Below are 279,204 nucleotides of genomic sequence, written 5' to 3'. Positions count from 1 at the left end.
TCTTCTCAGTGTGGCTTTTTCTTTATATCTTTAGCTGCGGAATAACTAATCTTTAGGTTGTTTCCAGAGAGAGTTGCTCTTATTTAATTGAAGCCTTGTTTGTCTGGGGAAGGAGGTGAACTCAGGGTCCTCTTGTTCCACCCACTTGCTTCTCTGACTGTTTCTTTTACTCCTGCTTTCATTCTTGTTCTGAAAACACATTTCTGAATACCAGTACTCCAATAACTAGATGTACTTTCAAAGCAAAGGACATATGTAAGACAAAAATCTGATGGAATAAATACACAGTCCTATTCACTTGATAAAAGTTTTTTTGTGGGCCAAGCCTACAGAGAGAGGTCTTCTCAGTGTGGCTTTTTCTTTATATCTTTAGCTGCGGAATAACTAATCTTTAGGTTGTTTCCAGAGAGAGTTGCTCTTATTTAATTGAAGCCTTGTTTGTCTGGGGAAGGAGGTGAACTCAGGGTCCTCTTGTTCCACCCACTTGCTTCTCTGACTGTTTCTTTTACTCCTGCTTTCATTCTTGTTCTGAAAACACATTTCTGAATACCAGTACTCCAATAACTAGATGTACTTTCAAAGCAAAGGACATATGTAAGACAAAAATCTGATGGAATAAATACACAGTCCTATTCACTTGATAAAAGTTTTTTTGTGGGCCAAGCCTACAGAGAGAGGCAGTGATAGTCAATTATTTAACCCTTAAAATAAAAAAATTGCCTTAATTGTTCGTAAATTATGGTAAAACATTATGAATTCATAGAGATTTTAGTATGTTCACGTGAGTTTTATCAATAAGTATGGGATGGATAGATATGGTCATTTAGATAGAACACAGTTTGTCATTTATTTATTTGAAGTGGACCAAAAATGAAATACTAAAGACATTGCCCAATTTTTTATATGACTGACCCATACAGATTCTTAGAGCAATGAAAAGAATAAAACATACACATATACACACACATGCACACAAATAAATGACTTAGCTCCTCGTCATTTAGGATGAAATAGAGCTATCTCAGAGGTGATTTTTTTCTTGCAGGCTTAGACTTAAAGCTAAATTTTCGTTCACTAAAGTGAAACTTACATATTCCAGAAGTCAGTTTTTTAAGAGAACTAAAACTAGTCTTTTAATAACTGTAATAACTGCAGCTGCATTTTTCAGTTATAAAAATATTTTAAGGGGCGCCTGGGTGGCTCAGTGGGTTAAAGCCTCTGCCTTCGGCTCAGGTCACGATCCCAGAGTCCTTGGGATCAAACCCCAAGTCCTTGGGATCAAACCCCACATCGGGCTCTCTGCTCAGCAGGGAGCCTGCTTCCTCCTTTCTCTCTGCCTGCCTCTCTGCCTACTTGTGATCTCTGTCAAATAAATAAATAAAAGCTTTAAAAAATATATATTTTAATATAGTAAACTAAAATTTAGATTTAAGTCATTGATGAAAGTTTCCTTTAGAGAAGTTAGATTATTAATATGGGGCATGAGTTTTGTTGTTTTTTTTGTTTTGTTTTTTAAAACAAGCGTTTTTAAGATATATTTCAATTGCCTAATATATGCCAGAGGCAATGCTGGGTATTGGGAGAGTTAAACAGACTAAATTTTGTATCCCCCCTCAGCAACTTTGGGCTGAATGACTGGGGACAAGATGCCTAACCTCTCTCTGCCTTAAATTTCCCATCTATTTAATGGGGATAATTGTCTGTGTGCCTCCCAAGATTAAAATATTATAAAGGGTTTTGGTTTTTTTTTAGCATATTACTTGGAACTTAGAAAAGATGACAGTGGGGAAAATGCATATGGAAGTTTTTTGCCTTTGAGGGTTTACAAATCTAGTTAGACAAATAGATGTGTTAAATAAATTGTGAGAGGCAGTTATAATCCATTACAGCATTGCTCAAAGTTCACTGTGTATCCTACAATGTATTTATTTAAAAACATTTTTAAAAGGATTTCTTCGGTCAAATAAATTTGGGAAATGATGAATACTTAGAGAGTCACAATGTATATTATTCTTTTAAAAAATCTGAGATGTTCTTTGTATAGCCCTGCCTTCTGTGGTGAAGGTAGAGTGTTTATTACTTAACGGATTCTACTTGCTATGATTCTCAGCTATCTGTCATCTTTACATTTAAAGGTACCCCTGTACCATGGATTCAGACATTTAATGTTTAGTCTCACTATAGTTGTCAAATTTGCCAGTCTGCTTTGTCTTGTAATATTAAAATCTGTATTTAAAAGTATCCCAGGATTATAGATTTTTGTCCACTTAGAAGTATATCTATGGAGTCTAATTAATGTTCCACTATTTAGAAATTCCATTACTTTATGTAACAAAACCAGTCCAGTTATAAATATTTCCATTAAAATTATTTTCCATTAATTTTTTTAAAGATTTTATTTATTTATTTGACAGACAGAGATCACGAGTAGGCAGAGAGAAAGGGGGGAAGCAGACTCCCTGCTGAGCAGAGACCCAAATGCAGGGCTCAATCCCACGACCCTGGAATCATGACTTGAGCCGAAGGCAGAGGCTTTAACCCACTGAGCCACCCAGGTGCCCCTTCCATTAAATTTTAGCTGTGAAGCCAAAATTATTTAAATATCACATTATAATTAGTTTGTTTTTTCCAGTATTTTGAGTTTGAAGTTTTAGGGCAGATTGAAGTATAGATTTAACCTTCGGGTTCTCTTTATTAATTCATTATTTTTTTAAATTTCAAGTTTGCTCAGGCTTCACCACCTTTTCTAGTTGAAATAGTTTATGCAAATTTTTCTTGTTTCCTTTATAACTTGGCTTTCTGCAAAGGTTATTTCTGTCTTTTTGTGGTCAGGTCGTTATCTCAGAGTAATTTTTCCCCCCCATGTTTTTTTTTGGGGGGGGGGCAGTGTGGGTAGGAACTACCCACCACTCATAATTATGGGCCCAGGTTCATCAGAGCTTTTTAAATTCCAGCAAGAGGCACTCTTGTGTAGTCACATCTTTACTAATGCACTTTCTTGGGGGTTTCTTTTTTTATTTTTTATGATGCTTAAGATGCCTTTTGAGCTGCCTTTTTTTTTAAACCCAAAGTATGGTTACATTAGTTTCAGGTATACAGCATAATGATTCGATGATTTTATACTTGTGCTATGCTCACCACAAATATAGCTACTGTACTGTCGCTATGTAATGCTATTACAATACTGTATTCCCTGTGCTATACCTTTCATCCCCATTACTTGCTTATGATATAACTAGAAGTCTGTACTTCCCACTCCCTTTCACCCATTTTGCCCATCTTCTCACCACTTGGGGGTTTCTTTTTTACTGAATCATTTTTTTATGGTCAGAAACTTTATTTTCTGATATGTGCCAACCAAGGTCTAACAGCTATACCAATTACCTTTGGGAAACCTCACAACTACCTCCCTTTATCATAGGGCTGATATTTTGATGTCTTAATTGTTCTTGTTTCATTTTGTAGGGACAGAAAAAAAGTTTTCCCTCTACCATATTTTAGGTTCACTCCCTGGAAATTAGACTGACAAAAAAGGGGGGAAAAACAATTAACAAAACACAAATGGTTTATTAATGTGTGCAGTGCACATGATGCAGAAGAAACCTCACATGATGAGTACCTCAGATGACTAGATAGAACTTGGGCTTTTATAGCATCTTAACAAAGAATAATAAATATGTAAAGAAGTGACAGATAAAAAGAAAAGGATTTTTGACTTCCAAAGTCAGGAATTATGGAAAATAAATATATTTGGGAAACTAATGGGATTTGTGAGTTATTTGTCTAGGTCCATCTTCGCACCAACTTTCCATCTTCTTCATGGCCTTGAGAAGGGAGATTTATGGCAGTCTTCATTTCTGAGACATTTCTGCTCTTGTCCAATAAGTACAGCTCTGGGAAGGCTCTTTCTACATTTGGATAGTCATTTGCCTCCAGCTCAAAATAATCTTTATGTCAGAGTGACATATTCTGTTACACTTCAGCTTCTGCTTGAAATTGAGCTTCTGAAGAGCAGACTATGTTTCTTCTCTGTTTCCCTGAGTCACAGTACCAAGCAGGCAACAGTCACTCAGATAAATGTTCGTTGAGTTAATGAATAGAGCCCGTCAACTCTTTTGGTAGTCAATTCCTATGGTACTTCCCCAGTTCATACTTACTATTCTCCAACAAAGGAATTCCTAGAGACTTTCTGATGTCTTGGTAGTAGATAGTTTGGTCAACTCCCTCTTTGATGGTAAAGATTCATCTGATCACTCATTTCCTTTTCTGAAATGCCCACAGATACTAGATGGTCAAATGCCTAGTCTTTCTTAGAAAGAGACCATTAAATGAATGCTCTTTTAATTTTGTAGTGATTAAAGAAACTCTTTAACTAGAACTACAGAGTACCTAACTACTAGTAACTAAAATATTCCTAAATGGGGGGGAAACATTCTAATTCAAAATCACATTAATTCCTAATAAATGTTTTCAAACATGAAATTAAAGCATGTGACTCCAGAAACACACACATTTATAATTTATAGTCATTTCAATCTCTGAATCTCACTATTCTACTATATTTGTTTGCATTTTACTTCTGCCTGCATGCTCCATAGTCCTTTAATTTTTGCCATATTTTATAGCCTGCATTTTCCCAGACCCAGTTTTCTGACAGATTGTGTCTTAGCAATACACTTTCAATGATTACTATGTTTCTTTTATTAATTGTAAATTTAAAATAATGATAATGCAATATTAGACATTATAATCTATAACCGATTAGGTAATTTAAAAGGAGATTTTGTTTTAGGACAACTGTTCTGTTTTACCCTCTGTAGGTAGGTAAAGGTTAAAACATCCTAACCTTTGTGCTCTATACAACCCAGAATTTTGCAGGGAAAGTTCTATAGGAGAGGCAGGTTTCCATCAGCCTTCTTTGAGAATACAAAGGCCCCTTACTTCATTTCCAACTCTTTGGAAGAGGAAGAGAAACTTAGAAACTATATGGCTAGCCCTATATCCTCTCTAGAACCTCTTCTCCTTTTGGAACACATACACTTTGAGGTCTTCTCTACCTTTCTGTAATGGGGTAAGAAAGATATTTTCTATAACTGTACCATTTTGAAGTCTATCTATCTGCAAAGATATGGCCAAGTTCCTCATTTGTTGGCAGTTTAATTCCGGGAAAAAGAATCTGAGAGCAAATGCTCTTGAGTGAGACACAAGCAAATTAAGTCTATAGAACTAAAATAAATAATGTATTCCTCTCTTTTCTTCTTACTTTTTGGTTTCTTTTTCTGTGGGTATCTGAAAGCATTTTGAGTATATTCACTATAGACTAATACTTGTGATCTCCTTACATAGTAATATAGGAAGTAGGTAGAAATGGCTAAGGAGAAATTTTTGTTGAATAAGAGTAGGTAATATACAAATGCCAGTTAAATAATTTTTTGTAGCCACATGAAAATTTTCATAATTAGTTCTAATTATGAAATAATTAATAGTTATTAGTCCATAACTGAGAAATAGGTAGACATGAAGAAGAAAGAAATCATAATCATTCTATGCAACGAAAATCACTGTTGAAATTTTATTACTTTTGACCATTTTTTTATGTACATGATACGTATTTTAACACACTTTGGATGTCTTCTATATCCTGATTTTATTGTCACTTGACATTAGATTTGGGTATTTTCCCAGTTTGCTAAATATTTTTTGAAATTTTTATTTTTTATGGTTCATAGAATCCTGTCCAGTGAATGAATCAATAATTTATTTATCCATTTCCCTATTGTGGGGCATACAGTTTGTTTTCAGCTTGTTACCGTTGTAACAAGTCCACATGTATATAATTACTAGTGAGGTTAAACATCTTTTCATATACTTCTTGAGTGGGTATATCATTTATGAAAAAATTGTATATGAGGTACTTAATGTTTCTATCACAGATCTAAACGAACCAAGATGTTACTAAAGATAAATAAGCAGAAAGAAGAAGAACACCGCAGATTACAGTTGCAGCTTCAAAGACAAAGAGCCATGAGATTGTCCCGAGAATTACGGCTGCGTATGCTTGAAATAGTTCATCCAGGTGAGTGGCAATGTCAATTTTAGAAGTGTAAAAATGCTTAAAGTATTTTAATGAACCAGATTTCCCACTACCTGATGATTTTTTTCTTTTAATTTGGACCTTTTCCCTGTTTCTCCCTTCTCAGGTAAATGTTATTAAATCTCGAGTCAAAAAAAAAGTTACTGTTTTTTTTTATTAAGGCCTATTAGTTGATGATGAGCAGTCTTTCCACTAGTTTTCTAATCTTTCAGATAAATTAGTGAAACATAGAAATATATGCTTTCAGAAACATAAAGAATCCCTGTGATCTGAAGGAGTTAGAATATTGCTACATTCTGGAATCAGATCTGTACTGATACCCCAGTATAAACCTTGTGACATCTTGCCACTTTTGATACACTAAGCTGAAATTAATATTATAGTCTAGGAATCTGAATGGTTTGAAGATTTTTTTTTTTGTTCTTCCTCTTCCCCTCCTATCACCCATCCTCAGTGTTCTTACCTAACCTCTTATTTCTCATTTTTTCCCTTAAATATAGATGTTTCCCAGGGTTCCATCTTGACCTCTCTCATGTTACTCTTCCTCCAGTATCCTATCCATAACTATAGCTTCACCTACCAGCTGAGTGCTTAACACACTCAAATCTTGTTTGCATCTTCACCTTCCCAGGCTCTAAACCAGCACTTCCTTTTTTTCTTTTAAGATTTTATTTATTTATTTGAGAGAGAGAAAGTACACATTAGCATACTAGTAGAAGGGAGGGACAGAGGAAGAGGGAGAAGCAGACTGCCTGGTGAGCAGGGAGCCCAATATGGAGCTTCCCAAGACCCTGGGATCATGACCTCAGCCAAAGGCAGACACTTAACCAACTGAACCACCTGGCACCCCTAAACCAGCACTTTTTACAAAATGAAATGTTCTTTATCTGCACTGTCAAATATGGTTCCTACTGGCTAGACATGACCATTGAGTACTTGTAATGTGGCTAGTGCACACAAGCACATGAGTTTTTAATTTTACTTTATTTAAATTAAAGTAGCCATTTGTAGTTAGTGTCTACTATGTTGGAAAGCACAGCTCTGTAGCCAGCTCCCTATTGGGTAGATTTACTTAGATATCCACAGGCATCCCCCAAACTAGTCATTACCCACCCACCCCCCATTTCCTCTCCCTGAATTCCCCATCTCAGGTAGTAGCACCAGCAATATACTCAGTTTCCCATCTGTGAGACATTCCAGAATTTTCTCTCTCACATTCAGTACCTCCCAGAAAGTAAAAAGAAAGTCACCTGTAGTCATCTGTAGACATAAGAGAAATTTGGAAGTACACAGTAGTTAACATACATGCATCTTGTCTTTTCCTCTGGTGGTATGGATTGAATTCCTAACCATGTGCTTGTGATTCTTTTTTCTGAATATTCTTGCTATTGGATTTTTAACCCTTTCTCATTCCTTTGCCACAAAAATTATATGAATCTTTTCTCCAAAGAACGTGCATAATCTGGGAAAGCTTTTGGAGTTTTTTGTTTCTGCTATTTTAGAACCATTGTAAAATAATAAACTTGGGGAAATTAATGAACAGTATTTAAAGAAACAAAAAGACCGAAAGATTATTGTTATTATCATTATCCTGATTCCAGAACTTGAAAAAGCATAGCAGTTGAGTATGTTGTAATAGTGTCTGTCATCTCTTTAGGTCAGGTGGAAAAATATAATCGGGAAATAGAAGAGAAATCAGCATTGATTATCCAGAAACACTGGAGAGGGTACAGGGAAAGGAAAAATTTTCGCCAACAGAGGCCATCTCTCACGGAGTATAAAGCAGCTGTCATACTTCAGAGAGCAGTGAGTCTAATGTAGTAAAAAGATTACTGGATTAGAAGGCAAAAACATGGATTCAAACCTGACCTTGTATATACCTGCTGTAAAGTTGTGGTCTAGTCACTTAGGTTTTCTGAGTCTTAGTTTCTTTCTCTATAAAATAAGAACCTCCTTACCACCGGACTAACTGATTTAGATACTCAGTCCTGTACATCATTTATCATAGTGCAGAGTTATTTGTTAATTTTTTTTTCTTTCTTTCTTGGGCTGTGACTGCCTTAGGGATAAGGAACTAGTCTTACCTATTGTTGTCAGCTCTCAGCGTGTGCTTGTTGTATGATTGGATGTTTACCCTACCTTTTTACTCAGTTGTTATGTAAATGTCATGACCCAATTTATGAGAAAGTACTTGTAAATTGCAAAGCCCGTACCTGGATCACTATAATTCTTGAATTATAGAGTGGTGTTCCTAATAATTTTTCTGGGATTTAGTAATATTTATTGCCTTGTAAAAGCTTAGCACACAAGGCTACTTATTTCATTTAATGACCATCTATTATTCACTTATACCTGTTAACTTTCATATTGGGATTTCAGGTCCTATAGCATTTTAAGTCCTTTATTGTTGAACTTTGGATTAATTTCAGTTTTTCACAGTGATAGATTTTGAATAGTCTCTTTGTTAATTCTGTGATTAACATTTTACAAAGATTATTAAAAGCCATTCAAAATATAGGATAAAGTAAGTACTACAGAAATAGGAAGAGATTTGTCTGCTCCATCCTTCTTCCTCATGTTTTTTCTGGTGATGTCAGTCTATATGTGCAACAAACAGTCCTGTACCATCATCAAGCCACACCTATACCTGCATTTTACCCTCAGCTAAACAGGGCCATCTAAGGATTACCCCATGGATACCAATGTTGGACATACTTCTTTTAGAGGAACCCTTGGGTCCTTTCTAATACCTTTACCTCATGGCTATGTTGTTTTTTTTTCTTTTTCTTTTTTAAATTTTTTTTATTTCTTTTCAGCCTAACAGTATTCATTGTTTTTGCACCACACCTAGTGCTCCATGCAATCCGTGCCCTCCCTAATACCCACCACCTTGTTCCCCCAACCTCCCACCCCCCGCCCCTTCAAAACCCTCAGGTTGTTATTCAGAGTTCATGGCTACATTTCTTAAATTGGAATTACTACCTTGCCAATTTAGATAAGCTCAAAATTTTATGAAAGGGTCCTCTACTCTCAAGTGAGTTACCCCAGTTTGTCCACCATTCCTTAAACAAGCACAGAGGTCATTGTAGGAGGATATCTTAAGGCCATGAAGGCAAAGTTATTTTGGCTTTCACACTTTTCTTTGGCATAAGAGGAAAAAGATTAGTCACATCTGTCTCATCTCTCTCCTACCCAAAAGGAAAATGGGTCACCATTTTAAGTACAAAAAGGGATGGGTCAAGGTCATGTTTTTAGTCTTTGCAACTCACTGCTAAAAATAATGGTGAAGTCGGGGCGCCTGGGTGGCTCAGTGGGTTAAGCCTCTGCCTTCGGCTCAGGTCATGGTCTCGGGGTCCTGGGATCGAGCCCCGCATCAGGTTCTCTGCTCAGCAGGGAGACTGTTTCCCTTCCTCTCTCTCTCTGCCTGCCTCTCTGCCTACTTGTGATCTCTGTCTGTCAAATAAATAAATAAAATCTTTAAAAAAAAATAAAATAAATAAAAATAATGGTGAAGTCAAAGCAAAGCTAGCCAAAAGTAGAAAGGTAAGAAGAAGATTCCTTTCAAAGAGGGAAAAGAGAAAGAAAAATTAATGAAGTATAGAGAGGGAAGAAAAATGAAAATAGTAGAAAAAATTGGAATAAGGCAATCAGTGGTCAGTAAATGACACATTTTCCTACATTTGAAGCATCCTTTTCTAAGACATACTATAGACCTGCATATAGACTGTGTCCAATACAGACCTGCATATAGACTGTGTCCAATACAGTACCCACTAACTGTATGTGACTACTTGAGTACTTGACATGTAGCTAGTCAAAATTGAAATGTGCTGTAAGTGTGAAATGCCCACCACATTTTGAAGACTTAATATGGGAGTATGGAATACTTTATTATTAATTTTTACATTGACTACATGTTGAATAATTTACATGTATTTATATATATTGAGTTTTAATATATTTACCTAACCCAGTATATATGCAAAATATTAATTTCACCTGGTTTTGCCTTTTTTATATGGCTACTAGGAAATTTAAAATTACACATGTGACTTCCATTATATTTCTTTTTTGCACTGCAGTTGATCTTGGTGAGAAAGAAAAAGGAATAATTCATTAGTTTCACTGAAAGTAGTAGGAATATCATTTTATTGAACTTGTCCCTTAGAAGGAACTGGTTTTTAGTATTTTTGGCAGGAAACTGGAACTGGAACAAAGACAAAAACTGTTGTTTACCTTTCTCCCTCCCTTATTTTGTGCAAAAGCCGAGGCATTTTATTCTCATGTAGCTAGAAATTGAAAAAAAAAAAAAACCCTGTGTAAACTTGCTAATTTCAAATTATACATCCTTAGCATAGACAATTTGGAGTTCTCTGTAGTGGCATAGTGTTGAAATTAGATTTGAAGAATTGGCTGCATTTTCCCTTTTAACGCTTTAGGATTTTCTTCTCTTACTTTCTCATCTCTTAAGGTCAGAGGGAAGGTGATTGTTGCTGGTGTCTGGTCTCTAGGGCCAGAATGATGGCAATTCTTGCTACTTGATTATAGCAGAAAAGTATTATCACATTATTATACATATCCATCATAGACCACAAAAACACTTAGTAAAACAAACCATTAACAGTTAAGAAAATAAAAAACGGGGAGAGGAATATAATTTTAGAGACTTCTGAAAGGCCCAGGTGGGCTTCTTTGATACAGCGACAAAGATTCCTCTGTTCTGGTACCTTAATTCTGAAGTTCCCAGCATAGCGTGATAAGCCAAAGGTGGTGCTAAAAACAGGAGGTAGAGGAGAGAGAGAAAGAGAAGCAAGGAAGAAGAATCAAGTAAAGGGAAGAATGCGAGGAAAGGAGAGGGTCTCTCACCAGGAAGATGCAAGCATAGTTGAAGGCTCTAGTAACATACTAAAATAGGGGTATTAGGGAAATTTTATAAACTTAGTGAGAAGACCTCCAGCCCTGTTATTGCACACCCCTGGCCCCATAGGTCCCAGTGTGCTGTCAGCTAGGCTTATCTCCTGCAAACAGGAGGTTGAGAGTATTTTCTTTGAGAAATCTGAGAAGAATGTTACAAGTACACTCACAATGGGGTACTTCAAAGAAACAATTCAGTTCAATAGTTCTATATTGAAGTATTGTAGAAAAAACCTTACCCACCTGCCCAGAATTTCTAAATACCTTAGAGCTTACTTTTAAATATTAGCTCAAAGTATCATTGGATATCTGAGAAAAGCTGAGCCCAGAAGAAACAGAATAAAACTACTTGGTGGAAATAGAAACACTGCAGGGGTGAGAAAACTTTTTACAAAATCTATTATTTCCTCAGAACTAAGAGAGGATAATGCATGAAACAAAACCAAGATGCTATATAAAAGGGAACAAATAGAATAAACATTGGCAGAAGAAAAGAATGAAAGACGTAATAAAAGAACTAGGGGGGAAAAGTTTGGGAAATCCAGAGAGCAGGGCAAAAAGAAAAGATAACCAGTCCAGGAGGTCAAACATTCAAACATTTGAGACAAGGAACAGAAAAAACCCTGAGAGGAAATCAATTAATTCAAGATTTCCCAGAACTGAATGCTCTGAGTTTTAGGTTAAAAGGACTGGCTAAATGATTAATGTAAGGATAGAAACACACCCACATTTATTTTACATTACTATGAAATACACTGGTGACACATATACTTCTCAATAGCAATATTGGAAGCTAAAATGTATTGGGGTAAGGCTGTTACGTATTTGAGGGAAAATGATTTCCAACTAGAATTCTATATGCAACCACACTATTGGTTTAAGGTAAGGGTAGACTAAAGACATTTTCATGCGTCACAAAGTCTTTAAAAAGAAAAAGTAACCCAAGAAAAAAGGACAATGTGGAATATAAGAAAATGCAAAGGAAAGATGAAAAGTGGTCACCTAAATGTTGGTGAATAGGGATCTCAGGATGATACTTATGCATCAGGCATAAAGAAGAGTCAGTCCAGGGGTGCCTGAGTGGCTCAGTGGGTTAAAGTCTCTGCCTTCGGTGCAGGTCATGATCCCAGTGTCCTGAGATCGGGCCCCACATCGGGCTCTCTGCTCAGCAGGGAGCCTGCTTCCACCTCTCTATCTGTCTGCCTCTCTGCCTACTTGTAATCACTGTCTGTCAAATAAATAAAAAAAATTAAAAAAATAAAAATCTTTAAAAAAAAAAAAAGAGTCAGTCCAGATTTGAGCAGGCCAGAATGCTCCAGAAGATGTATGTTTAAGAAAATAAATTTGATAGAATGCCTGATATATTTTAATGTATTAAGCATTAGGACAGTTTAGATACATAATCAGTGATAAGTGCATAGAAAAGTAAGCACAGGAAAACAACAGTCTTAGAGAAAATAAAAAATGTGCAAGAAAGGAAATGTAAATCATATGCTATATGGTTCAAAATTGAATGGCCTGTATGTAGTCATAATTATGTAAACACTGAACATTGATTTAACTAAATTTGTAATAATATTGGATGTTTGGGGATACAGAAAGTATGTGGGAGGGCATGCAGTGAAAGAGAGTCTTGTATAACTTTCTTCATACAAGAAAGTCAATAGATAATACATATACCTGAAAAATGACAGAAAAGTAGATGGACAGAAACATCAAAAGAAAAACCTGAAAGAGTTAAAGTTGTTGTCTTTGAGGGAGGGGGCAGAGAACTCTGGGGTTTTTTGGTAATACTTAAAAAACTGACACTTTATTTTATTTTAAATTTTTTTTAAGATTTTACATATTTATTTGACACAGAGAGAGAGAGACACTGAGAGAGGGAACACAAGCAGGGGGAGTGGGAGAGGGAGAAGCAGGCTTCCCGCTGAACAGGGAGCCCGATGTGGGACTCGATCCCAGGACTCTGAAATCATGACCCGAGTTGAAGGCAGCCGCTCAACCGACTGAGCCACCCAGGGGCCCCAAAAAACTGACACTTTAAACAGTAGAATTACATCAATGAATTTTTTTCTGGAAAGTGCTATATAGTAAAATATTTTACACTTTGTGAGCCATGTAGTCTATTGAAACTCTTCAGCTCTATGGTTGTCGCACAAAGGAAACTAGGCAATACACAAGTATGAAATGTTAATAATATGTTATTTGTAGACACTGAATTTTGAATTTCATATAATTTTCACATGTCACAGTATATTCATTTCCTTTTTGAACTTTTTAACCATATAAAAGTAAAAAATCATTCTTAACACTCAAGCCATATAAAAATAGGCAGCAGGTTGAATTTGGTTGTGGACCATAATTTTCCAACCTCTTCCTTAAAGTGATGTGAAATATGACTTTGATGAAAATAAAAATTATAAGGAAGGGAAAAGAGTGAAAAACAATTGGCAGAATAATTTCAAATTTTCTCCAAATCTTGCCTGTTTCAAGACTTCTTTTATTAGGAGTTCTTTCTGAAAGACATGAGGAAGAACTATCAGAAACTACATTCATCAATTGCCCATACTTTTCAATTTTATAATATCTTCTCATTTACTAAGCTTTTTCTTACATACTGTCCCTTGGATCCTCACATTTTTCTAATCTAAGTAGAATTGCGGTCTGTGTTTTCTCTAGACATAGGAATCCATCCTGTGGAGATCAAGTGACTCACCCAAAATCATACACAGTTTATAAGAGACAAATATTGAGACAAGAACTTATTTCCAGTTTTTTTCTCTTTATTGCTTACTATACTATGCCCCAAATCATACAGTTTATAAGGAACTAGAATTGAGAGAAGAACTCATTTCCTCTTTTTTTCCTCTTTTTTGCTTTCCATACAAACAATACATGAATATATCCTTGTAAAATATTAAAACACTACAAAAGAATATCATTAAAAAGTCATTGTCCTCCTTCTCCTTCACTCCTGTCACAGTCCCGTCCTTCTCCCTGTGCACACTCAGAGTTAACAACTGTTATAATGTTGTTGCTACCATATGTCGTAGAAGAAAATAGTTCTGTTAGCCAGGAATGAAAAATCACAAAACTTCTTTTTGCCCCAGACTCTTAAATTCCTAGAGAAGTGTCGTAAGAAAAAGAAGCTGTTTGCTCCCTGGCAAGGACTTCAAGATCTCACTGATGTACGCAGAGTTGAACTGAAGCAAAAAGTGGATGACTATCTCAGAAGACATCCGGTATGTAGGCTTCTGTGCCATGATATCAGTGTTATATTTTTCCAGTGCACAATATTCATGTGTTTGTGTGTTTCTGTTGATATAAAGTAATACAGTGGCTTTACCATAGAGTTAAGAGATTTGGAATCTTTTATAATTTTATGGGCCATAGTATAGTCAGTAGGGAAGGAGAATGCTTCAAATTGGTTATTTCCTACAGTGTATCAGCAAGACATGGTCATTGCTTTTTTCCAATAGTATGTAAAACTATTGACTGTTTTAAAACTTCCATAAAAAGTATATATAGCTTCCAATCAGTAAATATTCATTGTTAATGTGTATACCCAAACACATGAAATGTATATGTGGGAATTGACATCTGCTATTAATGAAACCATTAGTGAAATCCCAGTAGCTAATATTATAAAACATTTGACTATTTGCCTCTTATGATTTTATCACTGTAATACTGCTAACACCTTTCTCCCAATAGAAATGTCCATATCTTTTACTTTCTATGATCGCAGTACTACAGATCAGGTATTATTTGCTTCTCCCTTCTGAGTTCTTTTTTTTTTTTTTTTTAGGATTTATTCACCTGTTTAATAGAGTACATGCAGAGTATTGGGGTGTGGGCAGAGGGGGAGGGAGAGAAGCAGATTCCTTGCTGAGTGCAGAGCCCTACGTGGGCTTGATCTCTCAACCCTGAGATCATGACCTGAGCCAAAATCAAGAGTCGTATGCATAACTGACTGTACCACTCAGGCACTCCTCTCTTCTGAGTTTTTTATCTTATGCTCCTAAATGTCTTTGAAAATCATTTTCCTTTCTGCTTTTAGCGTAACTCACAACCCTGTCATTAATTTTAATAACCTGTATTTCTTCCAGTTATCTCCACTTTCTCTTGATGCTTTTTCCACACTTCCACACCTCAATAATTTTATGGGTAAAGTTGGGAGTTTATACATTTTAGCCATTCAGAATTCTTACTGCCCTCATTTGAACTAACCACTCATAAAAGTGCCATTTGGTACTTTTCACATCCATTTTCTTGTACTTCTACTGTTTGTCTCTGGGTTCTCTCTTCTGCCTCCTCCCTGGCCCCACCTCCCCACATATACACTTTCTGACTCTGTCTCCAAAATCTGAAGGTTCTGGGTGACTAATGTTAGAGTTTGAGAGTAATGTTAGGTAGTCCTATAAATCACTGTTTCATTCTTGCAGAGCTCCCAAAACTAGAGAGCTTTATGCAAACAAACAACCCCCCAAAACCCAGAAAAAACCCTTATATATAGCTGAACATGTGTCTGATAGATAAGCACTGGAACACAGAGCAGAATTGAACAACAAGGTCCAATTGAAGAGGCCTGAATAAGGCCTTCTATGTTTCCCTCCTGCTAATCTGAATTTAAAACCCACAAACTAATGTAAGCCTGTGAAGAAAAAGATGACAAGCCTGCCCTTTTAAGTCAGGCCATCTGTGGCTACCACATAGAGATAGACTAGAAAAAAGTTCTGACTTCTACTTCTAGCCAAGATGGAGTAACAGACACTGAATTTTACTTCCTGCCTGAAACAACTGGGGGAAAAAAAGATAAAATACATGAAACAATGGTTTTTAAGACCATGGAAATCAGACGATGAAAGTTAGTAATTCCTGAGAGGGAAGATGGAGTAAAAGGGGCTGGATTTACTTTCTGCCTGAAACAACTGGGAAACAAAAGAGATAAAATACATGAAACAACAACTTTTAAGACCATGGACATCAAACAAAGAAGGTTAGTAGTTCTTGAGAGGGAACAAAGTGTTCCTTATGATGGCCCTCACTTGTTGCCCTGAGAGAGTTTCTAGGTCACAGCACAAGAAGGAGGGAAGGGGAGGAGGCCTTTGGGATCCCCGTGCTGAGGATATAGAACTCAGAATCTGAGAACAAGGGAGCTAGATTTCATAGGACAGAGTACAGAGTGAAAAGATCTACAAAGAGCACCCCAGATATCTGCAGAATATTCCCCTTGAATATATTTCAGGAGTCTGATTAGCACATGTGTATAAAACTATCTAAGACCAAGGGAACAGTCATCTTCAAAGATAAGAGGGAACAATGCCTGGTGTTCAACACAGGTCCAAGAATAGCATATGCTCCCATCACATAGTCTGGAAAAACTTAATTCACAGGGCATCAGAAGAGTACTTAGGAAGGTCTTGCCTTAGTAGTAGAAAGTCAATAGTGTGGACTGATGCATTCTGCTTAAACAAATCATAAAAGTAAGAGCCAAAAAGATTTTTAAAAATTATGTAATTTAACCACATCCCAGAAAAAGACTCAGCAAGGTAAAAGTTTCTGTGTCTTGCAGCTAATTAAAGACTAACAGGCATATATAGAGGCAGGAAGACATGATCCATGATGAGGAAGATACTACACAAATGTTAGAATTACAGAGAAGAACATTGTTTATATATTCAAGTTTTAAGTAGGGATGTGGAAGATATTAAAAATACCCAAATCAAAATATCAAATCAAATCAAATACCCAAATCAAAAATACCCAAATCAAACTTCCAGAGATAAAAATTTCAGTGTTTGATATGAAAAATGCACTAGATCATTAGTAGCAGATTAGATATTGATGAATAAAATATTAATACAAAGGTATAATAGTAATATGATATAAAATGAGACACAAAGAGAAAAAAAATTTTTAATTGAAAAGAACATTTGTGATCTATGAGACTTCAAGTGGCCAAATAAATGAATAATTGGAGTTTCTGAAGAAGATGGGGAAAAAAAATAATGCCCCAAAACTTTCCAAACTATAAATTTACCCCCAAGTCCAATGAAGGCATAGGCACATGGAAAAAAACCCTGTGCCAAGGCATATGATAATCAGAGTCCTCAAATTAGTAATAAAGTAAAAATATTAAAAATAGAAAAACAAAAACTTTATGTAAAGACAGAGATAGAAATGATAAATTTCTCAGGAGGAACAGTGCAGGTATGAAGACATCTTTAAAATTTTGAAAGGAAAAAAATCTATCAATGCAGAGTGCTTTACCTTGAAAAATTATTTTACAACAAAGACAAAATAACTTTTTTGGACAACAAATGATGAACTACTCTGTCACCAGCATATTCAAACTACCAGAAATATTATATCCTTTAACTATTAAAGGATTTAAGATTTTTCTCAAAAATGATACTAGGAAAATGATGCCACAGGATGTCCCAAATTAAGAACACTAGATATGGTAACAACATGGGTAAATATATGGCTTTTTCCTCATCATTTGAATCTTTATAAAATATAACTGATTCTTTAAACCAAAATATCATCAAGTGTTCTGTAATGCATATAGAGAGTAAATATTTCCAGTTTTGTAGATGTTATAACCTTTATTGCAATCACTCATCTCTGTAGTTGTAGCTTAAAGAGTTAGAGAATATGTAAACAAATATGTGTGGCTGTATCTCAGTTAAACTTCATTTTCAAAAATAGTTGATTTTAGTTTGGTTGTTGTTGGAAACAAAAATAATAGCAATGTTTAATGGTGTTTGTAACATATATAGCTACAATAATAACTTAGCTACAATAGTATAAAAGCCAGAGGGAGAGAAATTAGATGTATACTATAGAAACATTTTTTTCTATATATGAAGTGAGATGATATTACTTGAAAATAGATTGATAAGTTAAAAATGTGTACTATGAATCCTAAAGCTACCAATATAATTAAAAAACAAAAAAGGTACAGGTAATGAACCTATAAATGAGATGAAATTGAATAATAAAATATAATTGATTAATCAAAGAGAAGGCAGAAAAGAGGAAATCTAAGGAAAGTGATGGGGAAAATGAAAAACAAATATGACCATTGATGGACCATTATCAATAATTATAATAAATGTAAGTGGTCTGAATATCCCCAATTAAAAAGCAGAGATTGTCAGATTAAATAAAAAAGTTAAGACTTGATTATATGTTGACTACAAGAAGCACACTTTAAATATGAAGAAATATAAAGTGTAGAACAAAATGTACAAACATAAGTGAAAAGAATTCTGGAATGACTATTTTAATATCAAAGTAGATGTCAGACTACTATTAGCAGACTGTTACCAGAAGTAGAGAAAACAATTTCTGATAAACAATAAAGGGTTCAATCAAAAGGACATAAGAATCGTAAATGTTTATGCACCTAATAACAGAACTTTAAAATACATGAAGACAACATGGATGAACCTCGAAGGCATTATGCTAAGGGAAATAAACCAGACACAAAAGAACAAATATTGTATGATTCTACTTAGATGAGGTACCTAGAATAGAGACTGAAAACAGAACGGTGGTTTTCAGGAGCTTGGGGTGGGAGAATGGGGAGTTAGTGTTTAAATGGTATGGAACTTCAGTTTGGAAAGATGAAAAATTTTTGGAGATGATCATAGTAATGGTTGCACAACAATGTGAATGTATTTAATATCACTTTAATGTCAATGTGAATGTATTTAATGTATTTAATGTATTAATGTCACTGAATGGGGGAGGGGGGTTGGGGCGGGTGGGATTATGGACATTGGGGAGGGTATGTGCTATGATGAGTGCTGTGAAGTATGTAAACCTGGCGATTCACAGACCTGTACCCCTGGGGATAAAAATATATGTTTATAAAAAATAAAATTTAATGTCACTGAATGTATTTAATACACTTAAGAATGGTTAACATGACAAATTGTATATATATTTTGTCACAATGAAATACATGAAGCAACAATTGATAGAATTATGATGAAAGAGAAAACACAGTTATAGTTGGAGATTCCAATACCCATCTTTCAACAGGTTATGCAATAAGTAGGCAGAAAGGCAACAAGAATATAGTAGACTTGAACGACACTATTAAACACCTTGACCAGACTGACATTTTTAGAATACTCCATGGAATGACAACAAAATAAGCATTTTTCTCATGTGCACACATAATATTTATCAAGGTAGACCATGTTCAGTGCTATAAAACAAGTCAATAAACTAAAAAAAACTGAAATCATACAAATAAGTTCTCTGACCGTAATGAAATTAAGTTTAAAATTAATTACAGAAAGATCTCTAGATATCATCCCCAAATATTTGGAAACTAAACAACATAATTCTAAATAACTAAAGGATCAAAGAAGAAATAAAAGGAGAAATTTAAAAGTATTTCAAACTGAATAGAAGCACATTTCAGAACTTATGGATTTCCCTAAAGCAGTATTGGGAGGGAAATTTATGTTGCTGAACATCTATATTAAAAGAAGGCTCAAATCAAAGACCTCAGGTGATAAGTAATTAGTAAAAGAACAAGTTAAACCCAGAGTAAATAGAAGAAAGGAAATAATAAAGATTAGAGTAAAATTAACAAAATAGGAAATAAAGACAATAGGAAAAATTAGTAAAACTTAGCTATTTGAGAGGATCAATAAAATTGATAAACCTGTAGCCAGACTAATCAGGAAAAAGAAGAGATACAAATCACCACTGTCAGGGATAAGAATGGTGACTTCCTTGTAGACACTACAGATGTTCAAGGATAATAAGGGAATATTATAATAACTTTATATGCCAATAAACTTGATACGTCTCATGAAATAAATTCCTTTCAAGATAGAATTACCTAAGCTTACCCAAGAAGAAAAAGATAAAATGAATAGCCCCGTATCTACAAAGGTAACAAATTGTTAAAAACCTCTCCTCAGGAAAAACTCCAGGACTAGATGGCTTCTGTGGTGAATTTAAGGAGGAAATAATGCCAATTTTATATAAAATCTATCAAATTGAAGGAGAGGAAATACTTCTCAGCTCATTTTATAAGACCAGCATTACTCTGACACCATAACCAGAAACATGACAAGCAAAGAATTTCAGAATAATATTTTTCATGCATAGATGAAAGAATTTTAAACAAAATTATAGTAAGTTGAATTAGTAATATATTAAAAAGTTAATACATCATGGGTTTATCTCAGGGATACAGAACTATTTTAACCTTTGAAAATCAATTAATGTAATTCACCATATCAACAGACTAAGAAAAACAATATCATATAAATACATGCAAATAAATCTCAGCAAAGTAGAAATAGAAGGAAACTTCCTCCATGTCAAAAAAATATCTACAGCTGACAATGATGAAAGACTGGATGCTTCTTTCCTAAAATCGGGAACAAGACAAGATATCATCCAGTACAATCAAAATCCCAGCAGGTTTTTTTTTTCTTTCTGTCTTTTTTTATTATTATTAACATATAATGTATTACTTGTTTCAGGGGTACAGGTCTGTGGTTCATCACTCTTACACAACACACAGCAGTCACTATAACACATACCCTCCCCAGTGTCCATCACCCAGCCACCCCACCCCTCCACCCTCCTCCACTCCAGCAACCCTCAGTTCATTTCCTGAGATTAAGAGTCTCTTATGCTTTGTCTTCCTCTCTGGTTTTGTCTTATTTCATCTTTTTCTCTTTTCCCCTATGATCCTCTGCCTTGTTTCTCAAATTCCACATATCAGTGAGATCACATGATAATTGTCTTTCTCTGATTGATTTATTTTGCTTAGCATAATACCCTCTGTTCCATCCATGTCATTGCAAATGGCAAGGTTTCATTTTTTGATGGCTGCATAATATTCAGTTGTATGTATATACATCACATCTTCTTTATCCATTCATCTGTTGATGGACATCTGGGTTCTTTCCATAGTTTGGCTATTGTGTACATTGCCGCTATAAACATTGGGTTGCAGGTGCCCCTTTGGATTACTACATTTATATCTTTGGGGTAAATACCCAGCAGTTTTTTTTGTTTGTTTGTTTTTAGTAGAAATTGACACAGAGTATAAAATTTGTATGGAAATGCAAAGGACCTAGAAAAGGTAAAATGATTACAAAAAAGAACAAAATTGAAGGCTACCGCTACCTGATTTCATTAGCTATTCAGCTGTAGTAGGCAAAACAGTGATATTGATGTGAAGATTTAAACAAATATATCAATGAAACAAAAATCCAAATGTAAACCCACATACATGGCCAACTGATTATTGACAGAGGTACACAGTTAATGTGTGGAGAAACTGGATATCCATATGTTAAAAAAAAAACGAACTGGGATCTCCATATTGCATTATATATAAAACTTAAAATGGATCATAGACTTCAATGGAAAATCTAAAACTATATAAAACTTTTAGAAGAAAACATTAGAGAAACATCATGACCTTTGATTGGGCAGAAATAAAATACAACAATAGCATAATCTATAAATTTTAGAAGAAAACATTAGAGGAACATCATGGCCTTTGGGCAGAAATTAAATATAACAATAGCATAATCTATAAATGAAAAATTGATAAATTGGATTTCATCAAAATTTTAAACTTCAAAAGACACTGTAATACAATTAAAAAAATATTGGGGAAAATATATTTGCCAAGCATGTATCTGGTAAAGGACTAGAATCCAGAATATAGAACAAATTCTCAAAACTCAGCAATAAGAAAATAAAGCAAAGCAATTTTTTTAATGAGTAAAAGATTTGAACATATGCTTCACCGAAAGATGTGGCAAATACATGAAAAGATACATCATTGGTCAATAAAGGAAATAAAAACTTAAACCACAGTAAAAACCTTCTCCAGCTGTTAAGATGTCTAAAAAGTTGGCCATATCAAAGGTTGGCAAGTGTGTGGAGGAACTGTAGCTTTCTCATATACTGCTGATGGGAATGTAAAATAGTGCAATCCCTTTGGAAACAGTTTGGCAGCTTCTTAAAAAGTTAAGCATATATCTGTCATGTGATTCAGCTATCCCACTCTTAAGTATTTATCCATGAGGAAAAGAAATACATGTCCATCTAAGCATTTGTACATGAATGCTCATAGCCAAAAACTAGAAATAACCCAAGCATCCATCAAAAGATAGATAAACAAGTTGTGGTATATCCGTGCAATGGAATACTAACCCACAATATAAAGGAATGAATCATTGAAACACACAGCAACATAGATGAATCTCAAGGTAATTACGCTACATGAAAGAAACCAAGCAATATATACTTGTATTATTCAATTTATATGAACTATAATGTAAACTAATCTATAGAGTAACAGAAAGTCAGTGGTTGCTTGGAGATGGGAGGATGAGGACTGAAGGATTATAAAAGGGCAGTGAGACTTCTGGTGGTGGTAGATGTTCATTATCCTGATTGTGGTAATTGCACAAATGTTTACATAGGTCAAAGTTTATCAAGTTGTACAGTTTTGATAATTATAGTTTATTCTGTTTCAGTTTTACCTCAATAAAGCTATATGTTAAAAAAATTTATTTAACCTAAATGTGGGGGGAAAGGCCTTTTTCCCAGCAAATGGATCATTGGTTTCTAAGGTCTATAGAGAAGATGGTATTGCTTTAGAAATGTTAGAGTTATAAATCTAATCCCTTTTATAAAAACTTACTCAGGCCACACACACGTACATCAAGAAATTCTGAATCAGTAAGTTTGGTGTGGCCTCATGTTCTGTTCTTTGAATTTATTTATTTTAATTGTAAAATATATAAAGCATAAAAATTACTATTTTAATCATTTTAAGTGTGTAGTTCACTAGAATTTAATTCATTTACATTGGTGTGCAACCATCACCGTCACTCATCTTCAAAACGTTTTTCACTTTGCAAAACTGAAATTCATACCCATTAACCACTAATTTCCCATTCTTCCCGCCCACCAACTCTAGGAAACCGCTATTCTCTTTTCTGTATTTATAAAGTAGACTATGCTGAGTATCTCATATGAGTGAAATCAGACATTATTTATCCTTTTGTGACTGACTTATTTCATTTAGTCTGATGTCCTCAAGGTTCATCCACATCATACATTAGAATTTTTTAAGGTTGGATAATTCCATTGTAAGTATATACACCATTTTGTTTATCCATTCATCTATTGATGGGACACTTGGGTTGCTTCCACCTTTTGGTTGTTGTGAATAATGTTGCCTTGAATATGGACATACAAATATCTATTCATGTCACTGTTCAAATTTTGGGGGCCATATACCAAGAAGCGGAATTGCTAAATCATATAGTAATTCTATTTCTGGTTTTTTGAGGAGCCTCCATACTATTTTCCAAAGCACTGAACCACTTTACTTTCCCACAAGCAGTGCACAGGGGTTCCAATTTCTCCACCTCCTCGCCTTTTGTTATTTTCACATCCTAAGGGGTGTGTAGTGTTATATCATTGTGAATGGATTTGTATTTCCCTAATGATTAGTGATTTTGAGCATCTTTTATTAGCCTTTTGAATATCTTCTTTTTTAATTTACATTCAACTTAGTTTACATATAGTATATTACCTTCTTTGGAGAAATGTCCATTAAAGTTCTTTTTTTTTTTTTTTTTTTTTTTAATCAGGTTGTTTGGGTTTTTTGATTACTGAGTTTTAGGAGTTATCTATATATTCTGGATATTAATCTTTTTCAGATATGGGATTTGCAAAGATTTTTTCCCATTGTGTGTTATCCTTTTACTCTGTTCACAGTATACTTTTTTTTTTCACAGTATCCTTTGATGCACAGAATTTTTAAAATTTTGAATGAAGTTCAATTTGTCTGTTTTCCTTTTGTTGTATCTGTGCCTTCAGTGTCATATTCAAGAGATGGCCAAACCTAATGTCATGAAGCTTTTCTCTTATCTTTTCTTCTAAGAGTTTTATAGTTTTATCTTCTACATTTAGGTCTTTGAGCTCTCTCTTTTTAAAATGCATTATTTATGATTTTGATGCATTCTCCTGTTTAAAAAAGAAGTACTGCTTTAGTCATACTCAGGTGCTGCTGTTTAAGATTCTGTGGCTGAAAAGTAAGATGTTAACTGAAATGGGACTCCGTCCCAGACCAGAGCCATGGAATATTTGAGAAGCTGTGATGTCAGAAGCTTTATCAGTTTCAGAGTTAAAATTTTCTTATTTTTGTCTAAACTAGTTAATTTCCCTTTAAAGTAGCTGTGTGGCCAAAGAAATATGGTCCTTTGGCTATTCTGTCCCTTGTTCTCTGAAACTAGAAGCAATCATAACATTATGGTTTAAATAAGTTTAGGAGTGGGGGTGAGATAAAAAGTAACATAGCCTGTCAGGTGGGTTCTGAAACAAGAGATTGGCCTTGTTACTCCTGTTCCAGGCCAGTATCTTTACTGAACCATTCGTAGCTTTCACTATGATCTCTCAGTCTTAACTCTTCTCCCAGAATTCCAGTGTGTGAGGAAGTGAGGTGTAGGATCATACCAGGAAGAAACTACCCCCTGAATTTTCATGTAAAGCTGCTTTTAAAAGGCTATTTAATGCTTGCACAAGAGTACAAGGTAGAAATCAATTGTGAGATTCAACGGATAGGATGAGAGACAGCTAAGCATTCTTGGATCTCAACTAAATAGTTGGGCAAAACAGATACATGTTTGTGTGCTCTGTGATAATTTTTTTGTCTTTGTTCCCAGAGCTCTCAGATGTCAGATGTGACCAGCAGAGAGCTCCATTCCCAAGCTCAAGAACAACTGCAACACTACCTTATGGGCAGGGCCCTAGAAGAGAGAGCCCAGCAGCACAGGGAGGCTCTGATGGCTCAGATCAGCACCAACATTGAACAGTTAATGAGTATGTGCTCATTCCATTTTTGTTTCCTAAAATGAACCACCTGTGGAAGATTTTGTGACATCCAAAATCTTCAGAAGGAAAATACCATTTAATGGTTTACTAGCCTATCTCTTGTCTTCAGAAATTTCTTGATCCAGAACATGCCAGCACATGATTTTTTCAAATAACGCAGATCCCATAACCTTTTGACTGCTTCTTCCAGCCTTGCTGTCCTTCATAGGTATCAACTCAGACAACAGTAAAGATGCTGAGCCCTACTAGCCAGATTCTGTTGTGTAGTCTTAAAAGCTTTTGATCATATTTTAGAAGTAGATGATGACAGTAGTTACTGTGCCACTTTATAATTTTTACTGAAGTGCTTTCGCAAAAGTTAATCTACTCCTCACAACCACAGGTACATTTAGGGAGAGATCTCATCCATGAAGCCACAGTGCTTCAGTCCACCTGTGAAACACTTTTAGTATATATGGAGTTGAGAAGGCCAGAGTCCTCTATTTAGTAATGGTACTAAATAATGGTAATTTCAAGTTTTGTATTTTTCAATAGATAGGTGGCTGTAACTGAGCTTCCCATATACACAGTGGGGTTCTGCTATATGTTAAAAATTCATGTTCTTTAAATTATCTGAAAAAAAAAAAAAACCACATCTTTTTTTTATTTTAAGCACATTATGGGGGGTGGACAGTTGCTGCCAGCCACACCTACAACTTGTGAATAGTCATATGCTATCTATAGCTAGCAATGATAATAGATTCAGAGTTGAAACCCTGTCCCTGACTACTATAGCAGAGTTCCAGTTCTATAGCTTCCTACATGTATGGTACAGAGCTCTTCTACTCACCTTTTTATTTTGTGTTCACTACAGAGGCACCAAGTCTGAAGGAGGCAGAAGGGAAAGAACCTGAGCTCTTCCTCAGTAGATCCAGGCCTGTGGCAGCCAAGGCCAAGCAGGCCCATCTCACCACCCTGAAGCATATACAAGCACCTTGGTGGAAAAAGCTTGGGGAAGAAGCAGGAGATGAGATTGATGTCCCAAAGGATGAGTTTAGTATAGAATTAGGAACTTTATTCATTGGTGGAACCAAACCCACTTAGGGAGCTACCCAGAGAAATGACACAAATCCTTTATCACAGGAGAGTATATTGGTTCTGGCTCTGGCATACTAGTAGACTAGAACTATCCTAACTCATGGTTTTCCAGAGATTCCTCTCCAAATAAGATATGCGGGCAGTAAGCAAAAAGTTGTCTTCTACCACTGTTTCAGTTCTCTTTTCCTTTTTCTACATGACCATTCCTGGCCACACATACAAATTAGTGTGGCTTTTATTGTGGAACTAACCTTAGCGTGGCATTCTGTTGCTTATATGAAATGTGGTATTTGTTTTGTTTTTGCTGTTTTCCTACTAAAGTTGTTTTCTAAATAAATATTTTCAATAATTATTCTCAAAAACTTGTCAGGATTACTTCAACTTCTCATATTTGTTACTGGAATTCATATTGTTCTACTAATATAAGAAGGGTTCTCTGGGCCTTTATTAAGGGGAGAGAAGGAAATGGTCATTTGAAGGGTACTTCACTATTTCCCATAAAACAGTGGTTGAACTCGTTGTATATCTTCTTATTTATAAAAGAACTACATTTTTAAAAAAACCTAGGATTCAGCACAAGAAAAAAATCCTTCAGATAAAATTCTGTTAACTGTGAGAATTATATAACTCATTGGTTCCCTTTGTTTTATCTCCTATAAATCTCAAAGCTAAATATAATGCTTAACTTCTGTTATGATCCTAGGTACCTATATACTTATTTGGTTCCAACCTAGTACTTTCTGATTTTTCCTATTTATCTTTAATTTTTTTTTAAGATTTTATTTATTTATTTGACAGAGAGAGAGATAGCGAGAGAGGGAACACAAGCAGGAGAAGCGGGAGAGGAAGAAATAGGCTTCCTAATGAGCGGGGAGCCCAATTGTGGGCTCAATCCCAGGACCGTGGGATCATGACCCGAGCCAAAGGCAGATGCTTAACCAAGTGAGCCACCCAGGTGCTCCATCTTTAATTGTGTTTTAATCCTAAAAGTTGCTGCTTTTTTTTTTTTTTTCAGAAGCTACTTTTATTTGTGTTTGTAACAATGTGGATTTTAAGTTAAATACAATTAACAAATCATGGACTCAATACCGTAAGGAACGTGGAGGGTACTTTTTTTTATAAATGAGTGAAAGTACCAGTATTCTGGATGGGAAGACCAAATAGTATAATGTCCAGTCCTTCAAAATTAAGTTTAGTAAAATTCTAGTTAGTATCCTAATGTAGTTATTATTAATAGTTGGGAAAGAAATGTCTATAATTAATCTCTAATAATCAGATGGAAGTTCTGGTTTCACTGAGAATGTAGAAAGCTATGTGACAGTGTTGTTCCCATGTTAAAAAAACATGCCAGATAATCTACAAAAATAATTTTTCCTCAGCCTGTCTCATAGTTGAGGCCTCAAAACAACCAAGTAAATTGAGATGGAACTCAGTATCTGTGAAATGAAATCTTTTTTTTTTTTTTTAAGATTTTATTTATTTATTTGTCAGAGCACAAGCAGGGGAGCCGCAGGCGGAGGAATAAGAAAAAGCAGTCTCCTCACTGAGCAAGGAGCTTGATGTGGGACTTGATCCCAGGACCCTGGGATCATGACCTGAGACAAAGGCAGCCGCTTAACCAACTGAACCACTCAGATGTCTCAGCTATTTCATCTTTAGTAGAGCACAGGAGACAAAGGTAGCTGGATAAGAAATCAGTTAAGCAGGGTAGCAGGGCTGAAGAGACACCCTTTGAGGTGCTGGCAAATGTGATAGGCTGGTACTGGGTGACATGATCAAAGTCCTGCCTGCTTTCCCAAACCCTTAAAAGCCTTAGGCCCCTAGAGCAGGGCAGTAAGCCCTCTTAACCTCAAGGCCCAGAGAAAATTACACTGCGTTTAAGGAAGAAAGAGAAATAAAAACTGTTTCTGGGGATGGAATAGGAAGCACTCTAGCCACAGACACATGCTACGGGAGGGATGGAAATAAAATTCCTCTCCTGAAAGAGAGACAAGAAATCATCATAGTCCCAGAAATCCTACACAATAAAAAGCAGATGTCTGCTAATGCTAGGGAGGAAACTTGCCTGCCAAAGACCACCACAGATAATGACTGCATGGGGTAGAAGAATAGGAATCCTGACAAAGCCCCACCTTCAATCACAGGAAGAAGAAATCTGCTTAAGATTTAGGCTAGATCACGACAATACAATACCCACGTCCCAAAAACTAGCATAGCACCAAATTATAAGCATTTATTATAAGCATTTATTATTTGGTAATAAGAATGGCAGTTTATCACCAGCATGGAGAGAAACCTCTGTGGCAAAGGCATACAGGGATAGCTAAAAGTAGAGTGTCTAGTCAGAACACTGAAAAACCTTCAAGCTTCCCAGATCCCACTCTAAACACAAGGTAACAGCAATTTTAAAAATAATTAAATAATTAAAAACAATTTTTAAAAAAGCAATTAAAAATAATTTTAAGTCTGTGGTATATTGAAGATAAAAAAACCCATGCTGGTTACACTGGTGGGGTAGTTGGGTGAGGGAAATGGTGCCTGCCAGCTGGTTTGTTCCTGGCTAAGTTCCTCAGTAAACTCTGAGATCAGTAAGTATCTCTCCCATGTGCCCCGGGGTGTTTTTCAAAGGCTGCTTCTATGCTATATCTCCATGGGCTGTTTTAAAGGTGGGGACTCAGCTTCCTATCGCCCTCTGGGCTCTCCCAGAAGGGAGCTGATTTCTTAATGGTCCAGGGTTTATGTCTCACTGGTTGTAAGAACGCAAGAAATTCAGCCTTTCTAATTTTTAAAGCCAAATGCTATGAGGATTTTTTTCCTTGTGCAGACTTCTTGGTGTGGTAGTCTGTTTCTTGCCTTATGTGTACCCATAGTTCCCTTCCTCCTGTGGTGGACACACTGGGTATAGCTCTCCACCATATCTCCACCCTTCCTACCCACTTTGATGTGGCCTCTTCTCTATATTTAGTTGTGGAGTTTGTTCTGCAAGTCTTTGGGTTATTTTCTGGGTTATTTACATTAATATGAATAGTATTACTTAGTTGTATTTGTGGGACAAGGCAAGTTTTCGGTCCTCCTACTCCACCATCTTCCTCAGAAGTCTAATGTTCTGAGTTTTTATTGTGGTTTCATTAAATAGGGTGATTGTCTGAATCATTGACCAGGTGACTGAATTTCATCTCCAGCCCTCCCTCACCTCCTAAAAGGTTGGGAGATCAGGCTGATAAGTGGCTCAAAGCCTCAACCCTCTAATCACATAGTTGATTTTTCTGACATGATTCGCCCCCTATTCTAAGTCTTTAGCATAAACTCATGTGTGGTCTAGTGGCCTAACAGAAACCAAAATGCTTCTATCACTCAGGAAATTCCAAGGGTTTAGAAGCCCCACCCCACAACATGGGGCAAAGAGTAAACAAATTCCTCATTATAAATCATCCCCACACTTACTGTCTGATCTAAGAAGAGTTGTACTCTTATCCAGGCATAAGTAGTATCTACCTTAGTCTTCTATTTTATACATGTCTGACATTAAATCAAAAATTGGGGCACACAAAAAAATCTAGGGTAGAAAATAACCTTTTTTCAAGAGATAAAGATTCAGAGATGACTTAAACATTGGAAATCACAGAAAGACCTCAAAAACTACTGTTAATATGTTAAAAGATACAATTCAAAAGTTGACAATATGCATAGATGGGGAGATTCACAGAGTTAGAATTGATTTTAAAAAGAAAGATCAGTGGAAATGCTAGAAAAAGGACAGTATTAGCAGTTAAGAATTCCTTTGAGAAGTTCATTAGCAGACCAGAACTGAGCAAAAAATAGAGGAATTAGACAATGGATCAATAGTAAATTTCCAAACAGAAACAAGAAGACAAAAAGAATAAAGAAGGGGTTGGGGAAGGAAGAGAAGAGAGCCTTCAAGAAACGTGAAACAATATCAAATAGTATGACATAGATAACTAGAGTACCAGGAATAGAAGAAAGAGAAATAAGGCAGAAATAGTTGAAGTAAAAATGGCCAAGATTTTTTTTCAAATTAATGAAACTACAGATCCAATCCCAGAGAACTCAAGCAAGATAAATAACAGGAAATTATATAACAATTTTAAAACACACCTCACATTGCTTCAAATCAAAAATGAAGAGAAAATCATGAAAACAGAAAAAAAAAAATACAGAAGAAAGAAAAATGATGTGCCAAGGAACAAATTTAAGACTTTCAATAAATAGAAACCATGTAAGCCAGAATACAAAGGAATAACATCTTTAGAATGCTGAAAGAAAAAATTATCAACTGAGGATTCCATATACATCAATAATATCTTTCAAAAACTGAAGGCAAAGTAAAGATTTTTTTTTTTCCAGAAAAACAAAGCTGATTATATTCATTGGCACTGGACCTATACTATAAGAAATGCTAAAGGAAGTTCTTCAGACAGAAGGAATAAGATATAAAATAGAAATTAGATCTCAAAGAAATAAAGAATAAGGAAAATAGTAAAATATAAAATGTTTTTATTTTTAATCAAAGTAAAATTGTCAAGTTAGTAACAATGTATTTTTTTATTAAAGATTTTATTTATTTTATTTGAAAGAAATAGCAAGAGTGGGGAGGGGAGGGGCAGAGGGAGAAGCAGCCTCCTGGCTGAGCAGGGAGCCTGACCTGGGGCTTGATCCCATGGACCCCAGGATCAAAAGCTAACCTAGGCGCCCCAGTAACAGTGTATGCGGAGGCCAAGAAAAACAAGGCTGTACCCACCTCAAGTCTAGCCCTGACATAAGTACAGCCATCTTTACAAAGCAAAAGCTGGCACCTTGCACCCCCTCTCCACCCGCTCCCCTCCCCTCGGTAGTATATGTGAACAAATAGTTAACTTGTAGAAATCACAGTCCTGCAAGACAGGAGTCTCCCTCGGTTTACAAATGTCCCAGTGCTAAATCTCACTAACAAGGACGCTTGATAGGAGGAATGTGACATTCCACCAGGAAACTCCCCAACTGTCTTCATGTTAGTGCCTCATTAGAGGGAAAAATGGCCTTGGCTTGATAATAACCAGGCCTCCAACATCCTGACAGTCTTCTTTACCCTGATAGCCCTTCTGAATATCACCTTTGTCCTCACCCACCGCCGAGTCCACCCCTACTCTGCCTTTAAAAACTCTGACTGTAATCTGGTTTGGGTCCAAGTCCCTACTCCGCTGCGTCGGGTATACTTGGGCCCAAGCTTAAGCTTGTCAAATAAACCCTCGTGTGATTACATCGGTGTTAGCTCCTTGGTGGTCTCTCAGACGCGAAAACTCGGGCATAACATGTATTTGTGTTGTAACTTATGTGGAAGTAAATTGTGGGATAGTAGTAGGCCAAAAAAAGTTGAAGGAAATATAATTGTTAAGGTTTTAAAATTATACATGAAGAGAGATAATATTATTTTTAGGTTGACTATGATAAGTTGTGTATATGCACTGCAAACCCTAAAGCAGCTACAGGAACAATAAAAGAAGAGGTATAACTTATAAGATAGGGCAGTTAAAATAGAATAATTAAATAACTAGCAAAGTAATAGATTTAAACCTAACTATATCAATAATATATTAAATGTAAATAAATCATCTAGGTTTTGACTTTGAGAATTTTTTACCAAAAGGGTAGGTGGGAGATGAGAAATGTTTTTTAAACCTGTCTTGGCCCCTCTAAACTCCCTTTAAATTATGCTTATAAACTGGCATATTCTTTCCTTAGTTCATTATTTTCTTATATCCTAACTTCGTAGGATATTTTTTCCTGAAAGTCTTATTTAGGTGAATTCATTTATCTAAATTTAAAAGTTTGTCAGATAAATTTTCACTCTACCAAATTTTTGCAGGTGATAGGTTTATAAATAAATAATTTTTCTACTATATAAGTTGCCAGTTTTCCAGTCTCCTTCAATTTTTCCAGCCTATCACTGCTGCCTGGTCACAAAGCTAGTGCCGCGTATTGTAGGTTTTTCTCATGGCAGTATCCCATATCTAGCTATCAATTTCAGTGTCTTTCATTACTATATCACAAACTACTCCAAAACCTAGTAATTTAAAGTAACAACCATTCCATCCAAGATCAAATGCCATATTGACTCCCCCACCTAAAATCTGCATTTGAATAAAATCCTTAGATAATTCATATTTACATTAAATTTTAAGAAGTGCTGACCTAGTCTGCTTTTAAAAATTCATTTGTTGTGACCCACCTCTAATTTAATTACCCTAGGGTGAGTACCAACCATCAGCGTTTTTTAAAAGCCCTTCAAGTGATTCTAATTTGCAGCCAGGGTTGAGAAACTACTACTTGTTGAGTTTTGGTGTAGAAAGAAGAATATCCACAATTTTCTGAAAGGCTATTTAAAATGTTCCTCTATTTTCTAATGACCTGAGGCTGTATTTTCTTCAAATGCTTTGAACAAAACAGCATATCACAACAGATTGAATACAGAAGCAGATATAAGAATCCAATTTCTTTTAAGCCAAATTTTAAAGAGCTTTGCAAAAATGTAAAAAAGCCCCTCTTTTCTTCAAAACTTTCATTGGGAAAACATACTTATATTCATAAAAATATTTTATGTTAACAAAAGTATAATTTATTATACTTTTAAATGCATCATTAAATAAGTATTTTAATATTTTATTTAATGATATTGATATTTATATTAATAATATTTAATAATAATTTTTTATTCTTTTTTATTTTGTTTCGATTCTAATATGGTAAACATCAGGAGAAATAAATAGTAGTTTGCTGGAGCCTTCTCTTACTGGTTTTTACCGAAGCTGATTATTAAGTTTTCAGGAATCTTATGAACTAATTGTACCATAAGAATAAATTATATAGCGAAGATTCAAAGATGTTGGAGTAGTAAGCACCCGGAATCTGTCCACTCACCTAGACAAAAATTGCACTGGCATAATATGTGTCGTGTAACTATTTTGGAACTCCTGAGTCTATGGAAGTTTCCCAACTTCTAGGAGGAGGTTTGGAAGATAAATTGCAGTAAATTTTAGTCATTTTCAGCTCTAAGTACAAGGAGCAGCTGCCTTTCCCTCCACTTCCACTCCCCACCCTGACACCCTGGCACCCTGGTAGGTGGCTTTACACGTTTCTGGAGCAGGTTGCATACAATTAGTCCGAGTCAGGGTGAGCAAGAAGGACCCTGTCCTCCAAATACTGGTGATCTGTGCTTTGGTCAATGATTGCTGCTGAGGTGCAGACAAAAAACAGAATGGTCATTGTTGTTGTACTTACTCCCATTGTTGCAAGTCACTCCCCCTCTGGTTGAAGTGACTTACCGGGGACTTAAAGGGTTGGCACCTCTTTTTACCCTCCTCTTATTTTCTCTTTTTCTCCTTTTGGAAGCCGGACATTAAAAAACGAGGACATTCAAAAGCCAACTATGCATGAAAATGGCCCATCTACTTTATGGAAACCCTCTTGAGAGCTTATAGAATGATGCCTTGTATATTTTTTTTAGTCTCTCAACTATGTATTATGCACTTTGAAGTGCTCAATTAGTAATTGTTAAATAATGGAGTTCTCAGCATTTGGCTAAATGTCTATTACATCAGATTTCTAGCCCTAAGATGCAGCTGTTTATTCAATGAATACCTTTAAGCATTTATGATATAAAAGAGGCTGTACTAAATGCAAAAGACAGATACAGTATCTGGTAATGGAGCTTGTGTAGAGATAACATTAAACAAGTAAATGATTTAAAGTATGAGGATGATCATTTTGCAGGGAGTGATGTGAACCTGAGAGTCACTAACTTAGTCTTCGAGATGACCAGAAGAAGCCCCTTGAAGTGAACTGAAGAATGAACTGACCAGTTGGAGTAGAAATGCAGTATTCTAGGTAGAGGGAATATAAAAATACCAAGTAAGTATCCAATGAACTTATTATGAAGGAGGCACTCAGTAACAATTTGTTGAGCCAAGATTTATTTAGCACACATTAGGAGATACAAGTTAAGTGCTCTGGGTGTTCATGTAATACAGTCTCAAGAATAAACAATAAGCAGAATAGAAAGATTAATAAAAATAAAATTAAATTAAAATTAAAGTAATAAATATAGAATGAGTAAGTTAGTTTCATAGAATGCCCACATGACGCATAGAAGAGAGTTGGGGCAAGCTCTCTCTAGAATGTGCAACTCTCAGCACTACACAGGCATAAGGAGGAAGTCAATATCTTAATGGAAAAGAGTCTCTCAGGGAACAGAGACTCAACACCTGTGTCCCCATGGGAGTCCTGTGAGATGTCTTATTACTGCATCTAGAAATTATGCAGCCAAATCCTGCATTCATATTAATCAGTCTGTATTTCTTTTGTCCATTGGCCTAATTAAAATGTATGCAAGGAAAGTGAATGAGAAGGTTGGTAATCTTGAGGGCTGAGAGAAATAAAGCAGAAGACAGAGGCTAGGGCTACATTTCTTTCAGGGATCAGAAGGGAAGCTGTTAATTACTGTTTATACAAAACTTAATAATTTGATTTGGGTTCCAGATTGAATACACATTCCTAAACAGGGTGCTTAGTACTGTTAAGTAGTAAATGGATAAAATCCATGAATTGTTAAGAAATCTGATAAAAAATCAAGGGGGAATTTATTGAGTAGGACATACCTAGGACAATTTAGAGATAATTAGGAGGTCCATAAATTTTCTTATGATATTGCTGTATATGAAAAGCTTCACATTTATTAGTTATATCTGCAACGGTGGGGTGACTTTGTTAATCTTGGTGATGTTTTAGTGATAGAGTCCTTGGAAGTACCTAGGAAACATGTCAGAGATGTCAGTTTGATATGTAACTCGAGTTCCAGTGACCTCTTTGCGTTAACATAATTCATTAAGTATAGCTGTATCCTGAGGAAATTTTATAGCATTGGGGGGTTCTCCAAAAGAGGGCCCTACTACATCTACTAAAATACATGATAAGATCCTTCAAACTGATGACCTGGAGAAGTCCACGTCACAAAGCTTGCTTAGGGACCTGAAATGTATTCCTAGATCCTAGATCAAAAATAAGCCACATCTGTTCCTGCTGGCATATGGTCTGTACTTAGTAAATATTTGTTGAATGAGTGTTGAATAAGAGCTTTGTGGTTACACCTCCTGGGAATTTTCCACACTTTGATTTCAGATTCCTCATGCCCTTGGCTCTAGGTGGAGAAAAAAGTCACCATTTCCCCCCATATGACTTCCTCAAATATTTGTAAATGTTCAATAACAATTCATACAGAAATGGTATCTGACTTCTTGTGGCATGAATGCTGCTCCTCCTCTACAAAATACCATGAATTCATACCCTGGAGAGAACAAGCCCACGTTGAGCCACTCCCCACCCTTTGCTTACCATGTTTTTCAAGGTTTTCTGCCTGGCACCACATGTTCCATGAAGTACCCAGTCTGCTGATTCGATGGGGAAATACTCTTAAAGTTAAAATACTCAATCAGTTCTTCAGGAGCCTGGACTATCAGGCCTTTGAGTCAAATAGCTTTAGTATCTCTAGATCCTGCCGGCACAATGGAAGTTTTAATAGTGATTACTTCCTCAGCTGTCCAAAGAGCAGCTCCCAGCCAGACTATGGCTGGGAGACAACCTTTTCATCTCCAGGGTAAGGATGGTTGGTCTCTTTATCGCTTCTGCTCTTCCATGTGCCAGGGTTCCTGCAAGGTTCTTGCTTATTCCTGCCCACATTTAGGCAAACTGGGACTGGTTGAAGATGTTTAGCTAGAGCTGAAAGATAGACATTGGGACCTTAACCTTTGTAGGAAAAGAAACTGGCAAGCTTCTGCATCCCTCAGGCATCTCTGGTGTCTCTGAGAAGACTAGAACGAGGAACACCAGTGCATTCTATACTTATAACCCTTCCAAGACTCAACCTTCCATCCTTGCTCCCCATCTCAGAGCTCATCCAGCAGGAGAAAGGAGGCACCTGCAGCTCCACACATAGAACAGGTCCCAAATCTCAATCTCTTCCATCCTCAAAGATAGATGATATGCAAGATTGACTGGGATGAGAAAATACATATTAAGCATTGCTGAACATTCCAAGTTTTAAGGAGTACAGATGATGAAACAAAAGTCATCAGATCTGGTGTCAGTTTTCCTAAAGCCAGCTCTCCCCAGGGTCTGGTGCCTAGTCAAGAGTGCCAACATTCCCAGGAGGAAAGTCAGAACAAAAGTCCTGATTCCTATAGAGAGCCATCTCTGGCATCTGTTGCTAGGAATCAATTTGTGTGAAGTTGTGTGAAGAATGACTACTGACAGGGGCACCTGGGTGGCTCAGTGGGTTAAAGCCTCTGCCTTCGGCTCAGGTCATGGTCTCAGGGTCCTGGGATCGAGCCCCGCATCGGGTTCTCTCTGCTCAGCAGGGAGCCTGCTTCCCCCTCTCTCTCTGCCTGCCTCTCTGCTTGTGATCTCTCTCTGTCAAATAAATAAATAAAATCTTAAAAAAAAAAAAAGAATGACTACTGACAAAGATATAGAGACAAATGTTCTGAAATCTATGTCATATCATACTGGCCTCTTCGGGATACCAGAACAGATCCAAAATATTTCACAGAGAAGCAATCCCTCTGTCCTCAGCATAGGTGGGACACCAGTTCCCATCTGCTGCAGGTGCAATCGTCAGGCATGCAGGTTCTACTAAAAAAAAATGAAGCATGAGCAGGGATACCTGTACTTCCCAGAGGAGACACCCATGACTTATGATCTATGAGTGCCAAGAAATTCAGAGGAATTATCTTTTCTTGGGTTTTCAGTATGGGTGTTCAGTATATTCTGGATCCTTCTGGGGTTTTTGCTAATGTAGGGGAATGTAATCAATTTTTGCTAATGTAGAGGAAAGTTGCCCCGTGCTCTGCAGGGTAAGTATAAGCAGATATTTTCATCCAAAATTCAAATCTCATAATTTAGACTTTACTTCTCCCCTAGGGAATCCTGATTAATGAGGATTTTATTTGATGGCTGCATTTAAATATAACTCAGAGAGACCAGCTTCGTGATAGATTCATACATCATCTATCAGGAGCCATTTCAGCTGTTGATGCAGGTGGGTGCCTCCACCCTCAGCAGCTGCAGCTGGTACTCAGCCACATTTCTTGCTAATTAGCCTCAGTTAGAAGATCTTGGAGAGACTGCAGAAAATGTTCTAAACACTGGCTCATGTTGGCCTCTGGAAAGACTGTCCTGGCTCTGTGGCTCTCACTGGGCTCTTAGTTCCAGTGGCCTTTCTTTTGGACCAGCACTTGATGGCCCACCGTGGCTTTGACCCTCTTTTTCTTCAAAGACCCCAGGAAGCTCCCTTGAAAATAGCCTGTATTCTAGCACTTTTGTGTTTGTAAATAGTAGCTTCAGCTACTATTATTTATTACTATTACTATTATTTATACTAATAAATATGGAGAAAGAGAAGTAGTAATAACAAAGATAATCATAATTAAACTAGGGACTTTTTAAAACCTTAGTTAAGTGGATTTTGCTAGTTTGTTTTTTTGTTCTTGTTTTTACTTGGAGTATAGTTGACACAGAACGTTACATTAGTTTCAGGTGTACAACATAGTGATTCAACAACTCTATATGTCATGCTGTACTTACTACTAGCCACCATCTGTTGCCATACAACACTGTTATAATGCCATTGACTATATTCTCTATGTTATACCTTTTATTCCCATGAATTATTCATTCCATAACTGGAAGCCTGTATCTCCTACTCCCCTTCTTCCATTTTGCCCACCTCCTTCCATCCGTCCTCCTCTGGCAACCATCAGTTTTTCTCTGTATTTGTGGGTCTGTTTCTGCTTTTTGTTTGTTCATTTCTTTTGTTTTTTTAGATTCCACATACAAGTGAACTCATATGGTATTTATCTTTCTCTGACTTATTTCACTTAACATGATGCCCTCTAGGTCCATTCATGTTGTCACGGATGGTGAGATCACATCTTTTTTATGATTGAGTGATATTCCATTGTATATATATGAATCATGCTAGTTTTTAAAAATTAGTTAGGAAGTATCCCATTTCTATACTCTGTGTAGATTATCTATCATGGGAAGTATCCATTCATTGAAAATTCCAAAAGCGTTTCCCTGTAAAACTGTCTGGGCTGAAAAAGTATACTTAGTTCAAGAAAAAATTAACAACTTCTCAATATTTTCTCTATGGTAATGGGCTGTCAGGGTTTTCTACTTTTTTTAAAAGCCAAATTTGAAAATATGTGTGTATACACACACACACACACACACACACACACATGCTTCTTTATTTTTAGTAATTTTAGGTGTATAGAAAAAATTGAACAGATATATGGTTTCATATACTTACCCCCCATCTTCCCATCACCCAGCAATTTCTCTTTTTATTAACATCTTACGTTAGTGTGGGACCTTTTTTGCAACTGATGAGCAAATATCAATACATTATTAACTAAAGTTCATAGTTGATATTAAATTTCACTCTTTGTCTTACATAATTCTATCGATTTTGATATGGGAATGTCATGTAACCACCATGATGTAGCATACAGAATAGTTTCACTCCCTTAAAAAAATCCTCCTGTGGGGGCACCTGGTGGCTCAGTGGGTTAAGCTGCTGCCTTCAGCTCAGGTCATGATCCCAGGGTCCTGAGATCGAGTCCCGCATCGGGCTCTCTGCTCAGCAGGGAGCCTGCTTCCCTCTCTCGCTCTCTCTCTCTCTGCCTGCCTCTCTGTCTACTTGTGACCTGTCTCTGTCAAATAAATAAATAAAATCTTAAAAAAAAATCCTCCTGTGCTCCACGTATTAATTCCTTCCTGCCCCTCCAAACCCCTGGCCAACCACTGATCTTTTTACTATCTCTAATTTTACCTTTTTAAGATTGTCATACTGTTGGATCATACAATATATAGCCTTTTTAGACTGGCTTCTTTCACTTAGAAATACACATTTAAGTTTCCTCATGTCTTTTTGTGGCTTAATAGCTCATTTTTTAAAAATTAGTGAATGATATTCCATTGTATGGATATACCACAGTTTATCCACTCACCTATTGAAGGACATCTTGGTTATTTCTAGGTTTGGGAAATTATAGAGATTCTATAAACATTTATGTAATGGTTTTTATGTAGATGTAAGTTTTCACCAATATGAGTAAATACATAGGAGCATATTTACTGGATAGTATGGTAAGTCTATGTTTAGCTTTATAAGAAAACTGCCAAATTGTCTTCCAAAGGACTGTACCATTTTTGCATTCCCATGAACAATTAATGAGAGCTCCTGCTGCTCCACATCCTCACCAGCATTTGATGTTGTCAGTGTTCTAAATTTTTGCATGTCTAATAAGTATGTGGTGATATCTCATTGTTATTTTAATTTGCAATTCCCTAGAGACATATGATGTTCAACATCTTTTTATAGGCTTATTTTCCATCTATATATCTTCTTTGGTGAAGTGGCTGTTTAGATGTTTTGCTTACTTTTTAATTGGATTGTTTTCTTAGTTATTTGTATATTTTGGATACTAGTCCTTTACCAGATAGGTGTTCCTCCCAGTCTGTGGTTTGTCTTTTCATTCTCTTGGCAGAGCCTTTCAGAAGATTTTCATTTTAAACAAATCCAACTTATCAGATCACCCCCACAACACACACACACACACGCGTGCACACACACACACACACACACACAGCCTCCCATGGACCATGCTTTTGGTGTTGTACCTAAAAAGTCATTGCCAAATCCAAGGTCATCTAGATTTTTTCCTATATTCTAAAATTCTTATAGCTTTGCATTTTACATTTAGGTCTGTGGTCCATTTGAGTTGATTTTTGTGAAAGGTGTAAGCCTGTGTCTATATTCATTTTTTATATGGGTGTCTAATTGTTCCAGTACCATTTGTTGAAAAGACATTTCTTCACTGAATTGCCTTTCCTCCATCAAAGCTCACTTGGCTGTATTTGCATGGGTCTATTTTGGGTTTCTCTTACCTGTTCTGTTGATCTATTCTTTCTCCATTACCACACTGTCTTGATTACTATAGATTTATAGTAAGTCTCGAAGTCAGCTAGTGCTGGTCCCCCAACTTTGTCCTCCACCTTCTTCTCCTTTATTCTGTGTTCTGTTAGTTATTCCAGATTTTTCTTCCCATATAAGCTTTAGAATTAGTTTCTTTTTTAATATTCACAAAATAACTTCCTGGAATTTCAGTTTGGATCATGTTGAATCTATGATTAATTTTACTGTTCTTATCCATGAACATGAAATATTTCTATTTAGATGCTTTATTTCTTTCATCAGTTTTGTTTCTCTCTTATAAAGCCTGTACATGTTTTGTTGGATTTATGCATAAGTCTGTCTTTTTTTCAGTGCTAATATAAAATTGTTTTAAATTTCAAATTCCAATTATTCATTGTTAGCAATTGATTTTTGTACATTAACCTTTTGTCCTGCAACCTTACTATAGTTGCTTATTAGTTCCAGGTGAGGGTTTTGTTGTTTTTGCTTTTTATTGTTTCTTAGTTTATTAGGGGTTTTTCTACATATATAATCATATTCTACAAACATAGATAGTTTTACTTCTTCCCAATCTGTATATCTTGTCTTACATTAGATAGAAATTCCTGTAAAATGTTAAATAGGAGTGGTGATAAAGGATGTACTTGCCTTGTTCCCAATCTTAGGGGGGAAAAAAACTTTTTTTTTTTTTTTTTAACCAGTAAGAATGATATTAGCTGTGAGTTTTTTTGTAGATGTTCTCTATCAGGTTGAGGCAGTTCCCTTCTATTCCTAGTTTTCTGAAGTTTTTTTTTTGTTTGTTTTTGTTTTTTGGTATGAACGGCTGTTTAATTGTGTCAAATTTTTTCATCTATTGATAAAATTATGTGATTTTATATGTTTTTTAAATTATTGTCCCCCAGAGAGGATTGTCTAAAAAAATTTGTTTATGTGTGTTTGTGAGAGAGAAAGAGAGAGAGAGAAAGTGTGCGTGCGTGTGCTCGAGGGAGAAACAGACTCCCCACTAAGCAGGGAGCCTGATTGGGCGAGGGGGGCTCGATCCCAGTACCCTGAGATCATGATCTGAGCCAAAGGCAGACTCTTAACCAACTGAGCCACCCAGGCATCCCAATTTTATATTTTTTGTATATACATTTATTTATCCTATATTTCTCAAGAAATTTTTATATCTTTCATATTTTAAGATATATTGGCATACTTATACATCAGATTCTTATGAATTTAAACATTTATTCATTTAACAATTATTTATTGAACACGTACTCTGTTGAAGACACTACCTTAGGTACGACGAATACATTAATAAATAAGGCTTCCTGAAGGTTTTGGGATAAATTTTTATTTGGCATAAGGGAAGGTGAGAATGAGGAGGAAAAAAACTGGAAAAAAGAAGACCAAGAGGGAACTGGGTAATAGTAAATCAGAGAGGATGTGAAATTTCCTGTCCCCCAAATTGTTATCACTGAACTCTTAATTGAGGAGTGGTCACTCTGTAAGGGACAAGTAACTGAGTGATGATAGGCTTCTGTGATTTCTGTAGTCCCTAACTGCTCTAGAGTTCAGAATAATATCCAAATCCTTCACCATAAAATATCACACACCACTTCATGACCTACTCCTTGTCTACCTGTTCATATTACTCATGTTGTTCTTCAAATAGTCCATGCACATTTGCCTCCACTGCTCTGTTCTCTTTTACCTGATGGGTCAACTCCTAGTTATCTTTTATTATCTTGATCACTTTCTCAAGGCCTAAACTGCTTTCATTAAATTGCATTCTAAATAACTTCCAGTCTTTCAGTGCCCTCAGTTCAGCTCTTTAACCTCCACCCAGTATTATTATTCCTTCATTTGCCTAGTGATCATCGTAATTCTCACTGAATGACCACTCTGTGCTGACCCAAGAATGAAAGGCAGGGCCTTAAGAAGACCTACTTACTAGACAGACAATTTTCTAATCTCTTCTCCCGTAAGAAAATTTCATTCTGTTAAAACTGGAAGATCTGTTCTAAGGCTGAATGTGAAAACAAGGAATTATGGAGAAAGACAATGTTTGTGTATGGTTCCTATTTTCTCCGAGAGAAAAATTAAGTACATCTGCTGGGAATGTGAAGAGGGTGTTAAAGGTTTGAGTAACTGTTGTGGGAATTGGGAGAGGAAGCTGAAAACACACCAAAGATTTGGGGGTGTGCTGAGGATGGAGTGAAATTGGAAACTGAATGTGTAGAAGTAACCATCTCCCTTATGTCAGATTTTCTCCTGCAGCATTCTGCACTCCAAATTTGGATAGGCGTGAAGACTGATGGTTGCACTGATCCAGGCTTTCCTGGGTGGGTACAATCAGGGATAAGAGAATATAATGTACTGATGAAGGATGGCAGCTTCGGCATTTGATAACTTCAAATCCTGGCTCTGCCCCTCATTATGTGAATTTATGCAAATTACTTAATCTTTTCAAGCCTTATTTTGTCCAGTGTAAGATGATGACAATCATACCTACTTCACGGATTCCAAAGATACTGAGTGCTCTACTGCATACTGTTCTTGGACCTGGAGGGAGATACAGTTGAGATCAAGAGACAAAAATTCCTGTCTTGTGGAAGGAATAGTTTAGTGAGGAGAGGGAAAATAAAGATAAATGAAATAAAGATGGCAAAGTGCTTAGGGAAAAAATAAGCAGAGAAAGGGTATAGTGCATGCAGGGGACTGCTATGAAAGGTGAGTAGTCAGGGTAGGACTTAGTGAGCTGATGTCTGAATCTCAAAGAGTTATGTAAAAATTAGCGTGAGGATGCATATAGTGGGCTAGCAATAAATTCAAACTAATGGTCTTATTGTGAAGAGTACCTGAAGTCAAGGGAGCTGGCTTTCCCCTCTTTCCTTAGGCCTTAAGGAGAGCATGCATGATTTCGGTGACAATTACTGGAGCTTCTCACTGACTCCCACTGCAGACCTGGACCTCAAATCTCACCTTTTGCTTAAGTCCCAGCTCAAACGTCACTCCTTCGGAGGCACTGTTCTAGTAGTATTCCCTCTTCTCCCACTCGTGTCCTTAGAGACATCTCAGATTCTCTTTCATGAAGCTGCCAGGTTCTAGTCCGAGTTCTAATCTCCAAGTCACCATTTATCTTTGGGTGACTTTATTCCGGTTCTTATTTTTTGTCAGTAAAATGAAAAAAATCACATTAGACGACCTACTTTGGGGTTCTTGATATTTTACGATTCTAAGAGCAAAACCCATATCCCCACTCCCTTCTCAAAGCTCACTCAACAATCCTATGACACCTGGTACTCGCAGTACGGGGCTCCGCAAAAGCCCAAGCTGTAATATTGGCGAGTTACCACCAGCAACGAAAGTGCACTAGAGCGAGCAGCCCAACCCCTTTACACAGCTTAACACCTGACCTACCGCAGAAAGCCCGCCCTCCCTGCATTTCCGGTTCTCCCGCAGATCTTCTTCCGGAACACTTGCTCACGTTTGACTCCGCCCCTCCTCCACTGTTTAGAGACCATTGGCTCTTTCTTTGAGGAAGCAGAGAATTTCCTGGCGTTGATTGGTTTCCGTCATTGTTGATGGGTTAGTTACAAACAAGGCGTGCCTGGTCTCCCTGGTAACGTTCCGCCGGTAGCCGGGATTGGTTCGTGTCCTAATCCCATCTTCCGTCCCAACTGCGAGTGGTTGAGTCCCTTGACGGGGCGCGGCGGTGGTAGGTGTCGCGGACGGGATTCCCGAGCTGACGTGGCTTAAATTTGGAAGGGGGCAGCTGGTGCCTCCGGCCGCAGCCTCTTCCAGGTGAGTGAGGGATACTTCCCAACTCTTCCCTTCCTTGAGTCTTTTTAACGGTCACCCCTGCGCAGGGGCTGCTGAAGCGGCCACTCTCGGGTCGCTTCCCTGCCCTTCCTCTTCCTGATTCAGTCCGGGATCCGGCCCTACACACGCCTCCCCTCACCTACCAGGCCTACTTCTAGTTGCTCACAAGCAAACTGGCCCCGTCGAAGGGTTTCGGGGTCTCCCTGCGCCGCCTCGAGGCACCCCTGCGTGGCCTCGAGGCACATATGCGTGGTCTGCCCCCGGCCCAGGACGTTTCTTCTCCGGGGGCGACGGAGGGGCTCTCGGGTCAGTCCTGTCCGCTCGGCTTCGTTCCGTGAGCGGCCTGCTTAGGCCGCCCTAGTTACGCAGTAGCTGACGTCGGAGAGAACCTGCCCGGCCCCTGTGTTCAGGCCCTAAACAAACTTCGTGTCGGGAAAGAGAGGCGGGACCCAAAGGAATCAAAGCTCCTGAAGGCGGAGATCACAGATAAACAGTGGAGCTACAACACAAAAAGGGTGCCTGTCAAAAGATCCTGGTAATGAATTGCTGGTGAGATTCGGGGAGAGGAATGATTTTGGCGATGCCATCAGCACTAAAACCCCAGGAATCAGAGGTGGGCAGGCAGTTAGAGGAAAGGGAACCCTGAAGAAAGTTCTGGAGGAAAAAGAACTTGATTTGGTGGTGTGCAAGATATTTATCTGCTTAACGAGAGTGCTGTGTTGGGGGAAGGGAAGGGTGAGTCCCTTGACAAATGAGGAATATATTTGTCTGACTTATTTAAAGAGTTCCAGTTGGTCTATGGGGAAAGGACAGTTTAAGTGTGGGACAGAGATATTTAAAGTCACTGCATAAGTACTTTCACTTTCGGCGATTGTTAGAAGCTTTCCGAGCTTTTAAAGGATCTTAAAGTTCTTTGCAAGATGGCAGTGGAATACTCTGTACAGAGAGTCTTGGAGGCCTTTCCAGAAACATAATTAAATTTGTATGGTCAGAATGACTGAATAGTTAAACCCAGTAAATGTTAGGTTGAAAATGGCAGGATTTGGTCATGGAATAGATATAGGAAAAGTTGAAGAGAACTAAAAAGTTGCAAATATTATACACTGATCGTTTCTCAGCTTTTAGTTTTCATCCCTTGACCATGGAGTGAACATCTAATGCTTTCCTCTTCACTGCATTACATTTGTTTAACCATATCCAGTAGTTCACAAACATTTTTATACACCCTAACAATAAAACATTTTTGAGCAAGTATATTCCAAATATATTATATTTAATTATGGATAGCAGTGTGCACAGCACAGTAAACATATACAAAAACATATTTAAAAGGATGGAAAGTAAATTCTTGCCCACTCTCTAGGACAGTCCCAACCCAATTTGGGGACCACATAAAGTTGTTTACTTATTTTACAAAAAGGTTGTTTACATATCTAAGGACCTTCAGGCTGGATGGGAGAACCTTTTTTTTTTTTTTTTGGACCTCCATTCTTCTGGGATAGAACCTCCTAAAAACCATAAAAACATCTTTTTTTTTTTTTAAAGGTTTTATTTATTTGACAGACAGAGATCACAAGTAGGCAGAGAGGCAGGCAGAAAGAGAGGAGGAATCAAGCTCCTCGCTGAGCAGAGAGCCCTATAATGCAGGGCTGGATTCCAGGACCCTGGGATCATGACCTGAGCCGAAGGCAGAGGCTTTAACCCACTGAGCCACCCAGGTGCCCCCATAAAAACCATCTTTAGGTGATAATTTTTTTCCCTTCTGTTTGACTCTTAAAGGCCCCTTCCTTCCCCCCCCTTCGCATTAATGGATTAATTAAACGGATATTGATTTTACTAATAAAAATAATAAATCATTCATAAACTTCTTTTGGTTAAAAAGGTATAAGGAATAAATCACTTGGAACTTATCTCATCACTGATCATTACATACCAGTCTTTTGTTAGGAACCACTACATAAAAAGAGGCTAGGCTCAATAATACTATATTTTTAATTAAGCCATGTAAAAATCAGCAATATGTATTTTTGGTAAAATGAAATTCAGTAAAAAAAATATAACAACAAAAATCTCTTTCTTCTCTAGCTACTGACCTTTTTTCCTGTTCTCCCCTTTACTGAAGTAAAGCGCTATAGATAATTTCTTGTTTCTTCTTAAGAAACTTTCTGATCATACTCAAGCACGTATATCCTCCTCCTTTTTCTCTCCCACAAGTGGGGTCATGATACACATACTGTTCTCCACCTTTCTTTTGCCACTTAATAACTATATTTTTCTCTATCCATAAGTATTAAACTACCTCATTCTTTTTTAAATATCATCCCTTTTATTTACTTTTTAAAAAAAGATTTTATTTATTTATTTGTCAGGAGGAGAGAGAGAGAGAGAGAGAAAGAGAGCATGTGCACAAGCTGGGGGAGTAGCAAGCAGAGGGAGAACCAGATAGGGGAATGCAAGGCTCGATCCTGGGACCCTGGGATCGTGACTTGAGCCGAAGGCAGGCACTTATTAACCAACGAGCCATCTAGACATTCCTAACCTACCTCATTCTTTTAAAAGGCTGTGCAGCATTCCCTGTAGAAATATCGAAATGTATTTAGCGTGTCCCCTATTGATGGACATAAGGTTGTATTCAGTATTAGACATCACAAACATGTACGTATATCCTTGTGCCCTTGTGTGAACATATCTGTGGTATAAACGTGGGATTCTTTGGGCCATACCACTCTGAATCATTTTATTTTAGTTTATGTACTGCTCAAAAAAGAGTGCTTGTAGAAGTGTAAGTATATGTAAGTATATGAGTGCTCTCATAGCCCCAGCTCTATTTCCATCCCCAGTGAAGAATGTTGGGTGATGAGGTTACTGAGAAAATAGATTATCTTTTGTTTATCTCCTCCAACCAAGAAGCTTTATGGAGCTTTGTGACTAGTCAAATTAATCTCCTTTATGTTGTAGTTTACTCAGCTTAAAACTGGAGATATTGATAGTACATCCTTGGGTTTGTTTTAATAATAAAAAAAGTAATGAGATTAAGTTTTATATGTAAAGCTATTGAAACAGTACTTAGTGCATAGTGCTGTGTATATAAATTATTAACCACCATTTACTTCTAAATTTATTAATGAATAAATATTAGCTTTTCATTTTGTAATTGTAAAATTATGTCTTAATATTGGATATGCTTTTCCCCTGCTATCTAGCATCATATCCTCTTAGATCCTCAAACTGATTGAGGATCATATTGAGAATTAAGGAAAACTACTGAGGTTTAACCAAGTACGCATTAAATAAATTAGAGGAGTGGCTTGGAGATATCACCGTTTTCTGTGTTGTTTCTTTGGGAAAACATGATTTAAATTCCAAAGCAAACAGATGAGCTCCCAGGCATGCACTGTCTTCAGTTATTGTCTTTATTTTCCAATGCCTTTGTACTAAGTTCTCTGTGCTTAGAGGCATGCCTTATATTTCTTTTCAAATTTTTGTGGCTCCTGGCATTATGCTCCATGCCAAGTGGGTATTTTGAGAATAATTATATATAGCAAGAAGTGAAGACTGTAAGAAAATAATACTTATTAAATTCCAGGTGCCACCTCAACATACAAGTGCTGAGATCCTGTGGCAGCATTTGTGGAAGGTGTGGCCAGCAATGACTTTGGAAGATTGTTTTATTTACCTAAGTGTTCTATTGGAGGTTGGCCATTGCCTGAAGCCCTTTATTTTTTCTTTTCCCAAGTTGGTACTCATGATTCTGGTGCTTTATAAAACAGTAGCAAGAGCATTTTTTGTCCAACGGTCACATATATTCCTTACATAAATTTCTTACTGTGAACATGAGTATTTTTCCCTTTACTAATTTTTATATATGCTTTTGTTCTTATCTGCCCTATAGTGAGCCTAAAAAGAGGGGGAGATCCATCCTCCTTCATTTCGCTTAAGCATGACTAATTAGTGTCTCTTTTGCCCTCAAGTTCTCTACCTTTGAACAACCTAAAGCACTTAACTGTGCTTGAGATGCCTTTCCCAATTACATTTCCATATTATTCCTTTTATGTCAACAGCTATATAAATAACTCTTGAATCATGGAGTCATAATACTGTTCATTAGAGTGCTTCTTGTCAGTCTTCTTCATTTGAAGATAAGGAAACTGTAAAATAACTTACCCAGCAGAGTATAGCCTCTTTTTTTTTTTTTTGGAGCCAGAACTGAAAACTCAGTTCTTGGCTCCTGATTTGATGCTTTTTCCACTATACTACCTACCTTCTCCTGGACCTCTTGGATTACTGAATCAATCTATGAGAAACTCCTTTTACTTTGACCTGAAATGGTACATCTTAATAGTGATCTTACCTCAGATATACATGGTTTTAAACTGTTATGTGAGAAAAGTAACCCACTTTTCATTTGAAGAGCTTTTTATCTTATTCAGTAATGCTTATTTAGCAGACAGATTTTGAAATGTATTAATTTCTCTTGTCAGTTTTCCTTATCTTAAAATGGCAATGATGATAATACTGATCTTGTATATTTTGTGAGCATTATAGAGAAATGTATGTAAAGTGGTACATATTGTTCATAATTGTTACCATTACTATTATTGTTGTCCTATGTTCATCTGTATATGTCCATGTGCAGTAATTTTTGATAGGATGCTGGTGAAGACACACTCTCCTAGGGAGGATGAATGAGAATCTCACACATGGTAGTGGTGGATACCAGTGGTGCAGGGGAGAGGAAGATGGAGTTTTAGTTTGAGAAAACATTCAGGATTTTAATTGTGTGTTTGGAAAATGAAAAAAAAAAAACTTTCCCAATTGAAATTACATAACCATAACAATGTTCTGGGCTAATGGTGAGATATGAAAGTTTTTATTTAGGTCATACCACCTTGGATGTGTACATATGTGCATATGTTTCACATTTCTCTAAAGGGCCTATGGTTTTAAAATGGTTGCAGACATTGTCACAATGTCTGAAATTTCAGTAATTTTCTATTTAGCTCTAAAGGTAGTAGCAGTAGCAGTAAGATCCAGACTTCTGAGAGCAGAAAGTGTGGGTGCAAATAGCAGGGCTATGGTGGAGGAGAGATGGAGGTTGGTTGGAGAATTTGAAGTGAAAATTATGGAAAATGGCCAGTGATTAAGGTATTTATAGGTCATGGTATGTGTCCAGTCCAGGTGTTAAGTCCAGTAACTCGCTTATGGACAGCTCTAGCTATTAATTGATTTTTTTCAAAGACCTTTTTATTGTAAAACAAAACTCAAGTACAAAAAGCACACTAAAAAGTATATAGTTTGATGAATTATTAGGAAGTAGGCATTCTTGTCATAACTCTGAGGTCAAGAAATCTAACTTTGTTAGTCATCCAAGAAACTCCTTCATGTTCTCCTTCTTTTCATAGAAATCATTTCCTTGTGGTTTCTCTCTAGTTTTATCATCAAATGTGAATCTTGTCTCCTCCTCCCCCCACCCTTTTAACTTATTATGTATTAAGTCTTTTCCCTACAATTTCTGTTGAAGAACTTGGATTTTTTTAACCTATGGAGTTTTCCACACTTTGAGAATTTCACTTTCATGGGACAATTCAGCATATTCCTATGTCCTTTGCATTTCTTGCAAATTAGCAGCTGGATCCAGAGGCTTCTCCAGACTGAGGTTTGATCTCCATCAAAACTATAGGTTGTGGTATAGTCTTTTATCAGAAGGTTCAAAATATTTTGTTGTTGTTGTTATTATTATTTGTTGATGCTTAATGTCTACATCCATGGATTCAAAAGGAGATGCAAAATAATAGACTAAATATTCCAGTTCTACCATTTTGTTTTCATTTATTAGCTGGAATAATTTTATATGGAGATGGATCCTCTTATCTATATTTGGTTCCTGAATGGTAAAGTTCAAATAGAAAAGACCAGATAAATCCTTGACTTGGCTACTTTTCAAGATACTTAGTTTAGATGGTGACTAGTTTAATTATTATGAACTTGTCGAATTAAATATTTTTCATGGGTTTCAATATATTGCAATTCCTACTCTTCTTAGAAACTCATTTGGGACGCCTGGGTGGCTCAGTGGGTTAAAGCCTCTGCCTTCAGCTCAGGTCATGATCCCAGGGTCCTGGGATCGAGCCCCGCATCCGGCTCTCTGCTCAGCAGGGAGCCTGCGTTCTCCTCTCTCTCTGCCTGCTTCTCTGTGATCTCCGTCTGTCAAATAAATAAATAAAATCTTAAAAAAAAAAACAAAAAAAAAAACCTCATTTATTCCTTTGGCCTGTGAGAACCAACCCAGTTTGGTGCCCAGGTCTCTTGACGTGACTCCAGTTAATTTTTTTTTTTTTTTAATTTTAAAAAACTTTTTATTTATTTATTTTTTTATTAACATATAATATATTATTAGCCCCAAGGGTACAGGTCTGTGAATCGCCAGGTTTACACACTTCACAGCACTCACCACAGCACATACCTTCCCCAATGTAAATAACCCCACCACCCTCTCCCTACCTGCACCGCCCCCTTAGTTTGTGTTGTGAGATTGAGTCTCTTATGGTTTGTCTCTCTCCCATCCCATCTGACTCTAGTTAATTTTTGATAGCTTCCTTGCTATTTTGTATCACAAGATGTTTCAGGCTCATCTTGTACATTTCCTACTGCAGAACTGGTAGCTATTTCTCTAAGAAGCTCTGCTATTTAAGAAAAAAGAAAATTTAATGGGAAATAGCATTGCAAGATGCCAAACTGGCACTAGAGATGTTCATTGCTTCTCAGTTTGTCCTTATTTTTAAGGCTTTTCAGTGGACAGAGCTAGGAAAATAGAAGTACTAAAGTAAAAATACCTTGTAAGTTCATACTGATACTTTCAATCCAAATTCAAGATCAGTTTTTATCTTGAGGTTTTTAATTTCTTGTTTTATACCTGTATTTCCTTTTTTTTTTTTTTTTTAAGGATTTTATTTATTTATTTGACAGACAGTGAGAGAGGGAACACAAGCAGGGGGAGTGGGAGAAGGAGAAGCAGGCTTCCTACTGAGCAAGGAACCTGATGCGGGGCTTGATCCCAGGACCCTGGCATCATGACCTGAGCCAAAGGCAGACGCTTAACGACTGAGCCACCCGGGCGCCCCGACCTGTATTTCCTTTTTTCGTACTGAAAATCTGATAGAATTACTATGCCTGTGAATTGCTCATTACTTCAATTCCACATGACACATACACAGTTGTCAAGGAATAACTGTACTGATACACCACCACTAATTTTGGTTATTGCAAACAGTTCTAAAAGTTTTTTTTTTTTTCTTTTTGGATATGTTATTCACATTCCTCCCAGTTTTTCTGTACAGTAGCCATATATATTGTCAGAGCATATAATCATTAAATATTATGTTCTCTGCATCCCAGTCTTAGTTCTACAAGTAACTGTATATTTAGTGCTTACCACCAGTCTTTATGATGATGATTCTTTTTTTTTTTTTTTAAGTTATTTATTTGGAAGAGATAGAAAGAGAGCATGAGAGTGAGAGAGCATGAACAGAACGAGAGGGTGAGGGAGAAGCAGACTTTCCACTGAGAAGGGAGCCCGGTGCAGGGCTGTATCCCAGGAACCTGGAATCATGACCTGACCCAAAAGCTGATGCTTAACTGACTGAGCCACCCAGGGACCCCATAATGATGTTTCTTTAGTCATTTTGGTTGTCTCAAGCCTTCTCTTTAATAGATGCCTTAGGAAAGTCTCATGGGAAATTTTATCATGAATTTTCTTGCTTGCTTTTAACATTCTCTCTGCGTTTTTTATATCTGAAGGTCATTTTTGCTGAAAATAAAATCCTTGGCTCACATTTTCTTTCCTTGAATATCTCAAATCTGTAACTCCAGTTTTTTTCTGGCAAACACATTGCTGTTGAAAAGTCTGAGGGTGGTCTTCTTTTCTTTTCTTTTTAAAAAATTTTACACATGATCTTTTGGCCTGAATTACAAAGGATTATTTTTAAGTCCATTAATTTTACTGGAATGTCTTGTTGATCTTTCTGGGTTGTTACTCTCTGCTACATGGTGGGCTTTTTCAATATGTAGCTTCAGACTTCAGGAATTAAAAATTTCAGGTAAGTATTTTTTAGTTTTGGTTTTTTGTTTTTTTTTTTTTGGTGTGTGTTTTTTCTGTAACTTTTTCTTCTTCAGGGAATTTGACTCATCAATCTTTACCACTTTCTCCTGATTCCTTTTTTATGACCTAACTTTAAAAATTTTTTTTTAAATAAATTCTTAGGAATAATTTTAGGTTTACTATAGAAAATATGCAAAGATAGTTTAGAGTTCAGTATGCTTCTGACCCAGTATTCCCTAATGTTAACATGTTACATTAGCAAAGTGCATTTGTCAAAACTAAGAAACAAGGATTGAATCATAGCTAAACTCCATATTTTCTCCAAATTTCATTAGTTTCTCCATTAACTATTCCAGGATCAAATTATAGGGCATCACATTGTGTGTAGTACATTTCTTTTTCTTTCTCTTTCCTTTTAAAAATTGAGACGATCATAGAATCATATGCAGTTGTAATAAAATAAAACAGAGATCCCTTGTACAGTTTGTTTTGTTTCCCTTAATGGTAAAAATTTTAGAAAATTGTTGAATATCACAGTGAGGATACCAACATTAGTACATACCCTGTTTTATTTGTATACTTGTCTCTGCATGTTTGTGTGTGTGTAAGTTCTGTACAGTTTTATTACTTGTGTAAGTTCATGTGTCCACCACCACAGTTAAGATATTGATCTGTTCCAACACCACAAAGACCCCTTGTGTTGCTTTTTTATAACTTTAGCTACCTTCTTCTACCCTCCTACCTCCAACCCCTCCCTAAGTACTGGCAGCCACTAATCTGTCTTCCATTTCTAAAATTCTGTGATTCCAAAAATATTATATAGGAATAGGACTATATAATATGTAACTTTTGGAAAATTGGCTCTCTTTTTAAAATTCAACGTAATTGGAGACATAGCTAAATTAGTGGATGTATCAGTAATTTGTTCCTTTTTATTGCTGTGTAGTATTCTTTGCTACGTATGTTTAATCATTTTCTTGTTGAAGGACTTCTTTGCTGATTACAATTTTGGGTTTTTAAAACCGAAGCTGTTATGGGCACTAATGTATAGGTTATTGTGTGAATTCTCTGAGATAAAATTGCTGGGTCATAAGGTAGTTGCATGTTTAGCTTATAGGTAATTTCTTTTTTATTTGTAAAATTATTCTTTTTTTTTAACCTTTTTTTTTTAAAGATTTTTAATTTATTTATTTGACAGTGAGAGATCACAAGTAGGCAGAGAGGCTGGCAGAGAGAGAGAGAGGGAAGCAGGCTCCCCGCCGAGCAGAAAGCTCGATACAGGACTCGATTCTAGAACCCCGAGATTATGATCTGAGCTGAAGGCAGCGGCTTAACCCACTGAGCCACCCAGGCGCCCCTGTAAAATTATTCTTTATCTTAACTTTCTATTTTTCTTCTTTTTAATTTTTTTTAAAAATTTATTTGGCAGAGAGACACAGTGAGAGAGGGAACACAAGCAGGGAGAGTGGGAGAGGGAGAAGCAGGCTTCTTGCTGAGCAGGGAGCCCAATGTGGGGCTTGATCCCAGGACCCCGGGATCATGACCTGAGCCGAAGGCAGATGCTTAATGACTGAGCCACCAAGGTGTCCCACTTTCTATTTTTCTTAAGGCATGATTTATTATGATTATTCATTTTACTTAAAAAAAATTTTTTTAGTTTCATCTTCATTGCCAAAATTATTTTTTAAACTTTCAGTTACTTCTTGAGTTTCCTCTTCATTTCTGGGTTTTTCTGTTTTATTTCAAACCAAAGAAAACATGCATGTGTTCAGCAAAGTTTGCAAGTAAATTTGATACATATCTATCATATACCTACTGTTTATGCTCTGCTGCACTGTTAGATGTTGTATAAAATTTATAGTTAGCTATTAATTTTTGTTAAGATTGTTTCAATATTGGAAGTAGATATTGTCATTGTTATTTTTGAGCTTTATTGAGGTATAATTGACAAAAATGTATATATTTAAGATGTACAATGTAATGTTTTTCTATACATATACATTGTTAAATGATTACCTCAATCAAGCTAATTAAAAAATGGAAAATACCCATCACCTCACATAATTGCCCTTTTGTGTGTGTGGTGAGAACATTTAAGATGTACTCTCTCAGCAAATTTCAGGTATCCAATGCAGTGTTATTAACTGTAGTCACTGTGCTATACAGCAGATCCCCAGAATTTGTTCTTCCTGTGTAAGTGAAAGTTTGTATACTTTGACAAACATCTTTTTATTTCCCTCACCCACTTTTCCCTGGCAACCATCATTTTACTGTCTGCTTCTACAAATTTGACTTTTTTAGATTCTAGCATAAGTGAGATCGTGCAGTATTTGTCTTTCTGTATTGGCATTTATTTCACTTAGCATAATGTCCTCCAGGTTCATCCATGTTCTCATAAATGACAGGATTTCATTGTTTTTTTTAGGGCTGAGTGAGATTCCATTGTGTATATGCAACATATTTTCTTCATCTGTTCATCTGTCAATGGACACTTAGGTAATTCTGTATTTTAGCTATTGTAAGTAATGCTGCAATGAACATGAAATTGCAGATATCTCTTTAAGATACTGCTTTCTTTTCCTTTGGATATATATCCAGAAGTAGGATTGCTGGATCATATGGTAGTTCTGTGTTTAATTTTTTGAGGAATCTCCAGACTGTTTTCTATAATAGCTGTATCAATTTATATTCCCACCAACAGTATACAAGCCTTCTTTTTTTTCTCCACATCCCGGCCAATGCTTGTTATCTGTTGTCTTTTCGATAATAGCCATTCTAACAGGTGTGATGTGATATTGTAGTTTTGATTTATATTTCCCTGATGATCTTTGGTGTCGAGCATTTTTTCACGTATTATTTTGGCCATTTATATGTCTTCTTTGGAGAAATGTCTGTCCAGTTCCTTTGCCCATTTTAAAATAAGGTTGTTTTCTTGCTATTGAGTTGTTTGAGTTTCTTGTGTATTTTGGATATTAATCCTTTATCAGATGTTTGCAAATATTTTCTCCCATTCTGTAGGTTGCCTCTTTATTCTGTTGTTTCCTTTGCTGTGCAGCTTTTTAGTTTGATACAATCTCATTTGTCTTTTTTTGCTTTTGTTTGTACTTTTCGGGTTGTATCCAAGAAATTATGTCAAGAAGCTTCCCCCCATGCTTTCTTCTACTAGTTTTATAATTTCAGGTCTTGCATTTAAGTCTTTAATACAGTTTGAGTTGATTTTTTTATGTGGTGTGAGATAAGGGTCCAGTTTTGTTCTTCTGCATGTGGATACCAGCTTTGTCAGCACTGTTTATTAAAGGGACTGTCCTTTCCCCATTGTGTGTTCTTGGCACCTTTTTTTAAAGATCAATTGGCTATAAATATATGGATTTCTTTCTTTCTTTTTTTTTTTTAAAGATTTTATTTATTTATTTGACAGACAGAGATCACAAGTAGGCAGAGAAGCAGACAGATAGAGAGAGAGGTGGAAGCAGGCTCCCTGCAGAGCACAGAGCCCGATGTGGGGCTCGATCCCAGGACACTAGGACCATGACCTGAGCTGAAGGCAGAGGCTTTAACCCACTGAGCCACCCAGGTGCCTCTATGGATTTATTTCTGAGCTCTTTATACTGTTCCATTAGTCTGTATGACTGTTTTATGCAAATATCTTAATGTTTTGATTACCATAGTTTTATGGTATATATTTTTCCCCAAATTATTAAACTTAAATTTTAGGTAGTTAACATACAGGATAATATTAGTTTCTGGAGCAGAATTCAGTGATTAATCACTTACATACAACACCCAGGGCTCATCATAACAAGTGCCCTCCTTAATACTCATCACCCATCTAGCTTTGGTATATTTTGAAACCAAAAGCATGTTGTCTCCAGCTTTGCTCTTGCTCAAGATTGCTTTCTCCATTCTGGGTTTTTTGTGGTTCCGTATGATTTAGACTTTTAAAAAAAATTTTGTGAAAAAAAAAAAAGGAATTGGAATTTTGATAGGGATTGCATTGAATCTGTAGATTGCTTTGAGTGTGGTATGGATTTTTAATAATGTTCTTTGGGTCTGTGAATATGGACATCTTTCCATTTTTATGTTTTTTCTGAATTCCTTTCTTCAATGTGTTATAATTTTCAGTGCATAGATCTTTTACTTCCTTAGTTAAATTTATTCCTAAGTACTTTATTTTTTTTATTTTTTTAAAAAGATTTTATTTATTTATTTGACAGAGAGAGATCACAAGTAGACAAAGAGTCAGGCAGAGAGAGAGAGAGGGAAGCAGGCTCCCTGCTGAGCAGAGAGCCCGATGTGGGGCTCGATCCCAGGACCCTGGGATCATGACCTGAGCCGAAGGCAGCGGCCTAACCCACTGAGCCACCCAGGCGCCCCAGTACTTTATTTTTTTAAACTGCTAAGATAAGTGGGATTATTTTCTTAATTTAGGAGGGATAGCTTGTTGTTGGTATAAAGGAACATAATAATTTTTATATATTGATTTTACATCCTGAAACTTTATTGAATTCATTTATTAGTTGTAATAATTTTTTAAAAAGATACATATTGAAGAGAAAGAGAGAAAAGGGCTAAGCAAGGGGGAGGGCAGATGGAGAGAAACTCAAGCAAACTCCATGCTGAGTGCTGAGCCTGACGCAGGGCTTGATCCCACACTCCTGAGATCATGAGGTGAGCCAAATCAAGAGTTGGACACCCAACGAACTGAGCCACCCAGGCAACTCTAGTCGTTATAATTTTTTGGTGGAGTCTTTAGGGTTTCCTGCATGTAAAATCATGTTATCTGCAAACAGAGACAATTTTACTTATTTCTGATTTGGATGCCTTTTATTTTTTTCCTTGCCTAATTGATCTGGCTAGGACTTCGAATACTATATTGAATAGAAGTGGTAAGAACAGGATCCTTAAACCTGATTTTAGAGGAAAAGCTTTTAGCTTTGTGCCATTGAATGTGATGTTAACTGTGGGCTTATCATATATGGCCTTGATTATATTGAGGTACATTCCTTCTGTACCTAATTGGTTGACAATTTTTATTATGAAAGGGTGTTAAATTTTTTAAATGCTTTTTCTGCATCCATTGAGATGATCATGTGATATTTATCCTTCATTCTGTTAATGTAGTGCATCACATTTGTTGATTTGTGGATGTTGAACCGTCCTTGCATCTTAGGAATACTTGTACTTGACATGGTGTATCATCCTTTTAATGTGATGTTGAATTGGGTATGCTAGTATTTTGTTGAGGATTTTTGCATTTATTTCATCAGGGATACTGGCCTATAATTTTCTTGTAGTGTCCTTCTATGGATTCAGTATTCAGGTGATGCTGTCCTCATAAAATGAATTTGAAAGTATTTCCTCTTCAGTTTTTTTAGAATAGTTTCTATTTTGTGGTTCCTTTGTTCCTTTCTTCTCTTGCTGTTGTCTTGGGTTTTTCAACTTCTGATGTATGGCTTTTCATGTCTTATATCATTTTTAATGCCTTTTAGTCCTTTTGGTTGATTTAGTAGGTTGTAGTTCTGAGTTATTTTGAGCATGGCTCTTTGAGATGCTTCCATTTTCTGTATGGATATTTTGCTCTTTTTCTTATAATAACTTTGTATGGAAATTGTGTTACTTTTCAGGTATTCATTTTTATGTTAATTTAATGTTGCTGAATTTTTAGAAGGAAATTTATTTTGGATAGCTTTGCTTACTTTTCAGAGCTCCCTTTTACCTTGTTTTCCAATGTTGGTTCAAAATGTTGCCATTGGATTTCTGAGATTTCCAGGCTCTTTTTCCACTATCCCGGCTCTCTTTATCTGGGTCTTCCTTTGTTTTCTGTTGACTCTGTCTTAATGAATTTTGATTCCATCCTCAATAGAGACCCTGTTCTGAAAGAGAACCCTGACTCTTCATTTTTGAGAGTTCATGGGGCCCAGACTCTTTAGCCATTTCAGACCTTGCAGGTTCCTTGCATTTAGGTGCCGTTGGAGAAAGGATATACCTCTTTTTCATTTGCTGTTCTTTAATTGGCTCAGCACATTTTCCAGTGAATATCCACTAGCTCCTTTGTGGTTCTCTTGGTATCCTGTCACTTCTTAACAGCTTCTATAGGGGAGCATTATTTTACCTCTGTCCCTTTAAGGTTTTTCACTGGGCCTGAGAATTAAATTACATAGGACAGGTTAACAGGGAAAGCATACAGATTTATTTAGTATAAATTTTAAGTGACACTGGAGCCCTCATAAGGATATGAAGACCAAAAGAAGCAGTTAGAGTGGAACACTTATATATTGAGTTGGACAGAGAGCAGTAAATTGTGATAATGATACAAGGCAAAGGGGTAGTTACTCATGGAGAAGTGACTAGGAAGATAAGGATTCACAGACAAGATTTGTTTCTACAAATTCCCCTCAGCCTCAAGTCTCCATCCCTGCAGATAAGAATGTTACTTTCCCAGGACATCTTCTATGTGAGGTTTTATATCTTGCTTTCAGGAAGAAAAAGGGGAGTTCAGAGCATCTTCTTATACCTGCTGTTTTTCAAGTACCTTTAGCTCAAAATAATCTTTATGTCCAAATGGCATATTTGGGGTGGAACATTCTGCCATCCCCCTTCACTTCCCTCTTCCTTCCATATGGACAGCAACTGACATGCAGATCTTTTGGCTGTTGGTGGTTTGTCTATATCGTGTTTATTTTAGAGTTTGTGGGAAATTTTGCAGCATAGTTTTTGTTTTTTTGTGGAAGCTGTATATAGGTTTTTGGCTTTGTTATCTGCTTTGTCAGTTTTTATGTGGGAATTCAGGAAGATCCACAATCAGTGCTGTCTCCTACACCCATCTTCTCAGAGTCCCATCAGTTGGTTGATTTTGTGTGTGTGTGTGTATGTGCTTGTTCCTAATGTGGTCTGAAAAATCTGAAGATGAAGTGAATTTGTTTGATAAATTAGGTTCTGCTATGACTTTCTTTGATTAGTGCAAATCTCTGTGCCTAATAAAGACTCTTTAGTTTTGGTGTTCATTTCCTTCATTAATGATTACTATAGAAAATTCAATCTCTAGAGTTGAAAAGAAAGTTTAGTCTATGTAATGGTGGGTTGTATTTTTTTTTTTTTAAACTATTGTTATGAGTCTCGCAGCTTGAGTGAGTGGTAACATATGATCCCATTACTTAAATGTGAGCCTGTGTTGTCTTCCTAGTAGTTACATATACTAATACATGTCCTATGTTGCCCTTTGAGGAGTGGTTTTCTTTCCTGTTTCATACATCTTTCCTAAATGTTATATGCTAGTTAGATTATTCAGGATAACCTGTTACAGAAACAAACTCTCCACCACTTCTTTCTTAATTAAGGACCATGATTGCCCTAAACATTATTACTACTCAGAGTAGAAGAAAACTTTAGCAGAAGTTGGTTTTATTCAGGTACTTATTTTGTGCAAGAGCTCTTGTATTTCTCCCTGCTGAGGCTTTTAAAGGCCAAACAACATTTTATCATTAAACATAAAATTTAGCATGATTACTTATAATAGTGCTATGAACAGTATAGTTCTGTTTTGATTTTTCCTACGAAGTATTAATACTTTCACTTTCAAAGAGTTTATGGACTAGCTATTGACATAATCTGAATGAATGAATAAATAAATAATAGATAAGGAATGTAGGAATTTGTGTGTGTTGTGTGTGTGTGTATTTACGTTGTCTTTTTCTTCTTTAATGAGTTTTGTTGGCTTGTATCTTTTAAAGAATTGTCCCATTTCTTCTATGTTGATGAATTTATGGGCATAGAGTTAATTTGTAGTGTTATAGTATTTTAATGTATTTTATAATATTTTAATGTATATTAGATCTATAGTGATGTTTCCTTTCTCATAATTGGTATTGATAGTTTGTGTCTTCTCTTTTTTTCCTTGATCAGCTTGGCTAGAGCTTTATCATATTTTTTGATCTTTTCAAAAAACCAACTTAAAAAATTATTTTAATTCCACTTAGCTAACATGTAGTGTTATATTAGTTTCAGGTGTACAATATAGGGATTAAATAGTTCCTTACATCACCCAGTACTTATCACGACAAGTATACTCCTTAATCCCCATCACCTATTAACCCATCACCCCCCATCTCAACTCTGGTAACCATCAGTTTGTTCTCTATGATTAAGAGTCTGTTTCTTTGTCTCTCTCTCTTTTTCTCCTCTTTGCTCACCTTTTTCTTAAATTCTACACATGGGTGATACCATATGGTATTTGTCTTATCTGACTGACTTATTTCATTTAGCATTATACTTCCTAGCTCCAACCATGGCATTACAAATGGCAAGGTTCCATTCTTTTTTATGACTGAATAATATTCTATTTTATAAATATATATTATATACATATATATATATATATATATCACATCTTTTTCATCCATTTATCGATTGAAGGACACTTGGGCAGCTTTCATATCTTGGCTATTGCAAATAAAAAAAGGAGTACCTGTATCCCTTTGAATTAGTGTTTTTTATCCTTTGGGTAAATAGTAGTGCAGTTGCTGGATTGTAGGGTAGTTCTATTTTTAACTTTTTGAGGAACCTCCATACTCTTTTCCAGACTGGCTGCACGAGTTAGTATTCCACCAATAGTGCAAGAAGTTTCCTTTTTCTCCACATCCTTGACAACACCTGTTGTTTCTTGTGTTGTTGATTTTTAACTCTTCTGACACATGATATCTCATTGTGGTTTTGATTTGCATTTCCCTTATGGTAAGTAATGATGAACATCTTTTCATGTGTCTGTTGGTCATCTGTATGTCTTCTTTGGGGAAATGTCTATTTGTGTCTTCTCCCCATTTTTTAATCGGATTATTTGGGTTTTAGGTGTTGGATTTTGTAAATTCTTCATATATTTTGGATATTAACCCTTTATTGGATATGTCATTTGCAAGTATCTTTTCCCATTCTATAAGTTGCCATTTAGTTTTGTTGATGTTTCCTTTGCTGTGCAGAAATTTTTTATTTTGATGTAGTCCCAACTGTTTATTTTTGCTTATTCTCCCTTGTCTCAGGAGATATCTCTCAAGTTGCTATGGCCAATGTCAAAGAGGTTACTGCCTGTGTCTCTTCTAGGATATTTATGGTTTCAGGTCTCACATTTAAGTCTTTATTTCACTTTGAATTTATTTTTTTGTATGGTGTAAAAAAAAGGTCCAGTTTGTTTGTTTCTTTCTTTTTCAAGATTTTTTTTTGCTTTGAAGATTTTATTTTAATTCAAGTTAGTTAATATATAGTGCAGTATTAGTTTCAGGGTTAGAATTTAGGGATTAATCACTTGCATATAGCATACAGGTGCCTCCTTATGCCCATCATCCATTTACACACACACTGTTCCAGTGTGTCATTTAAAGGCATTGTTTCCTTCTTGATTTTCTGTTTGGATGATCTGTCCATTGATGTAAGTGGGTTGTTAAAGTCCCCTGCTATTACTGTATTATTATGGATTATTCCTTTATGTTTGTCATTGTTTTATGTATTTGGGTGTTTTATGTACTTGGGTATTTGGGTGCTCCTGGGTGGGTGTATAAATATTTACAGTTGTTATGTCTTCTTGTTGGATTGTCTCCTTTATTATTATACAGAGTTATTCATTGTCTTTTGCTACAGTCTTTGTTTTAAACTCCCCTTTACCTGATATAACTATTCCACTCTAGCTTTCTTTTGACATCCATTTGCATGATAAGTATTTCTTCATTCCCTCACTTTGAATCTGCTTGTGTCTTTAGGTCTGAAGTGAGTCTCTTATTGGCAGCATATAGATGGATTTTATTTTTTTTATCAGTCTATCACCTTGTATCTTTTGGTTGGAGCATTTAGTCCATTTACTTTCAGAATAATTGTTGATACATATTTGTTGCCATTTTATTACATGTGTGGTCATTTCTGGAGCTTTTCTCTGATCCTGTCTTGTCTTTCTCTGTTATGGTTTGCTGATTTTCTTTAGTGACACATTTGGATTTCTTTCTCTTTATTCTTTGCACATTTGTTAGTGGTTTTTGATACAAGGTTACCATTAGGTTTGTATATAACTTCTCCTTGATATAGTTGTCTTTGTTACATTTTAGGTCATTTAAGTTTGAGCCCATTCCCTAAGAACCAACTTTTGGTTTTATTGATTTTCTCTGTTTTTCTCTTTTCAGTTTTATTGGTTTCTGCTCTAACCGTAGTTTCTTTTTTATCTGCTTATATTTGTTTTATTTCGCTCTTCTTTTTCTAATTTCATACGGAAGCAGCATAGGTTGCTGATGTAAATTCCTTTTCCTTCTCTGCTAATATAGGAGTTTAATGCTGTTTGAATATTAACATTTTATTATGTTATATTTAAATATTATATTTAAATTTTAGCAAAACCACATAATTTATCAGGAAACCCTCCCTAAAGAATGGCGTTCATGGGGGTGCATAAAAAGAATTTTGCAGCATGATAGGTTTATTTGGCAAAGTAGGAGAAAATAACATGCTGGCCAGGGAAGGAATGTTAGAAGTTCATGTTTGTAAATGAAGTTATGATGAAAGAAAAGGGATTAAAGATAACTTTAAAAATATTATTTGCCACTAAAAAATTACATATCTGTAAAAATATTATTTGCCACTAAAAAATTACATATCTGTATTTTATTTATTTTATTTAGAAAATGTTGGTGGTAATTGAAGTGCAGTGCAGTTGCCACCGAAAAGAACACTATGTAACTACACTGTACATACTCAGATGTATTTTTAAAGGCATCATGCTATTTTCTGTGTCTAATATATATCACCTATACAGTTTATTTCACTTATAGATGATATAGTTACAGTACATGAGAAGTCTGTATCCATTATAGTGATTGCTGTGTTTTCTTTTCTTGCAGAAATGCTGAGCCGATTGTCAGGATTAGCAAATGTTGTTTTGCATGAATTATCAGGAGAGGACACTGATGAGAATATGAGGGCTTCCCTAGACCCTGTGAGTAGCTCTGTTCTGAATTAAACTGATGAGACATATATTCCATGTTCTTCTGAGGGAAAGAATTTAAGATAGAAGGTTTTGAGCAGCCTCCATTTTGCTAGGTGGAAGAGAGGATTTATAAAGTATTGATACTTTATAAATGATCCTTCTCCTGTAAGTTTGTAGTCTGTGAGTCACAGTGAAGGGAATCAAATCCTGGATGAATTGTTTTAACTTCTCCTCAGGTATATATCCTGTTCCCTGGGAAAGGTTTGAATAATAAGTGGCAGAACTGGAGCACCTTTCAGATTTGAAAATATGTTTGCTATTGTAAATTTATCAACACTTCTCTTACAGTTTGTATTATATTTTTTGATAACCACATGAGGAATCAAAAGAAGTCCTTTAGTTTTCTGAAAGACAAGCAGTATTGCCTAGTGGTTAAGATAATTTTATTCAACTGCTCCCTTAAAATTAAATTTTGGGCTCCTCCACTTAATAGTTTGTTATCTTTGCTTCCTTTTATTTTTCTCTTTGTTAAAATTAGGATAATACCATAAGTGAGATAATGTTTTGTTTTGTGAAATGCTTAACATTTACAAAATAATGATTTTAATGGCTATGATAATAGGTATTATTAGATCAGAGTTGGAAAGATTTCTTAAGTATGGAAATGAAATGGGCAAAAGATAAGATGAAGTTGGAATGAAGAAACTCTCTTTTGGACACTAATACTCTTTCCCTGATGCACTGGCAACTTTTTGTCTAAATACTAGGCATTACCCCAAGAATCTGACATGGAATTTAATGATAGGACACAAGAGGATGTTCTGGAGCGCCTGGCTTATGCTGAGCAGTTGGTGGTGGAGCTAAAAGAAATCATTAGAGAGAAGGACATTCAGTTGCAGCAAAAAGATGAAGTTCTACAGGTACTGTGGTTTTTCTCTTTTCTTGCCAAGCATTGGATAAAAAATAGACACGATATTCGCTTAGATTTTTTTTTTTCACTTAGATTATTGGAGAATGTGATTCTTATTTCCCTAATACTGTAAAATGAGGGTTCCTGAGAATACTTTTGTTATGTATAAGGTACATGATGAACAAACATTTATATATTTACTGTCATTGTTCTCTGACAGGAAGAAAGAAAAGCTGCTGATAACAAAATAAAAAAACTAAAACTTCATGCTAAGGCCAAATTAACTTCTTTGAATAAACACATAGAAGAAATGAAGGCACAAGGAGGGACTGTTTTGCCTACAGAACCTCAGTCAGAGGAGCAAGTCTCCAAGGTATGGTAATGGGATATACTACACATTTTCTGAGTGGAAAAGTCTCCCATGATAGTAGATCTTCACAAATCACAAAAATTTATGAGGCTAAAGTAGTACAGCACTAAATGCTGTCCTTTCTTATCGAGCTTGCAGTCTAGCTGGGCTCTGGGCTACACACACACAGAATACAAGGCCAACAGGAAATGTAGACATGAAATGTGACCTAGGCTTTCAGAGAATTAAAAAAGGCTGATGGGACAAATAAATACTGCCGTGAGGCATTTGAATAGGAGAGGCACATTCTTTACGGAGGAATTTCATCTTTGATTAGAAGATTAAACTGTGTGGTCTGTTTAGGTTTCTGCCTCTCTCAGTTCTTTAATCCAGTGACTTGACACAGAATATTCTGTGTCCTCATATAGCCACATGGTAGCGGATTGAAGTTTCATCCATTGTAACTGAATCAACTAGATTGCCTTGGGTTCCTGTTGTAAGGGGTGCTTTCTAGGTTTATGACTGCCGCCAGCAAAATAATTTAAGGTCAAGGTTGGAGACAGGAGTACTGAAAGTGGTGCCTTTTGAGAAATAGAATATTGTCCCAGTACTCACTTTCATTAGTTTCCTTACAGTTAAATCCCAAATATTCACATTTAGTCAGCCTTTTGGTGAACAAGAATCTTCAATTTTTTGAAGTTTGTATAGAATATATGGAGGCTGGCATATCACATGTGCACACTGCAGTTGGCCTAGACTTAACTCTGAATAAGAAATCTATTTATTTTTATTTTTTAAATTATACCTTGTTTTGCTCTTTGATTCACTAGCATTTTTTTTTTAATTTAAATTTAGTTAACCAAGATACAGTACATCATTAGTTTCAGATGTAGAATTCAGTAATTCATCAGTTGCATGTCACACCCAGTGCTCATCACATCATGGGCCCTCCTTAATGCTCATTCACTACTATTCTTATTTCAGTGTATTTAGTTCTTGGGAAATAAGGTTGTAATTGATTCTGTAGGCACAATACTGGGGTAACTGGTTACTTTCCTAGTACCCTGATTAGTCTTTCCTTTCTGGGTCTAATGCTCAGAAGACATTACTTTCCTACTTCAATAGCTTTATTTAACTTCTCAAGGCTTATTTTAGAAGCTTTTTCATTCTTCTCAAATAACTTGTTCATCTTGATTCTTTTCTTCTTGGTTTTTTCCTCTGGTAATTTATTCTTGTAGCTGTGGTTCCAGCCTGTCCCCATGTTGCTTTGTTTCTTCTAACTGTCCCCCTACTATGATTTTTAAATTACCTATTTCGTTTTATTTTATCTTGTTTTTAAATTTAAATTCAATTAGCCAACATATACTACATCATTAGTTTCAAATGTAGAGTTCAGTAATTCATCAGTTGCTCCTTGCTCAGTGGGGAGACTGCTTCTCTCTCTGCCTGCCACTCTCCCTGCCTGTGCTCAATCTCTCTGTCTCCCTCTCTGACAAATAAATAGATAAAATCCTTATTTAAAAAAAAAAAGGAATCTTTCATGGTTTGTCTCCCTCTCTCATGACTTCCCGTTCGGTTTTGCCTCCTTTCCCCTAACATCCTCTGCCTTGTTTCTCAAATTCCAAATATCAGTGAGATCTTATGATAATTTCTTTCTCTGATTGAGTTATTTTGCTTAGCATAGTACCCTCTAGTTCCATCCACATCACTACAAATGGCAAGATTTCTTTTTTTTCTTTGGGTAGCTGAGTAATATTCCATTGTATATATATACACCACATCTTTATCCATTCATCTGTCGACGGACATCTCAGCTCTTTCCATAGTTTGAGCGTTGTGCACATTGCTGCTATAAACATTGGGGTACAGGTGCCCCTTTGGATCACTACATTTGTGTCTTTGGGATAAAACCCAGTAGTGCAATTGCTGGATCGTAGGGTAGCTCTGTTTTCAACTTCTTGAGGAACCTCCATACTCTTTTCCAGAGTAACTGCACCAGCTTGCATTCCCACCAGCAGTGTAGAAGGATTCCCCATTCTCTGCATCCTCGCCAACATCTGTCATTTCCTGACTTATTAATTTTAGCCGTTCTGACTGGTGTGAAGTAGTATTTCACTATGGTTTTGATTTCTGTTTCCCTGATGCCAAGTGATGTGGAGCATTTTTTTCATATGTCCATTAGCCATTTGTATGTCTTCTTTGGAGAAATGTCTGTTCATGTTGTCTGCTTATTTCTTGACTGGATTATTTGTTTTTTTTGGGTGTTGAGTTTGGTAAGTTCTTTGTAGATCTTGGGTACTAGCCCTTTATCTGATATGTCATTTGCAAATATCTTTTCCCATTTCCTACCTTGCCTTTTAGTTTTGGTGACCGTTTCCTTTGCTGTGCAGAAGCTTTTAACTTGATTAAGTCCCAGTAGTTCATTTTTGCTTTAGTTTTGCTTGCCTTTGGAGACGTGTTTGGCAAGAAGTTGCTGCAGCCAAGGTTGAAGAGGTTGTTACCTGTATTCTCTAGGATTTGATGGATTCCTGTCTCACATTTAGGTCTTTCATCTATTTTGAGTTTGTCTTTGTGTATGGTATAAGAATATGGTCTGGTTTCATTCTTCTACATGTGGCTGTCCAGTTTTCCCGGCACCATTTATTCAAGGGACTGTCCTTTTTCCATTGGATATTCTTTCCTGCTTGTCGATGATTAGTTGACCATGGAGGTGAGGGTCCATTTCTGGGTTCTCCAATCTGTTCCACTGATCTATGTGTCTGTTTTTGTGCCACTACTGTACTGTCTTAATGATTACAGCTTTGTAATTTAACTTGAAGTCCAACATTGTGAAACCACCAGGTTTTCTTTTTTCAACATTCCCCTAACTATTTCTGGGTCCATACAAATTTTAGGATTATTCATTCTGTGAAACAAATGTCGATGATATTTTGATAAGGATTGCATTGAATGTGCAGATTGCTCTGGGTAATGTAGATATTTTAACAATATTTATTATTCCAATCCATGAGCATGGAATGTTTTTCCATATCTCTGTGTCTTCCTCAATTTCTTTCATAAATGTTCTGTAGTTTTTAGAGTACAGATGGTCTACCTCTTTGGTTAGGTTTATTCCTAGGTATCTTACGGTTTTAGGTACAATTGTGAATGGGATCAATTTCTTAATTTCTGTTTCTTCTGTCTCTTTGTTAGTATATCCAAATGCAACTGATTTCTGTGTATTGATTTTATAACCTGCTACTTTTTTGAATTCCTGTATGAGTTCTAGCAATTTTGGGGTGGAATCTTTTGGGTTTTCCACGTTGAGTATCATATCATCTGCAAAGAGTGAGAGTTTGACTTCTTTGCTGATTCGGATGCTTTAATTTCTTTTTGTTGTCTGATTGCTTAGTCTAGGACTTCTAGTACTATGTTGAATAGCTGTGGTGATAGTGGACATCCCTGCCATGTTCCTGACAGGGGAAAAGCTCTCAGTTTTTCCCCATTGAGAATGATGCTCACTGTGGGCTACTCATATATGGCTTTTATGATATTGAGGTATGTTCCCTCTATCCCTACATTGTGAAGAGTTTTAAGAAAGGAACCTGTACTTTGTTGAATACTTTTTCTGCATCTATTGAGGGGATCATATGGTTCTAGTGCTTTTATTTATGTAGTATATCACATTTATTTGTGGATGTTGACTACCCTTGCAGCCCAAGAATAAATCCCAGTTGGTTGTGGTGAATAATCCTTTTAAGATACTGTTGGATCCTATTGGCTAGTATTTTGGTGAGAATTTTTACACCCATGTTCATAAGATATATTGGTCTGTAATTCTCCTTTTTGGTGGGGTCTTTGTCTGGTTTTGGGATCAAAGTAATGCTGGCCTCATAGAAAGACTTTGAAGTTTTCCTTCCATTCTGTTTTTTGAAATGGCTTCAGAAGAATAGGTATTAGTTATTTAATGTTTGGTAGAATTTCCTTGGGAAGCCATCTGGCCCTGGACTCTTCTTTGTTGGGAATTTTTTTTTTCTTTTTAAAGATTTTATTTATTTATTTGACAGAGATTACAAATAGGCAGAGAGATAGGCAGAGAGAGAGAGGAGGAAGCAGGCTCCCTGCTGAGCAGAGAGCCCAATGCGGGGCTCTATCCCAGGACCCTGGGATCATGACCTGAGCCGAAGGCAGAGGCTTTAACCCATGGAGCCATCCAGGCACCCCTGTTGGGAAATTTTTGATTACTGTTTCAGCTTCCTTGCTGGTTATGGGTCTGTTCAGGTTTTCTGTTTTTTTCCTCATTCAGTTTTGGTAGTTTTGGTATTTTATATGTCTCTAGGAATGCATCTGTTTCTTCCAGATTGCCTAATTTGTTGGCATATAGTTGCTCATAATACGTTCTTACAGTTGTTTATGTTTCTCTGATGTTGGCTGTGTTTTATCCTCTTTCATTCATGATTTTATTTATTTGGGTCCTTTCTCTTTTCTTTTTGATAAGTCTGGCCAGGGGTTTATCAATCTTATTAATTTTTTCAAAAAGAACCAGCTCCTGGTTTCATTGATCTGTTCTTCTGTTCTTCTAGTTTGTATTTCATTGATTTCTTATCTAATCTTTATTAGTTCTCTTCTCCTGCTGGGTTTAGGCTTTAATTGATGTTTTTTCTCCAGCTTCTTTAGGTGTAAGGTTAGGTTGTGTATTTGAAACTTTCTTGTTGCTTGAGAAATGCTTGTATTGCTGTATACTTCCCTCTTAGGATTGCCTTTGCTGCATCCCAAAGGTTTTGAATAGTTGTTTTCATTTTCAGTTGTTTCCATGAATTTTTAAAAATTCTTAATTTCCTGGTTGATCCATTCATTCTTTAGTAGGATGCTCATTAGCTTCCATGTATTAGAGTTCTTTCCAGAGTTGTTCTTGTGATTGAGTTCCAGTTTCAAAGCATTGTGGTCTGAAAATACACAGAGTATGATCCCAGTCTTTTGGTACTTGTTGAGATCTGATCTGTGACCCAGTGTGTGATCTATTCTGGAGAATGTTCCACGTACACTTGAGAAGAATGTGCATTCTGCTGCTTTAGGGTGAAATGCTCTGAATATATTTGTGAAGTCTGTCTGGTCCAGTGGTCATCAAAGTCCTATTTCCTTCTTCTGCTTAAATGATTTGTCCATTTCAGTGAGGGGGCATTAAAGTCCCTTACTATTACTATATTATTGTCAATTTGTTTCTTCAGTTTTGTTATAATTGGCTCATTTAATTGGCTACTCCCATGTTAGGGGCACAAATATTTACCATTGTTAGGTCTTCTAGTTGGATAGTCCCTTAATTATGAAGAGTGTCCTTCCTCATCTCTTATTATAGTCCTTGGTTTAAAATCTAGTTTGATATAAGGATTGCTACTCCAGCTTTCTTTTGATGTCCATTAGCATGATAAATGGTTTTCTACCCCCTCACTTTAAATCTGGAGGTGTCTTTGGGTCTAAAATGAGTCTCTTGTAGATAGCATATGGATAGGTCTTGCTTTTTTATCCAGCTTGATACCCTGTGTCTTTTGATTGGACTATTTACATTTACATTCAGTGTAACTGTTGAAAGATACGAATTTAGTGCCATTGTATTACCTGTAAAATCACTGTTTCTGTATATTGTCTCTGTTTCTTTCTGGTCTGTGTTACTTTTGGGTTCTGTCTTTGCTTAAAGTATCCCTTGTAATATTTCATATAGGACTGGTTTGGTGATCACAAATTCTTTTAGTTTCTGTTTTTCCTGGAAGCTTTTTATCTCTCCTTCTATTTTGAATGACATCCTAGGCCTGGAAAGTATTCTTGGCTACATATTTTTCCCATTTAGCACCCTGAATATATCATGCCAGTCCTTTTTGGCCTGTCAGGTCTCTGTGGATAGGTCTTCTGCCAGTCTGATATTTCTACCCTTGTAGGTTATAGATCTCTTGTCCCCTAGCTGCTTTCAGGATTTTCTCTCTGTGTCTGAGATTTGCAAGTTTCACTATTATATGTTGGGGTGTTGACCTATTTTTATTGATTTTGAAGGGGGTTCTCTGTGTCTCCTGGACTTGGATGCCTATTTCTTTCCCCAGTTTAGGGAAGTTTGCTGCTCTAATTTGCTCCAGTATCCCTTCTGCCCCTCTTGCTCTCCCTCTAGAACCCCAATAATTCTAATATTGTTTTGCTTTATGGTATTTCTGATCTTTTGAATCCTCCCCTCATGGTCCAGTAACTGTTTTTCTCACTTTTGCTTGGTTTCTTTATTCTCCATAATTTTATCTTTGATATCACTTATTCTCTCTTCTGCCTCATTTATCCTGGCAATAAGAGCTTCCATTGTTGATTGTATCTCATCAATTCTGTTTTTTATTTCAACCTGATTAGATCTTAGTTCTTTTATTTCTCCAGAAAGGGATTCTCTAGTGTCTTCTATGCTTTTTTCAAGCCCATCTGGTATCTTTATAATCATTGTTCTGAATTCTGTCTCCAACATCTTACCAATATCCATATTTATAAAGCCTCTGGCAGTTATTACTGCCCCCTTATTCTTTTCTTCTCATGATTTTTCCTTCTGGTCTTTTTGTCCAGGGAAGAATAGGTGAACAAGAGAACAAAAAAGAAATAAAAAATAAAAATATCAACAATGACCCCAGCAAAATATACACTAAGCATATCAGAAGAGATTAGGAACCAAAAAAGAAAAAATAAATAAAAAGGGAAAAAAGAGAGATTATAATCAAACAGGTAGACAGAACAGGCTGATACACTTGGTCCGGGGTATATTTTGAACTCTTTGTTAGAAGAAACTTTATCCCAAAATTGCAAATAAATAAAAACATATATATACTGAAATAAAATTGAATGTAGTGAAAGGAGGTAAAAAATGGAAGAATAAATCCGTAAAATGTAAATGTAAAATGAAAATTAAAAAAAAGATTTAAAGAGAGTTGGTAAAATAAGCTAGTTGTAAGGGAAAAAAGAAAAAAAAAGGAAAATTTTAAACTGAAAGACTAAAGAATTGTGAGAAGAAAACCCTTGAGTTCTATATACTGTTTTCCCCTAGTGCAGGAGTTTTTCAGTTTTGTGTGATCCATAGTTTTAACCTAGTGTTCGTCCTGGTCCTCTGGGGGAAGGGCCTTTTGCACTGATTCTCAGGTGTCTTTGCCTGGGCAGTTGCACTGCCCCTTGCCATGGGGCTGGTTTCAGTGTAAGCTGCTTAGGGTTGCTTTATGTGGCTTTTGTTCCCTTCAGGCTCTTTGTGCTGCTTTAGAGGGTGAAAAAAAAATTGGTGGCACCCTAATCTCCAGCCCAGGAGCTAAAGATCAGGGCCCCACTCTTTAGCACAACCTCATGGAAAAGCAGTCAGTACCTATTGTGTACACCAAACTACAGATTCTTGTGGTACACCCCTGCACCAATCCTCCCAGGGAAGAGGGTGCTGGTCAGACCAGGCTGGCTGCTTTTTTGGGCCCCTGCTCAGGGAGCGGTTGCCTCATCATGCCTGTACCTGCCCTGCTCCTCCCTGGGGAAGAAACAGGGTCTCACAATGGTTTTGCTGCTTGCTGCATCCCTGCTGGGAGAGTGGTCGATCCACAGTGGCACGGTTTAGGTTTATGGGAACACCAAGCTGAGAGGCCACTCTGGGGCTTGCTAATTGTAGTCGGCTTCCCTGCTCCAGTGCTTGGTAACTCTGCTGCACTCGCAAACGCCCGTTCATTCTGTGTCCCCAGGATTCTGAGACCACACTGTCCCATCTAGGATTGTGACCCACTTTTCCATCTGAGCGCATTACCTGCAGGGATGTCCCTCACTGGAGCACACTTGTAAAAGTTGGGATTTTGCACTCTGCTGCTATATCCCTTTCTGGTAGCTGGCTTCCTGAGACTCCCTCCTCATCAGTTTATCTTCTGGTATATACCCATTCATTTCTCTTCTCCTCCTACCTCGCAAAAAGTGGTAGATTTTCTATTTGTAGAATTGCAGCCATTCTTTTCTTAGATCTCAGATTGAATTCATAGGTGTTCAGAATGATTTGATAGATATCTAGCTGAAGTTAAGGGACCAGATGAAATGAGGGTTCTCTACTCTTCTACTATCTTCCCTCCTCCTCTTAAATTATCTATTTTATACTCTGCTTTTTTTTTTTTTTAAGGCCTGAGACCTGAAACAAATCAACGCTTAGAGCTTCATTTCTTCCCTTTGTTAAGTAAGAGGGCCGAATCAGATGATTTCTATGTTTCGGTCATAGCAGCTTTACACTCTTGTATACCAATTATAGAGCTACATATTCTCTGAAAAGTATAGTTGAAGAGATTAGGGCAATCCTCAGATGCTTGACCAACAGTTATGTAGGAGAAAGTATAAAATTATTTTGTGTAGTTCTAAGAAGCAGAATTGATTGATTTGAGTGTGGTGAATTTAGTAGGGAGGGAGAGTCTGGTTCAGTCTGAGGAAGAGCTTTTGGGGAAAACAGCAGACTTGAAAGATTTGAATTTCCTCCTAGTAAGTCTTGTATGATGTTTTGCTCCTCACTTAACAGCACCTCTGCTTTCCTGAATTCTGTCCTCTGGTTCTTCAAGGCAGTGGGACTAAGTTTTCTATTAAGTTTTAGTCCTGTGTGGTGCTGACTGGTTTAGTTCTCAGACTAAAAACCATAAAAAAGGGAAACTTGATGTCATTTCTTCCAAGTATTGACTGCCTTCCAGTATCTTCTAGATTTTGGTTGTCCTCTTGCATTCTCAAGTAGGTATTTTTCTATCATGTCCAGAGTTGATAGCTGTTATCTGAGGGAGCTACTTGGCCAATGTAAAATGGGAAGACTCTTAAGATTCCTTCCTGGTTGTTAGGTCAGGTGTTATTTCTTGCTCCCATTTATAAAACTATAATCAAATGGTTATGGGGCAAGTTAGAGCAAAAGATTGAATATGTATTAATTATAGTTCTTTTATTTATTTATTTTTATTTATTTATTTTAAGGTTTTATTTATTCATCTGACAGACAGAGATCATAAGTAGGCAGAGAGGCAGGCAGAGAGAGAGGAAGGGAAGCAGGGTCCCCGCTGAGTAGAGAAGCCCGACGCAGGGCTCAATCCCAGGACCCCGAGATCATGACCTGAGCTGAAGGCAGAGGCTTTAACCCGCTGAGCCACCCAGGTGCCCCTATAGTTCTTTTAAATAAATGACTTTATCTCCTTCATTTTCAGCATGATAAGAGTTCTACGGAGGAAGAGACAGAAGTAGAAAAGATAAAACATAAACTCCAGGAGAAGGAGGAACTAATTAGCTGTTTGCAAGTCCAGCTTTCCCAGGCACAGGCAGAGCAAACTACACAGGTAGGGGTGTTAAGTCACCTTTTAGTCATTAAGTTGATGAATCGCTAAAACCCAGTGGATTATTCTATGACAAATACATTTTTCTAGATGGCCAGTGGATATTTACCTATGTATGTATCAATTTACTTTCTTCTTCCCTTTCCTTCTCTTATCAACTTCCTTTCCTTCCTACCTAAGTCTAGTAATTGAGTGTTTGCCATTCTTGGTTGAGGTTTGTGAAGATCCAGTATGCCCTTTAATATATGGTTTCACATATTTTTATTTCAGAAGAATTTTTTGTTAGGGAAAGAAAAAATTGAAACAAGATGGGATCAGGAGAGAAACCATAAGAGACTCTTAATCTCCCAAAACAAACTGAGGGTTGTGGGGGTTTGGGGGAGGCAGGTAGGGAGAGGGTGGCTGGGTTATGGACATTGAGGATGGTATGTGCTATGGTAAGTGCTGTGAAGTGTGTAAGCCTGATGATTCACAGACCTGTACCCCTGGGGCTAGTAATACATTATATACTAATTTTAAAAAATTACATAGTTTGTGGTATTTGGTCTGTTTTCTTATCTAGGGAATTCTATTATCTGTGTGTTCCTTCTTTGATTATCTTTAGTATTTGTCAGTTACTCTCAATTCCTTTTTATTTCTTTCTTCATTTTAAAGTTTCTTCTTTATTTGTCCTGCACCTAAGTCTTTCTGTCTTGTGTTTATTTACTTTTGTGTTCCTTCTTGCTTAAACTTCTTTTTCTGAAATTTTTTTCATATATATATCAAATTTTTCCTAATTTTAGTCACCTCATTTCTGATTTTTCTGATTCTGATTATGCTGTTTTTCTGTGTCTTGTATAATTTTCTTAAATTTTTAAATACATTTTGAGATAGGGTACAGTTTTGATTTGTTTTTTGAACATGCCTCTGGTCTGTTATTATCTGTATATTGTTTTGCTCCTTAGCTTTTTTTTTTTATAGTAACTTTGTATGAAATTTGACCTTGACCCTTTTATATTCCTTACTTTTTGTGGGCAATTAATTTTTCTAAACTTGTGGAAGTAGCCTTGGTTCAGGAAAGCTTTTCTTTACTTAACAGACCTCTTTCTTTTGTTGTTCTTTTTGTATTGTGTCCAAATATTTGGCAGCTGTATTTCCTGGCTTTCTTTCTCCTCTCCTTCATTTTGGCCTATACCAACATTGTGCAATAGTAATATAATGTAAGCCACAGGTAGAATTTAAAATTTTATAGCAGAAACAGGTAAAATTAATTTTAACAATGTATTTCATGTAGTCCAATATATTCAAAATATACTTTTGAGATTAATAAAATGATTATTTTTGTGTTATTTTTTTTTGCACTGTCTGAAATTTGGTGTGTATTTTTACATTGTATCTCAATTTGGATTAATAAATTCTCATTGGAAATACTTCTTCTCTGTTTAGATTTCATAAAATGTCTGGTTGAGAAAATAGATTAATACACTTAAGTTGTTCCAGACATATGTAAAAGCTAATAACTGAACCGAGGGCTGAAACATCATTTTTCTTAAGATCTGCATAAATATCAACTGTGACTCATGCTATCTGCATGAAGTATTCAAATAAATACATTACAATGATACATGAGTGTGTAGGAAAAAATCTTTCAAACTGAATGAATCCACTGACACCTACTAGTTAGGCAATGTGTTTCTTCTAATACTAGGAAGAGCATGCACACTTGTTACTTGTATAACAATTTAAGAGTACTAGACATTATGCAATAAGGTGAAATATAGTTGTATTTATTGGGAAAATAATTTACAGTTTAATTAACTAAAATTAAATAATATTAATAATTAAACTCCTCATTTGCATTAGTCATATTTCAAGCCTTCTGGAGGCTTGATAATGAATTATACAGCATGTGTACAGACCTTTTTCTTCTGTTTCTGTTATCTCTATGCTGCATAATTTTTATTTCACTTCTAGAAGTTTCTTCTTATTTCTGGTCCATGTCTTAGAAGAGAACCCTGATGAGGCAGTTTTGAGAATTCAGAGGAGCTAAGTTGCTCTAGCCTTTTAGTCCTACTTACTTGGACCCCTTGTATTTACCAGTATTGGAGAATGGGGAAGCCCTGCCAGTTTAAGCTGCTGTTCTAAGATTGGCCAACTGTGCTTCCAGTAAGAACTTGTTGGCTATTTCGGGGTTTTCCTGTTTTCCTGGCCAGTAATGTTGCTCTGTTGCTGCCTGCTTCCTCTTGCATAGATGCTAATGCCATGCAGGTCTTGTGCCTTTTGGTGGTTTACTCTACCTGCTTATATTTTGGGGTTTGGGGGACTACCTTCTGAATTTTATTATAACTATTGTCCACAGGTTTTTGGTTTTACTATCTAGTTGTACTGTTTCTATGTAAGGATTCAGATAAGTTGCAAAAGAGCTGCTGTTGCTTTTGTTTTCCTCTGACAAATAATTCTGATAATTACTTTTAAAAAACCCCAGCACATGTAGTTCTTTTTTGTATCAAGTGCAAATTAGAAGGATATTGGTAGGTATTTTGGGCAATTGAGAAGGGGAGGTCAAAGAATTAGGAGTGCTGATTCTTTTGTTTAAATAAATACTTCTTTCCTTCTGTGTCTCCAGTTTGATAAGCATTCAACAGAGATGGAAGAATTTCTAATGATGAAGCAACAGCTCCAAGAAAAGGAGGAACTCATTAGTACTCTGAAAGCCCAGCTCAGTCAGACGCAGGCAGAGCAAGCGGCTCAGGTAGGTTGGAAGGTACCTCATGAGCATTAGAATAAAGAATCATGAAAGTCTAATGGTGACAAGCCAATTCAGATAGTCATTTTTTAAAACCTCAGTATATAAAAGTGTAGTAGCTAGAATGTTGTAGTAGAAATTAGAAGCGTATAGTAGTAGAAGAAATTAGAAGTGTCATTTACCTTAATGAATTTGCCATAGCCTGTTTTATGGCTGTTTCTTTGTTATACAAGCCTGAAAGTTGGTGTTAATAGCACACAGAAATTCAGTCTCTTGGGAATGGACTCACATTATTTGAAAGAGACTGGTAGATAAACCAAAAGAAATACAAATGATTACGTCCATTCTTTCCCTATAGTAAAACCTTAATAGGAAGTTAAATTATAATCAGAAGATTACTTAGTGGGCATATAATGAGAAAGTGCTATAGGTTATGTGATTCAGTGTTATATGGCACTAATATTTAATATTCCTCATATTTATTTCTGATACCAGGATCAGACAGTTTGAACTGGCATTCTCAACTCCTTCTGTCTGTTTTTCTAAATTTCCACTTTGATCACCCATTTTTCCTTTGAGAAAGTTTTTGACTTGTGAAACTTTTTTCCCTGTGAAGTATCTTTGCATGATAGTTAGTCTTTTCCATTGAGTGTTTTTCATTTTTTGGTAACTTATGGTATTAATGATGTTTTCTGTCCATGGATAGCCTGCTGCTGTGTATACAGTTAAATAGTGTATCTTGAAATCCTTACTTTTATCTATTAGCTTTTATTGTATCCTTTTTATGTACAAGAACTATATATAGTGTATGATAGAGAAATACAAAATGTGATTTTTACGAGCGGCTTAAAACATGGAAAGCCAAGAATATAAATATATTAACAGGTCCATCATAATGCAAGCCATTCAGAGTAAGTGAATAGTAAGCATCAACACAAATGTAAAGTATTTTAAGAGGTCAAAGGGGTTACCATGAGTGTGACAACCAAGGAAGGTACATGGAAAACTTAGGATTTAGGCAAACTGTGATGGATAGATAATCATCTCAATAAGATGGTCGAACGTATTCCATTTGTGGGAAATGGTCTGAGCAAAATCACAGAAAAATGAATATAGTACATTTATACGAAAGGATGTGAGATGCATTTGGCTAATGAAGGACACCAGTGCCTGTACATTTACAACACAGGATTCCAAATTCATAGTAATGTCAGAATTCAGAGAATCAAAAAAATTATGAAGATTTTTTCCTACCTAGAAGGAGAGCCGTTCAAGATGTCACGAATTGAGAAATTAGCAATAGTTGAAGGACCAATACAAAATGGGCAAGTTAAGATCAGGTCAGCATGCTCAATTACAGATCTTAAGGAAGTAAATAAACAGGCATTCATCTGTAGACATCCACATCCTCAAAACAAAACAAAACTAACACACTGGTACTAAATAGCCCACAGTCAACTTACTTCCATTTTATTCTGTTAAGAGCCAGTTACAAGTGAGGATGATCTAGAAACTAGCAAGTAATGACAGCTAAAAATAGGTGTCTGGGGAGGTGGTGTGGATTTGGAAATACATGAAGTTCTTTGGTAGAAGCAGTTCTTTGAAGACTAGCTAACATTCTTGATGAATATGGATGCAGAAATTCTCAGTAAAATACTACCAAAACGAATCCAACAATACATTAAGAAAAATCATTCACCACGATCAAATGGGATTTATTCCAGTTGTAGAGAATTTTGAGTAAAAGATCTTTTAGCTTGAAGTTTGCCTTACAGGGCATGACAATTTCACTGAATGTGTGTGCTATTAATGTGCCTAGGACTTCACAGAAATCTAATTCCACTTTGTAGTTTTAATATTCTAATCTCTGCAGAACTTTTGAAAAATATACCTCTTGTATATTTAAGCATTTCTAATAATCATGCAAATATAATTTTTAATCAGAATTTATATTTGGGCTGATTTCTGAGTTTGATAATAGGATTTCTCTTGCATTGGGAAGTTACTGTCAGGCATACCTATCTCTCTTCCAGCATTCTCATCCTTGACATTAAAAATTTGATTAAAATCTATTGCCTGTCAGTTCTTAGTGTTCGTCTTGGAAGAATAGGGTGTGAGTTTTGTTTGTGCAATATTTGGGGAGTGTAACATGTATAGTTTCTTTGGTGTGTGTCTTTAGTTGAGTTCCATGCAGCAGGTGGTCCGAGAGAAAGATGCCCGCTTTGAAACACAAGTTCGTCTTCATGAAGATGAGCTTCTTCAGTTAGTAACCCAGGCAGATGTGGAAACAGAGATGCAACAGGTGTGTTGCTAAAACTTAGTAGAATGACTGTCATTTGGTTAACATTTAAAATGATCACAGCCACTTTTCTACCCTTACATACTGCTCTCCACTTGGTCTTAGTGTGCTCCTTAATTGGCTTCTTTTTGGTGATCTTGTCATCTGTTGCATATTAATATTTATTTTTTCTTGTCCTTACCTTGCCTTTTATGCCTCTAACCAGGTTGTTGGTACTCAAAAGCTGGCTTTAATTGGCAAATGTATGTGGTAGTCAGAAATCAGTTTCTCTTCAGTTTGCCAATTGTAGCTTCATTAAACACCTGATCCAAAGCTTCAAATCAATGAAGCTAATTTTAAACTTCCAAAAAATTAAATGAAAAGGAATGATTTTGTCTTTTATTAAATTGATTATTCTTAAAAAAATAATTGAGTATATTTTGAAAATCGGCTTCATTGTTTTTATCATCTACTAACTCCAAGGTATTTATTTTTATGTGTGTGTAGTATAGTGTGGTAACCAAAAGTGCTCTAGTGGTATTTCATGGTTGATCCATTTAATTGTTTTTGAGTGAAAACTTCTTCCATATTCTAATTAATCCTTCAGAATACACTTTTTGAACTGGAATATTAATGTATACATGTATTATTGATTTATTTATCCAACAAATGTTTATCGAGTGCATGTCCTGTGCATGAAAGCTAGAAGAGAAGGTTCTTGCCTGCATAGAATGTTTTCATTGGTGAGTGAGATATACGTGCACTTATGTTACTGAGGTGTAGGATATTGACTCTATAGTTTTAAAAGCGGTTGTATCATTTTCTCGAATAGTTAAAAAGACTCCCTAATTCAGGGGCTTGCTTGTGTCTCAGTTTAGCTATTGTCACTATACTGGAGAAGTCATTTTTGGAGATTCTTTTTTTTTTGCTGCTGGATGGGGAGCATGGCATGCTGGTGTCCCACTTTTTAATCTGCCATCCTCAACATTCAGAACTCTTAAATACACAAATCTACATGATCTTTTGAAAGGTAAACAGATAATGGTGCTCATTGGTTTAGCACACTGTATCTAAAACATTTCCTTCTCAGAAATTAAAGGTGCTGCAGAGGAAGCTTGAAGAGCATGAAGAAGCCTTATTGGGCCGTGCTCAGGTCGTGGGCTTGCTGCAACAGGAGCTGACTACTGCTGAACAGAAAAACCAGGTACTACCTTGTGATCTTTACTGCCTGCCTTGGGAGTGGAGTATTCATTTTCACCTTGTTTTTATTTATTTATTATTTTGGGGGGTTGGGAAAGGGCAGAGGGGGAGAGAGAGAGAGAATCTTTTTTTTTTTCAGTGTTACAAAATTAATTGTTTATGCACCACACCCAGTGCTCCATGTAATACGTGCCCTCCTTAATACCCACCACCAGGCTCACCCATCCCCCCACCCCACTGCACTCCAAAACCCTCAGTTTGTTTCTTAGAGTCCACAGTCTCTTATTGTTTGTCTCCCACTCCTACTTCCCCCAACTCACTTCTCCTCTCCATCTCCCAATGTCCTCCGTGTTATTCCTTATACTCCACAAGTAAGTGAAACCATATGATATTTGACTGTCTCTGCTTGACTTATTTCATTCAGCTTAATCTCTTCCAGTCTCGTCCATGTTGATACAAAAGTTGGGTATTCATCTTTTCTGATAGAGGCACAATACTCCATTGTATATATGGACCATATCTTCTTTTTCCATTCGTCCACTGAAGGGCATCTTGGTTCTTTCCACGGTTTGGCAACTGTGGCTGTTGCTGCTGTGAACATTGGGGTACAGATGGCCCTTCCTTTCACTACATCTGTATCTTTGGGGTAAATACCCAGTAATGAAATTGAAGGGTCATAGGGAAGCTCTATTTTTCATTTTTTAAAAAAGATTTTATTTATTTATTTGACAGACAAAGTGGCTGCACCAACTTGCATTCCCACCAATAGTGTAAGAGGGTTCCCCTTTCTCCACATCCTCTCCCAAAACTTGCTGTTTACTGTCTTGTTAATTTTGGCCATTCTTACTTGTGTAAGGTGTTATCTCAATGTGGTTTTGATTTGAATCTCCCTGATGGCTAGTGTGGACATTGCTGCTATGAACACTGGGGTGCATATGGCCCTTCTTTTCACTATATCAGTATCTTTGGGGTAAATACCCAGTAGTGCAATTGCAGGGTCATAGGGAAACTCTATTTTTAATTTCTTAAGGAATCTCCACACTGTTTTCCAAAGTGGCTGCACCAACTTGCATTCCCACCAACAGTATAAGAGGGTTCCCCTTTCTCCACATTCTCTCCAACACTTGTTGTTTAACCGTCTTTTTAATTTTGGCCATTCTAACTGGTGTCAGGTGGTATCTCAATGTGGTTTTGATTTGAATCTCCCTGATTGCTAATGATGAACATTTTTTCATATGCATGTTACCCTTTGTATGTCTTCTTTGGAGAAGTGTCTGTTCATGTCTTCTGCCCATTTTTTGACAGGGTTATCTGTTTTGTGTGTGCTGAGTTTGAGGAGTTCTTTATAGATCTTTTATATCAGCCATTTGTCTGTAGTGTTATTTGTGATTATCTTCTCCCATTCTGTGGGTTGCCTCTTTGTTTTGTTGACTGTTTCCTTTGCTGTGCAGAAGCTTTTGATTTTGATGAAGTCCCACAAGTTCATTTTCTCTTTTGTTTTCTTTGCCTTTGGCGACATATCTTGAAAGAAGTTGCTGTGGCCAATGCCAATGCCAGGTTACTGCCTATGTTCTGCTCTAGGATTTTGATAGATTCCTGCCTCACATTGAGGTCTTTTATCCATTTCGATTTATCTTTGTGTATGGTGTAAGAGAATGGTCGAGTTTCATTCTTCTATACATAGCTGTCCAATTTTCCCAGCACCATTTATTGAAGAGACGGTCTTTTTTCTACTGTGTATTTTTTCCTGCTTTGTCGAAGATTATTTGACCATAGAGTTGAGGGTCCATATCTGGGCTCTCTACTCTGTTCCATTGGTCTATATGTCTGTTTTTGTGCCAGTACCATGCTGTCTTGGTGATCACAGCTTTGCAGTAAAGCTTGAAATCAGGCAACGTGATGCCCCCAGTTTTGTTTTTCTTTTTCAACATTTCCTTAGCAACTTGGGGTATCTTCTGGTACCATATAAAGTTTAGGATTGTTTGTTCCAGCTCTTTAAAAAATGCCAGTGGAATTTTGATTGGGATGGCATTGAAAGTATAGATTGCTCTAGGCAGTATAGACATTTTAACAATGTTTATTCTTCCAATCCATGAGCATGGAATGCTCTTCCATCTTTTTATGTCTTTTTCATTTCTTTCATGAGTGTTCTGTAGTTCCTCGAGTACAGATCCTTTACCTCTTTGGTTAAGTTTATTCCCAGGTATGTTATGGTTCTTGGTGCTGTAGTAAACGGAATTGATTCTCTAATTCCCCTTTCTATATTTTCATTGTTAGTGTATAAGATAGCAACTGATATCTGGACATAGATTTTGTATCCTGCCACATTACTGAATTGCGGTATGAGTTCTAGTAGTTTGGGGGTGGAGTCCTTTAGGTTTTTCATATAAAGTATCATGTCATCTGCGAAGAGAGAGAATTTGACTTCTTTGTCAATTTGAATACCTTTTATTTCTTTTTGTTGTGTGATTGCTGTTGCTAGGACTTCTAGTACTATGTTGAACAACAGTGGTGAGAGTGGACATCCTTGTCGTGTTATTGATCTCAAAGGAAGACTGTCAGCTTTTCCCCATTGAGAATGATATTCGCTGTGGGTTTTTCATAGATAGATTTAATGAAGTTGAGGAATGTTTCCTCTATCCCTATACTTTGAAGCGTTTTAATCAGGAACAGATGCTGTATCTGGTCAAAGGCTTTTTCTGCGTCAATTGAGAGGACCAATTGAGTGGTTCTTCTCTCTTATTGATTTATTCTATCACATTGATTGATTTGTGAATGTTGAACCACCCTTTTATCCCATGGATGAATCCCACCTGGTCGTGGTGGACAATCTTTTTAATGTACCATTGAATTCTGTTAGCTAGGATCTTGTCGAGAATCTTGGCATCCATATTTATCAGGGATATTGGTCTGAAATTCTCCTTTTTGGTGGGGTCTTTGCCTGGTTCTGGGATCAGGGTAATGCTGACTTCATAAAAAGAGTCTGGAAGTTTTTCTTCTGTTTCTATTTTTTGAAACACCTTCAAGAGAATAGGCATTATTTCTTCTTCGAATGCTTCGTAGAATTCTCCAGGGAATCCATCAGGTCCTGGGCTCTTGTTTTTTGGCAGGTTTTTGATCACTGCTTCAATCTAGTTACTAGATATTGGTCTATTCAGGTTGCCAATTTCTTCCTGATTCAGTTTTGGAAGTTTATAGTTTTCCAGGAATGCACCCATTTCTTCTAGGTTGCTTAACTTACTGGTGTATAACCATTGATGAGAATTTCTGATGATTGTTTCTATTTCCTTGGTGTTAGTTGTGATCTCTCCCTTTTCACTCATAATTTTATTTATTTGGGTCCTCGCTCTTTTCCTTTGGATTAGTTCGGCCAGTGGTTTGTCGATCTTAATGATCTTTCAGAAAACCAGCTTCTAGTTTTGTTGATATGTTCTACTGTATCTCTAGTTTCTATCTCATTGATCTCTGCTCTAATCTTGATTAGTTCCCTTCTTGTTTGTGGTGTTGGCTTAATTTGTTGTTGGTTCTCCAGTTCTTGAAGGTGTAAAGAAAGCTGGTGTCTTCTGGATTTTTCAGTTTTTTTGAGGGAGACTTGGATGGCTGTGTATTTCCCCCTTAGGACCGCCTTTCCCATATCCCAAAGGTTTTGGACTGAAGTGTCTTCATTCTCATTGGTTTCCATGAATTAAGTTCTTTGATTTCCTGGTTGATCCAAACCATCTTAAGCAGGGTGGTCTTTAGCTTCCAAGTGTTTGAATTCCTTTTAAACCTTCTTGTGGTTAAGTTCCAGTTTCAAAGCATTGTGGTCTGAGAATATACAGGGAATAATCTCAATCTTTTGATATCGGTTGAGCCCTGATTTGTGACCTAGCATGTGGTCTACTCTGGAGAAAGTTCCATGTGCACATGAGAAGAATGAGTATTCTGTTGTTTTAGGGTGGAATGTTCTGTATATATCTATGATATATATCTATGATATATCTGGTCCAATGTGTCATTCAGTGCTTTTGTTTCTTTATTGATTTTCTGCTTGGATGATCTGTTAGTGAGAGTGGTGTGTTAAGATCCCCTACTATTAATGTATTCATATCAATAGGACTCTTTATTTTGATTAATAGTTGTCTTATGTAGTGGGCTGCTCCTGTATTGGGGACATAAATATTTATAATTGTTAGATCATCTTGGTGGATAGACCCTTTAAGAATGATGTAGTGTCCTTCTTTATCTCTGACTATAGTTTTTAGTTTAAAATCTAATTTATCTGATATGAGAATCACTACCCCAGCTTTCTTTTGAGGCCCATTGGTATGAAAGATGCTTCTCCTCCCTTCACTTTCAGTCTGGATGTATCCTTAGGTTCCAGGTGGGTCTCTTGTAGACAAATATGGACGGGTCCTGTTTTATCCAGTCTGAAACCCTGTGCTGTTTTATGGGAGCATTTAGGCTGTTCACGTTGAGAGTGATGATTGAAAGATATGTTTTTATTGACATCGTGTTGCCTGTGAAGTCCTTGTTTCTATAGATTGTCTCTGTAAATTTCTGTTCTATGACACTCTTGGGTTCTTTCTTCTTTTATAGAACCCCGGTTACTATTTCTTGCAGTGCCAGCTTGGTGGTCACATACTCTTTTAAACCCTGCTGGTCTTGGAAGCTCTTTATCTCTCCATCCATTTTGAATGTCAGCCTTGCTGAATAAAGTATATTTGGCTGCATGTTCTTCTAATTAAGTGCCCTGAATATGTCTTGCCAGCCTTTTCTGGCTTGCCAGGTTTCTGTGGACAGGTCTGATGTTATTCTGATAGGCCTTCATCTGTATGTAAGGAATCTCTTCCCCCATTTGCTCTCAAAAGCTCTTGTCTAAAATTATGATTCGTCAGTCTTACAATCAAGTGCCTCAAGATCTTTCTAGATTTGTTGATCTTTGGGGGTGTTCTTTCTACCCCTAGGACACAAACACTGGTTCCATTCCCCAGATTGGAAAAATTTTCATGGAGAATTTGTTAAACTATATCTTCTAGTCTTCTTTCCTTCTCCTCCCCCTCAGGGATACCAATAATTTTGATGTTGGAACGTTTTATGGCATCATTTATTTTCCTAATTCTGTTTTCATGGCTTCTAAGCTGTTTGTTCCAGGCCTCCTCCTGATCCTTTTTCTCTATCAGTTTGTCCTCTAGAACATTAATTCTGTCTTCTGCCTCAGTTACCCTAGCTGTTAGAGTATTCAGATTAGATTGGATCTTATTGATAGCATTTTTTAAAAAATTAGTAGTGTTTTATTTTTTTTCCTGGGTGTTGGATAAATCACACTTGGTTGTGGTGAATAATCCTTTTAGTGTTTGGATACATTGATGTTTGTTATACTGCTTTTTTTAATTTTTAAATTTTTTTTATTAACATATAATGTATTATTAGTCCCAGGGGTACAGGTCTGTGAATCGCCAGGTTTATACACTTCACAGCACTCACCATAGCACATACCCTCCCTAATGTCCATAACCCAACCACCCTCTTCCTAATCCCCTCCCCCTGGCAAATCTCACTTTGTTTTGTGAGATTAAGAGTCTCTTATGGTTTGTTTCCCTCCCGATCCCATCTTGTTTCATTTATTCTTTTCCTACTCCCCAAATCCTCCACATTGCCTCTCCACATCCTCATATCAGGGAGATCGTATGATAATTGTCTTTCTCTGATTAACTTATTTTGCTCAGCATAATACCCTCTAGTTCCATCCACGTCTTCACAAATGGCAGGATTTCATTTCTTTTGATGGCTGCATAGTATTCCATTGTATGTATTTACCACATCTTCTTTATCCATTCATCTGTCGATGGACAGCTAGGTTCTTTCCATAGTTTGGCTATTGTGGACATGGCTGCTATAAACATGCAGGTGCATGTGCCCCTTCGGATCACTACGTTTGTATCTTTAGGGTAAATACCCAGTAGTGCAATTGCTGGGTCATAGGGTAGCTCTATTTTCAACTTTTTGAGGAACCTCCATACTGTTTTCCAGAGTGGTTGCATCTGCTTTCATTCTCACCAACAGTGTAGGAGGGTTCCCTTTCTCCGCATCCTCGCCAGCATCTGTCATTGCCTGACTTGTTAATTTTAGCCATTGTGACTGCTGTGAGGTGATATCTCATTGTGGTTTTGTTTTGTATTTCCCTGATGCCAAGTGATGTGGAGCACTTTTTCATGTGTCTGTTGGCCATCTGGATGTTTCTTTGCAGAAATGTCTGTTCATGTCCTCTGCCCATTTCTTGATTGGATTATTTGTTCTTTGGGTGTTGAGTTTGCTAAGCTCTTTATAGATTTTGGATATTAGCCCTTTATCTGATAGGTTGTTTGCAAATATCTTCTCCCATTCTGTCAGTTGTCTTTTGGTTTTGTTAACTGTTTCCTTTGCTGTGCAAAAGCTTTTGATCTTGATGAGGTCCCAATAGTTCATTTTTGCCCTTGTTTCCCTTGCCTTTGGCGATGTTCCTAGGAAGAAGTTGTTGTGGCTGAGGTCGAAGAGGTTGCTGCCTGTGTTCTCCTCAAGGATTTTGATGGGTTCCTTTCTCACATTAAGGTCTTTCATCCATTTTGAGTCTATTTTCATGTGTGGTATAAGGAAATGGGCCAGTTTCATTTTTCTGCATGTGGCTGTCCAATTTTCCCAACAGCATTTGTTGAAGAGACTGTCTTTTTTCCTTTGGACATTCTTTCCTGCTTTGTCGAAGATTAGTTGACCATAGAGTTGAGGGTCTATTTCTGGGCTCTCTATTCTTTTCCATTGATCTATGTGTCTGTTTTTGTGCCAGTACCATACTGACTTGATGAATACAGCTTTGTAATAGAGCTTGAAGTCTGGAATTGTGATGCCACCAACTTTGGCTTTCTTTTTCATTATTCCTCTGGCTATTCCAGGTCTTTTCTGGTTCCACGTAAATTTTAGGATTATTTGCTCCATTTCTTTGAAAAAAAAATAGATGGTATTTTGATAGGGATTGCATTAAACGTGTAGATTGCTTTAGGTAGCATAGACATTTTCACAATATTTGTTCTTCCAATCCATGAGCATGTAACATTTTTCCATTTCTTTGTGTCTTCCTCAATTTCTTTCATGAGTACTTTATAGTTTTCTGAGTATAGATTCTTTGCCTCTTTGGTTAGGTTTATTCCTAGGTATCTTATGGTCTTGGGTGCAATTGTAAATGGGATTGACTCCTTATTTCTCTTTCTTCTGTCTTGTTGTTGGTGTATAGAAATGCAACTGATTTCTGTGCATTGATTTTATATCCTGACACTTTACTGAATTCCTGTATAAGTTCTAGCAGATTTGGAGTGGAGTCTTTTGGGTTTTCCACATATAGTGTCATATCATCTGCAAAGAGTGATAGTTTGACTTCTCCTTTGCCGATTTGGATGCTTTAATTTCTTTTTGTTGTCTGATTGTTGAGACTAGGACTTCTAGTACTATGTTGAATAGCAGTAGTGATAATGGACATCCCTGCCATGTTCCTGACCTGAGCAGAAAAGCTCTCAGTTTTTCTCCATTGAGAATGATTTTCACGGTGGGTTTTTCATAGATGGCGTTGATGATATTGAGGTATGTACTCTCTCTCCCTACACTGTAAAGAGTTTTGATCAAGAAAGGATACTGTACTTTGTCAAATGCTTTTTCAGCATCTATGGAGAGTATCATATGGTTCTTGTTCTTTCTTTTATTAATGTATTTTATCACATTGATTGATTTGAGGATATTGAACAAGCTTGCAGCCCAGATAAATCCCACTTGGTTGTGGTGAATAATCCTTTTAGTGTACTGTTGGATCCTATTGGCTAGTATTTTGGTGAGAATTTTCACATCTGTGTTCATCAAGGATATTGGTCTGTAATTCTCTTTTTTGATGGGATCCTTGTCTGGTTTGGGGATCAAGGTAATGCTGGCCTCATAAAATCAGTTTGGAAGTTTTCCTTCCATTTCTATTTCTTGGAACAGTTCAGCAGAGTAGGTATGTATTCTTCTTTAAATGTTTGGTAGAATTCCCCTGGAAAGCTGTCTGGCCCTGGGCTCTTGTTTATTGGGAGATTTTTGATGACTGCTTCAATCTCCTTACTGGTTATGGGTCTGTTCAGGTTTTCTATTTCTTCCTGGTTCAGTTGTGATAGTTTATACTCTCTAGGAATGCATCCATTTCTTCCAGATTGTCAAATTTGCTGGCGTATAGTTGCTTATAATATATTCTTATAATTGTTTGTATTTCTTTGGTGTTGGTTGTGTTCCTCCTCTTTCCTTCATGATTTTATTTATTTGGGTCCTTTCTCTTTTCTTTTTGATAAGTCTGGCCAGGGGTTTATCAATCTTATTAAGTCTTTCAAAGAACCAGCTCCTAGTTTTGTTGATTTGTTCTATTGGTTTTTTTGTTTGTTTGTTTGTTTGTTTCCATTTCCTTGATTTCTGCTCTGATCCTTATTATTTCTCTTCTTCTACTGGGTTTAGGCTTTCTTTGTTGTTCTTTCTCCAGCTCCTTTAGGGGTAGGGTTAGGTTTTGTATTTGAGACCTTTCTTGTTTCTTGAGAAAGGCTTGTATCGCTATATATTTTCCTCTCAGGACTGCCTTTGCTGTGTCCCACAGATTTTGAACTGTTGTGTTTTCATTATCAGTTGTTTCCATGAATTTTTTCAATTCTTCTTTAATTTCTTGGTTGACCCATTCATTCTTTAGAAGGATGCTCTTTAGTTCCATGTATTTGGGTTCTTTCCAACTTTTCTCTTGAGTTCTAGCTTCAGAGCATTGTTGTCTGAAAATATGCAGAGAATCATCCCAGTCTTTTGATACTGGTTGAGACCTGATTTATGACCCAGTATGTGATCTATTCTGGAGAATGTTCCCATGGGCGCTAGAGAAGAATGTATATTCTGTTGCATTGGGATGTAATGTTCTAAATATATCTGTGATGTCCATCTGGTCCAGTGTGTCATTTAAGGCCTTTATTTCCTTGTTGCTCTTTTGTTTGGATAATCTGTCCATTTCAGTGAGGGGAGTGTTAAAGTCCTCTGCTATTATTGTATTATTGTCGATGTGTTTGTTTGATTTTGTTATTAATTGGTTTATATAGTTGGCTGCTCCCATGTTAGGGGCATACATATTTAAAATTGTTAGATCTTGTTGGGAAGACCCTTTGAGTATGATATGGTGTCCTTCCTCATCTCTTATTATAGTCTTCGGCTTAAAATCTAATTGATCTTATATAAGGATTGCTACCCCAGCTTTCTTTTGATGTCCATTAGCATGGACTTTAAATCTGGAGGTGTCTTTGGGTCTGAAATGAGTTTCTTGTAGACAGCATATTGATGTTTTTTTTTTTTTAATCCATTCTGATACCCTGTGTCTTTTGATTGTGGCATTTAGCCTATTTATATTCAGGGTACCTATTGACAGACATGAATTTAGTGCCATTGTATTGCCTGTAAGGTGACTGTTACTGTCTATTGTCTCTGTTCCTTTCTGGTCTACTACTTTTAGGCTCTCTCTTTGCTTAGAAGACCCTTTCAATATTTCCTGTAGAGCTGGTTTGGTGTTTACAAATTCTTTTAGTTTTTGTTTGTCCTGGAAGCTTTTTATCTCTCCTTCTATGTTCAGTGATAGCCTAGCTGGATATAGTATTCTTGGCTGTGTGTTTTTCTTGTTCAGTGCTCTGAATATATCATGCCAGTTCTTTCTGTCCTGCCAGGTCTCTGTGGATAAGTCTGCTGCCAGTCTAATATTTTTACTGTTGCATGTTACAGACTTCCTGCCCCGGGCTACTTTCAGGATTTTCTCTTTGTCCCTAAGACTTGTAAAATTTTACTATTAGATGACAGTGTGTGGACCTATTCTTATTGATTTGGAGGGGGGTTCTCTGTGCCTCCTGGTTTTTGATGCTTTTTCCCTTTGCCATATTACGGAAATTCTCTCCAATAATTCTCTCCAATATATCTTCTGCTCCCCGTCTCTCTTTCTTCTTCTTCTGGAATCCCAATTATTCTAATGTTGTTTCATCTTATGGTATCACTTATCTCTCGAATTCTCCCCTTGTGGTCCAGTAGTAGTTTGTCTCTCTTTTGCTCAGCTTCTTTATTCTCTGTCATTTGGTCTTCTATATCACTAATTCTCTCTTCTGCCTTATTTATCCTAGCAATAAGAACCTCGATTTTTGTTTGCACCTCATTAATAGCTTTTTTGATTTCTGCTTGGTTTGATTTTAGTTCTTTTATTTCTCCAGTATTTCTCTAATATCTTCCATGCCTTTTCCGAGCCCAGCTAGCAGCTTGAGAATCATCATTCTGAACTCTAGATCTGACATATTACCAATGTCTGTATTGATTGGGTCCCTAGCCTTTGGTACTGCCTCTTGTTCTTTTTTTTTGTGGTGAGTTTTTCTGCTTTGTCATTTTATCCAGGTTAAAATATATGAAGGAGCAAGTTAAATACTAAAAGGGAGGCAAAGACTCCAGGAAAATGTGCTTTAACCAAATCAGAAGAGACCCCAAATTGGGGGGGGGGGAAAGGGGAGTAAAAAAAGGTTAAAAAAAAAAAAATAAAAAAAAAAAAAAAAATAAAAAAAAAAATATATATATATATATATATATATATATATATATATATATATATATATTAGACTGGTGAATAGAACAGGTCACCCATTTAATTTGGGGAGTATTTTGGTCTCTTAGAAGAAACTTTCTCCCAAAATTTTAAAGAATTAAAAACATATATAAGGTTAAAGACAATGAAGGGATGGAATATGGCTATAAAGATGAAAATTTTAAAAAAATTTTCTAAAAAGATGTTGATAAGATAAGTTGGTTGGGAGAATAAAGAAAAAGAAAGTGTAGAGAATTTGCTCATGCTGGAGACTAGAACAAAGCCATGTGCTAGGTTAAGGGTATATTTTGATCTATTAGAAGAAGTTGTATCCCAGATTTTTTTAGGAGAAAAAACCGTATGTGTATACAAAAAATAAAGTTAGATAAAATGAAGGATAAAATATGACTATAGTAATGAAGGTTCAAAAAAGTTTCTTTTTTTTTATGAAAGGTATTGTTAGGATAAACTAGTTAAAAAACTTTAAAACAGGAAAGGGTAAAAGTTAAAAAAAATTTTAGCAGAGGAAAAAGATAAGAAAAATTAATTAACTTTGCAAGACTAAAGAATCATGGGAGAAAGCCATGAATTCCATGCTTTGCTTTGTCTTCTTCTGGGTTCTGCTGTTCTCCTTGGTAAGTGAACTTGGTCTTGTCTGGATTTCTTGCTGATCTAATGGGGGAGGAGCCTGTTGTAATGATTCTCAAATGTCTTTGCCCAAGGTGGAATTGCACCACCCTTACCAGAGGCCAGGCAAAGTAATCCGCTTCGGTTCACTTTCTGGAGCTTTTATTCCCTGAACGCTTTCCGTAGAGCTCTGGAGGATGGGAATGAAAATGGCAGCCTCCCAATCTCTGGCCTGGAGGAGCCGAGAGCTCGGGGCCCCAGTCCTCAGTGTGCCCTCAGAGAAAAGCACTCAATCACTCCCATCTCCCTGGCCTCCATTTGCGCTCCCAGCTCACCCAGCCTGTGACCAAGCATCTCTGTCTTTGGCACACAGCCCCGCCTGGAGTCTCCAAACCCCTCAGATCCCTGTGCTCTTCCGGGGGGGCGGGTCTCCCTGAATCTTGTGGGGTCCCTGCTCACAGAGCAGTGGCCTGTGCCACGGATCACAATTTAAGGTACTCCCGAGTTGAGAGTTCACTCTTCGGCACTTGTCTCTGTAGCCGGCTTCCCTGCTCTAATATCTGTGAGTTTTGCGACACTCAGACACTCCTAATCCTTCTGTGACCCCGCGGGACCTGAGGCCGCACTGTCCCCGCATGGGCTTCACCCCGGCTTAGCCTCTGGAGCGATGTCCCTCAGTGGAGCAGACTTTTAAAAGTTCTGATTTTGTGCTCCATTGCTCTGCCACTTGCTGGGAGCCAGCCCCTCCCTCCATGGTCTATCTTCCGGTCGCTTTGGATTCATTTCTCCGCTGATCCTACCTTTCAGAAAGTGGTCAATTTTCTGTTTCTAGAATTGCTGCTCTTCTTCTCTTCGATCTCCTGTTGGATTTGTAGGTGTTCAGGGTGGTTTGATAACTATCTAGCTGATCTCCTGCTACCTGATGTCGTCTCAACCTACTACTTCTCCACCATTTTGATTCCTCCTCCTCATTGATATCATTTTTAACTTCTTCTCCAGGTAGCTTTCACTTCTGCCCTTAGCAATTCCATGTTGTCACTAACAGTTTTCTCCAACCTAGCCATTGCCTTGATAATTCTTACCCTAAATTCCCATTCTCACATACTGTTTATGTCCATATCCAGTAGTTCTGATGGAGAGGGCACAGTCTCTGAATTTTTCTTCTGTTGGGTGTTACTCCTCCTAGTCATTTTAGTGAGATGTAGTTGAGGGGATGTGTAGCTGAATATATCAGCTGTGATCCAGGCAAAGTGCATCCTGGAACGCTTCTGAGCAATCAGAAGTCATCACCAAAAAGAAAGAAAAAAGAAAAAAAGAGAGAGAGAAGGCCCAGCCAGAATGGGCCCCAAAGGTAAGATTTATAAGGTATACAAACAAAAACGGACAAATGAAAAGACCGTCAAAAGTGAGTGACAAGAATTATCATATGGTTTCACTTATTTGTGGAGCATAACAAATAGCATGGAGGACAAGGGGAGTTAGAGAGGAGAAGGGAGTTGAGGGAAATTGGAAGGGGAGGTGAACCACGAGAGACTATGGACTCTGAAAAACAATCTGAGGGTTTTGAAGGGGTGGGGGTAGGAGGTTGGGGGAACCAGGTTTTGGGTATTAGAGAGGGCATGGATTGCATGGAGCACTGGGTGTGGTGCAAAAATAATGAATACTGTTACGCTGAAAAGAAATTAAAAAAAAAAAAGTAAGTGACAAGAAAAAAAAAAAAAAAAGAACCCAGACAAAATGAACTCCAAGGATCAAATTTATATACTACCAGAACAAAAACAAATACACAGAAATACTGACAGAAAACAAAGATGGGAGGGTGGTTATAAATCCTCAATGTGGGCGAGGAAGGTTATTTTGATTCCTCCTGAGTGTGTCTTGATATCTTTGTTAAAGGGCTCAACTTTCAAGAGATAAAGGGAGAGTAAAACTGGTTTATATATAGGAGTAGTATTGATTAGGGAAAGAGGATTACCTTGAAGTTTATATCTATATGTATATTAAAAAAAATAGAAGAGAAAAAGAAAACAGAAGTATATGTATGAAAAAAGTTCAAGTTAAAAGGTTATTATAGTATATGTTATACTAAACCTCTATTGTAATGGTAAGTAGGTTAAAAAAAGAGAACAAGAATAATGAGAACGAATTAAAAATAAAAGTTGTTTCTATGATATATACAGGTTTTTGGCACAATACTGGGAGCTTAATATATTGTTTCCCCCCATATTGGCGTTTTACAATTTTATGGGGACCCTGTGGTGGTTGTCCTCTTGTTCTTTTCTGGCTTTCTGGGGTAGGGGACTGCTGCATTGTTTTTCAGTCAGTCTTGCTTGGGTTGAGTCCTCCTGCCCCCTGTGAAGGGGCTGGGCTCTGTGGAAACCAGTTTTTCAGGCTTTTGTTCTCTGGAGGTTTTTTTTTCTTTGGCGGCTTTTTGCAGGCTTTTTGGAGGTTTGTTGGAAAGCAGACTGTACCCAGACCTCCGTCTCAGAGAGAAGCCTCCATCTGCTCCCCTCTGGGTGGTCCAGAACACACAGACTCCTCCTCTGCAAACTCCACTGAGCCATGCAGCCTCCCACAGGCAGAGCACTTCCCCAAACACTGTCTCAGGGGTTGCCTGAAGTGCCCACTTGTCTCTGCACCCCCGTGCCCCTAAAACCATGAGCGATATTGGTCCAGGGAGCCCGCTTCTGGTGGCTGCCTTCACTGGGACTACTGTCTGGGGTCCAGACCTCAGGCTGCCACCGCAGAGATTGCACTGAGTTCCTTCAGGCCCTGGCTGGGAGAGTCCAGACCATTGTCCGGTCCTAGAGACCGCTGTCTAGCGCCTGCATGGAGCTTTCTCAGGCACTGGCAGGGAGTGGGTTAGACCCCGGTTGCAGAGTGCGCAAAAATTCTAGGGAGCACAGGCTGGCGCTGTCACCAGACTCCCTCATGTGGGGGCAGGAGTGTGCCCAGCTGAAGCGTGGTGCAAGCCCTGCAACCCCGGGGGCTCCGCTGCACTCTCTCTGGCATGGATGGTTGCTGGCGGTGGCTGTTCTGGGACCGTGGGCTTAGGCCTGGGCCCGTGACTGCCTGATTCCACCAGTTGCCCCTTAAGATCTTTTACTCTTTTTGAGTGCTTTTAACCAGACTCTAAGTCAGTGCTGGTCCCCAGTCACAAGACACTTTTATATTGGGGTATTACTTTCAAATGGGTTGCTTCTGGTGGCTCCCTCCCCTTCTGTTTATCCTCCGATATCAGTCCAATCATTCCCACTCTGCTTTACCTCTCCACTGGTGTCTTCTGCCCTGTAGAGATCCAGAAGTGTATAATCCTACATCTCAGGCTGCTTTCGTGGGTGTTCAGAGTGTTCTGGTAGATAATTAGCTTATTTTAGGGGACCGGTTGAAATGGGGTCTTCTACTTCTCCGTCATCTTGCCCCCTCCAGAGATAGAGAGAATCTTAAGTAGTCTCCACACCCAGGGCAGAGTTTGACATGGGGCTTGATCTCACACCTCTGAGATCATGAACTGAGCCAAAACCAAGAGTCTGATTGAGCCCCCCAGGTGTCTTCCACCCCCCATTTCCACTGTAGTTTCCAGGCAGCATGTATAAAATCATGTCTTCTGAGAATTGATGCCATTTATTCATCCTTTCAACAAATATCCCCTGCTTAAGCGGTGGTGATACAGTGATGAGCAAAACAGATATCGTTCCTTCCCTGACAAAGCTTGTATTTCACATCTTTCATTGTGACTGTTTTACTTTGTGCTTTTAGGTCATGGGTCCTAGTTTCTCTAGAATGTCATTCTGTCCTCCTCTAGTGAGTTTTCCTTCCTGTCATTTTGCTCCTTTGCTATCTTGAATGGTTCTTGTGCTTTATGTACTATCCCTTGTTTGTTTTTGTTGATTCTCTGTTGGCATGAAGTAATTCACCATGCAATATTCCCCAAATCTAAAGTGATCAGACACTGATACTCTAAAATCTTAAGCTCAAGTATCCCATCCCAGGCTGTATCCCATCCTGTCATTCCCTTTCTCAGTCCGTCTTGACCTTCATTCTCATTTAAGGTCCCTCGATCCTTTCACTTTGTTCCTTTGGTATGTTAGTTCTTTCTTGGCCTCTGTCCTTTTCCCATCTGCCTTTGCCTCATGTTTGACCATTTGGACTAGTCTTTTATCAGCCCTTGGATTCCCTGTGCTTTTGTCTCATCACATCCAAGTAGCCAAGTACTAACATGGAATTGGTGCTACAGCCCCCATTCTCTGCTTGTTCATCTGGGTGCTGCATGCTGCTGGAGAAGGGCAGTCATATCCTTGATTTTCAACTCTCTTTGAGGAATTTCTTCCATAGAAACGTTTTCCCATATCTCCCATCCTAATAAAACCTATATCCTGATCCCAAGGCCCTTCTTTAGCTGTCATCAGACAGGTGGGTTGAAATTGTGCCTCTTACTAGATAGTTACTATATAAATAGTTATAGCTACGTGACTTTTGGCAAACTTCCCTTTTTCTCTGCTCCTGCTAATACCTTATAAGTATCTCAAGGCCTCTACGATTTTTGAATTATAATTAGCTGGTTAAATATGACTGTCCCACTGAACTCTGAGTTCCATGAGGGCAGGAACTGCATTCATTCACTATTTATTGAGCACCAGGTATTCAGTATGACATATACTATGCTAGATGCTGGAGAACAATGATGATAAAACAAAGTCCCTTCCCTTATTGAACTTACTTTGTAATGGGAGAGATAGGAAGTAAGAGATAATGGCACAAATAAGTATGTGTGAATATAAATTGTTAAAAGTATGAAGAAGTGAAAACAGGGTCTTACACAATTGTAGGTTTGGTCCTGGGTGTATTGCCCCAGGCTTCACGCAGAAGAGGCACTTCACTATGCATATGAAAGAATGAATTTATGGCTCATGATCATGAGGATTTGCCTTTTTTTCTTAGATTCTCTCTCAGCAATTACAGCAGATGGAAGCTGAGCATAATACTTTAAGGAGCACTGTGGAAACAGAAAGACAAGAATCCAAGAATCTGATGGAAAAGATGCAACTTGAGGTGGCAGAGAGAAAATTATCCTTCCATAACCTCCAGGAAGAAATGCATCATCTTCTGGAACAGCTTGAGCAAGCAGGCCAAGCTCAGGCTGAACTACAGTCTCGGTACAGTGCTTTGGAACAGAAGCACAAAGCAGAAATGGAAGAGAAGAGCTCTCACATTTTGAGTCTTCAAAAGACTGAGCAAGAACTACACTCTGCCTGTGATGCTCTAAAGGAGGAAAATTCAAAGCTTGTCCAAGATAAGAGTGAACAGGCAGTTCATTCAGCCCAGACCATTCAACAACTGGAAGGTCAGTATTTTATTGCCTTTCAAGTCCTCTTGTTTAGCACCTGAGTGGCTCCTATTTACAAATTTCTGGGATCTGTTAATGACATGATTTGCTCATGTCAATTGAATAAGTAGAAGAATTAAGAATTCATCTTTTCTGAACTCATTGTCATTTGTCCTGTCTCTGGCTGAAGGTATAATCTGGCTTAATATTGTAATTATCGTTATGGTAATTATAATGTCTCCTAGATTGGAAAGAATGCTATGTGAAAAATGACCTCCATCTGAAGGGGTCAGTGACTGAAATGAGTAAGATTTGAATTGATTTTTTGAAAACTCAGGGTAGATCTAGGTACATAGGTCGGGAGACTGAACTGAATGGAGTCATCCTTACTTCTAAAGATGGATCTAAATGCTTATAAGGGATAAACTCTTTTTAAGGAAAACTTTTATCCTTTAAGAAGGTTTAATGAAAAGTAATACAGGCGCACCTGGGTGGTCAGTTGGTTAAGCATCTGACTCTTGGTTTCAACTCAGGCTCTGATCTCATGGGTTGTGGGATTGAGTCCCACATTGGGCTCCACACTCAGTGTGGCATCGTGGCATCTGCTTGGGATTTTCTCTCTCTCCTCCCTCTGCGCCTTCCCCACCAGAGTGCACATGCTTTCTCTCTTGGTCTCTCTCTCTCAAATAAATAAATAAATTAAAAAAAATAAAGTTATACATGCCTCTAATTTAATTTAATTCTGATAGAATGTTTAAAGGAAAGATTTCAGAAAGGCTTAAGTTTAAGATCTCTATTGAGGAACTAAACATTAACCAGAAAGCCTTGGGGGACATTAAGTGGAAACTGTATCATATGAGCACATTGTCCTCTTAACTGGACTATGTACATGTTTAGAGTTGTGCTATATTATCTTAGTGGGATTCATAATGCTTCATTGAAGAGTGAAGAAAATAAAATTTAAAAATACTAAAGGCATTTTCAAGGGGGAAAGGAAAAATGACTTTGTGAAAAATTCTAAGACCATTTATTTGACCTTTTAAGGAAGAGGTTTACTGAGATGGCCTTTGGTCCTTCAGAGCATTTAAACCATTAAAAACTGTTGTTAAAAACATGTTATCATTGGTGTCATAGTTTTAATTAAGAGTGAATAGCATGTGGTGTTATCTCTAGAAGGTAATAGCTTACCAAGTTTCAGATTGGCAGCAGAGATCATTTCTATTTATTGGCTTTCTTTTCCTTAGATCAACTCCAGCAAAAATCCAAAGAAATTAGCCAATTTCTAAGCAGACCAACCTTGCAAAAACATGAAACAGCATCTCAGACTTCTCTCCCAGATACTGAGGATACACAGGTAATTAAATGTATACTTCTAATAATGAGTATGGTCTGTTAATCTCTGCTATACCATACTTGGGTGCTTTAATGAGAATTTATTCCAGAAAGTAATATAAGCTTGCTTTAATCCTGAAATGTTATGTCTTTTATGCCTGATAAGATGCTTTTTTGGAGTTGATTCCATTTGAAAGCAGTCATGAAAAACATTAATTTAGTGTCTCAACAATGATTAATGAGAAAAATTAATAGATAACAAGCACCATGATCTCAGGAGCCTTTCTGATTCTAAGGTCTTAAAATTCTGTATTGAAAACAAATCATTGTTTTTGATCTTGTAATCAGTTTTCTCAGCTGAGAAGTCAGTTTTGTTTTTGGTAGACTGAGATTTGATCCACTTTAATGCACATAATTCAGTCTAACCAGACTTTAAAGTCTATTATAGAAATCATAATTCTCCCATTAATTAATTAACAGTAAAAGCTTTAATTGCCAATTAGCTGTTGTTTGGCCAGTATATTCTCTTTTCCTTCTCTAAAAATCTCTATGGGAAGCTAGATTATAATCATCAGAAGGCTGCTTATTCAGCATGATTATCAGAACAAGGAGAGTTAGTTTGATGATCTTAATTGGCTAGTGTCAAGCTAGGATAGCTGGATTTATTCATGTCCCTTATAAGATGGACAAAACTGACATACATTATGACCTGCAGAATTCCATGGTCCCTGGGCAGTACTGTGCATTGATAAAAATTTTTGCTTCCTGGTTTCTAGCATCTAGGCTATCCAATCTCTTCTATTCTCAAAATCACAACTTTTTCCTCCAATGTTTAAGAATGGTTTTCAGTAATTGCAAAAAAAAAATGGAAAAAATTTGATACTGAACATTTGTATACCCACTATCTAGATTCTGTCAACATTTTATTATATTTGCTTTATTAAATATCTATCCATTTATCCGTCCATCAATTCATCTTATTTTTTTGTATTTCACAAGTTAGAGACATGAGTACCTTTTTCAGCATGCATATCATTGACTAAATTTTAATATTTATTAATAGTTCTTTTCCTTTGAAGTAAATTTTATAAAACATGAAATGTACAAATATTAAGTGTACCTTTCACTGAGTTTTGTCAAATGCATACACCTGTGTTATCCAAATCCCTGTCAAGATATATCACTATCGCCCTACAAAGTATCCTCATACGCTTTCACAGCCAATCACATCCTAACCTTCTAGAGCTGACCAATGTTCTGTTTTTTTCACCATGGATTAATTTTGCCTTTTTACAACATCATGTATATGTAATCATGCAATATATATGCTCTTTTTGTGTAAAGCTTCTTACACTCAGCATGTTTTGAGTTTCATCCAAATTGTTGCGTTTATCATAATGTACTCTTTTTTATATTGCTGAGAAGTACTCCGTTTTGTGAATATACTGCATTTTCCTTTGCATGATTGTGCTATAATTTCTTGTTGATGAATACCTGGGCTTTTTCATGTTTTGGCCATTATGAATTAAGCTGCTATAAGCATTCTTATACAAGTATTGTGTGGACATATGTTTTTATTTGTTTTCAGTAAATATTAGTTGAAGAATTGCTGGCCCAGAGAGTATGTATTTAGTTTTATAAGAAACTGGCAGATCATTTCCCAAAGTTGTATTATTTTATATTCCCACCTAAGATACATGAGAATTCTAGTTGTTCCACATCTTCTCCAAGATTTAATATTGTTAGTTTAAAAAATTTTAGCCATTCTAATGGGTGCATGGTGGTATCTCATAGTTTTAATTTTCATTTCTCTGATGACAAATGATGTTGAACATTTTTTCTCGAGATTCTTAGCCATTTGTATGTCTTCTTTTGAAGTGTCTTTTCAGGTCATTCCTCTGCTTAAAAAATCAAGTTCTTTGTCTTTTAAGGATCAAGTAGTAGGGATTCTTTGTATATCTTGAATGCCAGTTTGTTTTCAGATCTGTTTGGTGACTGTTTTCTTCCACACTATAGCTTGCCTCCTACTCATATTCTTCATGATGTCTTTTAATTAGCAGACATTTTATAATTTTGATGAAGTCTATTATTTATCAGTTTTTTATGGATGTCATTTTTCTGTGTCCTAAACTATGAAACCTTTGCTTAATGCCAAGTCATGAAGAATTTTCTCTTGTGTCCTTCCACAAGCTTTATGGTTTTTAACTTTCCCAGTTAAGTCTCTGAACCTCACATAAATTTTTGTGTGTGGTGTAAGGATCAAAGTTTATTTGGATTGTTGACAGTTTTTGGCGATCATAAATAAAGCTTCTGTGAATATTCTTTTACAAATATTTGTTTGGACCTATGCTCTCTTTGCTCTCAGTAAATATCTGCTAGTGCAGTGCTTGGATCATGTAGGTATTTGGGAGGTTTTAAGATCCTGCCAGACTGTTTGCAAAGTAGTTGTACCATTTTCCATTCCCACCGCTAGTGTATGAGAGTTCCAGGGATAAGCCTCACTTGGTAATAACATATTTTGTTGAATTACATTTGTTAAAGTTTTGTTTTAAAGTTTTGCGTCTGTGTGCATGAGGAATATTTGTCTGTTGTAGTTTTCTGTAATTTCTTTATCTGGTTTTGCCGTATGAGTAATGCTAGTCTTTAGAATGAATTGGGAAGTATTCTTTCTCTTCAGTTTTTTTGGGGAATATTTTGTGTAGACTGGGTACTATTTTCTCCTTAAATGCTTTGTGGAAATTCACCAATGAAACCATCTAGTCCTGGAGTTATCTTTGCGGGTGCATTTTTCTTTACTAATTCCATTTGTAGCTGTATGGTTATTCATCTGTAGATGAATATCTGTAGAACTTTTAATATCTGTAGAACTATGGTGATGTCAGCTCTTTTATTCCTGATTATTTGTAATTTGTGTTTTTTTCTTATACAGGTTAGACTGCCCAAAGGTTTACCGACTTTACCGATCTCAGAAAACCAGCTTTGGTTGTTTTCTGTTTTCTATTTTATTGATATCTACTTCAATCTTTATTATTTCCTTTCTTTTTTTTTATTTTTACTTTGGATTTGATTTCCCCTTTTCTTAGCTTCTTTTTTTTTCCCTTAGCTTCTTAAGGTTGAGGCTGAGGCCCCTGGTTTGAGAACTTTCGTATTTCTGACATAGGTGTTTTGTACTATAAATTTCTCCCTACGATCTTCTTTGGCATATCCCACAAATACTGTTGTGTTTTCATTTTCACTTAGTTCAGAATACTGATTTCCTATTTGATTTTTTCTTTGCCTTGGGTTATTTAGTTTCCAGATATTTGAGGGTGATGTGCCCAGAACTCTTTCTATTACTAATTTTTTTTAAATTTTTTATTTCTTTTCAGCGTAACAGTATTCATTATTTTTGCACGACACCCAGTGCTCCATGCAATATGTGCCCTCCCTAATACCCACCACCTTGTTCCCCCAACCTCCCACCCCCCACCCCTTCAAGACCCTCAGGCTGTTTTTCAGAGTCCATAGTCTCTCATGGTTCACCTCCCCTTCCAATTTCCCTCAACTCCCTTCTCCTCTCCATCTCCCCATGTCCTCCATGTTATTTGTTATGCTCCACAAATAAGTGAAACCATATGATAATTGACTCTCTCTGCTTGACTTATTTCACTCAGCATAATCTATTCCAGTCCCGTCCATGTTGCTACAGAAGTTGGGTATTCATCCTTTCTGATGGAGGCATAATACTCCATAGTGTATATGGACCACATCTTCCTTATCCATTTGTCCAGTGAAGGGCATCTTGGTTCTTTCCACAGTTTGGCGACCGTGGCCATTGCTGCTATAAACATTGGGGTACAGATGGCCCTTCTTTTCACTACATCTGTATCTTTGGGGTAAATACCCAGTAGTGCAATTGCAGCATCATAGGGAAGCTCTATTTTTAATTTCTTGAGGAATCTCCACACTGTTCTCCAAAGTGGCTTCACCAACTTGCATTCCCACCCACAGTGTAAGAGGGTTCCCCTTTCTCCACATCCTCTCCAACACACGTTGTTTCCTGTCTTGCTAATTTTGGCCATTCTAAGTGGTATAAGGTGGTATCTCAATGTGGTTTTAATTTGAATCTCCCTGATGGCTAGTGATGATGAACATATTTTCATGTGTCTGATAGCCATTTGTGTGTCTTCATTGGAGAAGTGTCTGTTCATATCTATTACTAATTTTTATTTTAATTCTTTTGTGGTCAGAACATACTTTGCATGACTTGAACCTTTTAGAATTGATTGAGACTTTTATGGCCCAGAATGTTGTCTTTTTTGGCAAGTGTTCCTTGTGTACTTGAAAATAATGAATACTTTGCTGTTATTGGCTGGAGGGTTCTATAAATGTCAATCATGTAAGGTTGGTTGATAATGTTATTCAAGTATACTACATCCTTGTTTTTCTGCTCGTTCTCTCAATATTAAAATATCAGTAGTTGTGGACTTATCTATTTATCCTGTTCTGTCAGGTTTTACATCATATATTTTCAAGCTGTTACTATGGGCTTAAACATTTAGGATTTTTAGGTCTTAATTAAGTGACCCGTTTATCATTATGAAATGACCTTCTTTATATCTCTGGTGACATTTGTGACACTCTTTGCTTTGAAATGTCCTTTTGTTTGATATTAATATAGCTACTGAACTTTTTTTTTTTTTCCAAGATTTTCTTTATTTGAGAGTGAGAGAGCGAGAGCACAGCCAGGGCAAGGGGCAAAGGGAGAAGCTGACTGATCTAATCAGGCACCTCACTTTTCTTTTTACTGGTGCAAAGATACATCTTTTTTTCATTCTGTTATTTTTAATCTATTTGTGTTTTTGTATTAAAATGTACTGCTTGTATGCAGCACAGAATTTGATTCTGCTTTTTACCAAGTCTGTCAGTTTCTGCCTTGTAAGTTGGAGTGTTCGGACCGTTTACATGAACGTTATTGATTTAATTTTAAAAAGTCTCTGACTTTCTTTTTCTTTTCTTTCTTACCAACTGTTTTATCTTTTTTTAAAAAAATAGGTTGAGTATTTGTTATGATTTTGTTTTTCTCTTCTTGCAGGTTATTAGCTAAATTCTTTGTTTTGTTATTCTAGTGGTAACATTATGAATTGTAGTCTGTATCATAGTTTACCTTCAAATAATACTATGCTGCTTCATGTATAGAATAAGAACTTTACACTCACATCCTTGCATTTCTTCAATTCTGGTTTTATGTTATTGTTGTTTACTCACATATATATTATAAACAAAAAATACAAAAGTATAACATGTACAAACGAATGGTTATTTAAGTGGTTATTTATTCAGTTATTTTTTAAAGACAGTAAAATATTTAACTGTCAATACAGTCACCATTTCTGGTACTTTTTATTCTTTAGGGTAGATCAGGGATTGGCAATCTATTTCTGCAAAAGGTTGAATAGAAAATATTTGGGCTTTTGGGGTCATATAGTCTTTTTCGAGCTATTCAACTCTGCCATTACAGAGCAAGAACAAACATAAAGGTAAACAAATTGTTGTGACTGCCTTCCAGTAAAACTTTACTTCTAAAAACATGTAGAAGGCCTCAAAAGTTGCTGAACCCTGGTACAGTTTCATATTTCCATCTGGTATTGTTTTCTTTCTGCCTGAAGGATGTCCTTTAACTTGCATATGTGTTCGTGCCTGTGTGTACATGTGCATGATGGTGCAGGTCTGCTGGTGATGAGTTCTTAAAGCTCTTATATGTCTGAAGACATCTTTATCTCTCCATTGTTGTTGAAAGGTATTTTTGCTGACTACAGAGTTCTACATTGATCTTTTTTTTTTTTTTTTAATGCTTCAAGCCTGCTACCCTACTGTCTTTTTTCTTGCATTTTGTTTTTGACAAGAAATCTGCTATCATCCTTGTCTTCTTTTTTATTTTTCCTGGCTTTTAGGATTTTGTAACCGGTTTAGGCTGTACCTTAGTGTAGTTTTCTTCATATTTTTTGTGCTTGGAGTTCATGGAGCCTTTTAAATCTTTGTGTTCATAGTTTTTATCAGTTTGGAACATTTTCTGCCATAAACCAGTCAAATAATTTCTTCTGATTCCCTCCCCTCCTTTGGGGGTTTCATTCAGACATATATTAGATTACTTGAAGTTTTTCCAGAACCCACTGATGCTGTTTTAATGGTTTTGGATTCTTTTTTTTTTTTCATTTTAGTTTCTATTTCATGTCTTCAGGTTCACTTATCTTTTCTCCCTTATGTCCAATTTGTTATTAATCCCATCTCATGTTTTATTTAACTGAAACATTGAAATTTTCTTCTCCAGAAGTGTCCTCGGGCTTTAAAAATATATATTCTGTGGTTTTATTTGATCTTTTTGCATATACAGAATGCAGTTAAAACTTTTTAAATTAATTAATTTATTTATTTATTTTTATTTTTTTATTTTTATAAACATATAATATATTTTTATCCCCAGGGGTACAGGTCTGTGAATCGCCAGGTTTACACACTTCACAGCACTCACCATAGCACATATCCTCCCCAATGTCCATAACCCCACCCCGCTTCTCCCAGCTCCCCCTCCCCCCAGCAACCCTCAGTTTGTTTTGTGAGATTAAGAGTCACTTATGGTTTGTCTCCCTCCCAATCCCATCTTGTTTCATTTATTCTTCTCCTACCCCCTTAACCCCCCATGTTGCATCTCCACTTCCTCATATCAGGGAAATCATATGATAGTTGTCTTTCTCTGATTGACTTATTTCGCTAAGCATGTTACCCTCTAGTTCCATCCACGTTGTCGCAAATGGCAAGATTTCATTTCTTTTGATGGCTGCATAGTATTCCATTGTGTATATATATATATATATATATATATATATATATATATATATATATATACCACATCTTCTTTATCCATTCATCTGTTGATGGACATCTAAGTTCTTTCCATAGTTTGGCTATTGTAGACATTGCTGCTATAAACATTTGGGTGCACGTGCCCCTTCGGATCACTACATTTGTATCTTTAGCCTCCATGCTGGGCATGTCAGGCTTGAAGTTGCAACCCTCACATCAAGACCAGAGCTGATCAAGAGTCAGATGCTTAACTAACTGAGCCACCCAGTTATATTTCATTGAAATATAGTTGACACACAGTGTTACATTAGTTTCAAGTGTACAACATGGTGATTCAACAATTCTTTACATTTTGCAAAGCTCACCATACATGCTATTATAATACCTTACTATATTCCCCAAGCTGCTGCTTTCATCCGTGTAACTTACTCATTCCGTAACTGGAAGCAAGTACCTCCCACTCCCCTTCACTCATTTTGCCCATTCCTGCCCCCCCCCACCCCCGGCAACCATCATTTTTTTTCACTGTATTTATGGGTCTGTTTCTGCTTTTTATTTGTTTATTTTGTGTTTTAGATTCCACATAGAAGTGAAATCATACAGTATTTATCTTTCCTTGTCTGTAAAGTCCTTATCTTTTAATTCTAACATCTATGTCAGTCCTGGGTCAGTTTCAGTTGATTATTCCCTTCATTGTTGCTTATATTTTGCTTCTATGCATACCTAATGCTCTTCGATTGGTTGCCATACACTGTGGGTACTGTGTATATTTGTATTCACATAAATATTTTAATGGGATGCGGTTAAGTTGCTTGAAAAAAATTTGATCCTTTTGGGTCTTGCTTCTTTGATTTATTAGGCAGGTCTCTATCAGTACTCAGTCATTCCTTGATAAGGCACCTCACTGAGTGTGCTACTTGATACCTTGTGAAGTCTGTTTTCCATATTTGGCTGTGGGAATAAGCACTCCTCCAGGTCCTGTGCAAGCACCAAGTGTTGTTTTCTAATCTCTTCAGATAGTTTTGTAGAGTTCTGATAGCCTTGTATGATTTCCTCACATCCATGTTCTGCTCTATACCCTACCAAATACTTGTTGGGGATCGTCTGTAGACCTCCAGGGTTTTTTCTGTATGCAGCTCTCTCCTGTCTGGTGCTCTTTTCTGAACTTCACTTACCTTGATTTCCCTCCTCAACTCAAGGATTCAGCTAGGCTATGCCTAGGTTCTTACTACTTGGGTCACAGCCTGGAAATTGGCCTAATGCATTAAGCTTGGTCAGGTGTAGGCTCGCCTCATTCTTTCCCACCTCTTAGGGATCACTCTCCTTAGTTGCCTGATCCCTAGTATTTTGAAAATTATTGTTTCATTATTTTATCTTTTTTGTGTGTGGTTGTTTCAGGTGGGAGGATAAATCTGTTCCATTTTATTCTCTGTTTGGCAGAAACAGAAGTCCTCTATTGGATTTTTAGCTATATCTTTTTACAAAAATGTTGTTAAGTGGTTGTTCTAGGAAGTATGATATACATTTTTAACTATTCTGTCTTCTTAGAGTAGTTACTTGACAATTTCACCTAAAATGTAGAGACCTTGTCATCATAAATCATTTTCCTATTCTTTATGCTGTAGGTCCTGTATGTATTATATTAATGAAAGTTAGAAGTCCCATAACACAATTTTAACATTTATATTTTTTAAAGTCATATGTATTTGAAAGAACTTAAGAGGAAAATGTTGACCTTTATATTTCCCAATATGTTTACTATTTGTGATGCACTTTCCTATCTGATAATCAGATTTCTATCTGATAATATTTTCCTTTGGCCTCTAAAATGCCCTGTGGTATCTTTGTAATGCAAGTCTATTGGTGAAAAAATTCTTAGTTTTCTCTTATCTAAAAATGTCTTTATTTTGGTTTTATTCCTGAATGATATTTTGTACTGGATATATAATTCTGGATGGACAGAATTCAGGACTTTAAAGATTCTGTTTTACTATTTCCTGGCCTACATTTTTCTCCCAGCAGTTGGTCCAATTATTCAAATTATTGTTCCCCTCTATATAAAGTATTTTTTTCTTATGTGATTTTAAGACTTTTCTCCTTATCTTTGTCTGTGACATACTTAGTTGGGGTTTTCTTTGTAATTTTCTCACCAAGCTTTTGTTGGATTTCTTATATATATAAACTTATATGGGGGAAATTTTTTGCCATTATTTCTTCAAGTAATATTTTTCTCTCCATTATGTCCTTGCTCTCCTATGGTACTCCAATTACAAATATATTGAACCTTTTATTTTTTTCACAAGTTCCTGAGGCTCTGTTCATTTTTTTGTTTTTCAAACTTCAGATTGGATAATTTCTGTTGATCTGTCTTCAAGTTCACCAAGACTTTCTTCTTTCATTAGATTCTACTATTAAGCCTACTCACTGAGTATTTCATTTCAGGTGTTCTGTTTTTTAGTTCTAGAATTTCTGGGTAGTTCATTCTTTTGTAGTTTCTTTATACTACTAAGATTTCCTATCTTTTCATTCATTATGAGTATATTTTCCTTTATGTCCTGAGCATACTTATAATAGCTTCTTTAAAATTCTTTTTTTCTAGTTCTAAAATCTGCAACATTTTGTGCTTGGTGTTTGTTGATTGTTTTCTCTTGAAAATAGGTGATATTTCCTTGTTTCTTGGTGTGACGAGTGATTTTGTATCATAACCTGAATATTGTGAATGTTTTGTTCATAAGATTCTCTTCTTTCTAAAACTCTGAAGAGTTCTGATTACTTTTTAGAAGCCAGTAATATGGATTCAAACCACAAACTCTGGCCTGTCATGGGTAGCATTCAAACCTCAATTATTTTTGCCTTAACTCTTCTGTTTTGAGTCAACCCTGCAAATGTATAGTTCATTCTTCTGCCAGAGATTGGGCTAAGTTTACACATAGAATTTAGGGCTCCCTCTGCTGAGTTTTTTCTCCTTGCTTTGATTTTGCTTCTCATAGTCTGGCAGCTGTGGTTCTCCCAAAGTCTGTCTTCTCATTCTGTGGCTTTTCTATCAGTGTTTTTCTTGCTCTGTGTAGTGCAAACTGAGAACTTCCTTCAGGATAAAAGTCATAAATCCTTAAACTCATCTCTTGTCATTTCTTTAACCATCAAATGAAGACTTAGGACTGAGTGAGCTATAAAGACCCTCAAGACTCAGAAATTCTACACTTTTATGAAGAATTGTGTAGAATAATCCTCTTGGAGAAGAAAACATACAAAATGACATACAACTAAGGATGTGTTGTAGGAAAACCAAACTAATATGTATGCATAAATGAAGCACAAGATAATTTTTATTATTCTTGGAAAAAACAAAAACAGTTACAGCTCTTCTTCCTTTCTTAAAGTTTACATGTTAACTTTTGTTCCTGTTCTTCTTTGGGAGTCTCTCTTCATGTTTAGTCTCCTATACTAGAGTGACCTTATTATTAAGTGCCATTAATCAAACTTCGTAATATTACTTAATGGACCTGAAAATCTTTTTTCTTATGCAACAGACTTGAGATTTCTTTGTAATCCAGGGTCCATTTTTAAATTCGAAAGTCACTGAACTAGAAGTGTGTATGAAAGATTTTCTGTCTTCTGATAAAAAGCATTACTTTAAAGATGCAGATAAGTAGATGCAATTTTTAATATATTTTCATGGTAGAGAACTTATAGAAGGTAAAAATGTCAGAGACTCTCTGGGCATTACTGTGAAACTTTTCACTGAGAATCATTAATTTAATGTCTTTCTATAATTTAGGCAGTCACTGAGGAGAATATTGGCTTTTTGCAGAAGCAAGTGGTAGAACTAGAGAATGAAAAGAGAGCTTTGCTCCTTAGTTCTATAGAACTGGAAGAGCTGAAAGCTGAGAATGGTATGTATAAATGAAAACAGTAATTCTCTGTGTTTTTAACCCACATGTGCCTCTACTTTCATCACATATATAACATGTAGATTTTCTGATTCTCTGACAATAAAGATCTTAGCACAGCTGGTAGTTCTTGAAGATAGGATTAATACACACTAAGCAATTAAAGCACCATACCAGTATTTATGTAAGTGTAGCATTTTGCATATGGGCTATAAATGCTGTAGGATATCTGTATTATATTTCTTTTGGAGTAGTCAAGGAGTCTTTTCAAGAGCATGGCTTGAATAGGACCTTAATAAGATGACAAATTTTTAAATAGGCAAAATGAAAAAGAAAGGACATTCCTAGTAATAAATTTTGGGGATGAGATAACAGAGATCGGTATAAATAAAAGTCCAAAAATAGAAAACATTTTGGGTTTTGCTCATGCTCTATACCACTTAGAACCCTATCCTTTTAGCCAGGCTAATTCTCACTCATTTTTCAGGCCTCAACTAGGGTATTATCTTTTTCAGGAATTTGATCCTGATCCCTGTCAGTTGGGTTAAATTTTTGTACCTCTATAACATTCTTGCATTCCTTTAACATTGTATTAAAATCATCCGTTAATGTTTATATTTTATTCTGTAAGCTCTTCAGAGATAAAGTACAAGCCTTTCAAGTGTAGGAACCCTTTTTCATCTTTGCTTTACTTTTTACCAAGAACTATTATAATTCCTGGCAAATAGTGGCTGCCAAATAAAGTTCTGTTGGATTGAAGTAAAGTTAGCATTTTATTCTGGTAGACTGTGTGTGAATAGTTGGTAAAAATAAATACTTTCTTCAATTTATCATTTACCTCACAAGAACCTCAGTGCATTTAGTAACATGTAGTTAATAGTGCATTAATGATCTATTTTATCCTTGATAAACTGGACTGTTGTGCTTTATCTTCTATGAGTGAGAATGAATTTGTACCATTTCTTAAACTCTAAAGACAGTATTTCTACCTTAACTATCTTTCAGTTCTATTTAACTCTAAATACTGAGGATTATATATTTTTATTAGACCATTCCTACCATTACTGATAAATAAACACCACCACAAATTCAGCTCATTATTCAACAGCACTTAAAGTACTTCTTTGAGACCTTATCCATGATGTTTACTTTGCAATTTTGCAGACAATGCCCGTCAGTCATGTAGCTCATTATCGTTTGTTTTTTCCTGCAGGGATCAATGGCCTTAAGATTTTTCATACTAGTTTTTGTGTTTGGTCTCAGGTTACTTTTGCTTTATGTGTCATATTCTGTTCAACTCGCCTTTTGTACTTCCATTTCTATGGAAACTTCCATTTCTATGACTGTACCTCTTCTTCAAATAATCTTGTGAGCTGTCTGAACACATTATATACTGTCTTGAATTCATTTGTTTCATGAATTGTCATTCATTTATTTAGCAGATTTCCATGGTATCTGTTCTATGCACCAGGCAGTAATCTGCCGCAGATACTGCCCTGAATGTAATAGAGGGGAAGATAGGCCATAAACAGGTATAATAATAAGAAAATTTCAGAGAGTGATAAGTATTAGGATAAAAATAAAATAGTTAGGTGCAGGTATGCCTGGGGGAAGAGGAAAGAAGATTTAGAGTGGTCAAGGTAGGCCTCTCTGTTAACTTGAAACCTATGATGAAAAGGGAACAGCCATGCAAACAGGCTAAGCAAAGAGCATTCCAAGCAGAGAAAAAAAGAGCAGATACCATTAGGTCTGAATAAACTTGATGTGTTTGCAGACAGAAATAAGACCAGTATTTTGGGAATAGAGTGAACAAAAAAGGGGCAGTGCAGAAGAGGTCGTAGAATAGGTGGGGTCAACTCCTGAAAGCCCATGTATGTCATGTTAAGACAGCTAGATGTAGTATACAAAATATGCTTTTTTCCCTTTAATATATCTGTCTTAGCTTCTCTGAAAGAGTATAAACTTCTTGGGGGCATATTATCAGTAAGTATTTTCTATCCTCCAAGGTACTACTTCTCCTTTATGTGTGTGTATGTATGTGCATGTGCGTGAAAATAGAACATGGGGTAAAACTTGGAAGACTGGATTATGATCCTGGCTCTCTGTGAACTAGCTGTAGGTCATGTCATTCTTTGTTTCCTTAGATGGTCACTGAGGAGATTGGATAGCTCTGTTCTAGTGCTAAAATTTGCTGTCTTTATGAATATATGTGAAAGAACATTGAAGACATTTAAGTACTATATTAATGTAAAATGTGTATATATATATTTTTGTAAGATTTATTTAGTTTAGAGAGAGGGAAAGAGTGTGCGTGAGCAGGGGGAGGAAAAAAGAAGATGGAGAGAGATTCCTCAAGCAGACTCCCCACTTAGCGCAGAGCCCAATGCAGGGCTCAATCCTAGAACCCTGACATCATGACCTGAGCTGAAATCGAGACTTGGCTGGTTAACCAACTGAGCCACCCACACACCACTAATGTAAGATGCATATTATGAAAACAGTAGGATTATGGATAAACCAAGGCAAATTTATTCCCCTACAAGGCCCAAATTATGCCACAGAAATAGCTGCTACTTACATGCTCTGGCATCCTTCTCCTTTAAAGCCCTTCACTATTTATATATCTCACTCAGACTAATTAACCATTCTATCTTTTTTTTCACTATTCTGTCTTATATCTCATCTTCTCTTGCCACTTCTTTGCCACATAAATCTTTTATCTCCACAAAATATTTTATTTCTTTCCTCTTGATTATTTCATGCATCTCAAGTAACCTCACACACAATCATGCCTCTGTTTTCTCAAGCACTCTACATAAATCATCTAAGGATATTTATTTTGTGACTTTCAGAAAAACTATCTTCTCAGATTACTCTCTTGGAGGCTCAGAATAGAAGTGGAGAGGCAGATAGAGAAGTCAGTGAGGTAAGTGATATGTTCTTAAAATAACCAGAATGTGAACTAGATCAAGAGGAGTTAGCTTCAAACGTAAGCATTTCTGCAATTTTCTAATGTTGACCAAGCATTACAATACCTAGAAAGTGAGATCTATTTTAAAAAGTCATGATGGTTATTATTTCCCATTTAGTCACATTTATTTGTGAATATTTGGATTTTTAAAATTTGTCCTGAAGCAAAGTACAAGCACAGTAGCCATTTATTTGGAATTTTCTGATCCATTTCTCTAACTGGGTTATTATTTATCTCAGATTCTTTCCCATCTCAGAAAAGTTTCTCAGTGAGATTAGATAAAATCTCTAGTTCCCCTCCACTAAATTGGCATAGGTTCATTTCGGGTTATATTAAAAAGGGGATTTTTGAAGATTGGTCCTTTTTATAACCTGAAAATTACTATAAGAAATATGTGGTTCTTTAATATTCTGTTGATTTAAGATTATTGTTAGCTGTATTGTGTTTAATTAGCTTTATTCTTCCAATCAAGAAGTCCATGATAGAGTCATAAATGGCCTTGAAGAATAATGTAACTTTTTAACAGAAGTATCTGCGAAAAAATAAAAAATAAAAATAAAGCATCTGCTTAATTATTAGAGTTCTTCAGAGAGACAAAATAGGGAGTATGTATATATGTAGAGAAAGATTTATTTTAAGGGAATTGGTTCATGCAGTTGTGGAAGCTGGCAAATCCAAAATCTACAGAGTAGGTGAGCCAATAGGCTGGAGACCTAGGGAAGAGTGATAGTTTCAAGTCTGAAGGCAGTCTGATGACAGAATTCCCTCTGGAAGTGGTCTTTTTTTGTTGTTGTTGTTAAAGCCTTCAGCTGATTGGATGAGGTCTAATTATATTATGGAGGGGTAATTACTCAAACTCCACTGATTTAAATATTAATCTCACCCAAAAAAATATCTTCACAGAAGCATCAGGAATAATGTTTGACCAAGTATCTAGTATGCCCTAGCCAACTTGACAGTAAAATTAACCACTACACTTATATTCAGTATCTTTTGATGGGGCTACTTGGCAAAAGGAAACTAAATTTTGAAAGTTGTAGCATTATATGGATACTGGCAGAGGAAAATGAATCTTGTTTGGGCAAGCAGGTGCTTAATTTTTTAAGATGCTTAGCAGTAGTGTCTAGTGAAAGCAAGATAACTTAGATCAAAAAAAGAGGAACAGATAAGAAAGATGGTAATCTCTTAAGAAAAAGAAAATACCAGAAGGGAGAACAAATAAACAGAGAACAATGAAAAAGAAAGGGGGGGAAACACACACACAGAAATTGTGTTTGGTGCCTAGGATGATCCTTTGGGGTAAGAGAAAGTGAGTAGAAAATGTTCATAGAATGTGTAAGCTTAGCTGAAAGAGGACTAGTATTAGCCGAAAAAGTAATGGCAGTAGCTGGGAAAAGCTAAGTTCTTTGGTTCTCTGTTCTCTCATTGTGGATAACATTGATTTTTTTTTTTTTCACTTGAGCCAAAAAGTTGATTGAATTTTATAGATATCCTAGGGAGCAGCAGAGGGTGTGACCAAGGGAGGGAGGAAAGTGAGTGAAGTGGCATGACAAAAAGGAAATAAGGATACTTAAGGTGAGAGAGAGAACAAAAAAGGAGTTATATTGAAGTCTTCTGGCAGGAGTGATACCTTGACTGTATCAGGTCTTTAATGTATATAGGGATGGATAAAATAGGAATGTGACATGAAGAAATTATAAAGGAATTTTTTCTATGTGTTTAAATAGTATGTTTAGTCTTCAGAAATTTGAGTATGAATAATGCAGAGAGCAAAGAATTTTAAATGATTAAGAATAATGATCATGAAAAATGATAATCTTAAATAATTTTAAAATGATGAATGTTTTTTGTTCAGTGGCTGAGAATGTTATCAACATAGTAGCAAATACTCCTTGAATATTTGCTGTGTGCCAGCTTTCGCTAGTAGGTGGCGGAGCTAAGATGTGAATTAAGGCAGTTGGGCTGCAGAACATGTACTCTTGGCCGCCACATTAGCCTAGGGTTGTTTTTTTTTTTTTTTTCCTCATATCAAATTGAAATTTTTTTCTGGGGAAAAAAAAAATGGTGCTATTGGCAAAGATGGAGATTTTATTGTGTACACTGAACCCAAATTCATTTAGTAAAATTCTAATGAAATTTATCAGGAGATTCACTGATTTTGTTTCCCAGGAAGACAATTATAGAAATAATGTATATGGGTTGAGCAGTCTAACACAGTTATCTTTGTAATAATAATAGTATTTTGTCAAACAAGTCTGTAATTTCATACCCAGCCCTCCACAGAACTCCTTTTTGATTATTTGATAGTGGTAATTTATCTTTACCTACTTGTTTGATAATCTACTTATCTGGTAATGGCTATCTTATTTAATAGTTTCCATTTCAGTAGATAGCTTAGGAAAAAGAATTACAACTTCCTTCTTGGTTTGGGATGGAACAAAATTTAATGCATTTCCTGCCTCCCTTTTATTTTTAAGTGGTTCTTAAGAGAAACACGTAGGAGTTTTAATCCAAAGAAAATAGTTTCCCAAGTAAGGGATATCTGGAAAAGGAGTTCCAGATTACCATAAGGTCTGATGACTATGGCTTGGCCTCAGTATAAGATTGACAGGGTACTCTCAGAGGTCCAATTTGGGAAATAAAAACTGATTTTAAAAGGATTTAGCAGTTTTATGGTAGGAAGTTTGGACTAGTAAGTTGTAGATTTGAAAAAATGCATGAAATATGAGTTTTTAGTAGACTTTTTCTTGTAAGACATCTATCTGATTGAGGCTTTTCCTTTCTTTTTTTAAAAATAGATCAACATGGTTGATATTACCAGGCTCAATAGGAGCAGCCCTTCTGCCCAGGAGAGTGGACAGGATGTCCTAGACAACACATTTTCTCAGAAACATAAAGAACTGTCAGTTTTATTGTTGGAAATGAAAGAAGCTCAAGAAGAGATTGCCTTTCTTAAGTTGCAGCTCCAGGGAAAAAAAGCTGAGGGGGCCCCTGAGGTCCCTGACCAGAAAGAAATGAAGCAGACAGAGAGTGAAGGAATACCCACAGTTAGCATGAAAATACGGCCTGAAGATACAGGACAACATTTTCCCTCAATGCCATGTGAAGAAAGCAGTCTTCCAACAGTTGAAAAAGAAGAGCAGATGAGTAGTAAATATCAAAATAGAACATCTGAGGAAATATCTTTGAACGACACAGGGATGGAATTAAAATCAACCAGGCAGGATGATGTTGATAAACCCCCTTCTGCTGTACAAGGAATTTGTCAGTGTCACCAGGATGAATTGGAAAGGCTAAAAAGGCAAATTTCGGAGCTTGAGATAAACTTTCATAAAGCAGAAGAAATCTATGAAGAAAATTTAGATGAGAAAGCTAAGGAAATCAGCAACCTAACCCAGTTGATTGAAGAGTTTAGGAAAAACGCTGAAAACACCAACAGTGCATTCGCTGCTTTGTCTGAAGAAAGAGACCAGCTTCTTTCTCAAGTGAAGGAACTTAGTGTGGTAACAGAACTGAGGGCTCAGGTACAACAACTGGAAGTGAACCTTGCAGAAGCAGAAAGGCAAAGAAGACTTGACTATGAAAGTCAGACGAATCATCACAATTTGCTTACTGAACAGATCCACAGTCTAAGCATAGAAGCCAGATCTAAAGATGTGAAAATTGAAGTTTTACAGAATGAACTGGATGACATACAGCTTCAGTTTTCTGAGCAGAGTACACTGATGAAAAGCCTGCAAATCCAGCTGCAGAGGAAGGAAAATGAAGTGCTTGAAGGAGTAGAACGTGTGAAGGATATCTCAAATAAGATGGAAGAACTTTCCCAGGCTCTTTCACAGAAGGAACTTGAAATAGCAAAAATGGATCAACTCTTATCAGAGAAAAAAAGAGATGTGGAAACCCTGCAACAAACCATCCTGGAGAAGGATCAGCAAGTGACAGAAATAAGCTTTAGTATGACTGAGAAAATGGTCCAGCTTAATGAAGAGAAGTTTTCTCTTGGGATTGAAATTAAGACTCTTAAGGAACAGCTGAACTTATTATCGAGAGCTGAAGAGGCAAAAAAAGAGCAGGTGGAAGAAGATAAAGAAGTTGTTTCTGGCCTTAAACAGAATTATGATGAGCTGAGCCCAGTAGGGCTCCTAAGTAAAGAAGAGCTTCAGCATGAATTAGACCTTGTGAAGAAAGAAAGTGAACAGAGAAAGAGAAAGCTCCAGGCAGCTCTTATTAACAGAAAGGAGCTTCTACAGAAAGTCAGTAGATTAGAAGAGGAATTGGCCAAAGTGAAAGATGAATCTATGAACGAGATCCCGCTCAATGAGCGTGAGAAGAGGGAAATGAAGGAAGATAAAGAAAGCAAAAAAGACTCAGAAAAATGTGTGACTGCTAAGTGCCACGAAGTAGAAATTTCTTTAAAGCAGACAATATCTGAGAAAGAGGTGGAATTAGAGCTTATAAGGAAGGATTTAGAAGAAAAGGTAGCAGCTGAAGAACAGTTACAGGCTGTGATCAAACAGATGAATCAAAACTTGCAAGAGAAGACAAACCAAATAGATTCGCTGCAAGCAGAAATCATTGAAAACCAAGCAGTTATCCAAAAATTAACCACAGGTAACAAAGATGTAGGTGATGGAGACTCAGCAGTGCCTGTAAAAGAAACAGTGGTGATCAGTCCACCTGGTACAGGTAGTGGAGAGCACTGGAAACCAGAACTGGAAGAAAAGATACTGGACTTAGAAAAAGAAAAGGAACAACTTCAAAAGAAGCTACAGGAAGTGTTAACCTCTCGAAAGGCTATTCTACAAAAGGCACAGGAGAAAGAAAGACATCTTAGGGAGGAGCTGAAGCACCAGAAGGATGAGTATAATCGCTTACAAGAACAGTTCAATGAGCAGAGCAAGGAAAATGAGAACATTGGAGACCAGCTGAGACAACTCCAGACTCAAGTAAAGGAGTCTATAGACAGAAAACTCCTGGGCATTGACCAGCAGGATCCAGGCTCTCCCACTCCAAGTTTAAAAGAGTCTTTATTCAAAACCACAGAGCAGCAACCTGCTCAACTTGTTTCAGAGTCTGACTTTCTTTCTCATCCAAGAGATGGAGATGCTCTGCAGAGCAGTAATTATGTTGCCCAGATTAAGACCCAGCTGAAAGAAATAGAGGCGGAGAAAGAGGAGTTGGAATTGAAGGTTAGTTCTGCAACAAATGAGCTTACTAAAAAATCAGAAGAGGTATTTCAGTTACAAGAGCAGATAAATAAACAAGGTTTGGAAATCCAAAGTCTAAGGACAGCGTCCCTTGAAGCTGAAGCCTATGCAGAAAGCCTGAGGCAGAAATTGGAAAGCAGTCAGCTAGAAATTGCTGGATTAGAACATCTAAGAGAATTGCAGCCTGAACTAGATGAACTGCAAAAACTTATAGGCAAAAAGGAAGAAGAAGTTAGATACCTTTCTGGACAGCTTAATGAGAAAGAGGAGGTGCTTATAAAAGTACAGACGGAGATAATGGAACAAGAGGATTTAATCAAGGCTCTGCGTACCCAGCTGGAAATGCAAGCCAAAGAACATGATGAGAGGATAAAGCAGTTACAGGTGGAACTTTGTGAAATGAAGCAAAAACCAGAAGAGACTGGAGAAGAAAGTAAAGCAAAGCAACAAATACAGAGGAAACTGCAAGCTGCCCTTATTTCCCGAAAAGAAGCACTAAAAGAAAACAAAGGTCTCCAAGAGGAGTTGTCTTTGGCAAGAGATACCATTGAACATCTCACTAAGTCTCTGGCAGACATGGAAAGCCAAGTTTCTACTCAAAATAAAGAAAAAGATATGTTCTTAGGAAAGTTAGCTGCTCTTCAGGAAGAAAGAGACAAGCTCATTACAGAAATGGACAGATCTTTAATGGAAAATCAAAGTCTCAATGGCTCTTGTGAAAGTCTGAAATTAGCTCTGGAGGATCTTACCGAAGATAAGGAAAAGTTAGTGAAGGAAATCGAATCTTTGAAATGTTCTAAGATTGCAGAAAGCACTGAGTGGCAAGAGAAACACAAAGAGTTACAAAAAGAGTATGAAGTTCTTCTGCAGTCTTACGAGAATGTCAGTAATGAGGCAGAAAGGATTCAGCATGTCGTGGAAACTGTGAGGCAGGAGAAACAAGAACTTTATGGCAAGTTAAGAAGCACAGAAGCAAACAAGAAAGAAGCAGAAAAGCAGTTGCAGGAAACTGAACAGGAAATGGAGGAAATGAAGGAAAAGATGAGAAAGTTTGCCAAATCTAAACAGCAGAAAATCCTAGAACTGGAAGAAGAGAATGACCGGCTTAGAGCAGAGGTACAGTCTGGAGGAGGTGCATCTAATGATGGTATGGAAGCACTTCTTTCTTCCAATTCCAACTTGAAAGAGGAACTAGAAAGGGTCAAAACAGAGTATAAAACCCTTTCTAAAGAGTTTGAGGCTTTAATGACTGAGAAGGACTCTCTAAGTGAAGAGGTTCAAGATTTAAAGCATCAAGTAGAAAGTGTTGTGTCCAAAGAAGGTAGCCTAGAGGCCACTGAGAAACAGGATAACCAAAGGAATATCATTGAAGGGGCAACACAGTCTGTCCCAGGTAAGTCTAATGAGCAAGACTCTCGGGACATGAACACTGGGCCGGAAGATTCAGAATCCATTTTGTCAGAGAACAGTGCCAAGAAGCCTGATGAAGGTGAGAATGTCAGCTCACATGATGAAATTAATAACTATCTTCAGCAGATTGATCAGCTCAAAGAAAGAATTGCTGAGTTACAGGAAGAGAAGCAGAAAGAAAGGGAATTTAGCCAGACTTTAGAAAATGAGAGAAGTACTTTACTGAGTCAAATATCAGTGAAGGATGGCGAACTAAAAATGCTTCAGGAAGAAGTAACCAAAATAAACCTATCAAATCAGCAAATACAAGAAGAACTTGCCAGAGTTACCAAGCTAAAGGAGACAGCAGAAGAAGAGAAAGATGATTTGGAAGAAAGGCTTATGAATCAATTAGCAGAACTTAATGGAAGCATTGGGAATTACTATCAGGATGTTACAGATGCCCAAATAAAAAATGAGCTACTAGAATCTGAAATGCAGAACCTTAAAAAGTGTGTGAGTGAATTGGAAGAAGAAAAGCAGCAGTTAGTCAAGGAGAAAACTAAGGTGGAATCAGAAATACGAAAGGAATATTTGGAGAAAATACAAGGTGCTCAGAAGGGACCTGGCAATAAAAGCCATGCAAAGGAACTACAGGAACTCTTAAAAGAAAAACAGCAGGAAGTAAAGCAGCTGCAGAAGGACTGTATCAGGTACCAAGAGAAAATTAGTGCTCTGGAGAGAACTGTTAAGGCCTTAGAATTTGTTCAGACCGAGTCTCAAAAAGATTTGGAAATAACCAAAGAAAATCTGGCTCAGGCCACCGAACACCGCAAGAAGGCAGAAACAGAATTGGCTAGCTTCAAAGTTCTGCTAGATGACACTCAGAGTGAAGCAGCAAGGGTCCTAGCAGACAATCTCAAATTGAAAAAGGAACTTCAGTCAAGCAAAGAATCAGTTAAAAGCCAAATGAAACAAAAGGATGAAGATCTGGAGCGAAGACTGGAGCAGGTAGAAGAGAAACACCTGAAAGAGAAGAAGAACATGCAAGAGAAACTGGATGCTTTGCGTAGAGAAAAAGTCCACTTGGAAGAGACATTTGGAGAGATTCAAATCACTTTGAACAAGAAAGACAAGGAAGTTAAGCAACTTCAGGAAAACTTGGACAGTACCGTGGCTCAGCTTGCAGCTTTCACAAAGAGCATGTCTTCCCTTCAGGATGATCGAGACAGGGTGATAGATGAAGCCAAGAAATGGGAGAGGAAATTCAGTGATGCTATTCAAACCAAAGAAGAAGAAATTAGACTCAAAGAGGAGAACTGCAGTGTTCTAAAGGATCAACTTAGGCAGATGTCCATCCACATGGAGGAACTGAAGATCAATATTTCCAGGTAAATTTGTAACTTTTTTGCTCTTCTAAATGTAACTGAAGGTAAAGAAGGCCTCTATTTAAACTATTTTTATGTCTTTTAATATTATGGGACTAATTTTGGTTTAAATTTCACTAGAAATTTTCCCTATATTCTGTCTCACTTCTGACTCTCTCTTTTTTTGTCAGTGACTTTTGGCTAATATTAAGGTGGAAGATCTATGTCTGCTTCTCTTCCCATCTTTCTATTGAGAGAGCTCTTTGATTTCTTCCTTTTCATTTTCATTTCCACTACTTTGCTTGGATTTTTACTGTGGTACTCCCAAATGATTGTTTTAGCCTTATAAATGATGTCCTCTTTTCTCTTTCCCATATTCAACATCAATTCATACTGCATGAGAGTTATTTTCCTCTAACTTCAATTTTATATCATTTTTCAAATTCAGGAACTGGTGGTGACCCCCATACTGGGCACTCCTCCACTTTTATTAGGATTTTTTTGCTTTGAGACAGGTTTCCTCATTGTCATACCAAGATTATTCCTTTAAGGAGCTAGACCTGAGCTTTTCTGGAGCAAAGTAAAGCAAAATAGTAGAAAGTACTGCTTTCTAGGGTGTGCAAAGTCATGTCACTAAAATAAGCAACATGGCTTTGGAGTTTTATGACTTAAATAACCTTAGGTGCAATATATCTTTAATGCAGAACATCCAATAGAACTAATACCTCTTCATTGAAAGGATGAGCACCTTTAATTACGAATACTGCTTCATCTTTAAATCTGAGTAATGTTGTATATGTCCCTTAGGCATCAAATAGTGTTCCCTTGAAATCTGTGATTAATGACCTTCTCTCTTTTTTTCCAGGCTTGAACATGACAAGCAGATTTGGGAGTCCAAGGCCCAGACAGAGGTTCAGCTTCAACAGAAGGTCTGTGATACTCTGCAGGGGGAAAACAAAGAACTTTTGTCCCAGCTAGAAGAGACTCGACAACTATACCACAGTTCTCAGAATGAATTAGTTAAGTTGGAATCAGAACTTAAGATTCTCAGAGACCAGTCAGCTGATTTAAATAGCTCTTTAGAAAAATGTAAGGAAAACAAAGAAAACTTGGAAGGAATCATAAAGCGGCAAGAGGCTGATATCCAGAATTGTAAGTTCAGTTATGAACAGCTAGAGACGGATCTTCAGGCCTCCAGAGAACTGACCAGCAGGCTGCATGAAGAAATAAACATGAAAGAGCAGAAGATTATAAGCTTGCTTTCTGCCAAGGAACAGGCAGTCCAAGTAGCTGTTGCTGAACTACATCAGCAACATAATAAAGAAATTAAAGAATTGGAAAACCTGTTGTTGCAGGAGGAAGAGGAGAATGTTGTCTTAGAAGAGGAGAACAAAAAGGCTGTTGACAAAACCAACCAGCTTATGGAGGCACTGAAAGCCATCAAAAAGGAAAACTTGCAGCAGAAGGCTCAGTTGAATTCCTTTGTTAAATCCATGTCTTCTCTCCAGGATGACAGAGACCGCGTCGTAGGTGACTACCAGCAGCTGGAAGAGCGACATCTCTCTGTCATCTTGGAAAAAGATCAACTCATCCAAGACGCTGCTGCTGAGAATAACAAGCTTAAAGAAGAAATTCGATGCTTGCGGAGTCATATGGATGATCTCAATTCTGAGAATGCCAAACTAGATGCAGAACTAATCCAATACAGAGAAGACCTGAACCAAGTGATATCAAGAAAGGACTGCCAGCAAAAGCAGCTCCTTGATGCTCAACTTCAGCAGAATAAGGAGCTGAAAAGTGAATGTGTCAAATTGAAAGAAAAGCTGAAGGAGTCTGAGGAAGCAAAGGAGGATCTGCAGAGGTCCTCTCTTGCTCTAGAGGAGGAGAAACAAGGTTTGTCTAAAGAGATTGAGAGCTTAAATGTGTCTGTATCCCAACTAAAGAGACAATTGACAGCCTTGCAAGAAGAAGGAACTTTAGGAATATTTCAGGCCCAACTAAAAGTAAAAGAAGAAGAAGTACAGAGGTTAAGTACTATCCTTTTCTCCTCTCAGAAGAGAATTACAGAACTGGAAGAGGAATTGGTTCGTGTTCAGAAGGAGGCTGCCAAGAAGGTGGATGAAATTGAAGATAAACTGAAGAAAGAATTGAAACATCTTCATCATGATGCAGGGATAATGCGAAACGAAACAGAAACCGCAGAAGAGAGAGTGGCAGAGCTGGCAAGAGATCTGGTGGAGATGGAACAGAAATTACTCTCGGTCACCAAAGAAAATAAAGATCTCACAGCACAAATCCAGTCTTTTGGAAGGTCTATGAATTCCCTACAAAACAGCAGAGATCGTGCCAATGAGGAGCTTGATGAACTGAAAAGGAAATACGATGCCAGTCTGAAGGAGCTGGCAGAGCTGAGAGAAGAACAGGGCCTCCTAAACAGGGGAAAAGATGCTCCTGTTTCGAAAGTTGCCCTTTCTGTGAACTCCACTGAGGATAACAGCTTGCCTCACCTTGAGAAACTTAACCAACAGCTTCTGTCCAAAGATGAGCAACTGCTTCACTTGTCCTCACAACTAGAAGATTCTTGCAACCAAGTGCAGTCCTTTTCCAAGGCTATGGCCAGTCTACAGAATGAGAGAGATTACCTGTTGAATGAACTGGAGAAATTCCGCAAGTCAGAGGAGGGGAAGCAGAGGTCTGCAGCCCAGCCTGCAACCAACCCGGCTGAAGTCCAGAGTTTAAAGAAAGCTATGTCATCACTCCAAAATGACAGAGACCGACTAGTGAGTGTCTGGTTCTCTTTCTGATCTTCATTTGAGAGTTTTTGAGCTTTTCTTTAAAAATTTTTCACTTCTGTAGGAAAAGATGAGCACATTCTTGCATACATGTATTATCTGGGCATTCTAGGACAGTATAATACATCCCACAGGTTTTATTTGGTCTTAGACACACAAACATTATTTAAATTACTTTAATTCTTTCAGTACCATTTAAAAACAATTACAGATTTTCTTTGCACAAAACTCCCCGCATAAAAGGACTAAAAGACATGGAGGTTGTTTTATGTATTTTGTACACACATGTCACTGTTTCCAGAATGTGTCACAGTTTAATTGAAATAAGGTGTAGGGGTCATTCAGGGCCTTCTTACAGTGAGAGTTTAGCCTTAGGTCATCTGGTAAAATTATAGAGAGGACTCAGCTTATCTCATGTATAACTCAACCTAATTTGTCACAAAAAAGTTAAATATATAAAGAGTCAATTTAAAGAAGTTCAGTACCCAACTTTTTTTCAATCTGAGAGAAAGATAAGGAGGATCTTTCCTGCTAAAATTTTGCTTTTAGAAGGATCCAGTAGTTTAGTTCAGGTCTTTTTTTCTAAGAACCTCCGGGGCATCAAGATTCAGAAGCAAAACTGTAATTACTATAAGCCAAGCCAAGTTTGTGAGGTTACTATCTTCACTTTCATGACAGTTCTTAACTCTTTTAAGGCCATGAACTTAGGAAAATAGGAAATAAATTGAGCTTCAAAAGGCTGGATTTTCCGTTAAAAAGTGACCCATGTCCAGAATATGAAAATTCTAGTTTTTAAGAACAGCCTAAATAAAAAGATCATCGCCCCAACTACAAATTCTTGTTCTAATTTTCTTTTTCATTGTAGGCAATGTGTTCATTCATATTACATTTGATATCCAGTATTTACAGATACCTTTTTCACTTTTGTAATCTGAATAAAACCCCTCTTTTCAGCTGTGGTTTTGACAGCAATATAATGTATATGTATTTATTTATGTCTTAAAAATAGTTTCAGTTCAGCTGACTTTGTCCTGGGAGCTAACGCTTTTTTTTTTGTTGCTTTCAGAATGAAAATGTAAAAGGTTTTCATCAGAACAGTATGTACTTCAAAGATGTAGTATTTTATAGCTATCTAGGGCTCAATTATCTTCAAAGTCTTAATCTTTTTCCTAGAAGCTATTAGGTTAGATTTTGAATTGACAAGGTTTCATTTAGTCAATTGATTTACTCTTCTTATCTGTTCTAAACACGGGGGACAAAACTTATTATCTCTCAACCCTTGCTATCTCTCAGCCTTTTCTATTTCTCAGTCCCCATTCCACATTTTTGTCTGCTGGATATTTACAAGCCAAGTCAGCGTATTTTTACTTATATATTTCTATAACCCATAGTAATGTTCCTCTGTTCTGTAAGGCTCATAGCTGGCTATGACTTTATTTCATTTATCATCAAGGTCTGTCACTTTATTCACAATGGGCCTCAAATATCTCTTTTCCTTTCCATCATCATTTAGGATGAGTTTTTAACACTGTACGTTTAACTGTTGTGGTACTGCCTCTTCCAATTTGTCATTTTCCAGTATATCTTTATATACCATTACTGAATAAATCTGAAGCTCTGCTTTCTTATTACTGTACTGCTCAAAAACCTTTAAAAGTTGTATTATCTCTAGAATAGGCTTGGGATTCAAACCTCTTAGTCTGGCATTTGAGACCCTATAATTTGGTTAGGTCCTTCTTTCCAGCCTTCCTTCTTACTGCTCCCCTACTCATACCCTTCATTGCAGCCAAACTGATCTACTTATTATGCAGTAGTCCTACCTAGTACTTCCACATTACCATCCTCTGAACCAAAATGTCCTCTCTGTTTTCCTTTTTTGGGAAGATATTTCCCACTATAAAACATCACCCTGGAGCTCAAACTTTCTGGTTACATTCCCAGACCACTTAATTATCTGTTACCTTCTGTACTTCTCTAGTACTTTGATTTGTCCCATATTGTCTTGATGTGTATATGTCTATATGTCTGTGTGTGTAAGTGTCATGTCTTACACTTGCTTGTATTTCCTATGATTTTAACATAGGAGGAATTAATTATGTGGTAGATAATCAACAATTGGTGACCATTCTCTATTTTTGTTGTTGTTACTGAAAACACTGTGGGGTTGTTTTTTTTTTTGTTTGTTTGTTTTCCATTTTGTAAAACTGTCATATGGGGGAGTTCTGGAAACATTGGCTCTTACATCTGCCGTAAATGAAAGCCAAGGCAGGGTTATAAATCACATGAAGGCCTGTCACTCTGACTTGGTGATACTACATATGAGGTCCACTACAGTCTGCTGAGGCCCTTCTGCATACTTTTGGAATGTAATGTTAACTGGCCATCAACTCTTTTCCACATAACTTGTTCTGAGTCTGTGTCATGGGCATTGAAGTTTATAGTCTCTCAATTACTGGCTGCATGTATGATAAATACAGGAGCTTTCTTATGTCAACCACTGTCAGTTTGAATATGCAGCTTAGGCCAGCAGTTTATCACTTCTGCCTACACTACACTTCCTTTCCATCAGAACCGCCCCAGAAATGATTGAGATCTGAAAAGGATTTAGTTTACTTTGATTCTCTTCTTCATTTAGTTATTCAGGGGGAAGTTTCTCCAAGTCTGAGGGTCCCAGGTGCAGAGAATTAGCCCTGGGGATTCTACTACAGTGTCACAAACAACTCTGAAAACATTCTGTAGTTTTCCTATCTGTTTGAACTTCCTTAGGACTTTCCCATAATCAAATAGATACTTAGGCAATTTCTATCTAAAGGGTAGAAAGCAAATCTCCAGAACTGCATTTATCTATACACATTTTGTTCTTTTTTAAAATTTGCTTTCAAATTCCAGTATAATTAATGTACAGTGTGACAGTTTCAGGTATACAATATAGTGATTCAGGAATTCTGTACATTATTCAGTGCTCATCAGGTAAGTGTACTCTCAGTCTCCTTCACCTGTTTTTACCCCATTCCCCAGCCACCTCCCCTCTGGTAACCATCACTTTGTATTCTATATTTATAAAGAGTCTGTTTTTTTGCCTCTTTTTTTCTTTGATCATTTGTTTTGTTTCTTAAGTTCCACCTATGAAGAAAATTATATGGTATTTGTCTTTCTATGACTGACTTATTCCACTTAGTATCATACACTCTAGATCCATACAAGTTGTTGCAAATAGTGAGATTTCATTCTTTTTTATGGATGGGTAATATTCCATTATGTATATATGCACCACATCTTTATCCATTCATCTGTCGATGGACATTTGGGTTGCTTCTGTAGTTTAGCTATTGTAAATAATGCTGCTATAAGCATATATCTTTTCTAATTAGTGTTTTTGTATTTTGGGGTTTAATACCCAGTAGTAGAATTACTGCATCACATGGTAACTCTATTTTTAATTTTTTGAGGACCCTCCATACTGTTTTCCACAGTGGATGCACCAGTTGCATCTAGTTGCATTCTCATGAACAGTGCACAAGTGTTCCTTTTCCTCCATGCCTTTGCCAACACTTGTTGTTTCTCTTGTTTTTTATTTTAGCCATTCTGACAGGTGTGAGGTGATACCTCATTGTGGTTTTGATTTGCGTTTTTCCAATGATTAGTAATGTTGGGTATTTTTTCATGTGTCTGTTGGCCATCTGTATGTCTTTTTTGGAAAAAAAAGGTCTGTTCATGTCTTCTGCCGATTTTTAAATTGGATTTTTTTTTTGGTGTTGAGTTTTATAAGTTTTTTGTGTATTTTAGATACTAATCCTTTAGTGTATATATCAATTACAAATATGTTCTCCCATTCAGTAGGTTGTCTTTTTTTGTTGATTTTTTCTTTTGGTATGCAGAAGCTTTTTATTTTGATGTAGTCCCAATGGTTTATTTTTGCTTTTGTCTCCCTTGACTTGGGAGACATATCTAGAAAAATGTTGCCAGGGCCAGTGTCAAAGAAATTACTGCCTGTGTTGTCTTCTAGGATTTTTATGGTTTCAGGTCTCACAATTAGGTCTTTTTTTTTTTTTTTAAGATTTTTTTATTTATTTATTTGACAAACAGAGATCACAAGTAGACAGAGAGGCAGGCAGAGAGAGAGGAGGAAGCAGGCTCCCCGCTGAGCAGAGAGCCCGATGTGGGGTTCAATCCCAGGACCCTGGGATCATGACCTGAGCTGAAGGCAGAGGCTTTAACCCACTGAGGCCCCCAGGCGCCCTCACAATTAGGTCTTAAATCCATTTAGGATTTATTTTTGCATATGGTGTAAGGAAAGTCGTCCAGTTTCATTCTTTTGCATGTAGCTGTCCAGTTTCCCATTCCATTCCTATTTGTTGAAGAAACGTTTTTCCCACTGCATGTTCTTGCCTCATTTGTCTTATATTAATTGACCTATAATCATGGGTTTGTTTCTGGGCTCTCTGTTCTATTCCAGTGAGCTATATGTTTTTATGTCAGTGCCATATTGTTTTGATTATTACAGCTTTGTAGTATAGCTTGAACTCTGGGATAGTGTTACCTCCAATTTTGTTCTTTTTCAAGATTGCTTTGGCTGTTTGGGGTCTTTAGTGGTTGCACACAAATTTTAGGATTTTTTTTTTTTTTTTTTTTTAGTTTTGTGAAAAATGTTATTGGCATTTTGATAGGGATTGTATTTGATTATAAAGTTGACATTTTAATAATATTTGCTCTCCCAATCTATGAGCATGTAGTACCTTTCCATTTTGTTTTTTTCTGTCACCAGTGTTTTATAGATTTTATAGATTTCAGAGTACAGGTTTTTCACCTCTTTGGTTAATTTTATTCTTAGGATTTTACCATTTTTGGTTGTAGTTGTAAATGGGATTGTTTTATTAATATCTCTTTCTGTTGGTTCATTAAGTATATAGACATGCAACAGATTTCTGTCTATAGGTTTTTGTATCCTGTGAACTTAGTGAATTCATTTATCAGTTCTTGGTGGCGTCTTTACGGTTTTCAAAATACTGAGTTTTCTTTCTTACCAGTTTGGATGCCTTTTCTTTTTCTTATCTGATGCTGTGGCTAGGACTTCCAGTACCATGTTAAATAAAAGTGGTGAGAGGGAAAATCCTTGCATGGTTCCTGACCTCAGGGGAAAAGCTCTCAGTTTTTCCCACTGAGTATGTTGTTAGCTGTGGGTTTTCATATAAGGCCTTTATTATGTTGAGGTATATTCCTTCTAAACCTGCTTTGTTGAGGGCTTTTATCATGAATGGCTGCTGTACTTTGTCAAATACTTCTTCATTTATTGAAAAGATCATAAGGTTCTTATAATTTCTTTTATTAAAGTGGTGTATCATGTTGATTCATTTGTGAAAATTGAACCACCCTGCATCCCAGGAGTAAATCCTACTGGATCACGGTGAATGATTTTTTAAATGTATTGTTGGATTTAGTTTGGCAATATTTTGTTGAGGATTTTTGCATTTTATGTTCATCAAGACTTGTTGACTGTAATTCTCTTTTCTTTAGCGGAGTTTTTATCAGATTATGGAATAGGGTAATGCTAACCAATGACTTTGGGAGCTTTCCTTCTACTTCTACTTTTTGGAATAGTTTGAGATGAACAGGATTAACTTTTTCTCAAATGTTTGGTAGAATTCACTTGTGAAGATGTCTTGTTTTTTAGGAGTTTGTTGATTACCGATTCAGTTTCTTTGCTGGTTATCAGTGTGTTCAAATTTTCTATGTCTTCCTGCTTCAGTTTTGGTAGGTTACATGTTTCTGCGAATTTATCCATTTCTTCTAGGTTGTCCAATTTGTAGACATATAATTTTTCATAATACTCTCTTAAAATCTTTGTATTCCCCTGTTGTGTCACTTATTTCTCCTCTTTCATTTCTGATTTGGAGTACCCCCCTCTCCCTTTTTCTCTTTTTTGATGAGTCTAGCCAACATTTTATCATTTCTGTTCATCTTTTCCAGGAACTGGCTCCTGCTTTCATTGATCTGTCCTTCTGTATTTTTAGTTTCCATTTTGTTTATTTCTGTTCTAATTTACTATTTCCCTCCTCCTTGTTTTGGGTTTTGTTTATTCTTCTTTTTCTAGCTCCTTTGGCTCCTTTTCTTGCTCCTTGAGGTAGGCCCTATAAACTTCCCTCTTAGAACTGCTTTGTTGTGTTTTCATTTTCACTTGTTTCGATATATTGTTTGATTTTCTCTTTGATTTCTTAGTTGACCAATTCATTAGTAACATGTTATATAATCTCTGTGTATTTGTGTTTTTTTTTTTTTCCCTTGGGGCTGATTTCTAGTTTTATAGCATTGTCAGAAAAGGTGTATGATATGACTTCTGTCATTTTGAATTCGTTGAGACTGGTTTTGTGGCCTAACATGTGATCCCTTCTGGAGAATGTTCCATGTGTACTTGAAAAGAATGTGTATTCCACTGTTTTAGGCTGGAATATTCTGAATATACCTGTTAGGTACATCTGGCCCAGTATGTCATTCAAAGCCACACTTGCTGATTTTCCTTTTTCCTTGTTGATTTTCTGTTTGGATGATCTATCCATTGATTTCAGTGGGGTGTTAGTCTCCTGCTATTATTGTATTACTATCAATTACTTGTATGTTTGTTGTGAGCTGCTTTATCTATTTGGGTGCTTCCATGTTGTGTTCATAAAATATTTACAATTGTTACATACTGTTGGATTGTTCTCTTTATGATTATGTAATGTTCTTTTTTGTTTCTTGGTACTGTATTTTTAAAGTCTATTTTGTTCACTGTAAGTATTGCTACCCTGGATTTCTCTTGAAATCCATTTGCATGATAAATGTTTCTGTATCCCCCTCATTTTCAATCTGCAGATGTCTTTAGGTTTGAAATGAGTGTCTTGCAGACAGCATCTAGATGGTCTTGCTTTTTTATCCATTATGTCACCCTGTTTTTTGATTGGAGGATTTAGTTCATTTACATTCAAAGTAATTATTGATAGGTATGTACGTATTGCTGTTTCGTTACTTGTTTTATAGTTGTTTGTAAATCTTCTCCGTTCATTTCTTCTCGTGCTCTCTTTTCTCATGGGTTGCTGGCTTTCTTTAATGATGTACTTGGATTCCTTTTCTTTATTTTTTTGTGTATCTATTACCAGTTTCTTGATTTGTGGTTACCATTAGGTTTATATTTAATATCTTATGCATATAACAGTCTGTATTAAGTTGATTGTTGCTTAAGTTTTTTTTTTTTTTTTAAGATTTTATTTATTTGATGGGGCGCCTGGGTGGCTCAGTGGGTTAAAGCCTCTGCCTTCGGCTCTGGTCATGATCCCAGGGTCCTGGGATCGAGCCCCGCATCGGGCTCTCTGCTCAGCGGAGAGTCTGCTTCCTCCTATCTCTCTCTGCCTGCTTCTCTGCCAACTTGTGATCTCTGTCAAATAAATAAATAAAATCTTAAAAAAAAATGCTTTAAAGATTTTATTTATTTGACAGAGAGAGAGAGACAAGTAGGGAGGAGCAGCAGGCAGAGGGAGAGGGAGAAGTAGGCGCCCCATGGAGCAGTGAGCCCCACGTGGAGTTCGATTCTAGGACTCTGGGATCATGACCTGAGCTGAAGACAGACGCTTAACCAACTGAGCCACCTGGGCGCCCTCATTGTTGCTTAAGTTGGAACCCATTCTTAAAGTACCAAGATTTACTCCTCTCCCCTGCATGTTTTAGGTGTAGTGTTATACTTTACAAAGTTTTATTTTGTGAAAACTTTGACTGGTTTTTTATAGCTATACTTAATTTTACTGCTTTTGTGCTTCCTATTTTTCTTATTCCTGTTTATGGTCTTTCCTTTCCACTTGAAGAATCCCCTTTAATATTTCTTATAAGGCTGGTTTAATGGTTATGTATTTCTTTAACTTTTGTTTGTCTGGGAAACTTATCTCTCCTATTCTGAATGACAGCCTTGCTGAATAGAGTGTTTTTGGTTGCACGGTTTTTTTTTCTTTCAGCACTTTGAATATCATGCCACTCTCTTATGGCCTGCAAAGTTTCTGTTGAAAAATCAGCTGATAGCTTTATGGGCTTTTCCCTTGTATGTACTGTGTTCTTTTCTCTTGCTGCTTTTAAAATTCTTTATCATTACTTTTTTGCCATTTTAATTACTCTGTGTCCTGGTGTGGACCTCCCTGGGTTGATTCTGTTGGGGACTCTCTTTGCCTCCTGGATCTGGATTTATGTATCTTTCCCCAGATTAGGGAAACTTTCAGCTATTATTTCTTCAAGTAAATTTTCTGCCCCCTTTACTCTCTGTTTGTCTGGGATCTATATAATGCAAATGTTGTTACTTTTGAAGATGTCGCTGAGTTCCATTAATGTATTCTCATTCTTTATTAATCTTATTTCTTTCTCATGTTCAGCTTGATTGTTTTCCATTACTCTGTCCTCCAGGTCACTGATCTATACTTCTCTTTTCTCTGTTCTACTATTTATTCTCTCTAGTGTATTTTTTAGTTTTATGTCTGTATGTTAGGAAAGTAAGCAACATCAGGTCAGCTATTGCAAGTAGCAGCCTTATAAAGAAAATGCCCTGTGGTGCTCTGCAGTGTCCGTTGTTCACCAGCACCTGACACTTCCAAGACGTCTCGTGTGTGTTGTATGCACCCGCCTATTGTGGCTGAGCTGTGTTTGCTTTCAGTGTAGTCATCTGCAGTGGCTCTCTTTGCTTGTTTTAGGCAGAGTTTGGTCCCTGTGTTGTTAATGGGCCACTCTGGGGCTGCCTTGGGCTTGCGTTGGGTCAGACCAGGTGTTTGCCAGAGTCGCGGTTGCAGTGAACTACAAGGTACTCTCCCTGTGTTATCCCCTGTTGCTGGTGGCTGGGGCCTACAGTCAGACAAGATATCTGCTCCCAAACCACTGCTAAGACTTCAGTCAAACTCGTATGCATGGTTATCTTCCCCCCTCCCTTGTACAGGAGTCACTTTGGAGTGGCACTGGCCCCTGTTGGGGCTGCTTGCACAATGTCACACCTGTGGCACCACTTTGGATATATTCCTGCTGAGGCCAGGTTGGAGGGGTGAGTCTACAGAAGAGCCCAAGGGTGGGGTATGCTGTTAGCAATCCAGGTAGAACGTGTTTGTGCTGTGCTGGTGTCTGTATATGTAGGCTGAGGGGTAGGAGGGAAATGGTGTTCGCCAGCTCTTTTGTTCTTGGAGAAGTCTCCCAAAGATCCCTGACCCTCCAGCACACACTCTTAGATTAATAAATAAATCTCCTTCATGTATACCTCAGGCATCTTCCAAAATGCTGCTTTTATGCTGTATCTCAGCGAGGCTGGTTTTTTTTGCTATTTATTGGCAGGGACTCAGTTTCCTCTTGCCCTCCATCTCCCCCAGAGCCAAGCTGCTCATTTTTAAAGTTCCAGGTGGTAAGCCCAACTGATTGCAAAAACTCCAGGTATTAATCCCCTCTGGTTCTCAAAGCCAAATGTTATGGGAGTTTGTCTTCCCAATGCTGGTCCTTGTGACTAGGATGCCTGGTGTTGAGTCTGCTCCTGTTCCTTCTCTGTGTTTGTAGTGCCCCTCCCTCCCATGGAAGTCTCATGGATCAACTTGGTTACCAATTGTGGTTACCTTCCACCTTTCCTACAATTTTTTTTATGTGGTCTCTCCTCTATGTTTAGCTGTGGAGAGTCTGTTCTGCCAGTCTTTGGGTCATTTTCTGGGCTGTTTACATTGGTGTGGGTTTATCTAGTTGTATTCATCAGATGAGGTGAGTTTAGGATCCTCTGACTCTGCCATCTTTCTTAGAAGTCCTGTAAACTCATTTCATTCTGAAAATGACTTGAAGTAGTGTATCTTGAAGTTGATTTCAAGATAATATAATACAAGTAACTGAGAAGGAAGAGAAAATGAGGATAGAGAAAAAGGTTAAACCAGGAATAAATTTAGTGTCCCTAGGAGATATCACAGTATCTTTTTAGAAAGATAGGTCATCAGTTCTTTTCCCAGTTTTCTGGCAGCCATCAGAAATGAGGAATTAAAGAGCCTTATACATGAATTGCAGTGTCCATATTTTAGGGAAAAGGAAGAAAAAAAGCTGTTTGTTTAATGTAAGAATAGTTATTAAGTATTGAGGCCTGCAAGAAATTCCTTCTGTGCTTCCATAGAGAGGACTGTATGAAGTTGTAAAACATCCTTTACTTCTCTACAGTAAATATAAGTGTTTTATAGGGTTTAGTTTAGCTCTTCCTTGCTGTAACTGCATAGCAAAAGAACTTTGTATAATTTCCTAAACGTACTTATACAAATGGTTAAAATGCAGTCCCAGACACACAGCTTTCTGGTGATCTGGTCTATTTTAAGATTAACATTTAGAGTATCTGGATTAGAGGAGGGAATAAAGAATACATTTAGTGCATAAAAAGTCTATTGTTTAAAGAATAAAGTTATATATATGTCACTAAATTCAGCATGTCACTGAATTCTGCATGTTTGATGAGAAAAACAAACAACACCTGTACTCCAACTCTTTCTCTTTCTCCCAAGGCAGTTTACTTTGAACTCTCTTATTGTTTTGGTGTTTTCTCAGTGTCTACATATCATACTTATAATGGATCTTGGGTTTTCATTCTTTGCATTAGCTATTGATTTTCTTTTATGCTAATGGGGTTTAGTTCTCTTTTCTCCCCTTCCACAGTGCATATGCACATACTCAGTATACAGTCTCTTCCCCATTCTGATGTAATTTAAATTTTGGTTAGTGTAATATTTATGTTTATATCAATGTTTACATTTTTAGGACTACAAATGAGAGCTGAGACATGTTATTTTTATTTTCCTCAGCATCTTTTCCCCCCTTAGAGTTAATAACTGTTTTTGTTGTTATTTCGTTTTCTTTGTATTCATCAATGTAATTTAACTCCAGGTTTATTGCCATTTATTCACATGTCCTGTTAAGATGTTTATTCCTATCAATTTTGTATTTATGAAGAAAATTTGGAGTCGCTTTCTTACTCTTATATGAACCAGGTTACTGTTTTCATCCTAGGATAGCTCCCTTCACATCTGTCCTCTGTTAGATCTCCTGTTTCTTCTATTCCACGTCTTCCTCATCTTGGTTTTGTGTCATTTTGTTGAAAGAAATCATTTAGTAGCTCCCTAAGAAAAGATACAGGGGAGGTAAATTTACTGAAAATGTCTTTTCATCTCCCATAGTTGATTGATAGTTTGGCTAGGTATAGAATTCTAGGCTGAAAATAATTCCCCTTCAAAATTGTGAAGACAGGTCTGTTACCTTTTAGTTTACATTGTGGTGCAGGAGTCTAAAGCTGTTTTGTTCCCTAATCTTTAAATCTGATCTGTTTCTTTATCTCTTTTTCTCTCTCTGTCTCCTTTTCTCTCATCTTTTTCTGGAAATGTACAGAAGTTTTTAGTCCTGTGTATTCTGAAATTTTATGACAATGTACTTTGATGTGGGTCTATTTTCATTCATCATTGTGTCTAGTCCTTTGAATCTAAGAAGTCATATTCATCAATTTTGGGAGATTCTTTTCAATTATGTTTTACCAATTTTCCCCCATCCTTTTTCTCTGTTGTCTTTTTTTTTTCTTCCCCTTGAAAAGCCAGTTATTTAGATTTAGGACCTTCTGGTTTGATTGTATGATTTTGTTAAATTCCTAGTCTTTTGGCTATACTCTGGGAAGATTTTCTCACCTTTATCTTTAGAGCCCCATATTGAGGTTTTCATTTTTGCTATCATGTTCTTAATTTCTAAGGATTTCTTTTTTTCTTTTTCTTATCTCTCCAAAAATAGTGGTGGCAATTTTGTTCTTTGATGTTTTCTTATAATGAAATTTTCTTTAATATTTTTTTCTGCTACAGTGTTTCTGATTTCTAATAGTCTCTCTTAAGTCTTCAGGTATATTATATTCTTTCCCCTGCTAAGCTCTTTTGAATTACTTTTGTTCTAGTTCTTTTCTTCCTAGCCTTAGTGATAGCCATTCTCTGGTGAGCGTTAACCCTTGATTTACTCTTCATGTTTAAGGGTAAGGTCTAAAAATCTTGTGAATGGGGCTTACCAACTGTGAGGTTGGTGATTGCAGGGTGATGTTGCTGAGCTTTCTCTGGGTAGTCCCAGTCTTGGTATCTTTAGTTCCTCTTAGGCTGGTTAGATTTTCTAGAGAAGACTTATCATTTCATGCATGGATGGTAAAGGCCTGGGTGCCAGCACTGTCCATGTTGAGTAGGGGAAGGGTTCAAGAATTTAGGAGGCATATATTTACTTGATCACCGTTGTTTTAGAGTAGTACCTTTACCTTCAGTTGTGCCTGGTATCTAATGGTCCAGAGACGACTTTTGCCTTCTCCAAAGAATAAAACTCTAGTTGTCTGTTAGAGTTAACAAAAGATGTGCAACTGAGGAGAGTATTTAGGGATGCAGTTGTTTTTAAGCAGCTTTCATCTAATCCTCCTTATTTCAGCTACCACCTTCTCCCTACCCCCATCACCATCTTCTCCAGAGGTACCTGGTGCTGTTAATTCCTGAGCCTTTTGAAGATTCTACAGAGTAAGTTCTGTTGGTTCTTGGCTTTCCTTACTGCCAGCTTAAGATTTGGCTTTCCCAGATCTGTTAAGTCAGTTACTACTTAATGCATCTGCTTTTCAGCTTCCAAAATTAATTTTGTTGCTGCTGACTCCTCTCTTGTTCTTCCTGTTCTTGTGTTTTATGCTTATAAAATGATGCCTTTATTGTAGCTTTAATGATGTTTCCAAGAGTGGGTGAAAGAGACGCGTGTTCAAGGCCCCCTTTTAATCCAGATGTCCTAACATTATTTCTTACTACCAAGCTTTTAGTGAGTGCTGGGGATAAAGAATTTGAAGATGCACCTGGAATGTAGATAGGCAGTTTTGTTGATTAAAGGCAAGTCCATCATCATTGTATCATCATCATCATCATTACCATCACCACCATCTCCATTAATTTTCTCATTTAGTTCTCATAATCTAAGTACCATAAGGGAGGTAAGGGAAATTAAGATGAGGGAAATTTTATAGGTATGGGAAATTAAGGCTTAGGGGTGTAAGGAATATGTACCAGGTCATACAACCTATGTGGGCAGCATGTTGGACCCCAAAGCCTAAGTAAGTGCTCTTAAACCACTGAGCCTGGGCATTGCTACCTTCTTTTTATAGTCAACATCAGCTAAGCTAAATTAAGGTTGATACCCATATAAGAAAGTTTAAGAGCCTAAATAGGGCACAGAGCTAAATAGAAAGTCAAGTTGTCTTTACATTTCTTGTTCTGGGGAGTTAACACCTACAAAGAAACTGTAGGTCCTTTAAGTCTGTCCTATGTCTGAGCTTTAGATCTAGAGTCAACCTAAGACCTTGGGGGGAGGGGCCTGGGGTACAAGTTGCAGGAATGGTCAGACCCTGTAGCCTTGATGGTGGCTCTCTTTAGTTCACCGTTTTAGAGATTTGTGTTGCAAATATATGTTAATGAACTTGTTAGGTGCTGACAGTATGTTGTGGTGTCTGACTGACTTGTAGGGAGCTGTTGATGACTTAGAGCTTGGTAAATGAGATGTGCTAAATCACCCTTTTACTTTCCCTTTGGTTAAAGCTGAAGGAATTGAAGAATCTGCAGCAACAGTACTTACAGATTAACCAAGAAATCACTGAATTACGTCCACTGAAGGCTCGACTTCAGGAGTATCAAGATAAGACAAAAAATTTTCAGATAATGCAAGAAGAGCTAAGGCAGGAAAATCTCTCCTGGCAGCATGAGCTGCATCAGCTCAGGTATGATCATCCCTGCATTTTGACCCTTTTCTTTTAGGTTTCTTTTTTTTTTTTAATTTTTTATTATAAAATAATTATAGTTTTATAAGAAGTTGCAAAAATAATACAGGGAACTCCTGTGTACCTTTCATGTAGTTTCCACCAATGCTAACATCTTACATTACTATAGTATACCCAAATCAGGAAATGACATGGGTGCAATTCAAAGACCTTCTTCAGATTTCATCAATTTTACCTTCACTCAAGTATGTGTGTGTGTGTGTGTGTGTGTGTGTGTATACTTTTTCATATGTGTAAATACATGTAATCATCACGACAACCAAGATACACAAGTGCTCCATTTCCACAAATAATATCCCTTGTGGTACTAATTTACATCATAATCTTATTCCCCATGCTAGTGTCCCTTACTCTGACTACCACTAATTTGTTCTCCATCTCTATCATTGTGCCATCTTTGAGAATATTTTTTGAGTTTTTATTTGAATTCCAGTTAGTTAACTTACAGTGTTTTAAGTGGAATCCTACAATTTGTAACCTTTTGAAATTACCTTTATTCACATATCATAATGCCCTTGAGGTCCATTGACATTGTTCATATATCAGTAGTTCATTCTTTTTTATTGATGAACAGTGTGTCATAGTGTAATGTACTACTTTAACCATTCACCCATGAGTGTTAGTTCTGATTTTGTTATTATTAATAAAGCTGCTATAAACATTTGTGTATAGGTTTTTATGTAGACAATAAATTTACATTTCTCTGAGATAGTTGTCCAGGAGTACAAATGCTAGGTTGTATGGTAAGTATCTGTTTAGGTTGTCAAGAAACTATAAAATTATATTCCAGAATGACTGTACCATTTTATATTCCTGCCAGCAATATATGAGTGATCCAGTTTCAATATCGAATGCTATATCCTTGTGAGCATTTGATATTGTAACTATATTTTAATTTTTTAATAGGTGTGTCATGCAATCTCATTGTGGTTTAATTGGCATAATGGCTAATAATGTTGAACATTTTTTAATTGCTTATTTGGCATCCATATGTCCTTTTTGATGAAATGTTTGTTCATGTGTTTTATGTTTTTTTATTTGGGTTGTTAATTTTTTGCTATTGAGTTTTGAGGGTTCTTTATATGTTCTAGGTATAAGTTCTCTGTAAGATAGATGGCTTATAAATATTTTCTCCCAGTTTGCAGTTTATCTTTTCATTCTTCTCAATAAGGTCTTTTTAATTTTAGTGAAATCCAGTTTAATGATTATTTTTCTCTTTAAGCAGATTCAATAATTTCTGTTGTTCTGTCTTCAAATTCACTGATTCTTGATTCTTCATCACTTTCAGTTCTAAAATTTCCATCCATTTCTTTATATCTTCTATTTCTTCACTGAGGTTTTCTCTATTTTTTTAAATTGAATAATAGTAACATAAGTTTCATCTGTACAACATAGTGATTCAACAATTGTATGCATTATGCAGTGCTCACCATGATAAGTGTAGTTACCATCTGTCACCATACAAAGTAATTACAATATTATTTAGTATATTTCCTATGGTGAACTTTTCATTCCTGTGATTTATTTATTTTATAACTGAAAGTTTGTCCCTCTTAATCCTCTCACCTATTTTCCCCATCCTCCAACCCCCCTCTCCTCTAGCAATCACGTTTGTTCGCTTATTTATGAGTCCACTTCTTTTTTTTTGTTGATTTGTTCTTTGTTTTTCAGATTCCATATATAAGTGAAATCATATGGTATTTGTCTTTTCTGACTTATTTAACTTAGCATAATACCCTCTAGGCCCATCCATGTTGTGAACAGCAAAACTTCTTTTTTTAGTTGAGTAGTATTTTCATATGTGTGCGTGCAGGTGTGTGTGTGCACACCAGATCTTTTTTATCCATTCATCTACTGATGGATACTTGAGTTGCTTCTGTATCTTGACTATTATAAATAATGCTGAATATATGTGAATAATAATGCTGTATAATATGAACATAAGGATGCATATATCTTTTTGCATTAGTGTTTGATTTTCTTTGTGAAAATACCCAGTAGTGGAATTACTGGGTTGTATGTATTCTATTTTTAATTTTTTGAGGAACCTTCATACTGTTTTCCATAGTGGCTACACCAATTTACATTCCCAGCAACGGTGCCTGAAGGTTCCTTTTTCTCCACATCCTCACCAACACTTACTATTTCTTGTCTTTTATGATTCTGACTGCTGTGAGGTGATACCTTATTGGGGTTTTGATTTGCATTTCTCTGAAGATTATGAGGCTGAACATATTTTCATGTGTCTGTTGTCTATCTCTGTATCTTCTTTGGAGAAATGTGAAGCTTTCTCTGTTTTCAGTGTGTTAGTAATTGCTTGTTGAAGCATTTTTGTGGTGGCTGCTTTAAAATCCTTATATAATTCTATAACATATAATTCAACATCTCTTTCATTTCCGTGTTATCTGTAGATTTTCTTTTCTCCATCAAGTCATGACTTCCCTGGTTCTTAGTATGATGAGTGATTTTCAGTTGTATCCTGAACATTTTATATATTATAAGACGCTTAAGTCTTACTTAAATCCTCTGCTTTAGTAGGCTTCCACTGATACTTTACTGCTAGATGGTGGGTGAAGTCCAGTGGGCTCCCTACTCAGCCTTCACTGATGCTGCAGGGGAAGAGGTGCCTTGATATTGCCAGGAAGAGGCAGAAGTCCAGGCTCCCCACCTGTACTCCACTGTCAGCTGCAGTTGAGGGGGAAGCAGTGCATCATTACTGTTAGGTGAGACTAGATGACCAAGCTCCATACATGGGCTCCATTGATACCACTGGAGGGTTGTGGAGAAGGGCATTTCATTATCACTGGGCAGAGAGAAGAGAAAAAAATTATTTCTAGTCTATTGATTTTTTACCTCCCTTCTATCCCTATTTACCTTTCTATTAGCTTTTCTCTCTTCATCTCACATTTGAGCAATTTTGAAGAAAAGTAATTAATAATATCTCGAGTAGAAGTAAATTTTAAGGGGATAGAGAGGAAGATACTTTACTTCATATTTAGAAGGAAGAAGAAAATGAGGACATAGGTTTGATTCCCTGACTTTAAGACCAGTTTCTTTTTTTTTTCCAAATGGAATAAATTTTAATTGAAGATACAAGAAATTAAACACATTGCAAAGTGTTAATAGACCTTATAGAAACAAAACCTTTCATGTTTCCAAAAGTCAATATTTTAGTTCTTTTTTTAAAATTTAAAAAAAATGTATTTTTTTTATATTACATTATATTACATTAATAATAATGTATTATTAGCCCCAGGGGTACAGGTCTGTGAATTGCCAGGTTTACACTTCACAGCACTCACCATAGCACATACCTTCCCCAATGTCCATAACCCAACCATCCTCTCCCAACCCAACAACCCTCAGTTTATTTGTGGGATTTAAGAGTCTCTTCTGGTTTAAGACCAGTTTCTTTAGCTGAATATCTTCAGGACCTCAGTCTTCTGCTCTTGATCTACTTTGGGGAAATTAACTTTTCAAACATGAAAAAGCTGGAACATCTTCTTCAAGCTTTGGTTTGGCTGTTAGCCTCAGGGTTGGCTTATTAGGAGAGCCTGGATTTATACCATAACCTTTCTCTAACCCCTTTGGCTACTGGTTTGCTTATTCTGCTCTGGTTTCTGTGCTTTGTTATGTAAGCAGAGTAAATGAGTTATATTCCTTTATGGCTGAATTCTATGAGGTAATCAGCTTTGTTCCTTAGGCCCTATTTTCTAGTGAGCATCTCTTTCCACACCCTAACCACCTTCCAGAAAAATGGCAGCTTGAAGCTTTTATGGAAAATTACGATCTTTCTTCTGCATTCCACTCTAATTGTTCTCACTCATTTTTCACAGACAAATATCAAAGGAAGTGTTGAAAATCCTGTGCCTTTTACATGTAATACATGTAAATACATTTACATTTTATAATACATTTACGTTACAAATTACAATTACATGTAATTACTTGTAATACAATTTTTTTTTTTTTTTTAGTTTCTAAGTTTGGGCTCTCTCTTTTTTGTTTTGGCTGTAATCCAACTGACTTAGCAAAGCAGGGTTATTTCATAACAAGTATATGCCATTTAGAAGAGAAGGGACTGTTTTGCCTTATTTCTAGAGTGAAACACAAGTCAGATGCAATTCAAACAAAACCTTGTACTGTTGGGAAAAATAGAGACATGGGTACTATTCAAAGTGAAGAGATGCTGCAGGGATTTGATTACAATCCTAATGAGTTCTTTTAGACAGAGTGGAGAGAGAAGTAGAACTAAAGAATGTGGCAGAGGCACAGTTTTACCTAGTGCTACAAAAAAATGAGCTGGGGTCAAACAGAAGCCTCCCTCTTGGCCAAATTTGGTGAATACAAATAGAAATATCAGCAGCTCATATTTTTGGGTGATTATGATATGTCAGGCTCTGTGTTTGGTGTGTAACATACAGTGTCTCATTTAATCCTTAGAATAATCCTAAGGAATAAATAGTTTATTCCCATTTTACCAGTGAGATTCAGAGAGATTAAGAAGTTTTACTCAAGGTCTCATGCCTCGTTTATGATAGATCCATTGTTTGAACCCAGTTCCTTCAACACTGTAAGTTGCTCTGGGTAGCATTGCATTTTCGTAACTATGATGTTAGTCTGCATCTGGCACTACCTTTCTGAAGAATTAAAGTGGTTTCCCATTGCTTACAGAATAAGGTTTATTTAGCATGCTACTCAGTGCCCCACATGATCCAACCTCACTTCTCTATCCTTATTTCCTACCTTATCCGCTTTATATACTGTCTGGTACAATTCCAAAATTCAGTATGTCTGTTTGTCTATATATTCATTTTTGTGTCTTTTGTTTAGTATGTTCCCAGAACCTGGAATGCTTTTCCATGAAATCATCTTCAGTCCTGCCAGTTGAAATCCTTTTATTAGTTCAACTTCATCATCTTGCTTTACAGTTCAATTTATAATAAAATTTTTCTCTGGTGATATGTTTTCTTTACTAAATTTCTACAGCCCATAATACTGTTTTTTTTTTTTTTAAGATTTTATTTATATGACACAGAGAGAGAGAGATCACAAGTAGACAGAGAGGCAGGCGGAGAGAGAGGGGGAAGCAGGCTCCCCGCTGAGCAGAGAGCCGGATGTGGGACTCGATCCCAGGACCCTGAGATCATGACCTGAGCTGAAGGCAGAGGCTTAACCCACTGAGCCACCCAGGCGCCCCCATAATACTGTTTTGAATATGTAATTATTCATCTCTGTATCACAAGTATTTTTTTGCCTTTGATTATTTTATGTGTTTTGTAGGGTGGAAAAGAGCTCCTGGGAAACCCAGGAGAGGAGAATGAAGGAGCAGTACCTTATGGCTATCTCAGATAAAGATCAGCAGCTCAGTCATCTGCAGAATCTTATGAGGGAATTGAGATCTCCTTCCTCCCAGACTGAGGCCCTCAAAGTACAGTACCAAAGACAGGTGGGTAATTTCAGTGCTGGTTGCTACTCGGAGGTAACCACCACTCAGGAAGCATCAGCTTCCTGCAAGCCAAACGTCCATCTGCCACTCTTAGGCAAGCTGTCTTGTGACTTCTGTGAGGTGGACAGAGTTCATGGAGGGAAGGGATTAAGCATGAATAGCATTAGGAGGGAATCTCATCAGTGTTTTTACCCTGGCAGGCATCCCCAGAGACATCAGCATCTCTAGATGGATCACAAAACCTAGTTTATGAGACAGAACTTCTTAGGACTCAGCTCAATGACAGCCTAAAGGAAATTCACCAAAAAGAATTAAGAATTCAGCAACTAAACAGCAAGGTAAGTGTTTCCTGCTAGACTGGAATTCAGCTTCTTATTTCTATGACCAGAAGCTGGGAGGTAAGTAGAAACTGATTAAGCCTAATTTGTAGCTGTAGCATATTTCAGGATGCAGAACATTTACTTTTCTTGGGAGTCTGGGTTGCTCACCCCAAGGCTTTGGACAGAGGGCCATTTCCTTTCCCTCATCCTTGGAGCATCCTTGGGAATGATTTGAAGAAATCTGTTCAGTAAAAAGAAAAAGAAAAATCCAACTCTTTTAGGAAGACTTGCTCTCCAGCATTGTACTCCTTGTTAGTAATATTAAGGTATCTCCCTACAAATCCTCCCAACACCTTCCTCTCTGTTTCTCACCAGTGTGCAACAACAAAATGTCTCAGGAAGGAGGAAGAAAGCTTTTCAGATGTGATTAGATAGCAGGGATAGAAGTGAGAGGTCTGTTCTTCATTTCACTTCGTTTGTAGGCTTCCTCACTGGTGTCTAATGTTCTTTAACTAAAGAAGCCATCTTTTTCCCAAATCCCAGCCATGCCCATCCACACACTCTAAGGAAGCATAGTGGGAGAGATGGGATGTCTGTCTTTCTTTCTTTATTTCCCCTTCCTTTTCTTTTCTTTTCTTTTCTTTTCTTTTTCCTTTCCTAATTTTTAAAAAAAATTTCTTAAAGATTTTTTAAAGTATTTTTTATTTCATTGTCAGAAAGAGAGAGAGCATATAAGCAGGAGGCAGAGAGAGAAGCAGGCTCCCTGTTGAGGAAGGAGCCCAGTGGGGGACTTGATGCCAGGACCCTGGGATCTAGACCTGAGCTGAAGGCAGATGCTTAACCAACTGAGCCACCCAGGCATCCCTTAAATTTTTTATTCTTAATTTTTTTTAATTTAAATTAAATTAGCCAACACTTAATACAACATTAGTTTCAGATGTAGTGTTCAGCAGTTCACCAGTTACGTGTAATACCCCTGGGATGTATTTCTATATGGAAAAGCCACTTTGCCATCTCGTCCCTAGAGCCAATCTCACCAAAGCATGATTAAAGAAAATTATTCTTGGATGCCTTCTCACATCTCTGTTCTCTCTCCTCATTCATTCTCTGGCTTCTCTTCTTCCTTCACTGCCTCTCCTCCCCTACCCATTTACAAATGATTATACTCCCTGTTGCTCTCTGACCAGTCAAAGTATTATCGAGTGGCACCTCCCTAGTTCTACCTTCTTCAGAGGAACCCAGCTATGTTACTATATTATTATATCTATAGGTATATATAATATATTATTACACTATATTAATATTCTGTTAGAATGAGAAGGGATTTAAAAGGTCATTTAGGCTCCAGAGTACAAAAATTGGCTGTTAGGAAAGCTATAAATGTCCAAAAATTTATATACAAATTTTTGTGTGTATGGGGGTGTGTGAGTTTAAGTTTATCATCATGAGAACTCATCAGTTCACCAAGGGATCTGTGATCCAGAAATGGTAAAGATAGGTAGGCTGTATCACAGATAGGGAAACTAAGGCCCAGAGGTATTAAGTAATTTGCCTAAGGTATTAGGAGGAGGTCATTCTGAGATAAATATGATAACATATTTGGAAAAGCATGGTACCTAGCTTATGTAGAAGGTATTAGATGTTATAATTTAGCTAATTGACATTGAAGTATCAGAAGCTGATAAACACTATTAACTTTGGCAGAAAAATTTATATTTTTAAAAATAGGTTTGTTGGGGCGCCTGGGTGGCTCAGTGGGTTGGGCCGCTGCCTTCGGCTCAGGTCATGATCCCGGGTCCTGGGTTCGAGCCCCGCATCAGGCTTTCTGCTCGGCGGGGAGCCTGCTTCCTCCTCTCTCTCTGCCTGCCTCCCTGCTTACTTGTGATTTCTCTCTGTCAAATAAAAAAAAAAAAAAAAAAAAAATCTTTAAAAATAGGTTTGTTGATCCAAATGAACAGATAAAACTGTAGACCCTTTATTGGGATAATTGTCTGGGAGTTTTCAAGGGGCCCCAGAGCAGCTTCTCTATACAGTTCTCATTCTTTCCATAATTAGATCCTATCTCAGCCTTGTTACATTTTCTCTCCTGAAAATCACTGTAAATTACTCTGGGCATTTGTCTTTTAATAATTAATCTCTTTTAACCTGAGATTTAGGGCTATTAGTAGATGAGGAGGTCATTTTAGTGGGTAGAAACTAAAAATCTTTTAATGTAAATGTTTTATTGAAGTAAAACATATAAAAAGCATACAAATCATAAATACACAGCATATTTTCACAAAGTGAAGGCACCTGTATAACCAGCACCTAGATCAAGAATCAGAACATATTAAAAAAAAAAAAAAAAAAAGAAAGAATCAGAACATACCAGAACCCCAGAAGTCCTTCATGTCCTTTTCTATTTACTACTACACCATTAGAACTACAGATGCGTGGAATCATATCTTCTGTCTTACGTTACTTCATTTATAGTGTGAGATTCATCCATGGTTTTGTAGTTAGTATGATTTTTTCCATTCTCATGCTATGTAGCATTGCACTGTAGGCATATACCATAGTTTCTCTATTCTGCTGTTAAAGGACTTCAGGGTTTTTCCAGTTTGGGACTGTTGCAAGTAGTGCAAGTAATGTTTTTACAAAACAAAATAAAAGAGATTAGAAATATGTAGGAATTATGTAATGTATAGTAAACAGTCTAGTTTTGGGAAACTTTTAGTTTTATGTATTTATATATTAGGTTCTGGCTCATAAAGTTATGTTTTCTTTAACAGCTTTTTTGAGATATACTATATATATGTCACTTAAAGTATGTGAATACTACTTTGGGTCACTATGATTCTGGGTGTGAAAGAGTTCTTTAGGCATCTCTATCACTAGTGTCATCCATCCATTCATTCATTCATTCATTCATCAAGCAAATAACTATTACTTGCCTTCTGTGGGCTTGGCCATATATTAGTATACATAGCAGCCCCTCATGGAGCATATCATCTAATGAGCTTAGAGCCTCACTCTAAATGGGTCCCAGCTAATTAGGAGAATTGCTTCTTGGGCCGTAGAATGGGATTGTTATAGATGGACTATTAGCATAGAATGTTCCTCTCCAAACCATGCCCTAATTCTTTCTGTGGATGCTCAGACTGTATATATATATTTCTGCCAGCATGGTTGGAGGTCTGTATGTAATACAAACTTAAAAACTTGTAACCTAAAACTTAAAAACGTTAAAGGAGTGACTATTGATATAATGCAGTCTAGGTTAGTCCCTCCTATTCTGTTTTCAAATGTAGTTATGATGAAGCACAACAGTTCATGAGCTAGAACAGAGGTCAGCAAACTCTCCCTTAAAGGCCCGATGGTAAGTATTTTTGGTCTATAGGCTATGCCGCCCTATTACTACTTTCAGCTTTGTGGTTGTGTCACAAAAGCAGCCGTAGGCGGTGCATAAACAAATAGAGCGGTCATATTCCAATAAAACCTTGTTTCCAAAAAAATGTAGTAGACTCTGTATCATTGTTTGCCAACACCTAAACTATTAGGATCTGTCTAATCCGAAACAGAGTAATGCAAATAGTATAAAAGGTGGCTTAGATGAGGGTGGCTTATAAGCAATTAGATTTCTCCAGTTAAGGGGATTTTGCTTCCAATGAGCTTTACAGAGCTATCCTTTCTCCTCTAGATTTGTAAAAGAAAAATAGTTTTGTATTTTTCAATACTGAGAGATTGTTTTTGCTTTTGTTTTGGGGTTGTTTATTTTTGTTTTTTTTGGTAACATTTGGTGGCCAGGAAAATTAACTTTTGTTAGGAGATCATATTACTCTCTCAGAACCCAGTAGCTGTCATCTACCTGTCTTAAGATTAGTATTGCTTCTCAAACATTTATATTCTTTTCTTTACTAACTGCTCATACTCCCGTCCAAAACCCATAACCTGCTTCACTGCCCTTGCTGAACCTTCAGTTGGGATGCCATCTCGGAGTAGGTAGAGCTCTAAACTTGGAAGCAAGAACCATGCTTGAGCCCTGGTCTGTCATCTGTTAGCCACATGATGTTGGACAGGTCACTGCTCATTTCTTTTTCGTTTGTCATTTGTTTGTCAATTTTTCTTCAGAAGTAAGTTTATTCATTCTGATTTTTTATTCGGCTATGCAAATATTTTTGTTATCCCATGTGTATTAATTTTTTTCTTTCTTGAAAAATTTTATTTATTTACTTTAGTGAGAATGAGAGAGAGAGAGAGAGAAAGAGAGAGCAGGAGCGTGAGGGAGGGACAGATGGAGAGGGAGAAACAGGTCCCCCCTGCGCGACCTGAGTCGAAGGCAGAGGCTTAACTCACTGAGCCAGCCAGGCATCCCCATGGGGATTTCTTCTTCTTCTTCTTTTTTTTTTTTTTATAAAAATTTTATTTATTCATTTGACAGACAGAGATCACAAGTAGGCAGAGAGGCAGGCAGAGAGAGAGGGAAGCAGGCTCTCCGCCGAGCAGAGAACCCGATGCGGGGCTCCATCCCAGGACTCCGAGATCACAACCCAAGCTGAAGGCAGAGGCTTAACCCACTGAGCCATCCAGGTGCCCCGCCCCCCATGGGGGGTTCTTATTCTGGTTTTCTGTATACAACAAATGTCCTTCCCAGTCAGTCAGAGTATCTAGAAAAATGTATCTTCTTCTCTCTGAACATTGAGTCAACTTTTTAAAAAAAAATTTTTAATTCAAGTTAGTGAACATATAGTGTATTATTTGTTTCAGAGGTAGAATTTAGAGATTCATCACTAGTTGCATCGAACACCCAGTGTTCATTACATCAGTGCCCTCCTTAATGCCCATCACCCAGTTACCCCATCCCCACCCATCTCCCCTCCAGCAACCTACATCAACTTTTTTACACAAATATTAACCCAGAATACTTACAAAAAGATTGAACATGCATCCAGTTATACCAGTTCCCCTTCACATAACGCATACAATCCTGTAGTAGGTACTTCGGAGAGACATCTCTATGGATGTTAATGTTTCCAGATGTTGATCATAACTAGAACTTGAAACTTGACAGTCTACAAGTGATGTCATTAGAGGACTGAATTCAAATCACTGGGTAGGAGCTACAATGGGTAAATTTTTCACTCAATATAAAAAAATAATCTTCTGTTTTTGACATGGTGAGAGATGGCCTGGGCTGCTTAGTCAGGAAGTGACAAACCCTGATGTTACTCAGGTAGTAAAGGAAGGTCCTGTTTTGAGTGATTATAGTATTTCCACCTGTGAGAGTGTGTCTACACTGTGTGCTGTACCCAGTGTAGTTTCTTACACATACGCAGGTGATTTAGGGTTTCTTCTGTTTCCCCTTCCCCCACCCACATATTGTAATTTCTTTTTCTACTTTCCTGGTAACTTGTAACTCTATAGTATTGAAGAGTCTGCCCAGTACTAAGGCTGTACGAATTTCTAGGTGACAGGTCTGTCTCAGATAGACTTCTAAGTCCTTTGTTAGGAACTTCATCTTGGACCCATGCTTTCTCCTTTTACATACCTAGGATAGTTTGTGCCCTTGGATTGCTTGTGGGGTTCTGCCTTCTGGTTTCCCAGTCGGTGTACTATGCACCACAAATAAAGTTTCCTACTACTCCTCCAGAATTGTTTTCCCTTTTGGTTGGAAATTCTGAGTTTCCTTACATAGAAGGAACACACAATGCTGGTGTTACCATTATTGAAATAAAGGTCTTATATTAAAAACAATTAGAAATTTGAAATTCAGGAGCGTCTTCTGAAGCACTGCTTGTTTCCTCTGTTTCAGTTCTCTCAACTGCTCGAAGAGAAAAATACCCTTTCAATTCAGCTCTGCGATACCAGTCAGAGTCTTCGTGAGAACCAGCAGCACTATACTGAGCTTTTTAATCACTGCGCAGTCTTGGAGAAGCAGGTCCAGGAGCTGCAAACGGTGAGCAAGAAACTGGCGAGAGGCTGGGGAAGGTGTTAAGAGATTGAGTGCAATGGTAAAACATAAAGAGCAGCACAGAAGAGGCTGGTGCTGTAGGCTGATTAATTAGGTGTGATGGAGGAAAGTCAGAGAGAAGAGGAGAGCATTTGCTGAGATGGGAATAAGGCCTAGAAAAATCAAAGAGTGAAGGGGGATGAGAAGGAAAAACATCAGTGAAATGGTGGGAGAGAAATCAAAAAGTGAATGGGAAACAGTGGTGACTGAGGCTTTTGGAACTCTGACGCTAAGACTGTGGATTTTGCTTTATGACATAAGAAAGCTATAGGAAGATTTGGCCCTGGGAAACAAAAGAGGCGGGGCTGTTGACAGGGTAGAGCAGGAGACTGGGAGTGAGAATTGTTACAGAGATGAATAGGCCAGGGAAGGAGGAGGTGGTTTGGGAGGGGGAATCCAACAAGAGAAGGATCACAGCAGCTTCTGGAAAATGCATGAGCCTCTGCCAGAAGAAAGCAGATAAGCTTTTAAGTGGTAAGCCTTTCAGCTTTTAAGAGGAGAGATTAAAAAACGAGAATCTGGGGACCAAATCTAATCTAGAGTTTTAGGTTGGAGGTTAATCTCCTAGAGCAGAAGATTCTCGTTTCTGACTCTGCACTTGAAGAGGATGACACGTGGAACTGTTCCTCTCTGAGGTGTCTCATTCACTCAGGTCTTCAGTGTGTTCTCATTTTGCCCACGCAGTTTCTTAAGTGCTTTCATCACCAAAAGACTAAACTTATTCTCCTAGGGGCCACTGAATATGGATGTTGCTCCAGGAGCTCCCCAGGAAAAGAATGGAGCTCACAGGAAGAGTGATCCTGAAGAACCGAGGGAGCCACAGCTAAGGTAGGGGAGCGGCCCACAGCCTTGGCACGTGCACTGTGTGTACAGAAATGGGCCACCGTCTAGATGGATGTGGAGCCCAGTGTGTGGATTTAATATGTCTTTTTATCAGCCTTACAGGATTGATGTGAGGATTAAATAGTAACAATTTAATAAATTTGTAAAGTTGAAGAGTATATAAAGCAAAAGCAATGCACCAGCACAGAGACACACACAGACACACACACACACACCCCATTAATCCCTATGGTATTCAAATGAAAGATAGGCAGTCAATCCCTAAAATCTCTTAAGGCATTTCCTGCAGCTTATTTCAACAGTTATGCTTTTAAAATGTTCCTTTTTAAAATCTTTTCCTTTTTCTATTTTTTGTGTTTGTACAAACTTCTAGACATTTTTCTGCTTTATAACCTTATGAAGACTTGGAATCCCTTGTATCAGAAACTGTGTCCTGCCATCTACTGACGCTGTTTTTGTCCTTTCGTTTGAAGTTTTTCGGAAGCCCAGCAGCAGCTGTGCAACACTAAACAGGAGATGAACGAACTGAGGAAGCTGCTAGAAGAAGAACGAGACCAAAGAGTGGCTGCTGAGACTGCCCTTTCTGTGGCAGAGGAGCAGATCCGGCGGTAAAGGGCTGCGGGGGATAGCCTCTGTTTGCTTCTGATCCATTCTGATTACGCCGTGTATAGGGACCAGGCTTGAGAGTTATTAGGATCTAATTCTCATTTTGAGATGAGTGCTGCAGTGTGTTTGGGGTCAAGACAAGCCGCTTTAATCCAGCCTTAGCCCCTCTGTGGTGTCCTCTTTGGCCCTGGTGCAGAATGCAAATATAGGCAGCCAATCACGTGTTGCCTGCCTGGGCCCCATACTGCCATTCTTGTGTTAGAGCTTCAGTCACATGGACTCTGTAGTGTATATGCAACTCAGTGAACTTATTTAAAAGCAGCCAAATATTCTAACCAATATTTATAGACATTTCATTTGTCCTTGGCCTAGCCTATAGGCTAGGTATAGTATAGTTGACATACTGACCCACATCATGCCAGATGTGCTGTCCCTGGTCATGGCTACCCCCCAAAAGCTTACCATCCAGAGGAACAGACACAGAAGGTATACAGTGCGGTCAGCCTGGCTCTCAAAGGGAAACTGGCAGGAGGGAACGAGGCTGTGCTCCCTCAGTTTCTCCTTCCAGACTCACAAATCAGATTAAGGTATTCTTTCTCTCCAGGAGAAAACTCTGTGACCTGCAAAGAGAGTCCAAGAATGTTAGGCTAATGGACATCCCTTCCTTTATATGGAGGCGTGAAGAGTTCCACCCTCCCTAGCACAATTAAAAAGTACATCCCTACAGGCAAATGTTTGATCAGATATGCTGTGTTACCTGCAGCCCCTTTGATACAGTTTGTGTTTTTGTGAGAAACCATTGAGTGGATAGGGCAGCTGCTTCATTAAGTGGAGAAGTTCCAGTATTAAACAAATCAGCCAAAAATGAAGAAGAAAACAGTAGAGGCTGCCATTTAGTTTAATTCCAAGAACCCCACAAAAATCTTTCTTGGATGCCTTTGCCTACCAGCCTTTAGTAAATGAAAAAGAATTTAATGCGTGTTTCTCTGGTATATTGGAAAAAAAAGAACACGAGGGTTAGAGACAAACCTGGGTTTTAAATTCTGGCTCTACCCTTACTTTCTGTGCCACCACAGGCAAGACATTTCACCTCGTTAAGCCTTACTTTGAAGATAGTAACACCAACGTCAAACCTGAGGGTTAAATGTATGCACAGCACCCAATCCAGCATCTCTTATGTAATAGGCATCCATTCCTAGTAGTTATCCTCACCTTTTACTGCTGCTGAAAGAAACCACTCAGCCTGCACCCTGCTTGTGTGGGGGCAGGAGCTGTGGGAGCAGCCTTTGCTGCAAGTCTCTTGGGCTACATCACATGGCAAGATGACGGGGAAAGCTTCACCTGAGCAGCTGCCCGTGCTGTGAACCAAGCCATGACTCTTTTCTTTCTCAACACAGGTTGGAGCACAGTGACTGGGACTCTGCTCGGTCTCCCATCATTGGCTCCTGCGGCACTCAGGAGCAGGCACTGCTAATAGATCTTACGGGCAGCACTTGTCGAAGGGTAAGAAGGGGAGAAACATAAAGAGAGGAGAATATACTGTCACAAAGCGCTGGCTGCGTGAGGGCAAGGGGCCAAGGAAAAGGGAGGTGAAAGTCCAGGCACTGATGGATCTCAGAGAGGAAGGGTATAGAAGGTTGGCAGAACCTAGTGGAACTGGCCGAGTGACCTTGCGGGGACTTTCTCTCGGGATACCTCTTTCCTCCAGTGTTTGGAGGAGGGAAAGGGACATATCTCCGTAGGATAAGACTCTCTGACTTTCAGATTTTTCTTTCAGACCCGGAGTGGTGCTGGATGGAAGCGGGTCCTGCGTTCACTCTGTCATTCCCGGACCCGAGTGCCCCTGCTAGCCGCCATCTACTTCCTGATGGTTCACGTCCTGCTCATTCTGTGTTTCACAGGCCATCTATAAACTGAATTCTCACCTTTTTGACCTCTCCCCTCTGAACTTGGAATTCCTCTAACATCAAAACTGTCAGTTGTAGTGGAACGGTCTTCCCACTCACAGGTCCTCTCTCCAGCCCTCCACAGAAAGTGCCTGCACAGACAGAGGTGGATGTGAGCGCAGGGCAGAGCTGCAGGGACCGGCGAGTCTGCTTGCTTCTACTGCCCAGGCCTCAACACTTCTGCGTAATCTGAGGAGGCCACACAGTTGGTCTCTGAGCCTGGGATTTGTTCAGATTTTGCAGGGCCCTGATTTTTTGTGGTCCTGTAAAAAATGCTGAGGAATGTCTCTCAGCTTAGAAGGTGGTTCTAATAAACCTAATAATCTATGGTCCAGTATCATTTCCATTGGTACTTTCTTTGCTTCATTTACCTTGCATTTCCTCCTGCTTCAGAGGGAAGGTGGACCTGCCATAAACGAAATTCTGGGGAACAGTAGCTCATAGAATGGCTGGTTAGGTCTCTTGCAAAATAGGGTGTGAGCTGAAGAACTCCCCAGAGGTTTTGGCTGCCGGATCACGGGGTAGGACAGTGTCTTCTTCCCTGGCTGTTCAGACATAACTGGAGTTAGAGCTGTGGTCCTGGACTATTAGAATAAGATCCTATCGTGTATGCCCTTGATCCCATGAGTACTGAGGTAGTAAATGGCCCTGCCTTTCCCTTCATTGAAAGGAAGAACTGGCTGTGGACAGTGGGAATCAGCTTCTTGTCATTCCTGTGTCATCTGGGCGTGCCTCAAATGTGAGCCCTAAAGTGGTATACTTGGAGCTAGACCTAGGTGAGACACTGACTGCCACGGGGGTGATCTCACTGGTGACCATGCCTGGCTTCTGGTGGTATCTAGGTACTCTGCTACTGGGGACAGTTATTCCTGTTTCTCAGCCTGTAGTCACCTGCCCTCTGTGGTAACAGAGAGCTGAAGAAAGTGGAGGGTGAATATAGAGAAGAAAAAATTTCTAAATCTAAGCCTGAGAATGGCAGCCAGGACTGAATTCCTTTTATGCCTGTTCTTGCCTCCCCTTCCCCCACCCTTTCCTGCTGGTTATTTTCTTATTATGCACATGATGTGTTCCCTGCCTGCTCTTACCATCCAAAGAAGAGTGAAAACTGGTGGACTGATTGATCTGCTGTGATCCTTTGTTCTGTGGTGACCAAATTCTTGGTCATAGCAACCCAGGAACTTTCCTGAACAACTGTAAAATAATAAAATTATTTTCAGAATCAAAAATTGTGGTGATGTGTACATGCGTATGAATGGATGTATACAGGGGTGCTCGTGTACAAGTGCTTGCCTGTTGGGAAAGGAAAGTAGTAGATAGGGGAATGGGGGGTGGGGCAGCAGGAATGTATTCAGGGTTAGTAAACTCTACCTATTCAGGCTGCCTTCTCCCTGGCCAGCACCAGTTAATGGCTGCATGTTGTCATTCTAGTCTTAGCCCCTAGACCCCAGGGTGATGAAGTGGAATGAGGAAATTCATTCTAATATTGAGCCAAACAAAGTGGGCCTTAGGGCCTGAGATTCATACTGTTCATGCCTGGGCCTGAGAGAATGTTTATCTGTGTATACTGAAAATATTAGGCCCCTAAGGATCCCTCTGAGTGGGAGTGGAGGGAGGGAAGTCTAATAAGGTGTACAGCAGAATCAGCATTACTATTATTTTTATATTAAGTTGCTGCTTAGGAAGAGCTAACTTACTTTATTGAAGTTCAATAAGTGAATTGCACTAAGGTTTTCTGGCTTCAAAGCCCATGCTATTTCTGTTACACACCTCGCTATCTCATTAGAAATGAACTTGGGACATTTGCTAAGGAGAGATAGGGTTTCTCCATGTCATCTCTGGTTAAATTCTATGGTTTCTCTAGAGAATTGTATCTGGAAGGTGGTGGGTCACAATATCTGGTCTGATTATTCCCATTTCTTTAAAAAGATTTTATTTTATTTGCCAGAGAGAGAGAGCACACACAAGCAGGCAGAGAGGCAGGCAGAGGCAGTGAGAGAAGCAGGCTCCCCGCCAAGCAAGGAGCCTGATGCGGGACTCGATCCCAGGACCCCGGGATCATGACCTGAGCCGAAGGCAGTGACTTAACCCACTGAGCCACCCAGGTGCCCCACAAAGTAGGTTTTTATCTGCATCGTGCAGATAAGGGCACGGGGCTCAGGGAAGATGAGGGGCTGTGATCACACAGGCACTGCCTAGTGGAACAAGTTGAATAAGGGTTCCAACCCGGAACTGTCTGACACCAGAAAGCCTGCAGCCCTTCCATTCCTCCACCTGCCTCTTGATAGATAGATACTTGGGCTTAACCAACTGAGCCACCCAGGTGTCCCCGATTATTCCCATTTTTGACACTAAATCAGGATTCTAAGTTTTCTAAAAAGGTCTTATCCCCCTGTACAAATTGACTGTTCCTTAAAATAAAATTTTCCTTAAAATAAAAAATTTGGGGGCTGCCATAATAAGTAGGTCATGAAGTAGGAGAGATGAAATACACTACCACCACCCCCACCAAACTGGCAGAGAATCCTTAAGAAGTGACTAAAGTCTTACTATTTCTAATACAGAGATCATATCCACTGTATCTTAGACCACTTTTATCTAGTCTCTGCTTGAGTCTATTGGGAAGTTAAAACTGAACAAATCAGATCAGAATTCCATATCAGGGTTAGGAGAGATTAGGTGAATTAGGAGAGAGAGAGAATTAGGAGAGAGATTAGGTCCGATACAGTAACAAACACTTCCAATTTTTAGTAGCTAACCCAGCAAAGATTACTGTTCAGTCTATTTGTGTTGTCATTCTCAGCTGGGGACGCTCAATTGGTGACCCAGGCTGCCAGAGGAGCCATTCGAGAATTGCAGTTTGCCTTGGTGAACAGTGGCACAAGAGCATGGCAAAGCTTGCACTGGTTTTAAAGTCTCCACTGGAAAGTGATGTATTTCACTTCTCACACTTAATTGGCCAGAATAAGTCACCTGAGCAAGTCTGACTTCAAGAGGGAAGGCAGGAGCAGCAAATCTTGAACAATAATACAAAATGCCACAAAGACCTTCCAACATCTGATACTGTTTTTTCAGACTTGCTTCTGCTGACTAGAACCAAATCTTTTCTACTAGTTAACCCAGATTCTTCACTACCCCCTAAACAATCTAAAATTTTCTGTCTTGCCTTTCCCTGTGACTTATTCTCTTCCATCATTTAACTGATCAATGTTTATTTGACTATCTGTGCAAATCCCAGTTTTAAGTGCTATGGGTAATACAGAAGTGAGTTTCTTTTTAAATCTTACCCTTCAAAATCCACATAAACTTTTACCACAAATTTCTTTACCGTGCAATATATAATTGCCCACCTATTCAGGATATGAAAGCTCCTCTGCACCTTCTTTCCTGTGTTTTCTGTTTGAATGTTTTGTTTCCTTGACCAGATATAAACTCTAAGAGCAGCATTTTTTATAACTTCCCTGTGACTCTCAGAGCCTTGCAAAAGACTAGGCCACAAGCATTTAATCCTTTTTTTTTTTTTTTTTTTTTAAAGTGCCTAAGCAGAAGGAACTGACTCAAACTTCAGGAAGTAGCTGTGAGGACAGGGTATCAGGAAATGACAGAAAACCTGAATACGGAACTGAAGCAGCAGCTCAGTGTCTCTTGCTCTGAAGTGGCAGCACAGAGAGGGAGCCCAGTGACGACGTGAAAGGCTGAGATCTTAGAGCAGACACTCGCACTACTGGAGGTGGGTATTCTGAGCAGTGAGAAAGTCGGGGAGCACAGGGTAAGAGCTGAATTAAGAGGGACCTACCTGGCTCTTAGTCTTCAGTGAGAGATGAAGTCACTGCCAATAGGCTCTTAAGCTCTTATGGCCAGAGGCCTGGGGGTGAGTGGTTGTGGGTAATTAACATCCGGGGATGGAAACAGAAATGGGGGGTCTGGAGCCCAGGGTACAGGATTCAGCAGCCATTCAGGACTCCCTAGTTTCTGCTGACAGTCTACAGCTTCCTCCTAAGGCCTATTGCTGCTAGGCACTGGGGTGGGAGGAAGACCACAGGAGGTAAAGACAAAGTCTCTGTCCTTGGAGAGCATATGGTCTTGCAGAGAGACAAAACTCACATAGGAGACATTGTGACAGAGCAGGAAGTAGTTGCTGGGGTATGCCGGTGCTGAGCACCAGTGCAGATGGAGGCCCAGTGCAGGCATGATGGCTCGATTAGGGCTAGTTTCTGTGATTGTAGGATCACATAATCCCAGAATGTCAGAAATGAAGAGGACTGGGTGGATTAGCTAGGTTAACCTCTTCATTTATTTTCCTTTGGGGAAAACTGAACATCAAATATGTTCAATGATTTACCAAATTAATATTTTTAATTGCTTTACCCTGGTACCTGACAAGTAAGTACATACCCTAGGTCATTCCCTTTCCCCTGTTTCCACAGGGGCTTAGTAATAGAGCTGGAGTGACCTGACTCAAGGTCCATGTACTTTACTGATGCTGTCAGGCAGCCTTGTGATGAGGCCCTTGATTGTCGGCAATCCTGGGCGCGCCATTCCTCACCAAGTTATTCCCCAGATCTCTACCTCTAAGAGTGCCTCTTGCTTTCCTATTTCTGGAGGGAAGCTCAAGGACACCAAATAGTCTTTGTATCAGAAACTTCCTTTGTTTCAAAAATACATGAGGTTGAAAGGTCTTTTGGGTAAGTTAGGCTGAGGCTTCAGAGGAAGAGCTGGAAAGAGGAGAGGACCATCAGTCCTCATTGCTTCCTTTTTGGTTATGAATATTTCAGAAACTTCTCCTCTCCAGTTTTCTGTGTGAAGTCATTTTCTCAAAAAGCAGCCCAGGAGCCAGGAGAACCATAGGCCTTCTCTACCTGTTCTTGCATCCATAATTGTTGCCCCACAGGGGAAGGCAGAGCTGTTTTGGGCAGGGACTCATCCCACAGCGCAGCTGATTCAGTCACTATTTCTCCATTATCTCCACTATCCTTTTTGCATCTCTTTAACCAATCTTCCCCCCCAACCCCAATTTCCTTGGCCTAGTTTCCAAAGGGATTTTCAGAGTGTGTAGAAATATGTAGTTTTCAAGTGGAAAGGAAAATCGGAGGCTCTGAGGGCCTGTATTGGAGGCACTATGGAGGCCTAGGAGCAGTTAAGAGGAACTCATTTAGGAGACAGTGAAGAGCATAGGAAAAGATACCAGTGGAATGAGGAGTCCAGGGAAGGATGGCTAGGGGAGTTGCCAGCTAGCAAGTGGCGTCAGGGTCAAGAAGTCTCAGTGTCCCCCAAGCAGATAAGCATTGTCCATTGTTTCATCTTCACACAGAGATCCAGGATCCCACAGATGCAGAGCAACTTGCCGCCACTCATGCATAATTGGCAGGACCAATGGAAACACTGGGGATGTCACAGTAGAATGACAATTTGGCTCCCATTTCATACTAGTGTTCTCTAAATATTTCTTTATTATTTACTTAGTTAATAAAAATCTAATAACTTCTAATGTTCAAAATAAAGGATTCATTACTTGTTATTTTTTGAACCAGCTATCTTCCTTAGAAATATAATTGAACTGTTTTTAAAAATTAAAGAATAGGTGATTCATTCCCAGGAAATAATGCTTCTCTATAAGTTATTCAGGGTAGGAGTTTCAGCTGACTGCCCTACTGACCTCATGCACCTGTTCAGTAGTTGCTCTTAGAGTTGAGATGGGATAGCAACTTGTACTGGAGTTGGAATTTTTCTCAATAGAATTATGCAGGCGGTAGAGAGGAGTGTAGGTGTTCACTTTATTCAGAGCTGGACCAATACACACCTGTAACAGGAGTTATGTATAGAAACCTGAGTGGCGGGGGGGCGCCTGGGTGGCTCAATAGGTTAGGCCTCTGCCTTTGGCTCAGGTCATGATCTCAGGGTCCTGGGATCGAGCCCCACGTCGGGCTCTCTGGTCAGTGGGGAGCCTGCTTCCCCCTCTCTCTCTGCCTGCCTCTTTGCCTACTTCTGATCTGTCAAATGGGTAAATAAAATCTTAAAAAAAAAAAAAGGAAAAAGAAAACTGAGTGGGATGGTGCTATAATTCTAGGGATACCCTAGTACCTCTCATTGATTGCCACTTCAAGCCACTGCCCAGCTAGCCTTGTAACATGAATGAATGATCCCAGCACTTATTTAACATTACCTCTATTACCTACATTTAACATTAGTTATCATTACCAATACCCATGATGACTTCTCTCCAGACTCTGTAGGTCTAGACCATGTTAGTTTATCTTGAATAAATCATCCTCCCCACTCCTGTAACTGAACAAAAGTATTTTCCTAAAACTTCCATCAGCTTTGCCTCAGGTTCTATTTTATTCTAAGAAAAAAATAACAAAACCATTGGACTGTTTTATCATTGACTTCAGCTTTCTTGTTTTCTCTCATCTTGATTTTTCCCCCTAATTATTCCCATCTCTGTCACCCTCAGATGTGGAAGTCTGTAGTAGGGCATGATGTATCTGTTTCCGTGGATACCCAGGGTGATGACTGGGATACAGACCCTGACTTTGTGGTAAGTTTGGGAATAGCTTTGCTTGCTTGGAAAATCAATAAAAGGTGGAGATGGGGCAATGAGGGAAAGGCATCTGGGCCATTCTGTTATCTTCCAGTGGGTTTTGAATCTGGGACTGAAATACTGCTAATTGTGGAACTGACTGGTAGGACAATTGGCTGTCATGAGTGGGAGATGCATGATAGTTGATTTGAGGATGGGAGGGGACGGGGCAGAGGAGTTTGACATTGTGATTGAGGGGCTATGACAAGCTATGGTGAAGGTGAGGTGCAGGTTAACCTGGGTCTCCTTTGGCCTGTGAGCCAAGATATGAGGTAGACCTGTGTAATTTGTGGGGATTCAGTAGTCATAGCAGACCTGAAGGGAGCAGAAAGGAAGATTTCAGAGTCCACCAGTTTAATTCTAACATGGCGGGGGGCAGGGTCGGATATATATAGGGAGAAGTCTGAATAAAGACCCTAAGTAAAGACCCTGAGTTTACTTTTTCAAAAAGTAAAGAGGAGGCAGCAGATGTAGGAGACCTGGAGGGCATGTGTGTCAGCTGCACAGCCTCTCTCAATGTGGCCCATCTCTTGCCATCACTTATTGCTGAATGCTGTCTTTTGCAGAATGACATCTCTGAGAAGGAGCAACGGTGGGGAGCCAAGACCATTGAGGGCTCTGGGCGCACAGAGCATATCAAGTATGTGCCAAAAGGACTGGGGAACAGGAAAAGGGTGTGGGAAAAGCCCGAGGAAAACTTGGAAACTCAGGGGAAAGTGAGGGAATAAAGAGGAGAGGAGGAAGTTAATGTCTATGTGTCTTTGCATTTGTTTTTTTTTTCTCAAATCCGTCCCTGTGTGTCCCTATCTATGATTGTGTATTTCTGTTTCATGTCTCTCCTTTTATCCCCCCCCGCCCAACCTCTTTTCTCTCTTATCTGACAACTATGCTGTTTTCCCTAGTGGGTCTATTATAAGGGATTCAGAGAGGAAGTAGCTCATATACTGAGGTTGTATTACTGTATAGCCTCATAAATATAAATGTGTGTCTAGAATGTAGGTGACTTCAGATGTGCCAAGAAAGATTCAGTAAAACATCAAGATAAATAACTGAATATATATTGTAAGAAGAAGGCAATATTAGGTCCTGTACCTGGCCTGGATGATTTTTAAAATAAAAATTTGTATTTGGCTACTTGACAGAAGCTGGAAACCATTAATGGTAATATGAAGAAATGTGACACTTGGAAAACCTGTTGATTAAAACTATTTTAGTAATGTGTTTAGGGGTCTTAAAAATCATAACCCAATATTTTATCAGAAATAAAAGCAAACCAACACTCATACTGTAAGAGAAAAGGAATATATCCAAGGGTTTCTGTGGTATATATTATATATTCACATTGAAAGTTTCCCTCTTCTCCTCCATGGATTGTTCAGGATCATCTAAACAGAGCTGTCTGCTTTGGATTGTGTCAGAATGTCAAATATGAGTAGCAAGGTAGACACAATAAACAGCATAACAAGAGCAAAAATAAAAAAGCAAAAACTAACAATCACACACAAATTGGCAAGATTAATACTGCTTAAAACTCTGTTTTAGCTACCCACACACACTCTAACAACATTGTTTTTACCTCTTTTCCCCCTAGATTTAAAAAGTGTCAGTGGATACCATGTTACACAAACAACACACTATGAAAACTTGCCTTGTGTTATATAATTTGATAATATTCAATACTATGCATTGTTGTTTGATCAGACATAACAATTTATCTTATATAAAGATAATGAATATTGTTCTTAACCAGACAATTCTGGAAGCAGTTGGAAAGATGAAAAAAAAAAATGGAGCACAGCCATGCAGGAAGTTTCTTGATGCTCCTTTGCTCATAGATTAAAGGAAAAAAAAAAAAAAAAAAGATCCTTTCCTGAGTTTTCCTGAGTAAAGGCTAGTATCCTAGTATCCTGAGAACAGTTAAGAGGAGGATACAAATGCTCCTTGTACATTTCCTCAACCAGTGCCTGTCTCACGCATAGTAGAAGCAGAACATTTTAAGGAGGACTCTTAAATTTTTGCCATGATCTTATAGAAAGAGCTTGAGTTTGGCTATCAAATTAGAGTTAGGTTCAATGGATAACCCAGTAGCTACAAGTGATGTGAATTTAGACATAAATGTCTCCAAATCTCAGTTTGTTTACCAAATGGGGATAATAATGGCTACCCTGCAGAATATGGTTAGAATTCAGTGGGCTAACGTATCAACTTTCTAGTATTTAGCAGTATTTAGCACCTCTGAAACAGCTCAATAATATTTCTCTTTCTTGTTAAATAGATCAGTTTAAATCAGATTTTCTTTCTAAAAACCTAGCATAAACTTGTAAAAAAAAATGAGTCTTTCTTCTCCCTAAGTAGTATTTACATGGACTATTGAGTTACACAATTCAGTATATCCATTACCCTAACTGCTGACCCTTGGAATTGTAAAATGTAGTGACCTTGGATGTTACCTTATTAGCCTAACTGGATGTCTATGATAGCATGAATGGTGGAGGCATTTACACAAAAACCCACTCCCCTCCCATTTACCCGTGCTACCAGGGTGTAAAAGCCCTCTCCCTGCTATTTCCTAGCAGGTGACAGTGGACAGGGCCCTTTTCCTCTCTGATTCTCAGTTTTCCCACCGGGATCAAAAAGACCTCTTGAAGACCTCCCATTACTAAGTCTCTAATATTCTGGGATTCTCTCTGGCGAGTGGGGGCTAAGCCAATTTTTAAGGTTAAATGGGAATCGCTATGGGCTTTGGAAAGGAGGGGGAAGTTGGAGAGAAGAACAGTAGCTGCAGAGCTGAGATCACTCAGAACAGGAAAAGGAAGTGATTGTGGTTCTCACTAATCTCACTACCTTCCCCCACACCATAATCTTTCTTTTTAAAGTCTGCCTAAAGTATATTTAGTTTGGGGAGTGGCTTGGTAATTCAGTGAATAGCTCAAAATAGTTTCCATTCCTTATTTATTGTATAGAGAAGTCCTAGGCCAGGCAACTCCAAGCAACCTAGTGTTTCAAGGGTTCTAGTCTTTTTGTCCAGCTTCTTTCTGTCAGTGTTGCTCTCTCTTGCTCATGAGCCTCTTTGCAGTCAGTATATCCCATGTCCATCCTTGGCTGGATGTAAACACTGAGCTGCTTTTGTCACTATATCTTAGTCTTGCTTGTTCCAGAATTTTATGTAAATGCAGCAATACAGAATGTATTCTTTTGTGTCTGTCTTCTTTCACTCAGCATAATTTTTTGAGATCTATCCATGGTATTTACTTATCAGTCTTTTTTTTTTAAAGATTTTATTTAAATTCAATTTAGTTAACATACAGCATATTATTAGTTTCGGGGGTAGAATTTAGTGATTCATCAGTTGCTTACAACACCCAGTGCTCAGTCTAAGTGCCTTCCTTAATGCCCATGAACCAATTACCCCATCCCCCCACCCACCTCCCCTCAAGCATCCCTGTTTGTTTCCTAGAGTTAAGAGTCTCTTAAAAGAGGGTTTGCCTCCCTCTCTGTGTATAAGTATTCTTTTGTTCCTTTTTACTGTCAAGCAGTTTCCCATTGTATGGATATAGTATAGTTTGATTTAACCATTACCCCCCCCTTTTTTTTTAAAGATTTTATCTATATTTATTTGACAGAGATCACAAGTAGGCAGAGAGGCAGGCAGAGAGTGGGGGTGGGGGGGGGAAGCAGGCTCCCTGCTGAGCAGAAAGCCTGACACGGGGCTTGATCCCAGGACCCTGAGATCACCACCAGAGCCAAAGGAAGAGGCTCAACCCAACCCAGGCGCCCCTGTCCATTACCCTTCTGATGGACATCTGGATTGTTGATAATTTGGAACTATTACAAATAAAGCTGTCATGAACATTTGGGTCCAAACCTTTTGTTGACATGTATTTTTATTTCTCTTGGGAAATAACTTGGAGTAGAATTGCTGAGTTATATGGTAAGTGTGTATTTATTTTTTTAAGAAATTACCAAACTATTTTCTGAAAGGAATTTACCATTTTTTATTCCTACCAAGAATGAATGGATTTTAATTGCTCTGCATCCTTGTCTATACTTGGTATTATTAGTATATTTAATTTTTACCACTCTTGTCGGTATGTGGTGATTTTCATTTGTATTTTTCTGATGCCTGATTTTGTTGAGCATATTGCAATATGTCATTCGTATATCTTCATATATCTTCATCTAAAGTGTCTGCTCAAATCTTTTCCTCACTTTTAAAGTAGATCATTTGTATTGTTATTGAGCTTTAAAGGTTCTTTATATATTCTGGATATGTCTTTTTTGAGATATGTATTTTACAAATATTTTCTTCCAGCTTAAAACTCACCTTTTCGGGGCGCCTGGGTGGCTCAGTGGGTTAAGCCGCTGCCTTCGGCTCAGGTCATGATCTCAGAGTCCTGGAATCGAGCCCCGCATCGGGCTCTCTGCTCTCTAGGGGAGCCTGCTTCCTCCTCTCTCTCTGCCTGCCTCTCTGCCTGCTTGCGATCTCTCTGTCAAATAAATAAATAAAATCTTGAAAAAAAAAAAAAAACTTACCTTTTCACTTTATTAATGGTATCTTTTGAAGATCAGAAGGTATTAATTCTAATGAAGTCTAATTTTGAAAAAATATTTTGACTAGCACTTTATATATCTAAGAAACTTTTGCCTACTTCAAATTATGAAAATTTTCTCTTATATTTTGTTCTAAAAGATTTATAAGTTTAGCTTTTACATTTAAATCTATGGTCTCTTTCAAATTAGCTTTTGTGTACAGTGTGAGGCAAAGATTGAGGTGTTTTTGTTTTGTTTTGTTTTGTTTTGTTTTGTTTTGCATGGTTATTTTATTGTTCCAACGTCATTAAAAGACTGTTCTTCTGGGGGCATCTGGGTGCTCAGTTGGTTAAGTGTCTGACTCTTGATTTCAGCTCAGGTCATGATCTAAAGGTCATGAGATAGAGCCCCATTTGGGGCTCATCCTGGGCATGGAACCTGCTTAAGATTCTCTCTCTCCCTCTCCTTCTGCCTCCCCCCGCCAAAAAAAGATTGTTCTTTCTCCATTCACTTACCTAGCATCTTTGACCATATATATATACACAGGTCTATTTCCAGACTTTTTTTTTTTTAACTCTATATGTCAGTCTTGAATCATATAGCACTGATTATTGGGGCTTTATGATATCTTATAAAGTCACATCATCCTCTAAATTTGTCTCCTTTAAAAAAAAAAAAGAAGCTTTTCACTCTACCAGGACTTTACATTTCTACATACATTTTAGAATAAACTAGTCAATTATTATTAAAAAGTCCTGTTCATATTTTGCTTAAAATTGCATTGAATCTGTAGATTATTTTAGAGAAAATTGTTAGCTTAATGATCTTGAATTTTCCTACCCATGAACATGTATTTATTTAGATCTTCTTTAATTTTTTTCAGAAATATTTTTCCATGTTCAGGTCTTGGACATATTTTGTTAAATTGATGCTAAAATACTTCATGTGATTCCATGTGATGATAAGGGGTATTTATTTTTAACTTTTAATTATTTCCAAATGTCCATGGCTAATGTAGTCTTCATTCAGTGAAGACTACATATCATGATTCATATCACTTCAGTGATATTGCAGGTTTGGTTCCAGATCCTTACAATAAAGTATATATCATAATAAAGCAAGTCAAATGAACTTTTTTTCAAATTTCTCAGTGCATATAAAAGTTATATTTACATTATATTGTAGTCTACTGATGTACAATAGCATTATGTTTTTAACAAATATGTACATATTTTAAAAACATTTTATTGCTAAAAAATGCTAAGCATCATCTGAACATTCTGTGAGTCATAATTTTTTTGCTGGTGGAGGGTCTTCCTTCATGTTGATGGTTTCTGACTGATCAAGGTAGTGGTTGCTAAAGTTGGGGTCACTGTGGCAATTTCTATGGCGAAATTTTCTGTGCCAAAATTGGGAGTTTGCTACATTGATCGACTCCTCTCATCGTTGTAGCATGCAACACTGTTTAATAGCATTTTACCCACAGTAGAGGTTCTTTCAAAACTGGAGTCAGTCCTCTCAAAACCTGCCACTGCTTTATCATGTAAGTTTATTTAATATTCTAAATCCTTGTTGTTATTTCAACAGTCTTCACAGCATCTTCACTGGGGGTACATTCCAATTCAAGAAACCATTTTCTTTGCTTGTCCATACGAAGCAACTCTTCATCCATTAAAATTGTATCGTGAGGTTGCAGCCATTCAGTTGTATCTTCAGGCTCCACTTCTAATTCTAGTTCTCTTGCTGTTTCCCCCACAACTGCACTTACTTCCTCCACTGGGGTCTTGAACCCCTCAAAATCGTCCACGAGGGCTGGATGCAACTTCCTCTAAACTCCTATTAATGTTGATATTTTTCTCTCTCCCTGTGAATTATGAGTGTTCTTTTTTTTTAATTTTATTTATTTATTTGACAGAGAGAGAGAGACCACAAGTAGGCAGAGAGGCAGGCAGAGAGAGAGAATTATGAGTGTTCTTAATGGCAGATAGAATGGCGAATCCTTTCCAGAAGGTTTTCAGTGTACTTTGCCCAGATCCATCAGTGGAGACACTATCTATGGCAGCAATAGCCTCACGAGATGTATTTCTTAAATTATAAGACTTGGAAGAAGAAATTACTCTTTGATCCATGGGCAGCAGAATTGATGTTGTGTCAGCAGACATGAAAATGACATTATCATGTAATCTCCATCAAAACTCTTGGGTGACCAGGTGCTTTGTTAATGAGCAGTGATATTTTGAAAAGAATCTTTCTTTCTGAGCAGTAGGTCTCAACCGTGGACTTAAAATATTCAATAAACCATGTTGTAAACAGACATGCTATCATCTGGGCTTTGTTGTTCCATTTAGAGAGCACAGCAGAGTTGATTTAGCATAATTCTTATGGGCTCTGGGATTTTCAGAATGGTAAATGAACACTGGCTTCAGCTTAAAATCATCAGTTGCCTTAGCTCCTAACAAGAGTCAACTTGTTGTTTGAAGCTCTGAAGCCAAGCACTGACTTCTTCTCTCAAGCTGTGAAAGTCCTAGATGCCATCTTCTGCCAATAGAAGACTGTGTTGTTCACACTGAAAATCTCTTGTTTAATGTAGCCACCATCATGAATTATCTGAGCTAGATTTTCGGGAGAACTTGCTTGAGCTTCTCCATCAGGACCTGCTGCTTCCCCTTGCACTTTTATGTTATGGAGATGGCTTCATTCCTTAAACTTCATGAACCCACCTCTGCTAGCTTCCAACTTTTCTTCTGCAGCTTTCTCACCTCTTTCAGCCTTCCTAGAATTGAGGAGAGTTAGGGCCCTGCTCTGGATTAGGCTTTGGCTTAAGCAAATGTTGTGGTTGGTTTGGTCTTCTATCCAGACCACTCAGACTTTCTCCAAATTAGCAATAAGGCTGTTTCACTGTCTTATCATTCATATTTTCACCAGAGTAGCCTTTTAATTTCCTTTACAAGCTTTTCCTTTGTATTCACAACTTGACTGTTTGGTACAAGAGGCCTAGCTTTGGGCCCGTCTTGTCTTTTGACATGCCTTCCTCACGATGCTTAATCATTTCTGGCTTTTGATTTAAAGGGAGAGACATGTGATTCTTCCTTTCACCTGAACACTTAGAGGCCATTGTAAGGTTATTAATTGACTTGACTTTAACACTGTTGTGTCTCAGTGAATAGGGAGGCTGAGAAAAGGGAGAGAGATAGGGAAATGACTGGTTGGTGGAGCAAGTACCATTTATGAATTAAATTTACCAGCTCACATGGGTGTAGTCTGTGATGCCCCAGAACAATTAGAATAGTAACATCAAAGATCACTGATCACAGATCACCATAGCAAGTATAATAATAATGAAAAACTCTGAAATATTGTGCAAAATATCCAAATGTGACACAGAGACAAGAAATGAGCAAATGGTGGTGGGAAAATGGTACAATGGACTTGCTTAATGTAGTGTTGCCACAAATCTTCAATTTGTTAAAAACACAATACCTGCAAAGTGCATTAAAGTGAAGTGCTCCTAAAATGAGTTATGCCTGTATGTAGAAGTGAAATTGATTTTGATAGTGACCTTGTGTCCTATGAATTTGCCAAATGTACTTAGTATTTCTATTAGCACATTTTGTAGATCCTTTAGGATTTTCTACATCTATGAACATATCATCTGTGGATAAAATCTTAGTCTGTGTGACTCACCTTTTTGCTTTTACTTTTGTAACAGGAACAAAAAGATCGGTTCCTTCTCTTAGTTCATCTTTAAGACCTTGGATTTCACTTGGTTCCCATAAACTGCATTGCTTTATCAATTCCAAGGTATTTTAAAATTTAAAATAGGCTTCTGAGAGTTAATGTGTCAAAAGTTTCTTATGTATGCACTTGGCACATTGGATTATAACTTTTTGTATCTCTTCCAACGGCCACTGTCTTCATAGTGGAGTGCCTTACAGTCAAAGGTTTAATTAATATTTAATATTTATTGAATGAAGGAGCAATATATAAGACCTATTTAGAGTGGCTTCAGCTATATTCTACAGAATTTGATATGAAGTTGGTCTTCTTTAGCCCCAACATTTTTATTTGAATTGTATTATCTATTGGCATGATCCTCTAACTAGCCTTGCTGTCATCTATGAGGTGGAAATTCCTGAATCTCATTTTTATTTACTTTTTTATAAAGATTTTATTTATTTATTTGACAGAGAGAGAGAGAGAGAGAGAGAGATCACAAGTAGGCAGGGAGGCAGGCAGAGATGGGGGGAAGCAGACTCCCCGCTGAGCAGAAAGCCTGATGTGGAGCTGGATCCCAGGACCCTGAGATCATGACCTGAGTCGAAGGCAGAGGCCTAACCCACTGAGCCACCCAGGCGCCCCTGAATCTGATTTTTAAATCCCTTTTAAAAACTTCTCTTAACTATGATATAGTTATGACCCATGTGGCAATCATTGGAGTCATTAAAACTTTGCACATTTTTCCTCGTTTGAAAGTAATTCTTAGTCCCATTTCTTCATTCTTCATCTGAATATGTTGGTTGGGAAATAACAGCTATTTACATGTTCTTGGAACCAATTGCTTTTTTGACACGGACATTTCTAAAGTATCAGTGTTGTTGAACTAGCAACACAGGATCTCTGCCTCCACTGCTGTCAGAGGGTTTAGAGCAGGCACGGGAACAGATGGTTCTTCCAGCACTTGGCTTATTTCATTTGGTTCAAAGCCAGCTTTCTAAAATTAACTGTGACTAAAGCTGAGAAGGCTTTTAAAAAAGACTTTTGGTGGGCTTATATTCCAAGGCCACCAGATGGATCTATTCTCCCATGAAAGAGGAGAATTTCTGCTGTGGGTTGGCCATTCTGCCTGTAACCAATATATCTGGTTTTCTGAAGCTAGTGAAGTCCCAGTAACACCACTGCCTCAATTCTCTAAACCTCTATGTCTTGCTGCAGGAAGTCAACTTTTTTATTAAGGATTCTCTTGCCCAAATGTTTCTAAGAACCCCTAGAGGTGCTTATAGGTGTCCCAAGTATCAGTCCTGATTGTCACTCATTGATACTAGTGCTAGTGCTGAGCTAGTACTTCATATCCTCAGGGCAAAGAGATATGCAGAGATGCTCTCTACTCTCATGGGAAGATGAAAGTGAAGTAAGAAGGAGAATGCCTCTTTTTAGTGCAGGTGATAAGAGTGAATTTAATTAGTTTTTTTTTTTTAAGTCTCTGATATTGGCGTTATATTTAACTTATTCCTGGTACAGTTACTTTTTTCATTTTAATATTTATTTAAAATCAATTTAGTTAATACAGAGAGTATTATTAGTTTTAGGGGTAGAATTTAATGATTCATCAGTTGCATATAATACCCAGTGCTCATCACATGAAGTGCCCTATTTAATGCCCATCACCAATTGGCCCTTCCCCCAACCCACTTCCCCTCCAGCAGCCCTCCATTTGTTCTCTATAATTAAGAGTCTCTTATGGTTTTCTTCCCACTCTGTTTTTATCTTATTTTATTTTACCTTCCCTTCCCCTATGTTCATCTCTTTTGTTTCTTAAATTCTGCATATGAGTGAAATCATAGGATATTTGTCTTTCTCTGACTGACTTATTTCACTTAGCATAACACCCTCTAGTTCCATCCATGTTGTTGCAAATGACAAGATTTCATTCCTTTTGATGGCTGAGTAATATTCCTTTTTGAGGAACCTCCATACTGTTTTCCTGAGTGGCTGCACCAGTTTAAATTCCCCCCAACAGTTTAAGTGGGTAAAGAAGATGTGGTATGTATGTATGTGTGTGTGTGTGTGTGTATATATATATATATATATATAAAGTTAAAAATAGAACTACCTACAACCCAGCAATTGCACTACTCTGTATTTATCTAAAGGATACAAACATAGGGGAACTGGGTGGCTCAGTTGGTTAAGCAGCTGCCTTCAGCTCAGGTCATGATTCCAGGGTCCTGGGATCGAGCTCCACATCAGGCTCCCTGCTCTGCGGGAAGCCTGCTTCTCCTTCTCCCTCTGCCTGCTGCTCCCCCTGCTTGTGTGCATGCTCTTATGTGCGTTCTCTCTTTCTCTGTTAAATAAGTAAGTAAATAAATAAATCTATCTCTAAAAAAAATAAAGGATACAAACATAGTGATTTGAGGGGCACATGCACCCCAATATTTATAGCAGCAATGTCCACAGTACCCCAAATATGGAGAGAGCCCAGATGTCCATCGAAAGATGAATGGATTGGTTTTAATTAGCTTTTTTTCATTTGGGTATAGTTGATACATAATGTTAAATTAGCTTCAGGTGTACAACTTAGTGATTTGACAAGTTTATACATTATGCTACATTCACCCCAATTGTAGCTACTATCTGTCCCATTACATCACGATTTTTTAAACATGATTTTATTTTTTAAAAGATTTTATTTATTTATTTGACAGAGATCACAAGTTGGCAGAGAGGCAGCCAGAGAGAGAGAGGAGGAAGCAGGCTCCCCGCTGAGCAGAGAGCCTGATGAGGGGCTCGATCCCAGGACCCTGGGATCATGACCTGAGCTGAAGGCAGAGGCTTCAACCTACTGAGCCACCCAGGCGCCCCCCCATTACATCACTATTACAATATCATCGACTATATTCCTTATGCTGTGACTATTATTCCTTTTTAATTATTACTATATTCCGTTAGGCAACATGCAATACATCCTTAGCTTTTTATGTAGTGTTCAACAATTCATTAGTTGCATATAACACCCAGTGACTATTATTCTTGTGACATACTTATTCCATAACTGGAAGCCAGCATCTCCCCTTCATCCATTTTCCCCAACCCACATCCCCTCTGGCAACCATCAGTTTGTTCTCTGTATTTATAGATCTGATTCTGCTTTTTGTTTGTTTTACTAGATTTTAGCTTTAGGAATTATCAGATTTGGGAACAGAGGTGAAGGGCATTCATTTTTGACAAGAATATACACAAAATATTTAATGTATAGATAAATCTCCCAAAGCTACATTTTTCCTAACTATTATTGTTAATGACTTCCTAGTATGCCATTGGGAGGTAATATTGTGATTTACTTAACTATTCTCTGAGTGTTGGCCATATAAATTGTTTCTTAATTTTGCTATTAGATACAGTGTTTCAGTGCATAGTATTAGACATTAAGCCTTGCCATGTTTAAAATTATTTCCTTGTGGTAGACTCTCAGGACAAGAATGTGTGGGTAAGAGGGTATATAAATATTTTTGTGCTTCTTGAGAGAGAATATCTAATGCCAGAAGGAAAATAACTTCCCAGTTTCAAGAATATAATTGGTGTCACTATCCTCTAATATTCAGGAGCATGAAAAATGAGGAACATATCAGTAGGTTATTTAGTGGGCAAAATAACAGACTATCGGAAATATTATTGGCTGATGGAGAGTTTAAATCAGGCTATGGTCTTATTTCTTATTCCCAGACCAAGTACTGATATACTTTGGGGACTCAGATTATTGCTAAAAATGAACAACATACCTCGAGACTTCTATTTTTCTGGGAAAGAGAATTCTTTGGCTTCCCTGCTAGATGAGTCTCTGTCATGTGGTTACTTCCAGCATCCACCAGCTGAGGAACAAAGTGTCAGAGGAGCATGATAGTCTCAAGAAGAAGGAGATGGAATCAGGGCCCAAAGCATCGCATGGGTATGGAGGTCGATTTGGGGTGGAAAGAGACCGCATGGACAAGGTAAGTTGAAAGGAAGGTATTTGCTTAAAGACAAAAGATAGATTGATTTGTTTATTGGTATTATGGTTTAAAACTTGTTCAAAAGTCCAGTGTTATTTGCACTTTAAAATAGAAGTGGAGAGGCACCTGGGTGGCTCAGTGGGTTAAGCCTCTGCCTTCGGCTCAGGTCATGATCTCAGGATCCTGGGATCGAGCCGCACATCAGGCTCTTTGCTCGGCAGGGAGCCTGCTTCCCTCTCTCTCTCTGCCTGCCTCTCTGCCTACTTGTGATCTCTCTCTGTCAAATAAATAAAATCTTTTAAAAAAATTAAAAAAAAATAGAAGTGGAAAACAAGATTCAAAAATTTAAAAGGGGTGGCCCATGGTAGGCCAAGTAGTTCTGTAACTCCTAGACTAAGGAGACAGGGTCACCGTTGGAGAAGGAAAAAATATGTTTTAAATCATATACTGCTTTTAAGCGTTTGTATATTATGTTGATGTTGCAACTTCTCTTATTATTTTCTTTACTGTGTACTTTGTGTTCTTTTTGCATATATATTATACCTTATACCTTATATAATATGCACATGTGAAAAATGTTGATGTGAATTTATTAGATGCCTTCAAGTATGAATATTGTTTTCCTTTATCCATTAGCTACTATAAAAGTATGATAAAAATGATTGTATTATAAATCATAGTTTCCATTGATTTTTCTAACCTCAAAGATAGAGATATATGCCTATAACAAAAAACCATTTATCTTCAAGGAGAAAAAAATATATCCAGTGAAAGCTGTTTGTTCACCCTCAGGAAATGTTTCGTTTTGTCATTGCGTAAAATGCAACATAGGCTTATATTCTCCACAAAATTCCTAGGAAAAAACTAAAATAGATAAACATTCATTCATTCTTAAATTCACAAGCAAATTTGACCTATACAGACCTAAAAATACTGTAAAGTGAGTTCCCAGGACCTCAAACAGGGCAGTGTTTTACATCAGTCTCTGTATTGATAATGTTTATCCTAGCATGAGCTTGGAAATACAGGAAGAAGGAGAAACTTTTTAATTTCTTGAGACCCTGCAAGATACCATTATTTGGTTTGAAGTACTACTCAAGTCCCAGATTATTAAAGTATCCATATCTAAATATTGGAAGAGAGAGAGAGTTTTCAAAACCAAATAGAAAGTAAAACAATAGATGGAATAAAAAGTGGAAGGGAATAGGAAAGTTATATGCCCTCTGGGACTACTTGCAGTATTGTCAATCAACCCCCTTTGGTGGAGAGTCAATCACTGTTAAATATCAGGGCTCTGCTGGCTCTTCTGAAATTTGATGGACATCCAGGCACAAAGATTCAGAACAAAATCATCTGGTTCTTTTCGTGAAATATGCAATTGGCTGCAGCATTAAGTCAGTTCCCTTTGATCTCTCTTCAGTAACTGCCTCATTCTATTTTGACCCATTAATCCTTTTTTTTTTTAAGCTTTCCTTTCTGTTTCTGATTTAAATGCTCTCTGTCTACCTCGTCTCTATCTTTGGGGTTCCCAGTACATCCTATAGGAGTTTCCTGAATGACGGATTCCTAATAGTATTGAAGAAGACTTAGGATGTGTGAGCCTCCAGAAAAAGTAAACTTGCTCTCCTTGTATCACATATTGCTTGTGTGATACACTGCTGGAGGCTGTGAGACTGACCCAGAATAGAATTTCTGGTATTCTTACATCCCAACCCATGACTGTACAGTTTCTTTTTTTTTTTTCCCCCAGAATTTTGTTTAAATTCAAGTTAGATCAGATATAGTGTAGTTATTAGTTTCTGGGGTAGAATGTAGTGATTCATCAGTTTTTTGCAACACCGCTGCTCATTACATCACATGCCCTCCTTAATGCCCACCACCCAGTTACCCCATCCTACCACATACCTCCCCTCCAGCGACCCTCAGTTTGTTCCCTACAGTTAAGAGTCTTTTATGATACCATTTCATTTTTTATGGTCATTTTTATCTTTCACTCATTCCGTCTGATTTTTCTTAGAGTGCCGTGGGCCATGAGTATGTTGCTGAGGTAGAGAAGCACTCTTCTCAGACTGATGCTGCCAAAGGCTTTGGGGGCAAATATGGAGTTGAGAAGGACAGGGCAGACAAGGTAAGTCTCTCCCTGTGCTATGCAGCTCAAATCATGTGAGACTTACAGTACTCACACACCGTTGAACGTGGGTCTATGCTTCTCCTATGGAAAGACAGGGTAGTGGACTCAGGAAGGTCTGTCATGAGGATAGCTCCCATGAACTTCCTTAACAAGTTCCTTGGTGCCATTTTGGAGACCACATGCTAGGGTGAATAGTGTTAATTCAAATGAGACAAAGATTCTCAAACTCTATTTAGATAAGGAATCTGTCAAACCACTGATTTTTATTATACCTACACATGAAGAAAGAAGAGGGAAATTTCAAAGCTCTTCTTTTAGTCAAACATCAAAACGTTATAATTTTTTATGCCTTTCAGGAGAACACAGATGTTAGTTTAAGTATTATTACCACAGCAGCGAACAATCAAGTAAAACAGATAACTAGGGTTATAATGTTTTTAAAAGGTAAAGGTTACTTTTCACAGGATTTAGCACCAAATCCCTGACGTCCAGTGGTTTTAAAGACTCCTTTGTACAAAAAAAAAGTAGTTTTAAAAAGAGGAGATTGCCTTACTAACAGCACCACCCAGGTGCCCCAGATCAGACTCTTTGAGCTTGTTTTTTATGGTGCAGAATAGTGTCTTTTCCCTTGCAGCTGCATACGGACAGGACATTTCCTTCATAGCTAGCTGAGATTTTCTTTTTACCTGCCCTCATTAACTAGGTGGGCCTGAATCCTTCAAGCATTCTAGGGGGTTGGGGAGAAAAGTTCAAAATTGCTATAAGGAAAAGGAAAAAGAAAGAAGGTAATTTTTCAAGGCAGTAATGGAGTATGGGACATAGAATGTTCTCTAACCTTCCATCTTGCCATTGCCTATCTCTCATCATTCTTTCTTTCATCTGCCTCAGGAGCCACAGACTGAATCACCTAAACGATCAGTGTGTCCTGTAAATTAAGAAACAATACATACTAAGAGCTCTTGAGATGTGAAATCTTGTCTTGCTTAGACACCCATAGGTACTGAGCTAGATGGGAATGCAGCTGTGTGGTGATGTTGCGTACTGGCCAACATATCCGGTCCTGGAGTAGCTAGGATCTCCCAGTTGCCTCTGTCCCATCAAAACACATCTCTGGGTTTCTGCTGCCACTTAGGGAAAGAGAAGAGGCATAGTATAATCAATTAGGAATGGGATAATATTACTTACATGTGCTTTATACTTTACAGGGCACTTTTTTAGCTATTACCTCATTTCAGTTTCATGAGAGTTTGGAAGAAAGCACTAATTTACTGAGTGACACAATGCAAATCCTTTATACACCTTGCCCCATTTAGTATTCACAATATCCCAAATAAAGAGGGATAATTTCTCCCATTTTATAGTTGAGGTTAATAAGGCAGGTTTACCTATTTTTAGTTCATATTTGAGGAGACTGAGGCTAAGTAATATAAAGAATATGCCTAAAGTTAAACAACTGTAAATAGGGAAGTTTGGGGTTGGGGTTTGAATCTGGAGCTGATGAACATACAAAGCCCGTGTTCATTGCTCTGTAGCACACTGGCACTACACCAGCCTGTCAGGCCAGAGTGCTCATCTCTTTCCAGGTTAAACCCTCATTCTCAGTCCTGAGCTCTTAGAAACTAGCCTCTGGTCTGAGCTAGGGGTAAGGATGGGTGAGGGAGGGGGAAAACTGTCAGCTCCAGTTCTAACTAATGCACTCTGGTTTTCTCTGTAGTCAGCAGTTGGCTTTGATTACAAAGGCGAAGTGGAGAAGCATGCATCTCAGAAAGGCAAGGACCCTGCTCTTCAGCCTTAGCAACCTGACTGACCTGTTCTGCTCAGACTTCACCTCCTAACAGCTGTCATCAACTCCCTCTAGTCCCACGATGTAGTTCCACAGTTTGTTTTATTTATTTATGTATTTTAAAAGATTTTATTTGAGAGTGAAAGAGAGAGGGAGAGAGAGAGAGAGAGAGAGCATAAGTGGGGTGAGGAGATAAGCAGGGGTGGGAGGAGCATAAGGGAGGAGCACGAGTGGGAGTGGGGGTGGAGCATGAGCTGGGGGAGGTAAGGGTGGGAGTTGGTGAGGGGCAAAGGGAGAGGGAGAAGGAGGCTCCTCTCTGAGCAGAGAGCCGGATGCGGGGCTTGATCCCAGGACCCTGGGATCATGACCTGAGCCAAAGGCAGATGCTTAACAACTGAGCCATCCAGGTACCCCTCCATGTGTTTTTAAACCCCACAAAAATGAATCATTATTATTATTTAGTGGATACTTATTTAAATTGGCCAATGTATTTGTCAAGTTCCTGGAGCATCACTGTTTATTGTATCTCATTATTTGCTCCTTTCTTCTATTTCCTTCTTATTAAAGTATATCCTTTGATAATACTTTCTGCGAGAACCTACGAAAGAACTCCCAGACTTTGTCTGAAAAATACATTTTGTTCCATTCTTCATTGTTATTTTCCCTTCATCACTTTGAACACTTTGAAGGTATTATTTCATCCTCTTTGGCTACTTTTTTCATCCTCTTTTTAAACTACTCTTGGGTAGTCTAACCATCATTCCTTTGTAGGTAACATGTCTTATCTCTCTGTTTTTTTTTTTTTTTTTTTTCCATGAAAGGCTTTCTTTTTGTCTCTGATATTCTCAGATATCATCAGGATATATCTAGGGGTTGGATCTATTTCTCTTATCCTACCTGAGACTTATCGATCCTCTTCAACCTGAGAAATACTTCCATTATGGAAAGTCTCAGGCATGTTTTCTTTGGATAGTGCCTCTCCTCTTCTGTCTTTTATTCCTTCTTCTAGAACACATTATGGTGTATATTGGAAATTCTCATTCTCATTTGGATGTCTATTTTTTATTTTGATTTTTTAAAAGATTGATTGATTGATTTTAGCAAGAGAGTGCAGGGGTAAGGGGCAGAGGGAGAGGGAGAGAGAGTAGTAAGCAGGCTCCATGCCCAGTGCAGAGCCAGTTGCAGGGCCTGATCTCATGATCCTAAGAATCATGACCTGAGCCAAAATCAGTTGTTGGATGCTTAGCCAGCTCAGTTATCCAGGTGCCCCAACCATATGGACTATCTTGGTGAATGTTCTATGTGCACAAAAAAAAGTGTATTCTGCAGTTTGGGGATATAATGTTCTGTAAATGTCATTTAGGTCTTGTTAGTTGCTAATGTTGTTTGGGCCTTATATAATTTTAGATTCTTTTTGTCTAAACATTCTATCAATTAATGTAAGAGGAGTATCAAAATTTTTTATCTAGGATCTCAGATTTTTCTATTTCTCTTCCTGTTTCTGTCAGTTTTTGTTTCATGAGTTGTGATTCTGTTAATAGGTTATACCAGCATACATATCCTTCATTAATGGTGATTTGTTCTCTTATTGTGTTATATCTCTCTCGTCTCTTACAATGCATTTTATATTGAGGTCTACTCTGTCTCATATTCCTGCCATCTTTCTGATACGTATTCTTTCTGTGGTATGTATTTTTCCAGATCAGAATTAATTTCTCAGCTTAGAATTCCTGTGAAATATAAGTGGTATAAAACTGGATATTTGCATTCTACCTACTCAGGGTAGGCCTGGAGTTTCTGAGTCCCATAGTTAAAATTTCCCCCTACCAAATGCTAAACAAACTACAACCCCCCTCACCATTTCCCCACACAAATGAGTAGAATTTTTCTAGAACTCTTTTATAAGAATGGGTAGACTGCCATTTCTTATTCTCCGGCCCCCTGTTCTTGTGTAAGAACACATGACCCTAGTTCCTAATCCAGATAATAAATTTGGGACTTAAAACACCCCTGGGTTTTCTGAGTCAGCTCATAATTACCCTCATCTCTACTGATTTGATTCATCTATTTGTTTCTGGAGCCAGGATTTTTTTTTCTTGTCTCTTGAGCTTCACTATTGACAAAAAGAAAGATTGTTATATTTTAGCAGACATTTCTAAGTGTTTATATGGGAGTAGGGACAGGCATAAATTTTGTATGTATCTTCCTCTTTCCCCCTAAAAATCTGTCTTTACATTCTTTATACCTTCCCCTTCCTTGAAGAAGGGAGAAAATTGAAATGGTCTCCTCTTCTTGGGATGGAAGTAAAGGAGAGGAAAGGAGTGAACAATGTTGAATTAAAGTTTACAAAAGATGGCTTAGGACACTTTCTCTTTAATCCACCTAGATTCTAGCCCGCTGCCTTCCCAGGCCCCTATCTCTGCGCCCATTCCTCCTGACTTGTCTCTTCCACAACACCTTCCTGTGGGATGAGAATGGGCTCTCATGACTACTCTTTTCACCATAGATTACTCTCATGGCTTTGGAGGCCGCTATGGGATAGAGAAGGATAAACGGGACAAGGCTGCTGTGGGATATGACTACAAAGGAGAAACAGAGAAACACGAGTCTCAGAGAGGTGAGTTGGAGTTGGAGAGGAAGGAGGTCACACAGTAGCATAGAGCTCTCCTTCCTTTCCGAAAGCTGACACAGAGGACCCAGAATACAGAGGTACAGATGTACAGTGGAGGTGGTGAGGGGGTGGGGAGAAACCAGGAAGGTAGAGAGGAAAACAGCAAGATTAGGAGCGGGACAGAAGAGACCAAAGAGAAGGAATCACTGAGTAAAGGGTAAAGACAGACAGGCTGGGTGATGACACGGGGGTGATAGGGGCTATGTGTCTCATGGGCCACTCTGCCTCACAAGGACAGAGAGGTCTCTCTCTTCCCTGGGACACCTGGATGGCTGAAGGGCTCTCCTTATTTTTTTTTCCCCATTTCTTCCTTTATGTTCCTTCCTTTTCTGTCACTTCTCTCTTTTTCTCTTTTGCTCTTCACATCTCCCTCCCGTCCATTCTCTCTCAATCCTTTTCTGCCTCTTCCCATCCATGCCTCTGTCTATCCTCTGATTCTCATACCTCCTCATCCATCTGTTTTCCACATTCCTGTCTTCTGGTCTTTCTTCCCATGATTCCTCTACCTAGACATTCCTAGCATTTTAACTCTTCTTATGACTCTCAAAACTTTTGTCCTGTAGATTATGCCAAGGGCTTTGGTGGTCAGTATGGAATCCAGAAGGACCGAGTGGATAAGGTAAAGCACCAGCACACCAATGTCTTGAGAATAGGTCACTAAACTCTAAGTGTCCTGAGCTGTCTTCCTATACTCCCCACTGACTGCCTTCAGCATCTAATGGACAAGTCTTCTGCAGCCTGAGCTTTAACTAAGGAGAATGGAGGGGGTCAGAGAGAGACAAACACATAAACTTCAGGGCAAGGTGATGTTTGAAATTTCATTCATTGCTAGGCATTGCTTAATTCAATCTGTAATCTCTCTTCACTCCATTCACATCAGTTCTTCTTCATGCATTGGCTGGGGCCTTGCTGCATTCTAGGCAACTGGACTTAGAGGTGTGAGACACAAGGTACACTGACCTTTCAAAAAGGGGAGCTGAGCCCACCAGTTTAGAACTTCTTTATCCTGCTCTCTGCCACAAAATAACAATATCAGAATACCCTATTTAACTACTGATCATCAAATGGTCAGGGATACGTCCTATAGAGGCCCCAAACCCCAATATTGACTTTAGGTCGTTACCATTCCCTTCTCCTTCCCACACCATGTATACTCTTCTCCTCCGCACACCATGTATACTCTTCTCCTCCCCACACCATGTATACTCTTCTCCTCACTGCAGAGCGCTGTTGGCTTCAATGAAATGGAGGCTCCAACCACAGCTTATAAAAAGACGACACCCATTGAAGCTGGTGAGTCTTAACAATTCCTTTCCTCTATGTTCCTCAACCACCTCTCCCTTCTCATTATTTCTTATGCCTAGACTGCCTCTTCCCATGCCTTTAACTACCTAGACTAGCTGAGATAGACTTGACCCTGCCCATATATTTCCAGATTCATACTACTAAAAAAAACCAGGTTAAGTGTATAGAGAGACCGAGTGACATTGGAAAAGAACTGTAAGCAGAGATCACAGGGAGGGAGGGATAGGGAGCCATTTGGGAAGAATACAGAAGGACAAGAGCTTGGGATGTGGGAAGAGAGGGTGGGTGGTTGTCAGAGGGCATACAGATTTAAGGAATGTAGAGAGGAAATGATGGTAGTTAGGGGAGCAAGGTTCATAACTTAGAAAGGACAATAGTCTGAGATTGCATGGCCTGACTACATGGAAATTTGGGCTTTAGGGCTCCATTCTCCTTCTGTAATCCCCTTGTTCCCCCATTAGTACCTCTTTACCTTTCCTCTCATGAGTTCCTCTCCATCTGCTCTCTGCTTGGATATTTAACCAATTCCCTTTCTTCCTTTGAGGGCCAACCCCCACCCCTACCTGTTACCCAAGACAATCCTAATTCCTTTTGCCTGTGTCTGCAGCTTCTAGTAGTGCCCGTGGGTTGAAGGCAAAATTTGAGTCTATGGCTGAGGAGAAGAGGAAGCGGGAGGAAGAAGAAAAGGCACAGCAGATAGCCAGGCAGCAACAGGAGAGAAAGGCCCTGATAAAGATGAGCCATGAGGCTAAGCAGCCAGTGGACACTGTGGGAGAGCCAGAAGTGCCAGCCCCGGTGCCCAAGAAAATCTCTTCAGAGGTGAGTGCTTGGCCTTCTGGGCTTCACATCCAGGATTCCTTGCCCAGATGTGAGCCTAAGGAGTCCAAATCATTGATGGAAAATAAGGCACAGGCCTCCCTGGTGTCAGACAGTCTGAAATCTTTCTGTCTTCAGGAAGATTTCAGTTGGAGTGATTGGGCCTCATATATACCAAAATGTTAAGGGAGGAAAATCCCAGATTTACATAAACCAAGATTTGCATATTTGACTGTGCAGCTGGTCATTGTTGCAGGAACAAGAAGAAGGAGCTATCACTTCAGATTGGAGCCCACCTTGGGGGTGGTTGATTTGGATTGGCAGAGACAGGAAGAGGTGCTCCTGGTCAATATAAGATAAAAGAGGGAGGTTTAGATACTTAAAAGAGAGATGCTTTATTCTCCCCAGGCCTGGCCTCCAGCAGGGAGCTGTCCATCATCAGAGCCTGGGCCTGTGAGAACCAGTAAGGAACACCCAGTGCCTGCCCCGCCCTTGAGGCAGAATCCCCCAGAGGTAAGTGGACCCCCAAAGATTGTCTGCTCCTTTCCCATCTCCTCATGTCCTAGGAAGGTGGGTCATATGAAGTGACCAACCATCCTGGTTTGTCTGGTACCATCCCGGTCTTAGCACTGAAAGTCTTGCATTCTGCGGGTCATGAATTCCTGGCCAGACCAGGACAGTTGGGCAACCTGCCTGTGGTATTCCCAAAAATGTATTTTTGCTTCAATTCTTTCCTGATCATTCAAGGAATCAGACTTGTTTTCCATTTCCCTCTCCTCGCTCCCTTTACATTTCCCTCCTATCACCTCTTGGTAGGTGTTTTGAGTAGGTGGGTATGGGAGGAGGTCAAGGAATGAATATGGATAAAAGACTGGGTTTTCTAGGAGAGGTTATTAGATGGAGGTAAGGATAGAGGGTAGAAGTGGTAGGATGGTGATACATGGAAGCCTTAGTTAGCAGTCCTCCATTGGAGGTTTTAGAGAGGCAGCTCCTGGTGGGTGGAAGTTGCTTTGATCCACACCATCTCTTCTCAGGAAGAAGAGCCCCCAGCTTTGCCTCCCAGGACTCTGGAAGGCCTGCAGCTGGAAGAGGAGCCAGTGTATGAAGCAGAGCCTGAGCCTGAGCCTGAGAATGACTATGAGGATGTTGGAGAAATGGATAGACAGGAGCAGGATGGTGAACCAGATGGGGACTATGAAGATGTGCTTGAAATTGAGAATCCATCTTGTCCCTCCACTCTGGCTGGTGAGTGGTGGGGGAGAAACAGCTCCTGAATTGGGTCTAGTCTGGGGTAGGGCAAGAGGAAGAATTGCCCCATTCTCTGGAAGGACCTGTTTTCCTTCTCCATGTTGGTGAGACCATGTTTATATTTCTCATTATGCAGAATCATCTAGCAACCCAGCTGGGACTGGAGCAGGGATCTCAGCTATCGCCTTGTATGATTACCAAGGAGGTAGGTTTGGAGTTGACTCAGGGGTCTTATGCCTGGAGGCCCTTACTAGGAGAGAGGGAGATGGATTCTGGGGGTCAGTGAAGGACCAGCCTTGGCATCAAGAAGAATAACCCTTTCCCTCCCTGAGGTTTATAGTGGGCACAGGAATGGAAGGATTACTGTTTGACCATACTAATATTCCATCAATTGCCTCCCCAGAGGGAAGTGACGAGATTTCCTTTGATCCTGATGATATCATCACTGACATTGAGATGGTGGACGAGGGCTGGTGGCGGGGACGTTGCCATGGCCACTTTGGACTCTTTCCTGCAAACTATGTCAAGCTCCTTCAGTAACTGGCCCTCCCTGTCTTCTGCACTGTGACTTCCCATGGCCAAAATGGTTCTGCCTCCACTCATGCCCCATTCCTGCTACAAGAGTCATGAGTTGCCTGATATTTTAGACAGACTTTCCTCTCCCTCTCCACTAGGGGTTGGGGCAGAGACAGCGTGAGGAAGGGGTCTCCTTCCACTCAGTGTCCTCTCTATCTGAGATGAGCTCATGGACGTTTATCTTGTGGTCCTTCCTCCTTCCCCATGAATGCTTCCTCCAATACCCCAAGTGCTTCCTTTCTCTGTTTGTGAGCTCTGAGCCTCCTGGTTTGCTTACATGGGAAGGTACATCTAAATTGCCTGGTTTGCCTGGCTGTGCTATTAACCCACTCTATGTTTCTGCAGAGATTTTTTTCTTAAATCTTCTCTCTGTTCAGTCTTAAATCAGAAATAAAATGGGACTATGATTCATTTCTTTGATGAGGTAAATAGTACTTTTTATGCAGCCCTCAGTGCCTCTACTCTCACGGCTCCAATTCTTCCCTCTTTCAGGCATATCTATAAGGCTTCCTCTTGTCTGCCCTGTACCCTGGATATCAAGGGTTGGGCTTTTTCCTTAGACTGTATTTAAACCCAATCCAAAACACAATGACCTGGAAAATGGCAGTAAGATAGGGTGACGGGGGCCAAAAAGAGTCCACAGTAAAGCAGTTCAACTTTTTGGCTTTAGCAGTTATAAGAGGCTCTCCACTTTCTTCCTAGGAATAATAACTACATTCTTTTAGGACATGACTCTTGAAGAAGAAACCTAAATTGTGGGATTGAAAGGAGGAAAAGGGAGATTTGGCCAATAAAAAGAGACCAAAGCTAAAGGACCACAGACTCCAATAAGGTGTTAAAAGGATTTAGGGTCAGAGACAGTGGCCTCTACTAGAGAACGTTCAGGCTCCCTTGTAGCTAGTTGACTGAAATTGATAACCAAGTAGAAGGCAGAGGAAACTTAAGAACATTCTATATGGTCCAGGGCCAAGGCTGATAAGAAAAGAGGTGAATCCATTTTGGATAGCTAGTGGTAGACAAAAAGCAAATCACCAAATGATAGGGTTGAGAAAGAATGAGAAGCCCCAGCCCACTGGGTTCAGCGAGGTCTGATAGGAGATCATGGGCAAAATCAGAATAAAAGTCAGGGATTTGGAGCAAAGATAAAGAAAACAGTGGGATCAAGGGGGAGCTAGGATTAGTGATTGAGATCCAGAATTGCTCTAGGACTTTGTAAAGTTAGTGAGCTCCTCACATGACTAGAGCACTGCATCCCTCAGGCTGGTCCTTGGTTTTTCTTTAGGACATACACTCCTTTGTTTCCACAATGACCCGTGTGCCAGGGATTCACAAATCTGTCTTTAGACCTAACTTACAAGACTCACCCAGGTAGCCATCCAGATTGCAAAACAGCTTTTATTTCTGCTTTTACAGACATTGAGATTTCCAGCATCCAGAGGCAAGTCTTCAGAGATATACACAATCTCATCCTTCACTTCAGTTTGACTTGATATCACACAGAGACCAGACTCTCAAAGTGGTTTTCCGGTTACATCTCCAAGCCCCACATTGCTTTTCAATTTTCCTTTCATTATTAGACAGAAACTTCCTTTCTGTTTCAGTGCTACAGACTTCGCCCTCCACATCTGACTGATCTCTACTCTGGATTACATTCTTGGTGGTGCTACTCATTAAGGGTCTGTTCATAGACACCACCCTGTCCAATCTCCTGTCCCTATTCCTTTTCACTCCCCCTCAGCTTCTTCTTAATCTGAGGCCATGTCTAGCTGTCTTGCCTCTGTCAGGTAATTCTGGAGCTCATGCTACTCACCACGGCCTCATCTCATGAATTCAGTCATTTTTCTGTCTGATCTACAGTCTCTCTAAGAGGCTTCCTTTTTGCTCCCACTGCCTTCTCACCATAAAATGTGCTTGTTTGTGTAGACCTGTCGACACCTGTAGTATCCTGGTTTCCTGCAACATATTCAATTAAATATCTTAACAAATGTGTTTGATGATGCTGATCAATATTGCTCCAAAGGCAACAACTAGGTAAATAAAGAACTGCAAGTGTGCAGTCCACAGAGCCATACGGGCAGTCTCCTGGCTGTTCTGTGGAACCTGCCCTGCCCAGGTAGTAAAGGAAAATACTCTACTCTCTTCCTTTCTCTTTAATTCTCATCTGCCCAAGAGAAGCCCCTGATTTTCATCTCCCTTGGTCAATAGCTCCCCTTTCTCTCTTTGTCTAATAAAAGAAGAAACCCAGAGTGGACTACAGGAGCTTTCTTTCTCCAGATAGGAAGGAGCTAGATTCAAAACACATGGAACTGATACCTGAAGAACTTTTCCTTTTTTCCACTTCAGTGTTCAGTTGTTTCCAGTTACTCATCTTCACTGAATAAAAATCATAACTCACACTATAGTTGTATTTTTAGAAAATGGTGCCTTATATACAAATATGAAATATAAACCAAGCAAAATGGATTAAGAAACATAGAGTTACATTACCAAGTAAGTTGTGGTGCATGATAATGAAAAGACGAGCAGGTTTCTACTCTGAGGCTTGCTCAGACTTGCTTGTGACTCTTCTCACAAGTGTCCTCTACTTCATCTATACTAGCTCTGTACCATGTTCAGAGAGAGAGAGACCCAGTCAATAATAAGCATCCAGATTGACTAGACTCTTTCTTTTTGTTATCTAAATTCTTTGTTCTCTGCTTGCCCATAATATCTGTCCTCCTTTTCTCCTCTTTCTCACTTGCTTCAGGACTGCTGGGAAAATGGCACTGATTCAGGTGAGAGGGAAAGAAACCCAAGATAAATAGCTCAATATGCCCTGTTTCTGCTACATCTGGAGAGAGCTGAAAGGATATGTTTTTGCACATGACTTAAGGACATAAAGGCACACCAATCAATCAGCTCCATCTAGTTCCCAACTTAAAGTCACATCTGTCTAAAACTTATCTAGTAAATAAAGAAGAGCTACATAAAATCACAACCACTGTAGATCATTATGTAAGGTTTTACTGTACCAAAAATCTTACCCTAAGTTATTGGCACTGGTATGACATTGTTTAGGGTGATTCTCAACCCAGAGTGGTTTCACTCCCAGAGGATGTTTGGCAATGTCTGGAAGCACTTTTGGTTTTTACAGCAGTGCATGTGCTACAAGTATCTATTGGATAGAGGCCAAAGATGCTGCTAAATATCCTACAACACATAGGACAGTCCCTTACAACAAAGAACCATTCAGTTCAAAGTGTCAGTAGTTCTGAGAAACCCTGCTTTAGGGGAAGGCAGATTCTATTATGTATTTTACTCTTGTTTTCATGAGTATTCACTGTTACCCAAGACCAATGTTATCACCCATTTCTGACAGACTAGAGTCATGAACAACAATAGGTAGGAGCAATTACAGGGATCTACTATGTTCAGGTGTGTTCCTTCCCATGGCCCCTGACCAGGTACTTGAGTGGTGTCTGGGACCGGGTGTCTGGTGCCACAGGAACTGCGCCTTGTCTGGACTTTGCCGAAGGAGAGGTCTCTCTGGGCATGCACTCTTGCCTGACACTGGAGTTGGTATTAGTGTCTTGCAGTCATCTCAGCTAGCTCAGGCTGGTGCCTATGCTATCCCAAATCCAAACCTAGAATATAATCTTAAGAAGAAAATAACCCTGACTCTTAGTTCATTTTTGACATGTTTAAAAGTAGGCTTGTGGCTTTTAGTGCTAATTTTCTCCATTAATACAATGTCTTCTTTGAACTCTTCCTCATTTTGCAAGGCTCTCCTATATACTGCCAAGATTCTCCACAGTGAACTCTGTGACCTCATTTCTGCCTCTCATTCTTTGGCTTGCGGTGCCCTTGATGCTGCTGTGCTCAGCCAAGGTCTCCATTTTATTGGGCTGTACTGTGCTTGGACTTCCTGGGCTTACAGGCGGTGGAGTGACAAAAAGAAGACCTGGACTTAACTCTCAAGATAACCCCAGCTCCAGAACCGTCAAACCGTGTGCCTTTCACCCTGGGTGCCCTGGGATGCAACTCAGCTCCCACCCCTGCATAGCCTACCCTCTAAATTTGAAAGTGCTCATCAACTAAAATGTTCTCCACAAAAGCACAGGCCTGTGCTGGTTCTGGAATTTCACTGCTCTCTCATTTCCTACGACTTGGGCTCATCTTTCAAATGGCCTCAAGTTACCTATTTTCTCCTCAGACTGATTTGTTTTAGGGGAGAGAAAGGGGTGGGGGGAGGAAATAAGTTATCAGTATGGCCCTTATAGCAAGTGTACAAGCCGTGGCTTTGGAAATTCTCAGACCTTGTGCACTTGCTCAGGTTTAGGGCAGTGCATGCTTTAACACACCTAGGTAAGCACATATGCAGTTTATAGAAGGAAGTCCTCAAAATCATTCTGTCCTACTTTCAATGAATCCAAGGATGGTGGCTTCTGAATCTTTAGCAGGTGTGTCTACCTCGTGGTCTGGCTCTAAAGGTGGTAACTAAGCTCTCTCGGGCCTGCTCCTGGAGCTGACACATGCTGGTCAAAAGAATTGGGTCCGTCTTATGCTCTACAATGTTGAAAGGACAGTCCTTCAGGTGTTCAGCCATAGAGGCAACTTCATTAAACTCCCAGCTCTTGATTTTGGAGAAGAGGCTGCTGAATTGCCAGATCTGTTAGGAAACATGGAAGTTCAAAAGTGAACACTGGGGCAATACCCTTAGGCTGGCTTTATTTAAAGAGTGTAATACCTTTCTGTTCTTCACGTTCTTAGCTTCCAGAGAGTGTTTAGCCGCTGCAGACATTTCCTAACTCTTTCGTCAATATCCAATTCCTAGATCACCCTTCCAATTGATTATCTTCCCAGCTAGCCATATAATTGTGTGGGAATGCCTACAGCACTCTGCTGTAGACACACACCCACCCTCTCCCAACAGCGACAGCGATCTGCGCTATAAAGACACATGGTTCAAATCAAGACAATTTGCATCAATTGGACTCTACCCTAGGACTTTTATTTTTTTTAAAGATTTTATTTATTTATTTATTTGAGAGAGAGAGAGCACGAGAAGGGGAAGGGGTGGAGGAAGAAGCAGACTCCCTGGCCAAGCAGGCAGCCTGATGCGGGACTCGATCCCAGGATCATGACTTGAGTCAAAGGCAGTCGCTTAACCAACTGAGCCACCCAGGCGCCCTACCCTAGGACTTTTGCTAGAGATATCAAGAAGCAGGTTCTCTTTTTCCCCTCTCTACTTCAGCTGGGGAACTTCAGTCTTAGGAGCTGCTGGCAGCCCCCAGGGACCACCAAGGGAGAGCTGTGTTTTAGAATAGAGCCATAAGAGAGGAAGTAGAGGTAAGAAATAGAAAGTAAAAGGTCATTTGGGGGCATTTTTGAGCTGCCAGATCAAACTTTACCTGAGCCATTGCCTTTGGACGACAGTTCTCTTTATTATTGATGCTGTTTTAAGTTGGTTTTCTGTTGCTTAAAACTAAAAGTATCCTAACTAAGAAGAGTCACACTAGAACAGAAACCTCAGGAGAAATCCAAGTGTCTGGTACAAAAACCCCTTTTTGCCTTTCCACCTAGGATGTGGTGGCAAAGTCACTAGTCTTAAAATCTGGCTATCAGGGTAGACATAACTTGATACCCTTTCAACTTGACACTTTACCCTCAGTTTATTATCATTGTTCCAATATAAGAAAAGTGTTTCCAGGGATCTTAGAACTATTGCTGTTTTCACTTTAAAAAAAGGTATTTTAGGGGTGCCTGGGTGGCTCAGTGGGTTAAAGCCTCTGCTTTTGGCTCAGGTCATGATCCCAGGGTCCTGGGATCGAGCCCCACATAGGGCTCTCTGCTCAGCAAGGAGCCTGCTTCCCCCTCTCTCTCTGCCTGCCTCTGCCTACTTGTGATCTCTCTCTATCAAATAAATAAATAAAATCTTTAAAAAAAAAAGGTATTTTAATATAAGCATTCTTGAGCTCCAACTAAAATTCTCTTTTTTCCTTTCTAAAGGAAAATTAGTTTGTCTCAAATGATATTCAGGAGTGGTCAGCAATTACTGAATAGGGAACAAACATGAGCCAAAAAATAATGAAATTTCTAATATGTAAATTATTTGCATCTGATTTTATAGAGGAAGATATTAGATAGTTCTAGACCATACAGTTCCTGAGGGTAGGATCTCAGTCTTATTCATGTTTATCCCTAACATGTGGATGGGTGGCAGTCAGTGTTTAACACATGGATGCAGGCCTGGCTACATGAAGGAGAGTCTGACAATTATTTTTTGGAGAAGATTGCTCAGGGAATAATTAATGGAAAACATATAAGATATTTTAGACATAATCAGTGAAAATAGGTGTAAACAACTCTAACTCCAGTGCCATTTTGCACACACCCACATTTTGGGAAGAAATTCTATAGTGTGATTATAGAATTATTGATCTAAATGGGTATCATCAATTTGTAGTTCATATTACCACATATTTACCATGGGAAAGGATGCCAAGGGCATCTCATAAGTAATGAATTAGGAGTTTCACTTTTGTATGATATAAGCTGATAGAAGTTATGATGCAGTTCAGTAAGATTAGGAAAAAGGAATAAGATTTTTCCAAAGAGAAAGACTCTTTGATTTATATAGCAGAGTTTTTTGAGAAAGTAAATAGATATTTGAACCAGGAGAGATTGGTGGACCAGATTATTTTAGAATTTCAAAATGTCTTTAACAAAGGCAAAAACAGTTTTGTTGTTTTTTAAATTAGTTGATATGGGACCGAGGAGAATTTGTTGGCATACTGTATCAGACTCCAAGGCAGGAAACAGATGGCACACTTAAATTGGGTAAATTGAAGAAAATTTAAAAAAATAATGATATGCAAATGTCTGGGCAGGGTGTAGGTAAGCCACAAGATATAATGTAGTACCCAGGCTAGTAACAATCTAGAGTGTAACACCCTGGGCCTGAAAGGGAAGAAGAAAGGAGGTCATTGGAACCAAGAATGAGTAATTGTGTGGAGAGAGTCACTTGATATAGTCATCTTCAGTAGAGGGACATGGCCAGTGCTAGTGTCATGGAGGGGAGGAGGGGAGAATGCATGCAGGGAGAATAGATTTGTCAACTCACTCTTCTCCCTCCATTTCCGCTGACACACTCGCATTAGATTCGCCCAGCTGGAAGCTGGACGGCAAGGTTGTTGATTGAGGCAGTCTGTAGAAATCACTCCTGGGGGACATCATAGTGGACAGGGTTGGAGAATGAATCACGTGAGCAAACAGAAGATACCCAGGACATATACACAGAGATAAACAGGTACGACTATCTGTATTGCCTTTTATATGTCTATAGGTCTGACTTCTACATCAGAATGACCTTCTTGAGTTCAAGGATTATGTCTTCTTCCCAGGAACCTAGTGTAATGCCAGTGCCTAGTACAGTGCTTGCCACATAGAAATGATATTTGACTCAAATATCATTTGAGACAAACTTATTTTCCTCTTACTAAATAGTTGTTTAATGAATGAATGAATGAATGAATGAATGAGGGTTTACTTGCCTCTCTGTGGACTCTCCAGGAGGTGCCTCCCTGAGAATACCTCTTCTTCTTCCACTGCAGGAGGACCATCCCTCTCTCTTGTAACAAAGTAGCACAGATATTTCTCATCAGCACAGACACCTGGGAAAGCTGGGACAGGCTGATGCTGTCCAAGAACCCAGCAATGTACTGCAAAACCTCCAGGGGCAGGCTGGTTAGACAATTCTGGCTTTTTCCTCCATGGCCTGAGAGATGGTTGTTCTTCTTTCTCTCACTCAGCTCTGAGGCAACCTCTGGCTTGATGGCAAAGGTCTTAAGCTCCTGACTATAGATCACTTTTGCCTTTTGCCCTGGGGGACGGAAATGGTTTTGAATAAAAGTACATCCCAAGTAGGCGAGAGGGCATCGATGCTGGAACCAGCCATTGAGACATGATTGAATGTCTGTGTGGACATTCTTGAAATGTAGGGGGAATTCATCCCTCCTGAAGAATTTGTTGCAAGTGAAAGTGAAGGCAGAGCTGCTCTTGTTGTGTCTCCTGGTCACACACTCACTGTGGAGTTCCACATGGAGCCCTCCTGGGTTGGCATTGGTTAGGAGGTCAGCCAGCACTGTCCCAGAGGAAAATTGTTCTGGCTTAAAATTGTATGTCTGTGTAGCAAAATCCATGAACAGCCCATCAATGCTCCTGGATTCAGAGATGACATGACCTTTAAGTTCTCTTTCTAAAGCACACAAGAGGGTGGTCTTAATGAGATCTGATTTGGGTAGGTCCTCCACCGTGATCCCTAAATCTGAAGTGTCTACTGCCTTGTGTTCACTTGGCTTACTACTCGACATGGCATCTCCAACACGAGCCCGCTTCCCACAGTAGCTCACAGGAACTTTGAAGGTGTAAACAGTCTTCACATCCTGAGCCTCAAGGTTGCCATAAACAAAGTCTCTCTCCTTAGGTGTGCAAGCAGGCATCTGACCAAAGTGAATAAGCATCCTCCCATTGTGCACCAGGTACATATTATAGTCCTTTGCATCCACAGCTGTTTTCAGTCTTTCCAGAACACCATCCTGCCAAGGCGCGAGCCCTGTTGTTTCCAGGGCTGCATGAAAGTCCTGCTGCTTCTGTTTTTCCTGTGGTTCTTTCTCTTTGAGAGTCTCCTCTCCTACCATGTTATTGTCGCTAGAAAACTGTTCTTTCCCTGGGTTGTACCCACTCTTACTCTCACAACCTACTGATGAGGTTGTTAAAGCAGAGGCTGCATGCTCTTTGCTGAATATATTTTCCCACTTGTCAAACTTGGCCAGGTCCATCCCTTCTTTGGTTTTGGCTAACACCTCTCGTTCTTCTTGACTCAGTTCTACCATCTCTCCATTAGTTGCTGATAAGGCTCCATGTGGTACCAAACTGGCTTCTGCTCCACCCACTGCTCCTCCCATTTCCTCCCAGCTGGCTTCACCATTCATAGTAGGTTCCTCTTCAGTGGGCTCTCTAGTTTCTGGGAAAAGTTCTACCATTTTCAAAGATCTAAAAAGGACCTTCTGGTCCTGGAGGGCAAGAGCTGTGTCCAAACACTCCTCACTGGGGGTCTCTTTCATGATGTTCTCATGAAGGGTTGTTTCAGAGTCCACATTTGGCCAGCGATTCCACTCCATGGAGCAGCAGACCACACTGGCGGGGCACACTTGTAAGTGCTTGGCCAGCTTATGGCGGGACATGGAAAGGGGACAGCCATATTCAGAGTTGAGGCATGGAACCTCCTCCAGAGGGCAGAGGAGCTCATGCTCTGCCTCTTTGCACATGTGGAAGGTGGCACCACAGGACAGGTGACAGTTTATCACCAGACAGGAGACATCAGGCTCCACAGGAATGTGGCAGTGACGGTTGAAGCATTTCTCACAATGCCTGTGCTGCCCAGGTAGAGGCCTGCGTGCTCTGCCCTAGAGAAACCAACAGCAAGGAGAAAGAGAAAATAAATGGGGAAGAGAAGTCCTATGCATGACTGTGACTGTGTTTTAATTGACTGATTTCCTGTTTATACATCCTTATTATAGGAACCTTGGACAATCTAGAAAATCATAGAGAAGAAAGCAAAAAGCACTCATAATCCCACAACCCAAGAATAACAACTACCAACACTCTTCTTCATTTTCTAATAGTTTATTCTATGAATATAGTAGATGTGTTTAGAATAGAAAAAGAAAAACCTGAATATAATGGACTACACTGTTGGTAATTGTTTTGAGTTATAGATTATGGGTGATTTATATGACCCAGTTAATACTATAAATACAGTTCTGCACCCTGCTTTGTAACTCTCTATTATAACATGAGATCACACTGTTTTATTGATTCTTTGCAAACTGTCTTCTTAATGATAGTGTAACATTCCAGAGTGAGTGTGATGTCATTCATTTAACCAGCTATCTATCCAGTGCTGGGAAGACATGGGCCATGTCTAGTTTTGTTCACATCTGCATCCCCAGCACCTGGACCATCATAGGTACTCAGTTTGCTGAAGGAAGAAATTGTCAGCCACTTAGTGTATTGCTGGATATTTGGGTTTTTCATTTTTAAAGTTTTACTAAAAATCTTTGCTCACAAATCTTTCTCAGCTCCCTGGTTTTCCCCTACTCCATGTCAATTTCTTCTAGACTCTGCTCTATCATCTCTGGTTTGGCCCAAAGTCAATAAATATCATCAACCATAAGGGCAAATCTGCCAGCTGTTTGGGCTACAGGTCAGATGAAGCCAGCCAGATCTGGACGCTTGAAAGATGAAGATCCAATAATCACCTGGTACTTACCATAGCTTCCTAGTTTCTTCTTGCTTTGTAAATCTAGGGAAAAACATGAAAATATTAATGATTAGTAAGAAAAGTATTTTTGTTATATATATGAACAGGAGTCATAGAGACTTTGCATACTCTTATTTAAATCCTTTCACCACCTGGAGATAAAATGTCATTGCCCCACTTTATAGTCCAGGAAATGGAAGCTGGAGAAGATAAGTAACTTGTCCAAGGTGATAGAGCTGCTAAGCGATGGAATCCTGGGCCGTGCTAGCCCACACTCTTCTCACTGATCCACACTGCCTTCTGATGGGCATCTTAACAGCCATGGGATATGTACCTTCTGTTTCTTGTAATTTTCTCCATTGCTTACCAACACTTATCCTGACATTCCACCCATCCATACATTCTATCACTGCCACATGCTCTTCTGGCCCAGGTTAACCTTCTAGCTTTCTCTCCCACTAGAGCTTCATGCCTACAACCTGATATCCAGGTTGGTCTGGGGCAGTGTACAAGTATCTGTGATATATCTACCATCTGTCCTTCAACATGGTAAATTCAGGTGTGCCATGGCTAGAGCAGGGGTCAGACCTCAAGGACCCAGAAGCAGGCCAGGTGGGGATTCTACCAAGCAGAAGAAAAGATGCCCTGCCTTCAGGAGAATCTAGCTCCTTGGCTCTGGTCAATTGGTCCCATGTGGGAATATGTTACCAGATCATCTGATTTTTCCAGAGAAACTGGAGATGCAGAGTTTTGTGAGTGGTAATATAGTATAGTGGTTAGGAGGCAGATTATACAAGATTTAACCCAGCACTAGGAGTCAGTAGTTGTAAAACTGAAAAAGTTCCTTAATGTCCTTGTTCATCATTTTCCTCATCTGTAAACAGATTACAATAATAATACCTATCTCATAGTGCTGTTATGGGGAGTAAATGATTTATATACCTGAAACTCTTAGAATGGTACTTGTCTCATAGACATGACCTATGCATGTTTGCTATTATGAAATAAGTATTTTATATTTAATTATATTGCAAAATTTTTGTTATATAATGTATCAACATAGAAATCCTTAGAATTTTCAAGTTGGCAACTAACTTAATTTTTCTAAAGAAAACCCCCTATTTGGGCCAACGAAAAACATGTATGCAAGTTACATAGGATCTGTAGCTTGCCAGCATGTATCACCTGGTCTAGGGAATTTGTAGCATAATGTCAGCCTTGTGTCAGTCTGGGATGGAGAGGGGTGGGGTGGCTGGGTGAGCTGGTGTTAGCACCCAAAAGTCAAAAAATGCAGTATTTTGAAATTTTATTTTATTTTACTTTAGAATTTGTCAGTTCATTGTGGATGAATTTTCCTTCAACTTTCTAAAGAATTTTGAATACATAAGAAAGGTGAAAGAATGTATACAATGAATACCCACGTATTCTACCTAGATCCAAAAGTTAACATTTTGCCACTTTTGCTTTCAATCTTTCCCTCTCTCTCTCTACACACAACACACACACACACACACACACACACACACACACACACACACACGTGCATGCACACAGTTTTTGTCAAACCACTTAAAAATAAGTTGCTGTTATGACACCTCATCCCTAAGTACTTCAGCATGTATTTCCTAAGATTAAAGACATTTTCCTTTGTAACTTCAATAACATTACCTCACCTAAGAACACTAAAAGATATTTCCTAATATTGTGTAATATGCTACCTGTGTTCAAATTTATCCAATTGTCCCCAAAATGCCAAAAAAGTCTTTTATATTTTTAAAAAATTTTAACTTTTTTTAAAAGGATTTTATTTATTTGCCAGAGAGAGAAAGAGAGAGAGAGAGGACACACAGGCAGAGATGCAGGCAGAGGCAGCGAGAGAAGCAGGCTCCCTGCCGAGCAAGAAGCCCGATGCGGGACTCGATCCCAGGACCCTGGGATCATGACCTGAGCCAAAGGCAGCGGCTTAACCAACTGAGCCACCCAGGCATCCCCCCAAAATTTTAACTTTTGAGCCAGAATACATTTAATGTCAATTTATTACATTTGGTTGGTAAGTCTTCTTAAACTCTTTCAATTTGGAAAAGTCCCCTCAACTTTTTTTTTCTAGAAGAGACAGCCTTATGTCTTAAGGAAATTATATTCTGATTTGTTCCTGTATTCATTTGTTCATCCATTCCTTCAACAAACATTTGCTGACTATCTGCAGTGTGCTAGTAAGGGAGAATAAGCATCACCTGAACTGCTTGTTTAAGTAGTTCTTAAACACCTGTGCTCAGTAGACTCAGCTGTGATGTGTGTTAAATCTATAAATCTGCACTATAAAAATGGCAGCCACTATGGCTATTTAAATTTAATAAAAATGGAATAAAATTAATAATTCAGTTTCCTGGTCATACTAGCTACCTTTCAAGTTTCAGGTGTCACATATGGTTAGTAGCTACTCTATTGGACAACACGGCATAGAGCATTTCCATCTGCATAGAAAGTTCTATCTGAGAGCACTGCTATGCTGACTGCATCTCTGGGTTAAGTGAGGGATGTATCTGGAATTCACGTCCTTAACACATTACCCGTCTAATTCTTACGCACTGGAACTACTGAGTGTGAAAGAGGGATTGTGGCAGATAGTTCTATACCCCTAAGAGCTTGAATCAGGAGGCAGGTGAGACGTTGCAAGTGAGAACAACAAGCAGATTCAGGGCCCCAGGAAAAGATAAATGAAGGTGTTAAAGCCAGAGAGGGAATTGAGCAGAGGGGAGGGCTGTGAGGGCAGGACTGAGAAGGAGCAGAATAAGATAGGGAAAGATGACATCTTTTGGACGCAAGAGTCTAGCTCCTGGACCTTCTAACATAAAACTGAACATTCAGTTAGGCTCCTGCTATATCCCAGATTGATCACACCTGGGGGGAAAAGTCCACTGAGGACTTGCTGTGAAAATTTGTAAATATGAGGCTAACACATCTGGAATTATTTGGTGCTCAATAAGGGACCATTTAACACTGTGGATTGATGCCATGGAAGGACAGAGCAAGAAACTGCTTCGTGGAGAGTGCAATGAAGCTGCGGGTGTTGGACTGATGGTAGTGGAGCTATACAAAATGAGGCCGAGGGCAGGCAACCCAAGGGAATCACAGCATTTTTGTTTGCAGCTGGAGATGGCAAAAAAAGAGGAGTCAGATTTGATGCCAAGATTTTGAATCATTTAGTTCTGAGAAAAATAGAAGTCTGAAGAAGGAATTGTTTTTTTAGGGGGGAGATGAGCCCCATAAGTTTAATACAAGTTTGCTTAAGGTGATGACAGATCATGGGGATGCGAAGAGGAGGGTAGAATGGAAAGATGCAGATTTGAGAATTAGTCACTTAAAAGTGAGAGAGGAAGCCATAACTGGGGAAAGAAGAACATGGGATAGGCATCTGAGCCATGAAGTACATAGCTGAGTATGACCACTATGACAGTAGGGAGAAGTAAAGCCAGAGAAGGAGAGACCAGAGAGAGAAGAGTCAGGACCATGTGGCCTGATGTAAGGGAAAGGGTGAGCAATAACCTTGAATGCTGCCTCAAGATTAAGAACAATGCTAACAATGCCATTGCTCATGGCGGTTCCCCAAAGAGCTCTTGTCAGAACAAATGTGGCATTTTAGTTGTGCAATGGGACACTTGCCATTCAAAATGTGGTATTTGCTTAGAGAGGAGAGGAAAGCCATTAAACACATGTTCCAATATTAGCAGGGCCTGTGCCCTGGCTGGGAGAATGTGCTCATCTGCTTTCTATGCATAAAAGACACTCCTGAATAAAGAAGGATTCTGGATGATTCAGACTCCCCTACTGGTTTTGTTTCATTTTTAAGATTTTATTTATTTATTTCACAGAGAGAGAGAGAGAGAGAGAGAGAGAGAGAGAGAGAGAGATCACAAACAGGCAGGCAGAAAGAGAGGGGGAAGCAGGCTCCCTGCTGAGCCCCTGAAGGGCTCGATCCCAGGACCCTGAGATCATGACCTGAGCCAAAGGCAGAGGCTTAACCCACTGGGCCACCCAGGCACCCCCCCCCCACTGGGTTTTAAGTGGGAAAGAAGAGGTAGGTTGCAAATACTATACGACTACATTAAAGAAGCTACCAGCAGCAGGCCAGCCTGGTTCTGTCACAAAGTTGAGATAGTTTCTGGGAAGGGAAAAGCAGGTCTAGCTAGTTCTGTGTGCTCTGTATGTGTGGAGAGAACTCTGTCCCAGCTGCAGGGATATGTCTGGCTGGAGGGACAGTGGTGAAGAACTCCGAGACCAATCAGTTCTTATCCTTCAGCATTACAAGAAAGGTTCTTGTGAACAGTACTATTGAAGTTGGAAACATTTGTGGTGGAGCCCTGTTGCTCCCCACGTCTTCAAAGTTATTTGAAAATATTCCTTTAAGAGAAAAGAAAAACAATGCACATAGGCAACAAAGATGCTGTTTTTTTTTTTCTAGAGTGCAAATTTTGCATTTCTCTCTTTTTTTTAATTTTTTATTTCTTTTCAGTGTAACAGTATTCATTGTTTTTGCACCACACCCAGTGCTCCATGCAATCCGTGCCCTCTCTAATACCCACCACCTGGTAAAGATGCTGTTTTTTTGTTTGTTTTGTTTTGTTTTGTTTTTAATGATGCTATTTAAAGATCTTCTGCCAGGCTCTGGAGCTACACCAAATAAGTGACTTTGAGAGAGGACATGTGCTGAGCAGAAAGACACAGTAAGTGGAGACCACTCTTTGGAGGCATAAAGACTCATATCTGAACCTTCTGTTGTATATCTACAGGAATTTGTTCCCACTGAGATAAAGGACAATCCAAATTCTTTATTGTCTAATTATTGCTGAGTAAGCAGTATGGCCATCGTTCTGGTTTGCCTGGGACTCTCTTAGTTTTAGTTCTGAAAGTTCCAGATCCCAGGAAACTTCTTAGTCCCACACAAACATAGATATTTGGTTGATCATATTAGGTTGTAGCCAGTTGGCCTTGCTCCAAGATGATCAAATTACAGTTATCTTGTGACACAGGATGCCTTGTTCTCCTAATCTCCACTTCAGTGTAAGGACTGGATCCTTATCCTCCACAGTGTTTGTCTGACTGTCCTAGATTGAGTGATTTTTATACATTTTAGATGTCAGGGAGAAAGAGTAGTAAGATTTTAGTTTTTACCATGTTCTTTACATAACATCTCATTTAATTCTTATGATGGCCATGAGACATGGGTATTACCCTTTTCATTTACAGTGGAACACAAAGATGCCTAAGTTTATCTGGTTTCAGACCCTGTACTCTTTGGTATATCATGCTGCGTCCCTCAGAGACCCTCAGAGACATGTGGTCTATCCCTGTGATTTGGGAAGAAAGCAAGCCCATGACTAGAGCCCATCAGAGGAGAGCCTCTCTTCCTCCAGCTGGGCACAGAAAGGTATATACATCTATAATATTTCCAGATTGTAGAGGAGCTGGATATTCTTCATTCATAGGAAATTCATAGAAAGCACCTTCATCCTCATGATGATTTTTTTTTTTGTCCTCCTCTGGGCCACATCCCATATTGTGCCCCATCTGGATAGAGGAAATATGAAAAGTATCCAGGTCCCATGGCTTTGTGTTGGAGGTAGTACCCATATGAAAGTAAAGTTTTTAGGATTAAAATCTATAATATAATACATATTCTGAAATTTAAACTGGAAAATCTATTAAATTAAAGCATTTACATTATAGAAATTCTTCACTGTGGAAAAGTTGACAAAATTCTATGCCTGAAACAATGTATTTTTATCCAGGTGCTATTTCCTCCTTTAGTTTCCTTGCTCCTATGTTCACCTTTAAATTCTTACTTCCTGTCTGAAAAGGCAATACATCCCCTCCTCTTAAAAATCAACTTCAAGGGGGTGCCTGGGTGGCTCAGTGGGTTGGGCCACTGCCTTCAGCTCAGGTCATGATCTCAGGGTCCTGGGATCGAGTCCCGCATCGGGCTCTCTGCTCGGCAGGGAGCCTGCTTCCCTCTCTCTCTCTCTCTCTCTCTCTCTCCCTCTCTCTCTGCCTGCCTCTCTGTCTACTTGTGATCTCTCTCTGTCAAATAAATAAATAAAATCTTTAAAAAAAAAATCAACTTCAACCAAGTCTATGGTCAAAACACTGTAAAACACTCTCCCCAAAATATGTCTTAAAGTTACCCTGGATGGAGGAGATAGCAGTCAAAATAATATAATTTAGACTTTAGCATTTTAAAAAATCTACATAGACCTAGATTTTACTGGTTGCACTGGATGTAGTTTAAGGGGAATACGAATAGATGGAAGGACCAGGTACATGAGTTTAAAGGATGGATATTTCTTTACAGAAATAGAGGATCATTAAGAACCTGGCAAAGGAGGAACATTTGGTGCAGGTTGTGGTGCTGTGTTGATCACTCAGAAAGGAGTAAGTTAATATGAAAAGGAGAGTCAGCTAGAACAATGGCCTTTAAAGTGTGGTAACCTGACCCACAATGTCAGTATTACCCAGGAACTGGTTAGAAATATAAATTATTGGGCCCTACAAATCAGAGCTATTGAATCAGAACAACTACATCCAACTGATGCTGTTGTAAACTCAAGCTTAAGAACCACTGAGCTAGAATCTGGTCAATTTTGTGCTCCCAATCACAAAAGATCTAGCACAGGGCCCTACATAGGAATAAGTTAGGTAGGAAGGCCTTGGGGAAAGTCCCAAAAGGGCATTGGGAACTTCTGTCCATTTCTTTCCATCTCTACCACCACTGCCTGGGTCCAAGCACCATCATTCCTTATCCACTCTGGTGCAAAAGACTATAATTAGTCTCACCCCTCCCATCTAGTGCTCAGTAATCTATATTCACCAGCAGGAGTGATTTCAACAACTTTTTAAAAAAAATTTTAGTTAACATACAGTGCAAATTTGGTTTCAGGAGTAGAGTTCAGTGATTCATCATTTATATACAACACCCAGTGCTCATCAAAACAAGTGCCCTCTTTAATACCCATCACCCATCTATCTAGCCCATCCCCTATCCACTTCTCACCATCAACCCTCGGTTTATTCTCTATCGTTAAGAGTCTCTTATGGCTTGTTTCCTTCTTTCCTTTTTTTTTTCCTTTAGAGCTCAACTGTCCATCAACTTATAATTGGGTAAAGAAGATGTGGTAAATATATATACACAATGGAATATTACTCAGTCATCAAAAAATGAAATCCTGCCATTTGAACAATGTGGATGGAGCTAGATTGTATTACGTTAAGCAAAATAAGTCAGTCAGAGAAAGACAAATGCCCTATGATTCCAGTCATATGTGGAGTTTGAGAAAGATTTCAACAATTTTAACACTAGGTCACTATTTCCTATATCTCCAGTGGATTCCCATCACAAGGAATAAACTCTGACTCCTTATCTTGGTCCACAAGGCCCTGCATGAGTGTCCCCTCCGATGCGGTCCACTGCTGGCCTCCTCTACCTCACCTTACCCTTGAGCACTTTGCTCCAGCATTGTCACTTATTCCTGTGTAGGGCCTTTATGCTTGTTCTTTCTACCAAAATTCACCCCTTCCTCTTTGTGTTATGGGCTCCTTCTTGCTCTTCAGATTTCAGCTGATATGTTACCTCCACAAGAGACCTTATCTGACACTCCCAATATAAAGTAAACTAACGAACACTCTCATGTGTTAGCTATGTATTTTTTGACAAGTTAATCTCCCTAAAGCTAATTTATTCATCCATAAAGTGCAGTTCATAATAACCCATAGGATTATGACAAATGAGATAAAGTAGGGAAAGGGTCACTCAGTTGTTCATCCTTCCCCAAAGAGGAAGGTCATTCTCATGGTCACCTCCATGTCCAGGTCTTTTTGTCTTCCCATTGCATCACTCATGCAGGTCTTGGCTGGCCTTTCCATGTCCAGTTCTCCCTCGCTCCAATGTATCTTATATTCCACTGCCAGGTTAATAATCTTCAAACCCCATTTAAGAAAAGTCTTACTCCTTTAAGAGTGTGAGTCCCCCTGAACTCGCCCCACTTGGGCACCTTGTATTCACCACATTCATTCCTTCAGCTCCTAGGAACTCAAATAGTACTGCATCCAGGCTGGAGGATCCTTCAGATGCCACAGAGGCAGATTGAGGCATCTTTGTTTCCTAGGTGCAGGTTTGTCATTTTTATTATTTCCCTACATACATTATTCTGTTCATTAAGGAAAAAAAGGAAGGTGTCAGTTGAAATTGGCTTCTTTCTTGTGATGGGCTGCAGAATCAGTTCCTCCAAAGGGAAGTTCCTGGGATGGTGTGCTCAGGGATGAAGGCCATAAATGAAGCAGAAATTACCCAGCCAGGAGAGTGTATTCAGGCAGGAAAAGAGCTCTGACTGGAATATCAAGGGAGAACAAAAATGCTCCCCAAAGAATGTACAAAATAGTTTCTGAGAGGCTGAGAGAGTGAGTACATCTAAGGTGCTCCTAGCACTGAATGTTTATTCAATAGCATTGAAATGAATGAAATTGAATAGAACCCTAAAGAAAGCAGCATTTTGAGAGAGCTGTGAGACCAATTTGAAACAAATTTAGGAGGAAAGTGTAATGATGTCAAATGTATGCTAATTTGGGGCTTTTTTTTTTCTTTTTAGAGAGAAAGCACATGCATTCGAGTGTGGTTGGGTGGGTAGAGGGAGAAGGAGAGAGAGAATCCCAAGTAGGTTCCATGCTCAGCATGAGCTGGACCTCGACGTGGGGCTCAATCCCATGACCCTGATATCATGACCTGAGTAGAAATCAGGACTCCAAAGCTTAACCTACTGAACCACCTAGGCACCCCCCTGGGGCCTTTTTTTTTTTTTTTTTTTTTTTAAGGAAAAAAAAGGGGGGGGGGGTGGGGGGGGGGGGGGTTATGGACATTGGGGAGGGTATGTGCTATGGTGAGTGCTGTGAAATGTGTAAACCTGGCGATTCACAGACCTTTACCCCTGGGGATAAAAATATATTATATGTTTAAAAAAAATAAAATTAATAAAAAAAAAACTTTGGAAAAAAAAAAGGAAGAAAGAGAAATGTTTTCAATGTTATAAGGTAAATGAAGCATTAACTGAATGGAAAAGACTTCTTCGGGTTCAAGTTATAATAGACACTCAGCTGCCAGAATTGTTTTCAGGAGGTTATAGCACTTGTTCGAAACCCTTACAGTCATAAATCAGAAGTCTGGGTCAGGTGCATAACCACAGATCCTCTGCTCTGGAGCTCCTGAATCTTCAACGTATATAGGAATCACCTGGGCAATCTTTTTAAAATGCAGATTCTAATCTGGCAGAATGGGGGTGTGGTCTGAGAGTCTTCCCATCCATAACATGCTCCAGGCAAAGTTGATGGTCAAAGGACCTCCCTTTGAAAGGAAAGTGTCTAGTTTAACCTCTTCGTTTACTGCAAGAGAAACTGAGGCCCAGAGAGGTAAAGTGTCTTGACTTTGCTTCTCACCTTGATGTAATAGTGAGAATTCTTTGGAAACCACATGCCACACAGAGCTACCTGTGTAGGGGTGGTGGCCAAGGGCATGGGGGGAGCTTAGATGGTACCAAGGGCAAAATAGGGCAGAGCCTGGAAGAATGAGGAAGAGGTGGAGCCTGAGTGTCACTGGCCAACAAGGTCATGAGAAGGCATATAGCAAATATATTTAAATCACTGACACAAGCAAAAGAGAATGGGATTAACAGATAATAGCTTTAACATTCTTTACTATAATTTTAAAATTAGTAGGCAAACAGGGTTGATGTCAGGGAGATATTTTTAGGCAAGGGACCCTTTCAGCAACCTTCACATGATGTCAGCAACTATTTTGCCTCCTCATGTGGTTGGCCCTGGTGATAATTATTTATTCCTGAGCTTTAACTTCAGTGGAAGTGACAAGGTCAAAAGTTAAAGATCAGAGATATTCTTTAGCTCTTAATCTATTGCCCAGCCAATTAATTAGTTACTTTAATTATATATTGTTAAATTGTTTCCCTGCTATGATGATATTTAGTTCTAAGGAAAGAAAATGTATAAAGTGAAATACTAAAACAATCCCTTTGCTCGAGATTTTAACACAAGCAGTTGGCTGATGATAATTTCCACATCTGGGTCCATAATCTTGGGCTTCTAGGCAATGATTCCTGCATTTTCATTATATCCTAGTTAATTCTCATATATGGTGCTTCTGTTATTAGTATCGGTATTTTAAATTAATATTTTGTATTGGCCAAGAAAGTGCTAATTAGCCAGATTATCTAGGGGTAGCTATGAGTCAGCCTGTCTGCTTGGCTATCCTAAATCAACATGCCCCAGTCTCACTAGGACAGCATCCCAGCATATACCTTGAAGACCTTGGTGCCATGAAAACCCTGACAAAATTAAATGAAGTTAGGCAATTATACCCAATGCACTGTGCCTAGCAAACCAGCATAATTATAACCTAGGCATCCACAGCACAGTTATGGGATATGTCTGGAGGTTACAGAGGCAGAAAGGAAGGAATCCAGGAGTTAGGGTATCTGGGTAGGTCTCCTTTTACTTGGCATTGGTGGCTTTAGCCTGTAGACCGCAAAGTTCAGAGTGTACAGAATCCCTTTTGCTGCATAGGCCACTTCCTAGGATGTCCTTAGCTGAACTATAAACATTAAAGCGAGGCCGAGAGGAAAACAAGAAGATAAACACTGCTCACTTATCCCTGACAATTTATTTGTGCATGTAACACTATGCAGTTATTTTAAAAACTAGAAATAACCTACATTTTAAAGCTTTCAATACCTCAAGTATCATTAATCATTTTCCTTTTTTCCCTCTGGATGTACAAGCTTCAAGCCTGTAATAATTTTTGGTTTGCATGCAAAAGCCTGTGTAAGTTTTTCAATTTGTAAAATATTTGCACTTCTATTCTCTGGGTGCATTTTGGAGTCCATAGATTTGGGAAGGAGAGAGCCACATTTAGGGAATATTGTTAGAGAAAAACAGATCTTACGCTCTACAGACTAAGTGTAAACAGTGCATGCAGTGAATATAATGTGCCCCGTTAACCAGAAGCGTGACACGGGGGTTGGAATTTAAGGTACATAAAATGATGTGCACGCAAGAATGACTTGCAGTTAACACAGTCAATGTATATCCATGAAAAGATCACAGCATTTGGAGTTTAAAAAATAGAAATCCTGGGTTCTAGCCCTTCCACCTACCTCCTCACCACCTCCTCCGCCCTCCCCAAGCCCCCGTCTCTACTGTGTAACTTTAGAGAGCTCAGATAGCCCCGTTCTGTTGGTTGTAAAAGAAAGAATGTAAGCTGCCTGAAAGCAGGTAATTTCTTCCTGCTCCAACATTTTAGATTTAAAACAAGAGTTTCCATATGGCTGGGTCTTATTCTCAGAGCCAGCTGCTTTCTCCACCACAGGTAACTAATTTGCTTAACCATCTTCTTGCTCAGAGCAAAAAGGTGATGCACAGCCCAGCCTCTATCTCCACGTTCACCACTCCAAACGCCCCCTTGGTTCACCTGCTCCCCTTTGAAAGGCTTACCTTGATTGCACGGGCTGAGTCAGCATCTGCTGCACCTGTGTCCGTTGACTGTGTGGCTGGGATCGCAAGAAGTGGCTGGGGTGCATCCGCGGCAGCGGAGGACAGAGTTCTGTTAAGGAAGCAGGGGAAGCAGAGAAAACTTCAGCAGAAATAGTTGAAGTGTTTCGAAGTTAAAAATAAAACTATATCACAAGGGGCAATGTGACCAGGCTCAGCTTACGAATTTTTTTTTCTTTCTCCCGTATTTATCAACACTTGGTCTCCACTGGGGCAGCGTTTAGCAGGAGGAAGCCGGAAGGGAAGTGAGCTTTTATATCAATAGGCTTTCTCTCCCTTGAGGAAGGGGGAAAATCCATTTAAGAAGGATCATTTTCAAGGCCAGAGTGGCCACTCAGACTCGTGTGCGTGCAGTCAGCAGATCCAGCTGTGCTCACTGTGGCTGGTGGAGCATTCAGGCCGCTCTAATTATAACTGTGCTTTTCATCTAAACCCATCACTGGCTGAAGCAGCAACTTGTGCAAGCGACATGCGGTCCTGTTTCTGTTTCTCCTATTTCTTGTCATGACAAGTAAGTGGCTGTCCTCCCCTGGCCCTCTTCTTTCCCCTTGTGTCTGGGAAAGAGGAAAGGTTTGTAAATCAGAAATCAGGCACAATGTAAGACTGGTGTAAGAGAATAAGAGGTAGTGGGAGCCTTAGCTTTCACTTAGTCCAACTTCCTTTTTTTCTTCTTCTTCTTCTTCTTTTTTTTTTAAATAGATGAAGAGCCAGAGTTTTAGAGAAATAAATTGTCCATCCAAGGTCACACAGCTAGCTAGGGGAGGAGCGAGAGGAAAGACTCATTTACCCTTTCTTTCTTTCTTTCTTTCTTTCCTTCCTTCCTTCCTTCCTTCCTTCTTAAGATTTATTTATTTCGGAGACAGGGAGAGAGAGAAAAAGAGATGGGGGGTGGGGGAGCGTGGAGGCCAGGCACAGGGAGAGAGAGAATCCCAAGCAGACTCCCTGCTGAGCACAGAGCCAATACCAGTACCAGGTCTCAGAACCCTGACATTGCAACCTACATGGAAACCAACAGTCTCATGCTTAACCGACTGCACCCAAGTACCTGACTTGGTTCTTGTAGCTCTTTTCTTTTTTAGCTTGGTTCTGGTGCTCTTCTTCACCTCCTCTTCAAAGAAACTCTTTCAGCTCTCTTTTGAGGAAAGAAAATACATAATCTTGGTTTTGCTAATCTATGTATGTGACCAAGTTACTTAACTACTCTCTACCTCAGTTTTCTCAGTTGTGAAAAGGGAATGATAATACTCTCTGTGACTATGTGTTGATAAGCTAACACATTAATGCTTTAATACATGGAAAGCACACGAATGGTGCCCAGCACATACCAAGTGTTCACCAATGTTGTTATTTGAATATATGCACCTGTGTCCTGAAAACAGGTACTGAATCCTAGAGCAGTTAACAAACACTGAATTCCCTTTTCCCCAGATTCTTCCATGCATATATGTCTATGTAGGTAAGCTTATTTGAGGTGAGCAACTAGCAATGGAAAATTATAAAAATTTTACATGTTGATCTTGTGTCCTGAAATTTGCTGAGCTTCTTTATTAGTTCTAATAGTTTTTTTTAATGGATTCCTTAGGATTTTCTATATATAAAATCATGCCAACTGTGAACAGAGATATTTCTTGTGTGATTTACTTAGAGCATAAAGTTGGAAAAAGCACCTGGAAAAATGTGTTAATATGTTAAAAGGTTTTGTTGTTGTTGTTGTTGTTGTTGTTTTGCAGAGACCTTATGGGCATTTGTTATAGTATTCATTGTTCTTTTCTGTATTTTTTTAAAAGATTTTATTTATTTACTTGACAGAGAGATCACAAGTAGGCAGAGAGGCAGGCAGAGAGAGAGGGAGAAGCAGGCCCCCCGCTGAGCAGAGAGCCTGATGTGGGGCTCCATCCCAGGACCCTGAGATCATGACCTGAGCCAAAGACAGAAGCTTAACCGACCGAGCCACCCAGGTGCCCCTCTTTTCTGTATTTTAAAGAATAAGATTTTATTAAGACAATCAGCTACATTAACAGAAAATTTTCATGATCAAAAAATGACAGAAAATTTAAAAAATTAAACAGTCATTTATTTTCTTTCTTTCTTTAAAAGGATTTGGTAGTCTTATTTTTATTAGTAGTAAATGGTGCTGTTGATATTTTTAAAATTATTTTTTATTATGTTATGTTAGTCACCATACAGTACGTCATTAGTTTTTGATGTAGTGTTCCAAGATTCACCGTTTACGTGTAACGCCCAGTGTTCCATGCAATCTGTGCCCTCTTTAATACCCATCACTGGGCCAACCCATCACCCCACATGCCTCCCCTCTAAAACCCTCAATTTGTTTCTCAGAGTCTACAGTTTCTCATGGTTCATCCCCTCCTCCGATTCCCACCCTCCTTCATTTTTCACTTCCTTCTCTTAATGTCCTCTATGCTCTTCCTTATGTTCTGCAAGTAAGTGAAACCATTTAATAATTGACTTTCTCTGCTTGACTTATTTCACTTGGCATAATCTCCTCCAGTCCCATCCATGTTGATGCAAAAGCTGGGATTCTTCCTTTCTGATGGCTGAGTAATATTCCATTGTACCTATGGACCACATCTTCTTTATCCATTTGTCTGTTGAAGGGCATCTGGGCTCTTTCCAGAGTTTGGCTATTATGCACATTGCTGCTATGAACACTGGGGTGCATATGGCCCTTCTTTTCACTACATCTGTATCTTTGGGGTAAATACCCAGTAGTTCAATTGCTGGATCATAGGTTAGCTCTATTTTGATTTTCTGAGGAACCTCCCCACTATTTTCCAAAGTGGCTGTGCCAACTTGCATTCCAATGGTCATTTCTGATAAAACTTTGGTCGAGGTATGAATAGAAGGTATTTCCTTGACCAAAAGAGCTCTGCTTCAAAAAGGACAAATACTTAATGAAAAGATAGTAAGAGCATAGCTATTAAAGTAAATAAAGGCAAAAATGTCCTCTAACATAGGTACTGTAAAACATTGTACTGTTGTACTTAGCAAATGGAACAAAATATGAATAAGAAATAAGTAGTATAACAAAAAACCAAAAGTGTCATTTGTAAAAAAGAAAAAAGTACATTTTGAAAAATCCACTGGGGAAAAAAAAACATTGTATAAACCATTTCAGTATGCTGGAAGAATATAAGATTAAGATGCAACCATTAAATGTGTTTTAAAGCAAATAAGAAATGAAATGTCAACATTGCATTTTAAAAGATCCTATATATAAGATCCTCAAAATATACAGAATGCCTAAGAATACATCTACCTGAAATGTGTAAAAACTATATGAAATAAATTATAGAAGTGTACTAAAGAGCATAATGATCATTTCACTCATATGTGGAATTTAAGAAATGAAACAGATGAACATAAGGGGAAGAAGAGAGAGAGGCAAACCATAAAACAAACTCTTAACTATAGAGGAAAAAACAGGTTTTGCTGGAGGGGAGGTGGGCAGAGGGATGAGTTAAATGGTTGATGGGAATTAAGGAGGGCACTTGTTGCCATGGATGGTGGGTGTTATATATAAGTGATGAGTCAGTAAATTCTACTTCCGAAACTAACATTACACTATATGTTAACTAAAATTTAATTAAAAAATTGAAATTAAAAATGAAAGCATATTATATTCTTGAGATAAATTACTAAATACTAGAAAAATGTTAATCTCCCCTTCCAAATAACTGTATAACTTCAGTTTAATCCTAATCAACATCCTTTTTTGTTCTTTCAACCATTTCTTTTTATTTACAGTTTGTGTTCAAAGCAAGTCAATTCCAAAACATGAGAAATTACAATGAACCCAAGCATAAATACACAAACACAATATACAATCCAAAATAGGTGTACAGCATTCAGGAATGAAATCCAGTAGAATGTTTATTCACACACACAGTAGCTAGAGATTTGCTGAATATGGTTGTTGCAGTATAGGTTCCTAAAGACGGGAAAAAACGACTTTGGTTATCAAGACTACTGTGGCTATATTAAATATTTTAACATCTAAGTATCAGTGTATGGCCATGTGAACAAAAGACTGAGAATGTCTAGTTTTAAAAGCTTTCTTTGTATCTAGGCAGTTGTGAAAGTATTTACTTTTCTGACTCAAGCCCACCTTAGGCTCAGGACCGGGTTCAAACTATCTAAAAATACTAACAGAAAGTGTCCAAATATGACAATTCTGAATCAGGTTTTTGTTTGTTTGTTTGTTTTTAAAGTATTTGCAGAAAGAGTATAAAAGTTTTTCTGAATTTAAGGTAAGCTTCTCGTCTTCACTTCCCAAATATTTCATTTACAATTTTGGCTCCTATACGTATTTTGCCTTTTTAATTTCAAGATTTGTCAACTTTACATTCAAAACAGATCATTTTTCATTTTTATTTTTTAAAAAGATTTTATTTATTTGAGAAAGAGAGAGAGAGGGATAGTAAGAGAGCACAAGTGGGGAGGAGAGGGAGAAATGGGCTCTTCCCCACAGGAAGCCCAATGTGGGGCTGGATCTCGGGACCACGGGTTCATGACCTGAGCTGAAGACAGACCCTTAACCAACTGAACCACATAGGTGCCCCAAAACAGATAGTTTTTTAAACTGTGAAAAGTATTTAACATTTGTGGAAATAAAGAGCAATTTGAAATTAGCTGAGGTCAGTGTGGTTCTACTCTCAGTTTAGCTAAATGAATCTCGCACTCTAGTTGAGTAAGAATAGGTGATAAGTATATAAGCAAAATCTACTCATTATGCTTCAGTCTGGTATAGATTCCAATCCATCATTGCCCTGGCACATATTAATTACTATATAAAAGATCAAGGGACGCCTGGGTGGCTCAGTTGGTTAAGCCGCTGCCTTCAGCTCAAGTCATGATCCCAGGGTCCTGGGATCGAGTCCCACATCGTGCTCCTTGCTCAGCGGGGAGCCTGCTTCTCTCTGCCTCTGCCTGCTGCTCTGACTGCTTGTGTTCTCCCTCTCTTTCTCTCTGACAAATAAATAAATAAATAAAATCTTAAAAAAAAATAAAATAATAAAAATAAAAAATCAAGTGCTATGTTAAATCCAAAGCCTCAGAAGAAAGACTTCAGTCCTAAGAAACAGTGATAGCTTAACAATGTAAAACTTTATCTAGAGTACATAGGTCATTAAGCTAGGACTGCTGAAACAACACACTGAGGATTTACAGTAACACCTGGAATTTCCTTCTAATATATGTATAAATAGAATCCTGGAAGCTTTTTGTGTTATCTGTTTTATGGTTTTAAAGATTTAATGAACCAAATGAAAACTGAATCTGTTTATATCCCATCCTTTATATTTAGGTAAGGTGAACTCTATTCTCATTTTCAAGGTAGAATTTTACATGTCTATGGTTTTTTCTTTTTTAAGATTTTGATTTATTTGAGAGAGAAAGAGGGAGAACACAGAGGGAGAGTGAGAAGGCAAAGCAGACTCCCTGCTGAGCAGAGAGCCCGATGTGGGACTCCATCCCAGGACCCTGGGATCATGACCTGAGCTGAAGGCAAATGCTTAACTGATTGAACCACCCAGGGGCCCAATGTGTCCATACTTTTTAAGCCACCTTTAAAGAAATCATGTCTTAACTGATCTCGGATGTTGTCTCTTAATTGTGTACATGAAACTATGGTAGATTTAATAGACACTCATCATCTAGACAGTAGACCCTTCACATGTTCTCCAAACCAATCAAATTTGGGTTCCTCAACATTTTCTGTGTCGATAAAATAAGGAGCAGAATTAGCAGATTCAGTGAAGACTTGTGTTTTTCTTATCACACTGCATATCTAGATGCCGTTTGGATTGGGTTTAGGAGATGGGGAAGTATAGATGTTTCTTGTCCTGAGTCTCTTAAAAGTAGAGATGTAGAAGGGTGAACGAGATCATGAAGAGACTAGCTGTTGACTGAAGAGTACCACCAGTTGCCGTGGTAGTGGTATTAGCTGGATTTGGGGCAGTCCAGATATTCTGGGAAGAGTTACTTGAAAGTGTTACAACAGTTGTTTGATTTGAATAAATCTGGGTGGGCAGGAGCAGTGCCAGAAGCAGCAGCACCAGTCCTAGCCTGGCCACCATGGCTGCCCAGGTCTGCTCCATTGGCGCCAGTGTGTGGCGCACCTCACTGGATGCCAGGGTGAGTGGAGAACTGCTGGCTAGGGGCATACACAGGCAAGGTCCCTAATCAACATCTTTTTTCTTTTTTAATATTTATTTATTTTAGGGGGCAGGGGGAGGGGCAGAGAGAAAGGGAGAGAAAATTTCAAGCAGACTCCCTGCTGAGTGTGGAGCTCCTCATGGGCTGGATCCCACAATCCTGAGATCACAGACCTGACCCAAAATGGAGAGTTGGTTCCTTAACCAACTGAGCCACCCAGGCACCCCCTAATCAATATCTTAATAGAAATTTTTATGGAGGGGCACCTGGGTGGCTCAGTGGGTTAAAGCCTCTGCCTTTGGCTCAGGTCATGATCCCAGGGTTCTGGGATCGAGTCCTGCATTGGGCTCTCTGCTTAGCAGGGAGCCTGCTTCCTCCTCTCTCTCTCTCTCTGCCTGCCTCTCTGTGTACTTGTGATTTCTCTCTCTGTCAAATAAATAAATAAAATCTTTAAAAAGAAAAAAAGAAACAAATTTTTTTATGGAGCTTGATAAGATGGTTTCAAAATTGAGAACAGAAATATCTAAAGAGGGATATCTGGGTGGCTCAGTGTGTTGGTCCTCTGCCGTTGGCTTGGACCCTGATCTCAGGGTCCTGGGATCAAGCCCTGTGTTGGGCTCTCTGCTCAGTGGGGAGCCTGCTTCCCTCTTTCTCAATGCCTGCCTCTCTGCCTAGTTGTGATCTCTGTCAAATAAGTAAATAAAATCTTTAAAAAAAAAAGAAATATCTAAAGGTATCTGAGAAATTTCCTTTAATATTTTTTATTTCTTTTCAACGTAACAGTATTCATAGTTTTTGCACCACACCCAGTGCTCCATGTAATCCGTGCCCTCTCTAATACCCACCACCTGGTTAAAAGGAAGCAGAATGGGCTAGATACTCTAAATAAATGGGCTAGATACTCTAACATACTCTAAATATGTAATATATGGAATGAAGCAGTACTGGTGCCAAAAAATCTAATTTAGCACTACAACAGAATAGAGTATAGAGAAAAAACACTAACATAGATGGAAAGATGGCATTTCCAGGCAGTAGGAATAGAACAATTGACCACAAGAAATTAAATTACATTCTAACTCACAAAACTTGAAAGCAATTACAGACAGATTCAAGTTTATTTCTTAAGGTTTATACTGAAATAATAAAAGAGCAAAAACCTTAAATGGTTAAAATAAATTGCACCAGACTAGAGAGAGTTGTAATATATATGGAAGGATTCATATACCTATTAAAAAAAAAATTGTTGGGCCTCCTGGGTGGCTCAGTGGGTTAAGCAACTGACTCTTGATTTCAGCTGAGGTCATGATCTCAGGGTTCTGAGATCAAGTCCTGAGTTGGGCTACACGTTGGGTGTGGAGCCTGCTTAAGATTCTCTCTCTTCGTCTTTGCCTCTCTCCAGCTATCTTCCCTCTCTAAAAAAAAGTTGTTCAAAAATAATGAGAAAAAAACACAAATTCCTTTATAAATTTGGGTCAAACTTATGAAAAAATAATGTCTAGAAAGGAAAGTAAAAATGTTTAAAATGGTGACAAATGCTCAACTTTACTGAGTGATTCATAATGTGTAAATTAACACAATAATGAATTAATTTTTCTCCCAAAAGACTGGCAAAACATTTAACTATGAATCATGCTTTATTGATAAGTGAGGGAATGCATGCCATTATTTATTATTACTGGAAGTGTAAAGTGGTACAAAATTTGAAAATAAATTTAGTAATAGCTTTCATTTTAATATATTTCATACCATTAAATCCAGAAATTTACCATCAGGAATTGAAAATCTTCATCAATAGAAAACTGGTGAAATATTCTTCTGTATATCCATAGCTTTGAATAGTACCCAATCATTTACATTTTTTAAATTGTGGTGAAATATACATAATATAAAATTTACTATCATAATCATTTTTTAGTGTACAGAGTGTTAAATACATTCATACTGTGGTGAAACCAATCTCCAGACTGTTTACAACTTGCAAAACTAAAACTTGGTACCCATTAAATAACAACTCCCCATTTGTCCTTCCCCCAGCTCTTGACAGCCACTATTCTATATTCTGTTTGTATGAATCTGACTACTCTATATACTTCATGTAAGTGAAATCATATAGCATTTGTATTTTTGTGACTGGTATATTTCATGTAGCATAATGTCCTCACATTTCATCCATGTTATAGCATGTATCAGAATTTCCTTCTTTCTAAGACTAAATAATATTTCATTATATGTATATACCACATTTTTTAAAATCCATTTATCTACTGATGGAAACTTGGGTTGCTTCTACTTTTTGGCTATTGTGGGTAATTCTGCTATGAACATGGGTGTGCAAATAGCTTTTTGTAACCCCGTTTTCAATTCTTTTGGGTAGAATTTCTGGATCATATGGTAATTCTATTTTTAATTTTCAAGATATAACCATACTGTTTCCTATAGGGGCTGCGCCATTTTACATTCCCACCAACAGTATACAAAGTTTCCAATTTCTCCACATCCTTGTCAGCATTTGTTATTTTCTCTTTGTTTTTTGATAGTTGCCATCCTAATTAGTATGAGGTGGTATCTTGTGGTTTTGATTTGCATTTGCCTAATGATTAGCTATGTTGAGAATATTTTTCATTTGCTTGTTGGCCATTAATATACCTTTTTGGAGAAATGTTCTTTTATTATCAGATTTTGCTGTTGTTGCTATTGTTGTTGTTGAGTTGTAGGAGTTCTTTACATATTCTGGATATTAACCTCTTACTAGAGATATGATTTGTAAATATTTTCACCAATTCCATAGATTGCCCTTTTACTTTGATTCTGTCCTTTGGTTCACGGTTTTTTATTTAGTTTTCATTATAGTTTTACCTCTTACATATAGATCTTTGATCCATTTTGAGTTAATTTTTATATATGGTAAGGAAGGTAAGGGTCCACATTCATTCTTTTGCAAATGGGTATCCACTTTTCCCAGCACCATTTATTGAAGAGACTGTGCTTTCCCCAGTCAGTAGTCTTGGCATCCTTGTCAAAAATCAGCTGACCGTATACATGTGAGACCGTATTTCTAGGCTTTCTATTCTTTTTTATTGGTGTATATCTGTCTTTATGTCAATATCACACTGTTTTGATCATTGTATTTTGTTTTGAAACTATATAATTTCACTCTTATGTGGAATTTAAGAAACAAAACAGATGAACATAGGGGAAGGGAAGGAAAAATAAAGTAAGACAAAAACAGAGGCAAATCATAGGAGACTTGACTATAGAGAACGAACTGAGGTTTGGTGGAGGGGAGGTGGAAGGGGGAATGGGCTAAATGGGTGATAGGCATTAAGGACAGCACTTGCTGTTATGAACACTGGGTGTTATAAGTAAGTGATGAATCACAAAATTCTACTCCTGAAACCCATACTACACTATATGTTAACTAACTTGAATTTAAATAAAAACTTGGAAGAAAAAAGAGAAAGAAGGAAATCAGGAAATCTGAGACTTTGTCCTTCAACTTTGTTCTTTTTCAAGATTGTATTGGCTATTTATGGTCTCTTGAGAGTCCAAATGAGTTTTAGGATGGATTTTTGTATTTCTGCAAAACATACTGTTGGACTTTTGATAGGGATTGCATTAAATTTGTAGGTTTGTTTGGGTAGTATCGATATCTTAACAATATGAAGCCTTCTAACCCATGCTCACAGGATTTCTTTCCATGTATTTATGTACTCTAATCTCTTTAGCAACATTTTGTAGTTTTCAGTTTATAAGTCTTTTGCTTCCTTGTTTAAGTTTATTCCTTAGTATTTTATCCTTTATGATGCTATTGTAAGTGGAATTATTTTCCTTAATTTCCTTTTCATATTGTTCATTGTATATAGAAACTCAAATAATTTTTGTACAGTCATTTTTTTAAAAGGAAGACATTATGAATACAAAAAAATCTCTAGGATACATTACTGAATAAAAACAAGTACAGATTTCAGAATTCAGTAAGATACAACTTATGAAAAAGAAGTCTCTATATATTAATATTCTACCACTCTATAAATGAGTTTTTTTCACATTGTGTCCACAATGGTGGACCACAATATTCCTGTGTGATATTGTGATTTATAATAAATATATATTTTAGTTTTTTCCCATGGTTCCTGGCTCACAGATCCCCAAGCCCTTGGAATTTCCTAATTGATAAGAGTGATGGGAGCATCTTTCTTATAGTTACTTGGTCTCTTGTCCTCAGTTCTTGAAATTTCTTCAATCATAAGGGTGAAATGGGTGTCTTGATATTTATAAATGCCCCTTTCAACCATAATTGAATCTATGTTAATAAGGTGCCTGTTGATGGAATACTATGCAGCCATCAAAAGAAATGAAATCTTGCCATTTGTGACAACGTGGATGGAACTAGAGGGTATTATGCTTAGCGAAATAAGTCAATCGGAGAAAGACAACTATCATATGATCTCCCTGATACGAGGAAGTGGAGATGCAACATGTGGGGTTAAGGGGGTAGGAGAAGAGTAAATGAAACAAGATGGGATTGGGAAGGAGACAAACCATAAGTGACTCTTAATCTCACAAAACAAACTGAGGGTTGCTGGGGGGAGGGGGGTTGGGAGAAGGGGGTGGGGTTATGGACATTGGAGAGGGTATGTGCTATGGTGAGTGCTGTGAAGTGTGTAAACCTGGTGATTCACAGACCTGTACCCCTGGGGATAAAAATATATGTTTATAAAAAATAAAAAAATAATAAATTAAAAAAAAAATAAGGTGCCTGTTGGAAATCACCTAAAATGGAGGCAGGTGTGCTTGCCAAGGGAACCAATCCTGCTTAGAGGGTTAGAAGTTTCAGCCTACCCTGATCTGGGGAGATGGGAGAGGAGTTGGAGGTTGAATTAATCACCTATGGGCAATGTTTTGACCAATCATGCCTATGTAATGAGGTCTCCATAAAAACCAAAAGTACAGCATTTGGATAGCCTCCAGGTTGGTGAACCAGATGCAACGACATGATGCTGAGCCAGGCCCATACAGATTCCAAGCAGACAGAAGCTCCTTTGTTTGGAACCTTGCCCTATATATCTTGTCATCTGGCTATTAATTTGTATCCTTTAATATCCTTTGTAATTAAGTGGTAATAATCTTGTGAGTCAACTGGTTTCCTGAGTTCTGGGAACCACTCCAGCAAATTAATTGAATCCCAAGCGGTAGTCATGGGAACCTCTGATTTGGAGTCAGGTGGTCAAAGGAGCGGTGACAACCTGGACTTATGACTGGCATCTGAAGTGGGGGCAGTCTTATGAGGTTGAGCCCTTAATTTGAGGAATCTGAGTGAGACTGTCTTTGGGTAGAGAATGAATTGTAGGACGCCCATCTGGTGTCTGGAGAATTTCTTGACATGGTTTTTCCCACCCATAAGAATTGATGTCAGAGTCTTACTCTGTTTTAGAAAAGGGGCTTTTAGTCCTTTTCTGCTTTGGTCCCTCTCTCCTAGAAAAACATTCCCACTTGTTCTGTATCTTGTGTTTTCGGTTTATCTATCATAATTTAGTCAAGTGTGGGCTAAAGGCACTTGACCTTGATTATGAAATTTATAACTTTCTCTTACACAATGGGGATGTTTTTGAATAGGTTTTTGAAAAGAAGAATAACAATGAGCGGCTGCAATATATATATATTTAAAGATTTTATTTATTTATTTGAGAGAGAGCACATGAGTGGGGTTGAGGGAGGAATAGAGGGAGAGGGAGAAGTAGACTCCCTGTTCAGTGGGGAGCCCAATGTAGGGCTAGATCCCAAGACCTCAAGATCATGACTTGAGCCTAAGGCAGATGCTTAACGGACTGAGCCACGCTGGTGGCTGTTTTAAAACAAATGTAAAATACAGCTATAGGCCCCCTGTGAAGCAACAGTGGAGGAGGGAGGGCAAAGGAGGATTATAGTCACTGGGACCACCTATATCTGGTAGTATCAAGTTCATGCTGGAATCATTCATGTTGATAAAAGGGTCTCCCTGGGGATTTTGGGGGCCATTCTGTTTATCAGGAGTGCTGACATCTGAGAAGGAAAACCTATATGAGAAAAGGGATACTGATGAAGTAATTCATTCCCAAGGAAACAATGTTTTCAAAGGGCTTGGGTTTGTGCTAACAATCTCTTACAAATGAGGTTAACCCCAGGAGATTCTACCTCAGCTAGGAAGTGATTTACATTGTATATCACAGAAAAGTACTACAGGTGTCTCTGAAGGGGCAATTATGAAAAAAGTTTGAACAACACAGTAAACTATACAGAAAAGGCCTTAAAACACTTTTGTGCTGTAGTTTAACAGTACTCTCTAGGGAAGAGTATGGGACTTGAGTTTGAAGAAAAACTTCAGGTTTTTGCCGTATTTATCACACTATTGAATATTTTACATAAAAATTTATTTTAGGGATGCCTGGGTGGCTCAGTCAGTTAAGTGTCTGCCTTCCGCTCAGGCCATGATCCCAGGGTCCTGGGATCATGTCCTGCATCAGTTACCTTGCTCCACAGGGAGCCTGCTTCTCCCTCTGCCTGGTTGTGTGCTTGAATGTTCTCTCTCTTCTCTCCCCCTGAAAAATAAATAAATAAAATCTTTAAAAAAAAAGAACAAAGTTAAAATGGGGACCTTCTCAGATCAAAGGAAATACGAGACTCTGGCCAGTAGTCCCATTAAAGGAAGTTCTTCAGACTGAAGGGAAATGGTACAAATGGAACATTGGAACTTCAGGAATGAAGGAGGGGCCACAGAAATGGTAAATATCTGGTTAAATATAATAGACTAATTTTCTCTTCTTAAGTTATTTGAAATATATACAAATACTGAAAGAAAAAAATTATCACATTTTCTAGTGTTTTTTTTTTATTTTTAATTTTGAAATTATTTCAGGAGCACAGAAGTTGCAAAAAACAACAACAACAACAACAAAAACAAAATATGTACAAGGTAGTCTTGTTTATCTTTCATCCAACCTCTCACAATGGTGACACTTGCATAACGGCAGTACACTATCAATACCAGGGAAATGACATTGGTACAATACATGAAGCTTACTCAGATTTCACCAACAACATTACTCAATTTAGACTGCATGGTGGGTGGTCTATGATGCTTCTACCCAGTCTTCCCTTCTCCTTCACTAGGTCAGATTTGTGTTGTGGTCTGACAGCTCTTCCAACTTTCCCCATTTTATCCCACAGACATTTCCCCTAATAAAAATCCTCACAGGTTTAACCTTACCTGACCTGTGCTTCTTAAAGGACCCAGACTAATGCATCCTATTTTTGTGTGTTATTAGTTAATCCATCCTGGACAATGGGATTCATTTTGAGCCAGAAGCATTTGGGATTCTTTTGGCTGTTGGAACTATCCCTACTTCGAGGACTGCTGTGGGCCCCCAGGAAAGGGGGTCAGGCTGGAAGGAAGGTTCACTGTGATTAACTTTGCTTGCACTATCATGTCAATGCTGTAATCATTCATGTAGATAAAAAGGGTGGGTCTGGGAACAGGGCTTCCTCTGTTCATCTGGGCACCAGAGGGCTGCATTGTTAAGTTTGTGGAATAGAGTTAATCAGGGTGTAGAAAGTGATGAGCTCATTCATTTCTTGGGATGCAGTATATTGAAGTCCACTGGGCTCAATCCTAGGTCACTCACATACTACCTCTGTGAATTTAAAGATAAATGACTCCACGTTCCTAAGCCTGTTTCCCTAATTGAAAAATAATAATAACCTCTACCTCATAAGGCTGTGGTGAAGAGTCACTCAAAGTTTATCTGTAAACTACAAAGCTTGTTGCAATGGAATGCTCAAGAAATGGGAATTGCTGTTATTTAGAAAAGTAGTTCAGACCATGTAACTGTACTGCTAGAACCCTTCTACGACTCCCCAGTGTAGGTGGGACAAATCCCACATCCTCAGTGGCCCTGGCCTAGGGAGACTTAAGGAGTGGGCAGTGCCTCTTGTAGTTCTGGTAAAAAAAAAAAAAACCAGCCCTTGTCTTGAGTTCCTTCATTGAATTCTGCACCTCTCAAACTTTCATAGGTATACAAATCACCCAGGGATCTTGTTAAAATACAGATTCTGATTCAACAGATTTGGGGTAAGGCTTAAGATCCTGCATTTCTAACAAGCTCCCAGATGATGCTGATATTACTGGTCTGTAAATAAGACTTAGCAAGCCTCTAAATGGGCCTCTCTTTTGTTTTTTGTATGTGCTCCCCCAATGGGCATAGAGTCTGCAATTCAAAAGTGTCATGACCATCTAAAATATGTGCGCACTTCTAAATCATACTCCATGTACCAGGGACCACGTGATTTTCTAACACATGGCCCTGAGCCTGCACAGCCCCTTTCCTGAATTCATTCCCCTTAGGGGAGAACATGCTGTCAATGTGCACCCCTCCCTGGCCCAATGGGTATCAACAGAGCCTGGACCTAGACATGCAGACAGAGGTGCAGGATCGAGTATAAGGGTGGAGGGGGTGGGGCTAGCTCTCCTTCCACTGCCATGTTCTGTGGAATTTCAGAGAACTCAAGAATTCAAAATTTGAATCTCAACTTCCAGGAAGATATATCTGTCAAGGTGGGCAAGTAGACCATATTTTACTTAACAGTTTGATAGTTAAATTTACAATTTTTAAATACTTAGATATATGGTATGTGGGTCTCCATTGGTATTCTTGTCTTGGCCTTGAAAATGGTACCTGCTGAGTTCTCCCCTCTTCTTGGCTGTCTGTGTTCTGGACACCTTAGGTTTCCTCCAACTCTTTGAGTAAGTCATGAGCTGCCTGTTTCCAGGTGTTTACACCTGCTCATCTCCACCATTATCTCCTACTTAACACCAACTCATTACCCACTGCCTGTCTTTTCTCACTTTAAACAACAGGAACATGTAGAAGCTGATTTCTCTTAACAAACATCCTCACGGTATTCCCTTAGCTCTTTCTTAGCACTATGTGCTTTTCTTTTTAAAAACAATTACAATTTTATTTACCCATTTATTTTGCCATTCCTGCTTTATTGTCCCTTTATTTCACCTTTGGAAACAATTGGCTATGAGGAGGTGATGTGTCAGTGGGAAGAGAATACAGATTAATTTTGCTTTTGCTTGGAAAGGGTTTACAAGAGAGGGAAGAAGGGGAGGAGGGAGAGATGGAGTAAGAGAGAGAGGCAGTTACTATGAAAGTTTGGATAACCTAGGGCAACATTTCCCAGTGTGTTCTGAAGGCTCATGGGCATCCCTGAGATCTTTTCAGGGGGTTCCCAAGGTCAAACAATATAATAATATTAAGATTTTATTAAATATTAAATATTCAATTAATTAAATAACCTTTATTTATTTTACTTATTTAATTAATTTATTAATAAATTAAGTAAGCAAATATTAACTTTTCTTTTTAACTGCCATTTTATCACAAATGTACAGTGGGATACATTTAGAAGAACTTCATGGGGCACCTAGGTGGCTCCGTCAGTTAAGCATCTGACTCTTGATTTCAGCTCAAGTCATGATCTTGGGTTTGTGAGCTGGGGCTCACAGGGTTGTGATCTCAGGGATGGGCATGGAGACCTGCTTAAGACTTTTTCCTCTCCTTCTGCCCCTCCCCCAAACAAAAAACAACCTTATATTTGGGGTGTCTGGGTGGTTTAATCCATTAAGTGTCTGACTCTTGATCTGGATCAGGTCATGAGATGGAGCTCTGCATGGGGTTCTGCACTGGGCATGAAGCCTGTTTAAGATTCTTTCCCTCTCCCCCTCTGATTTCCCCCAATCAGAGAAGGAGATGAATCATGAGAGACTGTGGACTCTGAGAAACAGAGGGTTTTGGAGGGGATGGGGTAGGGGCTTAGGTGAGCCTGGGGGTGGGTATTAAGGAGGGCATATATTTTATGGAGCACTGGGTGTGGTGCATAAACAATGAATCTTGGAACACTAAAAAAATAATAAATGAAAGATCCTCTCCCTCTTGCTCTGCCCCCCACACCTACTCTCTCTCTCTCTCTCAAAAAAAAGATACATACATAAAAAATAGAAGAACTTCATAACTCTGATTATTTGTAAACCAATATTTTACAAATAACCAGTATGTGCTGTTACAAAAACATGTATGGGTAACAGATCCATTCAAATGACAGTGCAGACCAATGGATTTTTTTTTTTCAGCATAACAGTATTCCTTGTTTTTGCACCACACCCAGTGCTCCATGCAATCCGTGCCCTCTCTAATACCCACCACCCAGACCAATGGATTTTAATATGATAGGTTATGCAAACTTCAATGATATAATTTCAAGTATCACATAGCAACTCTTTTTTTAAAAAATTTACCACTTACCTCTTGTTGAGATTGTCTAGTAGTTTTGAAGAATATCCTCGATAATTACCAAGATTTTTAGAATACTTCTTTCTTTTCTAACATCATAACTGCATAAAGCCAGATTTCAAAATGATGTACACAGAGTTAATTTCAACAAAACAATATGTCATAAAAGGTAAATGCAAAAGCATCAGAGAGTTGGTGGTTGTCAGAGGGGAAGTGGGTGGGGGATGGGCAAAAAAGGTGAAGGAAATTAAGAAGTATAAACTTCATGAACATGAAAAGTACAGCATAGGGAATATAGTCAATTGCATTGTAATAACATTGTATGGTGACTACACTTATTGCAGTGAGCAATAAGTAATGCATAGAATTTTTGAATCACTATGTTGTACACCTGAAACTAATATAACATTGTATGTGAACTATATTTCAAAAAAGAGAAAAAAGCAGAAGAGAATTCTGTCTTCTGTTAAGCCAAAGTTACTATAATGCAAAACAATAACATTCTTCTTACTTTTTTTTTGTGGAAAAAAACCTTATAATTTGCTTATCATTTTATTCTGAAATTAATATTTTTTAATTTCTCAATTTAATTTCTAGAGTGGTATATGTCTGTAGATATAACCTACTGCAACGAAAGCTCTTTGGAGTCCTCAATAATTTTTGAGAATGTAAAGAGGTTGGCACTAAATGTTTGAAAAGCAGTAATAGAGGATGGGTCGAAGATTGACATTTAATTGAAGGGAAATTAAACTTAGCTAAGCATCAGCTCTTTAATATAATCCTCAGAGTAAGTGCAGTAATACAATTAGGCAGTAACATGCAATAATAACATTAGAATGTTATTCAATATAATGTCATAAAAATGGTAATAACATTTGGAGATGCTTTCTGTGTATCAGATGTTTAAGGTTTCATATGTGTGATTCATTGAATTCTAAACAAACACATGGGGGTAAAATACAATTGGTAACATATTATAAATGAAGAGAATTCGGGTCTTAAAGTTTTACCAGCTAAAGCAGCATAACTGGGAGTGAATCGGGTCTTCCCAACTCCCATATCCGCCATCCAAACCCCTGCCCACTGGTCCTGGAAGGGCACTGAGAATCTATAGCTTAAACTAGTGTATTAAACAAAGAAGTGTATGTTTCAAAAGGACTCAGGTGTTTTCCCAGGTCAGGGCTATGGAGAGCACAAAAAAGATGTGCCAGCAGGGCACTGCATATACTCAGCAAATATTTATTACCTGTCTCCTACAAGTGGTCATTGTCTAAGTCTGGTGATTCTGGAGTGAACAAAACACCAAAATTGCTGCCATGATGGAGCTTGTTGTGATGGATATTCTCATGAGGATTTGCAAAAGCCAGGCCAGCCTAGCTCAGGAAAGGATGGGAGCCCTGCGAAAGCAGATACCCTCTGTCACAGGATTCTTACATTCACCCACTGACTTCATGAGGTCATCAGACCTCCTGATTTGACTTTTGTTCTCAATTTACAACCTTCTTTCTGCTATCTCCCTCCAATGGGAATGGGGCTGAGGGATTTGCATCCTTTAATCTTTCTCCTTTGATCTTTTGAATCCTTCTGAACCAGTTAAACCCCACATTCTGGATCCTAGTGTTTGTTCTTCCTTCCACTCCCCTGCTTACCTATCATGAATTCCTTTGGAGAGACCATTTTCAAGCCTGCTTGATGCTCTCTCTGGAAATTGAATTTTTTTAGTGTGTCCTCATGATGAAATTAAATGTAATTTTTGATACAATCATGCACCACCCATATAACTCTAAGGTCCCACCCCTCATTCATTCATTTAGTCATTTATTCATTCAATAATAGTGTGCTTAGAGACTAATATAACTGTTGCTGGAAATAGTCATTATTCTTTTTATACTTAAACTCTCTACTTTTGACTGACCCTTTAAGCTGGCTCCTGGGTTCTTTTAATACCACCATCTCTTTTCTTTTATACTTCCTTATTTCCTTGTTTAAAGGGATAGTTGTATCTCTTTAATACAGCAATCTGAATCTGAGAATTTTAATGTGGACTAAATCTGCTTACATTTGATAGGATCATGATGTGTAACATGTTTGGACTGGTTTCTGCTTCCTTATCTTTGTGGTTTTTTGTTTTTGTTTTTTCATTTTTCCTGCCTTCTGTTGACATGGTTACACTTTCTTCCCTCCCCCCTTCTTACAATGGTATGTAGTTACATGCAAGGTTAAAAGTAACCATTAATTCATTCACATACATACTTGATTTTAAAAATTCAAAATTAATCCATTTCTCTGTATTGCTCCCAAATATGATGCTCTTTCGATTTTTGACAGTGAATCCCATGCCTTCAATCTTTCATGTTATTTTTGCTATTTTCAGTCAAATTTGCTTTATTGCCCCTGAAAGTAGTCATTATTATTTTTTGTCATAAATACTTATTTAGATTTACCCACATGTTTATCATGTTCTTTGGTCACCATTGTTTCTTTCATCCTCCATTGTTCTCTTGGACACAGTTTTATTCTTCCTGAAGTACAGTCATTAGTAATTTTTTTAGTGGTGGTCTATTAATTGTAAACATATTCAAATGTTCTTGGACTGAAAATATCATTGTCAATCCTGCATGATAAGTTAGGTGAATTTAAACTCATTTATTTGAGAAGTCCACTGGCAGTCAAATTTTTATTCCTTTATAGGTGATCTTTCTCTACTCTCTAGTTGCTTTAAAAAGATTTGTGCTTTGTCCATAGTCTATGTGCTTACCTCTCAGTGCCTAGGTAAGATTTGTTTTTATTTATATTGTCCATGGCTTGCTGTAAGTTTTCAATCTAAACACATTGAATTTCTTCAAGTATGGACAGTTCTGAGCCATTATCTCTTTGCATAGTCCCTTTTTTCCCAATGATCTCTTTGCATATTGTCTTTCTTCCACTATCTCTACTAGCCTCTTTGGGAATTTTCATTAGATTTATATTAGACTTCATTCTGTTCTTTACAGTTTTTCAACTGTTGTTATCTTCCTTAACTTTCTGAACTGCAGCTTGTTTAGCTAAAATGCTAAAATCTTTATATATATATTTTATCACTCTGGCTGATGTTTTTATTGACCCTTAATTTGTTTTCTCTGTGGTGTTTAATCTACCCACCCCACCACCATCTTCTTTAAATGGACTGAAGTCTTATTCATTCATCCACTTATTCTTTTATTCACCCATCTATCATTAATTCCCTCCCCAGTTTATTTATTTATTTTATTGAGTTATCATTGACCTATAATATTAGCTTCAGGTTTATGAAATAATGATTTGATATTTGTACATATTGCATATTAAATCTAGTTAATATTTATTACCATAAATAGTTACAATTTTGTTCTTGTGGTGACAACTTTAAGATTTACTCTCATAGCAACTTTTAAAATATGTAATATAGTATTATTGACCTGACCCTTCCCACCCCTCCCATCAGCTAGCCCAGAGAGCATAGGTCTTAGCCTAACCATAGATCTAGAAACAAAAGACAAGTTTCACATTCTGCATCCTAATGAAGAAAGAAGATGGAAACTCACCACACAACAAAAGAAATGTACCCTAAGTAAAGCACAAAAAAGAAACAACAGACAATAGGAAGGAAAAGATTTAGGAAAGGGGAAAACAATTGACAGATGTTCTAAAAAGAACACAGTACAGAGAAATCTCACAATTTATCCAAACACCACACTCAAAATTTCTCCTATTTTTCCATCTCTCTCCCATTTCCAGTCTGCCTGGCTCTCTCTGGGCTTTACCTTAAGTGGACCCGGAGCTGGGACCATCCAAGCTCTGCCCTCAGGCAGCTCCTTCTTCCTTTGCTCTGCCCCCCTTTCTTGGCCAGGTAGGAAAAATGCAGATGTTTCCACTGCAGACAGAGGCCAATCTATGTAGAAGTAGGACTTTAGGGTTGTGCTATAGCACTGAGGGGAAAAGGATGTGCTGGGTGCTGATGCCCTACAGAATCATGGCAAAATTTTTTCAGAAAGTTAGCAAGTTAGTAAGAAGTTTCAGAAGTTAGCAAGAGGGAAATAGTTGGCAGGGGTAGAAGCACAAAGCATGTGTTGAGAGGGTGTGAAATTGTCTGGTACCTGGGGTTACAACCTTATCCCCTGAGTAGGTCCTGTTTTGGAAAATCTGAATGGCTCATTCTTCCTCAATCCCAAGAAGGCTTTATTCCTGCTCTTTCTCTTCTTGGGCTGGGCAGAGACCTAAGACTCCTCCCTGTCAAATCTTACTTGACAGGTTCTTGTTCAAGCACAGAGAAATAATAGAAGGCAAAGATGTAAAAGAGAATTTTGGCATTTCCTCCAGGAATCAAAATTATCCAAAATTAATAAGTTGGGGGGGGCTGCAGATAAAGAAGGAAATGGAGAGTGAAAATGTAGAAAAGGGCCAGAATGTACGCATCTAGGCTCCACGGGGCAAGTTGCTTACCTCTCAGTGTGGTTCTTAGGTTAAAGTTGTATGCAACTGATGCATAACTGAATTCTACCTCTGAAACTGATAATATAGTATATGTTAATTAAATTGAATTTAAATAACAAACCTTTTAAAAAAAGCAATTAATGTCACCAAACAATTAAACAGAGTAATTAAAGTAGTGGCTACCTCAGAGGAGCACTTGATGCCCCATGAAGAGAGTAGGTCTGGAAGGAGACAGATAAAATAATAAATAACAGCTCTTATTAATTGATTGATTGCCCCGTTCTCACTTGGTGGAGCCTTCTTTAAGGTCTTCATAGTAATTCCCTCCCTCACGCCAGGGAGGGAGAAAAAGGAAAATCAGACTGAAGAGAGAGTAGGATCAAACATATCAAACTCCAGGAGATTCAAAGTTTAAGAATCCTTCTCAAATGCTCACAATTGATGTCCTTTCTATGAGCAGTTAATATTTACCCCTCAAAGAACATAGCACATTCAATAAAGGCTTCCTGAGACTAAACCTCTATTTTCCAAAGCAAATAACAAAACTGAAAAATTTCAGAGAAGAGGGAGTGATGAATTAAGATATGAAAGAGAGGAGACCATGTCTTTCTTTCATTACTATATTTCAGAATGCAGCAAAATGCTTGACATACTTGTCATTCATCTATTCCACAAATATTTTGAGTGTCTACTATGTGACACACATTGCACAAAATGCTGGAAATAAACAGAGAAGATGGCTAAGTTCCTGCCCTCATTAAGCTTACATCCTGGTAAGGAGATCGTTCTATAAAAATGTAAACAAATAATACATTTTTTAAGCAGAAAGAGTTAGGGGGTCTTAGGAAAAAGAAAGAAAAGAGAAAGATTTGGGGATTGGAGAAGTCATTTTAGTCCCCCAGCTATTTCCATAATCTGTGCCCTAGGCTCTCCTTGCCCAAGCACACTTCTTGCCAAACTTCCTAGGAGGTGTTAGAATTGCAAAGAAGTGCAAAAAACTCAGTAGTTAAGGATTTAAGGGAACAAGAGGAATGCAAAAACTAACAAGTTATTTTGAGTTGGTTAGGCTGAGAAATAGCCTAACCATATCAGAGATAGTAAATTGATGATAAAACTCATAGTGCTGTTTCAAAAATAAAGATAGAGCCCAAGTGTCCATCCACTGATGAATGGATAAAGAAGAGATGGTATGTATTTGCAATGGAATATTACTCAGTCTTAAAAAATGAAATTTTACCATTTGCAATGACACAGAAGGAGCTAGAGTGTATTATGCTAAGTAAAAAAGTCAGGAAAACAATACCATTTGATTTCACTCCTGTGTGGAATTTAAGAAAGAAAACAAATAAATATATGGGAGGGGAAAAAGAGAAAAAGGAGGAAAACAAGCCGTGAGAGACTCTGAACAATAGAGAATAAACTGAGAGTTGATGGAGGGAGGTAGGTGGGGGGTGGGCTAATGAATGATGAGTATTAAGGAAAGCACTTGTGATGAGCACTGGGTATTCTAAGTGATAAATCACTGAATTCTACTCTAGAAGCCAATATTGCACTGTATGTTAACCAAGTGCAATTTAAAAAAAACCTAAAGATCAACTTAACACACATTCTTGAGTTGTTTTTGTTTCTGCAGGATTTAAATCCCTTTGAGCACTCAAACACAGGACTATGTGCAGACTGAGAATTGATGATGCTGACTCTTGCTGGCCCTTGTGACTTCAATCAACTAAGACCTTGACTCTTAAAGCTAAAACTTTAAACTTAAAACGCCTCCCCCAAAACAAATAATCTTGTCAAGAAATGGGCAGAAGACATGAACAGATATTTCTCCAAAGAAGACATACAGAAAAAGCCAACAGAAAAAAATGTCCCACATCAATTGTCACCAGGAAAATGTAATAAAACCCACAATGAGATACCACCTCACACCAGTCAGAATAGCTAAAATTAACAAGTTAGGAGACAAAAAATATTGGTGAGGAGGTGGATAAAGGGGAACCTCCATACACTGTTGGTGGAAATGCAAGCTGGTACACACTGGAAAGTGGTGTACAGTGCAAGATAGTATTACTCTGAAAAACAGTATGAAGTTTCCTCAAAAAGCTAAAAATAGGGCTACCCTACAACCCAGCAATCGCACTACTAGGTATTTATCCAAAGGATAGAAACATAGTGATCCAAAGGGGTACATGCACCCCAATGTTTATAGCAACAATGTCCACAAAACCCAACTACCAAAAGAGCTGAGATGTCTATTGACAGATGAATAGATAAAAAAACATGTGGTATATATACAATGGAATATTATATCAGCCATCAAAAAAACTCTGAAATCTTACTATTTGCAGTGACATGGATGGAACTAGAGGGTATTATGCTAAGCAAAATAATGGAATCAGAGAAAGACAATTATCATATGATTTCATTCATATGTGGCATTTAAGAAACAAAACAGAGGATCATAGGGGAAGGGAGGGAAAATAAAGTAAGATGAAATCAGAGAGGAAAACAAACTATAAGAGACACTTCACTATAGGAAACAGAGGGTTGCTAGAGGGGAGTTGGGTTGGGAGATGGGGTAACTGGGTGATGGGCATTGTGGAGGCCACTTTATGTAATGAGCACTGGGTGTTACATGATGAATCACTGAACTCTACCCCTGAAATTAATAATATATGTTAATTGAATTTAAATTAAACAATAAATACTCTTACAAAGATGGTTCATACCATTCTGCCCTCTTAATCACACCATAATCGACACTCTGTGTTTTGGATGACAGTGGGCCTAGGTAAACTTTCGGAGTATTTTTACTGTACCAGAAGATGTGAATAGCTATTATGGGTTAACAGTTGGTTGCAATATCCAAGGAAGAAAAGGGTAAGGAGTTTTCATGGTCCCCACTCATTGCACTTTACTCATTTATGCTATTTTTCTGGCCTTTATAGGCACGGAAATGTTTAAATGTAAGCAAGTTAATGTAAAATGTAACAGCTCAAGGGCACGTGGGTAGCTCAGTTGGTTAAGCATCTGATTCTTGGTATTTGACTCAGGTCGTGACCTCAGGGTCTTGAGATCGAGCCTAAGTTGGGCTTCCACTCTGTGCAGAATCTCTGCTTAAGTTTCTTTCCCTCGCCCTTTGTCCCCTCTCCACCTCTTGCAAATAAATAAATAAATATATATATATATATATATATATATTTTTTTTTTTTTTAAAAAAATGTAACAGCCTGGCAGACATGGTAAGATCAAAACGGCGTGGTCAGCTGAATTATGCTAAAGGGTTCCAGATTTTTTTTTTTAATTATTCTCAACCTTTCTCTTTTTCTTATAGCCTACATTGACTCCGTAAGCAATCTGACTTCAGTATAGATGCACTACATAGTTGCATAATTTTCATCTGTTACAAAATTTTCACTGTTACCAAAAATCACCAATACTTCTTGAATGGAGGATGCCAATAGTTATACAATCCATTTCCTTCCTTCTGCTTTTGCTCCTTTACATTCCTTTCTTTTTTTCCCCCACATAAGACCCAGAGCCATCTTTTAAAAACATAAACTGCCATGTGTTTTTCTTCCACTCTACAGTGGTTTTCCAATGTCCAGAGAATAAAAATCAAGCTCCAGAGCCTTTGCTCACACTGGAATGTTCTTTTCACTTCTAATATCTTCTAATGAATTTCTACTAACCTTTCAGGTTTCAGTTCAAATACCTCATCACAGAAGCCTTTCCTGATGGATTTCTTTGTTATAGGCACTCATATATATGGTACTAAACTTTCCTTTCTTAGCGCGTAATGGAAAACAACTGTTTTGTTTGTGTGTGTCTGTGTGTATATACCTCTTTCCAAACACAAAACATTTGATTTTTCTAAATGACTTATGTCTGTAGAGTGTCTATGTGTTTTTGTTTTCCTACAATATTTGTATCATAGTTCCTATTAAATTTTGTAGGCCATTTTGTTCATTTTAATATCAAATATGATAAATTTTGCTTTATTTTAAAGTTAATTGCTCATCAGTCTAGCTCCAACTTTCCACTCTCCAACCCCTCTAAGGCAAAAGAGATACATGCCATCTGTACATATCATCTCCATCTCTACCATCCAGACCAGAATTACTCATGAGAATTACTCATCTTATTGAAAATAGCCACAACACATTATCTTTTTACCATGACATCATGTAGCTGAAATCATGAATCTAAAAATTACACTTGTCCCAGAATAAAATGCAAAGGTAGAAGATGACATTTTCATTGCTGTCATGGAACATCGTCAGTCAGATAACAATGAATCATCATAGATCTCAATGAATCAATGAATCACCACATAGCCACTAGTAATGGGTTAGCATGGACCATCAACATAAATCACTATGGAATCACCATGAAATTACTTTGGATCACTGTGAGTCACATTGAAGAGATGCAGAGATCACAATATGCACCACTGAGCAATAGCTTTTATATAAAAATGCCTGGGGGTGCCTGGGTGGCTCAGTGGATTAAGCCTCTGCCTTCAGCTTAGGTCATGATCTCAGTGTCCTGGGATCGAGCCCCACATTGGGCTCTCTGCTCAGCTTCCCCCACCCCCCACCTGCCTCTCTGCCTACTTGTGATCTCTCTCTCTCTCTCTCTCTCTGTTAAATAAATAAATAAAATTTTTTAAAAACCAAACCAAAACAAAACAAAACAAAAAAATGCCTGAAAAGGTCAGGAAATGAGGGGGGGTGAGTGTCTCTCCCAACCTCAAATTTATTCTCCTCTCTTTCTTTCCTCTCAACATACAAACTAACATTGTCCATAAGGCAGGGATAATGTCTTATTCATCTTCCTATGCCTAGCACTCATTACAAGCCTGCCAATATATATATTTTTTTGGGGAAAAATAATATAAATAGGAATGGAGATGTTCAGAAGTGTCAGTCTTGAAATCCTGGAACCATCGTGGGTTCTTGAGCAAAGGAAAGATGAGATGGAAGAGTCATTGGGTCATTGATATGTCTCACTAAGATTTTTGGGAATGGACTGGGTTGAAGTTCTGAACATGAGGTGTGGTGAAGACTAGGTCATTGGTTGTGGTAAGGGAGTGATTTTTCTTTGCTGGATGGAGACAAGTGTGGAATGGTGAACAGGGATGGCTAAATAGGCAGTTTTTTAGATTCAGAATTGGAAGACACCATAATACCCAAAGAGGTATAAGGGCTAAAATCTTGTATATAATATTGAGTCAGTTTCACCCTTGTATGTCTCAACTAAAGATTTAAGCCCTTTATCACTGGCCCTAAAAATCTCTAACTTTGTCCTCCGCAATGCCCCTGTACACACCCAGGGGCTTAGCCGCTCCCACTGCCTCTCCAAATGCTTTCTATATACAAAGAGGGGCAGAAGAATATAGTAGTTAAAATCTCTGGACTCCAGTATATCCGATCACCTCCTTGTTGAGTGATTCTAAACAAGTCATGTCAACTAGTTAAGACTCAGATAAAACTGGGGTAATAACTGCCTCAGAGTAATCTACATTCACTCATTGAACAAATATTTATAGAGCATCTTCTACTTGCTAAACACTGTTCTAGGCAATGGGAGTATGTCAATGAACAAAATATACAAGACTTTGTCCTTTTGGAACTTACATTGTAGTGGAGAGCCAGAGTGGAAGACAAACAAGGCAGGACTTATAGTAGTGAAGTACGAAGCACAGAATCTAGCCCACAAAAAGTCCCCAGGAGTTATGTGTAAGCATTTTTATTCAAGGTTACTGCCCCACCTCCAAAAATCTTTCAGATAACACCAGCTTCCTTCTCTATTATTTAAATTTGGATATTGTTTAGAGAAAACCTTAGGATTCTAAGTACATACAAGTTTACCACTTTATCCCAAATGGTCTCATGAAACAATACCCAGTTTTTTTTTTTAATTTCTTTTCAGCGTAACAGTATTCATTGTTTTTGCACCACACCCAGTGCTCCATGCAATCCGTGCCCTCTCTAATACCCACCACCTTGTTCCCCCAACCTCCCACCCCCCGCCTCTTCAAGACCCTCAGGCTGTTTTTCAGAGTCCATAGTCTCTCATGGTTCACCTCCCCTTCCAATTTCCCTCAACTCCCTTCTCCTCTCCATCTCCCCATGTCCTCCATGTTATTTGTTATGCTCCACAAATAAGTGAAACCATATGACAATTGACTCTCTCTGCTTGACTTATTTCACTCAGCATAATCTCTTCCAGTCCCGTCCATGTTGCTACAAAAGTTGGGTATTCATCCTTTCTGATGGAGGCATAATACTCCATAGTGTATATGGACCACATCTTCCTTATGCATTCGTCCGTTGAAGGGCATCTTGGTTCTTTCCACAGTTTGGCGACCGTGGCCATTGCTGCTATAAACATTGGGGTACAGATGGCCCTTCTTTTCACTACATCTGTATCTTTGGGGTAAATACGCAGTAGTGCAATTGCAGCATCATAGGGAAGCTCTATTTTTAATTTCTTGAGGAATCTCCACACTGTTTTCCAAAGTGGCTTCACCAACTTGCATTCCCACCCTCAGTGTAAGAGGGTTCCCCTTTCTCCACATCCTCTCCAACACACGTTGTTTCCTGTCTTGCTAATTTTGGCCATTCTAAGTGGTATAAGGTGGTATCTCAATGTGGTTTTAATTTGAATCTCCCTGATGGCTAGTGATGATGAACATTTTTTCATGTGTCTGATAGCCATTTGTATGTCTTCATTGGAGAAGTGTCTGTTCGTTTCTTCTGCCCACTTTTTGATATGATTATCTGTTTTGTGTGTGTTGAGTTTGAGGAGTTCTTTATAGATCCTGGATCAACCTTTTGTCTGTACTGTCATTTGCAAATATCTTCTCCCATTCCGTGGGTTCCCTCTTTGTTTTGTTGACTATTTCCTTTGCTGTGCAGAAGCTTTTGATCTTGATGAAGTCCCAAAAGTTCATTTTCGCTTTTGTTTCCTTTGCCTTTGGAAACATATCTTGAAAGAAGTTGCTGTGGCTGATATCGAAGAGGTTACTGCCTATGTTCTCCTCTAGGATTCTGATGGATTCCTGTCTCACATTGAGGTCTTTTATCCATTTCGAGTTTATCTTTGTGTACCGTGTAAGAGAATGGTCGAGTTTCATTATTCTGCATATAGCTGTCCAGTTTTCCCAGCACCATTTATTGAAGAGACTGTCTTTTTTCCACTGTATATTTTTTCCTGTTTTGTCGAAGATTATTTGACCATAGAGTTGAGGGTCCATATCTGGGGTCTCTACTCTGTTCCACTGGTCTATGTGTCTGTTTTTTATGCCAGTACCATGCTGTCTTGGTGATCACAGTTTTGTAGTAAAGCTTGAAATCAGGTAACATGATTCCGCCAGTTTTATTTTTGTTTTTCAACATTTCCTTAGCAATTCGGGGTCTCTTCTGATTCCATACAAATTTTAGGATTATTTGCTCCAGCTCTTTGAAAAATACCAGTGGAATTTTGATCAGAATGTATGCCCAGTGTTTGAATTCAAAGATGCTTACTTGAGCAAGTTCCAGAACTTCTCTGAAATGTAACTTCTTTTTCTTTAAATAGAAAAATATTTATTACTAATAAACTCTGTAAGTATTCTCCCTTTTAATTAAATTGTTCTTTTTTTTCTATTCTCTTTTTTCCTTGAAAATCTTGTTTACTTTATCATCCTTTTCAAAGAACTATTTTGTTTTTTTTTAATATTTTATTTATTTATTTGACAGACAGAGATCACAAGTAGGCAGAGGGGCAGGCAGAGAGAGAGAGGGAAGCAGGCTCCCCGCTGAGCAGAGAGCCCAATGCAGGGCTCGATCCCAGGACCCTGGGATCATGACCTGAGCCAAAGGCAGAGTCTTTAACCCACTGAGCCACCCAGGCGCCCCTCAAAGAACTATTTTGTGATAGGTTGATCTCTGTTGTTTCTTTTTTTCTTTCTTCTTCTTCTTCTTCTTCTTCTTCTTCTTCTTTTTTTTTTTTTTGCTTTATCATTTTCTCCTTACCTCTACCATGACTTCTTTTCATTTTTTTGAGCTTATTTTGCTGTTCTTTCTCCAAATCTTAGGTTGGTCATCTAAATTTAGAACCTTCCTTCTTTTCTATGATATACGTTTAAGGCTAAATCTTTAGCTTGGGTATCACTTTAGCCTCATTCCACACATTCTGCTTTCAGCATAGATCAACGTTCTAAATATAAGTGTCTTGTATTTTCCACTGTGGCTTTTTCTTTAACCAATGACTTAAAGTATGGTTTACTTTCCAAATATATTAGTTTTTTTGCGGAGGAGAAAGAAAAGATTTTTCCCCTTTACTTCTTATTTTATAGCATTACAGTCAGGGAGCAAGGTCAGTGTGATATGTTTTCCTTGGTATTTGTTGAGCTTACTTTTTGCTTTAGTTTATAGACAATTATGATAAATTTACATTGTTACATGCATGTTTAAAATCAAAGCGTACTTCTAGTTACTTACCCAAAGGATACGAAAATACTGATTTGGAGAGACACATGCAACCCAATGTTTATAGCAGCATTATCAACATTAACCAAATTATGCAAAGAGCCCAAATGCCTATCAACTAATGAATGTATAAAGAAGTTGTGATACACACACACACACACACACACTCACACACACACACTAGAATATTACTCAGCCATAAAAAATAACAAAATCTTGCCATTTGCAATGACATGGATGGAACTAGAGTGTATTGTGCTAAATAAAATAAGTCAGAGAAAGACAAGTACCATATGATTTCACTCATATGTAGATTTTAAGAAACAAAAAAGATGAACATAGGAGAATAAACAGAGAGAGAGGCAAGCCATAAAACAGACTTTTAACTATAGAGAACAAACTGAGGGTTGATGGAAGGAGGTGGGTGTGGGATGGGTTAAATGGATGATGGGCATTAAGGAAGGCACTTGTTGTGATGAGCACTGGGTGTTACATGTAAGTGGTGAGTCACTAAATTCTGTTCCTTAAACAAATATTACACTATATGTTAACTAGAATGTAAATGAAAACTTAAACAAGTGTTTTCTTATTATTTGCATTCAGAATTACATATCATATATAATATGATATATTTTATATATTTATAATAAAATATAAATATTATAATACATACATAAAATATGCATATTATTATAAGTAGAATATATATGTATATATATATTTATATCTTGTTCATTGTATTACTTAGAACATTTATAGCCTGATTGTTTTGCTTGTTTGATCTATCGGTTTCTTAGAGAGTTGTAATAAAGTCTCTCAGTATATTGGTGGATATTTTTGTTTCTCCTTTTGATTCTATCAATTTATGTATTACATATTTTGACTCTTTGTTTAGAGGATCATACTTTGTAGAAATTGGTTAAAATAATTTGTTCTCTGACTCCCTTTCTTTCTCTCCAAGTCTCTCAGTCCACCTGTGGACTTTTATTCTACAAGAGGAACTTTCACTATTTCTTTGCACATCCCCCTCAACCGTCTTCCCACTTTCTAATTCATACTTGGTCTGTGAGAGTGTCTCACCTAAGATTTGAGCATTTTTCTATATAGAGTCCGATGGCAAGAGGAACCAAGGTGTGGCAGAGAAAGGGAAGGGAAAGGAAGGGAAAGGTAAGGGAAAGACATGGAGAGTGTAGTTGAAAGGAGTGAGATGTGCCCTGAACTGAACCAGGTCAAGAGGGGTGACCCCTCCTGGTAAGATGGAAGGTCCATGGACCAAAGGAGGGCAGACAATTCCTGGCTGGCTTGTAAGTAGTATTTACACAGAGAAAATGATGTATAATTTCAAAAATTATTTACTTATTTATTTTTAATTCCAGTATAATTAACATACAGTGCTATATTAGTTTCAGGTATACAGTGTAGTGATTCAACAATTCTATACATTACTCAGTGCTTCTCATGATAAGTGTACTCTTAATCCCCTTCGCCTAGTTTACCCATCCCTGCCCCCACCCACCTATTCTCTGGAAATGCAGATAAAAAATTGCTACTGTCTATGGCTTCTCATTAGATTTCTCATTAGATTTCACTCTACCAGTGACTGTAAGTGTGTGTCCTTGCAGAGCCTCCACTGATGTGTGAGGCAGGTGCACTACCGCCACTTTTCCGATGACGTCATCGAGGCTCAGAGCTGAAGTGAGTTGAAATTAGCTCTGCCTACCTTGACATCACAGTAACAAATTTTAAAAATGGAAAGAGTAAAAGATAAGAATCAGAGATGATTAAACCAGTTAAAGTTTGTGGGGAGGTAAGAGGAGGGATGGGAGATAGCAAATATTCCAACAGTGTTAACCATAAAAGGAAAGATGGACAAATCAGAAAATGTAAATATCTTGAGTGTGGTCTCAGTTGCAGACTAGCTGCATTCTCATGGTGGGAGCCTTAGAGCACAATTGTGCAACATTGGCACAACTCTGGCCCTGGCAGGAAGCAGTGTGGGGGTGTACAGGATAGAGTTGGATAGCTCCTGTTTGCCCCAGGGCAATTCCTCAGAGAAAGAGGCAGCTGTGAGTTATCCAGGTAACTGGGGATTGGGTAAATTACCTAGTTAAAGGGATCTGAGTAAGACAATGACAATACACACTATACATGTCCGTTTGTAAAAAGATCGTTAAGAGTGTAGTCAGGCTTCTACTTCCGGGAAGATGAAGTAGGTGTATTTTTCCCTAGTCTCTCCGCTAACTAAAACCTAAGCTCTGAATATTACATATAAACAATCATAAGAAGATTCTTTAAGGTGGAGATAAGACAGACCAGCTAAGGACCTGGGTCCCCCCCAGAATTCACTATTATGAATTCTGGTTTTGTTTTGTTCTGCTTTATATATCCAAAATTGGACACAAGAAAAGCCAACAACTCCAAAATCCAATGGGCACAGACCAAAAAAATTCCCCCCCCAAAGCCTGCTCTCTATTGAAGGATGAGGAAAGGGGCAGCCAAGCAAGATAATTAGACAATATGCTCTTTACAAAAAAACTACAACCCCCCTTTACCCTGGCCATCAAAGGCTGAATGAAGAGCCTAGACTTCCACTTTTGCCACATTGTAAAAAATGTATAGCCTCCCCAGCTTCTTTGCACCTGGGAGGCATCACAGAAGGTTGAAGTGGACCAGGACTTCCATCCCTGTAGGGTGTAATAAGCACCTCTCCTTCCACACAGTGTCAATTGAGACCAAGTGGGGAGCCTGGAGTTCTAATCTTACCCAGTGTTAATGAGGTGTTCCTCCCCATCCTTGCTGGGTGGTATCAGATGAGGCTTAGCAGAGAGTGAAGACTTTCATGACTTCTCAATAGTAGCAATCCTTCTTCCAAGCCCTCTCAACAGGTGTCAATGGAGGCCACATATGGAGCACCCCTCATTCGGGATGGAATTAACAGAAGCCTACTGGGGAACCTAATTGTCTACTCCCACCCAGTTGTAATAAGTCCCTTCCCTTCCTTTTCCATGCCCCTTCCCCCAGTGTTCTATGAGGCTGAGTAGAGAGCCTGGACTTCCACTTCCACCCCAGTGTTAGAGGAGGCCTTCTAAAATACAAGATTTAAATAAACTCCTGAGTCTTATAACACAACAAACAAAATGTCTAAGTTTTAAGTGAAAATCATGTCTTACCAAGAACCAGGGAGATCTCATACTAAGTGAGACAATCAACAAATGCCAACACTGAGATGACACACGTGTCAAATTATCTGACAGGAATTTTGAGGCAGCTGACATAAAAATCCTTCAACAAGCAGTTAGATATACTCTTGAAACAAATGAAAAAAAAAATAGTTTCAGAAAAGAAATAGGAAGACTAAAAATATATATAAATAAATATAAAGAAGAACTAAATGAAATATTAGTTGAATGAAATATATATAAATATAAATATAAAGAAGAACTAAATGAAATATTAGTTGAATGAAATATATATAAATATAAATATAAAGGAGAACTAAATGAAAAATTTAGAACCCCCTTCCCCCAAAAAATACAACCAAAAGAAAGAAAACTCGATGGATAGGCCCAAGAGAAAAATGGAGAAGACAGAAGAAAGAATCAGTGAAATTAAACAATAAAAGCTATGCAATCTCAACAACAAAGAAAAAATAGCCTGGGAAGAAATGAACAGAACCTTAGGGACCTGTCAGACAGTAAAGATCTAACATTTCTATCACCCAAGTCCCAGAAGAAGAGAGTTGGCAGGAAGACTGAAAAGGATTAAAAAAAAATAATGACTAAAAATTTCCAGCATTTGGCAAAAATCTACAAAAAACCATAACCTATAAGTTGAAAAAGCTGACCAAAACTCAGATGGATTAAACCCAAAGAAATTCATGCAAAGACATATCATAGTCAGTCTTGTGAAAACCAGACAGATTTGGTCCTGAAAGTAGTCAGAGAGAAATGACACATTATTGAAGGGGAATTAAAGACATTTACAGATGTAGGAAGACAAAGAGAATTTGTTACCAGCAGAGCTACCCTAAAAGAAGGGCTAGAGGAAGTTCTTGAAACCAAAAGGAAATGAAAAAAAGGACTTTTGGAAGACTAAGAAGTCAGAAGGAACAGAGATAAACTTATAGGTAAGCACAATACATTTCTTTCTCTTGAGTTTTGTTTGATGTTTGAAGCAAAAATTATAATACTTTTTAGTGTGGTTCTCAATTAATATAGAGAAAATATTTAACACAATTATAAATGGAGAAGGGTAAAGGAACATAAAAGGGATAAAGCTTCTACAATTCACTCAAAATGTCAATATCGGTTGACTTTGATAAGATATATGTATAACATACAATATAATAATATATTAAGAAATTATATAAAGTATGTAATTAATTATAATTTATTATGTTATAAAGATTATATCTATATATAATATATGAATGTATAATATTACAAATTAATACAATAAAGTAATTTCAAATGTAATTATATAAGTAGGTTGAAAATAAAAGGATGAAAGATAAAATGCAAACATTAACTAGAAGAAATTTGGAGTGCCTATCTTAATATTAGACAAATTATAGAACAAAGCAAATCACCAAGGACAGAGAAGGACATTACATAAAGATAAAAAGGTTAATCTCCTAAGAACTAGTCATCTTAAATGTGTATATACCAGACAACAAATATATGAAGCAAAAACTGATAGAACTGAGAGGAAAAATAGACAAAACCACAATTTTATTTGGAGACTTGAACATTTCTCCATCAGTGATTGATACAATTAGATAAGATGATTAACTCTCTCAAAAACCTGCAGTAAAGATTTAGGAAAGGAATGCTTGAGAAGCCTTCAATTGTCACCAGCAGGATATGCAGAGTCAATCTTAGTAGAAATGATCTCTGACTCTACGGAACTTATATCTAGTGTGGAAGACAGTAATTACAGAGTGATGCTCAAGCATAGGTAAGTGGAGTAATAAGAAAATTCAGGATCCTCGAGGCACCTGGGTGGCTCAGTTGGTTAAACATCTGCCTTCGGCTCAGGTCATGATTCCAGGGTCCTGGGAGAGCCTGCTTCTCCCTCTGCCTGCTGCTCCCCTTGCTTGTGCTGTCTCTCCATCTCTCTGTCAAATATCCATCTCTCTGTCAAAATCTCAGGAAAAACAAAATTCATGGTCCTATTAGAGTCAGAAAAGGCTTCTTTTTGAGGAAGTGTCATTTAAGCCAAGCTCTGAAGAGTACGTAGAAACCCTTCAAGTGAAGAAATGGATAAAAGTGCTTTAAGAAGAGGGAATAGCATTCAGCTCTCCAAGGTTTGAGAAAACTTGCTCATCAAAAATAATAGTAAATCTGAATATTACAACTTGTTTTTGTCTCAAACAGCTAGACTTCCCATTGATTCTAGGGTTTTCTATGTTAAATATACCTCAGAGGAAGATTAATCATATCTATCAATTATTGGATGCTTATTAAATACCAAGTGTGATACTAAGCACTACATATATAATTCTTGCCACAAGCTGTGATAGAGGCATCTTTATGAATTCAACTTTAGAAAAGGAAAACTGAGGTTGTAAAAAGTTAGTTTTGTCTAAGGTCAAAGTGCTAGAAAATGGTGGCTCTGGAGTTCAAACCCGTCTGCCTCTAGATTAGCTGCCTGGCCTGCTGTATTGGACTGAGTCATGTAATTTTCGTATTGAATAGGGGACATGTTACCTTCTGTTATGGACTGAATGTGTTCCCTCCAAACCCATATGTTGAAATCCTAAACTTCAATGTGACCGTATTTGGAGGTGGGGTTTTTGGGAGGAAATTAGATTATAGACAGCTCATGAATGGGGTTAATTTCCTTATGAAAGGGGCCCTAGAGGGCTTAAGCTCTCTCTTTCTCTTTCTGCTATGTGAGGATACAACTAGAAATTAGCACTCTGCAGCCCAGAAGAGGTCTCTAATCAGAAGCCAAACATGCTGGCATTCTGGCCTTGGACTTCCAGTATCCAGAACTGTGAGAAAACCACTTCTGTTATCTTTGTATTTGGTTATAGCAGCCTGAACTGACTAAAACACCTACCCTTCAACAATGTGTCTCTTGCCTTAGAAAATGGTCCAAACCAAGTCATATCCTCCAGAGATTTTCCATCATGTTTGGAGTCTGGCAGATGATGAGATACTCATGACATTGTTGAACCAAAAGAAACACTCTTGCTTTGCCCTTGCCGGTGAGGTGATACAGGGGAGGAATATCTATGTGTCCTTGTCCTTTAGGATTGCCATTGACATAACCAAGGCTGTGCACACCATCAAAATGTGCAGTGTAGATGTGATCTGTGTAAATTGGTCTTACCTTAGGAAAGAATGAGATGGAATCCTGAAATATATTTATTTAGAAATTCATGCTGAAAAGATTGTATAATATATAATAAAAATTACACTTAAGGACACCTATGAGTCACTTTAGTGGCCATTTTATTAACCTGAGAATTAAAGTGTAAGATCCCCTTTATCATAAAAGAAGTCTTTCCATGGAGGATTATGGGTTTATTAAAAATAAAATTTTACATTATGTATTATGCACAGGAGCTATCTTCATGGTGATTAAATGTAAGCAGAAAGGGAAGACTAGAAAAGCAAATGAAATGAAAATGAGGAGAGAGAATTAGGGAAAGAGGCAATGGGGAAATGCAAAAAGAAGACAGGAACACAAATTCAACCTCACTAGGCCTGCATCCTCTACCCTACACCAAAGCAGGAAAGATGCCCTTGATTTTCTCCAAAAATCATACCCTGAGGATTCCCAGTTTTACTGCTTATCTCCCTTCCTCACAGTGTCTGCTGGGTATTTACTACACAAGCAATCAACAGTATTGCCATGTGAGAAGTGGGAGAACAGTCTATATATAAATTTGGAAGTTACAGGTTTTGTATTTACATATTCTAGTAATTTAGTCTCTTTCAGGGATTCACAGTTTAGTTTTAATCACCTTTAAGATGGCTTTTTGATGTTTAACCTGGACCTTCGAGGTTATTTCAATTTTGCTTCTATCCCTGTCGTAAGCAAGCTATTTCTACTAGTTCTTTGGGACACTGTGGAGAAATAGGTCTTTTCCAGAGTTTCTTGTTGATTTAAGCCTCGTATTAAGACTTTCTCATGGAAGCTGCCTGAATTAAAGTTTGCAGCTCCCCAAATTACACCCAGACCAATTACATCAGAATCTCTAAGATTAGGACAGTAGTTTTAAAGCTCCCCAGGGAATTCTCAGGTGCAGCCACTGCACTTGTTCAATTTAGAACCACCGAACTTCAAGTGGAAAATCCTCTTAATTAGCATGTCCTTTTTTTCTAAGCACATTAACTCCAATTAGCACCACTTGCATCCCATTTCTGATCTTGTATTATTTTCTGGTTCTTTCTTTTTTTACAAATCGCCTCCATTCATGTGAGAAGCTCAGAATTTCTTCAGTGTGGTAGATTCTAGACTTTGTTTTAGTCAATTCCCAAAGGTAGTTTGAATAAATTTTATTTTTCTATACAACCTCTGCATTTTCAATAGAAAAATCACTATTATTTGTGCAAACTTAATAAAATAATCAGATGACATATTTGAATGTATATCTACTGTTATTTGAGTTTCCTTTGCTTGTTTCTAGCAATATTAGGCTGAACAAGAAACCACTTCTAGTGCAACACACATTTCTAAACATTCTGGATGTTATGTAACAAATACTTTTTAAAACATTCGTGACTAAACTGGTAAAAATTAAAAAAAAACTGGTAAAAGTCAAAGAACTCCTTGTAGGACAGAAATGTCAATCAAATAATCAAACATTCTAAAAGAGTAGGTGAAGCATTAAAACCAAAGTTTACCATAGCGATGTCTGCTGATCCCTGGTGGTTTAGTGTGGATTTTAATGGATTATGTATTCTGGGCGATAGGAGTCTGGGACTCCCAACAGGTGAGAGGTAAGATCTAAAAAATACAAAGCTAAAACCCAAGAAGGGCAGCACTCTAAGTAAAGCAGAGAAATAACTGATCTGCAGATTGAGATGGTAAGGCTGGAAGCTTGTCCAAATCTGTCTAGTGTCATTTTACTACTTCTCTATTTTTAAAAAACTTTGACCCAGAGATTCAGTTTAAATTGGCCCAGAATTAGTATGTCTCTCAGGTAACTGGAGGAAATACATCCACGTATTTTTCTTCTGTAAGATTTTATTTGTTTTATTTATTTATTTTTTAAGTAAACCCTTATTTTTAAGTAAACACAATGGAGCTCAAACTCATGACTGGGAGATCAAGAGTCACATATTCTACCAATTGTGCCAACCAGGCACCTCCTCTGAAAGATTTTAACTCAGACCTTGAAGAATTACCACATGTAAAATCCCAAGGAACACAAGCTCAGACACAATTAAAAGATGGGAAATACTTCTGGTGTATTAGCATTAATTATTACAATACCTGTTACTGTAACAAAATTTTTAAAAATTTTTGAAAAGTAGCTTTCTTTTCTCCATTTTTCTAAGTTTTTTTTTTTTTTAAGTTAGAAACATGTTGAATGTTTGAAATAAACTGGGAATTTGGAAATATTCTCTAGGCTTTTTACTGGGATGACATAAACTTTTCCTTGCATTTCCTTTCTAAATATTTTCCTCATCTGATCATAGTTCACGCAATAAAAATAGTGTGAGATTTGTGAGAGTTTTTTTGTTTGTTTGTTATTTTCCCTTAAAACGCTGGATTTACAATGGAAGCAGTATTAGGATGCTTAAATATCACTTTCTTTTATTATGTGGAGGGCACTATTCTTTTTTTTTTTTTAAGATTTTATTTATTTATTTATTTGACACAGAGAGAGATCACAAGTAGGCAGAGAGGCAGGCAGTGAGAGGGGTAAATAGGCTCCCTGCTGAGCAGAGAGCCCCATGCGGGGCTTGATGCAGAGCTCTATCCAAGGACCCTGGGGTCATGACCTGAGCCAAAGCCAAAGGCGCCACCCAGGCGCCCGGTGAAGGGCACTCTTCTAAGCACTCTACACACATTGACTTTTTTTAGTACTCATAATAACCAGTTTTTTTTTTTTTAATTATCTCTATCATATACATGCAAAAAAGGAAGCCCAAAGGGGTTAAGCAAGTTGCCCAAAACCACAGCTATTAAGTCTTCAAACCTAGACTGCTGGCTCCTGAATTTCACTCTTGACCTCTATGCTATACAGCATCTCAGGAAGTTCTTCCATGACTACAATGTAAATTAGGAGTCCTTCCGCTTCTTTGATAGCACTGTTCATTTTTGCCTGAAGGTTAGTACAATTTAAAATTATTAATTAATTTAATGTCTGTCTCCTTCTCTACTCTTTTTCTCTTTGAGAGCAGAAACCATTTCATGCCATATTCCTGCCATTTACCCAGATGGCTGGTACACAGAAGGTGCTCAATAAATGGTTGAATGAACGAACGCAGGGCATAGCATGAACGAGGAAAAATGTTTCCTTCATGGAGTAATGTCTCCATCTTGTGGAATTTTAGAATATTGCCATTCAGCACATTTTAAAAATAAAATCAGGTTTTCACAGAACTGATTCTCAAATGCTATTTCCCAGACTTGTACTATATGTACTTGCACGCATAATCTATAATAATTTTTTAATACCAATTTGTTAAGAAGGTTACTTCCCTGAGCTACCAATTACGGGCAACCTATGAAGTTAACAAATCTTGCTATTCACGCAAGAAATGGACAAAAAAGAAAGTGCTTAGGCCAGGCTGATTATAAATGTAGATTATGCATACAGAGTCGTTCCCTCCGCCCTCAACCCCTTATCTAGGTGCCGCTTGTTTTCTCTAACGCTAACCTCCAAATGTGGTCAAAGTCTGGAGGTCGAAGACACCACTGGAGCCGCTCTTTCCCCACGATTCTATGATTCTCGGGTTACTCTCACCACTGAAAACTCTATGGTTCCGGGGCGGGCTGGGAGGCCAGAGTTTGAAAGCCGAGGCGGGAAGATGGTGGCTGCACCTGTCACCAGGCCCGGTTTCTCCGGAGCGGAAGGACGCTGGCACTGCGGCTTTCCCTGAATCGCCGAGAAGAATTCGCGATGAATCTTCCGCGCTGGAGTGGGAAACGGCGGCGTTCAGCATCAAGCTCGGACTCCTTCTCAGGAAGTGGCGGTGACGGCAGTGACAGCCTCCTGCTTCACTCGGGGCCCGTGTTGAGTCCGCCCCCGGGCCTGGGATGCTGCTTGAAGGACCGCGGCCGCCCGCCGGCCGCAGCTGCAGGTACTCCCAGGCACTCGGGGGTCCGCGGGTGAGGTGGGCAGCCCAGTATGGGGAGGTGTAGTTTCAGCACAGAGCTTGTGTGTTTGCACAGCCCACTGAACTTCTACTCCCCTTCTCAGTTTGTGACACTGGCCTAGCGTGGCAGGTCACTTTCTGTTAGGACATGGACGTGCGGATTGGGCGACAGCCTGGTAGTAATATTCAACTGGTTTGTGAGTCTTTCGACCTTTGCAGAAACAACTTTCTAGTTGGCCAAATCTAGTCACCTATCGGAGGCTCACGCCCAGTATTCCATCCAGAGCCTTATACTGGAAGTGCTTTATGTCTGCATATGCTTTATATAGCCTCAGTGCAACACATAGGAACCCCAAAACACAGTGGAAGACTACTGAAGTCATATATTAGAATTAGGTTCAACTACTAATTTTTTTTTTCTTTCTTTCCTGAAAGGGGAATGCAAGCAGACAATTCCTGACGATCAACTAGACAAGTTGCTGTTGGCAAACTGGGGACTTCCTGTAGCGGTTCTGGAGAAATATCACAGTTTGGGTGTAAAAAAGATGTTTGAATGGCAGGCAGAGTGCCTTTTGCTGGGACAAGTCCTGGAAGGAAAGAATTTAGTCTATTCAGGTATTCAAATTTGTGCACATTAATTTCTGTACTACTTTATGACATGAATATGAAGGATACCCTTGAGGTAGTTATGAAGTAGTTTAAAAGGCAGTACTTAAGGGGTAGTTAAAAAGTGAATGAAACAGTGATTTATAACTAGAGAAAGCCTTAAAATATGAAAAGTGGAGTCTCATCATATGCATATTTAAGTTATGCCAATTCCATTATGGTGAGGGTGGGGAGCAAAAAAGCAGACAGTTTAAAGAGAACTATTCTGCTTGCTTTTCCTCTCAACAAACATGTTCCAGGATGAAAGTGCAAGGGAAATGTACATGTGCTCTTCCCCTGGTTGATCTCAGTTGCTTTACAGTGTGTGAACATTATACATTACGTATTTATAAATTGACCATCTTGTACGGGGATGTATACACAAAACCATATGTAATTTACCAAGTAGAAGACTTACATAGGCTTTCAGGGGTAACTCTGACATTCATACTTTTTAACATTTTTACTCACTGACTTTAGACCTTATCATTTGATAAGATGTGCTTTCTTTGTGTCAGTTTTTTTTGAAGTTGTGAGTCATCCAGAGTTTTCATTATGTCTTCGGCAGATAGTTCTTACTACTAATAATAAATTCAGGCTGTAGAGTCAGATTGGTTGGGTTTGAAAATTGTTACAGTTAATGCCTATGATAATTAATAGCTTATTAATAGAAAACATGAGAGAATGCTTAGAAGAGTTGTTGGCATATAGAAAGTACACTGTAACTGGTAGTAGTGGTAGAATGGCCTGACCGTTTCAACTGCTTAAACCAAAACTCGAGTGTCATTCATATTTCTGGTCACCAGCTTACATCAGTTAATCACCATGTCCAGTGTATCTCAAATATCTTTTTTTTTTTTTTAGATTTATTTATTTAAGAGAGAGAGAGCACACACACATGAGAGCGTGAGTGTGCAGGGAGGGGCAGAAAGGGGAGAGGGGGAGAGAATAAGACTCCTCCCTGAGTGTGGAGCCAGACAGGGCTTCACGCTCATGCCCCGAGATCATGCCCTGAGTGGAAATCAAGAGTCAAATACCCCACCGACTGAGCCACCCAAATGTTTTAATTCTGACTACTCTCTCTTTTTAGGTACACTACCTAGTTCACTATCCTCTTTCTTGTAGACTATGCTCATCTTCTAGATTATGCAATAGCCTTATAACTAGTTTATATTTTTTCTTTGGTTTTGTTCTGCCCTGCTTGCAAAGTGATCTTTATAAAGTACAAATATGATCTTAACACACCTTTTTATAGAACTCACTAGTCACTCTTCATTGCTTTCAGGATAAATTCTAAATTCCTTACATGGTGGGATTATAAAATTCTTTTTCATGTGACTTGTTCATATCTCTTCTCTAACTCTTCCTGGTTTTATTTCAGGTTTACTAAATTACCATCCTTTGAACTTAGCAGGCTTAGCCTTTGCACATGCTGTTTCTTTTGCTTGGCATTCCTTTCCTCTTCCCTTCTCTTCTCCCAAGTTGTGTTTCCTTTCCATAAACTTCATTATAGCTCTTCTCTCTCAACTTCTATCATGGTTTTTACCACAATATATTAAACTTGTTTATCTCCTTCCTCAAAGCAGGGCTTTTAATCATTCAGTACTTAAAGGAAAGGATCATTAGATACAAGCTAGGGACTCAGTGTTTATCATTTATTGTTCATAAAAGGATTTGTTTAAGAATTCTCTGTTTTCAGGGCGCCTGGGTGGCTCAGTGGGTTAAGCCGCTGCCTTCGGCTCAGGTCATGATCTCAGGGTCCTGGGTTCGAGTCCCGCATCGGGCTCTCTGCTCAGCGGGGAGCCTGCTTCCCTCTCTCTCTCTCTCTTTGCCTGCCTCTCTGTCTACTTGTGATCTCTCTCTGTCAAATAAATAAAATCTTTAAAAAAAAAAAAGAATTCTCTTTTCAGTGTGAGGCTCTCTAGAACACTGGTTTGAAGTCAGGGACGTTTAAGTGAACAAAGTTTTCAGTTGCTAGTAGGGGCCTTAATGATAGGTTAGTCTAAGGCTCTGCAGTTACTGAATTTGGTTTAAAACATTTATTAATACAATTTGTCAAATATTCTTTTTGTAATAACCTGTGGAATAACATGTTTTAGCTCCTACTAGTGCTGGGAAGACTCTTGTTGCTGAATTACTTATGTTGAAGCGAGTTTTGGAAATGCGGAAGAAAGCTTTGTTTATTTTGCCCTTTGTCTCTGTGGCTAAAGAGAAGAAATACTATCTTCAGGTAATGTTCTTATACTAAGAACATTATTGTAATAAGATCTATTACTGGCAGCTGTGTTAATAAAAGTTTCTTTTGTTGCATCCCAAAGCAGCTTTAAAAGTTGGCCATTGATGAAGATAAACTTTTTTATTATTTATATAAAAGGAGAAAGGGTCATTAAATCAAAAGAGTAATTGAAAGTTGTGTTAAAATTTATAAACTTTTCCTTAGGAAATAAACAGAATACTTCAATTAGTAAATAAACATATAAATTAAAAAACAGCATTTTAACTGAATAGCAGGATTAGAATGAAGCATGGAAAGGAAAGAGTGTTTAAGGATGCATATCCTATCTTGAGGGCCATCTGGGAGTAGTTGGGGGAAGAAGAACCAGATCCATTGGTGCTTAGATAAAACTTCAGGCCTGTGCTTTGTTCTGCAAAAATGAATAATAACATTTTTCATTAGTATGATACTCCCTGGTTTTTAAGGCGTTTTTACAACTACAGTGTTACATTAAATAAAATACATTTACTGTTGTGATTTCTGCAGTGAAAAAATGTGTTGGAATGGCAAGACTATTAAACTGGTATTCCAAAAAATCTGGGTTCTAGTCCCAGTTTTGCCATTAACTATGTCTTCAGGCCAGGCACATAATCTCCTGGACCTTAGTATTTTCATTGGTAAAAAGGACTTTAACCCTAATATTATGGGTTAACGCAATGACACTCAGAAACATTTTACTGAATGAACAGCTCTAAAGTTCTATGGTTCTATAAATCTTTTTAACAGTTATTTCAGAGGCCAAATAGCCAACAAAGCTGGTCCTACATGGTAACATCCTCTCAACTTAGACCAAAGTAACAAAATGATGAAAGGATCCTTTTTATTGAGAAGGTATGTTAGTTACAAGTAAAACTACAAAAAAAAAAAAAAAAAAAAAATTAACATCAAGGTCCCACTGCATTTGACTTTTGAAAACTTCTATTGTATAAAAGATTGTGGGATAGTAAGAATAATTTTTTCATGAAGTATAAATTTATTCATTAAAGTGTTACATTTGTGTTTAAAAACAGAGCTAGTTTCTTGCTTGTTTATTAGATTAAAAATTGAGTGCTTTATTTTTTTTTCCAGTTTTAATTTCTGTAACTCTTGGAAGTGCTTTATAAATGTAATCGTTAAAATGGCATACTTCTATTTGACTCTGTCTTAACAGAAAATCTCTGTTCTGTGTTTTGTCAGTTCTAAACTTCATATTTTTCTCATGTGATTCTAAAAACAAAACAGAACAAAAACCAGTGTGTCCTGGCCAGGAACAATCAACATTAATCTAGTAAATATCTTTAGATACTTATGTCTGTATTCTGGGATAGAACCAATCTATAATTCATGAATTTCAAGTATTTTTACTTGTATTATTCCTTTTTGCTCAATTCAGAGTCTGTTTCAGGAAGTAGGCATAAATGTGGATGGTTATATGGGCAGTGCCTCTCCGACAGGGCATTTCTCTTCCTTGGATATTGCTGTCTGCACAATTGAGAGAGCCAATGGTCTGATCAATCGCCTCATAGAGGAAAATAAGATGGATCTTTTAGGTAAGAAAAGTAGGAAATAAGCAAATATTTTCTGTTGCTATTTTTTGAAGGAATGAAATGGCTGTTATGATTTCTATAGGTCCCATTTTTTTCTTATTGAGAATTGGCATCTGTAATGTTAGGAACTCTGTGTTTAAAAAAAAAAAAAAGTTTTATATCCTGCTTGCTGCTATTGACTATTTCCCTGTATGTTTGCACTTTACAAAACACAGAGGAATATCCTTGAGCCCTCAAGTCATTTCTCATTGCTTCTTTTCTGTCTGAACATTACTGGGAATAGAAGGAAGCATGCTGGAGCTGGTTCTGCCATATCTGCAGTTAGTGTGTATTCATTATCATATTCTGGTGCCAGGATAGCTAGATTTGGTCTTTACTTGGAGGTTACCATTTAGCAGAGAAGTGGTATGAAGCTATAGAAACTGACATTTGTTCCTTTGGAGCTCTGTGAAGGCTTTTTACCTTAATGCTTTTTTTTCTTTTTAACCACTTAGGAAAGTCTATGTAGAGGTAGCAACAGGAATAGAATAGTTGTAGCATCAGCAAAAGGAGCAAGAATATCAGTTAGCTACTCATTGAGATCCTGATGAACTTAATTGGTAAAACTGGGTAGAGTGGGAGTGGGAAATGAAATCAAAACTTAATAAGACATGGCTCTGCTCTTTAAAGCTTAGAGAGAGAAATCAAATTCCATCAGTTTGTATCAGAATTATCTTATCACTTGTGACCCCATTGGATTTTAAATATCTCAAAGATTGCAATAGAATCTTATAAAATGTGATATCCAATATACCTAACACAGTGCCTGGCACAGATTGTTTTTGAATGACTGACTGAGTGAATAAACTCTGAAATAACTTTTCAGATAGCTTACTGATGAGGAAAAGGAGTATCATGTGCCATTAGGAAATGGGTTTGAAAGATCTTAATTTAGGTGGTGAGGGTTAGTTGGGGGTGGGGGGATACCAGTGCCTGTGAAAACCATAATCTTATGGCTATGTTTAAAGAAGGCCTTGGTTGGTACTAAATTTTCAGTACTTCTTGAGCATTATTCCAAGTGCATAGACTGGTTTGATTCTCCAAGTAGTGGAGAAGAGGATTCTGGTATACAAACATATTTATGTTTTGTAGTGGGGTGATTCACTAGCCTATTATCATCAAACAAAAACATCCTTAAAATAATTTCTTTCTTCTTCATCTGATTTTGTTGTTCTAAGCAACTTTCTAACATCAGTATGGTTGGTTGCCCTGGTTGTTTTACCCCATAGAAAAGTCAATACACTGAATATCTTAGGTGTATTTGATGTCTCATTGTACATATATTTATACAAAGTTGCCAATATAGAAGTATCTGAGTAATGAGAGGCAGTTTCCTCTAAGTTAGCTAATCCTTGATTTTTAGATCCAGAATACAGTATAGTTGGACCACTTAAGATGTCTGAAATGTCTTGAGAAAAGATTGTCCATTATGTGAAATTTGATTTTTGTTTTATGGTTAGAAATTTGTATCACCTGCAATATATTGTAGTAATGACAGCTACTTACTATATAAGATGCTGAGTCTTTTAAAATTTTTATTGAAATTGTTAAATTTTGTGAAACCTGGTATCTGGACAATCTCTTTAGGAATGGTGGTTGTGGATGAATTGCATATGCTGGGAGACTCTCACCGAGGGTATCTGCTGGAACTTTTACTCACTAAGATTTGCTACATTACTCACAAGTCAGCATCTTGGTGAGTACCTGAAATAACTGAGTTCCTGATATTCTAAGCAGTGCTAAGGAAGTGTTTGCAAAAGTGCATAGTAAGTACGAATTAAATAAATTAAAGAAGGACAATAATACCTATTTAGAACAAACTCAGGTACAGCAGTTCATTTTTGTTCCAAAAGAAGTAGTTAAGATTGAGAGTGATTTTAGATGATTTTTATAACATTTTAAAATTTCGGGTTGTTCATTTTTATGATAAAATTTTTAAAAATCCAGTTTTTGTTTTTGCAAGTTATACATCATTCTATTTAAGCAAGCAAGACTAATTTTGAAAAATAACATTTATCTCCTCCTTCCCAGAGGCAACTACTTTCAACTCTAACAGCTTTTAAAAAAATTATTTACAATGTTATTTCTAAATGTAGCCACTGTATTTTTAGTTTTACACATTATATACTACTTATTATGAAAGATGAAGACCTAGCTCTTCTTTAAAATCTTTACTCACCCTACCCAATCTCCTCCCACTTGACCCCACAGTCTCTCTTTGTCCTCTCATAATCTTCCCATTCTCCAAATACTGTTATATCATAATTTTTATCAGATCAATATTTAATGTTAGACTGTTATGGCTATATAAATGCCTTTGCCAACTGAAGCATGTGGTATATTATGATTACTTTTATCTTCAAAATAACTTTTTTTTCTCTGAAGTTAATATCTTTTTTGTTTGATGGCTTGGTTTGCTATGTCCTTTTCACTGATTGATCCCCAGCCTTTTTCCCATTTATGTAAATCTCCATCCAATATGTTTCAACACATTTGCTATTCTACCAAATTCATCTTTTTGAAGTTTCTCCGAAAGACTTCTGAATTATTCCAATCTGGATAGGTGGGTAAACTATATATGAGCTGCATAGTACTTATTTTAGGATCTTTCTTTATCATTAATTCCTATTGCTTTATGCTTGGGTCAGTGTCCCCCTTTTTTAGAGAACATTTTTTTTTTCTTGATTTACTTCCTCATTTTGGTGGGGACATCTTCCAGGAATTCTACTTTATTTTAGTGTATAGTCTATTCTTGATTTTTTTTTTTTGAAAGTTTGCATATCTGAAAATGCCTTATGATTATTCATAGATTGCCCGGGTATAGAAGTCAAGATTTTATGATGCTTATCCTTTATTCTTTGTATAAAATTTTTTAATTCACTCTGGGAGATTTTAGGGGCTCCTTTTCTTTCTCAGTGTTGTGAAATTTCACACCGATGTGTCTTCTTGTTTCATTTTTGTTCATTGTGTTGGGTGTACAATAGATTCTTTCAATCTGGGAGCTCTTATATTTCAGTTTAGGGAGATTTAACACCTCTTTTTCAGTATATAAGAAAACATAGAGATAATTGTTAATATACCAGGTCAGTAGGGATATAGAATATAAGACTAATGCAAGTAACAAATTTGACCAAATGGATGTATGTAGAAGAATTACCAAATAAAAGCAGAATATATGTTCTTTTCAGGGTGCATAATAAAACTTCACTATATCTTGGGCCATAAAGCAATACATTTGAAAGGATTTAAGTATTTTAAAATATATTCTCTGAAAAATGGAATTACACTAAAAAATAAGTGTAGGAGGGAGGAGTCAAGATGGCGGAGAAGTAGCAGGCTGAGACTACTTCAGGTAGCAGGAGATCAGCTAGATAGCTTATCTAAAGATTGCAAACACCTACAAATCCAACGGGAGATCGAAGAGAAGAACAGCAATTCTAGAAACAGAAAATCAACCACTTTCTGAAAGGTAGGACTGGCGGAGAAGTGAATCCAAAGAGACGGGAAGATAGACCGCTGGGGGAGGGGCCGGCTCCCAGCAAGCGGTGGAGCAACAGAGCACAAAATCAGGACTTTTAAAAGTCTGTTCCGCTGAGGGACATCGCTCCAGAGGCTTAACGGGGGTGAAGCCCAGGCGGGGTCAGCGCGGTCTCAGGTCCCGCAGGGTCACAGAAGGATCGGGGGTGTCTGAGTGTCGCAGAGCTTACAGGTATTAGAACGGGGAAGCCGGCTACAGAGACAGAGCCGAGGAGTGAGCTCTCAGCTCGGGGTTACCTTGAAACGGTCGCAGGCTCGGTCAGCTCGGAGCACGGCCAGAGGCCAGGGTGATGGGAGTAATTGGGCGCTGTTCTCTGAGAGTGCACTGAGGAGTGGGGCCCTGGGCTCTCAGCTCCTCTGGGCCGGAGACTGGGAGGCCGCAACTTCATTCCCGTCCTCCGGAACTCTACAGAAAGCGCTCAGGGAACAAAAGCTCCCGAAAGCAAACCCGAGGGGATTACTCAGCCCGGCCCCTGGTAAGGGTGGTGCAATTCCGCCTGGGCATAGACACTTGAGAATCACTACAACAGGCCCCTCCCCCAGAAGATCAACAAGAAATCCAGCCAGGACCAAATTCACCTACCAAGGAGTGCAGGTTCAATACCAAGGAGAGCAGCGGAATTCCAGAGGAGGAGAAAGCAAAGCACGGAACTCATGGCTTTCTCCCCATGATTCTTTAGCCTTGCAGTTAATTTAATTTTTTTTCTTTTTCAATTATTTTTTCTCTTCTTCTGCCAAATTTTTTTTAACTTTTACACTTTTCTTTTTAACATTTTTAACTAGTTTATCTAATATATATATATATATATATATATATATATATATATATTTCTTTTTTATATTTTTTCTTTATTCATTTTCTTTTTTTAATTGTTTCTTTCTTTTTTTTTTTTTTTTCCTTTCTGAACCTCTTTTTATCCCCTTTCTCCCCCCTCACGATTTGGGATCTCTTCTGATTTGGTTAAAGCATATTTTCTTGGGGTTGTTGCCACCCTTTTAGTATTTTACTTGCTCTTTCATATACTCTTATCTGGACAAAATGACAAGGTGGAAAAATTCACCACCAAAAAAAAAAAAAAAAAAAGAACAAGAGGCAGTACCAAAGGCTAGGGACCTAATCAATACAGACATTGGTAATATGTCAGATCTAGAGTTCAGAATGATGATTCTCAAGGTTCTAGCCGGGCTTGAAAAAGGCATGGAAGATATTAGAGAAACCCTCTTGGAAGATATAAAAGCCCTTTCTGGAAAAATAAAAGAACTAAAATCTAACCAAGTTGAAATAAAAAAAGCTATCAATGAGGTGCAATCAAAAATGGAGGCTCTCACTGCTAGGATAAATGAGGCGAAGAAAGAATGAGCGATATATAAGACCTAATGACAGAGAATAAAGAAGCTGAGCAAAAGAGGGACAAACAACTACTGGACCACGAGGGGAGAATTCGAGAGATAAGTGACACCATAAGACGAAACAACATTAGAATAATTGGGATTCCAGAAGAAGAAGAAAGGGAGAGGGGAGCAGAAGGTATATTGGAGAGAATTATTGGAGAGAATTTCCCCAATATGGCAAAGGGAACAAGCATCAAAATCCAGGAGGTTCAGAGAACCCCCCTCAAAATCAATAAGAATAGGTCCACACCCCGTCACCTAATAGTAAAATTTACAAGTCTTAGGGACAAAGAGAAAATCCTGAAAGCAGCCCGGGAAAAGAAGTCTGTAACATACAATGGTAAAAATATTAGATTGGCAGCAGACTTATCCACAGAGACCTGGCAGGCCAGAAAGAGCTGGCATGATATATTCAGAGTACTAAACGAGAAAAACATGCAGCCAAGAATACTATATCCAGCTAGGCTATCATTGAAAATAGAAGGAGAGATTAAAAGCTTCCAGGACAAACAAAAACTGAAAGAATTTGCAAACACCAAACCAGCTCTACAGGAAATATTGAAAGGGGTCCTCTAAGCAAAGAGAGAGCCTAAAAGTAGTAGATCAGAAAGGAACAGAGACAATATACAGTAACAGTCACCTTACAGGCAATACAATGGCACTAAATTCATATCTCTCAATATTTACCCTGAATGTTAATGGGCTAAATGCCCCAATCAAAAGACACAGGGTATCAGAATGGATAAAAAAACAAAACCCATCTATATGTTGCCTACAAGAAACTCATCTTAAACCTGAAGACACCTCCAGATTTAAAGTGAGGGGGTGGAAAAGAATTTACCATGCTAATGGACATCAGAAGAAAGCAGGAGTGGCAATCCTTATATCATATCAATTAGATTTTAAGCCAAACACTATAATAAGAGATGAGGAAGGACACTATATCATACTCAAAGGATCTGTCCAACAAGAAGATCTAACAATTTTAAATATCTATGCCCCTAACATGGGAGCAGCCAGCTATATAAACCAATTAATAACAAAGTCAAAGAAACACATCAACAATAATATAATAATAGTAGGGGACTTTAACACTCCCCTCACTGAAATGGACATATCATCCAAGCAAAAGATCAACAAGGAAATAAAGGCCTTAAATGACACACTGGACCAGATGGACATCACAGATATATTCAGAACATTTCACCCCAAAGCAACAGAATACACATTCTTCTCTAGTGCACACGGAACATTCTCCAGAATAGATCACATCCTCGGTCCTAAATCAGGTCTCAACCGGTATTAAAAGATTGGGGTCATTCCCTGCGTATTTTCAGACCACAATGCTCTGAAGCTAGAACTCAATCACAAGAGGAAATTTGGAAAGAACCCAAATACATGGAGACTAAACAGCATCCTTCTAAAGAATGAATGGGTCAACCAGGAAATTAAAGCAGAATTGAAAAAATTCATGGAAACAAATGATAATGAAAACACAACGGTTCAAAATCTGTGGGACACAACAAAGGCAGTCCTGAGAGGAAAATATATAGCGGTACAAGCCTTTCTCAAGAAACAAGAAAGGTCCCAGGTACACAGCCTAACTCTACACCTAAAGGAGCTGGAGAAAGAACAAGAAAGAAACCCTAGACCCAGCAGGAGAAGAGAAATCATAAAGATCAGAGCAGAAATCAATGAAATAGAAACAAACAAACAAAAAAACCCCCAATAGAACAAATCAATGAAACTAGGAGCTGGTTCTTTGAAAGAATTAATAAGATTGATAAACCCCTGGCCAGACTTATCAAAAAGAAAAGAGAAAGGACCCAAATAAATAAAATCATGAATGAAAGAGGAGAGATCACAACTAATACCAAAGAAATACAGACAATTATAAGAACATACTATGAGCAACTCTACACAAACAAATTTTACAATCTGGAAGAAATGGATGCATTCCTAGAGACATATAAACTACCACAACTGAACCAGGAAGAAATAGAAAGCCTGAACAGACCAGACCCATAACCAGTAAGGAGATTGAAACAGTCATCCAAAACCTCCAAACAAACAAAAGCCCAGGACCAGATGGCTTCCCGGGGGAATTCTACCAAACATTTAAAGAAGAACTAATTCCTATTCTCCTGAAACTGTTCCAAAAAATAGAAATGGAAGGAAAACTTCCAAACTCATTTTATGAGGCCAGCATCCCCTTGATCCCAAAACCAGACAAGGATCCCATCAAAAAAGAGAACTACAGACCAATATCTTTGATGAACACAGATGCGAAAATTCTCACCAAAATACTAGCCAATAGGATTCAACAGTACATTAAAAGGATTATTCACCCCGACCAAGTGGGATTTATTCCAGGGCTGCAAGGTTGGTTCAACATCCGCAAATCAATCAATGTGATACAACACATTAATAAAAGAAAGAACAAGAACCATATGATACCCTCAATAGATGCTGAAAAAGCATTTGACAAAGAACAGCATCCCTTCTTGATCAAAACTCTTCAAAGTGCAGGGATAGAGGGCACATACCTCAATATTATCAAAGCCATCTATGAAAAACCCACCGCAAATATCATTCTCAATGGAGAAAAACTGAAAGCTTTTCCGCTAAGGTCAGGAACACGGCAGGGATGTCCATTATCACCACTGCTATTCAACATAGTACTAGAAGTGCTAGCCTCAGCAATCAGACAACAAAAGGAAATTAAAGGCATCCAAATCGGCAAAGAAGAAGTCAAACTATCACTCTTTGCAGATGATATGATACTATATGTGGAAAACCCAAAAGACTCCACTCCAAAACTGCTAGAACTTGTACAGGAATTCAGTAAAGTGTCAGGATATAAAATCAATGCCCAGAAATCAGTTGCATTTCTCTACACCAACATCAAGATAGAAGAAAGAGAAATTAAGGAGTCAATCCCATTTACAATTGCACCCAAAACTATAAGATACCTAGGAATAAACCTAACCAAAGAGGCTAAGAATCTTTACACAGAAAACTATAAAGTACTCATGAAAAAATTGAGGAAGACACAAAGAAATGGAAAAATGTTCCATGCTCCTGGATTGGAAGAATAAATATTGTGAAAATGTCTATGCTACCTAAAGCAATCTACACATTTAATGCAATCCCTATCAAAGTACCATCCATTTTTTCCAAAGAAATGGAACAAATAATCCTAAAATTTATATGGAGCCAGAAAAGACCTGGAATAGACAAAGGAATATTGAAAAAGAAAGCCAAAGTTGGTGTCATCACAATTCCAGACTTCAAGCTCTATTACAAAGCTGTCATCATCAAGACAGCATGGTACTGGCACAAAAACAGACACATAGATCAATGGAACAGAATAGAGAGCCCAGAAATAGACCCTCAACTCTATGGTCAACTAATCTTCAACAAAGCAGGAAAGAATGTCCAATGGAAAAAAGACAGCCTCTTCAATAAATGGTGTTGGGAAAATTGGACAGCCACAGGCAGAAAAATGAAATTGGATCATTTCCTTACACCACACACAAAAATAGACTCAAAACGGATGAAGGACCTCAATGTGAGAAAGGAATCCATCCAAATCCTTGAGGAGAACACAGGCAGCAACCTGTTCGACCTCAGCCGCAGCAACATCTTCCTGGGAACATCGCCAAAGGCAAGGGAAGCAAGGGCAAAAATGAACTATTGGGATTTTATCAAGATCAAAAGCTTTTGCACAGCAAAGGAAACAGTTAACAAAACCGGAAGACAACTGACAGAATGGGAGAAGATATTTGCAAACGACATATCAGATAAAGGGCTAGTGTCCAAAATCTATAAAGAACTTAGCAAACTCAACACCCAAAGAACAAATAATCCAACCAAGAAATGGGCAGAAGACATGAACAGACGTTTCTGCAAAGAAGACATCCAGATGGCCAACAGACACATGAAAAAGTGCTCCATATCACTCGGCATCAGGGAAATACAAATCAAAACCACAATGAGATATCACCTCACACCAGTCAGAATGGCTAAAATTAACAAGTCAGGAAATGACAGATGCTGGCGAGGATGCGGAGAAAGGGGAACCCTCCTACACTGTTGGTGGGAATGCAAGCTGGTGCAACCACTCTGGAAAACAGCATGGAGGTTTCTCAAAATGTTGAAAATAGAACTACCCTATGACCCAGCAATTGCACTACTGGGTATTTACCCTAAAGATACAAACGTAGTGATCTTAAGGGGCATGTGCACCCGAATGTTTATAGCAGCAATGTCTACAATAGCCAAACTCTGGAAAGAACCTAGATGTCCATCAACAGACGAATGGATAAAGAAGATGTGGTATATATACACAATGGAATACTATGCAGCCATCAAAAGAAATGAAATCTTGCCATTCGCGACGACGTGGATGGAACTAGAGGGTATCATGCTTAGCGAAATAAGTCAATCGGAGAAAGACAACTATCCTATGATCTCCCTGATATGAGGGAGAGGAGATGCAACATGGGGGGTTAAGGGGGTAGGAGAAGAGTAAATGAAACAAGATGGGATTGGGAGGGAGACAAACCATAAGCGACTCTTAATCTCACAAAACAAACTGAGGGTTGATGGGGAGAGGCGGGTTGGGAGGGGGCGTGGGATTATGGACATTGGGGAGGGTATGTGCTATGGTGAGTGCTGTGAAGTGTGTAAACCTGGCGATTCACAGACCTGTACCCCTGGGGATAAAAATATATGTTTATAAAAAATAAAATTAAAAATAAGTGTAGGGGAGGCATAACTAGAACATGTACCCTGGAAATTGGGACATACATTTTTACCCATTTTGGGTCAAAAAATAATCACAGTAGAAATTGGAAGATAGTTTGAATTGAAAGTACATCTTCTAACAAAACTTGTGAAAAGCAGCTGAATTTTAAAGGGGGAGTTGATGTATAAAATGCACGTATTACTGAAGAAGAGAGACTGAAAAATTAATGTATTATTCATCTCAAGAACTTAGAGTAGTAAAATAGTGCCACAGAAAGTAGAAGGATAGAAATAATAAAGACAAGAGCAAAAATTAATGGAAGAGGGAAGTCATTATCCAGAACATTCAAGGAATTCAACAAATCAAGAAGAGAAAACCCAATATATCAATGGGCAAACACCTTCAATGGGCATTTTTTTTATTAACATATATTATTAGCCCCAGGGGTACAGGTCTGTTAATCACCAGGTTTACACACTTTATAGCACTCACCATAGCACATACCCTCCCCAGTGTCCATAAACCCACCACCCTCTCCCTCCCCCCCTCCCCTGCATAACCCTCAGTTTATTTTGTGAGATTAAGAGTCTCTTATGGTTTGTCTCCCTCCCGATCCCATCCTGTTTCATTTATTCTTTTCCTACCCTCAAGAGGCATTTATAAGATGGTATCCAGATGGTCCATAATCATGAAATGATACTTAATCTCATTAGTAATCAAGGCAATATAAACTACTTCTTCAAAGAGATATTATGACACACTCTCCAAAATAGCTAACATTAAAAAGATGGACAATACTAAGTGGTGACAAGATGTGGAACAATGAAACACATATAGATCATGGAGATACTTTAGTATAGTCTCTTTGGAAAACAGTTCGACATCAATAAAACTGAAGATGATCTATAACCCAGTAATTTTACTTCTAGGTATATACCTTAAAAATGTATGGGTGTATGTACCCAAGGACATGACCAAGAATATTGTTAGCAGCACTATTTGAAACTAATACTATGTATCTTTGAACATCATTTTCATTTGTATTCGACAGCCAGGCAAATTTAGCCAGTCCTCTATCTAATGCCGTGCAGATTGTTGGCATGAGTGCTACTCTTCCTAATTTGGAGATTGTAGCTTCCTGGTTGAATGCTGAACTCTACCACACCAACTTTCGTCCTGTACCACTGTTAGAGTCAGTAAAAATTGGAAATTCTATATATGACTCTTCAATGAAGCTTGTGAGGGAATTTCAGCCCAATCTACAAGTAAAGGTAAGTCAGTATTTTTACATCACTATTCCTGGTACTTTGTGTTTGATTGCATTTTCTAGAAGTCAACATTTTTTTTGAGTTCTATAAATTAGGGGTTGCAACGCAGTTGAATATGCTTTACATATCCATTAGAAGGATTATTAATGCCAAGCTAATGGTTTCATCTTAAATAATTGGTAGTGATGGTGAGAGAAGAAATACAGTTGTGCCTTCAATTTATTAATTAATTTATTTATTTATTTTTAAGATTTTATTTATTTATTTGACAGACAGAGATCACAAGTAGGCAGAGAGGCAGGCAGAGAGAGAGAGGGAGAAGCAGGCTTCCTGCTGAGCAGAGAGCCTGATGCGGGGCTCGATCCCAGGACCCTGGGATCAGACCTGAGCCGAAGACAGAGGCTTTAACCCACTGTGCCACCCAGGTACCCCTATTTATTTATTTTTTAAAGGTTTTATTTATTTATTTGATAGAAAGAGAAAGAGAGCACAAGCAGGGGGAGAGGCAGGCAGAGGCAGAGGGAGAAGCAGGTTGCCCACTGAGTAGGGAGCTGGAAATGGGGGTTGATCCCAGGACCCTGGGATCATGACCTGAGTGGAAGGCAGGTGCTTAACCAACAGAGCCACACAGATGCCCTGTTGTGCCTTCAATTTATATGATTATCTTTTCCAATAAGTATAATAGAAGATAATATAAATAATAAAACATACTTAATTTTGTAGATTTTTCTTTTTAACTGGGAGATTTTCTTATGGCTTAGTTTACACTAAGCACTAATGTGGAAAATTAACTTTTGTTAAGTAGTAGGTATAATATATAGTAAAAGAGAAAAACATTTTTAGAGCCAGACCTACCTCTGATACATAACAGAGATCCTTGATATTGTGGATACTAGTTGAATCACAAAACCTCTCTGAATATACTATCTTATCTGTACATTGGGATGTAATACTTATTCTAGGAGTGAAGGATGGTGTTAAAAAATTGGCATCTAGGAAGTGCTTAATAAATTATAAATTCCCTCACACTCCCATAAACACTTAAGAAATTTTAGTTCACAGTATTTTTTTAAGTCTGATTCTTCAATCCTGAGGTTAAAAAACTGACTCATCATCTGTGGAGTGGGACATCTCTTTCTGTGTAGAGCTGTGCCTCTGAATACGGAAACAGCTGGAGTTGGAAATAGGAGTAAGTTCATGTGTTTCAGTCCTGTCCTAGATAGGCATTTGTAGCCTCTATATGTCTGGCATGGAATCTTATTCAGTTGGTTTGCTCTGTACCCCAAATTTTACCAGACTGTGCCTTGGTTACCTCAGCAAATATGTAAGCGCATTCATTTACTCTCCTGTTAATCTTTTTCTCTTGCTATGTCTATGCCTTCACCCTGTTTGAATCACTTTAAACTCTTACCTGGATTATTGAAATAGTGTGCTAATTGAGCTCTCTGCTTCCTACCTTTCCCCTTTCAGTCTATACTTAAATCGGGAGCTAATGATCTATTTAACATGAACATCAGATCACATTACCATTATGTTCCCACATTTGAAATGGTTCCTTGTTTCCTTTAGAATGAAAGCCAGCCTCTTTTTGTTAGTCTAGTAAGACATTACATGATCTGTTCCCACCCCCTTAGTGCTTTGACCTTACCTACTACTTTCTTTCTTATTCCCTCCACAGCCTCTTTGGTGTTCTAAAATATGCCAAGAATCTTTCACCTCAGGTTCTTTCTTTCTGGAATGCTTTCCCCCTAGGCATTAGTATGGTTTACTCTTTTACCTTTGGACATTTACTCAAAGTCACTTTCTTAGACCTCCCCTGGCCACCTTATCTAAATTACAGCGTCCTCCCCTTCCTGGTCCCTATTTTCCATTATGTTTTTCTTTTTATCACTTTTCAAAATTCTGTGTTTTACTTATCTTGTTTTTGTTATTATCTATCCCTTCCTACTGGCATAGTAACACTTTGAGGGCAGAGCTTTTTTTCTACTTTATTCTTTATCCCCAGTGCCTAGGACAATATCTGGTACATAGTAAATGTTTGTTCATTGAGTGAATGAATGGATGAATTAATTAATTCAGTTAAACACCCCTTCTAGTTCTGAGAACTCAATGGGCTACCACATAGTATTTACATATGCTTTATTCTGCCTGAAATTTTTCCACTGTCCCCCAGTTACCTTTCATTGAAATAACACCTCCCCTCCTTCATATCTCAGCTAGATAATTTTTCCAGAGAAAACTCTTTGATTTTTTTGTCAAATTTATGTCAAATATGAGGCTTCATAACATCCTAAAATTCTTTTATAGTACATCTAGTAATTGTATTTTACATTTATTTGTTTTGTACTTTAATACCTTTCCCCAACGAGACCTAACCACCTTGAAGACAGGACCTTGACTTTCTTTTGCTTACCGTGATATCCCCATTGGCTGAGGGTTCGAAGTCAATAAATAGATGAATTAATCAACATATTTCCTTTCACCTTGCATTATAAGGAAGTGTATTTCTTTTTTTCTCTTCTTGTTTTTTGTTATTGACTTTGTAATCGGTTTTTGTTATGCCTTTCAATAGAAGAAATCTTTTTTTTTTTTTTTTAAAGATTTTATTTATTTATTTGACAGAGAGAGAGATCACAAGTAGTCAGAGAGGCAGGCAGAGAGAGAGAGGCGGAAGCAGGCTCCGTGCTGAGCAGAGAGCCTGATGCAGGGCTTGATCCCAGGACCCTGAGATCATGACCTGAGCTGAAGGCAGAGGCTTAACCCACTGAGCCACCCAGCTGCCCCCAGTAGAAGAAATCTTGAAGCAAAATGAGTGAGTGACTTTAAACTGATGTGAAATGTTTTGAAAGGACCATTAGAGTGACTATTTCTCTTTCTTCCTTAGGGAGATGAGGACCATGTTGTTAGTTTATGTTATGAGACCATTTGTGATAACCATTCAGTATTGCTTTTCTGTCCATCAAAGAAATGGTGTGAGAAGTTGGCAGATAGCATTGCCCGTGAGTTTTATAATCTACACCATCAAGCTAAGGGTAAGTTACTGATGGAAATGAAAGCTTCTATACTCAGTACACTTGCTTGAAAGTAATGTAATGAGTATATAAATAAAGCATGGCTCTTTTTGATCATTGTACCACCTGCCCACTGGACACTTCTTACGAAACAATGCTTTTATGACTAATCCTCTCCTTATCCTCATGATAGACAACATATACACACACTCAGGCTAACCTTAAGATTTTTAAAATACTGGATTTATACAGGCACATACTAAGATTCTTCATCTAGGATCCATGAGCTTTGAGATATTGATCTTTGAAACCCTAAATTATATCTGGAACATCATATACACACATTTTTCTGGAGAAATAAGACATATCTTTCTTTATATTTCCAAAGCCTAAAAAAGAATCACACACATATGCATATGTATGTATGTATATATATACACACACACACACACACACACACACACACACACACACACATATATTTTAAAATCAGCTTTATTGGGGTGCCTGGGTGGCTCGTCTGTTAAGCATCTGCCTTTGGCTCAGGTCATGGTCCCAGGGTCTTGGGATCAAGTCCTGCATGGAGGTCCCTGCTCAGTGGTGATCCTGCTTCTCTCTCTTCCTCTGCTGCTTCTTCTGCTTTTGCTCTCTCACTCATGATCTCTCTCTCAAATAAAATAAAATAAAATAAAATCTTAAAAAAAATAAATAAAATCACCTTTATTGAGGTATAATTTATATATAATAAAATGTACCCATTTGAAGTGCATAATTTAATGAATTTTAACAAATGTATACACTTGTTTAACCCCCACCAGTAATGAACCTACAGAACATTTCTATCACCCATTTAAAATGTAATCTTTGCTCTTTAGCTATCAATCTCCTCTCTACTCTGAGCCCCAGGCAAGTGACCTGCTTTTTGTTACTCTAGATTAGTTGTGCCATTCCTAAGAATTTCATATAAATAGAATCATATATGATGTATGTGTGTTATATGTTTGGCTTCTTTCAGCATGGTATTTTTAAGATTTGCCAGATTGTTATGTTTATCTATTTGTTTTCTATTGCTGAGTAGTGATTAATGTATGGCTATAACCATTAGTATATATTTTACTGATTCTAGGATGAGCACTGTTCCCTCACTACCTTTGCTAGCCTGTGGTCCTTTGGGGTCCCTACACAGATGAGTGTAGGGAAGACAGAAACCAACAAGTTCTGGTCACAGAATATTAGGATATTTTATGATTTCATTGGAATCCTGAGGATAGGTGATGGATACCTCAAGCTTAGCTCCAATAAGTAAACTTTGCTTGAAGTTTTATTTGATAGGCTCCAGCCCAACATTATAATATCCCATTTATTTCCCTCCTAATTGATGTTTTCTATACTGTGCCATTTATATTCCTTATGTTGTACCATAATTACTTAAATTCCTTTGATAATCAGAAACATTATTATTATCTTCTTTGCTTGAGATTCTGTTACTTTGATTTACAGCAAGGTTTCCCAAATCCTAGTGCTTGGACTGGAGTCTGGGCTATAATGAAATTTTCACCAGAAAAATAAGGATACGACTGCGGTTTTTTGTAAAGCTGAAGTTTAAATTCTGAAATTACCCTACTAATTTTTTTTAATGTTAAAATGACTTTTGAAATAAAGGTATTGATCAATAATGGTAGTTTTTAAAAATTTTAAATTGTGCTTAGAATAATATAACATTGGCAACCCCTGTGGGTCCTTAAAATTTTAAGGAAAGTTTACCTAAAATATTTTAAAGAATATATATGTTGAAATTTTATCAGAGGCTTACTAGTTCAGAAATCCAAGAGTTTGGGAAATTCTTTTTTTTTTTTTTTAAGATTTTATTTATTTATTTGACACACACAGAGAGAAATCACAAGTGGGCAGAGAGGCAGACAGAGAGAGAGGGGGAAGCAGGCTCCCTGCTCAGCAGAGAGCCTGATGCGGAACTCGATCCCAGGACCCTGAGATCATGACCTGAGCTGAAGGCAGAGGCTTAACCCACTGAGCCACCCCGGCTTCCAAGTTTGGGAAATTCTTTAAAGAAAACATAGTTCCTGCATCTAAGAAAGTTGATGTCTTACTAGGGGAGCAATTTACAGAGAGACAAAGACAGAAGATAATGGGTGGCTAACTATCACATGGGTGGCAAAGAGGCTAGAAAAATTGTCACATAGAAATAGTCTCCTAGGTGCTTCTGACACTGCTGGTTTGTGGGACAAACCGTGAGCAAGCATTTTGATTTTTAGGCTATGAATGGTAGTATCTGTAATCCTTTCCTTCCTCAGCTGGGTCCTTTGATCACCTCTTGTGGGCTTGGTCTTACCCTAACTCAGTGCTTCCTAAACTTTGGTGCACATTAGAATCATCTGGGGAGATTTTAAAATTTCTATGTTCAGGTTGCATCCTGTTGCATCACACTGTCTAGGAATCAGAGCCAGGCATAAGTATTTTTAAAAGATAGTGTGCTAATTATTATGTATAGTAGTTTTAGAAACGTTGTCCTAATATTTAGCTCTGTCATGACTTAGGCAGATAGCACTTAAAGAGGTCCAGCAAGAAATGAACAGTGTTGATGTTTTTTTCTGTGACAGGATTGGTAAGATCATCTGAACTTCCACCAGTGATACTTGAACAAAAGGGTCTCCTAGAAGTGATGGATCAGTTAAAACGTTCACCTTCAGGACTGGACTCTGTATTACAAAAAACTGTGCCATGGGGAGTAGCATTTCATCATGCAGGTATCCGTATTTATAATCTGTTATTAAGAAGTCCCCCTAAAAATCTTCATAATTTCTTCATTTTTTATTTCTGTGCATTTGATTTCTTGTAAAACCACACCACTTCTAGATTTCGTTTTAAGAAGTGTGTGATTAAACAAGAATAAAACGTATTTAGTTTACTTATCTATTGTGTGTCTATATATATATATATAGACACACACACACACACACACACACACACACACCAGATAAAGGCATTTTTTATACCATTGGGGAAGTGAATTCTAAAATTGTTACCTTTCTACACTTTGTTTCCTTAAAATTCAGGTTAGACAGGTACTTGCTGCCCTAATTTTATGCTACTCTGAATGTTTCCTCTTATCTTACAGGGTATTGAAATATTCTTACAAATATATCAAAATCAAATTAATTTTAGACATTATTATATTGTGTTTGGAGAGGGCTAGAAGTGCTTAAAAATCATCTGATTGTTAAAATTGCCAAGATTATGCAGTCACTAAGTTAAATAACTTCTTTCAGAGAGTGATCTGTCTGTGACATATGTGCTAAGGATATGGTTAAGAATATATAGTTTCTTCTGGGTCCAGAAGAAAGAAACTCTCTTGCACAATACACAAAAATAAATTCAAAATTCATGAAAGACTGAATGTGAGAGAGAATGCCATCAGAATCCTAGAGAAGAACATAGGCATGAAACTCTTTGACCTGGGCTGTAGCAACTTCTTACTAGACATGACTCTGGAGGCAAGGGAAACAAAAGGAAAAATGAATGATTGGGACTTCATCAAAATAAAGAGCTTCTGTACAGTGAAGGAAACCATCAACAAAACTAGAAAGCAACCTTTAGAATGGGAGAAGATATTTGCAAAAGACATATCTTTTTTTTTTAAAGATTTTATTTATTTATTTAACAGAGAGATAGAGAGAACACAAGTAGACAGAGTGGCAGGCAGAGGGAAAGGGAGAAGCAGGATCTCCACTGAGCAGGGCGCCCTGTGCGGGGCTCAATCCCAGGACCCTGGGTTCATGACTTGAGCCGAAGGCAGCTGCTTAACCAACTGAGCCACCCAGGTGCCTGCAAATGACATATCTGTTAAAGGATTAGTATCCAAAATCTAAAGAATTTATCCAACTCAACACCCAAAAAAACCAAATAATCTAGTTAAGAAATGGGCAGAAGACATGACATCCCAAGAAGACATCCAGATGGCTATCAGACACATGAAAAGCTGCTCAACATCACTCATCATCAGGGAAATACAAATCAAAACCACAGTGAGATACCTATCCGAATGGCTAAAATTAACAACACAAGGAAACAACAGATGTTGGCAAGGATTCAGAGAAAGGGGAATACAAACTGTTGATGGGAATGCAAACCGGTACAGCCCTTTTGGAAAACAGTATGGAAGTTCCTAAAAAACTTAAAAATGGAACTGCCCTGTGACCCAGCAATTGCACTACCAGGTATTTACCTAAAGGATACAAAATACAGATTTGAAGGGGTACATGCACGCTGATGTTTATAGCAGCATTATCAACAAATAACCAAACTATGGAGAGAGCCCAAATGTCCATCAACTGATGAATAGATAAAGAAGGTGCGGTATGTATATACACACACACATGTGTGTGCACGCACACATACATATATGTATACATGTGTACATATACATATATATGTATGTACACACAATGGAATGTTATTCAGCCATCAAAAAGAATGAAATCTTGTCAGTTGCAATGACATGGAAGAAGCTAGATTATATTATGCTAAGCAAAAATAAGGCAGTCAGAGAAAGACAAATACTGTATGGTTTCACTCATATGTGGAATTTAAAAGATAAAACAGATGAACATAGGGCAAGGGGAAAAAAAAGAGGGAGGAAAACCATAAGAGACTCTTAGCTATATAGAACAAACTGAGGGTTGAGACAGAGTTGGGTGGGGGATGGGCTAGATGGGTAATGGGTATTAAGTAGGTATTATAGTGAGCACTAAGTGGTATGTGGGTGATGAATCACTAAATTGTACTCCTGAAACCAATATTACACTCTATGTTAATTAGAATTTAAATAAAAATTTGAAAGAAAAAAAGTATAGTTTCTAAAATTTTGAATTTAACCTTTTCAATTTATTTAAATTTTTATTATGCATACATGAATACATTTTAAAATATATGTATATATGTATATGTATACAAACATATAGAAGAATATTTTTATTGTATATAACTTATGATGCATACCAATAAAGTGACCCATCACCTAAATGACAAACTCGGTCCTTTGATTTTTTAAATAAAATTTAAAAATAAGCCAGGTAAATATATATTCTTTATGCTATTTTTCATTCACTCGTGTATTTATTCTTCAGCACTTTTTTATGCTTAAATGTGATGCATAAGCCATATCTCTACCGTCAGTGACTTCATTGTCTAGAACAGGAATCAACAAACTACAGTCTGCTGGTCAAATCCAGCAGATTTTTGTAGATAAAGTTGTATTGGAACACAATCATGCCTGTTTGTTCTGTGGCTGCTATCATGTGACAATGGTAGGGTTGAGTAGTTGCAATAGAGACCATCTGTCCTGCAAAGCCTAAAATGCTTACAGAAAAAGTTTGCCAACCCATGGTCTAGAAGATGAGATAAAAGTATTCTAGGGGTGGCAGATTATACTCTTAAAAAGTTAGACCATGGTGACTTCTTTGTTTATAGTCATAACAATAGCTTGAAAAAATCTTTAGAGGCTGGTAGTAGATTCCCAGATACATTTGTAAGTGACCAAGTATGATATTTCTGTTATATTCATTAGTAAATATATGTTATTATAACTTCCTTTTGTTAGGTCTTACTTTTGAGGAGAGGGATATCATTGAAGGAGCCTTCCGTCAAGGTCAGATTCGGGTTTTGGCAGCAACTTCTACTCTTTCATCTGGAGTGAATCTACCAGCACGTCGTGTAATTATTCGGACTCCTATTTTCAGTGGTCAACCTCTAGATATTCTTACTTATAAGCAGATGGTTGGTCGTGCTGGCAGGAAAGGGGTAGACACAGTAGGTAAGTGAGTTTGAATTTAATTGTGATAGCATTGCTGAAGGACTGTGTCAGTCTACTTGAAATTTGACTAGTTCCCGGCAACGCATTTCCTATCATGCTGCATTTGTTATCCAAAGCACTAATGTCATGTTTTGCTTTACTTAATATATAATGAATATAAGTTATAATTTTCATATATCAACCATTGATTTTCTACTAATGTAAAATTAAAATTTTCTTTACCTTATGTACAGTGAAATGATTCAATATTCTAGTCAAAATGACTTATCACACTAACTAAAAGATGATTTTTAATTTTCAGTATATTCTACTGCTAATGAAGGAAGTAATTTTCATGGGTTTTAGTTCTGCTTGGTCTAAGACTTCAAATAAGGATGCTGAGAGCTGGGAAATACTCTCAGAGTTTGGGAATAGAAATGTTTTCTCTCTAAATTGGTGCTGATTCTGAAAACAACTTTTTTAGTTTCTTGTGTCAAAAAGTAATGATAACCTTACCACAAACCAGACAGAAGTTTTGTCTTAAGCAATGGAGTAAAGGTTTGTTTAATTAAATATCAAGATAGCAGCAAATACTATTTCTAACGTGGTACATTATTTTGGGTGTGGCAAGATTGTTATAAGTCTTTTAACATTAAAGAACTTTCAGAGGAACATTCTCTGTCATTCCGTATTCTCCGGGATGTAGTTTACTGACTCCCATATTATACCATATGTCATACAGTTCTGTGGCTGCTGAAGAGAAAGTAGAGTATCTAGGAGAAAAGGGAGAGTCTTAATGGGAAAATAAGTGGGATATTCTGGGTACAAAAAGCTGGATAGTATCTGAGGAAGTGACTTTTAGAGTAATTTGACTTTGTCATCACATCATCATTTCAACCATCAGGAAGGGAAGATGAGGAAGTAAAGGACACAACCTACCCCTTAAGGGAACTTCCCAGGAGTTGCACGAAATATTTCTCCTCACATACAATCAGGGAGAACTTATCACACAGTTACTTTCCCCAACTGCAAGGGAGGCCATATGCCCAACTAACATATAGAGATTTTATTAAAGGAAAAATGAAGGGCACCTGGATGGCTTAGTTGGTTAGGCAACTGCCTTCAGCTCAGGTCATGATCCCGGAGTCCTGAGATCGAGTCCTCCATCGGGCTCCTGGTTCAGCAGGGAGCCTGCTTCTCCCTCTGACCCTCTCCCCTCTCATGCTGTTTCTCTCTCTCTCTCTCAGATAAATAAATAAATAAATAAATAAAACCTTAAAAAAAAAAAGGTAAAAACGAAAGCAGCTGTCTGTTTCAGCCCTAGTAACAAATGATTCATCTACCTGTAATCCCTTCAGGGTCATTGGGCTGCCTCTCTTTTAAAACCTAAAAATTCTAACAATTAAAAAAAATCTTCCAACTCATTGGATTTCCCCAATGAGAGACATCAGAGACGTTTATCCTGCTTCTGTCTCTTACTTTATGTATAAAATATGCAGGTTACATGTGTTTAAAGAAGGCTGGAGAAAGACACTAAAACATTTCCTATTCCTACTTGCTTCCCCCTGTTCTTTCCTCAACTGATTTCGTAGTAGACTTGCAACTCTGGAGAGTGAAGTGTAAGTTCATCTTACACAGCTGCTTTTCTTTTAGGGTCAGAGGGTCTTTAAGGTAATACAGAAGATTAAGGAGGTTTTGTTTGCCTTCCTACATTAGCTTGTACTTCTCTTTCTCATGGGGAGGAATAATTGGAAGGTTGGTGCCCTGGCCAAATTACCAAGCCTTAAATTAGACAACACTTAACAAAACTAAAATATACCACAATAACTTTGTTTTTGAGGCCTTGGAAACTTCTGAGATTTTGACTTTGTATAATACTCCATTTCAGGATGCCATATAGCTTGCTCAGAACTTCCAAATGGGGGAATGTCTGAATAGTGTTTCATATCAATTACAAAGATATGCATACTTGGTGATGCTTTTTGGTTTGTGTAGCATCTTTGTAACTTCTTGGCATTTTATAAATGATCTCAATGTCTCCTAGACAGTTAATGGTGTTTTTTTTAGATGATACTTGAATCTTTCTGTGGAATTCCTGGAACCTTCCCATATAAGATGTTGGTGCTTTGTGCAAATATAGTGATTTGTAAGTTAATAGTAATAATTGATTCTAATTGACTTCTCTATTGTGGTATGAATACAACTTCCTCAGATGGGTGGGAGCAGGAACCTGAACTGTATATATTGCCATTAATTTGAACATTTTCATAAATCTTGCTTCATCTTGAAAAAGGGTTGTCCATTTTGTTGAATCAAAACCTGAAAGTGGTTTGAATAGCCCAAAGTGACATTTTTACTTTGCTGCTAATGCTAGTTGATACCTTTTGTAGGTAATTTTTTTGTCTTATGCTGGACTATTTTGTAGTGCTTGCGAGAGCCTCGTGATACATTTTATTCACCTGTTTTTTTTTTTTTATTGTTGTTTGTCTGATGGCACCTATCTTTTGTAATTTTATCTGGGATAAATAATCAACAGTCATCAAGTTTATAGTCCCTTATCTTTATTCTGTCTTTGTTCTCAATTTGGTAGTCAGTGTTAGGAAAGCAGCATTTTCTCTCTGCCTAGAATGGTTAGTATACTCCATCACAATGCCACTTTTGGCTTTCTCTAATGCAAGTGACCTTCCTTTTGCCCCTTGAACATCTTACTTACTTGTATCTTTTCCCCTACTATTGGATACATTTCTGAAAAAAAATTATGGTTTTCTTTAGTTGTAATTGCTTTAATAGTATTTATGTTTGTATAAGTTGAATATTTGTATATGTTTATAATGCGTAAGTGCTATCACATATTTTTATTCCTTTGATTGTCACAATAACCTAAAGTGTTTAGATTAGTGAATGTTATGATTTCTAGGTTTCTGTAAATATTTTTGAATTCATATTGTCATATATAACTAATAGTAATTTGCATTTGCAGTTTCCTTTATCGTTTCCAAAACACTTCTATTATTATTATATACTTAATTAGCAAGAACTGACAAATGACAGATTAATAGGACAGAAGACCTACATATTTTATTTGATATTAGTATTTTCATTTTTTGCATACACAGAGGCTTTTATAGAAAAACAGTGAAGATCCAAAGAAGCAGTTAGATGTTAGGGTCTTTTTACCCTTTAAACAAAAGGCAATAGAATTGAGAAGTGACAAGGCAAAGGAAAAGGGATTAGGGCTTTTAGGGGTGGTAAATTGTAGGAAGGTAAATATATACTGAAAACTAATGGAAGTTAAAGATTTTTTTTATTTAAATTCAATTAGCCAACAAAGAGTACATCATTAGTTTCAGATGTAGTGTTTAACACTTCATCAGTTAAGGATTATTTAGAAAGGATTATGCAGACCCTCCTTGGTGCTCACTTTCTGTTCAGTGGTAAGTGATAAGAGGAACACCTTCACAAAGAGAAATTTTTATCTTGGTTCTAGACAAGCAGGATGAGGGCAAGGAGCTCTTTCTGTTTCCTAAGTGCCTTCAGGTCAAAAGAATCCTTATGGCACTTTGGCATATTTGAATTCCCTTCAAAGTTCAGAAAACGAAAGCATCAGCAATAATTCTATGACCATAATAACGGCTATCATCTATTAACTTCTTTTTAAACAATACAACTGAAATTCTCTTTGGCAGGTATCTTAAGGAAATATGTTGCAATATACAATAAATATATGGTTTTTTGGTTATAGGTGAGAGTATCTTAGTTTGTAAGAACTCTGAAAAATCAAAAGGCATAGCTCTACTTCAGGGATCTCTAAAACCTGTTCGTAGCTGTTTGCAAAGACAAGAAGGAGAAGAAGTAACTGCAAGCATGATAAGAGCTATTCTGGAGGTAATAAAGAGTTCACTAAATTACCATTTGCTCTTTTGTGCTTATAATATGATGGTAGAACTTAAATATGTGAAGAAAAATCTTAGCTTTGTGTTTCTTTATGAGTTTATAGTTTCCCTAAGTTGGAATCTCTTGTATTTAAGTTATTTCCTGGAGTTTAATATAGCTAATACTATATCAGTATATTTCAAAACAGTGGGTTAAGACCCAAATATCAGATGATTCTTTTTATTTTTTAGGTATACTTTATTGTCTATGATCTGAGCCGAAATCAAGAGCTGGACACTTAACCAAGTGAGCCACCCAGGTGCCCCTATTTTCAGAATATTTAAAAAAGATGACAGAAATGGACTGTAGTTCTTCAATCCAGATAATACCTATGACATTAAAATAAAATCAAATTAGGGTGCCTGGATGGCTCAGTCGGTTAAATAGCTGCCTCTGGCTTAGGTCATAATCTCAGGGTACTGAGATCCAATCCTGCATGAGGTTCCCTGCTCATTGGGGTGACTGCTTCTCCCTCTCCCTCTGCCTGCTGCTTCCTCTGCTTGTGCTTTCTCACTCTCTCTGTCAAATAAATAAATAAATAATATCTTTAAAAAAATAAAAAATTATAAATAGACATGCTTAGAAATTTCAAACAACATGGAAAGATCTAAAGTGAAAAATAAAATTTTCTCCTCTGCATCCTCAAAGGTAACCAGCCTCCTTATTTTAAGTGTTTTGTGTCATCCAGAGAAGTTTTCTGTTTTTATACCAGCATGCCTTGCTCTGGGCTTCAGTGCTGGTACTGGGGGTACTGATAACTGTGCTCATACTTTCTTCCCCCCACTCCCCTTTAGCTCTCCATTTGGGAAAAAAAAAAAAAAAATAAAAAAAAAAAGGAAAGTAATACCATAGGGTTGGTAAGGATATAGAAAGTGGGCATTCTCATATACTGCTGAAACTCTTTTGGGAGGGCTACTTGGACATACCTACTAAGATTAAAAAACAGGCAAGCCCCAGAAAAAAACATATAGCCATTTAACCAGTAGATTCACAATTAAGAGTTTTACCTAGGGAGGTATATGTGAAATTACATCAACTTAAATATATAGGAATATTTATTATAGCATTATTGGTATTAAGAAAAAACTGGAAATAACCAAAATGCTATTAATACTAAATAAATCTTAGTAAAACTATGTTTTATAGTCATTAAAAAGTGTAAGATAGCTCTGTTTAGGATGATTTGGTATGTTTCAATATGTATTAAATGGAAGAAGGCAAGGGAAAAATTAGTACATTTAATTAATTTGTGTATTTAATATAGTTGTAGGGAGATGATTTCCACAAGGCACAACCTTCACTTTTTCTGTACCCATTCCCATCCTCTTTCTGAGTGGGAAATATTCAATACTAGCATTAAAAATTTTAAGGAAATTTTTGATGTTGTTAGTAGGTGTTACCTACATGTATAATGAATAATAATGGAAGAGTTAGAGTCTGCATTAAGATGCTGAGAATATTTTAAGAGAACAAAATCACTTCTTTTATACCATGAGAGCCTGCATGTGTTATTGAAAAGTTACAAAAAATTTCAAACCTCTTAACAGATAATAGTCGGTGGAGTGGCAAATACATCACAAGATATGCAGACTTATGCTTCTTGCACATTTTTGGCTGCAAGTATGAAAAAAGGGAAGTTGGGAATTCAGAAGAACCAAGATTCTGTTCAACTTGGAGCAATTGAGGCCTGTGTAATGTGGCTACTGGAAAACGAATTCATCCAAACTACTGAAGCTAGTGATGGAACAGAAGGTAAATGTGACTTCTTAGTTGCAGTTGACTCACTTTTTCATCTTTAGTGACTTAAGACTGTTTAGTAAAAGGAAATTGACTTTTCAAACAGTATAAAAGGAAATTGGTTTTTCAAGTGGTATATGAATCAGTTTTAGTAAGTCAGTGTTGCATTTAGCAACATCAGACAATTAACATAGAATCTGCTCATAAATATCCATGCACTGGGCAAAATTTATCAGATACTAAAAGGTTAATTACAGAATACAGAGAAACAGTGTTTTATTTTATTTTTAACATTTGGTTCATAATTTCCCTATTTCCACTCCCAACCAGGAAAAGTGTATCATCCAACACATCTTGGTTCAGCAACTCTTTCTTCTTCACTTTCTCCAATTGATACTTTAGATATTTTTGCTGACCTCCAAAGAGCAATGAAGGGCTTTGTTTTAGAGAATGATCTGCATATTGTTTACCTGGTAAGTTCTGTTTTCTTCACTGTTGTGTTTGTGAAAATGGGGAGAAAATGCTTATATAGAATCCTGAGCACTAAAGATACCCTAAGGGAACATCTTGTTTGTTTTTTATTTTGACTGGGGTAGTAGTGGTGGGAATAGAGAATAGGTAAGAAGAAAATGTTTTAAAATAAACTAAATGTGGGGCGCCTGGGTGGCTCAGTGGGTTAAGCCGCTGCCTTCGGCTCAGGTCATGATCTCGGGGTCCTGGGATCGAGCCCCGCATCCGGCTCTCTGCTCAGCAGGGAGCCTGCTTCCTCCTCTCTCTCTGCCTGCTTCTCTGCCTGCTTGTGATCTCTCTCTGTCAAATAAATAAATAAAATCTTTAAAAATAAATAAATAAATAAAATAAAATAAAATAAATGTTACAGTAGCCTTTTAATTTATTTGGCTATTTATCAATTTTCTCTAACCTCCTTTCAAAAAGTATTTAAGTGCTTTATAGTAAAGGACAATTGAGATAATAGGAAGTTGAAGATAAGATCATAATATAAAACTCAAACAATAGTTGGTACATAAATATGCATGTCTTTAAGTCATGTATAGTTCTTGTACTCAACTTCGGTTCTGAGTTTTCTAGCAACTACAGCAAAGAGGAAAGCTTGACTAGTCTTAATATTGATAGGATCCACTTAGGAAAAGTGGTACCTGGTTGGCTTAGTCAGTAGGACATGTGACTCTTGATGGAACACTATCAAGCAAAACAATGTATACATATTGAAGTCCAAGATGGAGAAAATAGAAGATGACAGACAGTCTCTTTAAAGAAATAATGGCTAAAAATATCCCAAATATTGGGAAAGATATGGATATCTATGTACATAAGCTAAAGGGGGCCCCAAACAGATATAACCCAAAGAGGACTTTACTGGGACATATTATTATCAAATTGTCAAAAATCAAAGAATCAGAATTTTGAAAGCAGCAAAAGAAAAGATGCTTGTCATATACAAGGAAACTCATAAAGCGTCTGGTGGATTTCTCAGCAGAAACTTTGCAGGCCTGTTTTAATGGTATGATAAATTCAAAATATTGAAAGAAAAAATTGCCAGTCAACAATAGTATATGTGACAGTGCTATCCTTCAGAAACCAAGAGTGAAAGACTTTACCAAACAAAAGCTGAGAATGTTCACCACCACTAGATTTGCTTTATAAGAAATGGTAAAGGGAATTCTTTGTGCTGAAATGAAAGGATGGTAATTAACAATGTAAAAACACATGAATATATAAAACTCACTGGTGAAGGTAAATTTCTAGTGAAATTCAGATTTCTGAATGTAATGGTATTATGTAAATCACTTCTAACTCTATACAAAAGCTAAATAGAGACATATTAAAAATAACTATACCTAAGAGTTCTGTAGGAAGACTCCGAACTCACCTTCTCCATGGAACCCACAATATTATACCTATTAATAGGCTAATTCCTCTTGAAGAAATGTGGGCTGACTGAACAGCTACAAAATGACAAAAGACAGAATAGCAAGAGAACAACAAGAGAGACAGAGAGATATGGAAATAAAGGGAACCCTGCCCTCCAGTGCTGCAATGAGAAGAGATAGTATTGAGGGACCTGGAACAGATCCCTTTGTCCTTGTGCACAGAAAAAGCATGGTTTAAAAGAGTCACTAGCATATAAAAGAGACAATACTAGAACTCTGCCAAGTGGTGGAGCAATTGTGGGAAATCTCTTCAGGTCAGAGAGACTAGGGATCAAATGGTTTATATTCTCCTTGGAAGCCAGGACTGGAGCAATATCTAGACACCGTGGTGGGCATGTCTGGTCACCTCAGTGAACTTGTGGCTTCAGTGAGTCCAGGGCCCACAGAACCACCCCAGCCCTAGAAGCACTGGCATGCAGAAGAAAAGCCACAGTTTAGAGGGGCTAGGGAATTGCAGGAATGCTCCCTCCTCTTCCACCTTGAGGGTCCAGACCAGAGTAGGGTTTGTCCACTGTAAGGGGCAGGTTTGGGTGCATAATTGGAAGGTTCTGACTCCATAACTGGTGGGTCAGATCATCAGAGAGACTTTGTGACCCCAGTAAGCCCAGGATTCTGAAGGCCACAGCAGTTCCATTTGCACTGGGGGACAGAAGAAATGCTACATTTTAGAAGGGCTGAGGAACTGTGGGAGCATACTCTTCCCCTCCACCTTAATAACTCAGACTGGAGCAGGGTCTGTCTCACCGTGAGCTTGCAACCTCAGCGAGTCCAGGGTCCACAAGCCCATACCAGCTGTCTTGTGGTTCTGGAGCACAGAAGAAAAGTTGCAGTTTTGTACTGTTGTTTTTATTTTTATTTTTTAAATTTTTACTTTTTTTTTCTAACTTTAAAAAGTTTGTCTTGTTTTATTTTAAATCTTCCTTTTGGTTTTGTTCTTTTATTGATTTATTTTTTTCTTTAATTTTCTCTGTAAAAAGTCAAAATTTAAGAGTAACTAGCATATATATCCACAGCTCCAGCTAACCAACAAAGTCATCAAGCATACACAGTCTGTATAGGGGTTACCATACACAAGACAATTCCTTCAACTTTAGGAGAAGTAGAAAGCCATTTCGTCTAAACCATAGAAACAGACAGAGAAAGTCAAGCAAAATGAGAAGACAGAAGTATATACTTTAAAAGAAAGAGCAAGAAACAAACCTCAGTAAACGAATTTAATGAAACAGAGATAAGCAATATGTTTGATAAAGATTTTAAAGTAACAATTGTAAAAAATACTCACTAGGCTGGAGAAAAGATTGAAAGAATTTAGTGAGAACTTCAATAAAGTGATAGAAAAATATTGAATGAATCAGAACTGAAGAATGCAACAACTGAAATACAAAAACGCACTAGAGGGAATCAACAGTAGATTAGAGGATGCAGAAGAAAATATCAATGATCTGGAAGACAGGGTAATAGCACACAAGTTGAACAGCAAAAAGAGAAAAGATTTTTTAAAAAGGAGGATAGATTAAGAAATCTTTTGAACAAAAGCAAGCAAATTCTTCTGATAGGGGTCTCAGAAGAAAAAGAAAGAAATGTTTAGAATACTTACTTGAAGAAATAATAACTAAAAAACCTCCCTAACCTAAGGAGGGAAATAGACATCCAGGTCCCAGAGATTTCTAAACAAGATGAACTCAAGGAGGTCCACACTGTAGCACATACCAATTAAAATGTCAAGAGTTAAAAATAAAGAGAGAATCCTAAAAGCTGCAATAGAGTAACAAAGTTACCTCCACGGGAAAACCTATAAGACTACCTGTTGATTTTTCAGCAGAAGCTTTGCAAGCCAGAAGGAAGTGGCATGATATATTCAAAGTACTGAAAGGAAAATCTCACAGCCTAGCATGTAAGATTATCATTCAGATTTGAAGGAGTCATAAAGAGTTTCCCAGACAAACAAGAGGTAAAGGAGTTTATCAAAACTAAAGTAGCCTTACAAGAAATAATAAAAGGACTTCTTTAGGTAGAAAAGAAATGGCCATATTTAGATAAGAAAAATATGAATAAAGAGATGTAAAATATGACATGTACTATGACAACATGTACATAAAATGTGGAGAAGGGAGTAGAAAGAGAAGAGGAAAAAGAAAAACATGGCCATCAGATTAATATGGACTATTTACTTAGTGTATTATGTATGAACATTATGGTAGCCACAAAACCTATGATAGATACACAAAAAATAATGAGAAAGAAAGCCAAACAAAACATTATAGATATTCGTCACTCACAAAGAAAGCAAGAGAAGAACAACAAAGAAGAATCACAAAAACAACCAGAACACCAATTTTATATATTAAGTACAATTTTCTTAAATGAAGGATATACCTATCAATAATTACTTTAAATGTAAATGGCCTAAAATAATAAATATAAATGGCCTAAATTCTCCAATCAAAAGACATAGAATGGTAGAATGGATTTAAAAACAAAACAAAACAAAACAAAACAAGAGCGACCTATATGCTCCTTAAAAGAGACTTACCTCAAACCTAAACATGCATATAGACTGAAAGTTAAGGGATGGAAAAACATTCGCCATGCAAGTGGAGGCCGGGGGAGAAAAAAAGACCAGTGAACCCATACTTATATCCGACAAAATAGACCTTAAAAGAAAGACTAATGAGACAAAGAAAGGCATTACGTAATGATAAAGGGATCAATCCAACAAGAGGATATAACCATAGTAAATATTTTATTTTCTCTAACTATATCATAACAATAAACTGTATGATACATATAGCATAAAATATTTGTTAATCAACTGTTTCTGTTATTGGTAAGGCTTTCTGTCAACAGTAGGCTATGAACAGTTAAGTTTTGGGGGAGTCAGAAGTTATATACAGATTTTCAACTACATGAGCAGTTGGCACTCCAACCCCATATTGCTTAAGTATCATCTATACTCCATGATCCATGGACTGCAGAATGGATACTCTGTTAGCAGGCAGGAAGACATATGTCTAGTACACCCTGTCAGAGCTCATGAGTGACCAGGTGCCTTATCTGCAGTAATTGGAAAGGAGTCTTTTTTTCTGAGTAGGTCTCAACATTGGGTTTAAAATAGTAAGTCATTTTGTGAGCAGATTTGCTGTCATCTAGGCTTGCATTTAAAGAGCACAGACAGTAGACTTAGCATAATTCTTAAGGGGCTTAGGATTTTTGGAGTGGTAAATGAGCACTGATTTCAACTTCAAGTCTCCAGTTGCATAATCCCCTAATAAGAGTCATCCTGGTTGACTTCTTTCAGCATAAGGAATAGCATGGGGGACATTAGGAGAAGGAAGGGAAAAATGAAGGGGAGAAATCAGAGTGGGGAGATGAACCATGAGAGACTGTGGACTCTGAGAAACAAACTGAGGGGAGAGGGGTGGGGGGAAATGGGTTGGCCCAGTGATGGGTATTAAGGAGGGTATGTATTGCATGGAGCAATGGGTGTTATATGTAAATAACGAATCTTGGAACACTACATCAAAACTAATGACGTACTGTATGGTGACTAACATAATAAAAATTTAAAAAAAAGAGTCATCCTATACTTTGAAATTTTGAAGCCAGGTATTGAGTTCTTTCTAGCTGTGAAACTCCTAAATGGCCTCTACTAGAAAGCTATTTGTCTACATTGAAAATCTGTTGTTTGGTATATCCACATTTATTAATGATTTTAGCTAGATCTTCTGGGTAACTTGCTGCAGCTTACATCAGCACTTGCTGCTTCACCTTGCACTTTTATGTTATATTTAAACGTCTTCCCTTAAACCTCACAAACCAACATCTGCTAGCTTCCAAGTTCTCTTGGGTAGCTTCCTCACTTCTCTCAGCCTTCATAGAACAGGAGAGTTAGAGACTTGCCCTGGATTAGGCTTTGGCTTAAGGGAGTGTTGTGGCTGTTTTGATATTCTATCCAGAGCACTGAAAATTTCTCCACATCAGCAATAAGGCTGTTCACTTTCTTTTCATTTCTGTGTTTAGTGGAGTAGCTCTTTTAATTTAAAGGTTCAGGCACTTTTCCTTTGCTGTCACAGCTGGGCTAACAGAAGAGGACTATCTTTTGGCCTGTCTCAGCTTTTGACATGCCTTTTTCTCCTCCTCCTCCTTCTCCTCCTCCTCCTTTTTTTAAAGATTTCATTCATTTTATTTGAGAGAGAGAGAGAGAGAGTGAGAGAAAAAACAGGAGCAGGAGGGAGAGGGAGAAGCAGACTCCCCACTGAACAGGGAGCCCAATGTTGGACTCAGTCCCAGGACCCTGAGATCATGACCTGAGCCAAAGACAGATGCTTAACTGACTGAGCCACACAGGTGTCCCTTGACATGCCTTCTTCCCTAAGCTTATTGATTTCTAGCTTTTGATTTAAGAGATGTGGGACTCTTCCTTTCATTTGAACACATGGAGGCCATTGAAGGGTTATTAACTGGCCTAATTTAAATATCATTGTGTCTCAGGGAATAGGGAAACCCTAGGAGATGGAGAGAGAGAGGATAACAGCTGGTTAGTGGAGTAGTCAGATGACACATAATATTTATCAAGTTCACCATTTTATATGGGTGTTGTTAATGATACCTTAAGACAGTTACAGTAGTAACATCAAAGATCACTGAGCATAGATCACCATAACAAATATAATAATGGAAAAATTTGAAAATTTGAAATACTGTGAGAATTACCAAATGTGACCCAGAGACATGAAGTGAGCCAATGCCGTCGGAAAAATGGTGCCAATAGACTTGCTCAAAGCAAGCCTGTTACAAAACTTTAATCTGTAAAAAAGACAATATCTGTGAAGCACAATAAAGTGAAGCACATAAAATAAGATATTCCTGTATCTTTTTTTGTTTTATAAATATTAGCAAGCAGATATGTATGTTCTTCATCTACCTTCTTTTTATACAGAAGATAGTATGCTATATACCTTTTTTGTACCATCTTTTTTTCTTAACAATATATCTTGGAAATGGCTCTATATCAGTTCATGGAGATTTTTAATTCTTTTAAAAAAAATATCTGTATAACTCCACTGTGTGAATACCAGTATTCAATCAATTCTCTGTTGATGGACATTTGGATTGTTTCCAGTATCTTGTTATGGCAAGTGATGCTACAGTGAATAACTTTGGTGAATATATTGTTTAGTTTTTTTTTTTCCTTTTTTTAAAAAAAATGTATTTTTTTTTTTAATTTTTAAATTTATTTTCAGCGTAACAGTATTCATTGTTTTTGCACCACACCCAGTGCTCCATGCAATCCGTGCCCTCTCCAATACCCACCACCTGGTTCCCCCAACCTCCCACCTCCCGCCCCTTCAAAACCCTCAGATTGT

At 37.9% G+C, this 279,204-nt stretch overlaps 5 protein-coding genes across 6 annotated transcripts in view; 4 read left to right on the top strand and 1 right to left on the bottom strand.

Annotated features, from left to right (window-relative positions):
• Window positions 1–26,347, top strand: part of LOC111155015 (IQ motif containing B1) — a 61,813-nt gene extending 35,466 nt beyond the window's left edge. For both annotated transcript variants that reach the window (XM_022515008.1, XM_022515009.1), the window contains exons 10-14: window positions 5,934–6,076; window positions 7,752–7,900; window positions 14,119–14,250; window positions 24,748–24,904; window positions 25,770–26,347. In XM_022515008.1, the coding sequence (XP_022370716.1) occupies window positions 5,934–6,076; window positions 7,752–7,900; window positions 14,119–14,250; window positions 24,748–24,904; window positions 25,770–25,999 (811 nt within the window). In that variant the 3' untranslated portion in view covers window positions 26,000–26,347. The remainder of the gene's footprint in view (window positions 1–5,933; window positions 6,077–7,751; window positions 7,901–14,118; window positions 14,251–24,747; window positions 24,905–25,769) is intronic.
• A 17,226-nt stretch (window positions 26,348–43,573) lies between these two features.
• On the top strand, window positions 43,574–151,334 carry LOC111154986 (golgin B1). The gene is made up of 22 exons (XM_022514957.1): window positions 43,574–43,814; window positions 62,802–62,896; window positions 63,655–63,807; window positions 64,018–64,170; window positions 73,329–73,457; window positions 76,060–76,185; window positions 78,359–78,481; window positions 79,548–79,661; window positions 95,838–96,240; window positions 97,467–97,576; window positions 108,176–108,290; window positions 111,140–111,213; window positions 114,057–119,245; window positions 120,087–122,001; window positions 135,603–135,781; window positions 141,125–141,290; window positions 141,491–141,628; window positions 147,402–147,545; window positions 148,330–148,427; window positions 148,916–149,050; window positions 150,446–150,551; window positions 150,826–151,334. The coding sequence occupies exons 2-22, from the start codon at window positions 62,804–62,806 to the stop codon at window positions 150,958–150,960; spliced, it is 9,798 nt and encodes a 3,265-aa protein (XP_022370665.1). The 5' UTR covers window positions 43,574–43,814; window positions 62,802–62,803; the 3' UTR covers window positions 150,961–151,334.
• Window positions 151,335–154,558: 3,224 nt separating this feature from the next.
• LOC111154940 (hematopoietic cell-specific Lyn substrate 1) lies at window positions 154,559–182,466 on the top strand. The gene is made up of 14 exons (XM_022514900.1): window positions 154,559–154,721; window positions 157,446–157,529; window positions 158,138–158,211; window positions 169,678–169,807; window positions 171,825–171,935; window positions 173,653–173,707; window positions 176,228–176,338; window positions 176,956–177,011; window positions 177,616–177,685; window positions 178,305–178,516; window positions 178,922–179,026; window positions 179,548–179,758; window positions 179,898–179,966; window positions 180,165–182,466. Exons 2-14 carry the CDS (start codon window positions 157,446–157,448, stop codon window positions 180,299–180,301), a joined length of 1,425 nt encoding a protein of 474 aa, XP_022370608.1. The 5' UTR covers window positions 154,559–154,721; the 3' UTR covers window positions 180,302–182,466.
• Window positions 182,467–182,672: 206 nt separating this feature from the next.
• LOC111154939 (F-box protein 40) lies at window positions 182,673–202,283 on the bottom strand. The gene is made up of 4 exons (XM_022514899.1): window positions 202,188–202,283; window positions 190,650–190,682; window positions 187,870–189,783; window positions 182,673–184,985 (listed from the first exon to the last, which is right to left on the bottom strand). Exons 2-4 carry the CDS (start codon window positions 190,650–190,652, stop codon window positions 184,770–184,772), a joined length of 2,133 nt encoding a protein of 710 aa, XP_022370607.1. The 5' UTR covers window positions 190,653–190,682; window positions 202,188–202,283; the 3' UTR covers window positions 182,673–184,769.
• A 39,485-nt stretch (window positions 202,284–241,768) lies between these two features.
• The window catches only part of LOC111155023 (DNA polymerase theta), a 133,027-nt gene continuing 95,591 nt past the window's right edge, over window positions 241,769–279,204 (top strand). Inside the window, exons 1-12 of the mRNA XM_022515036.1 lie at window positions 241,769–241,949; window positions 242,400–242,579; window positions 244,709–244,839; window positions 246,257–246,413; window positions 248,037–248,145; window positions 257,180–257,399; window positions 260,281–260,428; window positions 263,026–263,172; window positions 266,025–266,237; window positions 269,959–270,101; window positions 271,697–271,901; window positions 272,217–272,359. Coding sequence (XP_022370744.1) covers window positions 241,769–241,949; window positions 242,400–242,579; window positions 244,709–244,839; window positions 246,257–246,413; window positions 248,037–248,145; window positions 257,180–257,399; window positions 260,281–260,428; window positions 263,026–263,172; window positions 266,025–266,237; window positions 269,959–270,101; window positions 271,697–271,901; window positions 272,217–272,359 — 1,977 coding nt within the window. The remainder of the gene's footprint in view (window positions 241,950–242,399; window positions 242,580–244,708; window positions 244,840–246,256; window positions 246,414–248,036; window positions 248,146–257,179; window positions 257,400–260,280; window positions 260,429–263,025; window positions 263,173–266,024; window positions 266,238–269,958; window positions 270,102–271,696; window positions 271,902–272,216; window positions 272,360–279,204) is intronic.

Source organism: Enhydra lutris, unplaced genomic scaffold (assembly GCF_002288905.1).
Source record: "Enhydra lutris kenyoni isolate GAN:26980312 unplaced genomic scaffold, ASM228890v2 scaffoldscaffold39, whole genome shotgun sequence".
NCBI lineage: Eukaryota > Metazoa > Chordata > Mammalia > Carnivora > Mustelidae > Enhydra > Enhydra lutris.
Note: the sequence above shows the minus strand (reverse complement) of the source record. Positions and strands in the feature narration are given on the sequence as shown.

What these genes read in the sequence shown, in the direction of transcription:
- LOC111154986 (XM_022514957.1), top strand. Translation starts at nt 62,804, where the DNA reads ATGCTGAGCCGATTGTCAGGATTAGCAAATGTTGTTTTGCATGAATTA. An exon ending in AAAATGACAGAGACCGACTA is followed by an intron (nt 122,002 to 135,602) that starts GTGAGTGTCTGG and finishes CTTTGGTTAAAG; the next exon opens with CTGAAGGAATTGAAGAATCT. An exon ending in AAGTACAGTACCAAAGACAG is followed by an intron (nt 141,291 to 141,490) that starts GTGGGTAATTTC and finishes TTACCCTGGCAG; the next exon opens with GCATCCCCAGAGACATCAGC.
- LOC111154940 (XM_022514900.1), top strand. Translation starts at nt 157,446, where the DNA reads ATGTGGAAGTCTGTAGTAGGGCATGATGTATCTGTTTCCGTGGATACC. An exon ending in ATACAGACCCTGACTTTGTG is followed by an intron (nt 157,530 to 158,137) that starts GTAAGTTTGGGA and finishes TGTCTTTTGCAG; the next exon opens with AATGACATCTCTGAGAAGGA. An exon ending in TGAGGCAGAATCCCCCAGAG is followed by an intron (nt 179,027 to 179,547) that starts GTAAGTGGACCC and finishes ATCTCTTCTCAG; the next exon opens with GAAGAAGAGCCCCCAGCTTT.
- LOC111154939 (XM_022514899.1), bottom strand. An exon ending in CCTGGAGAGTCCACAGAGAG is followed by an intron (nt 184,986 to 187,869) that starts GCAAGTAAACCC and finishes GTTTCCTAACAG; the next exon opens with ATCTGGCAATTCAGCAGCCT.